Raw genomic sequence first — 235,893 nt, forward strand, 5'->3', positions numbered from 1 at the left:
TTGTCCAATGTATGATGAGGAAGATGGATTTTGACGAGAAATGGGTGAAAATGGGAAGGGTATTGGTTTACGATATCCTGAAAGAGACATACGACAAGGGAAACCGTCGTCCCCATACTTTGTTTATTATTTGTGCGGAAGGCCTCTCAGTCTTGCTCAAAAAGTTAGAAGCCCGAGGGGAAATCCATGGTATCAAAGTGTGTCGAGGAGCCCCACTCCTGACGCACTTATTATTTGTAGATGACTGTTTTTTGTTTTGTAGGGCAAACGAAAAAGAGGCACAAGCTCTTTCAGAAGCACTTAAAAAATATGAAGAGGCCTCTAGACAGCCAATAAATTTACAAAAGTCAAAAATAATAAAAATATTGATTTTAAAAAATAAAAAATAATACATTTGGACTACACGTAATTATGCGATTTCGAATGACGTTCATCATACATCAACGAGCATTGGGAGGACGACACTAGATGCATGGCAGCAATGTGGATGTGGTTGAAGTGCAATGTGGATGTTCCATGACCGTTACAACTTTTGCATGTTGTGTTAGAGACTCGGCAATTTATACGGGCTCAAACAAAATGACAGCCCATTCACTTTACTGATGCGAACAAATTCGTCCGGATTGTATTCGAGTCCGACTCATCTACTCTCCAATGCAACTCTATCGTCTCAAGGTCATGATTATTTAAAAAATTCTTGTTGTTCCTGTTTCAAGTATTATTTATCAATCATCTTTACCTTTCACCTTCGAATACTTTAGCTATTTGAGACAAGGGAATGGGTTGTTCACACTTTAGCTAGAAAACCAGAGATCCATCCATCCACGAAAACAACATAGAAACACTGATCACAACTGGGCGGAAAACGCAGACGGACTTGCTCATCGGGCGCGGTTAACAGTGAGTTCAATTTTTCCTTTTTCTATTTTTTTTCTTCAGATTTTCCTTTCTGTATCTCGCACGAGGATACAATTCCATCGCGATTTGTGACGCACCAGAGCAGAGCTCCACTACGCACTTCATTTCACAACATTTTATTGCTTACATTGCTTTTTTCTTATGTTCCTCACTCTGCAATTTTTCAATGTTCTAGTTTATGTTTTCAAATACAATTTTAATTTTAATTTTGAATCACGTTCAATTAATTATAAACTACGAACTAACTCACTCTCTTCAAGAATCAACTTTGTTATGTTATTTTGTCTTCTGGTTTATTTTATAGGGTTTTAAGCATTATCTATTGAATTAAATTATTTATAATTTGCAACTTATGAATACTTTAGAATTTTTCAAAGCATATATATTGACTCAACTTTATTAATCTTACTATAACAAAATAGATACCCTAGTTTGCATACTCTTTTCTTGTATTAAGAGAGATTTTAGGTTAAAGTGAACAGCAGAGCGGTGCCGCTGCAACATCACTCGGCGAGTTCTACTTCTTTTTTCTTCGAATCTTGATTCTTTCAGCGTTCAATTCAACCCAATCTTCTTGCACAATTTCTGTGGTTAGTGAGTTATTATCTCTCAAATTTCTTTTATTTCAATTTTCATATTATTATAGCAGTGGAATCATGCATGATTTATTGATTGGTGAGGGTTTCACATAATTTTACTTTGATTAAATCTTACTTAGTTTGTAATGTCAGTTTTGATTCAATATATAATATGATTTGTTGAATCCAATCGGTTTTTAGAAAACCAATCTCCATCACCAAATTTTAGTCTGTTGATTCATAATTCATAATATCAATATAGATACGCAAGTTATATAGTTTTAGTCTAGACTAGGCAACAAAATTTCTACCCTATGACCGAGTGTTTCCAACTTTACAGGGTACTGAGCTGTTGTTGTTTATGGCTCGATCCACCAAAATCGTTTACCGGTTCGACCATATTAGGACTTTCGTCAATGCAAAGGTTAAATGGGTCCGAGACGACGACTATCTTGATACCGCAGTCCTCAAAGAGAAAAATCTCAGGTACGTAATTTCATTTGAGAATCATATCGCTTAGTCTCCGCCAAATTCCCTATCCATTTACAATGCTTCCATGCTGAAATCTTCACTCGACCTCCCCACTACAACTATCAAATTCGTTGAGAAATATCATGATATTTTTATGCAGTTCCAACCAAGTCCTGGTCTTCCTCCGCGTGTTAAGCTCACTGCTCAAGCCTTAGCGCTACATAAAGAAGAAATGGAAGTTCATAATTCGAGAACTAACCGTGAGGACGCTGCTCAGAGGCTTTCGAGGCTTCTAATGCTTGCTGGCATGGCGAGATTTCCGATTTATGTAATTGAGAAGCTGAAATGGGATATGGGTCTTCCTCATGATTATGTTACTACCCTTTTAGCTCATTACCCGGATTATTTTGATGTTTGTGTTGTGGAAGATCCATTGTCTGGAAAAGAAGTGCTTGCTTTGGAATTTGTTTTGTGGAGAAAAGAACTTTCCGTGTCTGAGTTAGAGAAGAGGGTAATGGGCTTTAACTACGGTGCAGATAATAGAAGATATGATATTCAATTTCCCATGTTTTTGCCTAAAAGTTTTGCTTTAGAGAAGAGGGTGAAGACTTGGGTTGAGGGTTGGCAAACTTTGCCGTACATTTCTCCATATGAAAATGCATTTCATCTTGACTCGAATAGTGACCAGGCCGAGAAATGGTCAGTTGCAATTTTGCATGAGTTGCTATCTCTTTTGGTGTCAAAGTAAACAGAAAGTGGGAATTTGCTTTGTTATGGAGAGTGTTTGGGGTTGGGCTCAAGATTTAAGAAGGCTTTGGTTCATCATCCTGGTATATTTTACCTTTCTAATAAAATAAGGACTCAGACTGTTGTGCTTAGGGAGGCTTACAGAAATGAATTTCTTGTTAAGAATCATCTAGTGATGGGCATGAGATATTGGTACATTCACCTCATGACAAAGGTGTAGAAGCAACGTAAACAAGTTGATTTGGAGGATGATGATGAAATTGAAGTTTGGCTACTGAACCTGTAGATTCTAGTTCAAACTATCTAACATAGAAATGAAACCAGATTTCCATGTTACTGATTGTCGCAACTGACAAAGTTTATTATGCTGCGTGTTGGAAATTTATGCCAGTTGCCAAGATTTTAAAATGTGGACAAATGCAATTGTGATTACCGACTCCAATTTAAAACCTTATTAGTTGGTAGTAAATCATGGAGGAATGGATGTGTGCTATGTCTAAACAGCAATTTGTCTAGAGTTTTTAGTGTTGAATTAATTGTGGCCGCAATAGCGGTTGATCGTTGACTAAACTGTGGATGTGAATAACATCCTCGTCTTTGATTTTTGTCATTGACAAAATACCTGTTTTTCTCACTTTAAACATCACCTTGTACAGATTGAGGGGCTTATATCTTTCCCCCATCACATACTGAAGCATTTTATCGTTAGTTCTTCTTGTTTGGTTACATAATCATATAAAGAAGGGCCGTTCTCTATATCTCTCTGCAACCCACCTATTACTTGGCATTTGGCAAAATTTACATCCTATGCGAAAGGGAAATTAGATACATGATTTGCTTGAGGAAAAAAGTGTTCCATCGCCCAAGGGGAATAATATTGTGATAATTATGCTAACTCAGTTAGATACTGTTATCCTTTTGTGATATCCGTGATAATTCTTGTTACTAATATCTAGAAGTTTCTCAGTCTGTAGTGACATGAGATGGTGTCAGAACTGTCAGTATAAATACCTTGTAATCTATCTCTATTATTCAGATCATAAATATATGACTTCAGATTAAGTACAAGTTCCATCTGCACTTTTCTTTCTATCTCAGATTCTATCATGGTTGAATGTCTATAACATGAATTAAAATCTCTAAAGACATTTAACACTAGTCAAGTCCACCCTTTTCACAACTCTATTGGAATCCGAATTTAGCAAAAAATAGGCAAGTATAATTTACATTTACGCAAAAAATAGGTACATGGTTAACTATGTACACAAATACACTCCCCATCAAGTTTGAAAATACAAATTAAATGCTATTAAGTTTGCCCCCCTTAGAGATTTTGTGACGATATCTACCGGTTGATAATAAGAGCTAACAACATTAGTGACGACTTCTTTGGAAAGAACTTTCTCAGCTGTTCTTCTATTTATACACCCTTAGCAATAAATATAATTTACATTTACAAGGAGATTAATAATATTTTGACTTAACTGCATGTATGGTATTCCGTGAGCACATGGCTAACTATACACAAGGTTCTAAATATAACTGCTACGAGCCTACAACTTCCAATACTAACATCAGTGTCTTTTGGCACCTGAGTTGGATTTGGGATGGGATAATCGCCTACTAGCTTATTCCTGTCCACTTAAGTATGGTGATGGGCTGGCCTTTGCCAGCAAATTTTTCCATATTTTATTCACTTTTTTCTTTGTCATCCTTTTGTAATTTTTGCATTAAAGCATCATCCTAAGTTACCGTCCTAATTTCATTTTCTAATTTTTGTGCAGCTATGGTGCCATTGGTTGCAGGACATTAGTTTCTTCCTCCTCTTTTTACATGGTATTGGACATCAAGTGAACATTTATGAAGCATGAAATTATTCAGTCGATGGCTTCGTTTTGCTTTTGGTGTTCTATTAATTTTCCTCCTTACTCATCTGTTTTCTGGTAGGCAATCTCTTTCACTTTTTCCTGTAAGTACAAATCATTCCGTGTCATGTATAATTGAGCTTTACAAGTGAACTTGGTTGTATTCTCATCAGTCAGAGAGTTTAACAGCTCAAAAATGGTGGAACCCCATAAACAACTTAACAAGAAATTTGATCATCCGCTACTTGGTCCTGCTGCTGGTCAAGGCTTGTCAAATCGTTTGCAATGCCAAGGTTCGTTTTGTCTCTATATAGTAGTTATTTAAATTATGGTCTAATTCTTGAATTTTTTGCTCAGAATGATGTCATTCCAGATAGGTTGTCTTAGAATGTATCATTGTATCTTATAATGTTACTGACGACCCACCTTGCACTTTGAGTGAGTTAATACTACTATTTTGAAAATTGTCTCTGGGATTTTGATAATATAGCATTCACAAATGTTGAATTGGTATTAGTTTTTCTCAAATGCCCCATATTAGATACCGTCTTAAATGTAATTTAAGGTGCTAACTGCTAACCCATTTTATTTCTTTTATTTTAATAATTTCATTACGGAAAAGAACCTAACGAACCGATGAAGAATGTGGAAAGCAGAAAGATCTAAAAACCAGTGTGTGTGTGTGTGCCCGCTCTGAGACCTTATTAACTTTAAGAGTTAATATCAACTTGTGCTTTGAAATGTTGTTGCTTCTAATATATTACTATGTTTGATGTTGTTAATAGTAAACCTAGTGCTATAATCCTGACATGGCATTGCCTAGGAATGTTTGCACTCACATATTTACATCCAATAAGTATGGTATTTTTTGTGGATTGTAAATGTTATAAAATTTTCATTTTTTAGGTTTTGCACTTCAGTCATAATTATCTTGTTTGTCCGCATTATTTTGGTTTCGATTTATTTTTATAATGCATTTTACATCTTCTGCAATTCACAGGATCAAAAGCTCTCAATAGGACCCATTTTTCAAATGGCGGATTAGGTGTAGATGGAAGTATTACATTTGTCACTGTCTTTACCATTTATAATTCTTCTCTCGATAAGAGTAGATGATAAATCATCAAACACATTTTTTGGCAACGCTTCATATAATAAGGTGGAAAGGTCAATGGCTGTGTTGAATGTCTTCATTAACTTCATTCATTCAGGTAACTACTAAATAAATTTTGTGGGTATGTTAAATTGCAAAGAGCTTATTGCCTTTGATTATTGTGTCTAATGTTAGTTTATCGAGGGTATCAATGATGATATAAATTTTTTGAAGTATGTCAATTGGAAATAGTAGAACGTCCTCGTCTTGACTTTTATTTTACCTAACTTGACACTATTTGTTTTATCACATTCCCTCAAATATGTACTTGTCAACCTTTGCCTGCTGATAAATATTGATCAATGGGCAAACAAAGGTAGCTTGATTGATTTAATAGTAAGCATCTTTGGTATTGAATATTGTACAATTAGAAATTATATTGAAATTGTATTATTAGGCCGTAGAATAAGTTTATCTTACCAATTCAAAAAAGAGAACATACCATAAAGAATTAGCATGAGGTATCTTATTTTATTTTTAAAGGCCATATAAGGAATTGTATGTTTGAAAAAATGAATACATACAATTAAGTTTTCCTTCAAAAAAAAAAAACACATCATTAAGTTCAGATTTTTTTTCCTTCTGAATATATAATAATCTATATTATGCGAGGATTAGAAAGGTGTGGATTTTTTCAGATATTATTTGTATAATGAAGTTGCCTGAATTGCATGCTTACAGTTCTTAACCAACTGGTAGCACCGAAATTGAATCCAATCAATCCATTGGCAAATAAAACTACACTCAGATGTCTTATATTTCTTCTCTCTAACAGTCAAATCATTGTTTGTTATTGTTGTAAATAGTTTGTAATTATTAGTAATAGTTGTATTCGGCCCATTAACCAGGTCCTTTTAGAATAGCTATTTAAATGTATTAGTGCTTGTACTCTTTTTACATTACAACATTGAAATATCAGTTATTATTTTCTGCAGTTATATTTGTTTTGCTCTGTTTCACATACTCAAATCCAAGCTTAACTTTGTGTGTAAATGGTCCCCAAATATTGGATAACTGATATTGTCATTCAGCATTAAGCTCATTTTCTGACAATTATACCAGACAGACATCATTTAATATTTGGTATGAATAACATATGCAGGTAGCAATGCCCCAGAGCGAAGTGATTATTCTCACGGATCCAGTTTCTGACCTTTCAGTGCACAGAAATAGGGTCTCTCTGTATCCCATACAAGGTGAATATTCAAGAGACAAGTTAATGCTCCAAAGGATCAGGTCTTGCATTGTAAGATCATAATCCATCCACAGTATATATAGATCTTTTTTGGTTAAAAATAGTTGCTTGTTTTTTCCCTTCTCATTCTTTTTCTGTCTACTAATTGCAACACCAAATACTATAGCTGTCTTTTCCCCGAATCAGGTGCACCAAAATAGATTATAAGTGCTTGCTATCTTCGTAATTCTTTCTCTCAGACGTTATGTCATCATATAGTGCTAGTAGTCTTGTTTTATCATTATCTGTGATGATAAGAATGTCAAAATTTATATAAATAACCTTTTGCTTGGTTCTTTACAGACCTTTTTAGAAACAAGACTTCACAAGCTTTCTCAGAATCCAATGGATATCATTCATTACATCTTCACTGATTCTGATATAGCAGTGGTTGATGATTTAGGGCAGATTTTTTGTGACCATCCTAATTTTCATATGGCTCTGACCTTCAGGAACAACAAGGCTCAACCTTTGAATTCAGGATTCATTGCAGTAAAGGGTACCCCTGATGGAATTTTAAGGTAAATAAACTGCACTATTTGTAGTTTTAGTTTAATTGCAGTTACATGATACCGTGAAGAAAAAATTAGAATTACAGATTAATTATGTAATTGGCTAGTATTTATGCAATTTTCACTGTTTAACGAAGTTTCAACCATCTGATTTGGGCTTGACCTTTTTCCGGATCACATACATGATACATGACCTCAGGGGCGGAGCCATGTTGGCTCTTGTGCAAGCAAGTGCCCCCACTAATTTTGAAATTTTCATATCCATCCTATATAATACTACATCATAGATTTCCAGCACCAGCACATACATATACACAGTATTATAAATATGATGATATAGTATGATAACTAGATTGTATATTATAAATAAGGCTTAATTGCACTTTTGGACCTCTATCTTTCCAAAAGTTGCGGTTATGGACCCCTAACTAATTTAAATACAAAACAGCCCCCTATGTTTTGATTTTTTGACAGTTTTGGACCCCCAGTCCATTGTTGACTCGGTCAACGCTGACGTGGCACCTTAAGTGAGGTGCCACGTGTCAATTTTTTTATTTTTTATTTTGCCTTGGGGGTCAAAAACTGCCAAATAATCAAAACATAGGGGGCTATTTTGTATTTAAATTAGTTAGAGGTCCATAACCGCAACTTTTGGAAAGATAGGGGTCCAAAAGTGCAATTAAGCCTATAAATAATACATGCACCTCTTCTCTATGTGTTGTTTCTTTTTTTTAGCTTCATTTTTCGGTAACATTACTTCTAGGTGCTGCTAATTTACACCCACCTAAATCACTAAGGTGTAAATTAGTAAGCTACACCCACCTAAAAATACTAAGGTGTAAGTTAGCAACCTACACCCACTTGATTATATACACTCATTTTTATAAATTTTATCAAATTGTTTGCAACCACCTTACTAATTTACACTATCACTTTCATCTCATTCTAAATATTGTTTCCTTAAAAGTTTGTCTCTATTACATGTTTTATACCTTAAGCATGTCATGTTTTTTTGTTTCTTTTTTTAAGGATCTTACTTAAGATAGTTAAGAAATTGCCCTTCAATTTAAATTTAATTAGAATAGAAACAAAAAGGTGTTTTAGTAAAATATAAGTGTGTGTAATTTACATGTTAGTGTATTTAGGTGGGTGTAAATTAGCAGTCCCTAATATTATATGATTTATTTATTATTTGAAATAATAATAACAATTATAATACTTCTTTCTTTCTAAAAGAAAATGTTCTTGTCAATATATTTTTGTAACACTTATTTTATTCCATTTTTATTTTAGAAATTTATATGTAAATATTGCCCCCGCTACTTTAAATCTATGGCTCCGCCACTGCATGACCTGCCACTAATTGCTTGACAATTGACATGCTCTCATTTCAGGTTTCTGAGGATAAGAAAACAATGTATTTTTTATATTTAATTATGATTTGTTTTTAGTGCAAAAAGTTTTACAATATAGAATTTAGGGAAAGGCTAACAAATGCTCCCGGGGCATTGTTTAAGGCCTTTAAAATTTAAATGGTAAATTTTTATGAAAATATGGGTATGCAATGCATTAAAATTTGTAGTGTTTGACTTTTTAATGAATAATTTCTAAATCTATGATCCTTAAACAGTGCCCTGGGGCCCCTCGTTTGCAAGACCTAGAATATACTATCCATGAGCCATTTTAATTTTTGAAGGCATTTTTCCCTGTTTGCTTCTCCTAGAATCTATAATAAATAGGTTGACTGTACTATACCTTAGTATTGTATTTACAAGTTAAAGGGATAATACGTCTTAAACTTCTTGATCTCTCCACCCCATTATACTGGTATCTAATGCTAAATTCCTGATTTATTTCTTCATTTTTCTGGTATCTAATTGTTATTAAATTCAATTTGAGAATCAATGCAGGGTAAGCTTTTCCTGCAAGAGGTTTTGAAAGTTTATGTCTCAAAATACATGAGTGCTTCCCGCATGCTGGGTGATCAGTGAGCTCTTGCTTGGGTTGTGAAGTCAAAACCTCATTTTGATGCCAGCAGGTTGCGAAAACACTACCTTTCTCTGATGACATTGGTGGTACTTCAATATTGTTCTTACCGTGTGCCCTATACAACTGGACTCCGCCTGAGGGTGCTGGTCAATTTCATGGTATGCCACTGGATGTTAAGGTATAATGCTCACTAGCTGACTGTTTGGAGTTAAATTGGATTGGGTCCTGATTTTTTTGTTTAATGATATATCATTCGCTCCTGGTTTATTTCTGGGTTGCAGGTTGTTCATTTTAAAGGATCAAGAAAACGTCTAATGCTCGAATCATGGAATTTTTATTCTTCAACTCCTGACATTGCTGATATGTTATGCCTCATTTTGGGAAGTGGAAGAACAAAATATGATTTTTGAGAATAATCTCCCAAAATGTATCACATCATATATTTCAGCAACTCCCAATTGTAGGACAGAAAAAATTCAGCTATTGCTCCTTTGTCATTACACATTACCCCTTTGATTGGTACTGCTAACTGCAAACCAGAAGGTCGGAGCTGGACCGTGAAATAGGTTGAACTGCTCTACTCAGGATAGTTCTTTTTAGAAGGCACATTTTTTAGATTTCAACATATCAAGAGCATGTAGGATGTGATATTATATTTTGAAATGATGATGGTTTATACATTCTTGCGCAATTGGAAAAGACATTTATTGAATTTGAATTGCTTGGTTAATGCCATAGATGAACTCCACTATGAAAATTGGTATTCAACAGTCGATATTATTGACTTGTAATCGATCATCAAATTTCACCATACAATCATTTACACTGTCTTTGGAATCAATGAAAGTGAGAGGAAAAGAAAGGAAGGGAAGAAAGTGACAAGAAAAGTAAGCTTTCCATTGTTTTGTTGTACAATGAAAATTAGGTTACACTTGCAACTAGCCTTTAGGCAGCATCACTTTACAGCTAGCCTTTAGCAAGCATCACTTTACACTCTTTAATTACTGCGTCTTACATATGTCTAATCCAAATTTTGTGCTGTTTGGATAAAATCTTGAATACAAAAATGTCACATGATGTTGTGATTTATTTGAACACTATAAAATTGAGTAATGAAACTCATTACTTATACTTTTTTGTAGATGTCATATCCATCACATCACATGGTGTTGGGTTAAAATCTAAAATACCAGATGCTGCATACTCCATTTGTGAACTGTTATTTTCTTTGGAAAAACCATTGTGAACTCTATATATTGAATAATGACATGCTTTCGTGAACTTTTTATTTTTTGCGAGATCTAGCATTTTCTTAAATATAATGAAAATTTGAGATATGAAATTGGGGTTTGGTGGTCTATCTGATGGCACGATTGAGAACACATCCCTTATGTTGTTTTTCACTCATCACTTTTAGCTTCGATTATCAATTATTATTATTTTTTATGAAAAACTTTGATTAACATTATCATTCGTTTTCCTCTCAAAAAATTAATCGTTGTTGGACGACTTTGTTTAAACTGTAGCAATAAATCTAATTGTCTTGTATTTTCATACACAATAAACATATCAAAATAATTATTTTTATTAGTTAGCTAAAATTTTATCCTCTTCCTATTATCATAATAATTCATCTTAAAAATCAATTTTCTTTTTTTTTTGAATTTTTTGGTGATAGCCAAGGTTTGAACGACGGACATTATATAGAAAAGCCGACAACTGTCATTTTTTTTTTTTTTTTTAACAAAATGAGTAAACAACTATCTACCTGTTGCTTGGAGAGCAAGCAAATGACAGCTATTTCAATTAACAATAATTTATTTTAATTAACAATATAAAAAATACGCCGACGTGTTACGAGCGTATCTGAACGTATATTATACTCTTCACTCACTAACTAACAGAAACACAATTTCGTATTAGGGTTTTCTCTCATCACACTCTTCACTCACTCTGAGTATCCATCGCCGCCGCATAACAACAATGTCTGACGAGGTTCCCAAAGCCGAATTCTCCGACAGCGTCCTGATCAAATCCATCATCCGCCGTGAAGACGGTGGATCAGGTTTAGCAGGCAAGAAAGCAAGAATCGGGGGATGGGTGAAAACCGGAAGAAAAGCCGATAAGGACGCTTTCGCCTTTTTAGAATTGAACGACGGAAGCTGCGCCGGTAACCTTCAAGTTATCATCGACGCTTCGCTTGCTGATCTTGGACAACTTGTTCAGACTGGAACTTGTGTTGTTGTTGAGGGACATCTCAAACTTCCTCCTTCTGGAGCGAAACAGAAGATCGAGCTTCGTGCTGAAGAGGTTCTTCATGTTGGTCCTGTTGATCCTGCTAAATATCCTTTGCCTAAAACGAGACTCACTCTTGAATCCTTGCGTGATTTTGTTCACCTTCGTTCAAGAACCAACACGGTGCGTTTCTTTTTATCTCTCTCTCTCTCTCTCTCTCTCTCTCTCTCTCTCAAATTGTGTATAGTAATGCATGAGCGTTTTAGATAGAAGGATAGATTTGTTTATTTATTTATTGGGATTTTGAGTTTTGGTCTCTAAAGGAGTAATTACTATATTGAAATTACAAAATCATATAGGAGTTCATGGACTGAAATAATTAACCTAACCGAAAACATATTCAACTTTTGAGTATGCGAAAACTGAATGTCACTATTTTCCACGTACCCTGAATGTCACTCTAGCATTGTAATCTGAATATGCTGATAGAACAACGGAATTAAGATGCATCTCTATTGGAAATTACCAAATACTGTAGAGTTCATCCATAAACAGATCCAGCGACATTTTTATTTTTATTCCTAACATTATTGGGATGAGTGAACCATCAATTTCGTTTTTGAAAATGTAGAGTTAAACAATTCCATCCTTAAATTAACAAAATTTTGAAATGATCTCTAACTTCCCTGTCTCATATGTTCCTTCAAGACAATTTCAAAAACTAAATTGATCAATCCAAATAGATTAATGTGTTTCAAGATTTTTAATTTTATGGATCATTTTAGAATTTCGTTAATTTTAGGGACCACGTGTCTACTATTTTAAGGATTGAATAGGCAATTCATTCTTACAGGGACACATTAATAAAACAATGGAAATATAACAAGTTAAATTGGGAACAAACCTTTGTTGATTACATTATTTCATGTTCGATGGCATGTACATCGTGTGAATTGGGAACCATATTTATTTGCACCAGCATGAAGTAGTGCATATACAAATAAACAAAAAGTTGTTGGTTTTTTATTCAAGGTGACTCTTAATTCAATACTAAACTAGTTACTTTTACTTTTTCTTTTCATTTCTGTTGATGCAAAGGTGAAATTGATTTATGCTTCTGAAGCTAGTGAATTTTATGCATGTTACTATTGGGTGATATGAATGCAGATATCTGCTGTTGCTCGGATTCGGAATGCTCTTGCTTATGCTACACATACATTTTTCAACAAGCATGGGTTTCTTTATGTGCACACGCCAATTGTCACGACTAGTGATTGTGAGGGTGCTGGTGAAATGTTTCAAGTGACAACTTTGTTCAGTGAAGCAGAGAGGTTGGAGAAGGAACTGATACAGAATCCTCCTCCAACTGAAGCTGATGTTGAAGCTGCTAAGCTTGTTGTTCAGGAGAAGGGGGAGGTTGTTTCACAATTGAAATCTGCAAAAGCAGATAAGAAGGAGATTAGTGCTGCTGTGGCTGAACTTAAAAAAGCAAAAGAAAATGTATCCAAGCTGGAGGAAAGATCTAAACTTCAGCCCGGTATTCCTCGAAAGGACGGAAAGGTGGATTATACTAAAGATTTCTTTGCCCGTCAAGCGTTTTTGACTGTTTCTGGTCAGCTTCAAGTTGAGTCTTATGCTTGTGCTCTTAGTCGCGTGTATACATTTGGCCCGACATTTCGTGCAGAGAATTCTCACACTTCCAGGCATTTGGCTGAATTTTGGATGGTAGAACCTGAAATTGCGTTTGCAGACTTGGAGGTATATAAAAATGAACACACACTCAATCTTGTTATGATTATTCTCACTGACAGCTGTTTTCTCACATCTTTAACGCTATCAAATTATTTGTTATTAACCACATTATCGGCTGAGTGTCAATTCAAATACTGTTTTTTAGGGTAATAAACTTATTTTTCTAGTGCAATCTTGAACTGCCAACTTCACCCCTACTCCTATGGTTGGTGCTTTTGCTTTTGCTGTGGCAGAACAATAATTTAATATTTGCATTATTGTGTAGGATGATATGAAGTGCGCCGAGGCATATGTGAAATTTTTGTGTCGGTGGTTACTTGACAACTGCCTTGAGGATATGGAATTTATGGCCGACAAGTTTGATAAAGGTTGCATTGATCGTTTGAAAATGGTTGCCTCAACCCCCTTCATTCGACTTACATATACAGAAGCCGTGGAAATATTGGAAGAATCTGTGCAGAATGGTAAGAAATTTGAGAAGGAAGTAGAATGGGGAATCGATCTAGCTTCAGAGCATGAAAGGTACTTCTGTAGTTATTTTTTCAACTTGTTCTTGAGTTTTGTTTTTTCTTTAATGATAAATGTTGGTTGTTACTTTTGTGAATGTGTGGCAAGAAATTACCTTTGTTAATTTTGTAACTCACCAAGCCACTTTGTCACTCCTCTTATTAAAAATTGTTGTTTGATGCCTTTGGGTTATTATGATATGCAGATACCTAACAGAGGTTAAGTATCAGAAGCCTGTCATTGTCTATAATTATCCAAAAGATATCAAAGCATTCTACATGCGCCTCAATGATGACTTAGAGACAGTGGCTGCTATGGATGTTCTTGTCCCAAAGGTATGTATCCTGTATATTTTATTTTAACATGTCTATGGTGCTTGGGAAAAGAACTACAGAAGTCCTACCATCGTAGTAAGCAGTGTAGACGAGAATTAGAAATAAAGAGAGATCGAGAAAAACTACATATCAAACTATTAAGAAGGATTTAGATTCATATGCGTTATTAGAAAATGCGATTTACTTGTTATGATACTGAGCGGGGGTACATATGAGTTATATATGTTAATTCTAGGATGGTTAAGTTTTTCCTAGAATTAAGCTCTTCCTTAGAGGAGGCAGAAATCATAAAATCTTGTAAAAATTTGAGATCAATTCATTCCATTTATAGAAATCATAAAATCTTATAAAGATGCCCCTTTTTTCATTTATTACGATTGTTTCTTTATAATTTTAGTAATTGGAATAGTTTTATTACTACCAAAAATCGATTTCTACTTTTCAAAAAGTAATCAGAGATTATTCTTGTTCCTCTATAATTTGTATGTATGTGAATATGAATCTATCTTCCTTTTTCTACATAATAAATCCTCTCATTTGCGATTAAAATCTTTTAGCCTTTTTTTTTTACGATTTTTTTTTAATGAAAAAGTGAACATCTTGTAGAAGTTTTTGCTAAGGATTTTTCGTATAGTTTAACATTCTTCAAGGATCCTCTCATTCATTATGTGAAATGTCAAGGAAAATGCATTCTGGCTTTGAAGAATTCACCTTTTTTGATGAATAAATGGAAACATTATTTTATTCATTTATGGCAAGGTTTTTTATGTTCGGTCTCAACCAAGAACGATCAATATAAACCAATTCTTTTATGTTCTAATTATTCCTCTGATTAGATGCTAAAGCGAAATTTTGTAATGTATTAGGGCATCCTATTAGTAAGCCGGTCTGGGCCGATTCATCCGATTTTGATATTATTGACCGATTTTTGCGAACGTGCAGAAATCTTTCTCATTATTACAATGGATCCTTAAAAAAAAAAAAAATTGTATCGAATAAAATATATACTTCGGCTTTCATGTATTAAAACTTTGGTTTGTAAACACAAAAGTTTTGTATGCGCTTTTTTGAAAAGATCAGGTTCAGAAGAATTATTGCAAGAATTCTTTACAGAGGAAGAAGAGATTCTTTCTTTGATTTTTCCAAGAGATTCTTCTACTTTGCACAGGTTAAATAGAAATTGGATTTGGTATTTGGATATTCTTTTCTTTTCAGCAACGATCTGGTTAATGATGAATGATTGGTTATGTTATGTGTTATATATTTTAATATGTTAATACCTAGTTGCTTTTGTGGTTGGCGTAATAGGAAAGTGTAACTGTAATTTCAGGTTGGAGAGTTAATTGGTGGAAGCCAAAGGGAGGAGCGTTATGATGTCATTCAACAAAGGTAAATTATAATTTCCGCTTACCCTAATTCTTAAATAAATTTGCTCTTTTTACCGTGCCTTTTGTAAAGGATTTTCCGATCCATGGAAGATTTTTTACTTTATTTTCCTCGTTTTATAATGTTACAGACTAGAGGAGATGGATCTGCCTGTTGAGCCATATGAATGGTACATTGATCTGAGGCGGTATGGAACAGTGAAACATGCTGGATTCGGTCTTGGCTTTGAAAGGATGATTCTTTTTGCTACTGGCCTGGAAAATATTAGAGATGTGATTCCCTTCCCACGATATCCTGGCAGAGCAGATTTATGATTTTTATTACTGATTACTAAAATAGCTACTACAATTCCCTTGCTGAAGTAGTTGAGCTGAAAACAGAAATTGTTTCGATGTGTTGAGCTGAAAACAGAAAAATTGTTTCGATGTAGAGCATAAATTTCAGTCTTATGTCCTGGGTACACTCTTTTACCAACTAATTTACTTTCGAGAGAATGCCGGGTTTTTGGATGTTAAATCTATTTTTATTTCTGCTTTTTTTTTTCTTTCTATAGAATTGAAACAACTTGTTAGGCACAGATTGATTCAACGAGTTATATTTGGTTTTAGGTGCCATTTAACCTGGGAAAGGGGAGTAGTTTCCCATCATGGGAAAGTTTTGTTTTGAGCATGAGATTGAAGAGGAGTACTGATCTTATAATAGTCTGCCAGTATTATATTTTTTTCTCTCTCTTTCATACTATGTTGAAGCCCATGAATGCGGACTTTTTCCGAGGATCTAAAATTCATGTTATCATAGGAGAGCATAAATCATATCATCTTAAATTATTTGATTAGTCTCTTTTTTTTTTTGAAGTATTTGATTACTGTTCTTCAATTATACATAAATGTACTAGAAAGTGTTATGGCCTTGAACATTCCAAAAACTCAAACAGGACCAATTGAACTCAAAGAAATGGATACAAGTGTGCTTCGAAGAGTAAAATAAATTGGATATGTATCCTCCATAAATTATGTTCTGCTATAACAAATCAAACACTTCAGGATCACTAGCATGTAGTAAAATAAATTGTATCTGAAAAATGAAAAAGAAATTGGATCTGGAGAATGAAAAAGAAATTGGATCTGGAGAATGAAAATAGACAAGAGAAAAGTTTTTGATCTAGAAACAACAACAACAACAACAACATTCATCACCATAAAAGACCTGGAAAATGAAAATACAACAGAGAAAAAGTTGTTTCATTCATAGATCTAGGCCCATACTCCGGCGATGATGGGCAGTGGTGGTAACTACCGTCGTTCCTCATAACAAGATCTTGATTTTTTTCGAATCTGGTGAGCTGAATTCTTGAACGTTGTTGGTGGTGGTGAGTGAAGAGAGGACGAGGGCGTTCAAGGGAGGATGAGGACGATGAGTGATGTCGACGGCAAGAAGAGTGGGGATGGACGCATATTTGAGATGGTTGGTTTGATGCTATTTCCGGTGGTGAATAGTGGGAATGGAGGAGAGAGAAGAGTGATGGGAGAGAGTGTGAAAAATATCTAGTGTTAAGAGTCTATGATAATACCATGTTCTTTATTTAATTTAATAGTCAAAATCAACTTTCCTATGGTGGGAAACTAGTTCCATTTCCCATGTTAAATGGCACCTTGGTTTTATGGTTGATAATCATATACTCCCTCCGTCCCACAATGTAAGTCGCTTTGACACTTTTACGCATATTAAGAAATATTTAACTTTTATGAACTTTGTTAAAATTAAATATGTGTTTTCCTCTTTTACCCTTGGCAACACAATTACTCCAACTTAATTGCCACCGTCCCACATTCCTCCAACTCCAAGGCAATGAATTCATATGATTCCTTCTCTCTCTTCAATTGCATGTACCAAGGCAACGATACCTTTTCTTTCTTTCTCCCATGTAAAGAAAAAATTCATTTGATTTATAAAAAAACCTCCAATTTGTTCATGAAATTTTTTCAAGTTTCCCTCCAACAAATTAGTATGTGGCTGTTCATTTTTTCTATAAATTAAGATTATTGAACTAAACAAAAACATACTAATATGACTTCAAATCATGAATCTGAAATTTTTAATCAAGAAATTGATAATGGAGATGTCCAGCAACAAAATTCAAATGAAATGCATCATCTCCCCGATTTAAACATCAATGTAGCACAAAATATTGATCTTAATATCATTCCAAATTCTCCACTGCAATTTTCGTTTGACTTGAATGTGCAACCATTTGATACATGTTTGAATGAAGATGTCCAGGAGCATATTGGTAAGTAACTAAACATCCGTTTATTGCTTCTTCACGCCTTTATCTTATGATTGTAGTTAAGAATAAACTTTGTCTTATTTTCTCACACTACAAACTTGATCAATTAATTTATAGTTTTCTTTTTTAACATTATTTTACATTCCATGTTCTTATATGTTCTTTTGCGTGTTATTAGAAAGTGAACAGTATGAAGAAAATTATGCAGAAAATAGCAATGTACTACATGAAGATATTGGATTAGAATCTACGGGTATAATTTATCCTATTTATTTAATTTGTTTTCTTTTCTTTCTAATAATTAATCTATGAAAACGTCTTATATAATGTTTATTTCATCCTACATATAGAAGAAGACAATGACAATGACATGTCAGATTTGGAAGTACTAGAGGTATGAAGGAGAAAGGTGTTGTCTAATATTGAAAGAAGATTAATATATGAGGCTTTATTAGAGAAAAGTGTTGATGGAAAATTGAAAAGAGGAATGACCAGCTTAGTGGCGTCGCAATTTTCACTTCATATACGGTATGTTCAACGTATTTGGAAACTTGCCGAGAACAAAGGAGTGCATGCTGATGTGTCTAGTAAAAGGGCAGGAAATTGTGGGCGCAAGAGAGTAGTAGACCTTGATCGAGTTCGTGACATTCCTTTGAAAAAAAGAACAACTATTAGAGATCTTTCTGAAGCATTGGACGTGAGTAGGGGCACTTTGTCAAGATGTATTCGGTCAAAAGAAATACGAAAAAACTCAAATGCTATAAAACCTGCATTAACGGAAGGAAATAAAGCTCGATTACAATTTTGCATATCAATGCTTGATAGTGCTAGCATAGATCATGATCCAATTTTCAAGGGGATGTATAACACCGTTCACATTGACGAGAAGTGGTTTTATTTGAAAGAAAAGTCTAAGAAGTTTTACTTGGTCCATGATGAAGAAGATCCAATTTTCAGTTGTCAAAGCAAAAATTACATACCAAAAATCATGTTTTTAGTGGCCATTGCTAGACCAAGATTTGATGCACAAGGAAAAGAAATATTCTCCGGGAAAATTGGTGCATTTCCCTTAATAACAAGAGAGCCAGCTAGAAGGTCTAGTGTAAATAGACCTGCTGGTACACTTGAGACAAAACCAATACAATTGATTACTAGAAATGTCATCAAGAAATGTGTGCTTGAGCAAGTTGTACCTTCCATGATGGAACTATGGCCAATTGAAGAAAGGGGTCAACCAATATTTATTCAACAAGACAATGCAAAAACACACATTGATTCTGAAGATCAAGATTTTCGTTGTGTAGCCTCACAAAATGGATTTGATATTCGTTTGGTGCGTCAACCACCAAACTCTCCTGATTTAAATGTTTTAGATCTTGGTTTCTTTAGGTCAATTCAAGCCTTACAACACAAGAAGTCTCCTAACTCTGTTGATGATCTTGTGGATGCAGTTCAAAAGTCATTTGAAGAGTATGACACTATCCTGTCAAATCGTATATTTTTATCACTTCAATCATGTATGATTGAAATCATGAAAGTAAAAGGTACCCACAACTACAAGATTCCACATATGAAAAAAGAACAATTAGAAAGAAGAAAGGAATTGCCAACACAAAGGAAATGTGATATTCAATTGGTGCAAGAGGTTCTTAGTTATTTAGATCAATAGGTGGAAAAGAATAGTGAGATGTTGAAGTTACTTTCATTTTTGTGTTTTGAGTATTGCTTGGATTTATTCACTGTTAGAATATGCTACTGAATGGTTATGAAGAATTATCGTAAAATAAAATCACAAAATTAGTGATGAGTAAATAAACAATTAACAAGAATATAAGTAAGATTGAGAAAGGATAAAAAGATCTTAAATTCATAAAAAAAAAAAATTAAAAAATAAAAAACAAGTTTTTGTCTGATGTACGGCTCATATTATTGAGAAAGAATTTCCCCTTAAAAACAACTCTTATTATAAGATGATAAAAAAGACAACTTTTAATAAAACTTTGGAAGATAAATCTTGTGTAATTTCTTGTAGTCCTTTTTAATTTCGTCTGAACTGTCATCTTCCTCGTCAGGAAATTTGTTCAAATCCAAACCATTGTCTTCAGGGATATTTAAATCAATGTTTAAGTTGTCTTCAACATCTTCTAAGTTGTCTTCAACATCTTCCAAGTTGTCTTCAACATCTTCTTCATCCATGATATCTGGAACCATCTCTGAATCAATGGGATCTTCATCATCTTCTTCATCCATGGAATCTGAAACTATTTATGGGAATTTAGAAGCTTCATCCCCTTCAGTATCAGTAAAAACCTCAGAATCTATAGAGTCTTCTACTACTTCTGAAAATGTTTTTGTGTCTTTGGAAATTTTCATGGTTAAAAAATGTACATTAACATTATCATAGTTAGATACAGGTTTATAAAGAGTCTGAGTAACAATTTGTGGAGAGAGTCAATAGTTAAGTTCAATGTCAAATTTAATTAATGTGGATTATATTCACTATTCATGGGAACCGTGTGAATATATTGATTATGAGAACCTTGAATAAAAAGTTTTGGAAAAAGAGAATGGACAAGGGCAAATTAGAAAGAACATGAATAATTTTACATTGATATTGCAAAACGACTTATAATTTAGGACAAATGTTTTTTCCAAAGCGACTTATATTGTGGGACGGAGGGAGTACTTGTTAGGCACAAATTGATTCAACTTGTTAGGCACAGATTGATTCAGTGAGTAACGAAATTTCAAAAACCATGAAAATCCCTAGTCTAATAGGAGAAAATAAATTGCAGCAATCATCAATTCACAAAGCTGTCTGGGTGAAGTATGACGGCAATGATTTTTTTAGTTGGAAAATCCTTGTTGAGTTGATGTTGATGAACATGTACATGTGGGCACTGTTCCTGCTACCGTTACCAAGTGTTTCGATTAACACTTAGTTATTGTAAAACTTTGTTTGGGTATCAGGTTCCGTATGGATGGATATATTCATCGTATTATAGTTGCGGATTGAATATTATTTGGTGTACTAGATTGCAAGTTTGGAGGGGAGAGAAGGGTGGAACATTATTTTGAGAGTATTATAATAATATATAATTTATATATCCCTCTTTTTAATATAATTTTCGAGTTAAGAGGATTTTGTGTTATGAAGAAAAATAAACCCCCTATTAAAGTGATGTACAATCCTTTCTTTCATTTCCCTTTCCTTCTCCCTTTTATCAAAAGTTCCCGCTCTCCTTTAAACTTATGGTATGTTTGGAAGAGTTTTTTTGGAGGGGAGAATTTTGAAAGGTCAAGTCCATATCTTGAAATGTATTTGATATTTTTGAAGTTATAATATGATAAATAATCATAAAATACTTCAATTATATTTAATTTATTTTAAAAAATATTTTATAGTATCCGTAATTTAATCAAGAGAGTTTCAATAGCGTCCCAATGATTATAACATGTAGCAGTAACATGTCCATAAACGTGTTTTATGGTCATCCACTTTTTCATACATATGCAACACCTTATAAATCACGTGCAAAAATATGATTAATTCAATGTCTTAGATGGTTAGTTCAATTCATGGTAAAAATAGGTTAGACTCAGAGTTACACACGTTCTACTAAGGAGCCATCGGTGGGAGATTGGCTGGCAGCATTTTCTACTCCTAGCTTATATTTGTTGTGTCGTGTGGGAATTGGGATGTGGCAACTCTAATTTCTCGTGTTTTTTGGTTTAACCGTTTTAATTTAGTTGGAGTACGAAATTTGTAGAATCTAACAAATGATTGTTTCAATCAGAGATCAAAATCGACATACTTATAATTTTCAACTTAATATATAATTATAGATTTTAATGTCTAAGACCCTCCTATTAAAAATAATCTTAGATAAAAAAGATTTCAATAATTTAAAGTTGGGGTACAAAATATCTAACAAATAACTGTTTCAATAAGAGATCAAACTCGACATACTTATAATTTTCAACTTAATATATAGTTATAGATTCCGATAAAGTCAATAAAGACCATTCTTTATGAAAAACAATATTGTAATATATGTATAACAAGTCAAATGACACTTTACAAAGCATACCAAAGTTGACAATTTCCATATGGCTTAGTGATGTTCTGGAAGTGGAACAATTTCCATATTTAAAAATTTACATCCTTAATTAAAAGAAGGGAAGAAAAAAAAAAGGCAGGGGTAATTATTACGTTTCTATATATTTTAAGGAAAATTATAAAAATGGCGTCTAGAGCAAATCTTTGAGACCAAAGTGAAGAGATCAATCCAAACCAAAACACAAGAAAGTGGTTTATCTTGGTAAGATTCTGTAAGGGAAATTAATATTATTTTTAAGTTTTAACAAGTTATCTGTGTGACGGACTTTGGTTATATAGACTTTAATGTATCTTATTTTATTAGTCAATTCCATCAACATCATCTTATCTCCAATACACAACAACCCCTATGATCTTGTCTGTTGTTGAAGTGGTATTAATAATTCATTTCTAACAAAATATTTTCTTTTCAAAGCCAAAACCTGTTGGCACGGAACCAACAGTCTTCCCTCAACCCGGGGGATGCCACCAACTTGTTTCTTTGAGTTTACCTCCCTTTGATGGTGACTCCTTACTGTTAAGAGTTAAGACTGCATGTTTCCATACAAAAAAAATCCTTACAGAGTTTGTTAGAAATTGACTTTTAATTTTTATAAATGTCTATGTATATTGTCTACAGAGGATAGGAATAGGAATAGGAATAGGAATAGCAATAGGATGAGTGATAAGGTCTGTGAGACCTAAAAGTTTATTTATGAGACAGGATCTCATTATAGATCATGCATGTTCCTAAGGCACGAGTATTTATGAACATTAACTTATACTTTGAATAGACCAAATTAATAATGTTTGAACACAAATATAAAAAGATTCTTCTCAAAATAATCAATCATCTTTTTTATCAATTTCATCCTTATTATTAAAAAAAACACTTCTTTATGTGTGTGATCAAACACTTTTTCTTTGATCCTGTGACTATGTTATAATTTCTCGGTTTTAAAAGCTTAACAAATATTTTTATATTTTTATTTATTTAAAATTTACATAAGATGATATGAAGTTAGATTTGACATGACCACTAGATAGAAGGTAATTTTAAGGTGTTTGCAAGCAACACATGCTTAGGATTTTCTTCTAGCTATCTCGAATGGTGGGTTAGGTCAGCATATATCATAAGTGGAGTATCATACTATTATTCGATATCGTCTTATGATTCCATTATTTCTTATTGATGAGGTGCGCCTCGTTTGTCGTAAGATGTTGAATATTTTTGGAGAGCATGTAGTTCATTGTAAGAAGTTTCTTGGCTTTAAGTACATACATGACTTCGTTAGGGATGTTCTTTTTGATATATTCAGGCGGGAGGAAGTATCGGTGAAGAAGGAGACCCCTATGAACTTCTTGACTTACTCACTATATAGAAGATTGACACTTACGTATGTAGATGTTATGGTGTACAGATGGGTAGGAGGAAAACAAACATGTGTGGACTTGACTGGAGTTTCATCAAACGTGAGATTAATGGTCAGAGCTTTTATGGTAAGACATGCAGCCATAAAAGTTGCGTCAAACAAAATGGTCAAATTTGAGAAAACGTGTTTTGACAATCAAAATGCTTTTAAATCATTTGCCTTTGACACTTTTGGCTTCCTAACATAGAGTTTAAAAGTTATGCACAACAATGTCATAACTCCTCGGTCCATGAATATTGTGTTTACGATAAATTATTTTTCCATCCAAAAAAACCTAGTGGCGCATCTTGTTGTCTTCTAACTTTCTATTCATGAGTAATTAATTCTATATATATATATATATATGTGTGTGTGTGTGTGTGGATGGCTTGAAAACATGGCCCTAAGGCTCTTTATAGAGGGAAAAAAACTCGAATCTTGTTTTAAAAAGCATTTTTTTTTAGAGAATAAAAGTATATATTTACAATTAATTTACTTTTAATTTTAAGAGATATATAACAACATAAAAAGAATTCAGAAGTCTTAGCTCAACTGGCAAAATGTCGAAATTGTTTGATCGGATGTCGTGATCGGGGTTCGAACCCCGGTAACTCCACTTATGTGTGTGAGTTTATAATCGCTTTGTCATTTCGTCTATCTAAAAAAAATATATATATATATATATAAAAAGAATTTGAAGAATTTATTCAAGCATTTAGAATCCTCCTATAAAATACTTTTTTTTTAGTCCCTCCATATTAAGGAAACTTTCTTCCTCATTCAACTTGGAGGACTATCCTTCCTTTAATCTTTGTTTAATTAACATAAGTCTACTAATAAGTGCTTAACCTAAGTACTACGTGAGTGCATGGCAAACAAAAGCAAGTGTTTGGTAATATATTCTAAATCATTGTTTCAATCTCCTTTTATTTCAATTAGGGGAATTAAAGAGCTTATCAAGGAAGAAGTTTGCTGAAACGAATAAGCTGGGTCAACAGGAAGTCTTTTTCTCCGGGACAAATTTTCCCATGGATAAGACCAAGTAGATAAAAATGACATATCATTTGTTCATTGTTGTTTATTAAAGTCTCATATTGATGTAATATATATAATATATTGCTTATCAAGAAATGTGGTGGTAATCATAAAAAAAAATGTGGTAGTATTTCTTTATTAATTTATACGCTGTTGCTTCTAGACTAAGAATAATTTTTTAGTGTTGCTTTTCCCCAAAATGAGCAGTTAAAGGTAGCATACATCCAAGATTACCTGAAAAATGCGGCCATAATATACTTTTTTTTTTTTTTTTACAAGGGGAAAGAAACAAAAAGCAGAGAAAACAGAAGAAAAAAAAAAAAGAACAAAGGCTAGTTAGCCCCTAGGGAAGAGAGTTTCTCAAGCATCATCTTTAATCAGCTAAATCATCCCATTAGGAGGTGAGGCATGAATCGTCAACACAAAATTTGAAGCCGCTTGCAACTTTACAAGAAAATTTGCGCATTAATTTCCCTCACGGAGAGTGTGAAAAACAGAAGCCTTGCTGGTAACGATGAGGTCCTTTATGTCTTCAATGAGAGTGGCATAGACATGAAACTTCATGGAAGGGTCGTTGATGAGGCTAACCGAGTGGAGAGAGTTGGAGTAGCACACGAAATCGGATATTCCCATATCTGAAACAAATCACAGACCTTGAAAGATGGCTTGGAGCTCGGCCAAAAGAATGTCAAGCGCGTTGGCAATGTTCCCGGAGAAACCAGAGATAAATAATCCCGCACTCTTAAGGAGGCCGCCGAATTCGGTACGCTGAGGGTTGCCAAGACAACTCCCATCAACATTGAGAATATAACAAGATTGGTTGTCGCAATTCCATTTTACCACGGTGTCAGTGGCGTGAGAAAGAGAGTTATGCAGGAAGGATGTGCGGTTAAAATCAATAGAGTTATGAATGTTGAATGCAAGATGATTAAGAGACCGCTCCTCATTGTTGAGACACATTAAATTGCGGTGACACCAAGCCCACCAAACACTTGCTGAGAAGGTAAAAGATTGAGTACCTGTGAGACCATTTTTAACCAAACATAGGTGCTTGTTTCCGCAAAGAAAGTATCTAAATTGAAAGTGGCGTCAAATCTTGGAGGAGTGAGGACAATCACTAATACAATGAAGAAAGGAATAATCTTGTTGGTTGCAACGGGTACACACGGCTGATTGGGCAATGTTTCTATAAGATAATAGATATAGAGTAGGAGTGGCATCATGACAGGCCAACCAAACAAGGAATTTATATTTTTTCGGGAGGTACAAATTCCAAATCCAAGTCCAAGATTCAAGAGGGTTGGCAGTGGTGTTGGCGGCAGGGTGGGAGAAGAGCCAATCGTAGCCACTTTTAGCAGAATAAACTCAATTTTTGTTGTGAGACCAAACAAAAGTGTCGTCTATAGCATCATTGAAAGTGACATCGGTACCTTTGATGTTGTTTGCAATCTCGGTAGGAAGAGAGGTGTAAAGAATGTTAGTGGTTGTCTAACAAAGGTTAGTTCAAGTAATAAGAATTTAACTTATATCGACAAAGACATAGTTGCAAGGATTTAGAAAACACTCTATGGTCTATAGCATTACTGGTTACATAACACAGCGTGAAGTTATCAACACCATATCTTATTACTAAAGGTAAATTTAAACAATTATTTCCCCCGGAAGTATGAATAATCAAACATGATTTATAGCAGCAAACACTACTGATGCAATTGCGATTGCCAGAACCACGCTGTTTCTCATATTTGTAAACATCTGGATTCTGCCTCGTGACTTGCACATTTACCACCATACCCTATTTCATTTCAGTTTCCATCTCTATCCACCGTTTCAGATGGAGAAAGATTCTTTGTATCATATTTTAGTTTTGATTACATCCATCCATATAGACAAGAAAACAACATTGTTAATTACATTTTGTCAAATACAATACAATATTAACAACATGGATTATAATAGTATCAAAAAACAAATCAAGAGTTCCATTAAAATAAGAATTACTTTTTCAAGATTATAATACAATTAAAACATAAAACATGGCTTAAACCCCAAGAGTTAGCAGAAAGAGTAGAATTGAAACAAATCCATTACTTTAATAAATATATATGCATACATTGCATATATAATTTACATAATTGAAGACATTGATTTTGGATCCTACAATCACAGAACATAAAAAACTTGAAATATCTACATCACCAAGGAGACAATAATACGAAAATAATAGTAATAATAATAGTTCATTATATGCTAACCTATATACAAAAAAAGAAAGCTAAGCTTAGGATAATTTTTTCATTGAATCATCATCATCTTCAAATCAATTACTGGTCGTCTGGATCTTCCAAGAAAACTTTCCAAAAAAAGAGCTTATATACACGTTCTTCCCATCAACCCATCATAACCTTCAAAATAAGATATATTTACATAAAATGCAATCTTGTGAAACCACAGACGACAAACCCAAAATGAAATCATCAACATTCAATCACCCAAGAAAGGGCTCACCAGCTCCGAAACCCACCCAACATCCGGATCCTCAACAACTTCACCCAAACCTGAACCTGAACCCATGCCCGATCCATTAAAAGAGTTCTCTTTGCTCAGTTTCTCAAACATCTTCACCCTTATATCTCTTCCAGATTCCACCCTCTCCATCACAGGCTCTTCTTCACAACTCTGATCCCAAAGATCAAAATGATTAACCCTACCACGACTCGGCACCTGTGTAGGTGTCGATGGTAGGCTACAGAATCCGGGTCGGATCACGGGTCCTCTCGGAGATCCGAATCTAGGAGAACCCATTTGAACATTCCATGAAGAAGGTAATGACTTCATGGTACCAAGTTGTAAGTTTCTCAGAGAAGCCACCATTTCATTCACAGAGCTAGAACCCACAGATCTTCCCAAAGATCGAGTCATCGGAGACATCGGAGGAGACTCCACCGGTGGAGAAACCGAACCAGGAGATGACATGAATTGAAGAGTTTTCACACAGGAAGACTCAAAAGCAAGCCTGAGAGGAGAACCGTCGTACGAATCAACGGAGGGCACACTGCGGGGACTCTGTTGAGTCGGAGCCCTAAGTTGCTCTGTCGTGTGAGCGAAAAAACAAACTGGCCGGCGACAACTGGTTCCGTCTTTACACGGCTGAGTACGGTAACGCGAAGGATGAAGCCAACACTCGAAAACACCATGAGCAAACTCACACGAATCACCTTTCTTGCAACTTCCTTTACGAAAATCAGGACATGAAGTGCCGGAGTAGTTATACTTTCTCGGGTCACGGCGGCGAGCTTTCTCGCCGGGATGAGAAAAAGGACACTCCGTCCAGTCATGAGACCTGCCACGTGCGCATCGACGAATCTTGAACTCGAACATGCGGAAATGATCGTTAGAATACGAATCCACCGATTCATGAGTCGGAAAAATCTCCGAGTCGGAATCGGAGTCGTTGTTTTCGTTAACATAGTGTTGAAAAGCGCTTAGCGCTTCTTGCATGTAGAACTGAGAATAATCGTCGTTTGATGTTAAAGGTGAAAAGATCTCCGCCGTGGGATTGTTCAACGTTGGCCATGGTGGAACGTGTACGGTTGGATTTGTACGATGAGGTGGTTCCCCTAACATCATGGTGGTGGAGGAAGTTTTGGATATGGATAAATATTTACTTTGCAACTATCTATCCCTCCCTATATAAACAGCAAATTTAACCGTGGTTTGGTTTTAGTAACTGTGGTTCGGTTAAAGTTAGTGGGGGGTTATTTCTACGTTACCGCGATTTTATATTGGGAATGGGAGGTATGGTCACAGACTCATGGGTTGTGTTTAGTAGTGCCACGTAATGAACAGATGTTGAGGTGGTGAAACTGTAAAAGGGTGATTGGTTTGTCACCAACACAAAATGACCCAGCTTTTTTATTTTTTAACGCCCCTAGTCTTCCCACTAAAAGATACTTATAATTATTAGTACGATAAAGATAGATAAATTATTCCCTAAGAATTAGATCAAACACAATAAACGGACATAGTTTTGAGTTTGTTGTACGATAAGTTAGTTTCGGATTTTAAAGCATACTCCTTCCATTCTAAATTGTATGTTACTTTAGAAAAAATATTTGTCCTAAATTGTATGTCACTTTAGAATACCAATGAAACATTAATGTTATTTTTCCTATTATATCCTTAACTATTTATTACTCTTTCTTTTTTCAATTCTTTCATTTATCTTTCTCATTTCATTTATTAAGGATAATTTTGTAAAACAACTCATAATATCTATTTCCCACACAATATTAATTACATTTCTTAATATGTGTAAAATGCTCAAAACGTCATACAATTTGGGACGGAGGGAGTAGTAAAATTGGTTTTTTCTACTACTTTAATCTCAAAAGCAATAAAAAAATTTATCTCTGTTATTTAACACAAGTGATCTCCATCATGTTTGTTTTTGTAATTTTTTTTTTTACCAAATTACCCCATTTTCTCAAGGGTATAATGTAGGTTTCATCCATATAATTTTTTGTTATCATTTTTATCTTAAAAACTTTTTCATCTTCTTCATTCAACATATAATATCTATCTCTTTTGTTAAACAAATATTATTTATCATTAGTGATAATTAAATTACACTCAATTCATCAAAGGGTAATGTAGATCTCACCATGAAATTACATTTTCCTTTTTGTTTTGATAATTTAACTTCATCATCTTCTTCACTCGACTTGTGATGTATGTCTCTTTCGTTCCAGAGTCGAATACTACTTGTTATTGGTGTTAAATTACACTCATATCATCGAGGGGTAATGTAGATCTCACCGTAAAATTACATTTCACTTTTTGTTTTGGTAAAATAGCATAGTGATTGGGCTTATACATTTTTAATGTGGATATATGAAGAATTTGGTATTCGAACTTCAGTCATTGCATAATATTGACCTTGCAACTATCAATCGAGTTGTGTGTACAAGACAAACTACATTTCACTTTCATTTAGAGGAAAAATACATTTGACTTGAAGTTAAGCAATTACAAAGTTATCTGGTTATTTCTGATTTACAACTTGTTGACGACGCGTTATTTGGGACTAAATGTTTGGCGAATGTTAGAGCATTTTATGCTGTTTTGTATTTCCTTTAAGCAGTGTGAGGTTTAAAAGTAAACTTTCTTAAGAGTTTTTTTTTCCGTGGGAGTTAATGTTAATGATTTTAGGTTAAGTGAGACATCATTGGTGTTGAATTGCAAATTTGGAAGCTACCTTTTGTGTATTTGGGCATGCCGATAGGTGGTAGTAAGAAGCATGCGTTGTTTTGGGAACCGATGCTCAATCGAATCAAGTCTAGATTGTCCAAATGAAGGAGCATAAATTTATCATTGGGTGGTTGGCTGATTCTCCATAAGTTTGTCATGTCATCTTTCTAGTCTATGTTTTTTCCTTCTTCAAATCCCCTTCTGGCATAATCTCCTTTTATTGATTCTATTTTAAGTCCTTTTTTTATGTGTGTGAGGATCATAGAAAAAATTTCAGGGTTGGCTTAGAGTCCATATGTATAAGAAATGAGGATGGAGGTATGGGGTTAGGCGGTTGAGGGAGTTTAATGTTGCTATGTTAGTTTAATCGTGTTGGAGGATGTTGGTGGATAAAAGTTGCCTGCGTTTTCGTGTGTTAGCAGCGCGGTGTAAAGTGGAGGGTGGACGTGTGAAGGAGGGGGTCGTTGAGGGTCGTGTTAGTGAAAGGAGATGGTACAAATCCATGATGAAGTTGGTTTAGATGGGGAGTAGGTTTGAGGATCTTTACTCGAAAGGTTGATAATATCGCAAATACTTTTATTTTTGGATGGATAGGTGGATTGGTGAGATTCGTTGTGTGAGAAGTTTAGATAATTGTTTGATTTGGCTAAGAATAAATGGGTAACGGTGGCCGACATGTTTGATTTAAGTTGGAGTGAGGGTGGCGAGGTTTGGAAGTGGCGACTTCACTATAAGAGAAAGACAAATAGTGAAAAATAAACTTATGTTTCTGACTTGTGCATTTTGTAATAAAAAAAACTATAGTTCATATATATAATTTCGATGCATTTTTACAACTCTAAGCAATATTGTACAACTTCTTTTTAACATGTATATTTTCAACTAACATCAATATTTCGCCTTTACAATAATTTATTTTTCACAAATTCAATTTAAATAATTGATACACTCTTATTTCAATTCTTACTTTATTTTTTATGTAAAATATAATCTTAAAATTACTCTTTTTTTGCATTTTATTTTTTTTGAAGAAAAAAAGGTCGAATTTCTTATTTTGGTGTTATTTTAATATTCATTTTCAGGCCTCGCATTATGTTAAGTGGACCCCTGTTACCCAACAAATTCAATATCCATGATCCATCCATTACCAAATAAAGGTTGAGGAGCTAAACACAGTGGTGCAGAGGGAATAGGAACATAGAAAATTAGACAATTAGTTCAACCGATGACCGGAAACCGGTGGCCAAAGAAAATAAAAGTGTGAATTTTCTTTTATCTGTTGTCTCACAAAGTCATACATGTTTAATGTGGGTAGGCATAGTATTGAATTTCATTTCCTCGGTTGAAGACTTGGAAAGTAACGTATATGCTATGATGATATTATCACTCTCATGCATTGTGGATGAAGTTTTTTTTAAGGATTGTGGATAAAGTGAAGAGTTTGTTTGAAACATATGGTATGATATAATGTGAAATTGCATAAATATATGATATGATAGTAAACATATGATATGATATAATGTGAACTTGGATAAATATATAATATGACAGTAACACAATGGAGATTTATTCTTTTATGATTTTAGCGCACACATGATATAAGAGATAGTATCATTATTTTATAATATCATGAGTTGGTGAACACAAATTTTTCAAGATATAAAGCTATTGAAAAACATAATTTTTTTTTTTCAATAAAGAGAGTAATCAATGATTAAGAAGTAGAGATAAGAATAGAAAAATTGGTAGCCCAAGAAAATGGTTTTATCATCATCATAATTGTTCGCTTTGTTTTGTGGCTTGATAGTATGATTTGAAGGATTTGAAAAATTTATCAAACGAGTCCAATACATGAATTCGATAAATAAAAAAGAGAAATATTAATGAGTATTTCAGGCACTCTATAACAAAAAGATTAAGACACGAAATTATTGGGATCAAACAAGATCTTGGCGTGCCTTTCCTTTACAACAGAAGAAGAAGCATATCAATTTATTCATTACAAAGTCAATCAACGCCCGAGCAAGTGGAAACTGAACAACATTGCAAAATCAACAAGTCAAGCCCTCTCCTTATATCGTATGTAATGCAAATTGTGTTAACAGGTCCTTTATAATGAAAGGGGTTTGGAATCTGTATCACAAATGACAAGATTTATGGATTAGAAATTTGGGTTGATTAAGTAAGTTGATCATGTAAGTTAATTGTGATTAATGAATTTAAAATAAAGTAATTTAAGTATAAGATCAATCAAACACGTTAAAATTAATTCAAGTAAAAATCAGTTCTGAAGTTAAATTAATTTTATTCAATAACAATAAAAAATATTAAACTTAGTTACTCACTTTTAAAATCAATTTTAACTCATTCAACAGTAAAAACCCTATCGAATAAATCACATGTCTTCTTATCGTGATTATTTGGCAGTTTTAAACCCCCAGTTCATTGTTGACTCAGTCAACGCTGACGTGTTACCCTAAGTAAGGTGTCACGTGTCAATTTTTTTATATTTTTTTTTGCCTTGGGGGTCCAAAACTGCTAAAGAATCAAAACATAGGAGGCTGTTTTGTATTTAAATTAATTAAGGATTCATAACCGCAACTTTTGAAAAGATAGGGGTCAAAAAGTGCAATTAAACTTAAAAAATATCATTGGTCATAAAAAACATCGAAAATATTTATAGAAAAAAAGTTCAATTTGACAAAGGTTCCAAGTCTAGTGTGTTTGCAAAAAAAAAATGAACGTGGGAATAGGAAGGAGTGATGAGTGGCATAGAGGAATGGATAGCCTTTAGCTTCAAGGACATTGAGGGCCTCCACCCCACTAACCGACAAAAACAGAGAGTATCCATACCTGTGTAACTAAAAATTAGATTGCGACAGATGTACGGACGAATCCATCCACGCGTCTTGTTTTGACCATAATCATGTGCCCTATCCTTTTCTTTTATTACCACGCGGCATCTTCTTCTTCTTTTCTTCAGATTCAGATTCTTGTGATCCACCACCATGTCCATGTGAATGTCTCCTCATTTGGTAAATCAGCCAAACTCTTCTAAACAATCTTTTTGTATCCAAGCAAGTATGCCTCTTAAAAAGAATACTAAAAAGCTTATGTAGCTAAAAGGATGAGACTATAGGTCATGAATTCCTTCCTCAAAAAAATAAGTCATGAAAAAAACCTTTAAAACATATTACCTCGCTCTGCTTAAATAAAATAAATAATAATAATAATAATAATATTATTATTATTATTATTAAATTATGTACTTTGAATTAAATTTGTTAATCTTTATAGTGATTTAAGTTTATTCTACCAATCGGGGCCCTCCCTTCACCACCACTATGTGGATGGTCTACAAGGTTCATAACTACTCCTCTTACTACAGGACGCTTACCTAACCAACGTTTAGCTTCGGCTCTGCCCAAACTTTTTTGGTTTACTCCAACATTCCCTACTTGTTCTACTGTTGCTGAGCAGTTTTTTGATATCAAACGGACCTCTTCAGAAGGTAATTTTAATGTTGCCGATTTCCCCTCTTTTGCAATCAGTTTTGCTACAGCACCAGCCGCTCTAGCTAATTGTCCACCCTTTCCAAGTGTTATTTCTAAATGTATTATTATAAATTAAAGTTGAAATATGAAAACATAAATTGTGAAATTCTCTAAAAAAAACCATGTTATATTTCAAAATTGATTATGATCTCATCGATGTATTAGTTCTGTAGTTTATTTAATCACATTTTAGATTACTTGTTTAATAAATAAGTTTATATAAATTAAGCTTTAAACAAACTGACATATCAAAATTGACTTTTAAAAATTAAACTTAAAATCTAAAAAATAAGTCTATGATAGACGGCATGTTAGAGACTTAGACATTAAAATTTTTGAAAGGGTGAACTTAAGTCTTGTAAAGTCTTTTTGGTGGTGGTTGAATTTGAACCTCAAACCTTACATATATTATACATTGTTTATACCAAGTGAACTAAACTCACAAAGGCCAAATCTTATAAATTCTAACTCAACCAAACATATTCCCATTCTTATGTGCTATTCTTAAAAATAAAATAAAAAATAAAAAAAACTTATTGTATTGATTTCAGTTCTAAAATTAGTATATTTTTTAAAACACTTTGTTAACTATAGTAAGTGAAATAGTTATATCTCAATTCACTTATACCATTAATTGAGAGGCAATGGAACAAGCCTCCATCAAACCCATGAATTGAAAATGCAACTATCAATTGGAGATTTTGATATTAAAAGAAATTGCTCCATACTACTCCTGAAACCCCAATTTATGATTTGAAGCTTCTAGTAATGATTTGGAGTTTATTTCTTCCGAAACCCGAATTTATGGTTTTATCCAATTTTCATGTTCAGGCTCAGTTTTTATTTTTTATCACCATACTTTGAATAAAATCTTTCTTACTAAAGCTTGTCTGATCAAGCAATATCATATCCTAATTTTAACCTAATTAGATTATTACCTGTGCGTTGCACGGGTCATTCATACGTAATATATCGACGAAATTTGGAAAGATATATCACTCAAAAAAAAACATTGATAAATACTAATAGGGTTGATATCCAAATTTAAATTGTCTAATGGATACGATAACAAAATGGTACGAAATCATACATTGCAAAATACTTCATGATAGACTACGTTAGAAGTCACATTAGTGTCTTGACAATCTGCACGGTTTTAATGCATGTGGTTGTATGATGTAAAACCTGGAGTTGTTACAAGGGTTAATAGTGTTTTTAATCCCCGTAATATATGTCATTTTCGGTTTTCGCCCCTATAAAATTTTTGGTTTGATTTGCACCTTCTTAAAAATTTTATTTTCCAGAAAACACCCCTAATAGGCCATTTTCAGAATTTTTTTTCAAGAAATTTTGATTTTTGAATGGCCTATTAAGGATGTTTTCCTGAAAATAATAATTTTACGAGGGTGCAAATCAAACCGAAAATTTTATAGGGGCGAAAACTAGAAATGACATATATTACAGGGATAAAAAACACTATTAACCCTTGTTACAACGATACATGTAATTAATTTCATTATCATACACAAAGCACATTTGTATTGCTCAAGGCACTCTTAGCCAAAAAAAAAAACACTTCCATCATAAATGTTGATAAACCCACTGATGTAAGCATTAACCGATGGTTCCATAGCACATCAGAATTGCAACTGCTAATTAGAATTCTTTGTTCGATTGTATTCTCACAAAATGCTGCAAACTAACATCTCTCACCATTTTCTAAATAAACCTCTTTAATTTTTTTTGTTTGTTCAATGAGATATGCCCCTTACAGTCATTGCAAATTTGGTTCTGCACCTGTCATGTCTAATGTGCATTTGAATTGAGTCTGTTTTACATTTTTTACTTGAATAAAGGGATACTTCACTATTGAATTTACAATGAACAAAACTGTCATGAAAGGAAAACATTGGGCAAACACAATGGAACAACGCATATCAAGGATAAATCCAAAACGCCAAAATGGTTCATTCAATTCAGAGGATATCTGTTGTTACAAACTAACAACTCACAATAATGTCCCAAAATAAAAAAAGTCTTCAACGCAAAACCAAAATAGACAAAAAAGAACTACGACGCAAACAAAACAATAATTCTGAATGCAAAAGCTAAATTCAAAAAACAGATGGGCGAGTGACTTCAATGTAGAGTTTGTCAATATTGTTCCCAGCCCTTGTGCGCACCTATTGGAATGTTGAGCGCTTCAAGCATACGCTTCCAACCCCCACCAATTTTAATGTGGCGATGTGTCTGTTTACTGAATATAGTGATACAGTTCCATTTGTTTCCACAGTCATCAATCAACACAACGGAGGTGGTCTTCTTGCCCAAAGTCAAATGACAAAATGATCCATATGGTAACATATGCATAATCAAACAGAGAGATTAAACTAACATGAATAATGATACGTATAAACTGTTAAATATAAGATGTTTTGCTTCGTTTCCAAAAAGCCAGATGTGAAGAATTTATGTAACATGACAGCGCCCTGCATGGATTTTGTAAAAGAATCATCAATTGTTTGTCTATGTACTGATAAATATGAAGAATTTCTGGACAAAATGATATTGAATAATACTCACATCCCTAACGTGGAACTCAATGCAAATGGTTCTGTATTGGAGTCGTAGTTCATTCTCCATTTTGTCCAACTCAGTGACTGGATTTGGATCCAGTGGAGCTGCGGATCAAACAGAAGATAATTCAGTGAAAGTCCAGTGAAAAAAAAAACAGAACAAAAGCGCATTAGACATGACAGTAAAGCACAATAAGCACATAATTATGTGAGTTGAGGTTTTCTGAGTTGGTAAAGCACAATAAGCACATAATTTTGCTATTTTAAAACACAATAAGCATATATATGTACCTCTCAAACAATGCAATGCCAAGGAGCTTGCAACATCCCGCTATGAGCGAATTAAATGCGAGGGAAAAACATCAGGTATACAACGGTTGAGATTAACTAGGATGGTTGGCAGTTGAGATTAGCAATTAATATGGGATTAAGAGGGAAATTAGGGAGAGATTAGGGTTAAGTGACAGCTCATCAAGTCTAGCGTTAATAGTAATAAAGGATATTTTCCCTCCATCATCAAAACATTAAATTCTCCTTAATGCTTTTCCTAATCATCACCTTAGGTTCAAAATCCAAATTTTCCTCTCACACCACTTTTAGTCTGCCGATGCATGTACCCAATGCATAAGAAAAATGACATTTAATAGCTACTACACTCATTTCTCTATTTCCAAGCTGCATATTCGTGTTCTCTATGTAGCTTTTAATCCACTCTCTTTTCCATGTGTTATATATACGTGTTTTGTTAAATTTACACTCCAACTTTATTAATCAAGGTCGATGCATGTACATGTATCGTAGAGCTGTCAAAACGGGCGGCCCGGCCCTATACGGGCCGGCCCTAGCAGGCTTCGGACTTTAGCGGGCCGGGCCAAAAAGTCCGGCTGATAAAATGGGCTTGAAATATACTACCTGAGCCCGGCCCTACACGGGCCGCGGGCTAAACGGGCCGACCTGTATTATAAATTATATATTTTATTTTTATTTTTAAAAAAATACTATAAAACACTACTATAATTTTTTTATAAATAATATTTTTAATATGTTTAAATAATGTCTAGCACAAAAGTAAATTGTAAACATTTTCGTACAAACATCGTAAACTAAAACGACGAGAAAAATGATTTTAAATAAATTAGATATGTTATGGTTATAAATATTTATATATTCGATCTTTAAAACTATAAATAACGAAATGAATAAATATAATTTTATATTACATTTATATTTGTGTTAATTAATTGAATTTTCACTTTTGTTTTTTTTACTTTGATAATCAACTAAGTAAATAATTATTTGAAAAATATATATAATTTATAGATTTTTTTTTTATGCGGGCTAACGGGCTACCCACGGCCCATTCGGGCTAGCCCTAACGGGTACCGGACTTTTAAGGGCCGGGCTAAAAAACCTATTAAAATTCAGGCTCAATATTTTAGGCCCAAGCCCTATATTTATTCGGGTTAAACGGGCTGATCCATACGGGCCGGTCCGTTTTGACAGCTCTACATGTATGGCATTTACTACCATTCCCACTCCACTATCTATTTCCAACATATCTCTTATATCTTCCATGTAAATTAATATCCACCCTATTTCCCATGAATATATGCATTGCACTACATGTTCTCTATATATACGCGCGTTGTTCTAAGAACTTCATTTGCATTTGCCCTTCACACTTCACATCTGTCACATATCTATTGCAATCATGGCTGATTGTGGAGCTGCAGCGCTGCTCTCTTATCATTACCAATTCACATCGATTCAAGTATTGGACATATATTGAGGAGCTGAACCCGGTTCTTTGCAGAATACTTCCAAATCCAATAGCAAATGAGAGCTTCCTGTAAAAAATAAAGTTTGGTTCTACATTGTTTTATGTTCTGTTTTTTTCTGTTTCAACATTAATTGTTCTTTTAACATGAATCTTTTTATTGTTAAGAAGAACATTCTAATTGTTTTTTGATCAATTATTTTAAATTAGACCTATTTCTCATGTATTTTATTCTTAAGAAGAAATTCTAATTGGTTTTTGATTACTTTTCTTTATCTTTCAAATAGTTATAATACAAAGACCGGAAAATATTGAACCTGATTTTAATTTTGACTCCTCTTATTTATTGTTCCAAAGCTATCATTCTACATAAAAGGAGCGGAGCTGAGAGCCAAAATAAAAGTATTAACGCCTTGGGTTTAGTTTGTTTATCAATTTAGAGATTTTCGTATTGGAGTAATTTTTTTTTCCAGTGATAATTCAGTAGCAATCTTAGTTTTCCAAATGATAATTATGATAAAAGGGGTTGCAGGCACACATTGAAGCAGTGCTAAGTTCACCACCAAGTTTACTTTCAAAATTTTAATTTTAGGAGGGTGTATTGGATTAGGATTTTAAAGGACAATTTTTGTTTAAAAAAGTCTTGAGGATTTTAAAAGACTTTGCAAGATTTTGATGACTTTGATGATTTTGAAAGACTATTAAGGATTTCAATGGATTTAATTCATAAGATTTTAAAAGATTTGAAATGATTTTATGGATTTCAAGAGATTTCAACAGATTTTATGAATTTTAAGAAATAATTGAAAAAAATATCATAACACACTCTCTTTCACAAAATCTCAATAAAGACTCTTTTATTCATTTTATTTTATTTTTTACAGGAGAGCTAGAGCTAGAGCTATAGAGAGAGAGAGAGTGAAGGAATCAGAGAGAGATAAAGGTTTTTTACGGGAGAGCTAGAGAGATGTTTTTTAAGAGAGAGAGAGAGAGGAGAGGAAAAGAGAGAGTAAGAGAGAAGGGAGGAGAGAGAGGGAGAGATAGTAAGGAGGGTGTATTGGATCATGATTTTAAGGGATTTTAAAAGACTTTTTTATCATGAAAAAGTCTTGTGGTATTCAATCAACCAATTTAAAAAAAGTCTTGTGTTATTCAATCAAGATTTTTTGTCATTTAAAAAAAGTCTTGTGGTATTCAATCGACTCTTAATCACTTAAAAAAAGTCTAGTGGTATTCAAAATCATTCAAATTTCGAAGGATTGTTTAATAAATCAGATTTTGATGGATTTTGTGGGATTTTCTAGTGAAATTTTAGCATTAAAAAGTCTTTCATGAAAACATGAGATTTCTTATGATTGTTTTTTTCTTTTAAGATTTTACTATCTCTCCCTCTCTCTCCTCCCTTCTCTCTTACTCTCTTTTCCTCTCTCTCTCTCTCTCCCCCCTTCCTTCTCTCTCTCTCTCTCTCTCTCTCTCTCTCTCTCTCTCTCTCCCTCTCTCTCTCTCGTAAAAAACATCTCTTTAGCTCTCCCGTAAAAAACCTCTCTCTCTCTCTGATTCCTTCACTCTCTCTCACTCTCTCTCTCTCTATAGCTCTAGCTCTAGCTCTCCCGTAAAAAATAAAATAAAATAAATAAAATAGTCTTTATTGAGATTTTGTGAAAGAGAGTGTGTTATGATATTTTTTTCAATTATTTCTTAAAATTCATAAAATCTGTTGAAATCTCTTGAAATCCATAAAATCATTTCAAATCCTTTAAAATCTTATGAATTAAATCCATTGAAATCCTTAATAGTCTTTTAAAATCATCAAAATCTTGCAAAGTCTTTTAAAATCCTCAAGACTTTTTTAAACAAAAATTGTCCATTAAAATCCTAATCCAATACACCCCCCTAAAATCTTAAAAGAAAAAAACAATCCTAAGAAATCTCATGTTTTCATGAAAGACTTTTTCAGGCTAAAATTTCACTAGAAAATCCCACAAAATCCATCAAAATCTGATTTATTAAACAATCCTTCGAAATTTGAATGATTTTGAATACCACTAGACTTTTTTTAAGTGATTAAGAGTCTTGATTGAATACCACAAGACTTTTTTTAAATGACAAATAATCTTGATTGAATAACACAAGACTTTTTTTAAATTGAAAAGAGTCTTGATTGAATACCACAAGACTTTTTCATGGTAAAAAAGTCTTTTAAAATCCCTTAAAATTATAATCCAATAAACCCTCGTTTGCTAATAGTGTATGTAATTTTGGAAAGGCTTTGTTACTTTGCTAGCATTATGTGACATTATATACTTTATTACAATGAGTTTTAGTTTTCTATTTAGTAACTTAAGCACTTTAGCAGGGTTTAATGTAGATTTTTTGAGACATCTAAAAAAAGTGCTGATATTGATTTGGCCAAATTGGATTTGTAATATCTTACACGTTATAGTATTTCTGGTCCTTAAATCTTGATTAAATTACCTATACATTTTTTATTAGTTTTATAGAGTGTAACTTTGCACACTTTATATTATTTCGGCATAAGCAAGATTGTGCACGGGTTAATTTAAAAAGGGACAATTTATGAAAGATAATAATATTGATACTGAGTATTTGGAAGAATTTTTATACTATTATAAATCATTAATTAGTTTTATCTTTATATGGTTTGTATAATTTTTGTGTCTATGTTTTTAATCAATATTGGTCGATTTACATATATTTAAATATAAAAATTCTACATTAAACCCGTGGGTCACACCGATCGGCGATCTAGTAATGATAAATTAATTGCAGTGATGGGGTATTGGATTTGTGGGGAAAAGGAGGAAATTTAAAAAGGGCTAAAGATTATCTGTCAAATCGGGGTGTAGTTAAAACTTGGTAGGGTGTAACTAAAATTTATCAATTTATACAAGACCAAAATGATGTGATGGAATTTATATCAATTTCAATTTAACATTATTCATTTTTCAGAAGTTAATCTCCGGGCTTCATTTGCTAATAAACTCTTGATGTAATTTGATTTTAGTTTTATATAAGGGAAATGTTAAACAGTGCCTCCGTAGCACTAGTTAAGGAATTAAATATGGTAGTATTTGCATTAAAAGTTGTGTAGTCAATGCATTAAAAGTTTAAAAAGTATCATTTTTAAATTAAAATTTCCTCTTTTAGCTTTCTTAACCAGTACACGGGGATACCGGTTAACAATACCATTTATATAATTATACTCTAATAATTTATTCAATTTCCAACAAAATGGAGTAGTTAGGCTGCACTAACTTACTCATGTGAATAATTTTATTGAATGTTGAATAAGTTATTTATGGTTCCTAAAAACAGCTTACATTTCACCAATCTTGTGGTATTAGGTGTAGCTCGGATCACATGTGTTAATTTTCAGCGAAGACAAGCTAAGCCATGAAGGATATAAAACGAGAAATACTAAAAAGTTCTCGAGATATTAGTTAAAAAAACTAATATAAAAATATTATATTGAAAAGAGTAGTGATATTGGATACGGTAGATAATCTTTGGATGTTGAAAGCTTTATTGAGGGGATTTGAAATGGTTTCGGGATTGAAAGTCAATTTCCATAAAAGTTCTTTAATTGGTGTTAATGTCCAAAGGGAATTTATGGAGGCGGCTTGTAGGTTCTTACATTGTAGAGAAGGTGTCATTCCTTTCAAGTATTTGGGGTTGCCGGTTGGAGCTAGTTCGAAGAAGGTGTCAACTTGGGAGCCTATGTTGGAGCAATTGAGGAAGAGACTAAATTCGTGGGGGAACAAATTTGTGAGTCTAGGAGGTCGAATTGTCCTTCTAAATTCCATTTTAAATGCCATTCCTATCTTCTACCTATCTTTCTTGAAGATTCCGGCTAAGGTGCTTAAGATGGTGGTCCGTATCCAAAGAGAGTTCCTTTGGGGAGGAGCAAGAGGTGGCCGAAAAATTAGTTGGGTAAAATGGAGGAAGGTGTGTCATCCTAGAAGTAAAGGTGGCTTAGGTGTTAGGGATGTTAAGGCGGTGAATTTGAGTCTTTTGGCAAAGTGGAAGTGGCGCCTCCTACATGAGGACCAATCACTTTGGAAGAGGGTGTTGGTGGAAAAATATGGTGATCATGTTGGTGGTTTGGCACCGTGGGAGGGTGCTAGGTGGCCGAGGTTCTCTTCGCTATGGTGGAAGAACCTTATGGCTTTGGAGGATGGGGTGGGCGAAAATTGGTTTTCAAATAGGGTGATGAGAAGAATTGGTGATGGAAGGAATACTAGTTTTTGGGAGGATAGGTGGATTGGGAAAAGCCTTTGTATAAGATATACCTGAGACTTTTTGCGCTTTCTTCACAAAAGGAGGCGAAGGTGGCGGATGTGGGGTTGCTCTTAGGGGGGATGAATGATTGGAATCTTACTTGGAAACGTCAACCTTTCCTTTGGGAGAATAATCTAATTATTAATTTGTTGGCTTTTTTTGGAGGGTGTTACTTTGGGGAATGAAGTGGATAAGTGGGTGTGACTTCCGGATGATGGAGGGATTTTTTCGGTTAAGTCTACCTATACGGTGTTGGAATCTATTATGCTCGTTGAGGAAGTTGGTGCGCAAGAAGAGGGAGTTTTCTCATTACTTTGGAGGAGTCCGACTCCATCCAAAGTGGTGGCATTCTCATGGACTTTACTTCTTGATCGGATACCGACGAGAGCTAACCTTGCAATTCGTCACATTTTAGACCCGGAGTCGTCTCTAAATTGTGTTTTGTGTGATAGAGGTGTGGAGACATCGACACATCTATTCTTGCATTGTGATGTGTCTTCGTTGCTTTGGCGTGGAGTTTTGAATTGGCTAGACATTAATTTTGTAACTCCGCATAACCTGTTTGTGCAATTTGATTGTTGGAATAGTGAGGTGAGTTCCAAAAGACTCAAAAAAGGGGTTTGGATGATTTGACATGCAACAATTTGGACGATTTGGAAGGAAAAAAATGCGAGGATTTTTAAGAATCAAGCGAAGGATGTGGATGAGATTGTGGAGGAAATCAAAGTTTTATCTTGGTTTGGGGTGTTGAGTAGACTAAAGATAGCTTCCTTCCTCTTTTATGAGTGGACTTGGAATCCTAGAGAATGTCGTAATAGAAGATGAAGCCGGCTGTCTTTTTTGGATCTGCTATAGGCATCTGTCATGTCTGTTTTCAGCTGTTACGTATGGGGTTTTTAGCGCAGCAGTTCTGTTTTTAGGGAGGGGTTTCTGTGCTTAGTTGTTTTTTTGGTTTTGCATATGTTTCATGCCATTGTACAGCTGCTGTGCTGATTGTTTTGTCCATTGTAACAATCTGCCTTTTGCACATCTTGTGCTAGGCTCTTTTCTATATATAATATGCTGATTCAAAAAAAAAGTAGTGATATTTGAACAATAATTTGAAATATTTTTTGTGACAACTTCTTTTTTCTCACTTTTTATTGGTTAGAAATAATGGAGAGAGAAAAATGAAGAGAGATAATAAAAACATAATGTGAGCATGAGAGAAAAAGTTGCGAAAAGATTATCACAAAGTGATTGTACAAATATCATCTCTATGTTGAAAAGAGTCTTATTAATACCTCAAATTCGTCCTTGAATTTTAAAAAATCAGCCAAATTCGTCCCTGAATTTTGAGAAATATTTATTTAGTCCCTGAATTTTACAGATGTCCATCAAAATAGTCCCTCCGTCCAAAATCTCCGTTAGTGGAGATGATGTGTCCTCTTGCATGTTGTGTTGTCAGGTACACGTGTCAACAAGGCAGCCACATGTACAAGGACTAAATTGATGGAAATGGTAAAAATTCGAGATTTAACTTTTCAGTGTAATTTTTCCTATGTTTCCAATTATACCCCTCTATTACCTATGTTGTCCTGGATCGATTTGAGACTTACTGTCATAATTTGAGGACTAATTTGATGGATTTTGTTATAATTTAAAGGCTGATATGATTGATTTTATTTGCAGAGAATGAGTACAGAGAGATATGGCATGAGAGGACCAGTAATTTCAAATGGCATGCATAAACAAACACCACTGAGGGGTCCTGCTCCACAAAATCCAACTGCTCCTGGAGTTATTAGAGTTCCAAATTCAAATTACGGGCCATCCGCTTCTACTCAATCTCAATACATGGAGTTTATCCCTACTCCAGGATTTCCAAAGCATTGATGCATGTTTAAATTATGTTTTTGGACTAGTTTAATTAATGCTTTTTGGACTTGTTTAGTTTATACTTTTTTGGATATGTAATCACTTAAGAACATCAAATGATTTGATGACTTGATGGCTATGTAATGTTATTTTTCTGGCTATGTAATGACTTATGAACATCAAATATATGACTTATGATGGTATGCAAATGTCTGTCTTTTGATAATCAAAGTGTATGTCTTTTACTTTTTACTTTGTTCAACAAATGTATGCACCAAGGATCACAATGATATCTGTTGTGAAAATTCAAGGACCTATTTGATGGTATTTTCAATAATTTGAGGATCGATATGATGGATATGCATATAATTCAAGGACCAATTTGATTGAAATTTTTTGACAGAAAGGTTTGATTCATTCATTGACAACCTCTTTTCATTACAACATTACATGGACTTGGCACAATACAATAACATTTTAAACAACTCAATCAAACAAATTCTAGGACATTGTTGGTTTTTCTTACAACACAAATTATAGGACACCAACATTGAAGCTCTCTCACCTCATTATTGTACATAGAGCTTGAAGATGAAGACCGACTGTTGTAGTTGTTTTTGCACATACGCCCACCACCATCATTTTTGAACACTGAATCTTTAACAACGACCACTGATTTTTGAATTTCGAATTGAATAAAAAAAATTAGGGTTTTAAGTTTTTTGAATTGGAGAAGAACATTGACATCAATTCATGGAAGAAATTTGGGAGATTTTGAACTCAATGTGACAAATTATAACATTAGGGTTCCAAATTTATATATTTGGGAAAGAAAGAGCCGTTAATGAGGAAGAGGAGAAAGAGCCGTTAATGAGAAAGAGGAGAAAGAGCCGTTGACAATTTTCTAAAAATCCATCAATTTGGTCCTTGGCAATTTTCTGTAAATCAATCAATTTGGTCCCTGCTTGCGTGACATCTGACGTGGTAAGCCTTGTAAGAGGTTAACGTTACACGTCACCTCCGTTAACAGACCAACTTAACGGAGGGACTGATTTGATTGACATTTTGTAAATTCAGGGACTAAATAGATATTTCGCAAAATTCAGGGACGAATTTGGCCGATTTTTTAAAATTCAAGGACGAATTTGAGGTATTAGTCGTCTCAATAACGTTGAAAATCTACATTGAAAAGTTGTGTACTGGTATTCATATGCCTAGGGCACTTGTCTCCACAAACCATTTTGGAACGATTTCGAACAACTTAGCATTGTAACCAAATGACATTTCAGATTTGAACCAATAAAGTAGATATACAGTTGGTATTATGCAACTAACAACCTACATATGGTTGTAACTGAATCCATGGCAACTCTAATGCTCTCGAGCGGAATGAAGTTTTTTTCACGTTCTTTATTTGAAATGGCGAATAAGCCATTTTTTATTTTAGGTATTTTTTGTGTTCCAAGTTTAAAATGGCAAGTGGCAAGTGAATGGATTGTATTTTTGCATGTGCATACATTTAACAAGGCAGCAACTTTTCTGTAAGAATTGCTTTTCTGATCTCTCATTTCATGCTGCAAAAAGAGAGCCTATCAGGTTCAACTTGCAAATTTCCTGTAAGAATCTTTGAATATTGGAATGGCGAGCACAAAAAATTGGTACACAAAAGAATTCAATGGCATGGTCGCCATTTTAAACTTGGAACATATAAAAACTTGAAAATAAAAAATGACTTGTTTGCCATTTCAAATAAAGAACACAAAAAAACTTTAAAAAAATATTCTCGCCATTTCATTTGTAAAATAGACAGAAGCTTCAGAAAGAACCTGCAAGTTCCTAAAAAGTGTTGAAAAAATAGTTATGTTCGCCAAATGAATTGAAGAACAGGGGCATTTGTATCAATAGTTTTCAACTAGGGGCAGACATATCAATTTTTTTGGTGATAGAGGCAGAAGAAGAAAAAAAATCGAAGAATCGTGAATAAAATTTTGCAGCTCGATACAATTGAATGTTGACAACAAATCATCAATAACCATTGAAAAGAACTAAAGAACTCAGTATCACATGATAGGAGCAAATATATTGGAACAAAGTTTTATTTTTCGGTTAGGGAAGAATTGAGTTGTGTCACTGCAGGACAGAAGTACAAGCAGCTGACATACTAATAAAGCTACTACTCAAGACTAAGATTTAGAGAGATGAGATGTGGCTATAAATCAATGAATTAAGCGAGCATCTTGTGATGTAAATCAACTGATATAGATTTGGTTAGTTAGTTACATCTGAGCAGTTAATTCTATTATTTCTATTACTAAGGAGTTATCATGTGATCACTTGTATAAGTACAATTTACATTGATAATGAACAACAAATTTCATTGAGAGAAATTTTTCATCTCAAAATAACTCTCTTCTATACTTTCTGTTTCATATTGTGTATGTAATTGAGTGTGGTTTCTTAATTTCAAACCCAACACCAAAGTCTATCATATACAAAGAGTGTTCTTGTACAATTTCTCAATAAATGAATTCATATTTCAATTTTGTATTTCTCTATTTTGTTATCAGAGTTTATCGATCAGATCATCCATTATTAATATCTAAGCATCAAGTCCAACACTGTTGGACATGAGAGTGTATTGGAAAAAGAAATACCTCAACATCACATTGAATTTACTAGTGTAGCAATTTTTTTATAAACTTACATCCCGACTCATCAAATGTCTCTATAACATTTTGAAAGGACTTACGTCCCAGGGTGTTGTAATAAGGCAAGAAAAAGTATTTATTAGATATTATTTAATTAGTCCCTGTAATTGCTAATCCTGACAATTTACCCTTATATTGTTTAATCATTTAAAATTTCGTCCTTTGACCAACTTAATCACTGCCAAGTCATCAAATTAGTAAAATGGCATGGGAATGGACAAAAATACCCTCGTCATCCATTCTTGAAATGACATTTTTACCCCTATCTTCATCTTCTTCTCGTAATAAAGACGAGGGTATTTTTGTCCATTCCCATGCCATTTTACTAATTTGATGACTTGGCAGTGATTAAGTTGGTCAAATGACGAAATTTTAAATGATTAAACAATGCAAGAGTAAATTGTCAGGATTAGCGATTACAGGAACTAATTTTTAAATGACGCCTAATTGCAAGAACGAAACACATCATTAAACCTTATATTTTTTTTAAAAAAAGACAACTTTTGCAGCAATAGTAGTGAAGTGAATTTAACTCTTAAGTAAATTATTCTTCTTACTTTTTAAATTGCTCTCAAACATACCCCACTTACTTCTTCTTTTTTGAAGAAATATACCTCTTTTATTATTAACTGCAGCTGAACCAAAGACAATTATTAAAAAGAGCAATTTGAGAAACTATAAGAGTAATTTTCAATTCTTAAAAATCCTAAATATCCTGGTTTACATATAGGTCCATAGCACAGACACAAGAAGCCCAACGACATACATGTGGTTACTCTTTCACATCTGTCTTTTATGCATGGTTTAATATCATATCGTGGTGGTGTGAAACTAAAAAGGCAGTCTTTTTATTCACATTGGAATGATATATGCTAAATTTCATGCTTTTGTTGGTGATGATGCGTTCTGATTGAATCATTCTACATGTTGAAAGTCAGAACAACTCGTTTTGATTTGTTAAGTTCACCTCATTTACACAAATCACATGATTCAAAAGTCTTTTTTATTTACTCTCACCATTTTAAAATGAGTGTCACTTTAACAAAAAAAAAAGTTGTTTTAAAATGAATGTCATTTTACATTTTTAATACAACTTTAATTTTTTTCTTTCAATTTTACCCTCAATAAATACTCTAATTTTTCTCTCACACAATTTTTAATGCAACTTCAATTTTCAATTTATTAAAAGTGGTATGTCTAATGATTACATTTGATTCTTTAATCCGTGTGTCAAAACCTTAAATGATACTCATTGTGAAACGGAAGGAGTATAACTTTTTAGAACTTTGACCTTTTATTTTATTTCAAAAAAATGTAAAGATTGAAATAATATAAAAGTTATCCCAAATATATATTCCCTCCGTCCCAAATTGTATGACGTTTTGGGCATTTCACACATATTAAGAAATGTAATTAATATTGTGTGGGAAAGAGATATTATGAGTTTTTTACAAAATTGTCCTCAATAAATGATATGAGAAAGATAAATGAAGGAATTGAAAGAAGAAAGAGTAATAAATAGTTAAGGATATAATAGGAAAAGTAACATTAATTTTTCATTGGTATTGTAAAGCGACATACAATTTAGGACAAATATTTTTTCTAAAGTGACATACAATTTGGGACGGAGGGAGTAGTGTTTAGAAGATGGACATAAATAAATAAAAATTAGTTCATTCCTAATAAATTTTCAGATAATTATAAAAAATAAAAAAAAACAAAAAAAAAAACATAAGTTGATTGCAAATACTCCAAAATAAAAATAGAAAACCGTACCAAAATTAGTACAACTAACAAAGACACAAACCAATAAAAGACCACAACTATAATTGAAAACTCTATAAATACTCATGCGATCCAACTCACAAATTAAATTAATGTTCAACTCATTTGATTTATAAATTTAGTTCCACAAATTAATTGTCGAGTCAAATTCTAAACAATGTATCAATTGGTCCGAGCCATTGCCAATTCTAAATCCTAGCAAAAGCTGACAGTCACATTTTGCAACACATGTTTCACTACTGCTTCCGGCTCCCCACTTAGAATTCTATCATTAAGGTCAATAATCTAGAATCCTAAAGAAATTCAATCTCTAAGCTTCATCAACCGAAATTGTTTATGATAAATGTATCAACTCTAGTTCTCAAACGTCTTTTCTATTCAATAAATCTCAACACACACAAAAACAATGAGCATGAGGGGGGAGGTTAAGAAATTATGAATATGGGTTGAAGATTGTTAGGTTAAATTTTGCATCGAGGAAAAAAACTCAAATTCCACTTAGAATAAATGTAATGTCTGAAATGAGTTTATAAAGGCCACATACATCATCATACAAGCCGTAAATATAAAATTTAAACACTAATCTTATTTAACATGTGTCACACACTAAATGTAAATACTTCTAATTTCTTTTAATGGAAATTCGAATTTTATTTCATCTTAATGCGGAAGCATAAATTGTTTTAAGTTTTTTTTATATTTTTATTTTAACAAGTAAATTGTTAGTTAAACTCAACTCCATCGATGATTATTAGTAAAGACTCATTTGATGTGATACGATCCTTTTCTCTAATGGAGATGTGAAGTAACTCTATCTTGTTGATTTTTTATTAATATTCTGCTAAAAATCAAAGTAGGTCCAATCATTAATAATGACATGATTGAGCTGAGTTTTTCATCCACAAAAATGAATGCAACTCAAAATATTGGGTTAGATATCGAATTGAACCAAAGGCAAGTTGTATGAGCATATGCATAAATAAATACATAAAGTACGACCTCTAGCTCTAGTTTTCGTTTTCACCTTGATAGCTTGTCATGTTTGATAGCGTATCTATTGCAAGATCTCGTAATCTCATCTCTTATTGAATCAAGCTTAACTTATTTGTGTGTTGCATGAGATGCTAGCTATGTGGTATTAATGGCATTTGGCCCCATATTGAGCCTCTGTTGATTGTGGTTTATTCCAGTTTTATACTTTCGAGCTGCAGATTAGAAAGGGGACCAACAATGTGTGATATATATTATGGATACATGTGATATTTGTGTGGAGTATAAGTACGTTCATAGTACTGGTCGGCGAATAGTTTGAAAATGTACACTTTTGACCTGATGTACTTTGACCGTATTTTTATACCACTTTTTCTGTCTCATATTAGATGACTTGTTTGACAATGTGCATTTTTGATCTGACCATATTTTTCTACTAATATACAAAGATAAATAATACTACAACAACAATTGGATATTTTGACATTATCTTTCTACTAAGGACCGGAGGGAGTATCATATGAGATGTTGGATTCGTCTCGGTTAATATTTTCAAAATATTAAATTTTCATAATTTTTTCAAATACATAATTAAAAAAATTAAAGATAAAAAAAATGCATTGATATGTGTATGAGTCAACCAAGAAATTTGATTTGGTCACATCCAACCAATGAATGACACCTCACAACAATGAGAGAGAGAGAGCGCAACATAAAAAAAGAAAGAAATACGTGAAAGAAGAAAAAAAGAACGTGAAGAAAAGAAGAGAGACTGAGCTGCCATGCCACCACGCTAGCAACGATTGGCTCGTCGGAAACAGAGACGATGACGACGACGGAGATGATGGTGACGACGGAAAAGATGAAGAAGACGACGGCAACGTTTGCCTCGTCTAAAAAAGCAACAAGAAGACTGAGTCGAATTAGTTATGGCGACGAAACTGCATTTTGCCGATGGTCTAACGGAGAAGAAGGTGGAACAGCATCTCTACTTGCTTCTGATTTCAAGGATCGTTCAGATTTGTGAACTTTCCGACGCCGGTGGCTTCCATTTTACATCAGAAATCTCTTTTTTCGTTTTTTCTTGCTTTTTTGGTCTTTTTTTTAAGATCCAAATTTTAGAAATTTTTTTGTTCAGATCTGTGACATTCATGGTTGCCGTTTCCGACGAGAAATCGTTGCTGCGCGTGGTGGCATGGCAGCTCAATTTCTCTCTCATATTTTCTTCACGTTTTCTTTCTTCTTTCTTTTGTTGCTTTTTTCTCTCTCATTGTTGTGAAGGACTAGTTGGATGCATTGAAGCCCGATACTTCAAAATGGATGATATATTGTATCCTCCCTGCACCGATATCTGTCTGATACTTTTCGATACGTATCGGGAGAGTATCCAAATATTAAATTTTATTTTTTAAGAAAATAATTTTTTTTTTATTTTTTTAAAATAAGAATAAAAACATTATATTACTATAATATATATACATTTCTTTTATCTTTCTTTGGTGCCAGTACGATCCACACCATACCACATAAACAATTTCATCTTCCTCTTTTTAAGAAATTAAGGTTTCAACTTTTTCTTTCAAAATGGTCGTCTTCCACTTTGGATATAGTGCTTCTTTTTTGGATCGATATAGTATCGCACTAACAATGTTTATTTTTGATATAAAATAGCATTGATATAACACCGATGATGCTCTTTTTGGTATATTTTGCGTATGTAATTGACTAATCACCACTCTCTTAATCGTCAATATTATGTATATTTATGTTAATGTGCTACGAGTCTAGTTTCTTGTGTTTGTTAATATATTTACATATTAAAAAAAGGTTATAATTATATTATACATTTAATTATATAATTTTTTTATTAACGTATCCCAACCGTATTAAAAAAATAGTTAATTGTCGTTCGATATTTTTTAATTTAAAGTTATTTAAAAAATGTCAAACGATAATTAATTACCTTTGAACGTGAAACAATAATCAACTACCTTTGAGTTTTTATTTAGTGTGCTAAAGAGCAATTGCCTTCATAATTTGACAACTATATGATGATGGCTACTGATTTGTCCCATAAAATGGAGTCCACACATATTACAGTCGACGTAGATGAAAAATAGCTCACATCACATTACATAGGAGGAAGCTGGCTCTGGACAAACAAAAGAAAATATGAATTGTACTCTAGCTCACTTCACTAACATAAATCTTTTTTGCAAATGAACTTTTATTGGTGTTCTTAACACTTTTGAAAAAAAATGTTTAAAATTTTAAAATTTAAGCATAATTAAGCAAATTTAAATTTAGTATTGACTAAAATTTGGTGCGGATTTTTTTTATAAGAACTAAAACTGAGTGCGGATTTTTTTTTAGGGACTAAAAGCACTATTAAAATTAAGTAAGGACTAAACTTAAAAAGTAACAATTTTATAGGGACCAAAAACATATTTAACCTTTTTTTTTTATTATAAATTTTGAATCCAAATTTGAATTAAAAAACGAGTAAACCATCAAATTGGTTCTTGTCTTTGTATCAAATTTTCAATTTGATCCCTAACTTTATTAATAACTCAAAATGATCTATGCCGTTGTCAAATGTTTCTCAGATTGGTCCCTAACTCTGTTAATTGTTTTGTATTTTGAGTGTTAATGGTTCAATGTCTTTTGAATATTATTTAGTGGCTAATAACATAATGTCTTTTGGATCTTATTTGATACGTTAATAACTTAAAATGTAAAACAACTAATAGAGTCAGAGATCAATATGAGAAATGTTTGACAAAGACAATGACCATTTTGAGTTATTAATAGAGTCAGAGACCTATTTAAAAATTTAATACAAAGACATAGACTAATCTGATGGTTTACTCTTTAAAAAACCCTATCTTTTGAAACAATAATTCAATCTATATAAAATGGATTCCAATTCAAATTTTTGTTTACCTGAAATCATAATTATAGCAAACAAACAAAAATTGAACCAAAAAATTACAAACACTCATCCCCATAAGAGTCCGGTTGATTCGAGTTTTTTGGTGAGAATGGAAGAAAATAGTATTTTTAATGTGACATGTTTGGTTCAAGGAGGAGAGAAAAACAATTCATGACTCATTTATTTGCTTTTCCCAAAATTGAAGTATTTTAGAAGTTGACAAGCCACCTCAGCATTTTTTTAATAAAAAAATGAAAAATGACTTATTTATAGACGTTTTAAGAGATAAATGATTTGAACGGGAGAAAAAAAATACAAGGACTCGAGTGTTAAAAATAAATGAGATAAACAATTGAAACAAGACAAAACTAAGCTTGAATCAACTGTAATAAAAAAGGGACTCAAGTTGTTTAAAAATAACTTGAATAAAAATAAAGACTTGAGATAATCAATTTAAACGAGACAAAAAATTACTCGACAAAAAAAAGATTTGAGATAATCAATTTAAACGAGACAAAAATTGTTTCCCTCAATTGATAAACAATTAAATAAGAGACTCAATTTTTTTTTTTTTTTTGTTACAAAAGACTCAGCTGTTATAAATAAATAAGATAAAATATTCAAGTAATTTTGCCAATTATATATATATATATAATATATATATATATATAATATATATATATATATATATTTATTTGTAATCTAAGCTAGAATCATTCTTAGGCTTGAATTTTGATGACGTGTCATCTCTACAAAGAGTTTTCTCCCCATGTCCGTCCTTGTGAAATAGGAGGCTCGGCTCTCTTTTTAAAATAGGTTACTAGTAAAATAAAACGTAATTTTTTTGTGTAGCTAAATTTCATTTAAAAAAAATCAGAATCATAAGAACTTCCAAACATGAAAGGAATTAAAAAAAATTAAGTGAAAGAGGTGAAATTTATCTAACGGTGAAAAGGGTAAAACGAATGGTTTATGCGAAGAAAAAAATGATTGTTGTGTGTGATTCTTTCAATAAAATAACTTTTCAAATTGACTGATTAAGTGATTATACAAATTAGGAGTGGTTTGATAGGATTCGATTTATGTACAAAAATGAGAACTAGAGTCTAGAAGAAAAAAAACTCAAACGTGTACTAAAGAAAGAAAATGATATAACATATATTTTTTTTTATTTAAGTGGGGGGTGGGTATTAGATTTAATTTTTCGCTAGAAGCCCATAGCATTTAGAAGTCCGAACTGATCGAGCACCTTGCACACCCTCAAGGCCGACCCTGTTTCTCCCTCTCTTAAAACCTTTCCACCCTCTGCTATATCAATTTAATGTCTGATTGCATTGAATATTAAAAAAAAATATCAACAACTTATACATAAAAGCATCGAAGTGCTATAATAATAATATAACGTGTGCTTTTTATTGCTCCTGATTTAATTTGTGTAAAAAAAAAAACTTTTAACATATAAGTCATATGTATATGATAATTACTCCCCGACCCTCCTTTTGCATCTATTATCTAATAAAAAAGTGTTTAGATATAGAAACGGAGGAAATATACATTAAAAATATTTATAGTAAAAATTGTATCCGTAAAGTAATATAATAAGATTTAAAAAATAAACAGATGCTTTAAAAGTTAAAGTATTTTTGTATATTCATAATTTTTTGTTTCTTTTTATTTGTGATTGTCAAAGCTATATACATATCTTAGATCAATTGATAAAAATATCAAAGTCGTCTAGTCAAACATTGTGACCGGCGTTCAAACTTCAATAGATAAATTTTTAATAACTATACTCACGATGTCTTTCTAAAAAAAAGTTTTTTTTTTAATCCACTTGGATTGATATTGAATTGGGAACTGAGAGTGTTTGATTCTCTAAAGTGCCAATTTGAATGAGCAAATTTAATTTCTTTAATATATATATATATATATATTTTTTGAAAGAGCAATAGATAAGTTTTTTTAAAGAATATCGGCATTATTACATAATAAATTTTGTTGAAGGAACAATAGCTGGTTACAGAAAAAATGAATTTAAAAATAAAAAGTTGATTTATTTATTAATTGTAGTAGATGTGAAGGTTAGTCTGCGATGAGTAGATGCATCGTCAGGACGCGTCTCTTCTTGAATCCGCAATAACTAAGTCAAATCCACGTATTGCTGACTCATGCTTATCATTTTTCATAATTACTATTAATTACATTCATATCGTAAATTGATTTGTCGAAACTTAAAATAAAAAAATTACCTGTCATGTTTGGAATGAAAAAGGTAAAAGCCGTACTATATATGGTCATGGATATATGCACGGTTTCAACCTTTGTACCTCAATATTTTGTCTGTCCATAGGACTATATATACCCCCTTGTTTGTTATCAACACTCACTCATATTCCCATACTCATTTCACTCATTTTATTCTTTGATTTTATTTTAAGGAGAAAATGACCATACTTGTTGAGCATGTGGACTTTGGTAATGATTCTTTTTTATTTTTGTTTATTTTGTTGATTCTAGCTAGTATTGCATTGCAAAAAAGTCCCATCATATAACAAGCCACATTATTACAGGGTCCCAATTTGATGATAAAAATGTGCATTCTGAAGACATCAATGAACTTGTTCTTGATGGTGGATTTCCTCAACCAAAAAATGCTTCTCAGAATACATTCTTCGCCCCAGAAATCAATGCATTTGGCCATTCCTTCAGGTTCATTCCAATTCCATTTCATTGTTTTATTTATTTTTTTGATCTATAAAAAAGAAATTAATAGACATGGGTGATTGGAATTATTTGGCAGGAACTATGATGAAGAAAGTGAAAGGCAAAAAGGGGTTGAGGAATTCTATAGGTTGCAACACATCAACCAAACATATGATTTTGTAAGCAAAGTTTATGATTATTTCCATCAAATTTGTGTCTATTTCACATGAAGAAAATGTAATTGTGACCAGAATTCCAATTTGCAAATGTTAATTAATGCAGGTGAAGAAAATGAGGGAGGAATACAAAAAACTAGACAAAGCAGAAATGAGCATTTGGGAATGTTGTGAATTGCTAAATGAGGTTGTGGATGAAAGTGATCCTGATTTGGATGAACCACAAATTCAACATTTGCTGCAATCCGCTGAAGCTATTAGAAAAGATTATCCTAATGAAGATTGGTTACATTTGACTGCTCTCATCCATGGTACATAATCACCTTTTCAATATTCGTATTATATTTTAATTCAACATTCATCATATCCTGACTAAAAGATCATTTACAATTTCAAGGTATTTGACCAATTCTGACATCCCTTTCTTTATTATTATTGTCTTGTTTCAGATCTTGGAAAAATTCTTCTGCTTCCTAAATTTGGTGAATTACCTCAATGGGCTGTTGTTGGTTAGAAACTATTCCTTACACATTTTCATATGACTTTTGTTTTTTGTCCTGCTTCTAATTAGTTATTTGTATTGAATGATTAATTAATAATTACATTTTTACAGGAGACACATTTCCCTTAGGTTGTGCCTTTGATGAATCAAATGTTCACCACAAGGTAATTATAAATATCTTGTAAAATTATGACAATGAATGAGACAATTGTTTAATCCTCAATCAATTTACCTAAATCTTGTTCTTGCTGCAGTATTTCAAGGAGAACCCTGATATCAAATCCCCTGCTTATAACACTAAAAATGGGATCTACAATGAAGGATGTGGACTAGACAATGTGATGATGTCATGGGGACATGATGATTATATGACTATGGTGAGTCCATAAATAATTCATCACGTGATAGCAGTATTAAATTTTTATTTTTTCACTGAATAGTTGGAATTGGTTTGATCTTGATCCAATAGTCTAAATTATGACAAATCTAATACACTGTGCATTCCAATGTGCAGGTTGCTAAGGAAAATGGCTCCACTTTGCCAAATGCTGGATTGTTCATTATCAGATACCATTCCTTTTACCGTAAGTATTTTCATTATTATGTGAAAACCTACCTCATTCTCTGTACAGAAAATTTAATTACTGAAAACCTTGATGACCTTGCAGCTTTGCATAAGGAAGGTGCATACACTCACTTGATGAATGAAGAAGATTTTGAGAATTTGAAGTGGCTTCACATATTTAAGTATGTTTGTATTTTAATTTCTAACATTTTTTTTTATTCATGTGATCACATCATATACATACTAATGATGTAATTTTATACAGCAAATATGATCTCTACAGCAAAAGCAAAGTTCTAGTTGACGTGGAAGAAGTGAGGCCATATTATCTATCACTTATTGAGAAGGTAACGTAAATCTTTATGAATTGGTCGTGTTTTTTTAACCTCTCATTGTTTTTCTATGTGTGATACTTATTTTGTTTTGGTCATTGTTTTGCAGTATTTCCCTGCAAAGCTTAGATGGTGACACTAGAGAGTAGAGATTAAGGATTGAGGGGTCAAAGATCTGAAGGAAACGTATACTGAATTATTCTGGGGGGCGATTTACAAGATTATTAGTTGATTTATTTGTTGGCAATGTTTCAAAATGCAGTTCTTTATGTTTGGTGTAATATACTCTCTTGCAGTCCGTATGCAGTCAAATAAATAAACTATTTACAATTATCTATATGATTCTCTCATTTGTACTTGTAGTACTTTATTACTGTAGTGATCGATAATAATTTATGGAGTTCTTACAAAAACGACAAGAATCTGATGCCTGTGCTTAAATTATTATAGCATTAAATTAAATTACATCAAAAGTTGTAATTTCAAATTCCGAGTTCAATTCTTGTTCAGATTTTATCATCCTCTGTCGAATTTTGAATTACTAGCGACTATTTCCATTCAAAACTGGAGATTAACACACAAAAAAAATGTAATAGTAATTATTTCTACAAGAACTGTTCTCAACTTTTTAAAAAATATCTTAAGTAAGACATAGGACATGTTGGTAAACATGTGATAATTCATTGTCGGATTATTGCTGCAACATTAAGTAACGTAAACGAGAAAACGGGAAGAATGAAAAGATTGAAAACACATGATTTATCTAGGTTCTTAGCAATACATTCTGCTTCCTCACTTTCTATTTTATTTGATCAAAAGAATGCAGAGATACAACAATTTCTCAGCTCAAAGATTCACTCACTTTATTTTCTCTCATTCAGTCTAAAAAATACCATCTGATTTCATGTTTTCAACAAGCCGTGACATATATAACCGATATAGAGTTATAACTGAAATGAACAAAGATGTTATCGCAACAGCTTTTATAAAAAACATAGGCAAAATCTAACTTGGTAAATTGTAAACACAATTAGTGATCCTGAAACACAATGAATTAAGATAGTGATAGCCTAAAGTGTTCACAACTTTTGAGAATTCAACTCTCGCAGGTATCTAGATTTACCGGTCAAGCAATGCAAAAAATTGGATCTGGGAACCACCTTGGTTAACAAGTTAGCTCGATTGTCTTCACCGACAACTTTCTTCACTTCAAGTAACCGTCATACAAATATGTCTCTGATAAAATGCTGTCTTTCATCAATATGTTTTTCTGCGGTATTGAGACATCATTGTTACTGATGTTACCACTACTATCCTTAGTAATTCAAAAATCATGAAAATGCTAGTTGCTTTAACCAAACTTATTTTTTCCTTTCATAATTAAAGAGATTATGTGTGTGATTTTTTACTGATGTTAATCACTGCTTCGTTTGAAAGCAACAACACAAGAAAAGTGTATTGTATATAGTACACATCCTACTTTTTTTTTTTTAACAAAGACAAAACTAGTTCATTTCATTCATAGTTAAATAGTACATTAGAAAAAATATGGGGCTAGGGTGAAATGAAATGGCACCACATAATTTCGATTATTAATCAAGTGACGTTTACATTGGGACATAATGTCCCCTAATTCGCTATGTGGCATATCGGGCAGAGAGGGCATCTGCCACAAGCTTGCAATTAGTTTCAAGGAGACCAATAGTTCAGCTTCCGTGATGGTAACTCGGTAATGCATCCAGCTTTATTTCCCAAATAAGAATAGACTCATAGAGTCTCTAAAGCACATATCATAACCCATGATTGAATTGTTGTTAAACAAGGCACAATCAACATTATATTTAACTACTGTGTCAGGGTTGGGTCCATCCACAAGACAGATGTACCGCGAATTGGAAGTTTTGTTCTTTGCATACAACTCTATTCATTTAAAGCATCCTTTCTCACGTGGCATTCATTGCTAGAGAGGTGTCGATACCCTCCCACAGTTTGACGTTCCGACTTTTCCATATGCTCCAAAAACCATTGCTGCTAATGGTTGTTGAGAGAATGACAATCTGCATAAAAGATAGAAAAAAACATAGCAGTAAAATCATTCGCAGATTGGAGGTCATCACTGATGGTGTGCACAATCGCATCTAATAAATTTTTTATGAACAAGTGGATTTCGATTAAATGAATTCAATTAAGGACCTTCAATATTAAATTTTTAGGAACAAGTAAAATACAAGTGGATTCAATTATTCAAATAAATTAATACTCCACTTTATACATTCAACTAGGGAGATGTCAGAGTTTATGAACAAATGTCCCAGTACACACTACATTAATCCAAAAAACAAAGGTGCACTACTTATATTTGGACCTTTTTTTGACAGTATATTGGGACTTACAAGACTTGCATTACAAGTTTTAATCTATAGATTTATTTGATAGATACTCTTATTTATTAAGATTGGTATATGCTTAACATTAACATATACGAGAAAATAAATCATATATGATTTTACGAAACATCTAATAGTAAGTAGTTTATGTGAAAAAAATTAATTAATTTTATTATTTATGATCAAGCTAATTATATAAGTATTTATTTGTATTATGTAACCACCCTTGCTTATTTTTTAAGAAAAATAAGTGACATGGGCCGAACTAATGTGGGATTCTTAGGTTCTTAGTCAGAAAAGGAAAGCCCAAAACCCATGATAACAACCAGTGACGTGAGAACCAAGTTAGAGTCAACACTAACACTTTGTTTGGTTGTCAAGAGAAGTTGTGAAGAGAGAAATAGGTGAGAGAGAATATGAGAAGAGAGAAAGATGTGAGAAATGTGATGGATTTGAGGTATTGTTTGATTTAAGAGAAATAGAGAAGAGAGAAGTATGATAACTTTTTGAATTGACAAATAAGCCCCTTGACAAAATATATCTAATTTTAAGTATACTTCTACTTATAAATACATTTTTTTTGTCAAATTTAATTTAATTTTTTTAATAAAAGTAGTTTTTTTTTAAAAGATATAAAAGTAAATATATTATTATCGCTCGTTAATAACAATTGCGAACGTCTTGCCATAAAAGAAAGAAAACTATGTTGCCGTCTAACACTTTAACTAAATGCAATATTAAAATGCTCCTAAAAAAATATTAAAATGCTTATCAAAATAACATAACATAGTAAAAAAAAAACGTGAGAGGCCCTCGTGACTATACAACAAATAAAACAATGAAAGCATGGACAATATTGTAATTGCAGCAACTAGCCAACCTTTCTCTCCTTTTTCTTCGGGGAAGAAAGTAAAAAGTTGCAATTTGATGTCTTCAACTTCTCTCTCTCCAACTTCTCCCCTCAACCAAACAAATGAAAGTCACTATCTCATCTCAACTTCTCTCTCTTCTATATTTCTCTTCAAACAAACAAAGGCTAAAAGATTTTTTTAGTAGTATAAAATCTCAAAATATATTTTATAGCAGTATTTTTTTATTTTAGTTTACACGTTATTTTTGAACAGTAATTTTAATCTCTGAAATTAAGTCAACTTGCGTATCATTTAGACATATAAAGTTTATTTTTCATACATGTTCAAGACTTTATTATAAACATCTCACTCACAAAAATTTAAAGTTTATTTAGCAAGATACAAATCAAATTTGTATTTTTTAATTGCCAAAAGGTAGGTAGAGAAACATTCTTAAAAAAAAGTAGGAAAAAAATCCAAAATAAAGACAATTTAGATTTACAAAGTTTGGTAACATTCTCATAAGACTCCGTTTATTTTGTTATAAACTAACTTGTAACATCAAAAATATGGTCTAATTGTAAAAAAAAATTATATATACTTGAGAGTGCTCTTTCAAATCTCAATTTTTTTGCTTCCTCTTGAATTTAGACACCATTGTCTTACCTTAAATTTCTTTTTAAAACAAAGAAAACTAAATTGTACAAAAATATTAAAATTTAAAATTAAACAAATTTTTAATATTAAATTGTAGAGTAAATACATTTTTTTTTTTTATAAAATAGGTTTTTTTCTTCATGGATCCATTCACTTGAAATAATTTTAATCGAGGTTTGTCATACACAATATATAAGTTTTGTTTTTTTTGGTAGTAAAAACCAGCTAATACCTAAAAGTAAACAACTACAAAGATAAGCTAACATTGCTAGGCATGCAAGTGTTGAATATGTAATCATAGAAGATACTCTTAAGCTTATTTCACTATAAGGAGTCTCTCAAATATGAGTATACAAATCGTTAAAGAAAGATTAAAATTGTCGATCCAATCCACACTTATATTGTTCTCTCCCCAATTATGGTTGAAGATCATTGGCTCCAATTTAAATCCAACCGTTTACGCATTTGGCGCACTAAAATGAGGAAATTATCATTTATTCTTACACTCCGCGTTGCCATGTTGATAAGAGTTTTAAAATCATACGAGGCTTGAACCCCTCTTTTCAAACTAGTTCCGTACCCAAATACATTTCCCGCATTACGTCCCAATTTACGGGAAAATCTTAACCACATGCCATCAAAATCAATAATTCTATCAACCGAGATCCAAACATTAATTCATTCGAAACATAGGCTTTTTCATTAAATCAAAATTCCAAACCTTAATAATCAAAGACAAATTTTATAATAAGACTAAAAAACATTATTATTAAAAAATGTAAAAGAAAGAGAAGAGAAGAATTGAAGAAGGGAAGTGCACACGTGCCATGCGTGCTGTTCCACCACGCAGCCACCTGTTTGTTCCTCTTTTGTTGTTTAGTATTGTTCAGTCTCTCTTTCTCTTTGCCTCTTCTCATCTCTCTCTGTCACTTCTTCGGACATTGCTTTTTTTTTTTCTGAGCTATTTTCCTTTTTCCTACAATTCCATTTTCACTTTCTTTTTCTTCACTATTCTTCTTCTTCTTCTTCTTCTTACGCGTTAAGTTTTCTCCCAAAAACAAAACCCCTTTTTCCCAACACAACCAAAACCAAAACCAAAACCAATTTTCATATAAAAAAACCCTTTTTCTTCTATCATCTTCATCATCCTTTGTGATTGTGTTATGGGTTTTGCCTCTTTTTTAATGGCTTTTCCTCTTCACAATCACAAAACCCTTTCTTTCACTCTATACTTTACCTTTTTACTTTCTCTTCTTCTCTCTTTTTCTTTTGCTTCAAGTTCACACCATGATTTCTCTATCATGGATTCTGAATTCAACTCTTTCTACAGCGACTACACACCACCATCACCACCTCCACCACCACCAGAGCCACACCCACCTTCTCTTTCATGTGAACAAGGTTTATCTGGAATTGGGTCATTAAGCACTTCTTGTGATCTCAATTCTAGTATAATCTTCGATGGTGATGTTTATATTGAAGGAAATGGAAGTTTAAATATTCTTCCTGGTGTTAATTTGACTTGCCCAATTTCGGGCTGTGTGATCAAAATCAACATGAGTGAAGATTTTACTTTGCAAAATGATTCTGTGATTATTGCTGGTACTGTTTATGTTGCAGCAAAAAATGCAAACTTGTTTGATGGGTCAGTGGTTAATGTTACTGGGCTGGCCGGTTCACCACCGGCTCAGACCAGCGGCGAACCGTCCGGGACACAGGGTGCCGGGGGAGGGTATGGTGGGAGAGGTGCTACGTGTGTCTCTGATAATACTAAGCTTCCCGATGATGTCTGGGGTGGTGATGCTTATTCTTGGTCATCGCTTCATGAGCCTTGGAGTTATGGGAGTAAGGGTGGGACTACTGTTAAGAATGAGAGCTATGGTGGTGGAGGAGGTGGAAGAATATGGTTTGAAGTGGTTGATACTGTAGAAGTTTCCGGGGATCTTTTGGCTAATGGTGGTGATGGTGGGATTAAAGGTGGAGGTGGTTCTGGTGGCAGCATTTTTGTTAAAGCTCATAGAATGTAAATCTCTTCCTTTTCCTTTCAATCTTATTATTGTATTTGTATTACCTAGGGTTGATTATTTTTTTTGCAATAGATTAGTGAGTATGTAATTTACATGGATTGCTTGTGTAGTGTGCTTGGTGATGTATGCAGAATTTTACATTTTTAGTTTTTGTGGAATGTTTGATTAATATGTCTACAGAGCGGTAATTAGTGGCGCGGTATGGCGGGGACATGTATATTTGAGGGGGCCCTATGTTATTAATAGCGCCGTTATGGCGGAATGGCATAGTAGTGGTAGGGTTCAGCGTGACACCATCTCCCTGCAAACCGCTATATCGGAATAGCATAGTAGTGGTAGCCTGGTAGGGTTCTGAGCCTCACCATCTCCCTGCAAGCCGCTATACCTTTATAACATTTTCGCGGTTTGGCGCCACGCGCCACTATCTGGGATTAACAATATAGGGACAAAATACCGTAGCTAATTATATTAAATGATTTCACTAAAATTGCATAAAAGTTTCTGTGGCGAAGTCGTTAGTAATGTTGGTTGTAGTCCAATTTATCAATCACATCTAGTCCAAAATTACAAGTGTATATTCCTTCCACCTACTAGGAAGGGTCGAAGAGAACACTCAGTCATGTGCTAGGGTTATATGAGAATAAAATAACGTACCAAGTTCAGAAAACACGATTATGCTATCTGCAATAACTCCCTACTAATATTAGATTTTAACTCGATACTTTGAGTTTGAGTCTTACCTCTTGCGTTTTTACGCAAAATGGATGCAGAAGGAATCGATCCCATTACCTCGAGGATGTAACGTATTGTATTATGCCACTGAACTACCGCAACAGTTTTGTTGCAAATAAACGGAAGCATAATAATATATACATATAAAACTTATATTACGTATGTATCCACGAAGAAAGTTTTGGGGGTGCCACGGCTCCTCCCTGTCCTAACTAAGATCCTCCCCTGGAGTGGCTGCACTTGCATCATTGCATTCAATCAACTAGCATTCAATGCGGGAATAGATTAAGTACTATTGAGTTCCGTTCTCTATCTTTCTGTGTAATTTCAGATTGCTTGAGCTAATAATATAGGTCGCCGCGCAACTAATTTTGTCGTCTGCTAAGTGCAGGACTGGAACTGGCACGATTAGTGCTACTGGAGGTGGTGGGTTTGCTGGCGGTGGAGGAGGAAGAATTTCTATACACGTCTTCAGCAGACATGACAATACAGATTTCTTCATTCATGGTGTGATACCGTCATTATCATTGTTTTAAGCATTCAATGTTGTCTTTTATTTCACTTCCAATTTAATTTTAGAGATTTTTTCCCATCTAATAGATGACTAATTATTATAGGAAATCACTATATACAAGCTATAAAAAAAATGTTTTTTCTATTGCTTGCAGGTGGAGTGAGTCTTGGATGTGCTGGCAACGCTGGTGCTGCAGGGACATATTACGACGCTGTTCCTCGCAGTCTTACCATTTGCAATCATAACTTGTCTACAGAAACTGATACACTTATATTAGAGTTTCCTAAGGTGCCTCTTTGGACAAATATTTATGTCCAGAATCAGGCGAAGGCATTGTTTCCTTTATACTGGAGCCGTGTTCAGGTGATTGAAAATTTGAGCTTATTGCGCTAGTTGAATTGCAATAATGCATTAGTTATTGGAAAAAGAAGGAAGTTTTTGAAGAGAAGAGAAAAGTTAGAAGTGTAATATAAGTGTAACCCGTGTAAGACAAAAGTAAACTCTTCATAACCATTCAGTTGCGAACAGTTAGTTATTATTGGCAGTGGCGGAGCTTGAATAATTTTAGTTGAAAAAATTAGTTTGTGAACCCTGTAGTTTATTTGAGCTATAGTTTTAGTTAAAATAAAATAAAGAAATAGATATGCAAAAAATAAACTGTACAGAAGTGGAATCGAACCCAGGTGCAAGTAGATATATAAGGCCAACAGGCCAACTTAGCCACCGAACTACCGTAAAGTTTTGTATTCTGTCGTAAATAAATTATATATACACCTATCTTCCAATGTATATTTAAATGCATCAAGAAAAAAAATTGGGGGAGCCACGACTCTTCTATGTCATTCAAAAGATCCACAATTAATTATTGGAATTTCAAGAGCTTTTAAGACACTGGATTTGGAGGACTACATATCTCCTTTTCATTTGGAGGAAATAATTATCATGAATTGATAGGCAATAATATAGACGAATCAACTTAGATTTTTTTTTTTTTTACTATTAGACCTCTTAGAGGAAGTTTAGGTTACTTCGTTTGGAGCGTTATAAACTATGGCTTTTAATGTCCTCTCTTTAATCATAATAATGGAGTTTGAATTATTGCTGAAATTTTACTTTTCATCAACTTGCAGGTCGGTGGACTAATTAGTTTGAGCTCTGGAGCTGTTTTAAGCTTTGGGCTTGCTCATTACGGTTCATCAGAGTTTGAGTTGATGGCAGAAGAGCTTCTGATGAGGGACTCTGTGATCAAAGTAAGCAAGCAGCGCTATAATGCTTATTTTTCATGGAATAATAGTACTTCTTTACTTCTATACAAATTAACGATATTTTTATTTTTTTTCTTCCATTTTTGTCAGAAACCATTTCCTATAAGCCGAGACAATTTATAATTTCTCATATCGCCTAATCAAGAGAGGCATTAACATTATTTCTTGGTTTAATATTTACATGTGTTGGTTATTTGAAGAAACAAATCTTCCCTTTCATGTTCTTTCACCGTTACTTTTTTTAATTAGATATTTGGAGCTCTTCGTATGTCTGTCAAGATTCACCTGATGCAGAATTCCAAGATACTTATAGATGCTAAGGAGGATTTACTTGTTGCAACATCATTGCTTGAAGCTAGCAACTTGGTAGTTCTCAAGGTAGTTATCCTATCCGTTACATTCTTCTCATTTAAAACAGAACCTTAAAATTTTATTGCTTACACTATAATGCATTTAACCATGTCGTGCTGACCAGGATTCATCTATTATTCATTCTAATGCAAATTTGGGAGTTCACGGGCAAGGTTATTTGAACTTGTCTGGACCTGGAGATTTGATTGAAGCACAGCATCTGGTTTTGTCGCTATTTTATAGCATCAGTGTAAGTCAAAGACTATATTTCTCATGTTGCTGTTTCTTTATAAATTATATAATTGACTATTGAAGAATGTTCACTTTCTCCGAGTTAAAATAGTATTTATGCACACCTGACATGAAACACGAGATAGTCACAAGGGTCACCTTTGATGGAAGTTGTTGTAGAAAAGCTTTGTTACTATTAAAAAGTTCTATTTGTTGTGGTATTTGGTTTTATTTTTAGGTTGGCATTTGAAGACTTGTGAACTTCTGAACATTTTTAAAGGTTTGATAATGTTAGGAACGGTCATACTAGGTAGATTGAAGATTTGAGATGGGGTATTTTTTATTCAAAATTGGTCTTATGCATATAGGCCGCAAGAGTAAGAAATTTCTAAGCTATTGGTTAGGGTTTAGTGATATAGGGGGTTTAAAATGTGGTGCGTTAATTGCCGGATCTTCTCTAGGACAGTTAGGTGTCATACCCAAAAATTATTATTCTTTTTAGTGTGTGTGTATAAATTGTAGCTAGAGTGTTTTATCCACATATTACAAGTTTTCCCCACAAACGTCAATTGTATCAAGTGGCGCAGTGGCAAGAGTCCGTTTTGCAGGTAGATGGTTCGGCGATTGATCCTGACAGTTGCCATTTTTTTTTGTTTCCAGTCAGTGTATTATTAATATAGGGAAATGCTAACAAGTTCCCCTAGGGCACTTGATAAGAAGTTTAAAGTGGAAATTTTATCTTGGGATTGTGTATTCAACACATTGAAACATCAAAAAATAACTTTTTCTACATGAAAGTTATCAATTATTTCCATTTTTGAGTCCTTAGGCACTTGTTGGTGAGACCCATTAATTTATTATTAAAAAAATGCGATGAGAAGGTCCGAACCAGGCACATGAGGTAAAAAGAAGTGATTATACCACTAAACCAACATGTGAAGTTTGTTCTGTACATTAAACGTTTATACATGTGAGAAATATGCCCCCCTAAAAAATATCAGTCAAGCTCCACGACAGGCGTGTTGAAGCTTTATTGTAGGGTATTTTGTATGCAAGTGTATCACCAGTAAAATTGATAAAGACCACACTAGGGCTACTTAGGTGCTCCGAAAATTGACAGGTAAAAGTCGAGTTAGTATTGAATAGATTAGCGGCACATTAATAGATAATAGGTTAATATTCCGATGAATAGGTTAATTGAATTAAGCCTTATATATTTTTTTTCCCTACCATCTAAACCTTTTATGTCGAGGTTAGTTTTACGCTGTTTCAAAAATTAATATTGATATGCCATAGTCTCCAATTTTTATTATTATTTTCTGTAGTCTATTTCTAAGCATTTTAATTCTAATTTCGTATGTATTAAAAACTACCCGTTATAACTTATAAATATATGGAAGTAAGGGTGCCACGCATGCTCACATGAAGAGTCAGCATAGATAACTTATAGATTGTCTTTCTTTTCGATGTATATATATATACCGGCTTCGAATCTTAAAATTGATTTCTCGACCTTTAAGCTTTCTCAGTTCTTACTATATAATTATTATTTTCGTACTTACTAAATAATTGTCATCTTTGAAATGTTAAAGGTGGGACCTGGATCTGTTTTGAGAGGTCCTTTGAAGGCTAATGGTGATGATAATATGTAAGTTTATGTAAAGCTTAATCAGAAAGAGGTATCATGCAGTTATCTTTTTGGTTTAATACCTTGTTTTCATTTTTTATTCAAAATGGTAGAACAAGGACACCACAACTCTACTGCAAACAAGAAAATTGCCCTGCTGAATTGCTTCATCCTCCAGAAGATTGTAATGTGAATTCTTCACTAGCTTTCACGCTTCAGGTTTTTCAATAGCCCCCCTAATATTTAATCTTTGTACCGTTCAGATATCTTTCTATCAAGGATACTAATTATGTTGTGTTGCTGCTGCAGATATGTAGGGTTGAAGATGTTAGTGTTGAAGGCACCATAACTGGCTCCGTTCTGCACTTTCACTGGATTAGAAGTGTAAAGGTCGAATACTCTGGAGTAATCAGTGCATCTGGGCTAGGTAGATTGCCATTGCCCTCTCAATACAACACCCATAAAGAATTTCATATATCACTTGAGGGTTTGTGCAATTACAATGCTTTAACGATTCTATATTAAAATTGTTATTTGGACCGATTGCAGGTTGTACTGGAGGGTTGGGTAAAGGAAGGTATTTCGAAAATGGTATTGGTGGTGGAGGTGGGCATGGAGGATATGGCGGGGATGGGTATTACAATGGCAATTTCATTGAGGGGGGTACCACATATGGAGATGTCGATTTACCATGCGAACTTGGTAGTGGCAGTGGAAATGATAGCATAGCCGGTGCAACTGCAGGTGGCGGCATTATTGGTAAGATCTGAATTAAAATTTGGTTGTGGCAGAACAAAATAATTGTTTCGTAACATAATATTATCAGGCAAAAAAGTGATTCTATATAATTATTAGTATCTTGACTTTGACAGTGATGGGTTCATTGGAGCACTCATTGACAAGTTTGACTTTGAATGGTTCACTGAGATCTGATGGAGAATCCTTTGGAGATGACATCAGAAGGCAGGATGGCAGGACTTCAAGCATTGGCCCTGGTGGAGGCTCCGGTGGAACTGTTCTTTTGTTTGTTCAGACATTGGCGCTTGGTGACTCTTCCATAATATCAACAGTTGGAGGACAAGGAAGCCCTAGCGGTGGTGGGGGTGGAGGTGGTGGAAGGGTTCACTTTCATTGGTCTCATATTCCAGTTGGAGATGAATACATCACTTTAGCGAGTGTTGAGGGAAGCATCATTACTGGGTTGGTATACAAAAAACTATGCTTTAGTCCAAGTCTACTATATTTGTTTTATGCATCTACCAGTAAAGAATTGTTTGATTGACCCAATTCATGGATTGTCTGATTTTGAGTTAGAAGCTAATTCATGACTGTTAAATTAATAATTGGAACCACATTGTAAAAGTACTGGATATGATTTGGTTTTGTGTATGACTTCGGGGTTTAAGCCAACAGGTCTCTCCAACTGGAGACCAATTAATGTCACTCTTTGAGAAAATGATGTACACTTGAATATGATATAGAGTAGGTGAATCCTGGAAATAGTAGAGCCCTTGAACTTGTTTGCCATTGGCAGATTGATAGTGTAACAACCAAACTTATTTTATGGTTTTTTTATTGGTCAGGGGGTTGTGTTGGAAATTTTGTAATCATATAAAATATACAGTTATGTGCAATTTGCTTTAATTTAATTACAGGTTTGTGATTTTAGTTTTGTAAACCAAAAGTTATGTTCTGGTTGTATTTTTGGGTCATCTAGCCGATCAATTCTTTTAAGATTTAAGAAATTCAATGTGAGTAATTTTTTACATGAACTTGACGGTTTATAACTAACATATCTCATTCAGGAGGTTCTGACCATACTTTTCAACTCTTTTTTGGTTGCTTTTAGCTAATGTGAACATGCATGAATCTACATGTGTGCATAAGTTTTCATCTATCTAGACTAATTTGGTTGAGATTTTACTTCTTATTTCGTTTTCATCTATCTAGACCAATTTGGTTGAGATTTTACTTCTTATTCCAGAGGTGGTTTTGGTGGAGGTCAGGGTCTTCCTGGAAAAAATGGATCTATCAGTGGAAAGGCATGTCCCAAAGGGCTTTATGGTATCTTCTGTGAGGTAGATGAACCGTAATTCTTCACAATTCTCAATAATTATTTATGTAGTTGGAATTGGTTTTAGAAAATTAGGTGGTTGGACATCACAAACTTTAGTTCTTGGTGATCTTTTGCTGTTAGTTATATTTTTCTTTTACTAATATTATTAAATAAGGAGATTGCATTTATTTATAGTTGAGATGAAGTTTTGAAGATAAACTTCTTACTTACTTCTTAGACTTGTATTTTAATTTCATGTTACAGGAATGCCCTGTTGGCACATACAAAAATGTCAGTGGGTCTGATAAAGCCCTTTGTCAGAAATGCCCGCTTCATGAGCTTCCACGTCGTGCTATATATGTTGCCGTTCGAGGTAATTTTACTAATGAAATTCGCTTTCATTCCACCTGAAATAAAGAATAAAAACAGTTATTTTTGTGTACACGTTTAGCATGATAAAATTTATTTCATAATTTGTAAATTGATTAGATTTCCCATTTCCTTTTCAAAAGGTGGTGTGGCAGAGACTCCTTGTCCATACAAGTGCACATCTGATAGATATCACATGCCAAATTGTTATACAGCTTTTGAAGAGTTGGTATACACTTTCGGCGGGCCATGGTTTTTTGGTCTTATTCTCTTAGGCCTCCTTATTGTGCTTGCTCTAGTTCTCAGTGTTGCACGGATGAAATATGTAGCTGTAGATGATTTACCAGCCCTTGCGCCTGCTCGAAATGACACTCGACTGAACCACTCTTTCCCCTTTCTGGAATCACTGAATGAGGTCCATAACCAACTTTTTCCATATGAATTTCATTCATACATGCTACCATTGGGACTTGGTTCAACTTTAAAGTTGATTTTAATATTGTATTGGTGTGATCTTTCAGATTATTGAAACAAATAGAAGTGAGGAATCTCCAAGTCATGTGCATAGGTTATATTTCCAGGGCCCAAATACATTCAGTGAACCTTGGCATCTCCCTCATTGTCCTCCAGAGCAAGTAAAAGACATTGTGTATGTCTCCATAAAATATATTGAATCCTCGTTTAGTGTCGACAAATACAATATTTAGTTGTGTAATGTGCAAGATGTTTTAGTTCATGTTATGCATTAAAATTGATCTTTTAACTATTATGTTTATCACTTCATGTTGCAGATATGAAGACGCCTTCAATAGATTTGTGGATGAGATTAATAGTTTAGCTACTTATCAATGGTGGGAAGGGTCTATATATACCATCCTTTGTGTCACTGCATACCCCCTTGCTTGGTCCTGGCTGCAAAGGTGTCGGAGAAAGAAATTACAGAAACTTCGAGAATTTGTTCGATCAGAGTATGATCATGCTTGCTTGCGCTCTTGCCGTTCACGGGCCCTTTATGAAGGGTTGAAGGTACTTCAGATTTAATTTAATGAATTTGTTCCCTTACCCTAATTGAGGATCCTGGCTTACTAAATGCCCTGTTGATGTTTGTTCCCTTACCCTAACCAACTGCTGCTAGTAATTGGGCATCAGACGCCTGGTTTCTCGAATAGACTTTTTTAAATGTCTGGTTTAACGTTGGACTTTTTGGTTTTTTAACTGTCGTTTTTTGGTTTCTCTCTCTCTCTCTCTCTCCCACATTAAGTGATCATGACTTGCTCGAATAGTTTGATGGTATTCACTAGTATAATTACTTTACCTATCATATCACAGGTAGCTGCAACATCTGATCTGATGCTGGCATATATGGACTTCTTTCTTGGTGGAGATGAGAAAAGATCTGATCTGCCTCCTCGTCTTCATCAAAGATTTCCCATGTCAATAATTTTTGGGGGAGATGGAAGTTACACAAGTCCTTTCTCTCTTCATAGTGATAATATTCTTACCAGCATCATGAGTCAGGTTTGCTCTTACTCAAAATTTTGCTTTTATGTTAAATGTTGACAAAGACTCCTGGATGTTTATTTTGCTCACTGATTATTTTTGTCTGTTTCTTAGTCCGTTCCACCAACGATATGGTATCGATTAGTGGCTGGTCTTAATGCTCAATTACGCTTAGTTCGCCGTGGACATCTAAAAATAACTTTCGGACCTGTTATTAGCTGGCTTGATGTATATGCAAATCCTAAATTGGCTACATATGGGGTACGTGTTGATCTTGCATGGTGTCAGCCCACAGCTTCTGGATATTGCCAATTTGGACTTGTGGTACATGCTACTGAGAATGAAAACATGTCATCCTCAGGAGAAAGTTATGATGATTCAAGAGTAACCGAAAAGCAGTCGGGGTAATGCTAGCTTACAGCTGTGCTGAAATTGTTGGGTTTTAGATAAAAATATGGAAAAGAAAATGAATACTTGCTTTTTGAGATATAATTATGGTGTAGTATGATTCATAATAACTGGATACGAAAGACTAAGCACTAATCGTTACCTATACTTATACAAGACTTGGATGCTAAATAAATAAGGAAATTGGGAAACAAATCATGATACTGACTAAGAAATATGAAAACTAATCTTAAAGAGATGACCCAAGACAAGAAATTAATCCTACAAGATACTGATAATACTATATGATATTTTCATAGCATAATTTGTTTTGTTAAATATTTTACAAATTCAAGATTAATAATTTTTTTATACTCTGGTGTGCAGTTTTCTTAGAAGTCCCAGAAATCCCGTGCATCACTTGACAAACAATGAACAGCTACTGATGCCTAGAAGGATGTCAGGTGGATTATTGAACGGAAAGATCCTAAGAACACTTAAAGAGAAGAAAACTATATATTACCCTCTCGCTTTAATTATGTACAATACAAAACCTATCGGTCATCAGGTATGACAATGTTTTCTTCCCTTGTTAGTCTAGTATTTAGAAAATCTGGTACGCTTCATTGATCGTTTTTCACACACTCTTTTGTATTGTTGCAGGATCTAGTTGGTCTGGTTATCTCTATATTACTCCTGGGAGATTTTATCTTAGTGTTGCTTACCTTGCTTCAAATGTACTCACTGTCGCTGGTGAACTTCTTCTTAGTTTTATTCATCCTCCCTCTTGGTGTGTTATTTCCATTTCCATCCGGAATCAGTGCTTTGTTTAGTCAAGGACCTAGGAGATCAGCTGGCCTTGCTCGTCTATATGCTTTGTGGAATATGACGTCCCTAGTCAATGTTGTAAGTTAACTTGTGCTTGCTTCCAATTAATTTTTAGTACTAACCAATGTTACCAATTACTGATCGATGTATTTACCTGCGTACTTCTTCTAATTCTCTCTTCATGTCATATTAACTGTCCTCTTTGAAATATTTGTTTGTCTCAGATTATGTTACTTCAGAATATTAAGTAGTAATTACTTTTTATCAGTAATACCCATATTTCAATTTTCTGTCTCAAGAGATGTCAATAAGCTCCAAGCATTTGTTTTGACATTAACAGTGAAACGGGTCTCTTTTGAAACAGGTAGTTGCGTTCATTTGTGGATTTATTCATTACACAGTTCATTCACATGACAAGCATCCCAACGTTCAATCCTGGAGTTTTAGCATGTAAGTAGCGAATTATTGACTGTATCATATAATGAAAATTGATACCTATTTGATGCGACTATTTAACAACTTTCTCTAAATTGTTGTGCTATGCTTTTTATCCAACGCAGGGATGAAAGTGAATGGTGGATGCTTCCTTCTGGTCTATTCCTCTGCAAAATTATTCAAGCGCGTCTTATTGATTTTCATGTGGCTAACCAGGAAATTCAAGATCCTTCATTGTATAGCAGTGATACTAATGTCTTTTGGAATTCTTGAAACTTTTTAAAACTTTTCTCTACATTTTCCTTTCCCTTCTGTAAAGTGGGTAGAGCTTAACTAGGTAGGAGCAGTAACATCAAGTTATAGGGTTGTATAAATTGTACAATTTTAGGAAAGAAAGGTTTGTTAAATTGTATGTGATGTGTGAAATGGGTTGGTTACATGATTTTTTATTGATACCTGTTACTGTAGTTTACTTATGAAATAAGATTTTTCTGGGTTTTGACCCCTTTGTAATGGTGGGCAGATACCTCAAGCATATACTGTTAAAATTTCTTGCTCTTTATTGACTTCTATGCACATTTAAAAAACCAATATTTAAAATTATAATTATATATGCATATTATATATTTAACTCACTTTTCTTCATTTGAAATTCACGATTATATTCTAATCTAGGAGTATGTTTCATGTTAAATCCTAAGTATGACTACATTTTCAATCAAGAGCAAAGTTCGCTATCTTAAGTGGAAGAGTGTTTTGAAGAATAAGAGTGTTTGTTTTAATATTATTTTATTTGAAAAGAGGAAGAATATTTGAGAAATCTATTTAAAGCCCTAACAAACTATTTAAAGTCTTTACCTAATTCATTCTTTTTGTACTTAGAATTTGGGGGGTTTTAGTGGTGTTTATAAAATTTCATTTTCATACAACGTGAGGTTTTATACTCCCGCGAGATGGTCTTTATAAAATTATATATAGACATTTATAAGATTAATTTACTTTTTTTTTCTTATAATCTTACAAATGTCTATCGATTTCAAACATCAAATAATATATGTGATGACATGTTATCTAACGTTATTTTCAGTATGTTTTTGAGTCTATTAAGTCATTTTCGAGGAGTTTTATATATGTTGTTCATGGTTTAAAGGACATTTTGTATTGTTTTCAATTGAGTCGTGCCCTATAACAAACTACTCCCCGTCTCTAAATTATTCATTTAAGGTTTGTGCACGATTATTAAGAAAATGATTAATTGTTTTGATTTCAATGGTAAAATTAATATCGTTTACTAAAATACCCTTATTAATTATAGTTAGTGGAGACGTAGTTAAGTTGAATGAAATTCAATAAACAAGATTACAAGGGATTGTGATCTTCATAACACTCTTAATTTCGAAGGGATAGATTGGGAGAAGAATAACTCGCTAACACAAGAAAAGAGAAAGAGTTATCGACAACTCACTAGAACTCTTTTGTGTGTAGAATGCACTATGTGAAATATCTATTTATAGAGAAAATTTCCCACTAAAAAGTGAGAAACTTTGGGAATAAGAAATACATTACTTTGTCATTAAGTAATTCACATATTAGATCAAGTACAAAAATATCTCAATTGAGTACCAAAATATATCTATTATATTATGTATCAAAATATATTTCTGATTGAGCACTAAAATATATTATACTGCCTAACAAAATATTTTTATTGTGTTCCAAAATATTTTAGATTGCGTTCCAAAATATTTTACCAAAACTTGGGGACTCAAAAAACACTTTCTAATGATGATTAAATTAATTATTTAATTTATCATGAAATATATATATCAATATTTTTTTTTTCTCCAGTGCTTACTTAGTTCACATAATTATATACCCCTATTAGAGGTACACCCCCACTATATAAACATTATTAATATGTGTGTTTCATCTGATGTGAGACTTCCACTTTTTTTAAGTCACGCAACACTAATTCTTTCTAACGTGGGAATTTGTGTATAGTCTTTTAACTCAATTTTTGCACATGTTCCAACATAAAAACTAATGCGTTTTTAATTGGGAGAAATCTTGAAAGATATGAGTTATTATTATCAGGTAAAATTTTATTAGATATTATCTTTTTTTAAAACCTTTCAAGTTTCCGCCTATAAAACCATTGCACACAACACACTAAACGAAGTCATAAACCCTAAACCATTTACTTTTCTACTTCTATACAATAATATACTCGTCATTAAGACTTTGATCACTCATCCATGGAGTTTTATTGGGGCCTATTTGTGACTCCCATCTCGGAACCAATCCAATTCACCTTGCAAGACTTTCCTTCTATGAATGACTGCTTCTCCATTCATTTGATTTACACCAACTCAACTTTTTCTTCCACGTCCAATTTCACAAACCCTTCTATAACTTTTGTCGATGACTACTTCTTGATCCCTTTTGATATCTTATGCAATTGTGATGCACACACAGTCATGGATGATGATGATCACACCACTCCCTTCTTGCACAACACTTTCCGCTTCGTGCCTACTTACGTGTTAGACGTCGTTCTATATCATATGGGCCATTGTGCGAGAAACATGGTTGTACTCGACACAGAAGAACGTGGAATTTTGGAGATGAATGTGTTGCTCAGTGTTACCTCATACATGGTAGAAGAAGATCAATTTGATTAATATCCTAATAGTAATGGTCAACAAATTGTGTATGATTTAGAAAATTGGAAGTTGATCTCCAACATTAGATTCTATAGATAAATGTTCGATTTGTTTGGAGGAGTTTTGTAAAGGATCGCATTCAGAACTCTACTATAGAAAATGTTCGCATGTTTTCCATAAAGAGTGTATTGACAAATGGATCCATCGATGCATTCTTGTCCATTGTGTCAATGCGAGATATCTTGTCCATTGTGTCAATGCGAGATAATATAAACAAAAAAAAAAAGATGATATGAATTAGTTTTTTATTTTTTATTTTCTAGTAGTGGCTTTTAGTCAGGTATAAATATGAAAAGTTGTATTTGTACCAACAAGAATATTATTTGTGTGATGGGATCTGGTGCATTACTACTGGCTAGTATTATTGGCGTGTATTTATGGATGGAAAAAGTTCTTGATATTTGAATTTACCAAACAAAATATATTTTCGACTCGCTAGTAATGCTAAGTTCATAAAAATACATATTTTCTTTTAGAAAAAAAAGATTGGTTTGGCCTTATGAAGGATCGAAGTAAGGACTTGTATTTTCACTTGAACAGAAGTGTGTGTAGCAGCAGAAAGAAAGAAAGAAAGAAAGAAAGAGGAATAAAAATAAAATGGGGATCCGATTCGTGTTAATGGTGAACAAACAAGGACAGACCCGTCTTGCTCAGTATTACGAATACCTCACTGTTGAAGAACGACGAACCCTTGAAGGCGAAATTGTTCGTAAATGTCTCGCCCGTAATGAAAACCAGGTATGTTTATGTTTCCATTCATCAGATCTTCAAATCTTACCTTCAATTTTACCCAATGGTTTCCTTTCACACCCCGAATTGGGGAAGAGAAAGTAGTTAGTGAGATATTGAATGCATTCATTCCACTTTGTTCAATTTCATCATGCTGATCTCTGAATATATCTGTGAGTGGAATGAAATTGAAATGGACCTCTGTCATTTGTTTATTATTCAACCCTTGGTTTTAGCTGAGCTTAAGTCAAAATTCAAGAAATTAGGTTAATGATTAATACTCATATTGATGTGTTAGTTTTATACCAAAAACATATGGAATTGACTTTTCTTATTGTTATTCATCTGGCTGATACATTTTTGTCATGGACAGTGTTCATTTGTTGAGCATCGCAACTACAAAATTGTATATAGGCGCTATGCATCTTTGTTTTTCCTTGTTGGAGTTGATGATGGCGAGGTAATTCATTGTTTCTATATTTCTCATTCTAGTTGTTTTATACAAAGGCGGTGAATAATTTGAAATGAGCATATTGTGTTAAATAGTCTGGCTTTGATCTTACTGACTAGTGGTCATCACTATGTGATCGGCTTAGACTTGCTTGCCTAAAGAAACTGGAAGAATTATCTGTTGTAAACTCAGAAACCTGAAGTTCTTAGTCTTGTTAAACACTCCAGCTTCAGCAAAATTTTCCATGTATCACTTTCATTGTAGATAAATATGATTTCATTTCAATTCTGCTTCTACTTGATTGTTCATTCTACCTTCTGTCGACAATTTTGCAGAATGAACTTGCTATTTTGGAATTCATACATCTCTTAGTCGAAACCATGGATCGACATTTTGGCAACGTGGTAAGTCCTGCTGTGACTAGAGCCTTTGGAGTTTTGTGTTTGTTGAAATTGAAAGTAATTTGTCTCCTCACATTACTTCCATAATTCTATTGTTTTCTTCCTTCCATCTTCTGAACTTAGCTTTAACCAAACACTGATTTTTTGTTTCTCAAATTTCTTGTCTGCTTAAATTTGCAGTGTGAGCTAGATATCATGTTTCATTTAGAAAAGGTACATTTTATGTTGGAGGAAATGGTCATGAATGGTTGTATTGTGGAAACGAGCAAATCAAATATTCTGACTCCTATTCAACTGATGGATAAAACATCGTAAGAGATACAAAGGAAACAAAAGAAGAATTCATGTATTTCTATGTTACAATTACCTGTCACTGTTGCTTTATGTGTACAATCAAGTGAATATAAACTGCATCGGTTTATCTCCAATTTTCTTTATGAATAATGAATAAAACAATAGTTCGTATTTCATTTTTATAATTTCCTTCCTGCTTGATTGTATTGACTATGACTATTGGTTATTTGCTTTAATTTTTAATTTTTTGTTGGTATGGCCTCAAATACAACATTATATGCTTTTATATAAAAAAAAGAAAAAAAAAAAGCATGTATAAATAATACATTCAAGTATTATATAATTGTTTTCACCGACAAGTGTATAATTGGATGGGCATTCATTAAATATGATTTTGAAAAACTGTTAGTTTAAATTTGAGTTTTAAAAAAGAAATCTTTTATGTCCGAGTTTTTTATTTAAATAATATGTTTAATAGTCAAGTATAGCATGCACCCGGTCAGAATTTGGTATTCAGCTTACAAATGAAGAATAGAAATAGAAAATATATAGGAAACAGGCTCTAAGATTGACCAAGTTGTACGCGTTTTCTAATTTCTAGAAGTAGTTTAATTTCCACCCTAGGGGTCCTTATTAATCATGAAAATTGAAGCCATCATCGCAAATAAAAACAAACTGGAAACATAACTTTGACTTGTGGAGAGTCTAGGTTCACTTCACAATATAATACTTGCTTGGAGTAATTTTCAAGTTCAAACAATTCCATCTTTGTCCACATGGAGCAAGTTATATACTTGAAGCTAAATCGACCACTAGGCCAGTCATGGATAAGAAATCAAAACTAAAAGTCGTTTGTAGATGAATCGGAATTCTTTCAAATTCAAATGATTATCATACGGGACAAAACATAACAAAAGAATACATCTTGCTCATGTAGAGCTGAGCTCTCCACAGACATCTTATGGATGTGGAAAGGCAAAAAAAATTAACTAACCATATATACTAATTTACAAGTTACCGTTACAACACAAGGTTGAGGCTAAAATGATGGTAATGACATGTACAGACTGAATGATAAATACCCGCCGAACTGTTTTGTTAACAAAATGGTTGTATGAACAAATGCCAGTCCTACAAATTAAATGAATCTTCTTCTTCTTCTTCCTTCTTCTTCTCTTCAACTGCGGTCTTTGCAATCAAAAAACTGGGCTGATTTGTTGAAGATAAAAGCCTAGCCCACATTCGATCGGTTATCACTACTGTGTTCTGTCCTTCATTGATTCTCTGCACCACAAAGCAACCAACATCCGAGAGAGTTGAGCAAGACTACAAGACCTTGCAGTCAAAATGTAACGCTATATAATATCCTAATCCTACTTCAAATGACTTGTTATCTCATCATAACTTCAAAAACTAATTTTATAACAAAAGTCAAGTTTTAACAAATAATTCCTTATGTATTTTGCAGAAGCAGAACCGACAAATATCACTCTAGGTTAACAAACTCACATTGAAGGGTATATAAGCTTGTCTTCCATGCACAAGCCCACTGGTAAAACCAGTGTAGCCTGCCATTGCTCCATGAACGGCACTTTGAGCAAGAAGCGTACAGTACACGTTGTCAGAAGCATTGCTTGGAACAGCTCTAATCATATAGGTAGGATCTGTCGATTCGAAAAAAGAAGGGCAATAGTTGATATTTCAGATATTGTCACTTTCAGTACACACATTATAATTCTTTAGTTTGCATCTTTACCAACCTATATATTTGAGAGTTATACCCATTGTCTTCTGTTTAGCAAAATAATCCTGCTATATCAAAGGTTAAAAATGCTTAATACAAGTAGTAGAAATTACATTCATAAACATTCTTCAATTACAAAGGAGTAGCGCATGAGAAACAAAGCACATTTTGTGATGATCTTATTTCTAAGAATTTCTAACATTATTGGAAACTTGTCAACATCAACCGTGATCATGTTTCCACCACAAGCTACTTATAAAGTGATATGAGATTGTCATAAACCATGTTCAGATAGAAATGCTTCTTTAGTACAACTTTTTGTAAGGTTTCACATTGAAAATCAGAAACAAACAACAAAGAACATCTAAAAACTCATCAAAATGGAAATTTCTTTCAAACATGCAAACTAGCATAGGCAGGGAAAGTAGGTGAAACTAAACACATTAGCCGGTAATCATAGCCTAAATGAACATGAATGTAATGTAAGGATGCAAACATGTCAATTTTCAATCTGTATTAAAGAAATGAAGTATGATAATAATACATTTTAAAGATCACATTGAGGTAAACAGCACAAACAGAATAAAAAAAAATCAACACCTTCAACTTATGGGATATCCATAGCCCAACATCTTGAAGAAGTTTGTTTCCAGAAGCATCCTGCTGCTTGTGCATGGATTGGATGCTCTCAGTAACAAGTTCCTGTCCTGCTCCTTCAGCAATCACAATAACCATGTGGCCATTTTCTTTTAGCCTTCTCTCCGTATATTCGAAAAGACCGCCTGGACCTTCAAGGAAAAAGGGTGTCTCCGGAATCAAGCAACAGTCCACATCCCGATTCGCAAGGGTGGCATACATTGCAATAAATCCTGCACCATGCACCCAAAACTTAGGCTCTGTTAATTTTGTGAAACCATATTCTATTTTCTTTCTTTAAATGAGGCGTTCCTTTTAATTTACTAGGGGATTGAAGCACACGAAGCTGATAAGTGGAGGCATTACAAGCAATCAGGAAACTTACCACTGTACCGGCCCATCAACTTGACAACACCTATTCCGTTTTCAACACTTTCAGCTTCAACATGTGCTGCATTTATAGCTCTCTGAGCCTCCTCAACAGCTGTGTCAAAGCCGAAGGACTTGTCAATAACCTATTAAGCCAAGGACAACAGAAAACCATCTACAAGTCAACCATGCTAACAGGTAGTAGGAAACAGGTTTAAACTGTTTGAGTTGGAATCCACAAATAGGAAGAGGGGAGGTAGAAAAAATTACCGGAATGTCGTTATCTATCGTTTTTGGGATTCCTACAACTGCAACCTTGAGACCACGGTTTCTAATTTCCTATGAGGATAATCAGGAAAGTTTTTTGAACAATCAAGAAAATGTTGTTAATAAATTGTTTTTTTGATGAAATTCATTTCACAGATAGCAAATGAATGGTGATGAAAAATTCATTATATTCCTAAGCCTAAAAGTTTAATACCTCAAAAATTCTATAAGCGCCCCTCTGAGTTCCATCTCCTCCTATTATATAAACCTGAAATTGACCCAATTTATAAGTCTGGTGTCCTGCATAGTATACAATGTGATATTATCTGTTCTGATAAATAGAAGGAAATATAAACCTGATTGATTCCCCTATCTTGAATACTGTCAACTATCTTAGTGGTGTCATGTCCACCTCGCGATGAACCAAGGATAGTTCCGCCACGCTTATGTATATCATTTACAGTTTTAGGAGTTAGAGAGATTGTATTGTGAGCATAGAAACCCTTGTATCCTCCCTTCACATCACAACACAACATCTTTATCAGTTTATGAGACTAATAAACTTACAAACACGCAAAATTGTCAGCATTTACATTAATAATTGAATTATTTTTTATATTCATTCCTATGTCCTTGATTGTATGAAATCCAAACAAGAGGAGAAAATGAATTTGTTTAAAGATTCACTTACACTGATTCCTAATACTTTCTTGACGCCATACATATGGTATAAACCACATACTAACTCCCTAATAACGGTGTTGAGACCAGGACATAAACCTCCACATGTCACAATGGCAGCCTGAACTTCATCTGATTTAAAATACACCTGAATATACAATTTTATACTGTTGTAAAATAAGCACACAAAGGAACCTAAACAGATAAAATCACACACATGGAAACACACCTTTTGACGAGGTCCGGCACGCCGAAAATGTATCCCTCTTGGACTATCTTTGTTAGCAATAATCTGTTAAACAAAGAGAGAAATAAATTACATATATTGAAATAATTGTGTCTAGAATTCCAGCAACTTTAACAGAACCTTTCTATCAGAAAATTGTGGACCTCAACAAAGTTATGTTGTAAGATCTTTTGAGGTGCGTAATTTCAATTGAACTAAAACTGCATATCTCTCGTCTGTCATAATAACATTTTATTAATACATTTTATTTTTTGTTTCCGTCCGATAGCCGATAGGTTCCTTTTATGGAAGTTAGTTATGCTCAAAGTACGGTCAAACATTAAATATGAGCACCTTTATCAGCCGAAGAACGTTGGTTTGCCACATTCATGAATACATTTTAAACGAACAAGTTCTATCATACGATTTTAAGATTATATAAGATCAGCGTAATTGGTATAAATTTGGTTTTTGCAGCATAGGCATTGTTTTAATTGGATCAGTGCACTTTAATAATGTCATATACATCACTTGGAAATTTCTGCATAAACATGGGATTGTGGCGATACATCAGCTCAGTTAATGGCCTTGGCAATATCATGTTTGGTTTTTCTGTTCAATAATTAACTTTTGTTTTAATGTTTAGGTAAAAGATATATAAAGGAGAAAATTATGATTGAGATAACGTAGAGATTATTTCAGATAACCGAAAATTTACCCCAAAATAAAAGAAAATATAACCTTTTGAGGAACACTGTCATCGATATGCACGAAATATTGCCTGAAAAGAGGAAATTAAATGTAAATTAATGAAAATGACTATGAATAAAAACAAACTGTAAGAAGACGAAGAAAAAGAAAATGAAAAAACTTACTTGACAACTGAATAAGCAGGATTGTCTTGCAATGGATTAGAATATGTCTGCGAATACAAATATTTAATTTCTTCATGAAAGTTTAATTCAATACATAGAATGAATGATACATAAGCTAAGCTATGAAGAGAAGAAACAGGTTTTAACAGGGCGTAATAGAAAAGCATAAAGAGAACGACGACGTACTGGTAATTCGGGAATGTAATCGGTTAAATGAGGAACATCTTCGAGGATATAACCAGCGGAGCCTCTAACAATTTTAGGCTTTGAATTTGGAGAAGAACCCATATCACTACTCAGAAGAAATAGCTAGTAAAACGGAGATAGAAAGGAATTTCTTTGTAATTGAATTGTATGTTGGATGGATGAAGGATGCGTGAATGTATGTATCACATTCAAAGGTATAATGGGTGGATTACAATAGAATGGTCGTATTTATAGTAAACGTGGTTGACCATTGCTACTCAATCAAATCAAGGTCCACAAAAACTCAGTGTTGTTTTTACGGTTGAAAACAAATACTCACTCCCTCCCTCCCAAATTGTATCTCACTTTAGAGAAAAAATATTTGTTCTAAATTGTATGTCGCTTTACAATACCAATGAAAAATTAATGTTACTTTTCCTATTATATCATTAACTATTTATTACTCTCTCTTCTTTCAATTTCTTCATTTATCTTTCTCATATCATTTATTGAGGACAATTTTGTAAAACAACTCATAATATCTCTTTCCCACACAATATTAATTACATTTCTTAATATGTGTGAAATGTCTAAAACGCCATACAATTTAGAACAGAGAGAGTAAGTAAATAAATGATATCTTTTTCCCACACAATATTAATTACATTTCTTAATATGTGTGAAATGTCTAAAACGAGAGTAAGTAAATAAATGAAACTGAAACAGGTGGTGTTCAAGGAGTGAGAAGTTGCGGTAAATGGATAGGAATTTTCATCATCAAATAAAAACCTAAGATTTAGCCCCTTTGATCTTTTTTTGCCAATTTTAACTAATAAATTTTATGTGGCACGCCATGTTTATAATTATTGAATAAAAAAAATAAAATAAAAAAGCATATAATCATTTTTTAAATTAAATTAAATTAAATTAAATTAAAATTAAAATTTCAATCTTTTATTTCTTCTTCATTTCTTCCTCTCAATCCCAATCTAACCAAGAAAACCCAACAACAACTCTATAACAGAGAGCACTACACACCCAGTTCCACATAAAACCCTTTCTAGGCTGTCAGACAATCGAAATTTAAAAACAATACACTGCAGAAGCACATCCAAATCAACCCATCGCTCAGATCTGCACACCATGCGCTATCACTCTCTCTAGACTGTGAGTGAAACACACACAACGGTGAAATGTTTGTACTTTAATTGTTGAGAAACCCAGTAACTTGAATATCGACCGAAATGAAATTGATGAAGGATTGGCAATTCAATTGGAATTGTAGCTACACGCTGAATGATGAAACAAATCTAGGCCACCACGTGATTGAGCTTTGATTGGTGCAAAAGCTAAACTCACACAAATGGATCAACCTAATAATTAACCTCATGATAACTTTAACTAGGGATTAAGAATTGAACGCATAAAATATGCGAATGAAAACAGTGGCGTTGCTCATTCTCTCGGTATTTGTTATCAAATCAATTCTCTCCTCTTAGGTTACAGTAACAGGTGATAAGGTTGATGATGATGAAATTCAGAGTGGAGGATTAGAGTGTAAGAAGAGGAGGATCTCTAACTTTTGTTAATTTTTTTTTTTTCTTTTCCCGATGGGATTTGGAATGATAAGATGAAAGATGAAGATTAAGATTTGAGTTTTATTTTTATTTTATTTTTTTATTTTTTTAATTTAAAAAATGATTATATGCTTTTTTAAAATTAAAAAAAAATCAATAATTACACACGTAGCGTACCACATAGGCTTTGACCGGTCAAAATTGGCAAAAAAAATGATCAAAATTGTAAATGGGCTAATTCTTGAGGGGTCAAAATTGTAGTTTTTGTTTACAGGGGGCCAAAATTACAACTTTTTAAAACTTAAAGGTGGAAAAGTGCACTTTAGCCTAAAAAAATAATTATTTAAGCACAACTTCAAATAGAAAATATGTGAACAAACAAATAACTTTCTAAAAAAAAAACACATTCTTTCGATACTATTTTTCAATAAGACTCATTTTCTTTTTGTGACTTATGAGCTTAACTCGGTTGGTAAGGACAATACATAATATATACAAGGTTCGAAGTTCAAACTCGAACAAAAAAAAAAAAGATAAAGTTATAATAAGCTAGCAATAACGTAAAACTCAATTGGTAAAATGACAATTAGTGTCGGTGTAATCATATTCTAACTTTTCTTGTTTCTACTAAGGTACTGTTTGATCCGGCTTTTTTTCAGCTTCTCTAAATTTTTAAGGAGAAGTTAGGTCAAACAGAATATCAATAAAGTACCTTCGAAAAAAAATATTTTTTTTAGAATGCATAAAATTGAATGGAATGAGCTTTAACAAAAAGTTGTTGAATGCTACTTCAAAAAACTATTTCTCCGTAATTTATTTCACAAGCATCCCTCTTCAACTCACGCAGGCAACCTTTTCTTTTATTTTTTAATATTATTTTTCAATTTATTTTTGTCTTCCATTTTTTTTAACTGGTCCATATAATTTTTTTTAAAGGAGGATCAATTTTATTTTATTTATTTTTGAAAGAATTTTATTATCTTTTTATAACTTATATATATTTAATTTTAATATCGTTTAATTATCACAACCTCACAAATATTTGTATTCATGCTGTCATTGAATGACACCAAATATTTTTATTCCCTTTCTTCAACCTCACAAATATACACACACACATTAGCGTTTAGAGTAATATTTTATGTCTGTATGTCTGTTTTTTTTTTTTGTTACGCTAATGCGTATAATTTTTTTAGTGTTACGTAATGCGTACAATTATTATTTTTATAAAATTTTGATTTTAATTAAAAGTACAAGTATAGATGCCTAAAAAAATTATACTTATATATTTTACACATTTATATTGTAACAAACTATGCATATCTTTTTCTTATTAAAAAAACTAAACATATCTTTTTCAATGACACCAACAATGTAACAAATATAATACCATATAATATAAATTCTTATTTTTTAAATGACACCAAAAATATGATATTCTTATAACAAAATTTGTTATACAGTATAATTGCAAGAAAAAAAAAACTATTATCTAGCTTAGCTCAGTTGATATAGACAATGTATAAATATATGCAAGGTCGCGGGTTCGAACTCCGGACACCACAAAAAAAAAATTAAATGTTTTGTACAATATTTTTCCAAACAACTTTTAACTTAAAAATAACTTTAGAACTAAAAAAAAAAAACCAAACAGTTTTAGCTTTTTCCTTAAAGAGCTTTATTTCAACTTTGTTTTAAAGTAGTTTTTAGACTGGAAAAAAAAAAAAATCTGGCCAAACGATACCTAATATTTGAGATATAAATGTTTTTAAAGTAGCTAAATATATATTATTGAAATAGTTAAATATAAAATATACTTAATTATTAAAAAAATCATTATTTAATAAAAAGTTGGATTTATAGGAGCATATGGTTATTGAAAAGAAGTTCTGCTGCATATGGATGGATTGTTGGTGGAGTTTAGCATGGGAATAGAAAGTTTTTTCCCACCATGGGAAAGAGCCATTTTCCTTGACAGCTGTAGGTGGGCAACCTATTTTGAAAAAAAAATAAAAATAAAATGAAACTAGTTTTTAAATAATTTATCTTCTTTTCCAGAACACTTGTAGCAATTTCTCTTCAATTCATGGTATCTAACCCAGAAATTGCATGTGTAGCGCTTCATATCCACAACAATAAAAAGAATGTCATAATCAACACAATCAGATTCCAATATATAGTTTCGTTTCGGTTCCATAACTTATTTTTGGATTTTCTTTTGGTCCCTTAACTATTAAAAGTTTCGTTTTGATCCCTTAACTTATTTTTTGGTTTCGTTTTGGTCTCTAAACTTATTTTTTTGTTTCATTTTGATCCCTTAACTCTAATACATTCATCTTAACATAAAGGACCAAAGTGGTTGACGGAGGATGAGTTCAGGGATCAAAACGAAACCAAAAAGTAAGTTAACGGACCTAAACGAAGCTTTTAATAGTTAATGGACCAAAACGAAACCAAAAAGTAAGTTAAGTGATCAAAACGAAACTTTTAATAGTTAAGAGACCAAAACGAAACTAAAAAATAAGTTAAGGGACCAAAAAGTAATTAATTTTTTTTTTTGTAAATGGCTATTTTTAAATGTTGCAAATGGTGATGACGTGTTCATCAAGTATATTTTTCAACTATAAAACAAACAGTACACCGACGATGTATCATAATCCTTGAGAACATTTTCTTCACCTTGATGAAACTTCATCTTCTTCTTTCGCGATTTTCTTTCTTTAAAAAAAATTTATTCTTTGTGATAATGTGCGTTTATAAAGAGAAGTTAATATAAACCATAGATTATTCAACAAAAAAACAGATCATAGATTGCAAAAAAACATACTAGATCCGTCCCTAAATATAACACCCTTTTGAAAAAATAACGGAAATTAAGATAGTGAATATTTGTATTAAATATGTTTGTAATTACTATTGTTTTTACAATTTTATCCTTTAAGAGAGAGAGTTGGTTTATGTTTTCAATATGTTATTTATTGTTAATTGAAGAAAAAGATGTATAATAATATAGACATGTATGTAAAGAAATAATTAATGTAGTTGAAAATAGCAAAAGAGTCTTATAAAAATGAACAAAAAAAATTCTCAAATTTTTTTTATAATTAAGGACGGAGGTAATACAAAAGACTCAAGAGAAGTTAGTTTATCAACAACGTTGGAAAATGTAAATCATATGAGAGAGAGAGTTTCCAAAGAAAAAAAATACTTCATTGTTTTTAATTAAGGAGGAAGAATCAAGAGTTGTGGGTATTAATGTTCATATTTACATCGATCTACATAAAAACTATAAATTGATAAATAAAATAAAAAAATTAAAACCGCATGAAACTGAATATTAGTTAATGTGTTATCTCTTTGTTTTTGAAAAAATAAATTTTGAGAAAAATAGATTTTTTTGATAAAATAATTTTTTTAAAAATCCTAAACAAACACTTAAAAATAACAAAAGTGATTATTTTTACGCAAAAAATAGATTTTTTCCTGAAAAAATCTTAAACAAACGCACCTAAGACTATAAATTTAATCACAATTGCGAGCCTCATTTTCTTCTTAGAGTGGTCTTCTGGCCTCTATTTTTTTTTTTCGCTAGAGTAGAGTACTTTTGGTCCTTCCAATTTACTCTTGCTTTAGACTTTGTCCCTGGATTATCTATTTGTGCCAAATTACCTGGGTATATACATAGGCCATGAATCCGGATTCTATGTGCTCACAAAATTCCCTATTTATAGAGTCCTATGTGAACGTCATTGGATCAAGATCTGACCGTAGAGATTTCAAAGTTAAAATTTTAATTTATTTAAAACATAAAAAAATCTACATCGTCTGATCTTGATTCAATGATCATTGAGAGGATAGCGTTTAGATATGATAATTGGACCCAGACTCGATGGATACCCGTAATGTGTAAGGTAAAACCCCACTTTCATGGGTTTAGGCTTGAGTCCGAGTAATTCCTAACAAATTTAAAAGGATATGAGCACGTGTAAAATATTATACTGCCTAGTCCAACAACCCGCATATACATATGCAGATTCTTGAACAAGAACACATGTAGCTCCTTCTCAAAGACCGGATTCTCAAGCAGGGGTTTTGAAGCTTCTTCTATCATTCTCGGTATCAACAAATTATCTCCTCGCATTACATAAAAGAAAAAAAGGTTGATTTGTGGCACTCCAGTCAGCCATCTTAGTTATCATTCAAATCCCTATAGAAGGGATAGGATCAAATGACACCAAAGTGTCAAATTAAATTTGACACCAAATCATAGCCATTAATAATGTTTTAATTTAATGGCTCTCATTAATTCATTAAGTGCTCGCATGTTTGATCAAGTGACCCACCTTTTAATTTTATAAATAATTTATTTTACGTCGCTAATTTTGGTTAATTCCTTTCCAAAAATTCTCTATTTTTTTTAAAGGATTCTACATCGCTTATTATTACGTCTCTCCCTATTTCATTACTCCATATCAATACTTTGATGCTCATGGACATCTAAGACATGCTTATAGTTTCTTCTTTCTTGAGAATTTTCATTGCCCTATATATAAAAATAAAAAACATTGTAAAGTCTTAAAAATTAAAATTTTATGAAATACATGTGATTTTGTTAAGAAATATATAAAAGACATAAAACAAATGTAATTCAAAAATTAATTCATAATACCTTTATGTCATCTATGTTATGACTATCTTCTTCGGCATTTGATTTTAGACTTTCTATTGTTACGTGACTATTCTTCTTAAAAAAAGTGGCATGGAAAGTTGTGAAGGTGAATAGTTTGGGAAGTGAAGCATAAAATATTGTTATAGCAAAAAATAAATACGGCAATTAGGTTTTGGAGTAATGAAATAGGGGCAAAACATGTGCAAGAGAGCCCTAATAATAAGCCATGTAGAATCCTTCAAAATAATAATAATATAGAAGCAGAGAATTTTTGAAAATGAATTAAATTATTTTTAAAATTAAAAGGTGGGTCACTTGATCAAGCATATGAGCACTTAATGAATTGATGTGAACCTTTAGATTAAAACTATATTAATAGTTAGGATTTGGTGTCAAGTTTAATTTGACACCCGGTGTCATTTGATCTTATCCCATTTATATAATATGATAAATAATTTATTTATTTTTTGTGTATAATTAATTACAGTAATTTATTTAGTTATTTAAGCCTAAACCTAAACCTAAACCTATGGTAAACGCTCCCTCTAACTGGTGTACAATTTTTTAAGGATATTTTAGATGTTTTTTATTTAGCTAAATATTATGATCCGTACTATTTTATTAGTTGATTTAAAAACTTTTGAACCATAGTTTTATTTCCGTTGTAATGTTCTTAATGTCTTTTTATAGTTACGTATACATTTTGAAACAGATAAAAAGCGAAAAAATTAAATAATATATATTTTTAAAATAACTAAATGATATATTATATAATTTTTGTGTGAGTATATCCAAATGATGGTGGTCATCATATAATTATTTCCTTAAATCAGTAGATCGGTTCCTTCATCACATTCACGTCCGGTTGGCATCAACCACCTAATTTTTGCTCCAAGACATATTAAACGGGGACCTACCGATATGTTTCATAATTAGGACGCTATGATCATTATTGATTACTTCGAATTCATAACGTTAGTTATGTGCTTAAACCCAAACCATGAGTACATGGGCATAATTATTAGTTAAAAAAAAGTCAAATGTATTTAAAGGTCTTTCAAGTTTTTCATTTTTTCCAAAGTCGTCATTTAAGTTTTAAAAGTCTCAAACAAATCCTTTTAGTTTTTGAATCGTTTCAAAAAGTCCTATTGTAGATAATATAGTTGATAATTGCTTCATTTAACTTATATTTGGTACCAAATCTAACTCCTAACACCCACTTAAAATTAGTCATCTTTTTAGGCATGACAAATGGTAGATAATGCTCTTTATTGCTATCATCTAAATCATCACCATCATCCTCTAAAAGGACTTGTTTGAAACGATTTAAAAACTAAAAAGACTTGTTTGAGACTTTTGAAACTTAGAGAACTTGTTTGGGACTTTTGAAATTTAAAGAACGACTTTGAAAAAAACGAAAAACTTAAAAACCTTTAGATGCATTTGACCCAAAAGAACGAAGGTATAAGCATAATTGAAAAAACAAAGACCAAACAAAAGGTTCCAGCTTGCAAAGTTGGCGCCAGCTTTTAGGAGTACTCCATTCACGCGTTTCACCACCCTACATTACATTCCCATTCCAATTTCCCTAACGTACTCTATCTCTCTCTCACACACACACATATATACAGTAGAAACTCTATAAATTACGTAAGGAGTTGTGCGAGTACAAGAGAGATAATCCTGCAAGCACACAAAAAGACTTGTAGAGATGGCTTGAGGGAAAATTTCAGTTAAAAGTTAGTCAAAGAACAATATCAAACACACTTAAGCAGTCAAATGACTATCTCTCTGCTGAAATAGAAAAGGGAAGAGCGGAGATCAAAAGACACAAACCAGCAAAATATCCTGACATGGAGAAGGTTGTTTATGAGTGGTTTCTACAGCATCAAGAACGTGTGAATATCACAGGAGAATTAATTTTGCAGAAGGCAAGAGATACAATGAAACTTCTGTACCCTCATGATGATTCAGATTTTAACTTCTCTACAGGATGGCTTGGGAAATTCAAGCACCGACATGGCATAAAGTCATTTCGTCGTTTTGGCGAGAGTGAGTCTGTTGATGTACAAGACATGGAGCAGAAATTGGTATCGATTCGAGAGAAAATTGATCAGTTCCCTATGAAAGATGTTTTCAATATGGATGAAACTGGGTTGTTTTATAGGCTACAAGCTGATCATTCACTGGCAACAAAACAACTTGAAGGAAGAAAACAAGATAAAGAAAGGCTGACAGTAGTTATTTGTTGCAATGAAGATGGCTCTGAAAAAATCCCTCTATGGATTATTGGGAAATATGCAAAGCCTCGTTGCTTCAAGAATGTCAACATGAATAGCTTGGATTGTCAGTATCGAGCTAACAAAAAAGCATGGATGACTAGTGTGCTTTTTGATGAATATGTTCGTTCATTTGACCAAATGATGCATGGTAGAAGAGTTCTACTTGTGGTGGATAATTGTCCAGCACATCCAAGAAATATTGAAGGGCTAAGAAACGTTGAATTGTTCTTCTTGCCACCCAACATGACATCAAAGATTCAACCTTGCGATGCTGGGATAATAAGAGCTTTCAAGATGCATTACCGTAGAAGGTTTTACCGCAAAATATTGGAAGGTTATGAGGTGGGACAATCTGATCCAGGGAAGATAAATGTCCTTGATGCTATCAATTTGGCAATCCCAGCTTGGACGATAGATGTTCGAAAAGAAACAATAGCGAATTGCTTCCGACACTGTAAAATTCATTCAGCTAGTGACGTTGTAGGAAATTTGGATGAATACACTTTTGATGAAGAAACTCAAGACCTCCAGACTATGATCAATCAATGTGGCTATCGTAATAAGATGGATATCGACAATCTAATGAACTACCCAGGTGAAAATGAAGCATGTTCGGAGGTTCAGAGTTTAGAAGATATTGTGCGTACTATCATTGAGAACAATGCAGAGGATGACGACGAAGATGATACGGTGTCTTTGGAGCCTGTTACGCGAAAGGAAGCACTTATGGCGTCGAACACTCTTCACAACTTTATGATACAATACAAAAATACAACACCTCAGCTATTGGATGCAATAAGAAAAGTTAGAGATGAGCTCCAAACAGACTTGAACTTTAAAGGAAAACAAACAACTATTGAATCATATTTCAACAAAGTGTAATATATTTTTTTTTTTCAGTTTCTATGAATTATTAATTTATGATTTTCTTGGGACCGAAAATTATAAAGGGATCTCCCAAAAAATTATTATCTTATTATTTTATCGAATTATTCAATTTTTTACACTAGCCCAAGTCGGGACCGGACAAATTTATTATTTTAGAGAGTTTATTAATTTACCGAGTATTAATTTAAAGAGTTTCTACTGTATATAGACCCTCTTTTCTAATTCTAACACATCCTTCACATTGCAACAATTACACCAACATTTCTCACTCACACATTTCCGTGTTCAATTAATTATTAATGGCTTCTTCTTATATTCGCATGAACTGTATGCTGATTGGAGCTATGATAGTTAGCTCCTTGATAGCTACATGTTGTGCAAATTTCTACCAAGATTTTGATCTAACATGGGGCGATCACCGTGCTAAGACATTCAACGGTGGTCAGCTTCTTTCACTTTCTCTCGACAAAGTCTCCGGCTCTGGCTTCCAGTCCAAGAAAGAGTACTTATTCGGTAGAATTGATATGCAACTCAAACTGGTTGCTGGAAACTCTGCTGGAACCGTCACTGCTTACTATGTACGTAGTACTTTTTTCCATCTAATTCATTCAAATCAAACTCATACAATTTGATTCTTTTCTTGCCTTCTTCACATTATATATTATATTCCTTCGTTGTTTCTTTTTCAAAAGCAACTTTAATTAACATACATAGCTTCTTCATGAAGTTGAAAGCTTTTACGAGCATTTTCCTTATGGTGCAGTTGTCATCACAAGGGCCAACTCACGACGAAATTGATTTTGAGTTCTTGGGAAATGTTAGCGGTAATCCTTACATTCTCCACACAAACGTGTTTTCTCAAGGCAAAGGAAACAGAGAACAACAATTCTACCTCTGGTTTGATCCCACCAAGAACTTCCACACTTACTCTATCATCTGGAAGCCCCGACGTATCATGTAAGTTAAGTGCTTATAACACAAACACTTATCTTATAACCAAATTAACATGTTGATATATAACTGCAGATTCTTGGTTGACAACATCCCAATAAGGATCTTCAAGAATGCTGAATCTATTAGTATTCCTTTCCCAAAGAACCAACCGATGAGAATATATTCAAGTCTTTGGAACGCTGAAGATTGGGCTACAAGAGGTGGTTTGGTGAAAACTGATTGGTCCAAAGCACCATTTACAGCTTACTACCGCAATTTCAAAGCTACTGAATTATCCTGTCTCTTCCACTTCCTTCTCTGATTCTGCATTGCAGAGCAACGAGCTTGATGCTTATGGTAGAAGAAGATTGAGATGGGTTCAGAAGTATTTCATGATATATAATTACTGCAACGATCTTAAGCGATTTCCACAAGGTATTCCTGCTGAGTGTAGGCGTTCAAGGACAACAATATTGTGAGATTTCTCATTAACAGACAACATATATATGATAAATATATTTTAACCTTTATTTGTCTACTCCTCAAAATAAACTTTTATGTACAAAATTCTTTGTGAATCAAAACTAATTTTAAATCAAATCTAAATGAATCAGACAAATGAAAGCCAAAACTTTATTTGCTAAAACAATGGCAAGACATGCAAATATGGCAAACTTTGTATACATTCAGGTCAAGAAAAAATATCGTCCAAAAATGATATGAAAACAAGTAGCCAAATATTATAAGTACTTGAGATAAAATTTAGCACCAACGAGAAATTTTTCAACCTAAATGAATATACTAGTTGCATAACGGTTTAAAGGCTTTTGGAAAACCAAATTCACAAAGTACAACAGTTTCATAAACCAAAATAAAACACTTGAATAGCTAAATTAAGTGAATTCAATAACTTCTTGATTTGAATACTAACCGAATGCCAAATTGAATCTGATCACGAATTTTCAAAACCAAAGTATTCTTTTGATATAAAACACAAGAATTTTAATTTAAAATTAAATTGAAGTCACAAATAATCAACAATTCATAGAGCCTTATTCCAAGCAATCTATATATATTTGGAAGGACGAAAAATTGAAACAAATCCAATTGTATGTGTATGCTTACAAATATCCAAAAGCAATACAAAAAGTTCAAATCATAACGGCACAAGATGGTTATATTGTCAAATTTCAAAAGAAGAACTAAAATTGAAAAACCGAACAGAATAAACTAAATTTTAGTTTATCGTAAACCGAATTGCCGAACACAAAAATAAATTTCATTATTCAATATAATTAAGCAAATAACGACAACAAATCAAAAAACTAATATGGCTGATATATAGGACTAGGAGTCATGCGTATGGAGGAAAAGCAGATGCATCACCAGTTAAATTATAGACACTTATAACCAAATCCCTAAATAAAAAAAAAAAATTGGGTTCAAACAAAATTGGAAAAGAACATAAAATACATTCAACAACCAATTTCAACCAAAATTACATTAGGGTCACAAACTTTCAAGCAACACATTAGCATGATAAATAATAATGATAATAATCAAGTTTATTATTCCATACCGATTGAAGCCGTAATCAATAAGTGATTCAGTGCAACAATTTCAATCAAAAGTGGAGGATTCGATTACCGAAATTAAAAAAAAACATATTTCTTAAGCCGTAAACGTAACCGAAAAGCTCCAAATTATAATTAGGTCAAAGCAACAAAATTTGGAAAATCAATCAATCCCAATAAATCAAACATGAAGTGGCTCTGATACCACTTGATGGAAATTTAGGTCTTAATTAAAAACAGATTTCATAATACATGTTCAACAATTATGAATCAATAGCGGAAGCAAACAAAACATTGAACATGATTATGATCGGATCTACGACATGTTTGATTTATCAAGATATTAAGAATTAGGGTATTAGGAATACCTTGATAAAGCTTTTGTAGCCACCCTCTCATCAACAACGATAACCAAAGAGAGGAGATGATCTGAAACACACAATAGAGTTAGCGGCGGCTGATTTGGTTCTTCCTCAACCGGTACCTTTATGCCTCAAGTTCTCTTCAGATGGGGAGAAAGAGTATTGCCGTGTTCGGTATATTGGGGACCATAACCTCTTTTATATTGGATGGCGATTAGGGTTTCCCATTATTCCGTTAATGGGCCATCGGACATCCACTCATGTTGAGTCCATATCAACTAATTAAATAATTAATTATCCAAAATAGAAATCTAATTAGCCTTATTACTTAATTTGATCACTAATCAATTAAGGCTCACAATTGATAAATAACTAATATAATTATTATTACGATATTTGCCCATATAATGATATTGGAATATTATTAAATAATAAAACATTCCAACATTTGTTTGTTGTTGTTTTAATTTATTATGATTCTTTGATTTACTATCTTCCTCTGTATTTTTTTGGTGTCTGTTTTATATAACAGATGATGAAATAAATCAAATTCTTTGTACCACTTCCTTGCCAGTTCTCAATCTATCGAGAACACTATATATAATTTGTTCGTATTCAATGTGACTAAATTGAAATATTTGATGTATATAGAACTCAGCCTTCGTTCCTTTATAATGGAGTAAATAGTCAATTTTCTCCTCAAATTAATAAAACTTCAATTATCCTCTGAAATTGCACAACGTTAATCAATTTATCCCTCCGTCAAATTTTTCTGTTAACTGTTTACGATTATGATCAAATACCCCCTTGAAATTTTACACTTATGTACAAAATGCCCCTAAACTTAAAAATTTAGATTTGTTTTTCTTACCAAAAATCATACATTTAGTTCTTCAAGTAGAATATTGTACCTATTGTCATAAAAATTCTATTCACAAGAAAATGAATGAATATATGCCAAAGAAATCATGTTTTTGTCATGTGCAACATTTTCATTCATATTTCATATTTATCAAGAAGCTTTGTTTCTTCTTCCTTCTGCAGATATTAACATATGGACACACAATTATCAAAGACTTGTGTATTTTATGACTGTATACTCTAACATAATTACCAAAGTGTGTAAAAAAAAGTCTTCTATATATGTATATATTTAAAACACATGAGAGTAACATATCTTCCCTAAAGATTTATATGACCAATAGCTGCATAAACATACATTCCATATATATTTATATGATCAATAATTGTTAATTTGTTTGCCTTTAATATCTTTCGAGTCAAGGATTAAAAAAAATATAAATTTTCAAATTTAGGGGGCATTTTGCACATAAGTGCAAAATTTCAGGGGGGTATTTGATCATAACCGTAAACAGTTAATAGAAAAATTTGACGGAGGGGGTAAATTGATTAACGCTATGCAATTTCAGGGGGGTAATTGACGAAACCTACAATTTCAAGGGGGAAATTGACTATTCCTTTATAATGTGAACCCAAATACGTATTAGTGATGCGGGTGCGAAAGGATAGGAATTAGAAACGCGTGAATATGTGAGATTTTGTAAATTCAACATCATAAAATATATATATATTACGAAAGTGTTATATGAAATTAAGTTAAAAGACGATTTGTGTAATTTTGAGAGCGAAAACATCCCATTTTTATTTATAAGGGCCGAAATAAAAATTCTTTATATTTTTAAGAACAAAAAACTTATTTAACCCTTATTTAATGTCATAGTTTCTTTTAAAAAGTATCATATATTGGACACATATCTTTATTCATTTAACCAATATACATTTATAAATAACGATGTTGCTTTCAACAACAAGTGGTTAATTTGGTTTTGCACACAAACCAAATTCAATGATGATTCTTGCATAATAACCAAAACAACAATCAAACATTGACTTATTTGTGGATGAATCCATGCATAAAAGAGTACCTAGAATGCTGACTATATTTCTAGATCAGCCTAGAATTCGAACCCAAGTTTAAGTTGTGGTATGATTATTCTTAATGGGGTTAAAGTTAGGTTCCTATTGAAACAACCTTGAAAACCCTAGATTGTGATTCCCTTGAGACATTCTTGAAAACACTTCGCACATCCTCTACAAAGGATAAAGTGAATTCATAAAATCCATTGCCAAGAGAAATCATTCTCAACGTTTCGTTCGACTTCCAAAGGTCATATAACTTGGTTTGCAAAGCCTCTCTCTTCAAAGAAGGATCGCCATTCTTTAAGATCACATGACCATACAATTATTTTTTTAACTTTCTAATCCAACCAGGTATTCCTTTTTGGATATGTCGATAGTTATGTCATTCCCGTAACACAAGGCCTAAGTAGCCAACTTAATAAGAAGTTACGAATCTTTGTCAATGCTTGCACAAAGTTTATTTTTTTATTTTTTTATTGTGGTTGTGATGACGATGTTGAGGCGTGGTTGTTTGGCGGATCGAGGGATATGCAGCACGCTTAGGATGAAGAGGTGAGCAACAACCTACACTGAAACTGAGAGAATAAGGCATGCAACCACTAACGAAAATTGTGAGACATTTGAAACATCGTCAGTAAAGAAAACGCATCATAAAATTGCAAATCTCTAGAATCCATAATTCCAACCACAAAGAAAACCCATAACAAATTGAAGAAGAAAGAACATAGTATTAAAATGTCAATGAGTTTTACAGTAATATATATAAATTAGTCTCTAATATTAATGTTGAGCTTCAGGCTATATATCACGGTCTCGATCTAGCATGGGCTCATGCTATAAAGATATAATTTGTGAATCAGATTATCTTTTCGTGCTAAAATTCATCAAAGAGGAAGTTTTGCATACCCACCCATATGTTGCGATTGTTGATTACTTTAGATATCTGCCGACTAGGGATTGGAACATTGTTCATGTTCACACCTTGTAGGAATGAAACGCTTGTGCCAATTAGTTCACTAAAATTAGAGTTGCGTTTGATAATGAGACTGCACTTTTCTATTTTTGCCTTCCTTTATTGGCTAACATCTGCTTAGCTGATACAATGAGGGTATTTTTCATTAGATCCTATTTTTCTTTTCAATCTTGTAATTTTATTTTCCCCATTGATAAAAAATATCTCTATTTTTAAAATGTGGATTATTGATTAATTTATGTTAGTTAAAGTGTGGATAACATGTACGATACTTAGGTTACCTCAAAAATAAAATGTACGATACTTAGGTCCCATCAAATACAAGCACAATTATTGAAGTTGCTATTCGTATCAAGGTCCAAATACATATATTTTTCAAACCACAGGTAAAAGATGAGTAATATAGTACCCTACGTCCCTACCTTATTTGTTTTAAGAGAAATGATATTTGTACAACCACTTTCTGTCAACTTTCTCTCCCACACTCGCATTATACTCATTTTCTCTCTCCATTATTTTTGACCAATGAAAAGAGAGAAAAAAGAAGTTGTCTCATTTGATTGTTCAAATAACACTACTCTTGTTTCAAAATATGGTGGGTGTTTTTGTAACAACAAGGAGGTGTGTAAATCAAATCATGAAGATGTGTTTGTGTACTAGTCCATATCTGTTTTACCAAAAAAAAAAAAAAGGTTGACAGTCCAATAGGTAGAAGAGTGCGATTCTTCTTACTTCTTCTCCGCCCTAAAACGAATCAAACTCTGCTTACTGTCCTCTCTATCGTTCGATTCATTCACCATGTACAGAAACGTTTCTTCACGCCTTAGAGCTTACAGGGTTAGTACTTTTCAATTTCATACCCTAGATCTCATCCTCCCCAAATATTTTCAATTTTTTTAATTCAGTTTAATTCATTTTTCCCTATACACAAATTCATGAATCTTTTTTGCTGATTACTGCTATATAGGATTCGAATTAGGTCGTTTATGCATTCAATATTATTTGATTAGCATGTAATATTGATTTAATTTCGTTTTTAGATTTAACATTTGTCATAAGGTTAATTATCTAATAGTTTTTATTTTTTTTATCATGGTTAATCAATGAGTTTAGGCTCGTTCGTGCAATAGAGTACCTGCCACTACCCGATTTGCAAGTTCAAGTTCTGTTTCCCCGAAACAATCCTCATCTGCTTTAGGTGGTTTGTTTGGATGGCTCACCGGATCATCCACTCCTTCGGCGCCCCCTCTAGATTTCCCACTTCCCGGTGTTACTCTTCCCGCTCCATTGCCTGATCATGTCGCGCCCGGGAAAACCATAATTACTACGCTCCCAAATGGAGTTAAAGTCGCCTCTGAAACATCACCGGTATGAATTAACTGTTGGTCGTTATTATGTGTTACTCTTTCTGTTCCATAATAACTGTCACATTTGTCAAATGTATTTGTTCAAAACAGATTGCCGCTTTTAGTTTCGAATTAGTTTAAAAGTATTGACACCCATTATTCTTGTTATTCAGTCTCCTGCTGCTTCAATAGGTCTATATGTCGACTGTGGTTCAATCTATGAGACCCCATTAACTTTTGGGGCTACACATTTGCTCGAACGGATGGCCTTCAAGACCACTGTAAACAGGAGTCATTTTCGTGTGGTTCGTGAGGTGGAGGCTATTGGTGGCAATGTGCAGGCCTCAGCATCTAGAGAGCAAATGGGTTACACATTTGATGCTTTGAAGACCTATGTTCCTGAAATGGTGGAATTGCTTGTTGATATTGTGAGGAACCCTGCATTTCTTGATTGGGAGGTCAATGAGCAGGTACCTTTCATGAATCTTTATGAGGACTTCTAGAATGTTTTTACTGATTGTTTAGTGCACAACTCAGAGCATTTCTGTTGGAACTGGAAAGTGTAAGTCGTTTTGAGGTGTCGACCCCGAAATGCCAAAAGACATCAGGCAAACCCACTGCTTTAAGGAAAAATTGTTTAATCAGTAATCATCACACAGATAAGAGTTGAATGCAAAGTTGGAACTTGGAAGTTTGTTATGAGAAAGTATCAAAAAGCAGAAAGTAGTCTTCCATGATTCTAAGAGATATATTAGAAAATTGATATAGACTTTAGTTTTAGTTAGCATGAACATAAATGAAAAGTAGCTTTAGCAGTAGTGAGCTATAGGAGGCCCCAAAAGAATCTATATGAATGCATGTGTGATAGTAAAGCCTAATGGGCGACTGGAAAGTTGAATTAGAGCAATAAAATAATATTATAACTGAAAAACTAGTGAGCTTCTATGCTATCTTTTTTATAAATAAGTTATGTTTAGCAGTGTGTTTCAGTCGATGAAACTGCCTTTGTCAGCCATATTTTGTCCCTGTGTTTTCTTGCTTAATTGGTCCAGCTGTTTTTTATAGCCTACATCAAAAATTCACAATTCCTATTTGTGTTTTTATGTGATGGTGTTGTTGGGTTTTATTTGGTCTTCAAATATGCATCTCCTGTCTCAAATTACCCTTTAGTTTGCATACCCCATAGTTTGGTGTGTGGTTTAAACTTTAAATGGTGATAGTTAATCTTTTAGGAACCTTAAAGACGGGTGCCTCAAGTATATAGTTACCAGCGCTCTGTCTTTGGCTTGCCTTATCGAACCACGGTATCTGGAGCTAGTTCTACTGGTTTAAACTTATACGTGTGATTGAATTTATATATTATAATCAACATACTATTTCGCGTTGAAAAAGAAGTTGTATCTAATAAGACAATCTGCTTAGATACTCTATACCCTTATCGGATTTATATATTTAATTTTAATTGCTTTATACAATGATGAAAAGCTGCTGTCAATATTAGTTTATTAGAATATGTTTAAGAGTAAGCAAGCATGGTTCATATGGGCAGTGTTGTATAAAGGTTGACAGGTTTATAGTGACTCCGCACCTTCCTGATGCTTAACATTTGTCACGACCTTTTGATTTTTCTGCTATTATTAATAACTTGTTAATACCACAATTTTATGTAGCTTCTGAAAGTGAAGGCTGAGATCGGTGAAGCTTCCAAAAACCCTCAAGACTTGCTATTGGAAGCAATTCATTCTGCTGGTTTTGCTGGTGCCTTGGCTAATCCTCTTTTAGCCTCAGAGTCAGCCGTAAATAGACTAAATGGCACACTTCTCGAAGAATTTGTTGCTGTAAGTCGTCAATGATACAAAGTTGATGTTTATGTATAATATAGTTTAAGTTGTCTCTCAAAAATCTGTTTTTTAACTGGTCTTTAATAACTTTATAATGAGACATCTAATTTTGTAAAATATCAGGAAAATTATACTGCACCTCGAATAGTACTTGCAGCTTCTGGTGTTGAGCATGAGGAATTGTTATCCATTGCCGAACCTCTTTTGTCCGATTTACCCAGTGTTCCACGTCCTGAAGACCCAAAATCAGTATACACAGGCGGTGATTATCGTTGTCAAAGTGAAACAGGGGTATGCATCAAAAAATATATTTTTCTTTGTATTTCTGTTTATATCTCTATTTTTGCAGTTAGGGCTCAAGTATATGTCAAGTCTAACATTCCTTTAATTGCCAGAGGACCCATTTTGCTCTTGCATTTGAACTTCCTGGCGGCTGGCATAACTTGAAGGATGCTATGGTTTTGACTGTTCTTCAGGTCCTGATTATCTTTTATTTGTCTTCTTTTCCATTTTGTAAGGTGGCTTGAAATATGTTTATATTTATTATGGTTTCTATTAAGTCAGCATCTGACTTTATTATCTTACATAATTCAGATGCTATTGGGAGGCGGTGGATCATTCTCAGCTGGTGGGCCTGGTAAAGGGATGTATTCGCGGCTGTGTAAGTTATCTAGATGTATTCTGTCTTTTCTGGTTCTTTAGTTGACGCTTGGAACATAGATTTAAACTACTAATGCCATTTAAAAAAATTAAGCTACTTGTGCCTAGTTAGTCAGTTACATATAAAAGTCCTGTATATGACTCCATATTATTTGTGACGGTCTGGATTTTACATAGAACTTTTGCAACTAAGAATCATATTGCCCCCTAAGAAATATAAAATATGTATTATTTTGTAAATATTGTCACCTTAACATCCTTGTTTTTATCACTTGCAGATCTTCGTGTTCTGAACGAGTATCCACAAGTTCATTCGATATCGGCATTCAACAATATTTACAACAATACCGGCATTTTTGGTATCCAAGTCACAACAGTAAGTCCCTCTGAATCTTACCCATATTGAAATCAAATTTTTTGGAAATATTGGAATTTTCATGTGGATCAATGTTTATAGGTAATGTAACTAAAGGAATAAGGAAACTTTAAGTAAAACCTTAAAGCAGACCATAACCCTGACTTCAATGTGTTTAGGAGTCCTGAGATAATTCAACAATCACTTAAAATTCAAGTTCCCTCCAATCACAAGTATTGATGATTAACAAATATTGATGCCTTAGTGTGTATGTCGGCTTTGGTTGGTTTATAGGAATGCTTGGACATATTTGTGCTGTCTTCAGCTTATTATCCGTGGTTCATTTATTTAGTCTAAATGAGATTTTGTACAATTTAGGTCCAATCTAGATTAAGACATACTGTAAATCACTAAGATAAATATATACAATTATTCATATTTTTGTTACAATTATATAGTGTATAGGAGCTGGACCTAAGCTGTTCAGGTTATCCGCACCCATATGAAACTTGAGGGAATCTGTTTTTCGTAGACGTAAATCAAGTCATCTGTTTTGCCTAAAAAAGTAAATAGGGACATCTGTTCTGGTGTTATTTTATCAGGGATATTACTGAATATTTATAATAAAGTATGGAAGAAATGGTTATTTGTCTGTTTTTAATTGATATTTAATTAGTTTTGTGTTTTAAGTGTTGTTCAATTGATCACTACAGCTTGTGATCCTTCTATGAATACTGTCTCAAATCTGTGTTTATTCACTGTTACAATTATTCTATTGATATATGCTGCTTTCTTTGCCTTGGTTGGAGTTATTTTACTTTTGCATATATTACTAATATTTAAAGGAAAATGATTATTAAGAAAAGTGTAGCATTTAAGGTTACAATTACATTCAATGACATACCTTTCAGTAAAAGTATAGCGTGCCCTTTTTGTAGTAGGTAAAACGTGGGAAGGTGGTCCCTCGTGGGTTTATCTCAATTGGTAGGGACAATGCATTGTAATATGCATGTGCCAGGGTTTGAACCCCGGACACTCCATTTATTCACCTTTAAGAGGTGAATTTCTAGCCTCTAAGCTACTTGATAAAAAAAAAAAAAAAAAGTGGAAAGTCTCCGTTGGAACTTGAGGGACTTTTTCTGTACATGAACGAGAACCTTTTCAACTTAAGTTATTAACTATGTGAAAATTAACACTATTTATTTTTTACTTTATATTTTTATCCTGTCACCGAAGTTTTTTCTTGTCCTAAATTTGATCCTTTTTGTATGTATTAAACTGAACATATTAGACAATAGATTTCAGCTAATATTCTTTTAGTGGAAACCCTCAATCATATCTGTAACTAACAAACTAACTGCTATGTTTAGTTAGGGCAATTAAGGGACTCTTGCCTTTGATCAGTGTAAACAAACATATTTGTTTTTTACTTTTATTTTTTTATTTCATGGTAAAATTGTCTGGAACCATTGAGCTTGTATATCCACCTGATGTCTGCGATCTATTCTCTAGATAATCACCGTCTGCAGAGTTTTTATTAGCATTTATTAACCTTTTATCATCAATGACCTTATTCTCATTTACATATTAGGGTTCAGATTTTGTGTCAAAAGCCATTGATATTGCAGCTAATGAGATTCTCACAGTTGCTACTTCTGGACAAGGTACACTGTTATAGTCGTTGGCTAGTATTTTTCGTCTTGATTATCGCGTTGAAATTTGTAGCCTTCCAGTCACATTAATTCTTTTGGCTTTCGTTTGCAGTCGATCAGGTACAACTAGATCGTGCCAAACAAGCTACGAAATCTGCCATTTTGATGAATTTGGAATCCAGAGTATGTAAATCCATCTCAAATGAATATTTACTTGGAACTATTACTGCGAAAAATTTGTTTTTCATTTAAACTCTATTTTCTTTTCTTATTGAGCTTTCATTATTATTATTATGATTATTGTTGTTGTTGTTGTTTTGATGCTTCTTTTTCTTTATTACTATCTGATCCGTACGGTACTCGATGTGTTTTCAGATGGTTGTTTCAGAAGATATAGGAAGACAAGTTTTGACATATGGTGAAAGGTACTGTTTCTAAATGTCATTCCAAAAAGTACTTGGAAGCTATTAATTTTAGTATAAATTTCAATTGTTGCTCGCATTTGTTGCATGCTTGAAAAGTTTTATTATTTGTAACAAAAAATTGTCCTTACTCAGGAAACCTGTGGAAGATTTTTTGAAAGCAGTGGACGAAGTAACTTTGAAGGACATCGCTTCAATTTCTCAAAAACTCATTTCGTCACCTCTCACAATGGCATCATATGGAGACGGTAATTTGATTTATTTATGTTTAAAGAAAAACTATGATTTTTAATGTCTTCTGTTGTAACATTGTCTCTTTATGCTTTGCAGTTTTATACGTTCCAAGCTACGAATCAGTGAGCAGTAAGTTCCGTTCAAAGTGAGACTGTAGACTGCTATTTTATGCATCATATCGATTCTTCTTGTACGACTAAAAAATGTATAATTAAGTCCAAATCTTATATATCCTTGTTGTTGTCAATAAATTTGTGAATGTGCGCAGAAAACATCTGCGTATATTGTTATTTTTTGGTACACAATCATTAAATTTTTATTTCGTTTTCTAAGCTGAGCAATGCTGCATTATTCGGACTGAAAATTCCATGTACGACCATATCATATTTATTGATCAATATGTTTTGAGTTAAATAAATATATATATATATATGGATGAATGTATTTTGCTCAAATTTTTTTAGCCTTTATGATTAGTAGTGATATTTATTCAACTATCTTGTAACAATTTTTAGGAGAGGGAGAGTAAGAACATAATTAGAGTATGGGATAGTTTGTCTTAAAATAGTTGTATAAATATCATTTTAAAAATAAAAGTACTCAAGGTTAGAAATTGTCAAACTCAGTCAAAATAAAGAATATAAAAATAGGAAATTAAAATAAGTTTTGTATCGGTTTCACCCTTGAAATGATTTTACAAATTTATTAACATTTGATTCTAAATAGAAAAGGCGTGTTATTTTTACAAACCTACACTTGTGATTGCAACTGCCAAATATTCTCATTTCTTACATATTCATCATTAGATAACACTCTAAATTTTGTTTTCGTGTGAGGAATAATAACCTAGTTTAAGATAGAGTTTGTGCAAAAAGAGAATAAAATAGGATATGAAAAGAGAGGAATACAAAAGAATAGATGAAGGACAACTAAAAGAAATGATGGTGTCATGGATATAGTCGATGGTATTTTGGTGATTAACATATATGATGGAAAAATCAATTATGTATGATTTACCAAATATTTAAAATTAATTTTATAATTTAACCTTAATGTTATATTAATTATGATCACTTATATGAGAAGACACGAGTCTCTTTTAGTCCAACCAATGTCATGATTTCGACATGAGTTCGAATTCCGTCTTGAGCATGCAGCAACATTAAAACTCTTAGGGAGAGTATGTCGTTCATTTGGGTTCTACAAGGTTCGAGGAATTAGTATCCATAGTTGTGCGCGGATGATACTTGGTTACATAAAAAAAAAATTAACACTTAAAATTTTAAATTTAAAGTAAACCTGTCAATTTTAGATTAAATTTTAAATTAAATAGTTGATCAGGAGTATTCATGTTTGATCTCTAATCCGAATAATATTTATTTTATTTTACTTATTTCTTGACTGAATTTCATATTTTCAGAGTTTCATTACTTTGAAAATAGGATGCGTATCTCCCGACAAAATTTTAGATTTTCAAGTTTCTTTACTTTAAAAATTGGATGAATAAGATCGAACCTTAAACTTTTATCCAACTTTTAAAATTTAAATATCAATACTATAACATGTATAAGAATTTTTAAAAATTATACATGTTGATTAGGAAAAATAAAATAAAATAAAAAACTTATTTAAACAAAATTTTAAAATATTCAAACGAAGTTTCCGCAGTTACGTACTGAGGATACCCAATTAACACAAAAAAGACAAAATTGGAGGTAAGAGTATTTGAACTAAACTATAACCGTACAATCTCTATGTCTCTTTAATAATTTAACTATATGTAAAAAAAAAAAATTGCTAGTGTGTTGGATCATCAAACAAAAAGCTTCATTGTGCAAGCTCTACTAAATGATCAACTTTTTCCTTCATTTTTTTGGGGAACTTTTTCATCCAATTGCTTGTTCTCTTTCTATTATAATAATAATACTTTTTTTTATCTCATTATAATCAACCAATTAACCAACTTATTTAACCATTTATTGTCATTTTTTTAAGTCATTGTTTAATTTTTGTGTTAAGTAGGTTAAAAATTCATTCAAAAAGTGAATAAATGGATAATCCAATGTTCGAACTCTTACCTTGCATAGTCCATATCAATTGAACTATGTTCACTTAATTAAGTCATTCTTTCTAATATAGAAGAAAAACATAGCTATTGTATTAAAAAAAATAAAATCAATGTACTTATATTTAAATATAAGGAGTAGAATTAATTTGGTTTCAACATTGATCTATCTTACGAAAATTTACACATATAAACACCATTAATGTGTGTAAGTAAAAGCATCATTATTGTTGCTGGAAATATATTCTACCATTTTCCCACCCAATATATCTAAGGGACTACCTCTTAATAACAAAAAATAAAAGAGTCTAAGGGACTAAGAATTCTTCTTGCTTTTCCTAAAACTTATTCTGAAGCTGTCCAAATGGTCAAAACAACATTTTGACGAGTAAAATTGAAGAAAGCTATCAATTATCAATCAATAAACACATCAACATCATACTTTTCCATCTTTGAAAAGAAAAACACAATTCTTTATCATATTATCAACGGGCATACCCACTAATGTACTTGCCAATTATTTTCATTCTTTTGGAGTCATCGATAGATAGTTCTTGACCTAATCCAGTCACATATTCGTGGATGAGAAACCCAAATCATATCATTAAAAGAAGAAAGAAATTACTAAGTTGAGTGCTCGACCACAATGTGGTAGTAAAATTTTCGAGACCTTTCCCCCAATAAAGAATTACACTTCACAAGGAACGTTGAAAAGATGGTCAGACCAAAATAAGTGGATAATTTTTCACATGTCCACACCTTTTCTATATCAAAGTTGAAAGTAAGTCATATCCTTTTCAGAAATTTCTTACCTATTTTCAACATTTGCGCTCACTAATAACAATAGACTTAATCATATGAGATGAGAAATGAGATCATGTTGTTTCCTTGACAAAATTATTAGAAGTTCTCAACCAAAGCTAGAGAAGTATACATGATTTCTTTCCCTAAAAAAAGTATGATTTTTTGGTTATAATGAAAACCGAAAACAACTTGAGAGTTTTGTAAGATTTTGTTTTATTTCATAGTTAGATGTGGCATTTTGGGTGTACACTATCAAACTTTGAGTCTAGCAAGAAGTCTTTTAAGGCTTTTTTAGTCACTACCACAAAAAGTTGAAATAACAACAAAAATTACAAACGCAAAAACAAAAATTACAAATGAAAAAATATATTAAATTAATTATTAAATTTTGCGTTTCTAACACTTAGCTACGGAATTGGAGAGATGAATTTTGCATTTTCAGTTTCTATTTTTTTTTTTTTTTTTTTTTTTTTTTTTTATCATTATAGCAACTTTTTTTTTATTAGTTTGTAAATCAAAATTGGTTGAGTTTGGAAAGGTTTGGGTAAGCATATTAAAATGATATAAAACATAATAATTCTTATTATCTTATTAATGATGTTGATGTTGAAAATTTTATTTGAAGTTTGTACTGTTGGAATCAAAATCAAATTTTATACCATTAAGTTCTTTGAAAATATTACCTAATGGTTTCTTTTCATAGATACATCGCCGATCAAATTGTTACTGTTGCATGATTATCATCGTTTTTTTTCCTGAGGGAAATGATTATCAATTTATCATTGTTATTGTTGCATTGTATACGTTTTTTTAAGAGAAAAAAGTGAGTTGTCATATATTATGTTACAGTATAAATTAAATCCTAATCAAATATAAATTAAATATTCCTCTCAAAAAAGGATAAATAAAATACTCTTATTTAGATTTCTATCAAAAGTATTTTTAAAGAATTTTGATTATGATAATATAATTAATTATTTAAAAAAAAATACAAGGATGGTTTTTTGTTAGGTACAAGGATGATTTTTGACAAGTACAAGGAAGTTCATATTTGAATAATTATTTTTATCAAAATAGAAAATATGCATTTCAGAAATCATTGTGTATCGTTTTTTCAATTAGAAAAAAATTAGTAGCAACAAATAATCAAAGTGACAAAACATACCATAGATATAAAAATAAGATAAAGAAGAACGCACACCACACCCAGTTCATCTAAAATTGATCTGTTTTTTCTAGTCTCATGCCTTGAACAAGAGACCCGACGATTTTATTACTCAAGGTGTTTTCCAACCTAATAATCTATTCCAGAATGAACTATAGTTCACCGCATTCCCACCTCATCATACTTTAAAATAAAAGAAACACTGTCTGTATATAGTCTTGGTCTCCCTTTTTTTTTTTTTTTTACAATTCTAAGCAATGTGAGACTTATATATATTTTCAACCAACATCAATAGCTGATTACTTTGAATCTTATACCTTTAACTCATCAAGAACAAGGTCCTAAAACTCAATGGAGTTAGCTGAATCAAAGCATGCTAGGTCATCAAGTAGAAAATATATGTGTTTGTAGTTATTGAAGTTGTATTAGAGTCTCATGCTATTCATATTCTTTGAGGTATAAATTTGTTTGAACACTCTTATTTTTTAAACTAACTTTTGGGATAAGATTCAAACCAATTTAACATGGTATCAAATAGAGTAAGAACATCTGATTACATATTGTAATGTAGGAATATAGCACATGACTCACACTTGACGTGAGGGTCGATATTGAAGTTGTATTAGAATTTCACATTTTTTTAGGTTTTTGGAGTGTTTGATGTATATATGCGATTGGACACCCTCATCCCCTGCCTTTTAATCTATGGTTGTGACCTTTGTTGCATAATCGGCCTCCAAGTGCCCCCTCAAAATTCACCATAACATATTTGTGTTTTGATTATTCTATCAGTGTCCGTTTTGAGATGCAAGTCTTTGTTGGTGTTTTTAGTTTGTTTTGAATTTATACTCCATGTAATGCTGAAATATCTGAAAATGACTTGTTTTGTGTGTATTTTGAGTAAAAGACTTTTTATGGTCATCACCGAATTTTAACAATAATAACTTGTACTGCGAATTATTTAGGCTTTGTTTGCGAGTTTGTAAAAGGAAAGGTCTGAGAAAAATTGAATGAGCAAGTGGAAGAAATAGAGGAAAATAGGAGGGAAGAGTTTTGGTGGGTTAACTTTTCTTTATAGGAGGGGAAAGTTTTGGGGGGTTAACTTTTCTTTATAATACAAAACTCTCCTCATTTTGGGAAACTAAAAAATTGTATTGAAGGAGGGTTTATATGAATTTTTCAAATTTAATCTATGTTGTTATAATATTCTCAAAATTAAAAATAGAGTAATCATAAACCTTAATTTATCATTCTCTAAAAATCTACACTTTTAAATTAATTTCTTTTTAAAGATTTTTTCATTTTCCCTCATGTTTTTCACCCTCCAAAGTCTCCCCTTCCCCTTCAAACTCCCAAACAAAGCCTTAGTTTGATATTTTGTGAAAAAATATTTTCAAATATTTTCTATTATTATGAAACTAGAAATCTATGTCATCCTATGACCCAAATTTTAAGGAAAGTGAAGTGCGATGTGGCCAGTGGCCTCTGTTTGGATGGTCGATAATTTTATCTTAAATTGAATTACCAAAATTGAATTTATAATGATTCTTGTTAGTTTGCCTACCGACATAAAAAAAAGATAATATAAAAATATATATATGTCCCAAAACAAGTGCTAGAAGAATTGTTGCCAAATAAACTAAGTTGTAATTCTGATAAAAAATACTAAGATGAAATAGCCAAATCTTCAAAATTTGTTATCTCGAATATACATATCCACCCGTACCAAGAATTGTACTATTTAAGCAATATCCTTAAACTTGTCAAGAAAAAGAAAGAAATATCCTTAAAGATGAACTATGCGGAAAAAAGAGTATGTTGGAATTTTTTTTGGCTGTGTATTTAGAATAATCGGATGTGTATAAAATTAAATCTATGCTTTTCTAGTATAATCACTAAAATTAGTATACGGGATTATATTCCTTGGATCACTGTGTCAACCAAACCATATACTAATATAATAGTGACAAATATCATAAACAAAGGAATATGTATGCAATGCAATTGCAAACAAAGATGAGGGAAAGAATAATGAGTAGATATATAGAGCTCTATTAAGATATGTGGGCTCCATTGGTTTGGTTTAGTACAATAGATCAATTTAAATAGATAATCAAAAGCAATTTGATTCTCTTATTTTCATTCTTCAAAATTTATCTAAGAGAGATTTATGTCAAATGAAATATGTATTCCTTTATTTATAAGTGAAAATTAAGATCTTGGGAAGGGGCAATTTGCAAAGAGAAAGAGGCAATCATATCGATCTATTTATTATACTGCAAATAACATCATAAGGGTCCCTCCATGATTTTTCTCTTGACTGCAAACCATAGAATTAGTTATAAACGTGAAGCCTAACCATCATCTGATTAAGATACTTTATGAGGGCCAAAGATTTTTCATGCTGATGCAGGACCCACATGATGCTGAGGCCCTTTTCTTTATTCTTTCTTACATATATTATGTGAAACTACATTATAAGATGTGTACCAATACTTTATACTACCCTCGAATAGAAATAACACAAGGGGTAAAGTTTATGGAAAAAGAGAAATTAAAAATGTATCTTGCTGGTAAACATACACTCTTGGTGGTAATTAGTTTTACATTAACCTTTAACAGAAGCCATTTATTTTTTCATATCATATTATCATTTTAAAAAATACAGTTATATAATCTCGATAACACAACTCAATTTATAATTGCGAGAGGTTTGATATACTGAGAGCGAGTTCGTACATGCATGTAATACCCCTCTTTTTTACATTAAATATGTGTAAGTTTTGCCATTAGATTCTTTCATAAAAAAAAAAGTTGTATAAAATTAAGATGATAAAACACAATAGTAAATTTTTACTGTGTTTCATTATAAAAATGATTTGTACATAGAATTTGTATCCAGTAAATCCGATTAATATTACTGTATCCCCTATCCCCTGCCCCACAAAAATAGTAAACTAGTTTGCTTAAACAAAACAACATATATTTGTTTTTAGAGGGTCTTTATTTATTATATATATATATATATATATATATTAATGTTTTAAAAATGTAGTAATTTGTATATGATACATAATTAAGTTAATAAATAAGAAGAGGAGGAGGTGGTGGTCCATCAAGTACGTATGCTCATTTTCCTTGATTACCAAGCAACCTCCTAATAGTAATAGTATTGCCCCCTGCCCTCATATCTCTCTCTCTCTCTCTGCACAAAACATTCATTCCAAAAGCATCATCATCAGCACTCCAGCTCAAAACCCATGTGAGTTTCTATCATCCTTTTCCCTCTCTCTCTCTCTCTCTCTCTGACATTTATCGGTTTTATATATATGAAAATAATTAGAATGTAATTAGGCTCATTTTGTGAATTTATTATTACTTTTTGTTCCAAGCTTTGCCTCACTGACACGTATTAACCGAAAGTGAGTTTTTACATGTAACAATAAACTGTGAAATGAGAAATTGATAAATTTCTGTTGAGACAGAAAATTATTAAACTGTTTCTATTGATGATAAAAACCATAAAACCATAACAATATTAAATTGCTCATTTCCAATATTGACTTGAAAATTACGCTTGTCCTCTCTTTGATGTTTAGATTTTTTTTTTTTGCCTCTTGACTTGTTTGCAAATACATTACACCCTCGTTCCAGTACTGTTCCCTTTTAGTTATCTTTTTTTAGAAGAAAAATCATGTTTTTTTTTTTTGTGTTTAAAAATTCAATGTTATATTACAATTATTTTGTTAAAAATATTTTTAAATATTTATTGCAAATTGGTGGAGTTTCAAGTGATTTATAAGCAGTTCAAGTCTCATAAATATGTGATAATGAATTCAATATTTGGTTATGCATGTGAAATTTTTAGCAAAAGTAAACTATTTCAAAAATGCGCGTAGAGCATACTTTGAGAAAACAAAAAATACACTATTTATAGGTTCATTTTTTGAAAGATTACAGGTTCATAAATACCCCTTCTTTCCTCTCAAAAAAGAAAAATACCCCTCCTCTTAGAAAGAAACTACAAGGCACATACAGATATTGAATCATAAGTACATGTGAATATATACAGATGAATCCGATTTCATTAATTACTCCACTTACCATTAAGATAATTGCTCCGCTTTTCCTCTATACTTTGAGCATCAATTAATTTTATTTCCCCTATTGTTTTCTAATATAAACCATTTCAATTTAATACAAAATGGATTGATGCATAATATATATATAGGTTGGAGTTCGAATCCCTATATATTGATGTCTCCATGAGTCTAATTCACTTTTTAAGTGATAATGCATAATATATATATATATATATATAGGAGTTACTTGACAAAAACAAAATTGTAAAATGAATTTTTTTAATCGTTAGGTTACTTGACAAAAAAAAATTGTAAGGCTACTTAAAAAAAAATTTGTTTGGCGTCCAATTCATTTTCTTATCATCCAAAATTAGTGGACCTATAGTGTAAGGTTGTAAGTTGTTCTCAAAAAATCGATGAAATTAAAAAATCAAATCAAACCAAATAGAAAATTATCCATCTTTTTTAGTTTGATTCAAAAATCGAACTAAACAAAACCAAACGAGATTGATTCAGTTCTTAGTTATCAACTTTGAATTCAATGAATCAAACTGATAGGTCTAGAAAACCCACTTTGAGTTTGCTCAGACTAGCAACCTCACATCAAAACAATATTCGTATACAATGAATCAAATTTACTAAGTTTACTAAGATTATAATTCACATTTCTCAATTATTATCGCTTTAATGGATATATATAAATTTTATACTTTTCATTTATACTCTAACTCGTATACAATAGTTAACTCATTTTGTTTTTGATGATTTTTATGCTTTTGTGAATTAATTTTTTTGTTTTTAACTTTTTTCATAACTCTATGTCAGTTGAAAATTTCAAGTTATTCTAATGTAAGTATTTATGAATTTGTTTAATCCATAATAATAATAATAATAATAATAATAATAATAATAATAATAATAAGTTGGTAATACCGAGCAAAAGTATTATTTTTAATTGTATATTCAGACAAACCGATCAATTGAACCAAATTAAATATCACTGTTAAATTTAATTTTGTTCCACTTCTGAAAAACATTGAAAACCAAATCAAACCAAACTTATAAAGATTTTATCTATTTGACCCTTTTTTTCTTTATACTGGAGGGTTTTGCTAACGAATGCCTTAAGGGCATTGGTTAAAGAATTCATTAAAGGAAATTTTATCTTCAAAATACAATTGGTTACTTTTGTCAATTACACCACTTATTGATAAAAACTTACTATATTTAGTACTCTAACCAATGTTCTAAAAGCACTCGCTAACATTCTCATATACCTGAATCAAACCGAAATGTGCATCCAACTATGTAACCTATAATGTGCATTTGATTTGCTAAAAAACGGAAGACTAGATTGGACAACTTTTTTATACCCTGCTTGACTTAGAAACTGATTATAGGACACGACAAAACATACATCAAAGGACTAGAAAAAAAAAACGATTTGTGTCTCTCACCAAACCATGTGACAACTTTTTGTCAAGAGTACAAGAGTATAAAAAAAAATATATATATAACAAAATACATATTTTTTTATTTTCCAACATAAAAAATATCATATACCTATCGCTCCATTATACTTTAGTCTTGTCTTACCTTGTACTGTTATGTCATGTATTTGTATAGTATTATTGTTTTTTGAATCAAACGCATACAGTGTCTGCACACTTTTCCAACATATTAAAGTACAAAAATGAATTTAGTGTTGGTATTTTGGACGCCAAAATGGACGCTATAAATATCGACATTTGGTTTGACGCTAATTTCATGAAGCTAAATTTATGTTTTCTTGCCGTGGAAAGTAATTTGAAAGTTTTTTTTAAGGAGTAAGTAATTTGAAAGTTGTCATGTTAGCTTTTTATATACTTTAAAAGAAAATTCATATTAGTGAAAGAAAAAATAAATTTGTTTGAGACTATATTTAGAGATAGTGATTTTTTTTTTTAGGGATGGAGATAGTGATATTTAAAACACTAAATTGACTTAGTTTTATTAATTAGTAATATCTTTGTAGCTATTTGTGGTTTAATTATGGAGTTTAATAGTGATGAGTTGATAGTCCAAAACAACTTTGCACACATAATCAATCAAAAGATTTTGAATTGCCACATAAATTAAAAATATGAATTGATGTAGCATTCTAAATGTTTTAATTGACTGTTTGTTTATACTTGTTTTAGACCGTCAACCAACCACCTTTAAACTTTTAATTATTATACGGTTTCAATTTATTTTTTTGACAAATATAGTTTCAACTTTCAAATAATAATCTTTACATTTTCTAATACTTTTTTTGTCTTGCGGTCTTTGTTATACATCTCCTTTTTTTTTTCTTCCCTTTCTCTAATTCATATAAATTAGAGATGTTATATCTTTTTCCTGATGATTTTGTTAAAAATGGATCTCCAAAAGAAGTGAAGTTTAGACATACACACTAACCATTTTTAATAAATAAATGAATTTTATAATAGTAAAAAAAAAAAAGAAATGAAGAGAGTTAATAAAAAAATGACAATAATCACAAAATTTTATTTCACTAAGTTGAATCAACTACATAAATCAAATTACGTCATAATAACCTATCATAAATCATATTTCGATCCAACTCACCGATCTTAATTTTTTCTATTAAAATTTATTAAAAATAGAAAGGATATACATTTAGATAGAGTACATATCATATGCACCCCCTTTATTCTTCAAATAAAGATACAAGGGTGGCTGGCTGGCAAGAGTGCTACTATTGGAGAGTATAGAAGAGTGAAGAAAAAACCAACCGGGTTTTGTTTGTTTGATAGCATCTCTCTCTCTTTCTTTTTATCACATAAACCGGCTTTATATACGCGGTTCACAAAATTATATATCATATTCATAGGATTTAAATAAAGGTATGGTATGTGTGAGTATAGAAAACAAACAGACAACTTTTCCTTTATTTTTCTTCTCTCACTGCCTTGCCTTCAGTCAGTTAAAGTAGAGAGCAAATTCTGGTGTTTTATTCCTTCTTTAAAGCCACCTTAGTTTATATCTATCTATCTATCTACCACCTCAACCTTATTCTAACAGTTTCTTCCTTTTTTTTTCTTTCTTTCTATCACTTTCCTTGTAAGTAACTGCATACTAGTTATCATCCTTATCCTACACAGTTAATTGTATGGATCCATTTCTTTTATATTCTCAGTCACATCAATATATATATATGTATGTATGCTTGAGAATTATTTTTTCCAAATTTTAATTTCTACATGATCATAGTCTGTGCTCATGTCTTTCTTGCATCATCCAATATTCTTAATATTTTTATTGATTTTGTAGGAGAATTTGAGCTTTGAAGTCTGATCTAATATATCAAGCTCTTGAGGGTGATTATGCTAAGAGGTGTTGGAGAACTATTTCATAGTAAAAGAATTCCAATTCAACACAAAGACCTTCTTAGTATTATATTAATAAAGTTTCATCAAAAAAGATGATGAATAATAAGATGAGCAACGTTAGTAGCTCTAATCTCATAGATTCTAAGCTGGAAGAGCACCAGTTGTGTGGATCCAAACACTGCCCTCGCTGTGGACACAAATTTGATCAAGGCAAGCCGGTACGTATAGTAATCGCGGTCGCGGTGAACCTTTAAAACTATGGTGACATAATTTAATGGTGTTTATAATCCCTTTTCTCATTTAGGTAGCTATTACTAAAGTTGGTTTTCTTCTTTTTTTTCTTTTAATTATATTCTCTCCGTCTTTTTCTAATATTCTCCTTATTGATTTCTCTCCCTTTAATTGCTTTTTATTTTTAATTTGAATTTCAATGGAACTAACAGGATTGGCTAGGTCTACCAGCAGGAGTGAAATTTGATCCAACAGATCAAGAATTGATTGAACATCTTGAAGCCAAAGTTGAGTCAAAGAACATGCAGAAATCACACCCTTTGATTGATGAATTCATTCTCACTATTGAAGGAGAAGATGGAATTTGTTACACCCATCCAGAAAAACTTCCAGGTTTATTAATTAATTAATTCTCATTATTTCAATTACTACAAACAATTAATGAAATATATATTTAATCATAAATTTAAATTTAAATTCTCAGTTAGGTTTTTTTTTTTTTATATATATATGTCGACACTAGCTAAGAAAATAGCTTCTTAGATATTTATTTATTATTATATTTATAAGAAATAAACTTGAGCAAGAGGGTTTAATTTGTCTTATATATAATATAGTTCACCTAATTAAGTCACCTAACTTTGATTTTGGCAATGAATTTTTCAGGAGTGACAAGAGATGGATTAAGCAGACACTTTTTCCATAGACCATCAAAGGCATATACAACAGGAACACGAAAGAGGAGAAAGATTCAAACCGAAGAGTGTGACTTACAAGGAAGTACAGGAGGAGAAACAAGATGGCACAAAACTGGTAAGACCAGACCTGTTATGGTTAATGGTAAACAAAAAGGTTGCAAGAAAATTCTTGTTCTCTACACCAACTTCGGAAAGAATCGAAAACCCGAGAAGACGAATTGGGTGATGCATCAATACCATCTTGGACAACATGAAGAAGAGAAAGAAGGAGAGCTTGTTGTTTCAAAGATATTTTATCAGACACAGCCAAGACAGTGTAATTGGTCTGATAATAATCAAAGAATAATTAGTGCAACAACAACAACTGGTGAAGGAAGTGGTGGAGAACCTAATTATAATATCAATGGAAGAAGAGATAGTGGAAGTGGAAGTTCTTCTTCTAAGGAAATTGTTACTCAGATTCATAGAGATGAAATGTCTGCTGTTGTTGGTGTCCCTAGTCCTTTAACAAGCTTCACAAATGCTTTGGATATTCAACACCTTAAATCTGATCATTTTGGCTTCATCCCATTTCGAAAAAGCTATGATGAAGTAAGTTACATATATTATACAGTAAGACACTTCTGATTGAAGATATGTCTAGTGTTTGACACATGTTCATGTCTGACACCGACATATATAGTTACAATCAACCATTTTTATTTTTTCAAATTACGGCTTGCATCAATGTCTTACTTTTGTGTCCGGAATATGTGCAAGTGTTTCATATAAATCATCGTTCATTAAACCCACTAGAGATAATTTTTTTCCTCTAATTTTTATTGGTAATTTAAATTTCAATAAAGCATAGCATTTGATTGGAACATGGATGTATAGGCACGTTAATTTCTAAAGAAATGAACGTGATGTTTCACTAGCAGCTATACATTATTAACTTTATAATTATATGAAATTTCAACGTTCGGTTGGTAAGTATACGCTTTTGCACAAAAAGATGAAAGAACATGCATGAAATTAAGGGTTAAGGAATGTGTAGATCGAGTGTTGACATGATTAATAAACATTGCTTGCATACACCGCAAAATTAAATTTGTATGGACCTGACCGGATGATAAATCAGTGTCAGTAGCTAGCTAACCAACGTTGGTTTACCCACCTAGCTAAGAAAAGAAAATGTAACATTATAAATAAATAAATATAGTTTTGATGATGATTGATACAACCATTATATATATTGTAGGTTGGAATAGGAGAAGGTTCTACAACAAGAGAAATGCAAGCATCAGGAGGCTCATGTGATCAGGAAGTGCATGAAAGACAGCATCATGTATTAGCACATCATCATCAACAACAACAACAACAACAACATCATCAGCAACAGCAACAGCAACATGATCATCATGTGCACCAACAGATTAGTGCAAACGCAGCTTTCCATATAAGTAGGCCTTCCAATCCCATCTCCACTATCATCTCTCCACCTCCCCTCCACCATACATCCACCATCATCCTTGATGACAATTCTTACCATGTTTCAACAATCATGCTCCAACAAAATGAAAATTTTCAGGTATGTATTATTCATCATCCATTCCAATTTAGTCTTCTTAAATATTCTTCTTGTAGTTGTTTCTCTTTAATTTTCTTTATGTAAACAATTGAGACATAATTCAAGTCGCGATTGCATCGCTGCGAAAAAAAACTATAGCGGGGGCAAAAAATTAGTCTATAGTATTTTTATGAATCATAATAATTTGACTCACGGTTAAACTTTTTGAGGAAGAAATCGATAATTTTCAATTTTGTCTTGGCGTTTTTTTTAATAATTTTCAATTAGTCTTTAAATAAACAATTGAAAATTACTGATTTCTTTCTCAAAAAGTTTAACCGTGAGTCAAATTATTAAAGTTTTATTAGTACTAAAATATCTCAAAAAATGATTAATATAAGCAACTTTTTTAGATTTTTAAAAGAGAATGTGGTAACACCTATTTATTTATCGTGGCAAAATAAAAGTTTAGTTGATGTCTTTTTATAAAAAAACATTTGGGGCAAATGCCCGATTTTATTTAATGACATTGTGGTTGTAGAATCATCAATATACTTGATGTGAGACCTGAATCGTTGTGATAGATCCTTAAAAAGAGAACTATTTTTACTTCATGATTTCTTTAAATTCACAACCTGTTCTTTCCAGTAAAAAAAAAAAAAAAAAATAGTATTTGTTCGGTTTTGTTCATTTACAAGACAAAAGATCGTGACTTTTTAGAATTTACTCATCCAAATACATGTGGAAAGTGAGAAAAGAGCTCTCTCAATTTAGTGCAATTAATGGGCCACTCAATATGTTGAACCAAAATGGGTTGATTGTGCATGGTATTATGCACAAGCTAAGCTAAATTCATTGATCTATACTAGGAGTGGGAAAGGTTTTATAAATGTATGTGGTTGCCAAATAACAAGCATGAAACTGTCTAATCACTTTTTGATTGTCAATTGTCATCTATGGATCAAACACAATGATTACTTAGAATTTGATTGATATGTTGAAAATTGATGTATAATATGTATCCACATGGCAGCAGCAGCAACAACATCATAAACTAGGTGGTGGAAGGTCTGCGTCTGGTTTGGAGGAAGTCATTATGGGGTGCACTTCAACGTCGTCTGATATCAAAGAGGTCAGAAACTAACTTTTTGACTCGGAAATATAGATATCAACTTTGTTTATTTCTCATAATAATGCCCACTAGGGAAAAAGAGAAAAGAGGGTCAAGAAATTAAAGATACTATTTATAGAAATTAAAACAACCTATTTTCATCTTCATCTTTATTATCTTTATATCTTTAAAATGTTTTCATAATTGTATATCTCAACACACTAGTAGTATTTAATTTCTTTGCATGATAGGAAATAATGAAATACAATGATCATATATATTTGCATTTTTGTAAAAAGATGATACAGTACTACTAGTGACATTGACATAATCATGTATTTTTGCATTCCTTTGTCTTGTTTGTATAAAATGCTCAATATTAGCTTTTGACTATGCTGACGTGGAAAAAAGGACCAGTCAATTTTCATTGCATTGTTTTCTGTGTACAATATTCCTCAGAGTTTGAAATGAATATCTATATACTTATTTTTCATTTGAAAAAGCTAACCCTAGCTAATTAATCTTCTTTTGATGATGATCTTCATTACATTTCTTCTTACAGGAGTCATCTATTAGAAACCAACAAGAAGCTGAGTGGTTGAAATACTCTTCTTACTGGCCAGTCGACCCTCATGACAACAACCATCATCATCATGATTAGAATGAAGGAGACAACAAAAATAAACAAAAGACAACATCATTGTCATCATCATTCATGCTTGAACCATACCTCAACTCACTTTCCAACAAAAGCCAAAGTAATCATCATATCCATCCTTAGTTATTTTTTCTCTTTTTTCTTTCTTTTCCGGTTTATCAACTTCGGTGCCTCTCATTTTTCTCATTGGAAACACTAACTGTGTGCAACGGAACAAGTTTTGGAAAGAAAGTGACAAAGAACAAAGGGGAAAAGAAAGAAAAATCAAAGAAGAAAAAAGAAAAGAAAAAAAAAAAGGAAAGAAAAGAAAAGAAAACAAGCAAAGCTGCTCTCCCTCGTGGCACCACATTGAGGGAGAACGACCTAAGACTCAAAGTTTCTACTGCATTAAAATCATCCCTACATTAATATCATTATTATAATATTATTATTATTATATCATCCATCATATTATTTATATTTATTCTATTATCATTTTAAGATGTTTGTATAAGTTTTGTCAAAAAGAGTTGTCTGTATAAGTTCATTTTTTTTTTCACATCAAAAAAAAAAAATATACCATTGAGTTTGTGCATATTGTAAACAATATATGTGTTATCATGAGTTTATTATGTATTATCATGAGATTTTGTAGTGTTATTTACAGCATAAGAGAAGATGATAAGACTTTTGCACCAAAACAAGTTCGTGATTGGACAAGTTTTGTGCCAAGCGATATTGAGATATTTTTCTTGCAATATAAGAATTTTATGAAATTTAAGTAAAAGACATTAGTTTGTGCCAAACTCTAGCTTTTTATGTGTTTTGAGTAATTTTTTTCATGTTTTTAAAGGTTAGAGAGGAATCATTTAACTTTTACTTTATCTTTCAGAATTTATTATCAAGAACTTCACGTGGAACCTTAAGAACTAATGGAATTTCAAGAACCAACGTGGCTTCCTTTATACCGCAGAATTTTTTGTTATTTAAATTTTTTAAAATTAAAAAAAATTATTTAATTTTATTTAATTCATGAATATAAGCTCTCATATTTTTAATTTATCCTTAAAATACATTTTAAATATTTTATTTGAAAGATATTTTTATGAATTGTACATTATAAAATTAAGATAGTCTAAGTTGAATTTTACACTAATTTGTCAATGCTAGAATAAAATTATCATAGAGAAAATTTAGAGAAAAAAATATGAAAAATACCACTAACTTTGTCACTAAATTTTGATGGAGAAAAAATTGGAGAGATCTTTTAATTTATTTCATTTCTTATTTTGACCGATAATTAAACATTTTATGTTAGTAATTTTTACATTTTATTTATATTTAAAATATTTTAAACAATTAATAAATGCAAAAATATGAAATTCAACAATAAAATTAATTAGAATTGAAAAAAAATATCAATGAAATTTAACAAAAAAAAAAGTTGTAATTATATATTTTAAAAATGGGCATGTCGAATATGATCCTTCCAAAAATAGTCTAAAATGGGTTATAATTACTATTTTATTTTTTAATTACCTATATCTCTCTTATAGTCACATCATTAGTTATAAATTGTGTATTTTTATAATGGTTGTCAAATAGGTTTTGCTTTTTGGATGTTCAAATATCGTCATTGCTCTTATATTTTTTAAGCAAATCATGCCTATGTATCTTAAACTTTGATATTTGGTCTATTTGAATTGAAGGATGCAACGAATTAAGTATCGATATTTTTTAGGGTTTTATTTTTTGATTTGCAAAAAATAGTTTGAGTTAGTTTTATCTCAAATATGCACGCTTATCAAGTTATGGTCAGCATTCTTTACGCTACGACCATGTACGGTACTGGAACCAGGCCAGCAGTAAATTGCAACTTCCTTGGAGCTTTTACTGGTGCTGAGATATTTTCCTGATAAAAAGAAATTTAACTTTAGGGGATGAGTTCCAAGAATATCTTTTAGTTTTTATGGGTCCATCATTCACTGACCATAGGGCACAAACGACACACACTATCTTTTCTGTTTTGAATTTTAACTTCTTATCAATGTTTGAAGGCATCTACGTGTAGAGGGAGTTGATTTCAAATTTTCCTATCCGAATATTTTCAGTAATCTTTAATTTTGAATACAACATGTATAAATTTACATATGCAAGGTTCTTTTAATTTTCTTAATTTGTTTTTCAGAAAAGAGAAGAGAGTGGTACTAACTAGGAGACAGACACATCTTTATTTGCTTTATTCTTCATTAGATTCGAACTTTTAATTTCCTGCTGTATTATTAGCTATTGTATAGTATTTTTGACGGACATGTAACATGTTATTAATGCTTTATTTTTCTCTCAAAGGACATGCATGCAATAAAGCAAAAAATCAAGATAAACGGGGGAGGGGGTAACTTCATAGGTAGTTTCTGAAGGGAATAACTATTAAAGACAATGGAATATTGAATAGAGAAATAGAAGACAAGAATAAACTTTTTAGGTTCTTTTTATATATGTCAGTGTACTACCTCTTTTAAAATTACTGTATACGTCGAACTCCTATCTTCCCTGAGTGCATGAAAAAGACATATCACACTATTTTATATATCTAAATTAATTAAATATTAGTGATTTGCACATATAGTTTGGATGATCATGTGAAACAATACCTATAAACTTTGCTGGATCTCTTACAATCAAATGGTTGAAGAATCTTAAGTCTTAAGAATTGATGTAATAATTAATTAAAATAAACAGCAATAGGATCGGATTACATGATTGGTTTAATTTGAAATTGAAAATATACCTTTTAACACTGTATTCAAAATTTAAACTAAGGCCTAAAAAAGGTGATATTCAGTTATTATACTTTTATGGAAGATTTTGGATACTTTTGAAGGGGGCATATATGGCCAGAGATAGCATTTTTACTAGCAGTTTTATATGGCTTCTTGGTATGCCAGAGATTTGGTCCCATAAAGAAGTCGCAGGAGGAATGGTAGTAGTGCAGAAACGAATATAACATATAAACATAATATGGCTCCTATCCACCTTTTTTAGATTCTTCCACAAGGGCCCCAACTTTGTGTGTCTGCTTCTATTTTTCAGACCCCACTCTGCATTTCATTTGTTTAATTTCATTAATTGATTACACTTTAACTTGGATTTTAATTTGTTGGACATTGGCCTCTCAATAATTTTTAAGCCCTATTTAACATAAACAAATTTTATCCAATCGAGTTATGCTATTTTTAAATTTGACCAAATTAAGTCTAGTCATTAATTTCATTTATTTTAAAATCCTTAAATTTTTATTCAAAATGTCATTGTACTTTTTCACGTAATATGGTGTAATATAGTTACAAATTTTAAGCAATGAATGTGTGTGAAGTCATTACAAAAACAAGTGAACAAAAATAAAAATAATAGTAAGAGTTGTCTCAATGTCGTGTTGTTTATCTAGTTATTGATATTTCAATCTAATAGTGTAGGTTATGCTTCTTTTTTTTTTTTTACGGGAAAAGTGTAGGTTATGCTAACAATGTCAAAATTGAATTTTAGATTAATAAAAAAAATTATATATATAACTTTTTCAACCTGAAAATATAAACGTGAATTCAAACTCACAGGCTGGTCCATGGTCCATAACTTTGAGCGGATCATGAGATTAACACTGCCTACAAATCATGATAATACAGATGGTGCTAGGAGGTGTACCGTCGCTCTAATGGTGAGCTACGAGGAGCTATGAAGATCTTATAAGATAGATGTCTCAAGAAAGAGGTTTTGCTGCTATGGAGGTGTAGTATGGGTCTTCCTACAAATCTTAATGGATTTTGAGCAAGTGAAACGTGGTCTCCATTAAATATAAATGTTTGGCGTTGAAACATTTGAACTATGGAGGTGCAGATAGTATGTCATCCATTCCACATGATTGCATAAATACTACCTAGCTCATAACGTACCAGAAGTTAGAAGGATGGGCACGCATTAGAAGGAACATAAACAATTTCCAATTGTTTTGGCAAATCACTCGTTTCATTTCTGGTAAATCCAAGTAGATACGAGGGAAAATAAGAGTATCATGTTTACTAGTTGAACTACAATTTGAACAAAATTTTATTTACTTATGATTACAGGCTCAACTGCACTTTGCTCGTGTTCATTACTAAATCTAGAAGAGCAATTACCTCACGTAACAAGCTCCATCTTAGAGTGGGGCACTACCGTGCATTTGTGGGCTACCACCAGCCGCAAAAAACAAACTAGCACCTACCAGATAGTAGTTCACCCGGTCACTCAAAACCAAGCATAGATCTTAGTATAATTCAAACAGTCATAAAATGAGTATAATTCACACGATTTAGTCGTACCGATTATAGTAAGGAGTAATGTTAACAGAGAGTTTAACTAGATTTATAGTATAGTAGTGAGGAGCACTTTATCTTAAATTACACACCCATTCGCAGTGAGCTTTTTTCCCCATCTCCTATGAATCATAAAAAGTAAAAACCACTTCCATCAGGATTTACTCATCCAGACAGGGAAAAGACACTGTTTCGTTTGGGGGGGGTAAAAAAAGTTCTCTAATCAGCTGTTTTTCCAAGTGCAACTGAAGCTGATGCAAAAGACAGGTGCACCAATCTGCAACAGCCTATTGAGCTTTGGTACAAATTAGGAAAGTGTAAAGAAATTGCATGAGTTAAGACAAGTAATCATTTAGCCACCACCAGACAATCCTATAGATTTCACACCATTAATACTTTAAACTTGAACAAGGATTTCACTTGGATTAACAAACGTGCAAAAGTAAATATATGTACAAGATAAACTACATGATGTTCCACTTTAACTTGTAAACATCATCTTCCCTCTATCTTTCTATGCACCCTCTCTTCATGTAACACAGTTGCACCGACTTCGTGGGAAATTATTCACTTATTTCCAGTATTGTCTTCTGTACAGGCCACCTGCTTGACATACGAGGTGTCAAGCTGGCTTAGCAAGCACGTGACTCAGAAACTGGCAGTCGTCTTGTCATTGGTACACTACTACCAGATACTTTTAAGGATGCAAACAAGCAGGATAGTCTTGCTATCATGGGCTTGGTCTTTGGCACTTTAGGAACAATAGCCAGCTCTATACTAGTATCAGATGTGCTATGATAGCCTTCAAGATCATCTTTGGTTATGACAACTGTGTCCCCAGAGGGAGAGTGTGGCAAAGGACAAGGTCTTTGCTTGTTGTAGTTTTGAACAGGGTCTTTGTGTTTGAGAACTGCATCCCCAGAGGGGGAGCATGGTAAAGGACAAGGTCTTTGCTTGTAATAATTTTGAACAGCCTGCTTATAATACATGCAGAGATTATACAAAAACTTAATGCCCAAGAGAGAAATCATTACCATAAAAGTTTAACAATTATTATATGGTATCACTGGCCTTCTAGAAAGTAAAAGGGCCAACAACAACAACAAAAGAACGGGGTTATACCTTCCACTGTGACGGTGCTAATAGCACTCTTGGTCTTCGAGATCGCACGTACTCCAGGGCAGCAACAGGTGTCATATGCTTGTATTCAACCTGAAAAAACATGAATAAACAACATGGAAATCAATCAGCACCTCAAAGCTTCAACAGATGCCACAACTTTCAGTGTGAAATATCAGGAATTTACCAGATAACAAAGCACAATTGTTGTACTCCTCCCCCTCCCAGCTTTACAGTGAACATAAGTTGTTTTACCACAAGTTGCATTATCTGTACCAAAATACGAAAATAAGACGCATAGACACCCAAAACTTCTTTTTAGGACACAAAAATAACAAAGAACTACATTGATTGATGCATTTACCCCCCTTCCCAAAATTAAATATAAATAAAAAACCCACGATGAATGAACTGCACAGCCCGGCTGATATCCACAAATGAAGGGGCAAAGAGATAATCCCTAGTGGGAATTACCAAATGATCGATTCCATGAGCCTGAAACAAATAAGCAAGTAAACCAACATATCAGAGATAGTTTTAAACAAATACAAACATAGCAAAGACATCATGAAACTAGCATGCTGATGTCAAAATTCATTATACCCGTACTAATTTAACGCAAACCAACTATATATACTCTTTCCACAAATTCCTAATTGAAATTTTCCTTCGTAACATACAATTAGCTTACAAAATGCAAAGACAAGACAATCTAAAAAGCAAAACGGGATACCACTTACATGATACAACGACGATGGTACCAAAGTTTCGTAAGGTTCATTCAAAGTAATTACACCACCAACACCAAGGTTCTTCAAGTGAGGAACATCTTTAGGGAACGGGACTGCGCCCAGCAACAAAAACTAGAAATAACAACAAACAAATGTTCAATAAAACAACAAATCACACCACAAACACCAATCAGAAAACATCCATAACAAGGTCATCCTAACTAACAGTTCATTTTTAAAATATCAATAATTCATTCTCAGCAAATAAAGTAAATTTTCGTTACCATCTTACACTAAAATTGATTCTGAAGGTGTAGAATTGATTCTAAAGTAAAATTGATTTTGCCTGTAGAATTGATTATACTTGAAAACTATGATTTGTAGCTTGTGATTCTAAAATTGATTTTTAGATACAAACTTTTTACATGAGTGTATCCAAAACCACACATCAGTTTACCTTCAACTCACTTTTTAGTCATGATCAATTCAATCAAAATCAATTTTTGTCACCGCAAACCCAAACATACACTAGTTCAAAATCAAAACAACGAAAAGTAAAAAAAATAAAAAAATAAAAAATCATAAAAAGAAGATTCAGATAGAGCAAAACCTCATCAATTTGATCCCACCACCGAAACTCAGTTTCAATTTTGTTACGAAGCACATTATATAGAAGTGTTGGATAAAACAAGATCCGTGCACCTGCACCTACCAACGCTCTCTTTGCATCAACCCTAACAATTTGCCTCTCAAAATTCTCTTCTTCATCCCTACTACACTCTGCATCCTCTAATTCCTCGATCTTCATCGCAGACGGAAAATTACAAAAAGTTTTGAAACCCTAAAAACACAACCACGATTCAGATTCACATAATCATATGCATTTAATATAAATTAAAACCCTAAAAATTCAAAAGGAAAGGATAATGAAATCAATGAAAGTAATCATAGTTACCTTATTGCTAAATTTGGAATCGATTAGACGCAAAATCGAAAATTAGCGATAAATGGAAAATTGATGTGAGAGGAGAAAACAGGGAAATTGGAAGAGACGGTGTGGAAAGTGTTAGTAGAGTCGAAAGAGTAGAAACTAGAAATGTCCCGAGTAGGAATGCCCTCGGAATAAGGTTTTACTACCTAATATACCCTCTTGGTTCTAATGTAATGTGGCATATAGAGGGTGTGCATTATCGGTAATTGACTATTAAGTATCTTTTTAGAATATTAATATCAGATTAAAAGAAGGAAAATTTTATGGTGAAGTTAACGATATAGTATCAAAAGTGTTGTGATTAATACCCCACTCTTTGTACAATGGTATTAAAAGTTCAGTTCATATAATATCATCAATTCATCAGACTAAGAAGAATACATTTAATCTAATTTTATCCTACCTTATTTTAACTGTAACACCCCACAAAATGTAACACTTAAAACTATCACATAATATCATCAACTCTGATTGCATGTTAAAGATGTCAACGATAAAAACATTATTAGATAAATTACTATTGATCATGAATCAGTGATCAACAATTTAAAAATGAATCAAACATTAAAATTAAAATTAACTTTTTTCAAAAAAATCAATTTCCTAACCGCAGTTTAGAAGCTCCCTCAAAAAAAGTGTATCTTTCCCTATTTTCTTCCTATTATATTTCTTTTATTCCATCAATAAATTTATACACTTTCTTTTTCACGAAATTTAATACATTATCTTTCTCTAGTAAAAAACAATTGTTAGTTAGAGTCTATTTTCAAGTTCTTATATTTTGCACACTCTCTCTCTTTAATTATTTTAAATTAAGAGAAGTGCTAGCAACATTCTCTTTTAAACACTCTCTAGCACTCACTTTTTTATTAGGTAAAATCAATGTATGTCCTGCCACTTTATGTGGGTTCCATTTCCAAAGTGTAGGTCCTACATTGAGAATGCTCAAAAGAGAGTGTTATTAGCATTTTTCTTAAATCAAATTTCAACAAGTCTTCCACTTTTTCTTTTTTTTTTAAACATTCATATGTTTTTTTTTTTTTTCCTCTCAGATATGTACTATATACTTTTTAACAATTACTACTTTTCTTATTTATAGAATTTTAACTCTTCATGAAACCATTCTTATAAGTAACAAAATTTTGTTTAAACTTGAACATAACAAAAAAAACTTTGTTTTAAAAAAAAATAACAAACAAACTTTGTTTAAAAAAAACAAAATATGTTTTTTTTCAAATATGTAACATTAATTAATTTTATTGAAAAATATAAGAATAATTGATAAAAACGTGTAATTGACAAATCGTAACTTTAAAATACTAAAACGACAGTTAAATAGGGACGCTGAATACACAGTTGAACGACACATAAAAATGAACGGAAAGAGTATATTATTTAAATATATCTAATAATTTAAGATTATTTCTTAAAAAAAAGTCTAATATAGGTTTTTTTCTTGAGAGAATATTATAGGATTATTTGTTTTTGCGTTTTTTTTTTGGACTGCATCTTCTTAATAGAGAAAATCACGTAGCATAGACGTGGAGACTTGTGAGTTAGCTTAAATATATTTTTTCCCCCAATTTATTTTAAAAGATTTTCATGATCCCTTAAATTAGGCAAGTTATCATGATTTGCTCTATCAACATTAAAATTGATAATATTTCAAAAAGAAAAATAACATTAAAATTGATAAATTTGATCAATTATTTGGTCTCTTAACTTATAAGGCCAAGTTGAGGATAAAAATATGTTAATTTAAATATTTTTTTAATGTAACCAAGTTGTTTGGGCTCCAGTGGCAATGAGCTCATTTCAAGAACGTATTTGGGGAATACTGGGTTCGATTCCCAGGAGGAACAACGATTGTCCAATGCGCATGCCTCTACGCATGAGCCGGATTAGTCGTCCATCTTTGATGGGTCGGAAACCGATGCGAAAGCAAAAAAAAAAATTAATGTTAATATGTTAATTGTTATGTTATTATTTTCTTTCATTGACTAGGTTTGAAATCTAGATTTTGAGCTTATTTAATCCCTTAACTCAATAAGTGAGATAAATATCTCTCGTTGCTTAAGACGGGGGCTAAAATGATTGATTTCATTTTATTTTTTTTGACAAGGAAATGATTGATTTCATTGTTAGGGACTAAATTGCGATAATCACCGAAAGAGACACTCATGCAACCACTCATTGATAAGATTTTTAAGAGGGGTGAAATATTTCTCTCATCTTACATGCAGGTAGGGAGTGGGATTTCCTCATGTGAAAATCTCTATAGTTGGAGAGGATCCAATCCCAAGTTGGTTTTATAGGTTGAATTAGACTGAACCTATTTTTTAAAGGTAATGTTAACTTGTGCTCTTATTGCACATGTTAAGAAACTCAAAAGAAAAAATAATTTTTAAAATTTTATGCATTCAATTTATTAAAAAGTTAAATATTAAATATGATGCACAAATTCTAATAGTAAGTTATTTCTATATTTAAATAATTAACTTGTGTATATCATCCTCGACGTGATTGGGGAGGAATTATTCAATTTCTCAAAAAAGAACACAAAAAAGTGGGTGTGGTTGATGATGAGTAGCATCACCATTATAAAACGTGCAACACGTTTGGTGGCTACCATTATCAAATTCAACAACGTTCTGAGACATTCCATTTTTGTAGGACAGGGACAATTGGAAAGGGTAAAAGAGGGATATTTTTCCTCTTTTTCGACCACCTTGTTTTCGCGAAACAATAGCCATGCTTGGTCATGGAACTTAGCTGTTTTCCATTTGTAGACAAAAATGGCATTGATTTCTTGACCATTCTCCCATCATTTTATTAGGCAACGAAAATTGAACATTGCATCCCAATAGAACTTTTAACTATGGATGTTCCAGCTCAACATAGAATTCCACAAAATTTTCACCTCAAACACCAAATTATTTTAAAATGCTAGGAAGTAATAATAGGCACTGGCGCCTAATTATGTTACTTTTTCTACGCCGTTTTTAATGAATGCCCACATGTTTTATTTTATTTTTCCTTTAACAACCAAACTCAACTTTACATTACCCATTAAGGTGTACATGTTGGTCAAACTATTTCAATTATTTTAGAAGTTAAAGTTAAATCTACTTGAAACTTTTCACAAGGTTCCAACTAACTCATGTGCATCAATTAAGGTACAGGCTCTTAAACAAATACTGCTATTATGCTGTACAAACTACAGTCTACAAATCAAAGGAGACTAGAAAATAATAATGTGCCCCTGTCGTTGCAGTCAAATCTTTTGTGTCCCTTTCAATGGTAAACTATGCGCAAGAAACAGATTAATTGATAATGACACAAAAATGCTTATTTTATTCAAACATTAACTAGAAGTAACTCTAATCAAAATTATTAAACACACTTTACAATACTATCAAATGAGCAATCATGTCTTGACATAAAAAATTGGATACCATATACGTAACAGTGTATGAAATAGTAAGTTTAATATAGATATTGGTGTCAAAATTTGTGTACAAGAAGAATACTATGGACACCACTGCATGCATACAGGCCTCACCAGTCTATCTATTTATTTATTTTTTCTTTCTGCCGACTTGAAAAGCTACAAAGGCTAACAGGCTACTATAAGAAAGTCTATGATTCTTGAGTCCCCTGCACAGCACTATTGTCTATGATCATGTAGCATCCACAGCCTTCACCATTGTCTATACTATACTATACCATCCATTGTTTATTAATTTCTACCGACGTGAAAAGCAGCAAGAAAGCTATTGGTATATGTAGTATCTTTGATTTATATTGGAAAAGCTTAGCAGTAACATTAATGGTTACTTATGCACAACAGCTTATCACAGCTACTTTCTCTATAACAGAAAAGACAAATAATTACTTGTATTTTATAGTTTAAAATATATTACTAATAAACATGAAAATTGACTTAATTGCTTTAATACTGACTCAAACTTTCAATTAATCATCTAAATCTAATAAACACTGAACTCATTCAATAATTTAACTTCACAAATCTAAATCAACAGAAGTCGACATCTTGTGTGCTAAAAAAGTTAGCACAAAGCGTAGAATCAAAGGCATTAACATTACATAAACCAAAGAGAAAGTGACAAATGAGAAAACATGACACTTTTAAAAACCAATTGGCCCCATCAATCCATCACTCTGTGACTATCTGTCTGTCTTCCAGCAAGTGAGTGAACAACCTTTACTCAAACCCTTAAAAAAGAAACAAACTTTGCTAAAACAAAACAACCTTAGAATCATTCTGTATCTACATCCCAAAATGGAGAAGACCATGATTCTGTCTTTTCTCCACCTCCTTCTTCTCCTTCTCCCAAATCCAGCAAAAGCTGCCATTGGTATAGCCATTGGTGTTGGCATTGGCATTGGCATTGGCAATGGCAATGATGGTCCTAACATCCCAGGATCTTCAGGATCATCTGTGTCAAATCTAAACAATGCCTACAAAGCTCTTCAAGCTTGGAAATCTTCAATCACTGATGACCCTTTAAAGATTTTAGATACATGGGTTGGTCCTAATGTTTGTTCTTATAAAGGAATCTTTTGTGACACTACTAGTAATACTCCTTTTGTTGCAGGAATAGATCTCAACCATGCAAATCTCCAAGGAACACTTGTTAAAGAACTCTCTTTACTATCTGCTATAACACTTCTCCACCTCAACACTAATAAATTTTCAGGTACAGTTCCTGAAACATTCAAAGACTTCATATTTCTTCAAGAACTAGACCTTAGCAACAACCAACTTTCTGGTTCTTTTCCTATAGTTACTTTAGACATGCCAAGTTTAATTTACTTAGACCTTAGATTCAACAACTTCAAAGGGTCACTTCCAGAAGAGCTTTTCAACAAGAAACTTGATGCAATATTTCTCAACAACAATCAATTTAGTGGTGAAATACCTCAAAGCTTTGGTAACTCACCTGCATCAGTGATCAATTTAGCTAACAACATGTTGAGTGGAAACATTCCCACAAGCTTTGGTTTCATGAGTCCTAAACTAAAAGAGATTCTTTTTCTTAATAACCAGTTAACAGGTTGTATACCTCAAGGTGTTGGTATATTCACAGAAGTGCAAGTTCTTGATGTGAGTTTCAATTCACTTGTAGGTCATTTGCCAGATACAATATCATGTTTGCAAGATATTGAAGTTCTTAATTTGGCACATAACAATCTTTCTGGTGATATATCTGATGTGATATGTTCATTGAGAAGCTTGTTGAATCTAACTGTTACTTCTAATTTCTTTTCTGGGTTTAGTCAAGAATGTTCAAGGCTTTTCAATGTTGGTTTTGATTTTTCAGATAACTGCATTCCTGGTAGGAATATGCAGAAACCTCAACCTGAGTGTTCAGTGATCCCTGGTGGTAATTTGAATTGTCTTAGAATTCCTACCCCAAAACCTCTTATTTGTGGTACTTTGGCTGCAAGTACTTCTAAGTACACAAATATTCCTTCATCATCTCCATGATGATAGCTACTGTTTTATTTAGTGGTAGTAGTGACATTTTTATAGATTATATTAGTTAATGCTACCAATTTAATCCATATAGCCTGTTAAGTTTACTTTATTTTTTTAATTTTTGTTACACATATTATATTAGTGAGCTATACTTGGTTCACGGATATGATCTGCCTTGATTTTGTGGGCAGTAGAGTTGTGTGTTTTTTATGATGTATAATATTTGTGCCACGTGACATGCTTATTGATCTTGTTACTTTAATCTGTTCAAGTATGATGGGTTGTTTAGATTACACCTTCAGAATCAGATTCATTCCCCCCCATAGGATAAGTTCCTATTCGATTGCTTGTGACTTTTGAGTGGTAATACTTGATAACAATGTAAGTTGCCAAGTGTGTGTTTGCATTTGCAATGACAAAAATTAATTTTGAATGAATTGATTTGCAAACAAGATTGTTGTTAAATGATTAAGAAGAGAAAGGGAACAGATAGACAACAAGAGAAAAAGAACAAAGTGTCTGATTCAGAACACAATATCTTACATACACTTGTTGTCTTGAAGGTAAACGATACAATAGCTTTTTGTTTTCCACAAACTAACTACGTACCTCACACACCACAATTATAAACTGATCATCAATTACTGAAATAAAAATAGCAAATCAATGCTGGAGTCGAAATATGTTGGAGAGTCCAGCATCAACCAGGACCAATGTTTCAAGACCACAAGAGTGGGAGACTTCATATCTCCATCCAACATCTTATGACATTGGATATATAAATTATGTCTCTTATATATTCAAATTAAGTTGGTACATTGTCTTATGATACTAATCATACAAAGTTCCTAGTGTTTGGATCAATTATATGGGCAAGACCCTCATATTTTTAACCATCTCCATCTTTTTTATCACCAAAGTTTTGAGAATATAAATATTGGGTTAACACCTCAAATAACCCTTGTAATTTAGGTGAGATATGAAATAGCCCTATAAAAATAAAAACACAAATTTAACAGGGACAATTTTCATACTTCGCCTAAAGAATTTTTAACAGGATAATGATAAAATATGAAGAATCCAAAATTACAGGGGTGAAATTTGAATTTTTTATTTTTACAAGGGTTCTTTTTAGACCTTACCCAAATTTGAGGGGTTATTTGAGGTATTGACCCTAAATATAATAATGTGACATATGGTGGATCCAATTCACTTTAAAAACTTTCAAAATTATAGTAATGGAAAGAGAAAATATAGTCATAACTCCAATTATTGTATGTGATTAACTCATACTTGAGGGGGATATCATAGAGTTTAAGTTTGAGTGATTAATCCCACAATGACATTTGATACATAAAAGAGATGACACATAATGTTTTAAGGTTTTGAGTAGAGATGTGACGTCTCATTTTTTTGTGGTCGAGCTTTGGTTAGTTGTTGCTCTCGACGCTCTCTATGTCTTCCCAACAAAATCATTTGTAATCGAGACTCTCTAAACAAGTCAAAATCGATTTTATACCTCTAAAATCAACTTCCACTCCTCTAAGAATGAAACCGCACTTAAGTCACAGGAAAACCCAACATTGGGGATTGACTTTCCCTCATGCCAATTGAATCATATAATTGAGGTTAGGTAACTATAGTTTGTGATGAACTATGGAAACTAATCTTTTTAAGAGTATGCAAATAAGAATAAGGATAGGTCTGCACTTCAAATGATATGTCCTAATAGGTTTTTTTTTTTTTTTTTTTTTTTTTTTGCGGGTAAAAGTTTGTTAGATTTAAGATATATATAGTAGTACGTTTTTTCTTTAACATGAACAGTGACAGGTTAATACCGCTAAAACTTTTATTTAGACTAATACTTGAATGGTTAGTTGTTTGGGCTCCAGTGGCAAGGAGTTCCTTCCAAAAATGTATCTGGGAAATATCGGATTCGATTCCCAGGGGGAACAACGCTTGGCCAGTGCGCATGCCTCTACACACGAGCCGGATTAGTCGCCCACCTTTGGTGGGTCAGAAACCGGTGCGAAAGCAAAAAAAAAATATACTTGAATCCTCACTTTGCAGCAGGCATAGTGTTTCTATGAAAAAAAATATTGGAGTCTATTAGAACACACAACCAAGGAAACGGAATAGATGGAATTGATCTTCCTAAATAAAATTGGCATTTCCCTGTTGAATATAATTATACATTGATAATGGTTTGTGAACAATGTGTTTGAAATATCTGGTGGGCACTTCATAATCATAGATGTTATTTCAGTTGCAGAGGACACTGTTTCATTAACATTTAATAAGGAATTAAGTTATTACTCTCTATGAAGTGTGGTAGTATGAATAAAAAAATTCTTAGTTATTGTATCCTGCCGCTGCCGGTAGAAGGATTGATTTTGTTGCATTCCTCCAATGCTGACATCTCTCACTTAAGAAAATATATTCTAACCTGTTATTTGTTGTAGAATGAAATGGTCTGAAACCAATCAAACATGATAAACCTGCAGATGCACAAAACACAGCCAAAACCAAAACCAGATGCTTTAACAAAATCAGAAAGAAAAAAAAATTAAAAACATTAACGCAAAAAGAAAAAACAAAGACAAGAGAATAAGATGAACACAAATTTTTTATGTGGTTCAGCTTTAAAGACATACTCCACCGGACAGAGAGCAACAATGAATCCACTATGAGCATAAACAAACCAGTACAATAAAGTTTACATGGTCCCTTGCTTTCCATTGTTGAGAAACAGCCCAACAAAAATCTCTAAATCCCTTTCGACCCTCTATTTTCACTCTTCCTTTGATTTCTCAGTCTCTCTAATATTCTTTTGTCATGTAGAGAGTTTACATGAATTCCTCACTTCACACCTCAAAGTGTTTCCTAAGATTACTCCAAGATTATTCTCCAAAGTCTACCCACAGAGATGCCCTATGATTCTTACATGGACGCATGAATACAAGCAGCCGCTCATAACATAATTAGTGGCACCAACTATGGTTAGTAACTATGTAACAAAGTTGTAACTGAATTAATACCCTCTTCAGATGTTGCAGCACTTACGCTTGTACAAGTTTGTGAGACACTTCAACATTCTTGAGAAGTGTGAAAATGAACTAAACCATGAAAATTTACATACAGTTGTTTTGAAACTATTCCATGGATTCAATGGAAGCAACATAAAAAGTCACAGTCTAAACATTTGAAATAGGAAAGAAAAAAAAAAGACAATGAAATCATCAACATGATTTGCATTCAATCTTTCTGTACAGTTCAAATCTTCTATTCAAACTTGCATCGAACAACACCATGAATTGCAATCACTCCCCTAACTTTTAAGCTGTAGGCCAAACCCAACACCAAGTCTTTTCAAACTAGCAGTTTGTAAACATATGATATATGATCTTTTTTGTAACTGTGTGACTAAAAAACTTCAACAAACCATAGCAGCTAAAGCTTCAAGCACTCCAATCCCAAATTGAACCAAAAGAATGTTCACAATATGTACTTAGACAAAATCAGTGGTTAAAGAACAACCTCCAAGAATTGAAAATCAACCAAATTCATTTGATGGAAGTTATGAAAAAGAATAATATTGTTGATCAGGGCAAAGTTCCTTTCTAAGTTTATGCGAGAAAAATTTGCAAGCATCCATGCTAAGATCAATAGCAGCAGAGAGAGCAATGAAGAGAGCAGCATCAGGCATGCAAGTCACGTGCCGTACCCCCACTTGTACAACAGGTTTACTTACTTTTCCTTCACCACTCACAGTTGAACCCATCACAAACCCTTCACCCGGTAACCACTTTGAACCCAATATTGCAGAATCAATGCAGAATTTACCACCTTTTTTCACACTCACTGTGCCTTCAGCAATTGGTATTGCATTAACAGGTCCATTGTCAGAGAAAAGCTCTACCTTGTAGCCCAAGCCATCGATAGGACCTCTCTCTCGCCATGCCTCGAGATGACCCCATGATTTCCAGCTACAGCTACTCACAGTGGAGCCTCCGATTGAGCGGAGAATAACCCACGCGCCTGCGTTTGATCGTGACACCCGATCTGAGCTGGGGGATGGAACAAATGGTGTGATCATGGATGCTGCAGCAACGGGCGAGCCTGATAGATCGTGAATTACTATCATCCAACCCTTTCTCTCATTCCCTTGTCCGCTGTTCTCTTTCACCTCTCAATGGTCTTCTCCATCTGCTTGAATTATTGTTTGTAGAATCCGACGAAAGAGGCCTGAATTTTCAAGTTGGTTAATAAAATATAAAAAAACATTTAATTGATTGAAGTAACAAGCATGATCTTCTATAGATAGCTTATTAAGTAACAAGCATGATATTCTATAGATAGCTTATTATAAGCTTTGGTTGTAGAAACAACTTACACATAAGTATAGAAGTGTTTTTGAGTAAGTGTTTTATTAAGCTATGTATCCAAATGCCTCTCGAGTGTAACAACATAATGAAATTGTTAAACTGTGACAGGAGAATCAGACTCTTGTATTTTCGGTGTGCCAGAGTATCACCAAAGTTGAATAACAAATTTTCAACCGAGTGATTCTATGATGGTAATCCGCAGGATAATCAAACTCTACTGTGCGGCTACATGCTGTCAACGGAATCCCAGGTAAAAAGAGAAAGGCAAGGGACATGTTTTAATTAGCAATAGTAAAAGGGAAAAAAAACTGAAAAGGTAAATTTGAGTAATGGATTCTTGAATTACAAGAAACAACCTAAGCAAGTAATTAAGAAAAAGAAAGGCAATTAAAAATAAGAGATATCAGTGTTCCAAATGAAGGAGGCAGTAAATCGTCTCACCTAAGATTGTCTTTTTCTTTAATCATTAGTTAATAACGTTGTACTTACAACAACCAATACAATTATTAAACTTTTGAAAAGATTAAAATTAAAAAACTTAAAATTTGAATTATGAAAACTTTGAAACAGCTAGTGGTGGTATACATATACGTGTGATTTTGTTTATACTAAAAACCAAAAAAAAAAAAAAATCCACTTGTTTTTATTTTATTTTTGTTGTGTATGCCTTCAAAATTTAGTTTGGTGAAAGTGAAGAATCGTGACACGATTTCGCAATGCCGTGAGCATGTTTTGCAGGGTGTCCAATCGTGACACGATTTTGGAAAAACGTGACACGATTTTCGACTTGTTGGGCAAGTTTTCAGGATAAGGTTGATCGTACCTTGGATCGTACGCACCAAACGTGTCACGATTTGGGAAAACGTGACACGATTTTGACAGCTGAAGACTGTTATATAAGTGTTCTTTGCAGATTTTGAATGAGAGGTTGAAGAGAGAGAAACTTGGGAAATCAAAGGAGGTAACTTTAGGGTTGAGGGTCTTTGATTAGAGTTCTCTTGGGTTGGGAAACATTGTAAACACCTTGGGTGAGTGAAAATCATTGAGTGTCTTGTTCATTGGTGAGATTGGGAAAATGGGTAGAAATTAGGGTTGTTCTTTGTGAACTTGTTGAAACTAATTTCTTGTAATTCATTTGTATCTCTTTGTAAGAACTCATTGATAGTGGATTTGAGAGATCAATCTCTCCTCCAGATTAGGTCAAGTTGGACCGAACTGGGTCAACAATCTTTGGTGTGTTTGTTCCTCTCTTCTCTCCCTTTATCTTTTGCTTGTGGTTTTGAGCTTTTCACTTTGGTTACTAGATTAGATCTAGGTGGTGTTGTTATTGTTGTTGCTTGTGTTTACTTTGAAATTGGTTACTACTTTCCTTTGCTCCACACATCATTTTTTGTATTGGTGTGAGTTTTGAGTCCAAATTCATAACAATTTTCATACATTTACTTGTAGATATTTTTATTTGCAAAGTATATTGGTAGATATTAGCAACAATAAAGTGTCATTGTCAATCAAATTTTCCATTCCAAAATTCGCCCACACCATAGAAGAAGAAAAAAATGTACGAAAATGAAATATTGGTGGTGTGTGGTCAGTGCCAGTTTTCATGGTTCATTCATTCAATTGAACAGAAAAAGGAAAGAAAACAACAGAAAGTGATGATGTCTGCCAACGAGGAAAGAAACATGAAAATGAAATAATTTAGTTGAAGGAGGACCTCCCACCCACCAATAATTTTGCAAAATATCCAAACACAAATACAGTAGATACTTTCATTTCATGCAGTCATGGTATTTTAATCAGATGGTATATAATCTTTAGATTTTAATTTTAAAATACCGAACTAAACTTGTTTAAGCAAATTAAAATGAAAGAATGACTTACTGGGAATGGGGTTTGTAATTGCGATCGACACTGAACTTGCAGCTAAAAATCGGTTGTTTGATATTCTCCTGAATCTGGAAAATAACAGGACTACATTCCGGTTCGCCACCAAAGTGAAACACAAATCGCGAATCCGGTTCAGACCGGACCATAACGTGTAGCAAATGTGAAGGTTTATCATCCATTTCATGGTTCAGTTTGAACCAGCCATTGTGGAAAGTATTGGGGGAAGAGAATGAGGTAGGTAATTGAATGGGAAGAAGGACACGACCGAGTAGCTTGGCATTGCGGACGCCACAGTTGCGGCCAATTGGGCCGTTGTAAACAAAGATGGAGAGAGTGAGGAGTTTGCCGGAGAGACGATGGAGAGCAGCATAGTCAAGGTGGAAAGCGGGGGCGGAGGTTGTTGAATGAGGAGAGGGGAGGAGGTGGAGGAGAGTGGAAGGAGGGCAGTGTGGGAAGGGAAAGAATGGATGTGGATTTTGCAGAAGCATGGAGTGGTGGAGGGGTGAACGTTGGAAAGTGTGAGTGGTTTAGTTGGAGAGGAAAGTAGTTTGAGAGTGAGGGATTCTACTACGAGACGAACAAAGGGGCATGGATCCATTGTAGAACAACTAGTAGAGTAGGAATGTTCAATTCAATTTCAGCTTAAGAAACACTTCTATTCTAAGTTCTCACTCTTTACGCATCTTTTTTATTTGGATGCTTTCCCGGGATAATGATTAAAAAGATGATGCATGTTGCCGTTTTGTTTATAGAAATTATTAAATTTTAAATGGTTGGTTAAATAAATAGTCCTTTTAAATTTTTTTAGTTTTATTTTCAATCCTTCAAAAATTTATTATTTTAAATTCTCGTACGATGACTATCTTTAACCTCGTGACAATGATGTGATACTGACGTAGTTAATTTCAGGTTGCCACCTTTTATTGGCTATTTAGCTATTGTTAAAGCATTGTTATCCCCGTGTAATTTCTAGCTTTCTTCTTCAACATCATCGCAACCTCTGCCGCCACCAAATTTCCTCATCTCTCACCTCATGCTTGGAACACTTTCAAATTCTAAAATTGTTGATTCAATTCCCTCCAATCTTGTCCACATTGTTACTTGTTACTAGAATGGAATTGGAATATCTTTGTGTTCTCTTGGATAAAATCCTCTGTGGTTATAAAAAAATATACACATGCTTTGTTATAGAGATGAAATTTGAATTATTATTATTTTATGATATTATATTATCTATATACGTTGCTTTGATATTAAATAAACTTTGCAAGTTTACAATCTGAATTTGAATTTGAGTTTAACCAAACTCTTGAGTTTGACAACATTGGTTTGCATGAATTTTTGTTGTGACACTTTCATTAATTAAAATGAGTGTCTATTTTCTTACACTATGTTTGGTAGAGGAGAAAAAGGGGAGAGAGAGGTTGAAGAGAAATCCAACACTTCTCTTATTTGATAGAGGTGAGAAATAGAGAAGAGAGAGGCTGAATATGTGGGCCCCCACACTTTTTTAGAGTCTTCTCACTTGAGGGAAGGAAGAAACACGAGAGATGCTACTTATTAATATTTTTCCAATTCTATCCTCCCACTATGTCATAAAAGACAAAAAAAAAAAACATGAATGAAAATGGTCTTGTTCGTTATGCCCTAGTCGCTATTATTTCTTTTCTCTCCATATAGCATACTGCTTAGACTGTGTATAATAAAGAAAGGTTCTGGGGTGGCAATAATAGTATTTGTTATTGAATATTTAATTAATACCGAAAAACCAAATGTTTTTTTATTATAGATATTTAATTAATACTGAAAAATCAAATGTTTTTTTTATTATCGATATCTATGTTGATCTAATATAAAAATAATAGTATTTTTTTTAGTGGAAATGATAGTTAGTTGATAGATTTAATTAAATTGGTTAATAAATTAATTTAATTTGTAAAAAAATTAATTAATCATAAATTATATGTTGTTTTTATTGAAGGATATTTTTATCTTTTCAAAAAATAGTAGCATCTCTTTCTCTTCTATTTCTCTCTTCAACAAAACAACCCATCAGTTCTACTTTATTTCTTGTTGAAGTATAATTCATATTCTAATGTTAGTTAGTAACTAACTAGTTAGTTAGTTTGTTAGTGGCTTGTATTGCAAGTTACTCAACTTAGCCTATAAGTACTTATCTTTTGTATTCAGTTGATATAGATTGTATAGCACACATCTCATATCTCTCATATTCAATGATAGAAGAGTTTTATCATTCTTTTGTAGTTTCCTCTCTAAATGTGAGTGTGTAGAGATCATTCTAATATTTCTCTCAATTATGTATGTGCATGTTCTATCAGTGGCATCAGAGCCTCTGGTTCATGATCCATGTGGTTTTAGGCATAGCTTCCGCAAAGAGAATGCAATTCATTATCAACTAAGCAACAAGGCAGAGGTGGTAATGGTTTATGCATATGTTATTAGCACTTGGTTATTGATACATGTGGTGTCAATAATGGCTTTTGAAAAGGAGTTTTCTCAAGTCAAGAAATGGGAGAAGTGGGTAGTGAGGATACAAGAAATCTTTGGTTTGCAGAGATTGCTAGAAAAGATCCAAAGTGGTATTCAAAAAGAGGAAGAGAAGGCTTCCTGCGAGAAATCCATGAAAGGAGATAAAAAGGCTCTTTTCAAGATCCATGAGAGTGTGGATAAAGCGAATTCAGAAGAAAGAGATAATAAGGCTCTGTTCTTGGTCCATAAAAGTATGGATAAAGTGAATTCAGATTGAATTTCTTCTACCAAAAGTGTAGATTTCTTCTACCCAAAGTGCAAATAAGGCGTGGAAAGCTCAAAGAGGAGTTGTTTCAAGCAAAGCTCTACAAGGAGCTGAAGAAGAAAGAAGTGATCAGGAGAGAAACATGGAGATGGAGGGGAAACATAATGAAAATCACGAAACTGGTTCAGAAACTGAAGAAGAAGAAGAAGAACAAGGTTACAACGTTTATTCTTGTTCATATTTAATTTTAAGTATTGTTCAGTTTTATGAAGAATTGCAAGGAGGTTGCAATGTTTAACGACGAATTCATGTTATGATGTTTCGTTGTTATTCACTTGAGAATTCAGTCTTGGTTGTGAGGTTTATGCCGGAGAGGTAAAGAATCCAAGAAAGAGGGGTTCTATCACTATCAAGAGAGTTAGATCGAATTATGCATCAAAAATGGATATGGGTGCTGTTGTTTCAAGTGATAAAGGTGATTGTGTGATTAAGACGTTCATGTGGATTACACGATCAGCTATGAAAGCGTTTGTTCAGTCATATGAGGAAAAAGTGACTGAGTTAGCACAAGAAGGTGTTGAATTTATGCGTGGAATTGTTGACATATTCAGGTTATCAAAGTTTGTTCAAGTTGCTTGTTTCATTGAAGTATTCAGTTTGAAATACAAGATTTTCTATGTGATGAAACATGGAATTGTTGCATAAAATTCAGGTTCTGTTCATGACAGAAGGTTAATGGAAATTCTGGGTAAGTTCAGAATGTTAGTGAAGTTCAGAATGTTAATCAGAATGGTGGTGGTTGTCAGAGTGTTCAGATGACATTGAAGCTGATATTTAGCCGATAAAGGATCAACTTGTAAGCATCATGACAAACCAATTCTAGTGAAGAAATGTTCATTGATTTGAGAACATTCTGAAGTGCAAAAATTGTGCAGGTGAAACATTCTGAAGTTTTAGAAATGCAGAAAGGATTGGAGCAGAAAGTTCAGTTTTCTACAATAGTTAGAAGCAAGAGATGCTGATTCACAATCATTATCAGAAGCACAAGTAGATTATGAAGAATCTAGCTAGTAGCAGTATGAATGATGTAGCAAGGCTTAAGAAGAAAAAGCCTCGTGATTTTAGTTTGTTCCAATTTAAGATGTTAGTAGAATCTGAATTAAGGGGGTGTGTTGAAGTATAATTCATATTCTAATGTTAGTTAGTTATGGATAGATCCAACTATGCTTGTTGGTTAGTTAGTAACTAACTAGTTAGTTAGTTTGTTAGTGGCTTGTAGTGCAAGTTACTCAACTTAGCCTATAAGTACTTAGCTTTTGTATTCAGTTGATATAGATTGTATAGCACACATCTCATATCTCTCATATTCAATAATAGAAGAGTTTTATCATTCTTTTGTAGTTTCCTCTATAAGTGTGAGTGTGTAGAGATCATTCTAATATTTCTCTCAATTATGTATGTGCATGTTCTATCAGTTCTCATCTATTTCTCTCTTCTCATACTCTATCTCACCTATGTCTCTCTTCTCACTTTCTTCTTACAACCAAACACACCCTTAATGTCTCTGTCTTTTTTGTGGGCACCAGTTGAGGGTGACCATAGCTCTTTTACAGACAAGTGGAGCTCTCTACTACCTGCGTATATCATCGGTGCATGGGAGGCAAGCGTGTTGGTGCGCCATCCCATTATCTATGGGTTGTTTCTGCGGCCCCATCTTTTTAATGTGTTTTGATGTTTGTTTCTTTTCTACGCCACCAAAAATATGAGCACGGATTTGCTCTTTGGTTACTATCCTTTTACAATAGAGATAAATATAAGTGATCGATTGGTAGGATTTATTTTAATACATGGACTCCACTAACTAGTCATATTAAATAGGATAAATTTGGATTCAAAAATTATTCTTAAAAATTGTTATTGAGTCTAATACAATCTCATAAAATCGATTTATAAGGTAAAAATTGTCTCGACTTATAAACACATTCTTATACCATATCTCATTTGATGTGAGACTCTTTAATACACTCATTTATGATGTGAGACACTAGAGTTGCTTAACACCTTGTAAGATCTAAAAATTAAAATGAAATGTGAAATAAGGTATAAGGTATTTTTAAAGATGAATGCTAGCAACACACACTTTCCAACGCACTCTCTTTGATTGATTAAAATTCACATGGCCCCACCAAATCATGTGGGTCATGTACAAAATTAGCAGGTCCCATATGAATTTTAACCAATCAAAAAGAGTGTATTGAAAAGTATACGTTAAAATATGTATTGTAAGCATTTCTATTTTATACATTATCATGGTTTTTATACGATTAATTCATGATATTACTTGGGCATATAGATTCATACCGCCATAAAATATTATTGAAGAGGATTTACAGCAACACTTTTTTTTGACCAATTTATAGAAACACATACACTTTTTCAATTGGTTAAAATCCAAATGGAATATCTTAAATCATTTAGGACTCACATAAATTATAGCAATACTTTTTTTTACACAACTTATAAAAATACTTTGTTCCTAACCCAAAAAAAACTTTGTTTTACACACTTTCTTCAATTGGTTGAGATTCAAATGAAATATGTTAAATCATTTAGGACTCGCATAAATTATAGCAATACGTTTTTTTTTTGACACAATTTATAGAAATAATTTGTTTTACACACTTTTTTCAATTGGTTGAAATTTAAATAAAATCCGTTAATTCATGTTGGACTCAGATAAATCCAATGAAATTCAAGAACTTTAACTAATAAAAGAATGTGTTAGAGAACGTGTTGTCAGTGTAATTCATCTCTTGAATCTAAGAACATTGGCAAATAACATAAGAAGTTGAAACAATCACATAGATGAAGAAATGCCTATATATTAATGCAATCATCAAAGTTTAACAGTTGGGAGTGGTGGAGGAATGCGGTAGAAGACTCTTTATAAATGGTTGAATGGAGCAAAAAAATGATAAATCAAATGGTGGAGGAATGTGTCACCTGAGAAGGGTACAATGGTAATTCAAAAACAAAAATTCAAAAGAGGGTGCGGGAGTAAATATGGGAAGTGTGAATAGGAAGTTTGCTAATCAGCAAGAAAATCCCATCACTTAGCCCACATGAAGTTTGGATAATTTACGGGCTTTGGTAGGCACGTGCGAGGCAGAAGCTTTTGGGTCTTTTGGGAGAGAGACGATTTCAGAAGGGAAAATCAGAATTCAGAAGTCTCAACTACCAAATCAGGGTTTCGTTTCAGCTATCTTCATCATCGCTCCACAATGTCTTCTCCCGGCGAGTAAGTCTCTCAATCACGCTCTTCTTTTTCAAATTCATCGGTAATTTAAGTAGAAGATTATGAATCCATTGTATTATCATAATCCTGAATTACGTTTTCTCTCTCACATTGTATCCAATTTTGTTTTCCTCCTTAAGCTATATCATTTGAGTTAATTTAGATGTTTGTGTATAACTGCTTTTTTCTATTTTCTAAGCCTTATTTTCGATCCTTCCAACTTTAGTATCATCAGCAGAAATCATACTTCTATGCTATGTTTGGATAATCAGCTTAATTTGCAGCTTATAGCTTAATCGCTTACGTATAACCTATTTCCATAACAGAAGATGAAATAAAATAGAATAAATAGTTTTTCGCATAAGTTATAAGCTGTTTTCATAAGGTAACGTAGATAACTTGTGTAAATTAGCTGAAAACAGCCTGTAAACATGACATAAGCTGTTTTCACAAGCTTTCCAGAAAGGCTCACAAGTGCTTATGCCAGTTGATAAGCTCAAACAAGTCAATCCAAACAGGCTCTATGTTTACATGTTCCGTTATAATCCACCTCTATAACCAATATCATGTATATATATGTAATTTTGTTAAAGGCAAGTGTTATAGCTGTTAATGTATATAAAAATTGTCTTGTTTCAGGTTTTATAAATCTCTTCCACCTATAAGCAAGGCTTATGGCACAGCTTGCCTGGTGGCTACCGCAGTTTACCAACTTGGATTATATAATCCAGTTCACATTGCACTATTGTACGAACGAGTTTTCTTTCGTTTTCAGGTTAGAATTCCATGAGATCATTGGTATTAGTGACTAAGAAAGAGGAATGTGATGTCAATGCTTTTGTAAAGTGTTGAATTCATTCTAAAGCTTCTATTTTTTGAATCCCTATGTGCATGCCTTTGGCGGTGCGAATTTTTTTTATGTCTAGAACAGATAGATGATATTTTTTGTATTCATTATTAGTCAAATACTAGAAACATTGCATCGTTTTACTTGCTTTCACGTCCGAATTGTTTGTAACATAACTGTATCTGCAGTTGCCAACCAGATTATTCTATATTTGTGTGGTTCTTTGTAATTGCATATCAATATCACGTGCTTCTGCATAAACAAGTTCTTCTGATGTCACCAATTCATTTTATGCTGTTTACATTTTCTCTTCTGATGTCAGCAATTCATTTTATGCTGTTTACATTTGCTTTGTGCGTGTCTGTTAATTGTTTGGGGTCCGTAGAAATGCTATGTGCTTCTTTGTAGTCTGCCACTCTGCTGTAGAAAATTTATCTCTAATCTTTAGCATCTCCTAGCTCCTCACTGCTTTGTTAATTACCAATTTACTGATAGACACTTTGCTATTTATCATCTGATACATATGGAGAAAGAGGTGAGGTGTCAGGGATTTAGGGTTTTCATTAGATTGCAGGAGGTTAATCCTTTGGCAGAACATAGATTGTAAATATGGACATGGAAAATGTATTAATGTAAATTGTATGGGGATATATTTTGGTTGATAAGTAGTCAACTGAAGTTTAACTTGCGGCTGACAACCTTGTGTGATGATTTTAATGTTTTTTCGTTTCCATTCAAACTGTTTAATACATCTTATGCAACATCACACCATCTGTAGGTTTGGAGGCTATTCACAAACTTCTTTTTCCTCGGACCATTCTCCATCAATTTCGGTATCCGTCTTTTAATGATGTAAGTTATTAATAGATAACGTGCAATTTCCACTTTTACTTAACTTGAACTAATTCCCCATCCCATAATTACATGACAGAGTAAGGTATGGTGTCCAACTTGAGAAGGGACCATTCGACAGACGGACTGCTGATTTCTTGTGGATGATGATATTTGGAGCTTTTGCACTATTGGTATCTAAGATCATCCACATATCTTTTCATCTTATGATTATTTATGTGATATTTTTTCCTTCAAAACGCTGGAAGTTTAATTCTTGAGTGTCTATTCTCATGGCTCTAGTTTATGACAATTGACAAAGAAAAGACAGCACACCTCTTGTTAGATAAAAAAAGAAGATGAAAAACCATATTTGATCTACTTTTATGTTTTTACATGTCTACTTGTGGAAGATGCTCCATGTCTATTTAAGAATACTATATATACGTAGTGACGTAGTTATGCATTTTAAGTGATTGGTTTATACAAGTTAGCAATTAGTAGGAAATTTTTTATTGCGGAGGTTCACGGATGATGATGGCTGCGAGGATGATAAATAAACTATGCATGATGAGGTTTCATTAAGTCAGTAATGACTGATTGATTATAAGAAATGGCCAGTGGTAAGAGGGAGACTAAGGAAGATAAAAGACGTCTAGAGCCTGTTTGGATTGGCTTATTTAAGCTTATCTACTAGCATAAGATTTGTGAGACTGTTTTGGAGATCTTATGAAAACAGCTTACAACAATTTTAATAAGCTTTTTTCAACTTATTTTCATAAGTTCTCCAATATAGTTTATAATTTTTTTTATAGTATATACAAAAGAAGTTTAATATTATTTTATCTTTTGTCATTAAAATAGCTTATGCATAAGTACTTGTGCTATAAGCTACAAGTAAGGTGTTTATCCAAACCGGCCCTAGGTGATGTCAATGAAAGCTCAAATTTTCTATTAACTTTGCTGATTAGAAAAAAAAAGGCAAGCACAATGTTTTACCGAACGGGCAAGACCTTCGGGTCATGGTCAACTACTTCAAGCTACTTGAACCGAGACAAAACCTGGTCGAACTGGTCAAATAACCTAACCGTAACACTGTTGGTTCACAACCGATTGAACCATATAGTTTGGTTTTTGAAACATCAATTAAGGAAGTTCCGAAAATACTGTCAAAAAAGTTGATTTTAGTGAAACAACCATTCCCGCTCCTGGTTGATTTCTTGACGGACTCATTTTTTACTTGGGGCGCTAATGTCGTTTCTTTCTTTTTAATCTAGGTTTTGTCTGCAATCCCCTTTTTTTGGACCCCATTTTTGGCAATATCACTTGTTTTTATGCTCCTTTATGTATGGAGTAGAGAATTTCCAAACGCTCAAATCAACTTATATGGACTTGTTGCACTGAAGGTATGTTTCAATATTGTTGTTTTTATGCATATGTTACAACTTATACGAGCTGGATGAAGCATATATTCATCGGCTATAGGAAATTAGGAACTAATTGTTAATTTTTTTCTTCAGGCCTTCTATCTTCCGTGGGCGATGCTTGCTTTGGATGTCATTTTTGGTTCAGCTCTAATGCCTGATCTGTTAGGTATCATTGCAGGACATCTGTACTACTTCTTGACAGTGTTGCATCCACTAGCTGGTGGAAAAAACATTTTGAAGACTCCAATGTGGGTGTATCCTTTTTGTCGTTTGTTGCATAAGGCGTTAAGCATATGTTGCTGTCATTTAAAACCTTTTCTACTTTGTACAATTATGAAGCCTTAATTATTTTTTGGGGAAGTGGGATGGGGTGTTCTAATATTATAGACATGATCATGATTCATGAAGTTGACTCAACCATAAAGTACCTTGTCCCCATTTATATTTTTTTTAGTGAGAAATAGTGGAAATGTTGCAGTAAAATTCCACTCTAAAATTCTTCCATCCAAATATGCCAATAGCTGTTTCTCACATTGGCTTTGCAGCATGTCTTTGGTGAATGATTTCTAACTTCTTACAGTACAAAATTTGACCAAAAGCTGGCAGCTAGTTTTGTTGTGTTCTTAACTGTTATTTTCCAGACATAAATTGGTTGCAAGATGGAGAATTGGAGCCCCACCAATTACACGTGGCCAGCCTGTTAATAACGTTCAACAAGAAAGCAGTTCAGGAGTTTTCAGGGGAAGATCCTATCGACTTAATGGGTAGATGCAATAATGAAAGGGGGTGAATTTTCCTAACCAGTTGTTTCATCTTCCCTTATATAGATTAGTGACCTGACACCAGACATATTGAGCCAAACATCTCTTGTGAATTTGAATGAGAACACTGTATGAACCTTGACAGTTCATTTAAATGCATACTTTCTTTTGAGGAGCCTTATAAATTGAATAGTTTTCTTGGGAGATTTACTTGTAAGAAAGACTGGGATTAAACTTGTGAATTAAATTAGTTGTCAAATGTTAATCTTGGATTCATCTTGCATTTGTTTTTTACAAGATTTGTACACTTCTGTATTTGGTATGAAAGGCAGTTCGGTAATTAGAATACATGCTCTGATGCTCGCTTTTTTCTCCATGCTTGCATTTGTTATCGAGACACTGGATATGTGTATCTCTATCACCTTCTTAATTTTAATCTTATACAATTTACACACATCTTGAAATACACATAAAAACCAAAATACATGTATTTGACATCAAAATTTTCATGTCAAAATATCATTTTTTTCCCCCCTATTTGAAGAGGATTTGCATACAGTTGTTTAGCTACAATTACAATCCAATCTAATTTTTTTAGGCGCAAAAACTTTAAATTTTTCTGTGGTTATGGATTATATTTTCTTGTTGGTCAATATGGATTACATATTTAGGGTCCGTTTGGTTCAACGAAGGGGAGGGAAGGGGAGGGGTTCTAATGGAGGGGAGGGAAAGGGAGGGAAGGGAAGGGGAGATATTTCAATTAAATATATGTTTGGTTCAAATGATAGGAGGGGAAAGGGAGGGGAGGGATTTTATGTTTGGTTCACAAGGGGAGGGGAGGAATTTTAAAACTAAATTACTTTTTTATCCCTCTAATATTAAAATAGCATAACGATTTTTAAATTATTCACTTCATAAAAAATTAAACATGACAACTTAGTAACCGTAAACGCCATAAATAATAATACACAAAACTTCTGACAAGATATTGGGTATTCATAAATATTAGAGTACTGATTTATAAAATATATTTATAAAATAATCTACGAAAATATAAAAATATTTTTAAAAAATTTATTGTTAGAACTGATTTATAAAAATCCCGCACAAAATTTGTCGATAATGTTTTAATATATAATACAATTAAAAAAATATTAAATAAAAAAATGAGAAAAACGTTAGTACAAAAAAAAAAAAGAATTCTCGTAAAAAAAATATTAGAAGAAAAGAAAATGTGGTTCTACTTAAAAAAAAGGATGATATAGACATGTTAAGAAAAAGGGTAATAAGCAATATATTGAAACACTTAAATTTTTAATAAGGACAATTTTGTCATTTAAAAATGAATATGAGAATAATTATGTCAATATAATTAAAATTGCATTAAATCATTTATCTTTCTTTCCCTCCTCTCCAAAAAAACTCCAATTTGAGGGGGAGCAATAAATGAACTTATAAGGGATTTTACTCCCCTTCCTCTCCCTCCCCTCCCCTTCTAAAAATTGAATCAAACACAACAAATTTAAAATATTCCCTCCCCTTTTCTCCCCTCACCATCAAAACCCCCGAACCAAACGTCCACTTTTTTTTTTACTTCATAAATATTGGGTTGTGTTTTTTTTTTTGTTTTGTTTGCCTAGTCTCTTTCTTTATGAATACAAGGTCCATGACTCAGGACTCGTTGAAAGGAAAATGTATATGCAATGAATTTTATTTTACCCTAACCCTTTTTTTTTAGTTATAAATATTTCTTTATTCGGATTCTATTTCTCATGGTAGCTTTTTCTACAGAATATATGATTTTTCTCTTTCAAATTTGTATTATTAAATAGTTTAAACTAGCATTCTAAAACTAATAGTGTTATTTTTCATTATAATTGTAAAACGACTATTAAAATATACTCCCTCCGTACCTTAATAAATGACACAGTTGACTCCATTACGCATTTCAATGCATAATTTTGAGCTTAAATATCTTGAATAATATGTTAGAAAAAATTATGAAAATTTGATATTTTGAAAATACTCATCGAGACGAATCTAATGATATCTTATATGATATTATTTATCTATGTATATTAGTAGAAAAATATGGTCAAAGTTAGCTAGATCAAAATTACAAATTTTCAAATAGATCATTTATTGCGGGACGGAAGAAGTACAATTTATTTTCAGAGCCATCTAGAGATTGCCGTATTTTCAGAGCCATCTAGAGATTGCCGTAACTTGCAAAGTATGCATGCCATTGCGTGTCAGGCGTCAGGCCATGCAATCATATTTTTCACTCAGCATTTCCCTTTTATATAATTTTTTTTCTCGAAAATTTTACTCAGCAATCTATCTTCATACAACCATCCATTGATGATTGGCAAATTCTATGGTACATCCAAAAATTTGAATGTATTGGTACACCAAATCATTAAATTAATGTTAAATGTGTTATTTTTTGAAGAGAAAAATTGTTTTCTATCACCTATAATTATAATAATTAAATATTATTTACCAAAAACGTCGACGAAATAAAATTTAATTTTTCTAAATTTTAGTACTCATAATAGAGAATTTTGATTATTTTTTACAACAAAATGTAAAAAAAATTAGTATGATTTTTATAAACAATGAAATGATATATTTTTTTTATAAAATGATATTTTCTAAAATATAAATATCAACAAATAGCTCTTTATTTCATAAAAATAATAGTTAATTTATAGATTTTTGAAGTAAGAGTATTGGTACACCTTAATTTACGGATGTACCGTAAACGTTCCCTTGATCATTACTTTTATTTTAAAAAAACAAATAATGTAGATCGAATTTTAAGTTGAGAAACGAGAGAATCAAATATCATACATTATATACATCAAGGTACAATTTACCTCAATAGCCTATAATCTCACCAACATATTGGTCAAAATAATAATTGTTTGTCCGTGCGGCATAGTCCAACTGACAAGCGGCACATGCTAATATTGTAAGCTAAATACATTCACTAAATTTGAGTCTAAAACCTTGAGAGTTTTTTTTTTTTTTTTTTTTTTTTAAGGAAAAAAACCTTGAGAGTTGTATGTGAGTTTCTTGTGAAGATTGTGACTTCATCGACCAAAAAAAATAAAAAATTGTTTTGCTGCTTATTTTTTATATACATGTTCATTTTGATCATTTATTTATTAAAAGTTGATTCATTTCAACCTTTCACGTTCTAAAATTATAAGAATGAGATCTTTTTTACTTATCTATTAAAAGTTGATTCATTTCAACCTTTCACGTTCTATAAGAATTGTCATTTTTTTTATGTGAGATCAATTTTTATACAATGTAATATTTTTTATATTTGCATCAAATAAAATCATACTATTTTTTTTAAAGAAAATAAGAAATAGAATCATACTATGATTAAGATCGATAACATTTTGATTATTGTAGTTTTTTAAAATATCTTCACAAACACCTATATATGTGGAGATATAAGATTAGGTGCACATATAAAAAAGTTATACTTTGACCCAAAAAAAAAAAAAAAAAGTTATACAGACGGTGCATATAAATTATGTCCTTTCTCTTAAAAAAAATAATAAAAGTTCCTTATCCTTAAAAAAAAAAAAAGTTCCTTAAAAAAAAATTATGTCCTTTCCCTTAAAAAAAAAAATATCTCCTTCGTACACACATGACTTAATTAGTACTAAAACTTTTTTTGGGGGAATTTTTTTTTTTTGACAATTTTTTTTAGGGGAATTAATACTATAACTTAATGAACATACGATATTTAGGAATTCCAAAAGGCCTGATGTTGAATAATATTCAGATATATCTAGTATGACGAATGACCAAAAATATACATCTTAGCAAAAATAGATTTCTTTCAAGTATGCAAGAGTTAGAAAGAATGGTGAATGGTGCGCATCATTCTTCATTTTAGGTAACAAGCAAAATACACATATTTTTTTATTATTATTGAGTAATAGTCATGTTGATGATCTATAATCTATTTCGGGAGAGAGATAAGAATAGGAATAGTAAATAGAGAGAGTAGTTAGTTGAGTCCTAAAATGAAGGAGAAGGTAAATGAGTGGCAACAATTGAATGGAGGTAAAGCGTGCATCATCACTCACCCATCATCCAATTCCATTCCAACCCTTATTTAAAAACAATATTTGAAGGTCACAATCATATTACATTACATTACAACAACACTACACAACAAGAAGAAAAAAGGAACAAATTTTGAAGGACAAAATGTCGTGGCAAACTTACGTTGATGAACATTTGATGTGTGATATTGATGGCACCGGACACCACCTATCTGCCGCTGCCATCATTGGCCATGATGGCTCTGTTTGGGCTCAGAGCTCTTCCTTCCCTCAGGTATATTCATCATTACATTCCCACATGAAACTATTCTTGGTCATTCATTGCGTATTTGAAGATTAGATTTTGATTAGGAGGTGCACATATTACTATTATGATCAAGTGAAATTGCTCTAATCAATTTTTATTTATGATTATTTTTCAGATTAAGCCTCAAGAGAACACTGATATTATGAAAGATTTTGACGAACCTGGTCATCTTGCTCCTACGGGCTTGCACCTTGCAGGAGTCAAATACATGGTCATCCAAGGAGAGTCTGGTGCTGTCATCCGTGGGAAGAAGGTAAATTATTCAATTTCGCACACAAATTTCTAGTATTCATATTATTGAGGTTGTATTTAAGTCTCATGTTGCCAATATTTTCGAGTTGTTTCAGAATGATATTCAAGACCATTTAACATGGTATCAAAACCGTGTTAAGTACACGTTGTGTATTAAAGACAAAAATGATATGTGTGATTGTTATTTTGATAGGGATCTGGAGGCATCACCATAAAGAAAACCGGTCAAGCTCTAGTTTTTGGTGTTTATGAGGAACCTGTGACTCCTGGACAATGCAACATGGTTGTTGAGAGGTTGGGAGATTACCTCATTGATCAGGGCCTGTAGACACGGGACTCTATGATGATTTCATCATCTGTTTCTTAATTGGAAACTATTCTTTGTTTTTTTTTTTTTTTTATCTTTTCATTTTTATATGGTCTGTATTTCACATTGCAACCCTGAATCGGGAGTTGTTGCAGATAATAACAATTTGAGATTTTAAAAGTTGTCTATTGTTTGTAAGTTTAACTCTGTCGTCAATCATAATAAAATCTTATTGAATGGCTTGCAAACAAAATGCATTTTCTTGTTCCATGGAGATTTATTATTAGGGGTCCTATTTGTGCATATTTATAACTTTTTCTGACTCTAATGCAGATGTTAGGAATTTAATCATAATGATCAGTATTCAGTAGCCCTCCTCCAACCACGTTTAGAAATTCCTCTCTGAGACAACATTTAGAAGAAATTAATCATAGATGTTGTTTTTCATTAATAATTACAAATTATGGACATAAAAGGTCTTGAGAGAGTTATGGGTTTCCAGGTGGGTATGGGCATTTTAGTGAAAAACACTAACAACTTGACAATGTAGGTCAGTCTTGTAATGACTTAAAGTAAAGGAATGTGAAAATAGTTTAGGACATCTTCATAAGTTGGTTTTAGCTTATTTTCATAAGCTCTTTAAACTAGTTTATAAAAACAGCTTGTAGCTTATACAAAAATAATTAAACCTTTTTGGAGAAGCCAAAAGATATATCATAAAATAACACAGTGCTTAAATTGGAAAAGCGCACTCAAAGCATGACAAAAGAGTCTCAAATATAACAAACTAAAATCAACAAGCACATCAATTAATCCTAATCCCTAAACAAGACATGAGATTATTCCACCAATGATTCATATCAAAGGTGAAACCTTTTTTCTTAACCTTCAACCACCACCAAATAAGAATTTTAACTTTATCAAACAAAAACACGACAGTTATCTCCTTCTCATCGAACACCTTATTGTTTCTTTCTTTCCATGCAATCCCACAACAAGCTGCTTGTAAACAATGTCCAACTGCTATTTGCTACAAAATTGAAACGCATGAACCTGAGCATCGATAACAAAACACTATAGATACCTAGCCACTTTAAGATTTATTTCCAGAACCACCTATGCAAAGTGACGAATAATTAGATGTTTCATCATTTCTACAACCACCTAAGCAAAGTGAAGAAGCCAAATGAGTCATGCCCCAACGAATCAAATTACCCTTCACTGACAACATTTTGAGAAATGACCTCGAAACAAACAAAGATGTTTTCAATGGAATCATTTCGTTCAAGATAATCTCCTTGTTCTCCAAAGGAATCGCTTCAACTACATGAGTTAATTAGTGATAAACTCCCTTAACTGTATGACCTTCACCTGGATCAAGATGCCGCAACCAAGTGTCTGAAACATCCACCACTAAAAAATAGTCTTTCAACACAACACTACATTCCAAAACATGATCCTCCATCCAAACAAATAGGCGTCGGCGCATAAAACAATTAAATTTTATTTTATTTATGTTATAGAAATAACTTACACATAAATGTTTATCACGATAAGCGTTTATGCTATAAGCTGCAAAATAAAATGTTTGCTAAAAATTAAAATAAAAAAACCCATTGATGCCATCTCATTTGTTATGGTAGTATTTAATTATTGTGAAGTAAATTTTAATTTTGGTTAAATATATATTTTTTTCCTTTGGTCTAGTAGCCTAATTGGTTATAGCTCACACAATTTAATTGTGGAGAAGTGGAGTGTCCGAAATTCGAACCCCGACTCCTGCATATAATATGAAATATCCCTACCAACTGAGTTAAGCTCACGGAGATATGTTTTTATCACTACGAAATAGGGACTTTTTAAGAGGTCAATACTCAATATCTCTTCCCGGTTTCAACTGATTCATTGTTGGAAACATGATAATTTTTTTGTGTTAACCATTCGATTCTTAAAAAAAGAAGATCCTTATAATCCAAAGTTTGAACGGAGGTAAATCTGACCAATAACTTTTCTACCGAAATTTTTATACTCAAATTCTTCTCAACATGATGAAATTTATTAACCACTAATCTTCTTAAGTCAAAACATGACCAATTTTTTATATAGCTTTAAATCTTTTGCTATTGCTGATATATATATACCCTTAAAATTAAATTGACGGGTCTCATAAACATGAGAATTTAAATAAAATACATTAATCAAAATAAAAAACCGCAACGCAACGTATGAATAATTTATTTGGTATCTTATACTTCCGTCTTAGACTTATATAACAAGATAAAAAGAAGACGGTGCTTGAAAGGGAAATGAAACGGAAAAAGAAAAAAGGTTTTTTAATGATAAAAGTGACATTGTTGAACCTTGAAGAAAAGAAAATAAAAAAAAAAACTTTATCTTTTTGAATTTCTTTCAAAAACGGTTGTCCTCTCTCTCTCTTTGTGATATTAATTTTGTTGAGAGGGAATCACGATCATGAATAAATAATAATATCTTTTTTCCTTTTTCATTTTCCATTATGCGCCAGCCAGAAACAGCGAAAATAGGGTAACGAAAAGGGTATTCTCGTAACTTTGATTCAATACACCCTCTTTAGACTGATTTTTAAAGGATAGCTAGCTCCGTGATTTCAACGCAGCTCCTACTACTCCTTACCCAAAACAAAAAAAACTTTCCCGAGAAAATCTTTCTTCTTCTTCATTTTCCTGAGAAAATCTTTGAACCATGTCGTGGCAAACTTATGTTGATGATCACCTTCTCTGTGACATTGAAGGTAATCATCTCACTCATGCTGCTATCCTCGGTGTAGACGGTAGCGTTTGGGCTCAGAGTGCTAATTTCCCTCAGGTACTTTCATCAATCGATCGATCTTCTATTTATTTTCTTCATTTTTTCTTTTTCTTTCTCGATTCATCGCTTCATTAATTAATTTCTTACTTTTGTGAGTTTCATTCTTTTGTTTATCAATTATTCTAGATTTTCCGATCTCTGTTACTGCGATTGTAAATTAACCTTACATTCATTATTAAGGATCCGCATGCAAATCAAGTTCTTTACTTAGGATCCGATTCAGCAGAGAAGATAATTTGACTTGACTTGAATTGAATTGAATGAAACTGTTGCTCTTTTTCTGATAATTAACAAATTATTTAATTAATTAATTAAGTGGAACCTATGTCGTTTTGATTATACATTGTGCCTAAACAGTATACAATTTTTGTTGTGAAGTGTAATAAACGCAGATCTGTTTTGAAATTAGTTGATTTGTTCTTATTTGTAATTTGTTGGTGTTTGTTTTGTTTTTATTATTAGTTCAAGCCTGAGGAGATAAATGCTATCAATAAAGACTTCGATGAGCCTGGAACTCTTGCTCCAACTGGATTACATATTGGTGGTACTAAATATATGGTGATTCAAGGTGAACCTGGAGCTGTCATTCGAGGGAAGAAGGTATATACTGTTGCTTCTCTTTTGATTTTATTTTATTTTATTTAATTTTGCATAAATTCGTAATGTAGTGTAATGCTATGCTATGCTATAGTAAAGATAATCATATATCGTTCGATTGAATCTCAAAATTGGTCAATTTAATTGTAGGGTGTTGGCATGTTGGTCTTTGAACTTAAGGAATTGACAAACAAAATTGTAATTGTAAATTTCAGTTCATGATAAGCTAACATGTTATATTTGAAGTGTCTAGTTGCCACTGATAAGCTAAAACTTTAAGTGCTTACCATAAAATGTGTGACTAAAATGAATGTCATTTTACTATTTTAGGGTTGTTGTTGTCAATTTAGGAATTTCAGCAACTATTCTCAGAGAAACTTACAATTTCAGAAATCACAATGGGTTTTAACTCTTACCATTTTCTCTATCAAATTAAAATTGAAAATCTATTTGAAAGTGGGTTGCAACCTTATCATTGGCAATGCTTGTGCTTCAATCAAATCAGAATTTACAGTTTTTTATTTTAATCTTTCAAATTGAGGTTGAAACATCTGAGTGAACATATTATTGTATGATACCTTTGAACAGTTAAATGCTGTTTATTGGTATTGTCCTGCATAAAAAATGACCTTCAATTTTGATATAAGTCTTATGGTCAATTTTTTTTATTCAATGGTAAAACATGAACATATATCTGCTGTGTTACCTGCACAATAGCTTGCTTAGATAATTTCTGAATACTTATTTTGGGCATTATATTATCCCAGGGTGCTGGTGGTGTTACTGTTAAGAAGACCAATATGGCCTTGGTCATTGGCATTTATGATGAACCAATGACTCCCGGTCAGTGCAACATGGTAGTTGAAAGGCTTGGTGATTATCTTGTTGAACAGGGTCTTTAATCCTATTCCTATGTCTTATTATAGTTCATATTTCATTGGCTTCTGTACAAGTTTTTGCGTCGACCTCGAATGGAATACTTGATTGCAGTGTAATAATATTTTGGATTTCATAAAGTTGTTGGATCTGCGTGTGGCAAAGAAGTGTTTGGTGCTTGAGAAATGATGACTATAATCTTTGTCCTTGTACTTTTTTAGTGGGTACCTTATACATTAAAGTGCTTTTAAATTCTAATGCTATGGTATATTGGTTGGCATATTTTTGAATTCTTTGCAGATTCTTATCTATCTGGCAAAAAGCCTTAATATTTATACCTCCATGTTCCAGCTTATTTTTTCATAATGCAAATTAGTCTCTTTCGGCTTATAATAGAATTAAGTATTTCCATACGTGGCAGAGTGTCTTGTAAGCCAGGTTGTTGCTAATCTTTCTCTATATCCTCGTAGGAGACGGTATCATGATAACTTATGCATGCCGACTTGTTCAAAGCATTACAATATTGAGGATTGTGGTCTGTAAATCCCAACTTGTTTTATTCCTAAACTAAATATGAGCTTTGTTGCGGTATTTTCTCAGAGCTTCTTGATCTTGACAAGTAAAACATATATGAGCGCAATCCATTCACATAACTTGGTTCTTTCAGATTTATAAGAATAAACTAAGTAGAATAGCTACAACAGGGATTGCGCCCGAGTGGATACCTGATTTTCGTTTGTAGGTTTCAGCTTTAATAAAGAACATTTCAGAGAATCAAAAAGTACAAAATGTTGTCTTCATTCATGTTTAAGTCACTGTAGAAAAGTCATATTGTTGCATGGTTCAGTCCGGTTCAAAAGACAATGTTTTCCTGCTTCATATTCTTAAGGATATCATCATTTCTAATCTCTAGCTTTATGACTGGGAAACATCATCAGTTAATGTGTACCACGAAGTTAACTCGTGTGCGGTTAAGGGCCATTCGTGCTCCTTTGAGTTTGAAGCAGTTGTCATTCGTGTAGGTTGTCCTTTACTTTCTTTTTTCTGTACAAGTCCTTTACTTGCTTTAAATCTGAGGTGATGTTAGGACTGTTTCTTTATTTCGTTTGATTAGTTAACATCATTTCTTTCTTCAAAAAAAAAAAAGAAGTTAACATTATTTCCCTTTCTCAATCACATAAACAAAATGACATGGTGGACCTATAAATAGCGGTGTCAAATTGGGAAAATTGAGAGGAAAATGTATAAGGGTAAGATTAAATACACATGTAGCTCATTGCTTGTATTACCAAGATCTACAAACATAACACTAGTTCATTCTGTTATGTTTTTCAATATTTTCAAAATTTTAATCGTTTTTATCGAACAAAATACAATCATATGTTGTTTATTTGTTTAAGAAAAATATCTTAGGCGAACCAACAGTTTATGCACTAACTATAAACATCATCAATGGTATAAATGAATGGGATGAGATTAGTCAACAAGCTTGGCAGTGGGTGACCACCAGTTTGATGGCATGGAGTACACTGAATCAATGATATTTTGACAAATACCTATACAATCAATTGTGTTTTTGACTGAATGCCTATACCATAATTGGGAAAAAGAATGATATCTAAATATTGTGCAAGTATGTTCGGTTTGCAATTTGAAAACTGCATTTGGATGTTAAAAGTATCCTGTAAGGGGTCGAAGTTTGAACCTTAAACATCTTATTTATTCATTTTTAAGGTGAAATTCTCTAACCGCTATATTACTTGGCAAAAACAAAAGTCTAATATCCTATGTCATCAAAAGAGAGTCCAATATCTTATTATTAAGTCTCATCATTATCACTCTATGCAAGCCAATTCTATAATGAAGATTTCACAATAGAGAAATTACAATTTATACTTTATTTATTATTAAGAACAAAGTAATTGATACATTTTCCAAAACAAAATACTAAAAGAAAATAGTGAACAATAATGATTCCTTTTTTTTTTTTTTTTTTTTTATATTTTTTTTATGGGAATAACGATTCCTTTTATATTCAAATTAAACAAGTTTTATTTTCTTTAAATAAGATTTCAGGTTTGAATTGTTCAGAATTGTAAATTATTAGTATCACTCTGTTGAAAACTACTTCTATCTATCTAGGTGAAGCAAATCACAATGGACTGGAAATGTTAATTTTATCACTAGTTCCCCCTTTTGAAACACCCATGCTCAATGGAGCAAGCAATCAAACGGAAACTCCCTAAAGGCCAACTACAAAATTGGACCTAAACTTCCATATCTTGTTATCCCTCAACACTTGCGATAATCTGGAAACACCAGGCGGTAACGAACAGCTGCGACATACCTATGAACAATCTGATAAAAGACTCGATAAAATGAATCACAGAAAAGTCATTTATCTTGCTTGCTGTTTTGGCTTACCTTGTTGGCACATAAAACTAGTAGCAAGAAGTTTAGACCTATCACTGCTCTAATTATTTTACAACAGCAAATGATTTTTTTACACTTATCTGATTTCTGGCATAGTATGAAAAGCTTTACAACAAACCACTACTTCTCCCGCACGCCAAAACGCAGCATACATCTAAACATAGCAAAATCATGCTGCACTTTCGACAATCAAGCTCGTCTTGTCAGGATTGTTCAATATTCAATAGAATGAAGAGACAAGTTACAAGAAGATAAATAGAAATTGAAGAGTAACAAATTCCTTTTTGTTGGGAGGATGAAGTTGACGACATCGCCCTTGTGTTACCTCCCGAAGTTTTGTTATTGCTGCAAAAACACAAAGGAAGAAAAACCAAAATGTCATGTTTGGCCTTAATAGTAAGTACTAATTACGTGTATAATTTAAGTTCATCCAAAATAAAAGGAACATACAACATAAAATGTTTTATGTTGAACTTACCCATCTCGCATGTAGATGCAGTTGTCGTAGCCTGCAAAATGAAAACAACTGGTCTTTTAGTAACAAAAAAAACAATCTACACCAACAATCGTCAAATCATCAAAAAACTTTGACTTTAATAATAACTACTTCTAAAGTCACATGTATGACTGGTTGTGATTTGTCGACATAAAAACACTTTTTACACCGATACTGTATTGTAATTAAACTCTAAAACATATCCATCAACAAACTCTAGTGCTTTTCTATACTAAAACGGATGTCATTTTGACTAGCTTTCTTCAAATCATATTTAATATATGTATGCAATAGTTTCTGAACAAAAAACAGCCTGTATAAAAGAGAACAAAACAGCTGAATTGGTGAAAGAGTTGTAATGAACATACTTGGATCCTTGTCAATTTTTACACCTGTACCCCCAAAACTACAAGCAACATCAGAGGCCCCGTTTTGCTGGTAATAGCTATTAAAAACATAGGATGCATGCGAAGCTAGATTGTCCGGTTCGAAACAAGGCTGACTAGGCTGGACAGCAGTACAGTCCACATTACCAGGACCACAAGCCCAATCCAAAGCATTCTGCAAGTCAATTTCCGAGGCTTTGCTTGAAGCAATGCACCATGTTGTGCGATTTGACCGGGTTACATTTGCAGCCGTAGTCATATCAACCGCACCTCGTCCGGTGAAATCCAGATTATAGACACTTGTCTGATCAGGGTAAAATAATCCCCAGTTCCTCTCTGATTCTAAACCGGGCTTCCTATTTTCGTTAAACAACGAGAAAATATAAACATCTAGCTCCTGTCCCAGCTTCGCAGGAGTACCCGTATTATTTATAACATGCCTTATGAGATTAGTATTATATGTTTGTGCATTATCAGGAGTTGCAGCCTTCTCCTTTGGCGACCCTTTGGAAGGCCAACCTGTTTCCGTGACCATGACCTTAATTGTTCTGAAATTTAATGCCATGAGTGCATAATAAATCGCATCAATCTGTGCATCAAACATGTTTGTGTACAACAAACCAGTGTTTGGATCAATAACTTCAGAGGATGCCTGAAAAAGGGCATAGTCCAAAGACACTTTATTCCGTGAATCTCGGTAAGCATAATAAGGATATATATCGATCATAAAAGGCGATTGATTTTCAGCAAGAAATTCTAGCATTGGCTTCAGGAAATGTGCATGGCTGCTATTGAAAGCCCCAGCTGATGGAGGGAACGATCGTGACAGAACTCCAAGGGAATGAGTACTGGAAACTTTTATCTTTTTGTGAAGCCCGAGTTTCTTGAGTGCTGTAAGTACATTGTTCATTGCAGGTACTACCAATGAAGAGGTATTATAGGAACTTTCTGTGACTTCAGCACCAACAGTTATGTATGTGACCTTTGTGGCTGGATAGTAAGGAAGGACACTGTTTTTGATCCAAGCGTCGGCGTTAGATTGGAATTGAGAGAATGAGAGCAAATCTGAATTTGGAACACCAATCATAAGTTCAACTCCGGTTTTTGCAAAGGCCCTTAGGACCTGTACATTAGAATCATAAATCCGGACATATTTGATTTTATGAAGTTGAACCAATTGTGCCACCTTGTCGGGTGTCGGGAGGTCATCTGCATTTCTTCCATAGCAGATCCCAATGAAACTTCCTGAGCAACAGTCTGACAAAGAATTTCAACAGATTTAAAAAAAAATTAAGAATTACAAAGACAACGAATTCATTGGTTCTTTGAGTGTGAAAAAGAAAGAGTAAGACATAAAATGCTAGCTCTACAAGTTTATATGATATCTGAATGTCTAAACAATTAATAAAAAAACTGTTCCAATAAACAAAAAGTCTCACATTACTTAGAAATCGAGCTAAGTATAGTTTATAAACATTCACTTTGTCAACTCATTGAGACACCTTTTAACCAAGGATAAAATTGTGATGACTCATGAGACTCAAAATGGAAAATACCTCAAAAAAGTGGTGCATCTAACTTGAGGTCAGAACAATTTTCAATCAATATTATGACACTAATCAAACCACAAGGTAGCAAGTCATGTTTAGTAATGATATGTTTAACAAAGTTGAGTAAGAACCACATGGAGCTAGGTAGGCACAACTGTAGTAAAACCATTTTGTAATTCTAATTTCTACAACCTGAAATATTTCATTTCATACTTCACATTTCACCACAGTTTGTTTGAAATTGAATACAGGAACTCCCTCAATTACAATGCTTTATGAATATTCTTCCACTAACCATATAAGTGAAATTCATTAAAATTATCAAATTTATTTTTTTAAAAGGAGCACCGACATTCTCTTAAACAAAGTTAGAAAATTGAGAGGAAATGTCGATCTAATTGGGATAAATATTAATATTTAATTAATAGCATAGAAAAATTGGTTGGAATAAGATTAAGTACAAACCTAGAAGAAGGAGGAACAATGAAGCCGCAAAGATGAAGCTGAAACTGAACCTAGCAGCCATTGCTGTCTTCTAAACTGTGTTATATCAGAAAAAAGAATAAACAGAGAAAGTGAAGGTGAAGTTACTATACTATACAATTTGTTGGTGTTATTGTTCACGAGTATCGCAAAGCTTTTCACCTAACGTTATAATAATGCTCAGAAAGAGAGTAACGGCTCTTGTCCCTTTTTTTTTTCTTCAGGTTTCTCTCTCTTCAGATTGGAGCATCACAGTGGCAACCACAGTCTGAGTTTGTTTTGTCCGGTTAAGGATGTTACTTACTCAAGTAAGTACACGCACACACACATAAAGGGAATGCTTTTTATCAAGCTGTTTAATCATAAGATTTCCTTTTTAGTTTTCTTTAATTTATATTGATTGAAGTTTCAAGTTGGAGTGGCATGGCATAATTCAATTGATTTAAGCTAAAAATAAGAAATTTGAGATGTAGATTCAAACCCACACGAATTAGAAAAACTAAATTCTTATTTTTAAATGTGATTCATGTATGTAGGTCGATTCGAATGACCTCATGATCCAATCTAAGTCGAATATTTTTTAGTAATTTTAGTCAAATTAAAATCAATCCAATCAAACTTGAAGTGGTTTAATTTGAGGTAATGAATTTATGATTCTCAACTCTCTACACAGACCATTCAAAGAAAATACACTCATCGCAATTAACCACTATTCGTTGTCTTACGGTAGTTAATTGTCGTTCGCTCCACTATTGTTGGATCCATAGTTTCTAAACCAAATGTGAATGTCACTAACAAAGATATTACACTGATGAATGTTGTCGTTGTTGTTTTCCCTAAAATTACCACATCAACTTGTTAATTTTATATTGCTAAAAACATTAGAACTAAATGCATGACAAGCTCCAGAGTGAAATCTAAGGATGTCAAAGTGGATGGTATGATTGAAGAAAGACATTCTATTATTTGTAGAACACTTATTACAGGGTTGAGTAATCATAAGAGTGACTATAACTAATATTTGAATCTGAGGAACATTTTAAAAATATTATGAATGGTTTGTACCTTCCCCAAAAATAATAGAGGAATCGCACCAAAAGATATGTTGTTGATATTAGTGGACATTAGTCACATTAATGCAACTTGCTACAATAATGTAGTTGTGTTGACAAAACATGCAAACGGTCTTTATGATACTTCTTTCCAATCAGAGATAATCCACCACTTAACCAAAATATCCACATTATGTGTATTGGCTTCACCCTCAATCACTTTGTTAATTTTTATTTTTAAAAGATGTTTGTCTAATACCCTTTATCATGTACGGAGTGGAAGCTATACAAGAAAGAAGAAACTGAGACATGATAACATGTTTTTTTGGTTGATAATACCTCTAATAGCTCTTCAATTTTTTTTGAAAGATGATCGTCTAATACCTCGTGGATATTAAAAAAAGGAGAGAAACCATCCAAAAAAAATAATAATTGAAATGAAGACAATTCTATTCCGTGTGATAGTGAAGACAATTTAAAATTTCCCATTCACTATGTTTATATGTGGAGACGTAAGGATCTCATATTCAAAGCCAACTTTGTGCATAACATCATACTTGCAACTATTCTTGTAAAAAAAAAATTAAAAAAATACTTGCAACTATCAAAATGTCCTTACAAGACGTTCCAAATATTTGTTGTGTTGGTGAATCTCTCCATATTGAAGTCTTCTCAAATAAAAGATTATAATCAAATAATTAATTGGTCTTGTAAAAAAAAAATCAATTGACAAACTATTGAATTTATCCATTTGTATGAAAAAAATTGAACTATATAAATCCTAAAACATATTCTGCTCCTGAGTCCCTTTTCTGGTTCAATTACATCAACCGAAAACATCCTATTTTGGAAATAGTTGATTCCCCCCTATCCTTAATGATGCTATTTGTCGCGAAGGCAAACTATGCTACACACTCACGGATAAATTACAACCTTTGAATATGTCATTTGACTAAGGGAAATGATAGATACATCGACAAAATGTATTAAGAAAATTTTGAGATAATGTATTTGTTAATATCTTTTTTTAATTATACATCATTACCTTATTTGATTTTCAACAAATAATAAATTTAATTGACTGAGACCTTTTTTTGATAAAAATTTTCTAGATAAATAGTACTGCTCATAAACATATTTGGATTTGCAACAAAACTGAGCTTCAACATCAGCTTTAAATTCCCAAAAAAAAAAAAAAAAAATTAGCTATAAACAAACATATTTTTTGGTTTCTAACGGGGATTTTTTCATTTTATTTATAGTTAAGTGTAGTAAAGAAATGTCAAGTGTGCTCTATATATTATTAGGGGGGTGGTCGGTTTTGGGAGGCAGTACTTTGACAATTCTTAATTTAGACTAGCTATAAACTTCAATTCTTAATTAGGGAAACAAAAACAAGAGTGAATGATGTCGAGAGAGACAAGTGAGAATGGAATTTCTATTGAATCAATGGGATGTTCAGAGTTGAAAAGTTGAAACGATGGAGTATATTGAATTAAAATGAAGAAAAATGAGATTATTATGTGAGATGAGCATCATTTTAATTAATTAAAGAAACACAACATTGGTGTGGCCTACCGGGCAATGTCAGTGCAATTGGAACATAATATTACCGTGTGGTGGCAATTTGATTGCCACTCAATTATCAACACGTCATGACCTACCCACTCCACCACTTCTTATCTTCACATGTCATATCCTTCTCGTACTAATCCACCTCATTCTCAGCAGAAAGATGCTTCTCAATATTTACAATTTTTTATTTTAATTTCCAATAAAATGTCCAAGTTCATTTAAAAAAGAATTAAATTAATATATTTTGTTTTTATATAATTATTCTATACATGTATTCAACAATGTTTTGTCACATTGATTAATGAATGAATATAACAAGTTATGTGTATTTATATTTATTAATTGACGTGACAACATGTATGTATAAAATAATTATACATTGATATTGTCAAAAAATAAAATAAAATAATTATACATTAACATAATATATTAGTAATTAAATTTTAAAAGAAAACGTTTATTTTTTGGCTTTCTATGGTACTTGGTTCGTGATTGGGTGGAGGTCTCGACAGTTGATCCAAATTTTTTAGTGGATCATTTATATCATTATGCTTATTTGTCAGGTGGTTCGTAAAAACAACAACTTTTTATGCGTTTATTGTGACTTGCTACAATTTGAGTGATTTGGCAAGAAAGAAATGATATAATTTTTAATTGAATCATACTAATTTTTTAACATTTTATCCAAAAAAATAATCAATATTCACTATTATGCGTATTAAAAATTAAAAAAAAATTGAATTTTGATTTGCCGACACTTTTGAGAAATAAAATATAATTATTATAATTGTAACCAATAGAAAATATATTTTTTCTAAAAAAAAAATAACTCATTAAACTATTCATTTAACATATGGGTGTACCGGTACACTCAATTTTTATTGAGTGTACCGTAGAAATTGCCAAATATTTATCGATGTGGTGGCTATAGAAAAATGATGTAAATGTTTCTATTATGTTATTTGGGTGGCGACACCGTCCTTTAGATTGCTTGGACGCTGGACGTTATAGATGTTTTTATCTTGCTTCTTATTTTTGGTAAAATATTGTCTTTGAACTTTGTTGTTGTTCCTTCACACACCTTGTGCTTAAAGAAGCATCTTTTGTCGTTTAATATAAGTTCCATTTTGGTTTGTTAAAATAAAAATAAAAATAAAGATAACACTTTGTATTTACATTTTTTTTAGCAAAACACTCCGTATTTACATGATAATAAATAATACATATTACATATATACCCTTTTTAAATTTGCAATAAAATGTTTAATTAAGTTCATAAAAAAATAACTATTTTTTACATCAAATAATAATAGAATGAAAAAAAAGTCTATTGAATCATAATATGAAAATAAAGAACCATGTCAATATAATTATGTTTAGATCCCAAAAAAAAAAATTATGTGTAGGTAGCAATAAATAATAATGGATCTTGCGAGAGTAAAAAAGAAATATACTGGATCTTGCGATTAACAAAAGGATAATGTTTTATGTACACATTTTTTTCCATACATACATTGTACCATTCCATGTGAGAGTGTGTGAGAGACAATACATGTGAGTTTTTTTGTGTGTGGGGGACCACAAGGACACTTGTCAAAATTGTGTGTGGATGTACAAGTGGTACATGCCACCTAAGGTGGTCTATGTATCACTACTTATATACGTGATGACTTGTGATGCATAAGTCATAACTATAGTACTACCTCCGTCCCTAAATAAATGACCTAGTTGACTCTGACACACATACCAATGCATATGTTTTATCTTTGATATCTTCAATTCTTTACTAAAAAAATTATAAAAATTTAATATTTTAAAAATATTCATCGAGACGAATCCAACAACATCTTACATGATATTATTTATCTTTGTGAATTAGTAGAAAAGTATGGTCAAAGTATATCAAGTCAATAATGTATATTGTCGACTAGGTCATTTATTAAGGGACGGAGGGAGTATTTTTTTTTTTGGCAGAAATGCACAACTTTTTTTTTTTTTTGTTTATTAAAATGCACAACTAAAAATAAACAGGATTCTCAACACTTTATTTATAGAGGAGTGATATTTGTACAACTAATTTTGTACAATCTTTGTGATAGCCATTTTTTCTCTCTTCTTATTGGACAAAATCAATAGAGAGAGAAAGAAAAGGAGAGAGAATAAAAACACATATGGATATGAGAGAGATGATTGTTTCAAAAGTTGTTAAAAAGTGGTTGTACAAATATCATTTCTCTTATTTATATTGGTGTAGCCAAAAAACTAATGAAATTCATTTGGTATATATACGAAGAATATCTCATATACGTGATGACTTGATTTAATACGTAGATAAAAGTGCATGAATACTTCCTTAAAAAAAAGTGCATGATTAATGTTTGGATGAGGGGGCAAACGGTTCAACCAATTGGAATATGCCAACGTATTATAGACCATGAGTTTCCATTTTCATACCCAAGTTCGCATAGCACGTGGGTTGAATACTTTTTCTTTTCATTGACAAAAATTAAAGGCCGGTTGAATACAGTTTGTTTCCTAAGAAAACTGAGTAAACAGAATTTTAGGGATCATGTAAGCATGCAGCGAAGATTTATTCAAAACTAGCTAATAGGATAATCGGTTAGGGTTAGAGCTGTCAAAACGGACCGGCCCGTGGGTTTGGGTCTTAAATATTGAGCCCGAATTTTAATAGGGCTTTTTAGCCCGACCCTAAAAAATCCGGTACCCGTTAGAGCTAGCCCGAACGGGCCGCGGGTAGTCCGCATAACAAAAAAATCCTATAAATTATATATATTTTTCAAATAATTCTTTACTTAGTTGATTATCAAACTAAAAAATAAAAGTGAAAATTCAATGAATTAACACATATGAATGTAATATAAAATTATATTTACTCGTTTAGTTATTTATAATTTGAAAGATCAAATATATAAATATCTATAACTTTTTTAAGGGAAGTAAATATCTATAACCATAACGTATCTAATTTATTTAAAATTGTTATCCTCGCCGTTTTAGTTTACGACTGGTGTACGAAAATGTTTGCAATTTATTTTTGTGCTAGACATTATTTAAACATATTAAAAATTTATTTATAAAAAATCTATAGGAGTATTTTTTTAGTACTTTTTTATATAAAAAAAATGTAATTTTTAATAAGGGCCGGCCCGTTAGCCTACGGCCCGTGCAGGGCGTATATTTCAAGCCCGTTTTTCCAACCGGGCTTTTTGGTCTGACCCGATAAAACCCGAAGCCCGTTTAGGGACGGACCGCCGGTTTTGACAGCTATAGTTAGGGCATTCAATATGAAACTCTTAACATCCTTGTGGCGGCCGTGACAATTCTAGATCGTTTGATCTAAATAAACGGTTGAGAACGTTTATTTGTTTAATCTAATAGCGTAATATAGACCGTCTGATCTCAATTCAATACGAGATAATTTATATTACGTAAAACTATATCAACATACTACAATTCTAAAATTATATCAACATACTATGGGAAATCTGGTCGTAACTTACATAGTTACATATGACATGAAATATTCTAAAATTCTTTAAAGAAAAGGAAACATGCTATAAGTACACTTTTTACCTTAAATGGATTAAACCTATCTTTTCCATATTTTTCTTTATCATATTTTCTTTCAGATTGAAATTTATGATGGATTAGGTTGTCGAATTGGAATACACTTATCTGATATGGCTTTATGAAGCATAGTTATTACTAGTTAGCAAAATGGGTCCACTATTTTCACAAGGCAAAAATAAAAGAGAAGTTAATAATATTAAAAGGGGTGACTCACGATATGGTTGTCATTATTTAGTCCTTATCCTCTATCTTAACAATGTGAGAGATGCTATTTATTTTACACCATATATAACGTGATCTGACTGTGACAAAAATTTAATCAAGATAGAATATTATTAATAATATACGTTATATTTATCTAAAGCCAACTCATATATATATATATATATATATATATATATATATATATATATATATATATATATATTTATGAAAACAAGTAACAACAACATTATCCAAATCTTCATTGATTGGTAAGGTTCTATATATAAGACCACCCAATATTATATGCTTTATCTGTTAAAGTTAACTACTCCATATACATGTAATCATGGCCAATTCCATTTCATAATAGAGGAGACACTTTCTTCCATTTTCTTCTTCTTTAGGTGACAAAGGGCAAAACAAATATTTCTAGAAATGAATGTGAAGGGAATCAAAGATGGTAACAGTAACAAAAATTGGATTGTTAAGCAAGATGTGGATGATGATGATGTAACTGATTCAATTTCGAATGGATCTATTACAGAAGATTCAATGAATTCTATGTGTTCATCTTCTTCATCAGAGTTAGATGATGATCAAGAAGCATCCTCTTCAACTTCTAGTTTGTCATCTTCATCATCATCACATTCAAATGGTCCCTTATATGAACTATCAGAACTTATGAACCATCTCCCTTTGAAGTAAGCAATATATATTTCTCATGCATGATGCATTTTTTTTGCTATATATATAATTTTTATATTCTATATGAATATTTTGTTGTACTTTAATTCAATTCTATATATTTATTGTGACATTTGCAGGAGAGGATTGTCTATGTTTTATCAAGGGAAGGCACAATCTTTTGGTTCTTTAGCTAGAGTGCAGAGTGTAGAAGATCTTTCTAAGAAATTAGAGAGACCAAATTACAGAAACAAAAAGAAATCATGCAAAAGCTTTGGCCGGTACTTGTGCACTCCAAAGGCAACAATATCAAAAAAAAGCTTCAAGAGGAGCTTGTATAATAACTAGAAGAGGGAGTTTCCTTGGAGGGTCTAGATCTTCCTTTGCCGTACAAAAAAACTTTTGAAATTCAATCTTGTAAGAGCTTTTTGTTTCATTTCATGCACAAAAATATTGAGGAAAATTTTGAATCGCTCATATTTTTTGATGAAATGAAATCTTCTTAATTATTATATTACTTATTCTACACGTAGATGATTGATCATGAGTGTCTCCTCACTCTTATGTTTTCCATATGGTGATAGGGTTTCCAGTGTAACTGTTTGGATAAAGGTGGAAATGTTAGTAGTAGTTTGTTTGTTAGGTAGAAGGAAAAGGAAGTAGCACACTGGTTGAATCCTGCACCTCCGGCATAAAACTCGTTCGTAAGCTAGTTTATGCCATCATGAGATCAGATAGATCACAATATATATATATATATATATATATATATATATATATATATATATATATATATATATATATATATGAATCAGCAAATATTTTATATATGTTCAATAAATAATATTGTACTCACACTTCCAAAATATAATAATATCAGGCAAGGATATATATATATATATATAAGTAAAACTGAAGTAGGCATAAAATATTAAGATCAAGATTCCACATAAATCAAGGTTATATTATTAATTAAGACCTAAACTAGTATTCAGCTTCTATATATATGGTGATCTACTCCATCGGTCTCAAAATATAAGTCAGTTTAGCAAAAAAAAATAATATTTTAGAAGTTATTTTACAATATAGATGAAGTTAATATTGTTTTTTCTATTCTCATAAAAAAATTGGTTTTTCTAATCTAACTGTTACTACTATCTTTTTTTAAAATTCATGCTATTTGGAAAATAAGTCATAATTTTTATAAAATCAATAAAATTAACAGTATATGTTAACTCTTGTGTACATCATTTGTTAAAATAAATTATATATATTGGGAGGAAGGGACGATAGTCACCATGTGATTATAAACATGTATTGAATAAGAATTGTTCACATTACATCAGGATTTTAGAGAGTTCATATATATCCTTCCTAGCCTAATCAAAATAAACTAGCAACGTTAAATAAATAAAAATCAAATTAGCTACACAAGGAGAAGTGGAAGAAAAATCGTAAAGGGGTGAAGATAGACTCATCCATGCTTTAATTAATTCTTGTTCTTGAGTCTTTAATCATTAACGGATGCAGACAAAAGACAAAGAGATACATGTTTTAGAGACATAAGGGCTTTTTTTTTAAAGTTTTTTTAAGACATGATCACTAACTCATGTGATTGTGTTTTTTTTTTCTTTACAGCACACATTAATTTTTTTCTTCTAAACTACCATTGCTTTTAAAATTAAGTATCAATCTATTACTCTTGTTGGTCAAGTTGAGAAGTCTCTCCTTCTAAGAGATGCTTCTCAACTGCAAATCATGTTGAAAAGTTACCATAGTTGAGAATTTTCAAAGCAAGTGACTATGATGTGAAAGATTCTAAATAAGGAAATCTCCGTCCAACAATATTTTGAAAAGGTGTGTAAATAGGTTTATCATCTACATTAGATGCAACAAAACAATCAACCACAACTTACGGATATAGATAACCAAAATTTAAGTTAGGTCCTCCTTGAATCTAAAATTTGATAATACAGAATGACCGTTTTATCGATGGTTAAATAAACTTCATTTGTCATGCTGATGTAAATATTATAGAAATAAGACATACAACTTTTATGTTATTATCTAGTAGTGTGCAAGAATTGAAGGTTGCTTTGAGTATAGGAAGAAAGAACATTTCAAAATCCGTTTCAAAAAAATAAAATAAAATAACATTTCAAAATCTTTGTCGATTCTCCACAAAAATAAAAAAGGAACCATTATATAAATTTTGTTAGAGATTGAGAACTGTAAATAGTACTTTGAACTATTTTCATCATTAGATCAATAATAATAATAATAATTCTTCCCAAGTTAGTTCTTTCTTAGATTTCTATTATGGATTCTAGAACTTTCTTCATCATCAATTCACCATGTTCAACAACTTTTTAATGATATCAGAGTTCTTTTGACCTCTGTTGCTCACGTAGGCAGAGCCACATAGAGTTGACGGTGTGCATGTGCACACCCTGAAATTTAAAAAATTATATTTAACCCCCTAACTTAATTCTTTTTGCACCGAGTGGCCAGCTATTTGGACACTCCCTCCTCTGATACATTTTTGTGTTCCTAACTCTAATCTAACACATTTGCAATGTCAAAACGTGACACTTGTTTTGCTAACAACACTAATGATACAAGTAATATAAATCTAGATAGAAAGGATAATTAATTAATACTAATACTAATGATACAAGTAATCTAAATCTAGATAGAAAGGATAATTAATTAATACTATTTGTAAGGTACGTAAAAAATTCAAGTTTCAATTAAGTTTTAATTCATTTAAATATATAATTTTCTTGTGTCTATAAAAAATAATTTGCCATTACAATATATATTTTTTACTTTTATTTTAGTCCATGTAATATTTTTTGTACTTAAATTGATTTCTCTATCTTAAGTAGAACATTTGATTTTAGTACCTCAAATATAAACTATATAAGGCAGAGTATACGACGTTATCCTTTGTTAGTTGCGGGTTGTCGTGGTTACCTTATTTGTTGGCTGATTTGGGAGTACATTGTAGCAAACTTTCAACACAATATTGTGACAACCAGAGTGCGATTAACATCGAAGCTAATCCTTTCCTACATGAAAGGACAAAGCATCTAAAAATTTATTGTCATTTTGTTAGAGAAAAAGTAAAACATTAGAGATTAAATTCATAGTTTATTTTTTAAATTACTTTTTTGGTCAAATATTAGGTCCATATGTAGATCTCAAAAAACCATTTTTGAAATAAAAAAATTGTTGTTTACACTTCAAAAATGTTGAAAAACACCTGAAAATGACCTAAACAACTCTAACTGCAGTTAACTACTGTTCGCTCTTTTGCGGCAGCAATTAGCTGCCGTTCCAAATATACACATGTAAGGTAAAAAAATCCAATGACACTTAATGCCTTAGAGCATGACAATTCTAGAACAACCTTTTCTCTCTGGGTAATTGGGTTAAATGAAGAAGGATTTTTCCAGCTATGCAGGCATGTTAATACTGATTCCTTTGCTAAGAAAAGCCTTACATGTAAGGTTTCTGATCCTTTAAGCTCTTGCTTCACATTGTCAAATGTTTAACTTCTCTAATCAAATCTATGGGGAATTTCCACATCGGACTAGTTTTTCAACTTCAAGAGCCCAGTTTGTTTTCATATACGAGCACCATAAGTTGGAACTTGGAAGCACTACAAGCTGGAGTTGAGTTATACTCTAGAATGAAATTTCATGCTCCACGACACTTAAGTGCCGTTGGATTTTTTTGACCTTGTGTTTATTTGGAACTAACGGTCGACGTGAAAGAGCGAACGGTGGTTAACTATTGTTCAAGTTATTTATGTCATTTTCAGGCTCTTTTGTCATTTAATTTTTTACACCTTCACTTTTCATTAAACGAGTTTAAGTGTAGATTTGGTTCACTTTTGGCATAGTCAAAACTAATTTTGAAAGTCTATAATTGATTTTGGCAAGTTTAACTACTACGAGTAGAATTGATTTTTTTTTCATCATGAATTCTATTTGAAGTTAAAATTTGTATAATTTGATTTTAAAATTGATTTTTATATACAAAATTATAGTTCGGCTCACTTTTTTTACATGAGTCTATCTAAATATAACTCACTTTACATTTAACTCAGAGGCAGAGCCCTTCATGGGCTAGGGTGGATCCACTCAGAAAAATTAAAAAATTATCGACCATAAATATATTTTATGAGATTTTAAACAATTTTATTTCAGTTTTAAGTTTCAGGCGATCCAAATTTCTGTAAAGTGGTGTAGTTGCCTACCCGAAAATTTAAATATTTAAATTATAGGTCTATTTTGCAAAACTTTAAACAATTTTTCAGCATTTTTAGTTTTCGGCAATTTCAAAAGTGGTATACGTGATTTTTGTGATGCTTATACTTGGCATGTCAGTGAAGACGTATAGACCTTCGAATTTGCATGAGTTTCAAATCGTCTGCATATTGTACTGTCAATTGAAAATTCTCTCAGTTAACAGTTGTATTGTATTTTTTTTTTTGGTGTCCAAGGTTAAAACCCTTGACCTTACATATATTATGCATTGTTTTTACCAACTGAGTTAAGCTTACGGGGACTAACAGTCGTATTGTATAAAAAAAAAATTCATCATTTCTAGTAGTTGTAAAATATGTAAGGCTTAAATATGTGTTTCGTCCCTGCAAATAGGGCTCGTTTGAATTTTTGTCCCTACACTTACCAATCCTCCTAAACCTTCCCTGCAATTACTAATCATATCACTTTTGATCCTAATTACATCTAAATGCTTACGTGGCACGTGATTAATGACTTGACAATGATGTGGCGCCATCTGGCTGGGACATAACCTTGCTGACTCAACATTTTGACCTGAAGTGACTCTTTTACCCTTAATGATCCAAGACATAAGTGAAAAGACCATAATGCCCTTGACTTATTTATTCTTTCTTCTTTCTTCCCTCTCTCTTCTTCTCACCCGTTCTTATTTCCTTCACCAACACCAACACCAACACGGGATCTGATTCCATCACCACCACCACCACCAACATCATCGAACTCTTCAATCAACACTTTCTTTGCTATGTTGTCCACTGCTCTCCTCTACTTGCCCTTCTTTCCCTTTCTCGCTCCTCCGCTTTCTCTCTCTAACTTCCTACCAGAGAATCACTCGACCCGATCCATTTTTCCACCATTCATTGTATTCTCTCCGAACCAGAACCAGAAAAACAACATGAAAGGGAGGTGCTTCAGATCTGTGTTGGGAGGACGAAGATAGAGATGACGACGGATGGCGGCGATGGTGACGGCAGGTGGCGCGGTGGTTCGTGAGATCAGATACGAGAGAGTCGTAACGGGAGAGACAAACTGTGAGAGAGGTTGAAGGTGGTGGTTGGGTTTGACGGCGGTGAGCTAGCTTCCGACGGCGACTTCATATGCACTTCCATGTAACCAAAATCTGCTATTCTTCAATTTCAATTTTGGTGGAGCCGTGATTCTGGAATTGGGGTAAGAGTTGTTGTTGCTGGGTTCATTGAAATCCATGGTGTTTGGTGGTGGTGGTGATGGAAGAGAATGAAGAAGAAAGGGGTAGAATGGTCGTTTCACATGTGTGTAGTTTCATTAAGGGCAAAATGGTCATTTCGTGTGTAATTTGGCTAGTCATCCATGTCCTTTTCCAGTCAGATTTCGCCGAAAATTCAAACGAGCCCTATTTGCAGGGACGAAACACATATTTAAATTTAAACCAATATGTACTTATTACAACTTTAGTTTATATTTATACATTATAATTTATTTTAATGGTCCATCCGAACTTTTTTTTCTTCCTCCACCACTGATTTAACTTGTTTTCAGTCAGAATCAATTTTAAAGAATCAACTCAGTGGGAATCAATTTTTGTTTTCGAAAAACCAATCATAAGCTCAGCAAAAAATACGATGATCTGAAAAATAATATTTCATTATGTTGAAAAAAATCATTCACATATAAATTTGAATGCGAAGCTTAGGTCACTGGATTAGCACATAAAACCATCGGCGTGATAGTCTGGACTCTGGTAGGTACAGATGTTGCAATTGCATTATTGGTTGGAATTAGTTGTTTGGACTCATGCATTATCCTTTCATTCACGGATCAATATGTTACTCTTAATTAATAGTTAGTGGACCCTTTAATTAACAATTTCATTACTTTCTCCTTCCCTAAAGCTTATAAGTTATAACCAACTTTCAATTCCATTAATTTTTTTATGAACTTAATTTGCAAGTTGAAACTAGTTTTAATTTTCTTACTCGTGGCATGGATTGAACTGATGAATGAAGGTAATATGCTAGTAGTAATTTGATTTTTAGAGAAAAAGTCTTGACCAATTGAGAAACAGGTGGCTAATCGTTAAGTAAAGTTTGATCTATAATTATTTTATTAAAAAATCGAACTTGAATACAGCCGAAATGATTTTCCCTCTGTTGCGGTACACTAACGCTCCAATAATGCTAATCGGACTAAAGATAATAGTAAAAAAAATTCATCCAAAAATAATTTAAAATATGTTTTAATAACAAATGTTAATAAAAGTTGTTATATCATGTTTTTCTCCTTAGTCCGAGTTTGAACTCAACCGGGATACCCAAAATCCACCAAAAAGAACTTGATATTAGCACTTCTTTACAAATTACAACAATAGAACAAAAAGAAAGCAAAAAGGAAAGTACATTGATGGTTCTTTAGAATGCAAACAAATAGTGGTTACTAATGCTTTGTTGTGAGTTCTTACACATAATTGTAAGTTATATATAATTTATAGCCTCATCTTTGTCTTTTGTCTAGTTACTTCTGGCAAGTCTTCCTTCTCAACCCACGGTGCTTCTCTGAATCACCAACCACTTGAAATTTAAAATTGGGAATTAATCTCAACCATTCCAAGTGTTCAAATAGAAAAACTATATCAACTAAACAACAACAACTTAATTATATATACAAGTATCCAACTATTAGCATGCAGCTCCCGAAAAGTTAGCACTTCGCATAATAATGCATACTAAACATTGCTAACAAGATTCATCCTAACAATATCTTTTCAACGTCATTTTTCTCACTATTTGTAATTTTGTAGATATCACTAGTATACACAACAATTTATAAAGTGGTGAGATCTACGTAAATTTTACTGTGAAATATAGTTTCGTAAAGAGCTTGGAAAGTGAGTGTTATGTTATCCCAACAAGAATACTTTTCACATTCACACACAAGAATAAAGGGACTCACGGGAAGCACCAAAACAAACAAAAAATGACAACAACAAAAGAAAAGTGACATGAACCAAAACAAAAAATATTAAAAGAACAATTTTATGAACAAAAAGTGCAACATGTCCTGTGCCTGTGGTTTAGAATTTAGATTGTTCATCTCTCTTAATTTCTTTGAACATATATCAATAGATGCAATGCACCCGTGACCTATCTATCTATCTCTCTGTAAATGATTCTCTGATTCAGCTTCACTTAATATATGGTCCCACCTGAATAACATAACTTGTATATAAAACCATGACACAAGCCAATTTTTGTATAGTTCCAAATCACATTCTCCACCTACATTTTTCTTTTGTTTGTAACATTCTTTCTTTCTAAGAATAATACTTCAAACATGAATTTCATTTTCTATGTTTTATTACTTCTTCTTGTTCTACAAAATCCCATTGTAACACAATGTCATACAAAGGGACTTCGACCAAAACCTTCTACTGGATTTGGAATGTCTGCCAATATGACCAAAGTCCAAGAATCAGAACAACAATTCATGAAATGGGTGAAATTTGTTGGTGGTCTCAAACATACTGTCTTTAGAACAGCCAAAAATAAGCTTTTTCCTTCTTATACTTTGAACGTTTATAAACATTCAAGTAAAGGAGGATTTTCATCAATTCAAGCAGCCATTGATTCCCTTCCCTTCATTAATTTAGTGAGAGTTGTCATTAAGGTTCATGCAGGGGTTTACACGTAAGTACTTGTGCTATTATACTTTTTTTTTTGTTTTTGTTATTATTCCATTACAATTTTGTCACATTCTGTTTTATGGCCTTGGTTTGTTCATGTGAGAGGTGGGGTTTGGTGTTTTTTTGTTCTAGTTGGAAAGTGATCACAAATTAGTGTCCTTTTTTTGTGATTTAAATGCTTTGATAATTGGTATTTGAGTATAGAAGACTTTGCAGCTAATGAACTATTTATAAACAATTTACAAAATTTTGTGTGTTTACTATTGTAACAAAATTTTAATTACATTTGACATATAAATGATAATCACTTATTTGCTATTTAATTTGTCTTAAAAATAAAAATGTGTATATACAGAGAGAAAGTTAGCATTCCTGCATTAAAATCATTCATAACCATACAAGGAGCAGGTGCAGATAAAACAATTGTTCAATGGGGTGACACTGCTCTAACTCCTAATCCTGGAGCAAAAGGACAGACACTAGGAACTTATGGTTCGGCAACTTTTGCAGTGAATTCACCTTATTTCATTGCTAAGAACATCACATTCAAAGTAAGTAACAAAACAAGCCTCATTTCTATGTTTGTGTTGTTACAAGAAAATTAAGACTGTGAGTGTATGTATGTATGTATACAGAATACTGCTCCAATTCCTAAACCAGGAGCAGTTGGAAAACAAGGAGTGGCATTGAGAATTTCAGCTGATACTGCTATGTTCCTTGGCTGCAAATTCTTAGGGGCACAGGACACACTGTATGATCATATTGGTAGGCACTATTATAAAGATTGTTATATTGAAGGCTCTGTTGATTTCATATTTGGCAATGCTCTCTCTCTTTTTGAGGTAATTAATTAGTTTCATTTTCATTTTCAAGATGAAATCGTTCTAAAAATTTGACTAATGAAGTTGGTAATAACATAGGGGTGTCACGTGCATGCAATAGCACAAAATATAGGAGCACTAACAGCACAAGGAAGGAACAGTTTATTAGAAGACACGGGATTCTCGTTTGTACACTGTAAGGTCACGGGATCAGGAGCACTATACCTTGGAAGGGCTTGGGGTCCCTTTTCTCGGGTTGTCTTTGCTTACACTTACATGGACAATATCATCATTCCCAAAGGATGGTACAATTGGGGTGATCCCAACCGTGAAATGTAAGTTTTTCATTCTCATTCTCATCTTCTTATGTATTCTCTTATATTAATTAAAATATGTTTGCTAAAATCAATAACCTGGTTGCTTTACTACCAACTTTTCCAAGTGACATACGCACAAACTTTGAGACTCAGCAGCATCCATCATCATACTAGAAATGTGAGTAAAAAATGTACCCAAAAATAAAAGGTGTGTGTAAGAATCTCATTTATTGATGGAGTAAGTAAAAGACTATATAGTTTAATTAGGGTAATGTACAACCAGGATGAAAAGAGACCACTACCTTATTTGAATTCCCACTTTAGCAACTCTACATTACATGTGTGTTTGGTGCAAATCCATGTGTTACCTTCCAATACACACACAAACTCACAAAGTGCTAGAAAAATACACTCTGAAGAATAAGAAAATAAGGTAGCACTTTGAATGGAAAAGAATCCTGCCATCAAAACTAATTGTTTTTGTTTGCTTATAAAGTTTTAGAAAAAGGCCTTGGTCCTAAGCTACCTAATTCTAAATTTTGATCAATTCTATATCTTATTTAGCTATAGACACATTGGCATGCGCATGTGAGTGCGTTATAATTTGATGTTGTATTTTTTGTTCTCATTCTATTCTATTGGGTCCACCACCATTATCAGGACTGTATTCTATGGACAATACAAATGCACAGGACCAGGAGCAAGCTATGCAGGGAGGGTAGCATGGTCAAGGGAACTCACTGATGAGGAGGCTAAACCATTTATTTCACTCAATTATGTTGATGGGTCTGAGTGGATTAATTCTTTCTTTTGAATTGAGAGGAAATGAGATTGATTTTCTCATGTGACCAATTTTTTATGTATATATATATATTAAATGAATAAGCTCCATCAATGACAAATTGTAGAAGAGAACCTGACTTCAATTCTTGATGAGACTTTACCTATCCCATACTGAACTCCGGATTCTCATGACTCATTGCATTCATAAATATAGTAGTAAAACTAAAATGCACATAATAGCATTTTCTCAACAACTTGTGTATTGGCGTTTTTTTTAATGGAAAAAGATATTTGTCCTTAATTTTAACTGTACATGTTGGGTCTCTCTGGTGGGATCAGGCTCAGTGAATAAGGGCTTGAGATCGATAAGTTTGGTCCACTAACGTGAGGAACCTAATTAAGCTCTCAATCAACAACACTTTGTTTATTCTTTTTACAAGAGGGAATAATATCATTTCAATAATAAAGATGTGGTCACACTCTAATACGATTGTGAACAATTTTATTGGTTTGTCTTGTAATGAACTTGTGAGAGTTAACTTAAAATCAGGTTTCTGCAGAATCGTGGCACGACGGCAAGGCAACGTGGCACGATGGAGGTTTTAGTTTTTTGGGCAAGGCACTGGAAAAATCGTGGTACGATGGGGTCTCATCGTGGCACGATGGTGCGCTGGCGGATAAAAATAAAACGTATCTTTGGGAGCAGATTTGTTATAGTTTTTTTTTTACAGATTTTAAGCAGATTTGTTATAGATTTTAAGCAGGACTTTTACTATAAATATAGACCTTGTATCATGCTATTTTAGAGAGAGAGAGATAGAGAGAGATAGGGGGGCTGAAACAAGGGTTTAGAAAAGCAACAACAAAACTAGGGTTTGTATAGAGTTTGTCTCTTCGGAACAAACACTAGGGTTTGTGGGTTGATTCACCTTGGGAAACACTATTAGGATTGGAGTCTCTTGGTTACGGGAAGAGATTGGGACTTTGGGTAGAATTAGGCGGGAGACTTATTCTTGTAACCCATTGATTTCTCTTTGTAACGAAACTCATCATATAGTGGATTGGAGGGCTGCTCTCTCCCCCAGACTAGGTCAGATTGGACCGAACTGGGTCAACAAATTTCTTTGTGTTCTTGTTCTTCTTTTGTTCTTCTCGCCGTTGTTTTCTACTTTTGACTTGTATTTATAACTTTCATACACTTTGTTTTGGTTGCTTAATTATCCATTGCTCCACACATCAAGTTGTTATTGGTGTGATTTTTGATCAGATTCACAACAATTGGCGCCCACCGTGGGGCAAGGGTCAAAGGATAATTAAGTACCATGGGTTCAAAGTGGGATATCGAGAAGTTTACCGGAGATAACGATTTCGGGTTATGGAAGGTAAAGATGGAAGCGGTGTTAATACAACAAAAGTGTGAGAAAGCTTTGAAGGGTGAAGGTTCGTTATCGGTCACCATGTCACAAGCGGAGAAGACCGAGATGGTGGACAAGGCCAGGAGTGCCATTGTCTTGTGCCTCGGAGATAAAGTTTTGAGAGAAGTAGCAAAGGAAGCAACCGCGGCATCGATGTGGGCAAAGTTGGAATCTTTGTATATGACAAAGTCTTTGGCTCATCGGCAATTCCTAAAACAACGACTCTACTCATTCAGGATGGAAGAGTCAAAGGCCATCATGGAGCAACTTACGGAGTTCAACAAAATCCTAGATGACTTGGAGAATATTGAGGTGCAACTTGAGGATGAGGATAAAGCTATACTCTTGTTGTGTGCTCTACCGAAATCTTTTGAATCGTTCAAAGATACCATGCTCTATGGCAAGGAAGGCACTGTTACCTTGGAAGAAGTTCAAGCGGCTTTGAGAACCAAGGAGTTGACCAAGTCCAAGGACTTGACTCATGAACACGGTGATGGCCTAAGTGTCACAAGAGGGAATGGTGGAGGTAGAGGTAACCGGAGAAAGAGTGGAAACAAGGCAAGGTTTGAATGCTTTAACTGTCACAAGATGAGTCACTTCAAGAAGGATTGTCCGGAGATTAATGGTAGCTCCGCACAAATTGTCTCTGAGGGTTATGAGGATGCGGGTGCTCTGATGGTGTGGTGTTGTTTGGAGGAAGAAGAAGGTGATGTGTCTCACCTTGGGATTGATGCCTAGTGGAGCGGTGGTCGTCTGGAGAGACGTTAAACACTCAACATCAGCCTGGAGAGGCGGTGGTAAGAATACTCATGATCTACCTGTTGAGGTGGAGTTTCAAGGTTGAAGACATAGTGGGATGTACGCATTTACTAGTTGAGGTAGAGTACGCTCAGCGTGAGGTGGAGTTGAACACACCGGTAATGGTACGACTATGAAGACCTTGGGTGCTATGCTCTATGGTGAGCAAGGGATTTCTTCATGAAGTTGGAGAATATGTAGCACGGCTTGCGAGATTACTCTAAAAGAATGCCAAGGGTGATTGGATGCAAGGTGATCTTCAAGGAAGCAGGAGATGTTCTGTGTTGAAGATGTTATGGTGAAAGCTTGTGGGTCTACCTAAAACTCCTAGTGTAGTTGGACTGCAAGGACCTTCGAGAAGGCGGAAGATATTCTGATGGCTGAAGTGGTTGAGGTGTATACTTGTTGATTACTCTAAAAGCCAAGGGTGATTGGGTACAAGTAGATCTTCAAGGAAAGCGGGAGATATCTCGTATTGAAGAGGTTATGGTATAGTCTTGTAGAACTACCTGAAATTCCTAGCGTAGTTGGACTACAAGCATCTTCGAGAAGGCGGAAGACATTCCGATTACTGAAGAGGTTGAGGGTGTAAACTTGTGGAGCTACTTGGAGTAGTGGGAAGCAAGGGTTTGAGCAGAAAGGAGGTTGATGATCGGCATCATCATTGATTTGAAGTCAAGGTGGAGAATTGTGAGAGTTAACTTAAAATCAGGTTTCTGCAGAATCGTGGCACGACGGCAAGGCAAAGTGGCACGATGGAGGTTTTAGTTTTTTGGGCAAGGCACTGGAAAAATCGTGGCACGATGGGGTCTCATCGTGGCACGATGGTACGCTGGCGGATAAAAATAAAACGTATCTTTGGGAGCAGATTTGTTATAGTTTTGTTACAGATTTTAAGCAGATTTGTTATAGATTTTAAGCAGGACTTTTACTATAAATATAGACCTTGTATCAGGCTATTTTGGAGAGAGAGATAGAGAGAGATAGAGGGGGCTGAAACAAGGGTTTAGAAAAGCAACAACAAAACTAAGGTTTGTATAGAGTTTGTCTCTTCGGAACAAACACTAGGGTTTGTGGGTTGATTCACCTTGGGAAACACTATCAGGATTGGAGTCTCTTGGTTACGGGAAGAGATTGGGACTTTGGGTAGAATTAGGCGGAAGACTTATTCTTGTAACCCATTGATTTCTCTTTGTAACGAAACTCATCATATAGTGGATTGGAGGGCTGCTCTCTCCCCCAGACTAGGTCAGATTGGACCGAACTGGGTCAACAAATTTCTTTGTGTTCTTCTTCTTCTTTTGTTCTTCTCGACGTTGTTTTCTACTTTTGGCTTGTATTTATAACTTTCATACACTTTGTTTTGGTTGCTTAATTATCCCTTGCTCCACACATCAAGTTGTTATTGGTGTGATTTTTGATCAGATTCACAACAGAACTCAACATAAAGTTTATTATTCACGGAAAAGTAGTAATCCTAAGGCCCCTCCAACATCAACATCAACATCAGTTAGTTACTGGTGAATACTTGTCAATTTGAGCTAGGACAATGCGACTTTGATCATCTCTAGCACAGACACAATGTAGTAGGTCTTAGCCATGAAACACTAACTCAGTTCCGGTCATGGTTGTTGTGACTAATTTTATGAGCATCTTGTGCATTCTGTCAATCCGTTAACAAAAGGCTATACCTCGATCTGTCGCAAACAGACAGGCAGCAACTCTAATGTTCTTGGCCATCGAATGTGATGAGTTCAAAACCTGTGTAATATATATAGTTCCATTTTCAATCATTTGCCAAAAGGATATGCATGTTATCTTTAATATCGGAATCACATAGCACACAATTATATGGACAATTTACCCCTCTATAGGCAATTTCTACGAACATACATGCTAAAGTAGATTTTTTATTTTTGGAGGAATTTTTGCATTTCACCAACACAACAACGATAAGCACTTCTAACCAAGTACATTTCATTATTCTCCTATTTTCATTTTGTACGGATTCAAAAAAGAGTTTCTACGTACTCTCTGCAACACTTTTTCAACATTTTCCAGACTTACCAAACCATGAAACATACCAACAGTTCGTACTATGACTATCCAAGAAGCCACTTGCGCCTTAATCAAAACTACTTCACCAAACACACTCAGAACGTTTTATACAAAGGAAACTGCTAATAATATCTTTAGGATATTCATTAATAAAATATGGATGTGATGTGTATAAAAATAGTGTATTCAGAGAAGGTGTCACTTCAGGAAATGGTTAAGAGCTCAATCTCTTGCTCTTTTGAATTGAGAAAATTCAGAGAAGGAAAAACTCATCTTGTGTGTAACAGGTTTTTTTATAGAGATTAGTCACGTTAATTGATAATAAAACTTAGTATATATACTATATATTTTTGGTTTTTTGTAACTAGTGTTCTTAGCACACTTCTTATCATCATTCATATTTTTTCTAGGATTTCAAAGAATCTATACAATTGTGGGGTCCAATTTGTGTTCCAGTATATCAAATATTTCTATAATTTTTTATCATATGAGCTAAACTAATTGCTAGTCACACCCAAGCTAAATAAAATGTACACAATAAACTGTAACATAAGATTTAAGTACATCTCATTAGATTAAACGCTACAAAGATAATTGATATGTTGAGACGGTACACAATAAATCAAAACCAACCAAATTGTTGGAAAAGTAACAAGAGGAGATCTCCACTCAATATGAAAAAAAAAAAAAAAAAAACTCACTAATTATATTACTTAATTAACTTACAAATTTTACAACAATAAATTTGTAAATCCTCTTACACAATTTTTGCATTGAAAAAAGACATCAAGTTCACAACACTGCATTTTTGAGGTTTTGTCTATTTTTAATTTTGTGTAAGCCTTCACGATTTTATCCTTTGTAAGATGTTGGTTGAGGACTATGGGACTTGTTTATACTCTACTATTGATGCCGACTCTCAAGCGATGTGAGAATTTTTGGTGTATCAGAAGAGTAGAACAGAGTCGAGGCTAAGATGTTAAATAATATGTCATTCCTCGAGTGTGATGTGGTTTGACCCTTACTTGAGGTGCCAATGTTCCGATCTCGAGTTCATAGAATTGCGTTTCTGAGGTGTTGTTTGTTTTTCGTCCTGCGTGAACCTTCACAATTTTATCCTTTGTAAAAGACGCCTCGTTGAATTGGAGAGTTTGATTGTTGTGTATAAATTATCATTAGTTTCGATTCTCAAGCATTGTCGGACTAAATTATCATACTCCCATTAAACAAAGGAATATATCCAAAAATTGGAGCGTTTTTTGAAGAATAGTATTTGTATTATAAGTTGTTTAGTTAATTCTTCAAAAATTTTGAAAATGTCATTTCAATTCAAAACTTCATTTTTTATGCTTTTTAACGAGTGCACGGAGACAAGGGTTAAAATGTCCCTTACTTATTTTCACTACGGGACGCGAATTCCATGTGAGACTTACGTTGTCTTGATTATTACTCTCTCCATTTTAAAATAAGTGTCACTTTAGTCAATTGCACACATATTAAGGAATGAAATAAAGTAGTCAAATGTCATAGTAATTTTACCAAATTACCCTAATCAACTATTGGTTTGTGTTTCATTAAAGAAAAAATAATTTTTTGGAAGTAGTGTAACATAGTATTAATTGAAAGGTACAATTGAAAAGAAAAAGTTATTATTGCATTGAAAACTGAAAGTGACATTCATTTTAAAATAATTTTTTTGCTAAAACGACACTCATTTTGAAACAGATGGAGTATTTTTTAATTGACAATTTTAATCGAGTAAATAGTCAATTTTCCCCCCTGAAATTAACAAAACTTCAATTACCCCCCTGAAATTTCACAACGTTAGTCAATTTACCCCCTCCGTCAAATTTTTCTGTTAGTGAACATGACGTTTTGCAAATACCCTCCTGAAGTTTTGCACTTATGTGCAAAATGCCCCCCAAACTTAAAAATTTATATTTATTTTTTTAAAAACAAACAATTAATAGTTAAATATTAAAGCTAACTATTAATTTTGGAGTTTGGACAAAATAGGGAAAAATGTGTATTTTTAAAGTGACAATAATTGTTATTTTTTATTTTTTTTTATTTTTTGGTCAAGTAGCCTAGTGGTTAGAGCTTACACAATTTAATTGTGGAGAAGTGGAGTGTCCGGGGTTCGAACCCCGGCCCCTGCATATAAAATGTGATATCCCTCCCAACTGAGCTAAGCTCACGGGGATCAATAATGGTTATTTCTAATAGACAAATTATTATTTTTAGAGATTTATAAACAAATTAATAATCAGATTTAAATTTATATTTTCTCCTTCACCATCTTAGTCTTTTAACTCCTCCAACTATGTCAACAATTTGCTCAAACCATTTAAACTACACAACCCCCAATATTAATTCACAAATCATCCCATTATTGTCACTTTAAAAAATACATATTTTTCTCCATTTTGGAGCCTATTTTGATGTATATATGCATGTAGTTTTCCCAAATTCCAAAATTAATAGTTAGTTTTAATATTTAACTATTAATTGTTTGTTTTTAAGAAAAAAATAATATAAATTTTTAAGTTTAGGGGGCATTTTGCACATAAGTGCAAAACTTCAGGGGAGGTATTTGTAAAATATCATGTTCACTAACAGAAAAATTTGACGGAGGAGATAAATTGACTAACGTTATGAAATTTCAGAAGATAATTAAAGTTTTATTAATTTCAAGAAGATAATTGATAAAACTTATAATTTTAGAAAAATTGACTATTTAGTCAATTTTAATCACATTAGACATACCAATACATTCGTCCACCTTGAAAGGTAATTTTTAAATGGCAAAACGCACCCTTCACTTTCGAAATTGAAAACAATTAAAAAAGTGTGGACACCGATAACAGTAAACGTCCAATCATAGTACGTGAAACAGGAGGAAGACATAAACTGTGTTCCCTGACACTAAAGATTCCCCCCCACAGTTATTCAATGAAAACCATATTCTCAATCATTCTTTCTTAATTGTAGATGAGATTTGAATAACTCGAACTCGTGAGTATTATTCACTTAATGAAGAAATGATATTTGAACATATAACTATTTTGACAACGCTATATATGTAAGGATATTTTTGTAAAAGTAAAAGGAAAAAAATTCCAAAAAACACTATGTCAATGTGTCATAGGGTATGTATTTTTAAGTTGTTGGAAAAGTTGTCCCAAAATAAATGTCAATATATCATTACTCGATTCAAAATTCTTTCAAATCAATCATTGTGCCTTTGCTAATCGTCCAAAATCCAAATATAGAGATTTTTCATTGGTATTTACATGACTTAAATGCTCTTTTGGTCCCTTAACTATTTAATTAGTATCGTTTTGGTCCCTTAACTAAAAAAAGATTGTTTGAGAATTTTAAGTTTTTTTTAGTCTCGTTTTGGTCCCTTCTGTTAGGTTTTCGTTAGTTTTAATAAAAAAAACGTTAAATGTGGACACGTGTCACCTTATCATTGGGTCTGAGATTTTTTTTTTACAAAAAAAATATATATTTCTTTTATAAAAAAAATTAAATATATATATTTTATTTTTTTGTAAAAAATTCACAGAACCAATGACAAGGTGACACGTGTCACCTTGTCATTGGCTTTGAGATTTTTTTTTTTTAAATTATAATTTTTTTTTGTAAAAAGGAAAAAAACTCAGAGCCAATGACAACGTGAAACGTGTCCAGAAGTTAACTTTTTTTTAAAACCCTAACGGAAACCTAACAGAAGGGACCAAAACGAGACTAAAAAAAAAACTTAAAATCCTCAAACAATCTTTTTTTTAGTTAAGGGACCAAAACGATACCAATTAAATAGTTAAGGGACCAAAAGAACATTTAAGCCTATTTACATATAATAACACAAGAAAAATGCAAACCAAGTACTCTTGTATTTTATATAGAAATACATCATTGAATAAATCTTCAAAATGAATTTCCTCTTACAATTGTGATCATGTATCTCATATGCAATTTTTGTAATTGTTAAGAAGTCAAATATAGTCCTTCAAAAAAAAAAGAAGTCAAATATAGTCCTTCAAAAAAAAAAGAAGTCAAATATAGTAAAATTAATTTGAAATTTATGCAATTAACTTTTTTTAAGGATATTTATAACTTTTTAAAAGTGTAAAAAAATTGTTTTCAAAACAAATTTTATTTATTTTTTATTTCCTTAACATGTGTCTCATATTATTAGTTGATATGACTCATAACATAAACATGATAACAAGCATTTATTTGATGGGTAATATCGATGAAGCTATTCTGAAGACGGCGAACTTGTAAATAGAGAACAAAATTCATGCATTTGACTTAAATATTTGTGTACCGACTCCATCAAAGGTTAATTCAATTCACATTAAAAATTATGGTTATTAGTTAATTCATGTAGTTTAATATGATCGTGAATTTAATTAATCATCTAATTAACCATAATTTTCAATGTGATTGAATAGATGTCTGAGTGTCCGTGTATCATGATTATGAGATAATAATGATGTTGTTTCACTATTTAGAGGTACATTGTACCCATTTTCTTACCATGAAATAAAATTAAGCTTTAATTTACACCTCTCAAGACAAAAATTATATAATATATAGAATTAGTTTTTTTTTTGTTGAGTAAATATAGAATTAGTTTTAAGCATGTGTTTGTTTGTGCCTTCACCCAACGCCAACGTTGAAACGAAGCTAACAATTGAATCTTTCAAGTTGATTGCAATTATTTTTTGCAAAAGTGTCACTACAAATGTTATCATAGAGGCTAAACAAAACACGTACTACTAAGTTCTTCATCCATATTTTCTATTCATAAACTTTGTTATTAGATTATCAGCTCTAAAAGCCTGCAATTGAATTAAGGTTTTACGTTTAGCATGTTTAAAATTGCACCACCAAATTATCGAGGACGTGCCAAATCAAAGCTACCATGTAGCGTAGCTATAGCTTATACAACCATGTGCTTAAATTCAACTTGATGTGAAATTCATGGTAAATACTTGACCCCATTTGTAAGGGTTTTCACCTTTAGCTTATTTGCATAAAAAAAAAAACATGTCATAAGAGGTCCAATTACAAAAATAAAAATTAGTTTATGCAATTGCACGCAAATGCATAATGACTCTGAATAAAAGGTAGTGTCCAATGGAAGGTGAACTACCGCGGAAACAAGCATTCGTGTAGTAAAGTAAATGCATAATAAAAAAAGTTTAACTGATTAACAAATGCCTAAAAATAACTTGACTAACCAAATAAAAGAAGTAGAACTGTTATGAAAATAAATATAGAAAACGATTGAAGTTAACTACTCTTACATTTGACTATAATAATGAATGAAAATGTACGGAAACAAATTCCATCACCAAACTTGTAGTTTATCATTGTTATTAATTATCCTTCAATTTTGTCTTCACTTACCTGTTCCCTACCCACTATATGTCTGCAAATTACCAATCAATTTACTAGCGCTCTCATAAATGCTTCTTAAACTCACTAATCAATCACCACTTTGAAGCATGGACTCTGACATGGACACCGGACACACGGCATTGCTCCTCGGATCACAACCTCCTCTGCTTTGAAAAGTTTCTATCAAAATCAGTGGACTTATCAAGTTTACTCATCACAGCATTCTTAAAATTAATAGCATCCTGAATCTGTGAACAAGACCTCTGCATTCTAACTCCACTCAAACTGTTTCTAGATTCCATCAATTCATTCAATGAAAGCCTCTTCTTCGGACCTGGTTCAGGTCGTTGCTTTGGAGCACTATGAGACCTCAATTTAGCCTTAAAAGACTGTGTATTAGCCATGTAATTAGGATAATTACCATAATCACCAATGTAAAAACTATCTCCACAAATTGTTTTAGGTGTGGAAGGTGCAACAAATCCACAACTACATGAACTTGTGAAACGTGGAGTGCTCTGTGCAGTTGAAAATCTGCATTCTTCACCTGTTATTCCCCAATCTGATTCGTTATAATTTCTTTGATTTGGAATGTATAACTGAGATGGAGTAACTTGAAGTGGAGAAGAAAGTGTTTGAAATGAAGGGTCATCTCCAAAATCTGAAATTGATGTATTGCTTCTTCTAGACCTTGATTTTGGTCTTCCAGTATCAACTTCTACTATTTTTGGACTTCCAATATCATAACTGTTCATTGTAGCATCAAAAGATGATGATAATCTTCTGCTGTGAATAGGAATTGAAGCTGTGTACTCGTTCCTGTTACTCTCATTGTGATTATACCTTTCCTGCAAAATAACAATCATAAGAAATGTAAATATTCAAGTGATACTAGGAATTAAAATATGAGATCTGTTTATGTATTTTACCGTGGATCTTCTAGCTTGTGTTTGAAATCTGTTATTTGTTTCATTCTTTGTGCTTATGATGAGTCCACGAGATTTATGAGACCTTACTGTTGCTTGTGCTCTAATTAGAGCTTGCATACTGTGTAATGTTGCTGTTGCTTGCTTCCTCACTAAGTACCCTCTCACTAGTGCTTGTAACTTTACCAATCCCTTTAAGGCTCTTAGTGCTTTTCTTGCCTATTATAGAAAAACCAATTTCAAATTCTCTCACATTCCACAATGCCACAAGAAAAATAGAAATATATAAACATCAAACCAAGTTCATTAACACTTTCTTTAGTTCTAATTGAAGCTATAATAATACTTTAAAACATAAAAAGCCTAGAATTTGAATCTGACTAGTTCAATTTGAGCAAAATCTGTTTTTCTTAGAACTGCATTAGTAAAATCACATAATTAATTAAAGAAAAGTGAATCAAACTTACCAAGTAACCCCTAAATGTTGTTTGAATCTTGACAGCAGCAAATTTCTGGTGTCCACCACCAAACATGGTGTCTCTGCCGTGGCTGGTTAATCTAACCACAGCCACGGCAGCTTGAGCAGCTGCCACAGCAGCATCTGCGGCTGCTGCTGTTGCAGCTGCTACCGCAATGGCGTGCTTGTTTTGCTCCTTCTCAGTTTCTGAGTAGAAGGATTGAACCCAAGCAGCTTCTGCAGGTGAAATGTTGGGAGGTATGGTAGCTGGATTATGACACAAGCCTCTCGAATCTCTCTTTGAGAAATCTTGAGAAGGAGGATGAGGAAGAGAAGGATTCCATTTGGTACTTGAAGAATTTGAGTTTGAATTATCTCTGTCTTTCTTTATCCCAAACAAACTCTTGAACCACCTTATGGTTCTACCCATTGGTTGTAGTGTTTGAGGACTTGGAAGAATACTAGTGCAAGTTGAAGTGTGAAAATTAACCTACAAAAACACAAACAAGTCACAGTTTATTAAGACCAAAGAAAATGCCTCGTGAAAAACTACATTACATGACAAAAACACACCTCTGGAACATGGGGTGAAGCATGGAAAGCAAAATCAAACAACATTAAAATAATGAAGTATATAATATATAGAGTGTGACATTGCATTGTGGGGCTTTATACATTACACACATGAACAACTTACAAAGTAACAAACCATGTTATGTTACTATTAAACAAATAGAATTTTTATGTAGTAAAAAAGAAACACCTTGGAAGAATCAAATTCTTGAAAGGTAAAGCAGTTCAAAAGTTGTAAAAGAAGAAGTGGTGGAAAGTGAAAGACCCAAAATTGTCCATGGAACTCAGAAAAAGAAGAGAAGTGAAACAGAAGAGGCCCACAGTGAAATTATATGTATGTTCAATGTTCATTCATTCATCTGTCCCTCCCTATGAGCGACTTGTCCTTAAAAAAGATAGATACTTCAGTTCAGTGTCCTAAAATATCTGACACACTCTTGAATGCATTCCTAGTTAATCTTCCCATCCCTTATAGTTATAACAAATATATCAACTTCTTCTTCTGCTAAATTTCTTCAATGTGTGTGTATTCTTAATTTCTATTTTCTCAGCTACATGGAAATGCTTACTATTTCTCTCTTCAGCTTACAACTCCCTAAATCAAAGAAAAAGTTTGTGATTGTGTGACTCGTAAAAAGAAATCGAATAATTCATCTTTCTTTCTTCTGAATATGGTTCTGTTACTTTTATGCATTAAAGCTGAACCAATAAAAGATAGCTTTTTAGATGAATCAACATTGTTCCTTTTTCCATCTCCAACACCCTACTACTACCTAATACATACACCTATGATGCTCTCTAACTGCACCTACTCTTCATCTTTTTTTCTTTCTATTTCATTGTTCTTTTTACTCAATTATTTGTGTACTAATTTTGGCTATCCTGTTTGTTTTTACTGTCCTTTTTCTGAAACTTAGAAATCAATCATGGCTTCTAATGGGAAACATAGGGTCCTCATATATAGTAGCTAGCTTGGATATTATCATCATTAGTGGGTGAATGATTGTTCAACATTTCAGGACGTTTGCTTTTTTTCTTTTTACGAAATTCAAGCATGTTTGCTACTTCGAATTTCAAGTATATTTTTATTACCACCATCTCAAAACATTTTTTAAAGAAAATAATTACATGCTTTTGTAAAACCTTGTTTGAGTGAGACTGTTTTTCTGTGTATGTTGAGAATTACCGTGCATCCTTTAAATTCAAGTATATTACAAAATCACACTCGTTTTTTCTTTGTGATTTAAAATTCATCGCGGATCCAAACATAAATCTCAATCAATTGTATTATATTACTTGTTAATATATATATTTCAACAAATATAAATCTAATGCGAGTACAATATCTCTTCAGGGATATACAAAACTACAAATACTGCAAGTAAATAGAATCGTAACCAAGACTAAAAAGAAGCATATGATAAGTTCAAATTCTCATTCACATTTTAATGCATTAAAGTCAAAAGGCAATTTTCTCTAATTTATGTATTTAAATTTAAATTGTAAGGAATCGAGATTCAAAACAAACTTGTTGAGTTGTTGTACAAGAGTAGAATTCCAGTACTTTGCTGACTGGAGCAATCAGATGAAAACAAAATTTCTCTGAACACGTCGCTATTAATAATTATCGTGCCCGTTTGTAATCTAGTAAGCAGTTAAGCACGATATCAAACACTAAGCAATGCTAGATGCAGTAGTAAATTTAATTCTATGTCTGAAAAGTACAGACAAATTAAATTGTGTTTCTGATGTAGTAAACCAGTATATATAGATTTTACATATAGTAAAAAGAGTAAAAAAGTCATAAGTTTTATCTTTTTTGATTTATGTCCCTCTATTAAAAGTAATTTGACCGGATTAGACCCAAATCATAAGAACGGATTGCAAGACTGGATCGTGTTTTGAACACCCTAGTTAATTGTTTTGGGAGTTTTAGGGATTAAAATCAAAGTAATTTATTTTGCAAGGCCTAAAATATAATTCAGCAAAAAAATATTTTTTAAGAGTTTAACGGCAAAACCGGCACTAATACATGGAAGAAGGGTATTACGGAGTCAAACTAGCACTCGGAATATAAAGTGTTCATAAAGTGTTCGTATAAATCTTTTACCACCACCTAAGTTACACCTGCTAAAAAATACTTAAGCTAAGAATAAGATCTGTCGGCTTTCAGTCTTCTTTGTAATAAAAAAATAAAATAAATAAGAACTTCATTTACCACTTAGTTAATAACATTTTTTTTTAAAGAACTTCGTTAATAACAATTAACACCAGTAACACAAAAAAAAAACAATTAATACCAGTAAAAATTAACATTGGATTAGATAATGTCCGCTCTCACACTATCCTATGTACTCAAGACCAAAGTTGATGATTTGGGAAGTTCCAAGAAAGAAAATTATATGGAGTAAATCAAAGTAATCTATTTTTGCAGGAACCAAAAACTTAATTAAGCAAAGAAGAAAAAAATTTCAAAATGATCTAGCGATAAAACTCACACTCACACAAGTGAATAGAAAGAAGAAGGGCATTACAAAAGGGAACTTGCACTAAGCATATAAATGTCTCTATAACCTTTTGCGATTTAAGTTGCACATATCAATAAAATATACTTATACTAAAAATAAGAACTTCATTAACAACTTAATAACAATAAACAGACCTTCCTTCAAAAAAAAAAAAAATAACAAGCCAATGAAAAAATTAACATCGGATTATTTTTAGCTAATGCTGTTATTTTGTATGTGTTTGTTTAAAGGTTTGTAACTTGCTATAATTTTCCACTATCACTCACATTTATTTCCATTTTTATTTTTTTAGTTAAATAATTTCTAAAATCTTTTTAGGAAATCTAAATTTTTACCAAACATATTATTAGGAATCTTATTTCTATAAATATTATTCCTGAAATATCATTCCAAGAAATGTCATTTCTTACTTTCAAACAAACTCCCTATATCTTTTTTTAGGGCTAATACTCTATGTATCTTTACAGAGTTAGTTGCCAACATGTTCTATATATGGCAGTGGCACTGCTCTAGTTTCAACCTCAATGAGAATTGATGACCTTTGCAGTGCTACCAATTTGAATAGAGATGGTATAGTTGCATGATGTCCATCATAATAAGTAGAAAAAAACTCTCTTGTAATTAAACAATATTCTCTGCAGCGGCAATTAGGACCCTATTCTTTGTTTAGGAATCACCTAGTCCTATCCTAAGACCAAGACCATTAACGCCATTGTAACCATTATTCTATAGTTCATTCCCCCTTTTGAAATTACTTCCATGCTATGCTATGGTTTCCATTTGGGTAAAATTGGGGGCAATGTGTCAATGCTCTGTTTTTCGGATAACAATCACGACGGTGGACTGGAGGATGGTAAAATCCATATAGGGTAAAATTGTCAGCAAAGTACCAGCCTTGGATTTATCCTGCAGTATGAAACTACGAAAGCCGGAGTTATGGGCGTTTGTCAGATCATATAATGAGCAGGTCCATTAGTTTTTTGGACTGGTCCAAATCCCATCTACTAATAGATTGGATAAAATAATGGTTACAATGGCACATTTTTAGGTGTTTTGGAGGTTAAGATGGAAATAAGTGTGTGTTTGAGGTGTGGAGGTGTTGGGGATGGTCTAAATCTGAAATGGGCTTTGCACGTGAGTTAAGTCGCGTTGACTTTTTTACATAAGTTAAGTCACATTGGATATATCGAGCATGAGTGAACTTAAAGATATTTTTGGTAATTTGAGGTGAGAATGAGAAAAATCAAATGGGAAAAAGCAATTTTTCAAGTGTAATGTGAAACCATAGCCCATAGTTAGGACTTAGTTGTTTTTGGGCTTGCTTTCACCTACAAATGAACTGCATGTCTACATTACAAGTTAGATTATTACTTTTCTCATCCTATGACCTTCTCGCACACCCTATGCAAATTACGAAAATGTCTTTCGGATTATAAAATCAGGACAACTGCGAAGTATAAAAGGAACTTCACCCCCCAATTTTTACTGTTTCACTTTCACCATTCACACTCTCTCTCTCTCTCTCTCTACATTATCCCAAATTCCGAACACCACAAATCTTGTCCAAATTTGGAGTTTTGTTACTCAAAAGCACCGCATTTCAACCCTTGTCAAACATCATGGAAGGTAAGTTTGATTTTTGTACATTTAAATGGTTAATTTGGTAGTTTTTTTTTTTTTTTGGGAATTCTGGTTGGATGTAATCCGGATTTGTTTTTCCAGACTAGGTTGATAATTTCCAGAGTTCGACATCCGGACAAACACAGAACGTTTTTTTGCTTCTTTTTGTGCTATTTGATTGCGTTGTTTGATTGTGATGTTTGATTATCCTAATTTAAATGTTACAGAAGGTTCAACATCTAATACTCGGCGCGTAAGGGAGGCAGGGCATGCTTCCCGTAGGAGAGCGCGTAGGCAATAGCTGGAGGATGAAGGTGGTGTTCCTCCGAGGCGTCGGGGTGCTAGAGGACGTCGTGTTGATGTTGAGCATCAGTCGGAGCAGCAAGAGTATATGGACTTGCAGCAAGAGCAACCTAATGTGGGCTTGCAGCACATGGAGGAGCATGAGCTTGAGGAGGAGTTGCATGCTATGGACGAGGAAATGGAAGATGCTAAGCCACGACAAATGTGAAAGAAGAAGGGGAAGGTGGTGGACCCTGAGCCACAAGATGACTATCCTGGTGGCCCACATGTGACTGGCCTGCTTTGGAAGTACCATGTGCACGTGGCTAGGAAGGCGGGTGATGGCGAGGTATTTATTAATGTTAAACTCACTTTAAAAATGATGTTGATATTTGTGAAACTGCGTGTTTATGTAATGTTAAATCTGTTTGTGAAGCAATGAGTTTAAACTCACTTTATTAATTTTAATTATTTGCAGTGGCGTGGAAAATTAAAATGCATCAACAACGGAAAGAAGATAGAAGCGATGCATGATAATGACACCAGACCTATCATAGCTGCACGGTGATGAGAGAACAAATTGCAGAGCACCGGCCTTGTTTGGCTCCAGGACACCAGCTACAACATGATTGACCATGGTCTGATTTGTACCTTTGCGGAGAGGTGGCATGAGGAGACTTCCAGCTTCCACTTTCTATTTGGGGAGATAACAGTCACACTTGACGATGTGGCCTCTTTGCTGCATATCCCCATTGACGGCATGCTCCTGTCCCACGAGTCCGTATCACGGGGAGAGGCGATGGAATTGATGGAGAAGTACTTGGGGTCTAATACGTTTGATGCTCGTACAGAGGTCAAAATGACCAAAGGTGAACATTGCCGATTTGGCTACTTGGAGGAGATCTTCAAGGAGCGTTTGAAGGAGCAGAGGGATTTGGCAGTGGAGTATGGTGTGACTGAGGAGGTGGAGAGGTTGCAGGACCAGGTTGTTCGCATATATTTGTTGTACTTGGTGGGGATCACGATCTTCACTGACAAGAGCAGTGGGTTGTGGATGTTGTGTACCTGCAGTACTTTAGAGACCTCGATCTTGTTTCTGGTTTTTCATGGGGAGCTGCGGCACTAGCTCACTTGTATAAGGAGCTCAACAATGCTGCACGTTGGAACTGCAGTCAGGTGGCAGGATACCTGACTTTGTTGCATGTATAAATTAAAAACTATATTTTATTTTTTAAAATGTAAGTGTATATGATTTGTATATTTATATGCGGTTGTCTTTGGTGCAGGTTTGGGTGTTTCATCACTTCCCAAGTATGGGAAGCAATGATGTCTGGGAAAAGTATGTAGAGAATGAGTATCCACGCGCGATGCTTTTTTTAGCATTGTCTGGTTTAGGCATAGTGGACCACTACAGAAACTATCTCGATGCGCTGGATTTGACAAGGGTTGTCATGGCCCCATATGGAGAGCACCGTCAGGCACGTCAGTTTGAGCGGGTCAACCTTTACTCTGGATGGCTGAGATTCGGAGAGCGCATGGTAAGATATCTGCCGGAGAGGGTGTTTCGTCAGTCTGGGTGGGTTCAGACCATACCAAGACATCTGGTTGAGAGTGCAGCTATTGATGTTAATTTGACAGAGATCACAAACCGCTTTCGCCATGCACTTGATTATGCGCTGACACCTCAGCAGTTGGGAGAGCCTGCAGTTCATGGTGTGGAGGCAGAAGATGGATATATTGAATGGTTTTATCGACATTCTTATCCACGCATGATTCTTCATGACATGCCACTACTGGTGTCGAGGCCATCGGAGTGTGAGATCCTTGATGCGCGAGCTGCTCAGGAGGATGGAGACCTTGCGTATAAATTCTCTGGGCGGAGAGGTAATATCTAGAATGGCAATCAGAGACCACATCTATGATGTGATGAGAAGTGGTCTCGTGTCGAAAAGGACTGAGGAATGGCAGCATTTTGAGGATACTTTGAAAGAGGTGCATGATGGAAAAGTTTATCGTCGCCGAGGAGCTACTAAGGGTGGCAGAGGTTGTGGCAGAGGTGCTGGGTGTGTAGTTATTAGGGATTGATTGTATTTTATTTACTTTTAATGTTTGAACATTTTCGATAATTTTTTGTGATGTAACATTTGGATGATTTTTAATGTTATGTAATCTTGGATAATTTTTAATTATGTTTGATTAATGTTATGTTTGCAAAATTATATTTTGTTGATGATTATAACTTCGATTTACTATTAGAACATGTCAGATTTATGAGATTCCAGATTATATAATCTGGAACCATCATTCACCATCCCCTTTTGTTGACTTTCAACGATGTGATTTACACCTTTCAGATTTTATAATCCGGAAATTCTCTAAAGTGTTCGGATTGTATAATCCGGATTCATCTATTCATAACTTACATCTTCATTCATCAGCATGATGAAGTGCCAAAAACCGCAAAATATTCCGAATTATATATTCCGGAATGGTTCCGGATTAGATAATCCGGACCAAGGGTATTTTGGGAAAAAATAGGGTGCGCAAGGAAAGGCTTAGGGTGGGAAAAGTAAGAGTCCACAAGTTATCCAACAAAAGAATCTATATCACAAACAAATATGTATGTTTGTGAGGGGTGGGGGGGATATTTCTATGAGATTTACTTTTCCCACCCTATGTCTTTCCTCGCGCGCCCTTTTTTTTTTTCAATTTTATCCCTGATTTGGATTTCGTTTTCCGGATTACATCATTAGAATTTTGCAGATGTTTCCGGATTTTAAAATCCAGAATAATGTTTTACCAGAACTTTTGCAATTTTAAGCTTTACAATTCGTAAAATAAAATAAAAAACAAAATTAAAAAGAGACAAACATAAAACAACTCATTTTATTAATATATGAACAATACATTGCAATAATTTTCAAGCTTTTTAAGCTTATTACATAATATCCTAAATCTATTTCTAATCTCCTAAGAGCCTAATTCTTATCTCCTAAGAGCCTAACCACTGTTATGTGATAGGACATAGCAGTAGTTTCCCTATTGGAGGGCAACCGGAAGAGGAGGGAAGAGGAGGGCGGGAAGAAGAGAACAATTCCCCTGAGGGAGGTGGGGGGTGCTCAAACTTACGCCCAAAAAGGTCAAGCTAAGAACCACACTGACCCACATGACCCTCAGATGAACCGCACTTCGTTGCAGCGCAGTTCCATCCTCATTGATCGTTCATACAAACCCTAAAAGTTTTCAACGAGACCCTTATCTATGAAAGGCAAACGATGGAAAATCATGGTTGTAGAAGGAAGAAGATGAGGAGAGGGTGGGAGAGGATGGTGTGAGAAATGGTGGGGTTTGGAAGGCTATCTATAGGGAGGGGTGGGTCAAAGACGGTTGGGAAGCCATAAATGCAGTCAAAAAATGTGGTAAAACACGTTTTTTTTACTTGACCACCGACAAAAACGTGTGGTGCAGACCACCGGCCATGACTGATGCATTCCGGAAGATAAAATCCGGAAAGCACATATGTTGTCTAGAATATATTTTCCGGATTAATGCGATAATGGTAAACGAGGGAAAAGTTGACACTTCTTGTAGGGTTAAGGACGTTTCGGGATGTAAAATACGGATAACTTGAACAGTGGATTCTTTTGAAAGAGAGCCATTAATGTGGGTTTGGACGGTTACAACCACTAACACGTTTTCATTGACTATAATAATGACCTAGGACTTGTTTTAGGCTATAAATAGGCTTCCATCTTCAACAAATACATTCATTCTTCACTTCACCTCTTTTCTTCCATTTTCTTCAAATGTTTTTAGTTTTTTAGGGGTGTCGGTGGTGTCATGGTCATTGTTTACCGTTCATATGAACCCTGCAATAGTATTGCAGCTTGTGTGGGGTTCATATAACGGTCAACAGAGACTGTTGACATCAAAGAAAGACACAAAAAAGCACATAACATCTGGTCCAGATTTAATTTTCGGAAATCACTAACAATCTGGTCTGGATTATATAATCCGAACCGGGGGTATTTTTGGAAATTTTGAAGGGTGCGCGAGAAGGCAGCAGGGTGGGAAAAGTAATAGTCTATTTCTATTTCCATAATTTAAATATGTTGGCCAAAAGGAGAGTTCGGGAGACTATACACATTAGGTCAAGAGAAACCACATAAGAGAGTTGGACAATACATCTTTGTTCAAAACTTTAAACATTAGGTTTATGAGCTCCACACTTATATGGGGCTGAACATTCACTCTTTCTTCTAATGTGAATCTCACACTCGTTACACAAAAATTTCATGCATCAAAATTCAAATGTGAGTCATTAATTCATTATGATCCTCCATGAACCGAATGCTTTTTTTTCCACATACATTTGCTTGCATTGGCGTTGACACCCACCAAATCAACGAAACATGTTATCTGACCGCCATTGTCAATAAGGCTTTCGACACAAGGATTTGATCGAACTCTTTATTGAATCATCGACTATGATACCAGTGTTGGATCAAAGTTTGGGAAATCATCCATATAGGAGCAAAAACAATTATACACAATATTTTTATTCAAAATCGTAAAGCAATAAAAAAAAAATTTTTTAGAGAGAGAATAATATGAGAGATCGTCGACTATTCACTTTTTCAAATAATATGAGACTTATACCCTATACTTGCTATCTATCATAATAGATATTTGATCTCAGTAAACAAAAATTAACAGGTATTTGATGGTGTGTAGTGAGACTGAATACGTTCATTACTCAAATACTAGATCCATGTCGTAAAAAATAAATACTATATGCATTAATAAAATTGCATCATCCACCCTACAATTAAGTAATTAAGAAATTGTTTGTCCAAGCAATAAAAAGTCAAAAAACTATAACATCGTATGCACGATATATGCTATACTTACTTGACCAAAAAAAATATGTATACTATATTTTATGATGATATGCGTACTATAAGGTAGTAGTATAGTTTTTTATTTTAAAAAACTTAGCCGACCTTTTTTTCACTAAGAACATAGATGACTTTTTTTCTTATATAGGAAAACATTTAGATGACTTTTTTTTCTTATATAGGAAAACACTTAGATGACTTTACTACAATGTCAAACACAATCCTTTTATATATAAAATCGTTTTCGAAATTGATCATGCAATTGTTTTTAATCTAAATTTGGTGGTTTACGTCTCATGAAATGCGCAAGCCAGTGCAATGCGATGCGACATTTAACAATTCACAAACTTATGTCAACTTACTATGGAATAGCACGCCTCTTTGTGATGTCTTGGTTTCATATAAATTAATGAGAAATTTTTATTAAAAAAAGAAAGAAATAATAACAATTTTACAAAATTAGCATAAACATTATGTATAAATTAGAGAATATACCCCCTCCAGAGTGAAATATTAAGTAAAAATAGAATGTAAAAAAATTGATGTATTTAGTTTAAAATTAAGAACAAATACATCATTTTTATAAATATTTTATTTGCTTATATTTCATTCTTGATGGAGTAAATGATAAAAAAAAAAAAAAAAAAAAAAAACATTTTTTTGTAAAAACTAAAAAGTAATTAAAGTTACATTAAAAACTGAAAATAACAACTACTCCTTCTTTGAAGTAATGTTTTCAAAGAATGATAAGTAGAGATGTGCTAGTTTTCTTTTATGATATGTGCGTAGTTACTCAAAAAAAGTATGAGTTAGTGTTACTGTGATAGTTTTTTTTTGAAGGAGTTACTGTGATAGTTATATGCTACACGTACTTCCCGTTAATGTGGGATGGTCATATATTATATGGGTCTAGCTAATAAATGTCATAGTTGCACTTGTTAAGCTAAAAGTGTAAATTTTAAATTGTTATAGAGTTGATTACACAACTTTCATGTATTACCTATGAACCTTTCAAAAAAATGTATTATTACCTATGAAGTTCGAATATGCAAAACATAGAGACGCACATGTATATATTGATAATACTATACGAATACTTGTGGATATGTATTCACAGAGTATCATAATTAATTATTTTAATTGAAAAAATTTATTTTGTCTGATACTTATAAGATGTTCCACATATACACACAAATATTCAAAAGATAATTCACATATCTTAGAAAAAATGAAGGGTAAAAAAGTTAGACGATGTTGTTAAAATTCAATGGAGATGCATATTATTCAACTTAAGTAGAATTGTTACTCGATTAACCATTTAAAAATTATGTTTTTTTATGGATAACAGTAAAGGTAACGAGAGATAGGAAATTCAATCAAATAACATAAAAAAAAAAAAAAAAAATTGAGTTCATTTAATGATATTTTTGTTGATACCTTAACATCCCAAAGAAAATAGAATGTGATTTATACGAAAACTTCCCATTTTTATAATTACCTAACAATGAAGAGTAATCAATTCTTTTTTTTTCTCGAGTTTTTTACATGCATATAAGTTTTATTGTAGCATTTTTATTAACATATCTTTGTCGTATTGTATACTAAATTTTAAAAAAATTATGTATCTGCCTAGCCGTATCGTATCATACTCGCATTCGTGCCACGTATCCAAGCGTTGGATTTTGAAAGTTAGGAGGTCGAAAGTGTATTTTAGCATTATTGACATTTTTTAATAATAATATTTTGAAATTTATCATTTATTAATTATTTTTTTCCTTAGGGAAATTACACCATGATCAGCAATAGTATGGGCGTTAATTTTCAGCAACCGTTTGCTCAACAACAATACGAGTCAACAACGGTTTCTGGCCGTTCATCATCCCATCATCACTACACACAAGTAAGCAAGTGGGCCCGCATAGCTTCAAAATCCCAATCAGTGATCGCAATCACATACAACATGAACCCAGCACAACAAACCTGGGCCGAGAGCAAACCCAACCAAAGCCCACGAAACCCAACGTCAAACCAAAACGCAAGCACTACCGCCATTGGCATCCCCACCATATAGAAAGCACCAAGGTTCACATTCGCCGCCACACCTGGCCTAGCTGTTCCCCTAACAACACCGCAACCCACCGTCTGAGGACAGTTACCAAGTTCACACAATCCAAGGATTGGAAGTGCCAAAGAAGTCAGCCGAAGAATATTTTCATCTGCAGTAAACATTCTGCCCCAACGAAACCTCATCCCTGTGGCAAAAACCGTGGCTGAGAAACCTATAATTACAGCAACGAAAATTGCCACCAGGGATGATAACTTAGCTTGGAAAGGACGGTTAGCACCTAGCTCGTTTCCAACACGGGTGGAAACTGCGAATCCAAGTGAAGATGGAAAGACATAAATGAATGAAGTAGTTTGAATTAGAATCCCGATAGAAGCAATGGTAACGGTGGGGTCCACAAGTAAACCACATAAAATGATCATTACTTCATACCACCACCATTCCAAACAAACGGAAACGCAGCTTGGCGTGGCAAGTCGGAGTAAAGGCTTCCAGCCGGTGAGACACTCCTGACTTGGTGCTGTCCAAGTTGTGCGGTGTAAGCCCGTTAACCAAACATAAGCGATGAGGAACAATACAATGAAGAGGTTGGAGGCTGCAGAGGCAGCTGGGACTCCGGTGAAACCGAAGTGAAAGACAAACAAGTAATTTAGAGGAAGATGGAGGAGAGTGCCAGCAAGTGAGGCTAATGTAACTGGGCGAGTGATTCCCTGTGCACGAAGGTAAATACGTATAGGGTGGATGAATGAATTTGTGATGAGATCAGGGAGAGAGAATATTAGATATGTGTGAGCCATGGCTGTGATCTTTGGGTTCTGGTGCAACCAAATGAGGATTTGTGACATGTTAAGCCACATGAAGGAAATGGGAATGGAACATAGTAATAGGAAGAGGATGCAACGTTGAAGTGTTAAGGATAGGAGTTTAGGACGGTTTGCTCCGAAGGCTTGTGAACAGAGAGGTTCCATTCCGAGAGAGAGACCGGAGAGAACTGAGTAGCCGGTGATGTTGGCGAAGGCGATGGCGAGTGAACCGGCTGCAAGTTCAAGTTCTCCTAGGTAGCCTAAAAACATCATGGACACCATGGAACGAGAATAGAAAATAAGAGCTGTTATGGCTATTGGAAAAGCAAGCATCATTAGGGATTTCATTTCTTCCATGATGGTTGAAAAGGAACATGTATTTGGTTTGGTGTAGTCACTTACCAAATGCACTTGCTCCATGATTATGTTTGTCTTGTTAGGGGAAGAAGACAAATATGATTTTAAATGGAGGTGGTGGATGGTGAATGGGTTTTTGGTTGTAGAAGGACCGTGAAACTGGCGGTACTAATTATGCGCGCAGAGATACTCTCTCTCTCTCTCTCGTAAAGTGCACTCTGAGGAGAGGAGAGGAGATAGACACACGAAACTATGTGTATGTTAGTGAGAGTGAGGAGGATTGCAGAAGGAGGTCAGTGTATAAATAGAGCAAATATTGTACCGTGGTCCAAATCTAAGAAGAAGAAAAAAGTTTTGACATGGTAAACAAGCCCTAAAGTTTTAAGGATCTGTCAATTTAATATCTCAAACTTTTTAAATAGTAAATTAATTCCTTAAATTAAAGAATATTCATAAATTTAACCCATCCATAAAACCATTTTAAATAGAGATTAGAGACTAAATTAGCCTTTAGCTGCATCAAAATAAACATAGAAATTTAAAAATTGTGGTGGAAAGTTAGCTAAATTGATTGATGTGTTCCAATTTATTGGATTGAATTGCTATTTTGTAAACATGAGGGATTAAATTAATGGACTCTTACAATTTCAATATTTAAAATGCATATTTTAAGATTTTAAAAATTGGACCACAAAGCAAATAGGTAAGACATGCATGTGGGTCATATTTAACTGATTCGGTTGAACCGGATAAAAATAAATATATTGTTTTTTAAGGGAAACAATAAATACAGCGTTAATTCCTTCAAAAATAAATCTAGGGTTAGTATTATAATTAATATGCAAGTAATAATTTACAAGCAAAAACATAAAATCCGCCATAGGATAAATAAGTTGATAAAAATATAAGAAAAAATATGCAGGAGCATGACAAAAAAATGTAATGGACTATAAGTTTTGACCACAACTTATGCCAAAGGAACAAAAAAAAGGCCAAACAAACATGCAAACAATCATTTTGGTGATTGAATAGGTGATAAGTTGTTATCACTTACCATTATCTTTGGATATGATTGCAATTTCAATACATTTAAAGATTAAAGTGACATTGTTTCACACATCCAAAACTAAAATGGATGTCTGCTTGATAAACAACCATAATCTCATCCATATTCATTTGGCATATAAGTGCTGTATATATGATGTCCAAAAAATAAAAAGTTGTATCATCTTCCCACTTGCAATGTCCACAGCTTCTTCTTACTCTTCCCACTTGCTATTCCCACGGAGCACTACCCCTTGCTGCCTTGCACATTCTCTTCTTTTTCTCACAAATCCAACATTCTTTACATCTTCCTACTTGCAATTTCCATAACATCTCCTTTTATTCATCATCTAATTCTTCTTTTCCATCTACACTGTTTTATTTAGGGGTGGCATTTTCATCTGTTAATCCACCCAACTCATCAACTTATTAATCCATTATTCAACCAACAAATAATTTATTAATTAATTGATTGATTGGATTAAATTCATCTATTTCATAACATTAATGCATTGCAATCCATCCAGTTGTTGTTTAAATTTAATGGATCACCGATAGTATAAAATCTATTGGTTTTTTTTTTTTTTTTTGAAGGAGTATAAAATCTATTGGTTAAAACATAACTAAATTATTTATAAAGTTACTTTAAATTAGTATTTTTATTATAAAATAAAAAACTGAAATTTTAGAGGTTCTTTATGACTTGCAGTTCTTGATCCCGGATCAAACTCTAATTCTTGATTCGATCAATTTAGCATAACAATCAAATTTTTAAAACATTGACCTATTTGCTCGAAAGAATATTTTTAAAACTCTTGCCTATGTTAGAGTTGATTTAATCAAAGCTTCTTCAACAAAATAAATATATTTTTATATAGTTTTTTCTTTCTCATATGGTTTTAGTACAAAGTCAATTATTGATGAATTTAACTCATTAAAATGCAATCGAGCCCAATTTTTTTTTAAAGTAAAGTTCAACTTTCTTAATATTCATCATGAATAATTAGAAGCTTGAGCCTTTCAGTGCACATAGGAGTTATATATATCATAGTTGTACCCTACAAAGATGGATGTATGTTAAGCAGGTTTATATATAATCCAATGAATAAGTATTCACGTAACGTGTTGGTTCACATGGGAGCGTGCGCAATTACCGGATGAGGTGCACTACAATCCGATCCCATTTTATGAAACAGATAGGTTGGAGGGAAATAACAATTGGATTAATTGGCCGTGTAGTTAGTGTTTTTACTAACCTTCTTTCTCTTTCTATCTGTCTTTGTCGTGTTGAGTTGTTATTACTCTTAACATGTTACTATAATTCTCCAAATTCTTCTTCAAGTGAGAGTGAGAATGAGAATGAGAGCAAAACTGGAAATACTTGAAGTGAAGAAAGAACTAATTAATTAATGTGGTAAATTGTATATTGTATGGTATTTGTACCGTGTAGGAATAGAATGTGACACACAAAAATGGTGTCCCCACTAACCCCATCTGACAACAATAACAGTCTCATATTTGGTAGGCAGTGGCACCACTTTTTCATTTTGTTTTCTGCTAATAAGGGAAGCAAACGTACGTACTCTTGTGCCACACTCTCATATTTGGTCCCAACTCTCAAATTATGCCACGTAAAATATTCAACAATTTGATTAATCATATGCAAAAATATAGCCAACTCAATTCATAGATAGTTAATTTAATTTACATTGAAAATTTTGGTTGATTAATGTAGTTGAATGAACCAAAAGTTCTGCAAGAAAATTTAATTAATCGTCTATTTAAAAAAGTAGATGTTCATGTATTTTTTTTTTTTTTAGATAGATGAAATGACAAAGTCATTATAAACTCACACACACAAATGAAAGTATTGGGGTTCGAACCCTGGTCATAACATCGGCCTAACAATTTCGGCATTTTGCCGGTGAATCCTATAAAAAATAAATATTATTAGTGAATATTTTTTTTTTTCGACAATTATTAGTGAATATTTTTAACCACTTATTTTTCCAAATTCGAACATTTTTTTTTGTCGGGCTTTCTTATTAAAGCCCATTTTTTCTCAATTGTTGTTGTTGCATGATATCTAGCTGGCTAGTTTTAGTTAGACATTTACACGTACCACCGGCTGAAGTTGCCTATATTGTCAATCTGTGGAGTCGCAACAAAATTATCCAACTGAAACATGGGTTCTTAACTTCTTATTCATAGTAAAATCTAAAATAGTCTTAGGCTACCTACTTGATTAAGTTGTAAGAAAGGTGCAAAATTATGGTCATACTAGTAATTAAGAGTTTTAAGAGTTTCAAATTGTGTTATGCAGTCAGAATTGTATGCAACATACAAAAGAGAATTGTGTTATAAAACTAGTTTATGTTCCCCTCAAAAAACAAAAACAAAAAACTAGTTTATGTAGAGGAAATTAAGAAATGTTAATACTATGTGATGTGATATTAGAAACCACTAGGGGCAGAGAAAAAGGAAATTCAGAGAGAGAAGGGTTAGAGTATCATTGTAATTCTTCACCTCTTTCCTTATCGATCATTGCTCTCTTTTATAAAAGGTCAAGAGAATATTTTATGCTAGCTCTTCTTATTTACTCTTCCTCATCTCCTGTATTTGTAAATCACACATGTCATATGGTGTCCCTTAAATTCCAATGTGTTTGAAATTGTGGCCACATCAAGTGCATTTATATGCAATTTTTGACAATATCTGATATTGCACTTGCACACGTAATTTTTTTTTTCTTTCTATCTTCCGATTAGACTAACACTTATATTGAATGTATTTTTGTACAATACATTTCTACGAAGTTGGTTTTATGATATGATATCAGAATATAAGTGCTACTTTTGCCTTCTAGGCACTAGGCAGTCATACTCTGTCTCTCTCTCATAGAAAAACAATCAGAAGCAAATAAATTTGGATTCCATGTCATAACGATGTGTTGCCATTTGTGGTGACTTTTTCCTATAGGGAATTTTGGAGCTTATAAATTTCACTGTCCTCCGGTCCTGCCTATCTACGAGGAGTAAATAGGCAAATATCTCTGAAATTGTAAAATTTTGTAAATACTCTTTTAAAATTCGGAAAGAAAAAAAAAACAAACTTTAGAAATGTTTTATGGTTATAAATAGTCTTGCATCCTTCAACATTTTTATTCATTCTTCACTTCTTTCATTCTAAAATTTTCATTTATTTTTAGTTATAAGTGGTTCATTATATCATGATCATTGTTGACCATTCATATGATCTTTGAAATTGTTTTGCCGTTATCGATCGGATGGTGGTCAACAAAGACCTATGATATCAATTACAACACCATTTTTAAGTTTCAATGTGTTTCGGATTGTATAATCCGAAAAATCTCCATAAAAAGGTTTAGATTATATAATCCGAAGAAAATGTATTTTAGAATAACAAAATAAGGCGCATGAGAGATGTATATGATGGAAAAAATAATAGATAAATTTTAATATTCTTGGGCACTATTTTTTGGGTCGATACCCAACCCTTTTTTTTTGTTTAAGATATATTTTTGAAATTTGCTCTTTAGACCCCATGTTGCTCATAGCCCCCCAAAAACAGAAAATACTCCTATCAACGCCTACCAGTGTCATTACCTCTCGGAAGCTATTTTCCACTTGCAAGCTATTGGGATGATAGAATACGGTAGCCGGTAGGTACCTATATTATATACATTAGAAATTAGTTTCTGTCATACTTCTTTTTCTTCAACACTCAACCTCCAAAACCATTCAAAGTTTATTTATTTTATTTTTTTCTTCACAAAATTTGTGTCTCATTACATAATCCTTCCATTCTTATACGCTACATACACTATTTTGGTCTCAAAGAAAAGGTAAAGTATCTCTTCAACCATCTATATTTTATGATTATTAGATTAATGCTACATTGCTATGTATCACGATAGTTTTTTTTCCAAGCGTTTCACGAGCTAACATATACTCAATATTTTACCTAAATTATGATCCACCACCTCCCTTGAATTGCGGCTAGGAAGAATTTTGATTGGACAAATGATGTTTGTTAGCTATTCGGGACAAAATGGATATGGAGAAATAGCATTGCTGTTATTATTATTACTTATTTTTATTAAAATATTAACTTGTGTTCTTGGGACATAAGTTAAGAAATCAAATGTTGAAATTTTTTGTAAAACTTATGCATTCTATGTCTTAAAAGTTGCAAAAGTTAACCTTTTAATATGAAAATTATTTTTAATTTTTATTTTAAACTCCTTAACTTATGTTATGGACACACGATGGCATGACCTTATTTTTAAGTTGTACTACAACGTACCGAAGTTATCTTTCGGTTAGTCTCGTTATGTAACACATTCCGAATCTAGCTTCAACCATGCATTGTCTTTTTGGTGGTAAGTGGTAACCCTGCATTGTCTTGAAAATTGTCTTGAAAATAGATACTATTCAAACCCGATTTCTGATAGGCTTAAAAATCGCAAAATCAATTAACGGAGGATATATTATGGTAGTCAATTGATAGTAAAAAAATGGGTTATGTTAACTTGTGTCTTAAGGGTACAAGTTAATGATAAAATAAATAATTAAAATATAAATTTTGTATTGAAAAATAAGTTTTTAAACTTTCAAGATATTAAATGCACAATTTTCAAAATTAAGTTTTTATATTCGGCTTCTAAACTTGTATCTTAAGGGGCAGTATGACATTTCCCTAAAAAAAATACTACATTTTCTGAGTGATTCATATTACACCGAAAATTTTTGTGGTTAATTTTTCACCGACCCTTATATACATATATGTATTTGTTTCAGATCCACAAAACACAGTCTTTAATTTTTACAAGTTCTCCCAACTCATTTCAATCATAAATACACTTCAAACCCTTGTTCTATATGAGCACGATCTAGTGAAAATACATATAAGTTCCAAATTGACAAGATCATATTAAGCAAAGGAAGAAAACATATAGAAAACGCACAGAGAATGAGCTTTGTTAATTTGGGATTCAAAGAAAAGATAAGTAAATTTTGACATATACTTAATTTTTGGATCAAACAAAAGACAAGTAAACAAATTTAAGGACAATTCTCACTTCATACTTTTATTATATTTTACCCTTGCTCTATTGTTTTGGTTTTTGTGTCGATGCATACATTATCTTATACATATTTTTAGATGTTTAATTTAATAAATTGTTCTAACATAGTTGTTCAAATGACATACCTAATTATTACACCTAAACATCAAAATCTTATAATTTTTTTGGTGGAAATACATGTTTTGTTATATCGTGAAAAATATTAATTGTATATGCTTGTTTAGTATTTTCCTTTAGATCTTAAAATAATGGGAGGGGAACCTTAATATCACAAGACAATTGAAGCAATGCACGAATTTCAGGTGTGCCCCCGAATCAGAATTATTTGTCCATTACAATCAAAACCTGGCTGAACTGAACCTAACAAGGTAGTGGAGAATAGGGCCTAATCAATCCTCTCAAAATAAAAAACTAAGCCTAATCAACCATAACCTATAACCTGACAATAGAATATTTACCTTTTCTATTGTTACGAGTATATTATATTTTAAATATATTTGTCTTTTACTTGTTATTTATTTACTTATTTCGTTTTTGGGCTATGTAGCACTTCCTGTGCTATAGTCTTTGATTATTTTTTTTTAAAGGAAAAATGCAATCTTCTTTTAATTTTATTAATTAATAATCGATTAATCCAGAACATACATATGGACAAATGAAGAGGATGGCAAACATGCGCTCTTGCCTGCTTCTCATTATATGGATAATAATAAGGGTTATAAGTAAATGACTAAATGGTCCTATAAATATATCAATTTGATTTTAGCCCTTTTAAAATATTTCTTAGGTTTTTAGTTTCTCTAAATTTTTCTATCTATGAAATTAGTTTATACTTTTTAGTCAACTCAAGAAAAATACTTCTCATTTTATTGAGTAACCATTTTGCATTTTAATTATCTTCAGTTTTTTATTTTGCAATAATTTGTTGAGTTTTCATTAATTTTGGTGTTAACCTTCCGATTTTTAAGAAAATAGGTTTTTAATAATTCAGAGTTTTTTGCTTATAAAAAAATAAAAATTCAGAGTTTTACCAAAAAGTAATTAAATTTTGATGAAAAGTTATTTCATTCATGAATTAAACCTAGGTTCTCTTAAATAAATTATTCTTTGGTGGAGTTCATTAACTACTTAAACTCAATCACTTAATTAATTTATCATACTTTGCAACCTTATTATTTAAAATATAGATTTTAAATAAAAATATAAATTTTATCCCAAAAAATAAAAATATAATGACGAATAGGCGTAGATTGATAAATTGTGAAATTGGTGGTATTTTCATGATTATTCTAATCATATGGTAAAGACAAAAAGAATGTTTAAATTCCAATAGAAGAGTGCATGTGCGCTAGGCAAAAGTTTCCAAAGAGATTTTTGACCCTCAGGGTAAGGATGACAACAAGAACAACCATGTCCAAAGAAAATTTAACATCTTTATATCTACTCCATGGATAAGTATATTCTTAGACACCAAATCACCGAAAATATTTTAGTTTAATAAAAAATATTCTTCACTGTATTAATAAAATAAAAATTGACAAAATTTATTCTTTTTTCACTTTTTTTTTTGGTCAATTTTTTCACAAAATTTATTCTTTATTAACTTTTTTTACATAATTCACAAAAAAAAAAATTGAATTTATTACTAAAAGTTCAGTCTTAATAATTTCAACAAAAGTTTAATAAATAAATATAGGTTTAAATAGACTTTTGGTCCTACCAATTTTTTTTTAAAATGAAAGTTTGCTCTCCCTATTTTAAAAATCGGTTTTTTGTCCGTATTAACTTTTTCCTAGATTTTGGTCCTCCGTCCTCTTTTTGGGTCATTTTTTATGATATGACATATTCATTTATAATATGACAGCACATATTAGGTCACACCAAATATCCAGATCATAAAAAATACACCTTTTTTTTTATCAAGCAAAGAAAGCAATAAAACTCAGGAGAGATCTGAACCAAATACAAAAAGTCATGTTACAAAGCAAAACTCGTGTAAGGTATAACACCCCGTTTTCCTAACATAAAAATTTTATTTAAATTATCATAGTATTCATCACAAACGGAATGTCACACTTTATTTCTTAAAACATAAATGGAATAATTAACTAATTTTCCTTCAAAGTTCAATAACATAATTATTTATACTTCGCAGCGGAATTTATTTCAACATCTAAAATAGTCTTGGCACGAAGGCCTCATCAAAACATCTCATAAAAATCCAATTAACAACTTAATCATGTAAATTCATAAGCAATACGTAAGGAATAGAAAAGCATGCAATAAAGTTCTCATCCCGTTACGTATCATAGCACGTAAAGACACACGTGAGAGATAGTTCACTCACGACAGCAATCTAACAGCAGCTTAAACTCGACCACCTGCAAGTTACTCATACGAAGAGCAACATTTCCAAGCAGAAGGGGTGAGATTCACAAACAATAATAATAGATATATAAATCATCAACTGTATTTAACAACTTAATTAAAATAACATAATTAGCAACATATATTCAACAATAATGTTCATACTTCTTCAACTTAAATAACACTTACTAATTCAACCAACAACGACGACAACAACAAGATTCAACAACAACGACAACAACTTTTCAACAATAACGACAACAGCTCAATCGACAACAACGACACCGACGACTCAACTAACAATGATGACAACGACGATGCAACCAACAACATCGACAACTACAATATGCATGTGGTACCATTTTCAACGTGTTGAATGACTAAGCATTCCGGGGGATAAGCCCCCAACAATTTGAATGATAAACATTCCAGGGCATGAGCCCTCAACAGTTTGAATGACAAGGCATTCCAGGGCATAAGCCCTCAACAGTTGAATGATTAATATTCCAAGGCATGAGCCCTCAACAGTTGAATGATTAACATTCCAGGACATGAGTCCTCAACTCAACAGTTTATAAGTATACAATGGACTCGACTTTGTGTATATCAACATACAACTCAACTACAACAACAACAGCATGGACAACGACAACTACTATTCAACAGTGCATATTTAAATATGTCTTACACCTCAACATGGTTAACTCGTGACACAACAACTTTTGACAATGGAATCCAACAACTTGTATATTCTATTTAAATGAAATTATGCATAAATCAGCATTCAACAATCAATCATATTCAAATCAACAGCTCTAGTAAAATAACATAATTTATCATAATTATTTGTTCTATCCAAAGAATCCAACCCAACAGTACGTAAAACACAAATACGGCTTCAGCCACTGTGCAACTCGCCAGGTGAGTGCACTGCTCGCTATGGCAAGCTCATGGAAATGGGCTACTCGCTATGGCGAGTAAGTCGTTCACCGTGGCGAGCAGAAAATTGCTGCTCTCGAAAGTTTTGACATTTTTCTTACTAAATCCTCATTTCTAAGCTCCCTAATCCTCTTTTTGATCTAAAAACTTGACCAGTCCTCTCCATAAACATCTAGGCACTCAAAACCATCCAACATACGACCTAAAACAACATTTTAAAAATCAAGGTTTCTCTCTCTAGTACTCGCTATGGCGAGCGATCTTGCTCGCAAGGCGAGCGATGAACATGGCTCACTCGCGAGGCGAGACAAGCTGCTCGCTGAGGCGAGCAATGAATATCAGTACGGGCAGATTGCAGTTTTTCTCAAAAATTCACCCAATCTCATGGTTCTAACCTTAAAACTGATTCTAAACATCAACCTATGAATCTTTCAAGGTCTGTACACAGTTTTTGCACCAATTTAATATGTTTCCATTATCTAATCATCAATTTACAACTTTTAACCCTAATTCCAAATTCTAAAATTAACCATAACCTTTGCTAAAACATAATCAGAATTATAAAACTATAATCATTGAGAGTTAGCCTCACCCTTACCTTAACAAAACGATCGCAACTTCTCTCTTGGTTCTCTTCTCCTCTTGTTCTCCATTTTCTCCAAAACTGGTTGTAAGTAAAAACAATTATAACCTATTTTCTCCTATTTATATTTTCCCATCTATTTTATCTTATTTCCACTTAATCTACTAAATTTTCTAAATTCTCAAAACAGCCCCACAACTTAATCTCATTTCTATTTTCAAGACTTATTCTATTAAATAATAAAGTAGCCATTTAATAAAATACACCACACCATAAAAATCAACATAAATCATTTAAAATCATATAAAAGACTTTAAATCAACTAAAAATAATTAAATAACAACTAAGGCGTTACATAAGGTAAGCCTAAAGAGGACCAAGATTTCAATGAGAAAGATCACAGCAAATCCTCAATGAATTAAACTAACAAAACTATTGCTAAAAGAACAACATCAAAGAAATTCCATAAGCTACAAATAGGCATGGCAATAAAACTCATACCCGTGGTTACCCACCCGAACCAAACCCAATTTAACGGGTTTTCCCTGCTTTGACTGGGTTTGCGTATGAGATTGGGTTTTTCCCGATTTCAAAACACGGGCATGGGACGGGTAACAGGTATATAGGTACCCACCCCGAACTCATACCCAAATCCGTCTCGAATGCAGAAAACTACTTCATGTTGATATGTTATGTTATTTTGTTAGATAATTGTCGTGTTATAAAAACTATCATTGATATTTGAAGGAGCAACTAAATCAATCGGTATAACAAATGTTAAAGTGAATATAGTGTTGGATATTGCATTACAATATTTTTCGAGGGGTTGCAAAAAAACTTCTATTTTTATTAAAAAAAATTATTCAATGTGGGGATGGGGTTCAATTTCTCATCCCCACTTGGGAGGGTAACGGGTAAGTATATGAGAACAGGGTATAGGAAATGTAAAACATGTCCCCAACCCGCCCCATTGCCATGCCTAGCTACAAACCAAACACCCAGAGTGACAGAATCTGCAGTAGTACATAACAGATGCTTGTTTTGACATCTTTTGGATCCTGTTTGGATGCTTCCAATATTGTCTATTTTTTGTTGATTCAACTTGTGATCATAAAAAATACACCTGATAAGCATTAATATATCATAAATGAAAAAACCACATCATAAAAAATGGTAAAAAAAATGACACTGCCTCCTTCCCCAAAAAATTATAATCAAATACGATAAGTAAACATAAAGTTAAGCGTAATAAAAAATTAAAACATGCTTGTACTTACCATCTTTGAGCAAGTTGATATGAAAGAAGATCATTATTCTATTATAATCATAGAAGTTAACTATTTATGAAGAAAAAAAAATTGGGTCAGTTTGATGGTGTTGGCTTGATTGTGCTCGAACGTGAGTTTTATTGAAACATCATATATGTGTTCCAAAAGCTCTAATCTTCAATCATTTTCCACTAAAGCGTTATGATTCTCCATAAAGGTCTAATGATGATAGAGTTTTGTGTTTTTTTAGGATTCAGTCAGTTGGAAAGATCATCATTGTTTGACAATGATTGATAATTTTTCTTTGATCTCCAGTGTTAAATACGATGATTTGAGCTTCCAAACTTTCTTCTTCCACCTCTATTTAAAAGTAACTTCCAACTTATCTTTACTTTTACCACTTCAATCTTCCAACGCTCTATTTAAAAGGAGACAAAAATTTTGGGTTTGATCCCTCTTGAAGTGTGAGCGTACCTGAACCGTGTCATGAGTTAGCGTTTATCGAAAAAGTTTGGGGTTTTGGTCCTAGAAATGTTACATGAATATGTGTCATGTGTCATGAGGGGACATCTGTGAGTAGATTGCCATTAATCATCATTGAATCCAAATTGAATGGTCGGCAGGGGCGTAGCCCTTCATATGGGAGGGGTAGCCTTGGCTACCCAAAAAAAAAATAAAAAAATCTTAAAGTGGTCGGTATGTATTTTTATCCGGATACTCCAAATAATAAATATTGAGCTACCTCAAACAAATTCCGTTGTAAAAATTAGCATAAATAATAAAGTAAAAAAATTACTACAAGATTGATAGATTTATTTGTATTTGTTTGATACTCCCGATCTCAATAACAACAATAGAGAAACTTTTTTCAACAATAAAAATTATCAAGACAATAGTCATTGAAAAACTAAATGGACAGTGAGTTTCTTGCAAATAACATATTTATTTACATTTGAAAAAACATTATTAATCTATTATTAAACAGTCAATTATTGATGAAATTGGGTTCTTGAAACGCATTTCGCCCGACGTTTCTAAATAGCGATTTTTATGTTAAGTTTCTAAGATTTGTTAATTTTAGTCCTTCATTTTTTTGTTAGAGATTAAATTCAAGATTAAAAATACTTTGTTTTTGTAAAATTTTAAAAAACTGAAATAAAAATTGAATAATTTTTATTAAGGACTAAACCTAAAAAATTATAATTTATGTGACTAAAAATATATTTTATCCTTAAAAATATATGTTCGTTTTAAATAAAAAATCTTCTTTATAGTTTGTCCCTGCATAAATTTTTTGCGAGCTTCGCCGCTGATGGTCGGTATTCCTCCAGCGGCCTGATCCAAACATTTAGGCTGGACCTGTTATTGTTTTGGTTCATATTGGACCCATTGATAATACAGGCTACTGCAGGTTGTTCCTGTAACATGTTATTTATATTTTCACCCCATATATATGATAAATCATAACAGGTTCCACATTAGTTAATAAATTTACAAATTATATACATGTAGATAAAATACCTTTCTTACCCTTTCTATGAAAATCTCAACCAAAACACAAAAACCTTTTTACGATGCTGAACTTTCTTATTTCTTAGCAGTTGTCTTTTGAATAAGCCTTGGTGAAAATCTCAACAAAAATTCTCTTTTCGATTTATGTCAGTTATCTTCTCCAATTCCCTTTCTACTTAAGCGAATCACCATTGTTGTTCTTTGATCATATCCAAATAACACAAAAGCCTATTCATTCTCAAACGATGCAGATGCAGATCTGGAATTTGGGTTAAAAACTTAATTTCAGTTTTTCATGAGTGTTTGATCTATCTCCAGCAACAAAGGTTAGTCCTTATTTGGGAATTTGTTGTCCTAAATTGTTGGTAAAAAACACTTTAATTTTATAATTTTTTTTTTTTTGTGTTGTTATGTGTGGTTTGCGTGCTTAGCCCGGTATTTCCGCAAGAATCAGACTGATGTCGTCAACCATGCAACATAACACTAAAACTTTGATCATGATGTAAATTTTATGATTACAATAGCTCAAATTTGCCAAAAGAACTAGTACCGTTTTGACTTTCATTTCTGATTTGTTGTTTATGTTAAGGCACACTAAAATTCTTTTTATATAAAACAGATTTTGATTATTATTTAAACTATTAATTACGCTTATTGATCGGTAGACTAAGAAATAGTTTATATTAGGTTGTAATTTTGACTTGTAAAAAAAATTGTAATTTTTTAGAGTTGTTCAAAGCTTAATTTCTTCAAATTTGGATTGTTGTCATAGATTATTGTTTGGAAATTATTAATAGAGTAAATCCTGCCCATGTAGCACCGATTATTATTAAAAGTTGTTCCCCGTGTATTGGAAAAATGGTGGATTTTCAATCTGATTCGACTTTTGATGAGGAGGATTTGACACAGGTGTGCATTTTTTTGTGTGTTTAAGATCTTACAATTGATTGAAAAAGAAAAAATAATAACTGATTATTGGTTATTATGCAGGGATTGGATAGTTTGTCATTGTTTAAGGATGATTCTGATCGTGAAGATGTTATTAACGAGAATGAATCTGAAATACCAAAGGAAACCATTGAAGGCAGTAGAAATGATGGTGACAACAGATGTAGGTTCGACGAGTCTTATGTTGTGAATTGTTTGGAAGACATTTCAAGTATTAACTTCAAAGAATTAAGTTCAGAAGATGTCAGGAGATACCATTTTGTAGATGTTGCTGTAGCATTTACTTTTTATAATTGGTATGCTAGCTGTCATGGTTTTGCTGCAAGAAAAAGCAAGGTAATGAGAAGCAAAAGTGGTGAACTAACTCAACAGACACTTGTTTGTTATCGACAAGGGTTTACAGAGAAAAAAAGTTGCAGCTCATCAACTAGAAAGCGAGTACCGAAAGCTCGTGTGAGATGTGGTTGTGAAGCAAAATGTCGTGTTCACATTGATTCAAAAAGTGGAAGGTGGTACATGAAATTTATGAACGATGTTCATAATCACGCTTTGTTGGATGACCAATTCACCAGTATGCAGTGGCGGAGCCCTTCATGGTGGCCCACCCGGAAAAATTAAAAAATCAACAATTATAGGTCTATTTTGCGAGATTTTATACAATTTTGTGTCGGTTTTATGTTTTGGTTGATCCAAATTCCTGCAAAGTGGTGTAATGGCCCATCCGAAAAATTTAAATAATTCAATTATAGGTCTATTTTGCGAGATTTTATACAATTTTATGTCGGTTTTAGGTTTCGGTTGATCCAAATTCCTGCAAATTGGTTTAGTGGCCCACCCGAAAAATTTAAATAATTCAATTATAGGTCTAATTTGCGAGACTTTAAACAACTTTTCAATAGTTAATTTTAGTGGTCCACCCTGACATTTTTTTCTGGCTCCGCCACTGCCAGTATGCTCCCGGCGCATAGAAAGATGGCAGAATTTGACATTTGGCGAATGAGGAACATGAGACAAGTTGGGATTAAGACCTCCCATATTTTTGGTTTGTTTGCTAGTGAAGCTGGTGGTTATGGAAGAGTTGGATTTCGTAGGCATGATATGTACAACGAACAATAAAGGATGCGACTAACTTCGTCACTTGATGCAAAATCCGCATGTGAGTTCCTTGAAAGCATGCGTGCAAATGATGAAACGATGTTTTGGAAACATATAGTTGACAATAAAGGAAGGCTTTCACATTTGTTTTGGTGTGACGGTGTAGCTCAGCGAGATTATCTGATATTCGGCGATGTTGTGGCATTTGATGCTACATACAAGAGGAACAAGTATATGTGCCCACTTGTTGTGTTCTCTGGGGTAAACCACCACAACCAGAGTATTGTATTTTGTGCGGCAATTGTGTGCAACGAAACAGAAGAAACATATGTGTGGTTGCTCGAACAATTTTTTGCAGCAATGAGTGGGAAAAGTCCAATATCTGTTATAACTTATGGGGATTTGTCAATGAAGAATGCGATTGGAAAGGTTTTCCCAAAAGCTCATCACAGATTATGTGTGTGGCACTTGATTCGGAATGCTGGCGCTAATGTTGGAAACAACCAAAATTTTACAGGGACCTATCCAATCAGAATCTCCAACTACTATGTAGAAGATCACACGATTCAAACACTAACCCTAAGTAAACTACTTTGGACCTATCCAGTCATAGTCTAAAACTAATTCACATGATTCAAACCTTAACCCTATGTAAACTACTTTGGACCTATCCAATCAGAATCTCTAACTAATTTCCACAAATAAAACCCTAACCCTAGCTAAACTACTTTGACTTATCTAGAGAAATCTAAATCTAATTCACATAATTCAATCACTAACCCTAAGTAAACTACTTTGGACCTATCCAGTCGTAATCTAAAACTAATTCACATGATTCAAACATTAAACCTATCTAAAAACTAATTCACATGATTCAAACCTTAACCCTATGTAAACTACTTTGGACCTATCCAATCAGAATCTCTAACTAATTCCCACAAATAAAACCCTAACCCTAGCTCAACTACTACAACGTATCCAGAGAAATCTAAATCTAATCCACATAATTCAATCACTAACCCTAAGTAAACTACTTTGGACCTATCCAGTCGTAGTCAAAAACTAATTCACATGATTCAAACCTTAACCCTATGTAAACTACTTTGGACCTATCCAATCAGAATCTTTAACTAATTCCCACAAATAAAACCCTAACCCTAACCCTAGCTCAACTACTACAACGTATCCAGAGAGATCTAAATCTAATTCACATAATTCAAAGAGAAATCTAAACTACTTTGAAGTTTCATATTAGATATAATTAAATTAAGGAATTTAATTATTAACCAAACACACGAAAATAAATCTAAAAATTTATTGGACATATTTTAAATTAGGGAAATGCTAACCGGTGCCCTCGGGGCACTGATTAAAGATATGAAAAAGAAAATTATATAGTAGTTAATGCATTGAAATTGTATAATTAATTTATAATAAAGTCAAAAACAGTTTTCTTTTATGGTGATAATTCTCTTTTATGGTATGCTTAACCAATGGCCCGGGGCACCGGTTAGCAGGACCCAATTAATTAACGTGTTTCATTGGTTGAATTAATTATTATAAATAATTGATTAAGAATTACATTAAAAAATTAAAAAAATTATGTACGTTTTTTTTGCCCATGATGGAATAAAATGTAAACTAGAGGTATAATTAAATTCAGCACGTTTTGGTATTTAATATAATTAAATTCAAGAACTTAATTGTTTTGAATTCATAATCATTTTATATCTCATGCTATTTAACGTTGTCAGGTCCAATATTTAGGCAATGGAATATTTTTTTTTTAAGATTGGCCCAATAACATTTAAAACAAAAACCAAATAGTATAAACTATATTGGTATTTCTGCAAATACCACAAATTTGTACCATCCACCCGAAGAGAAGGTTGCCAAGTATCTAATCTGTCAATACAAATTATAAAATTATATATCCATGGCTCATATCAAATTGGTCCAACATGAAACCATATTTTCATGGGTCCAAATTAAACGCAACCTAATGTGAGCCTAAGCTATGATCCATCCTTAGCGTAAGCTGTCAATAAAACTTGGATCCATACCAAGAGAGGGCCTTGACCTAGTCTAAAACAAATTTTATACCTGCATTTATAATGTAGACATATAGAAAGAAAAAAAATTAAGTAAAACCCATAAAGTGAGCACTTTTTTTTTTTTTGACAAATAAAGTAATCACTTATTAGCATATAATTTAGAATTATTTAAAAAAACTTCTATTTATCGTTTTTTAAACCTACGTTACCAAATAAAGTTGGGTTTTCTTTTTTGACAAAAGAATTTTTAAAAATAAATAAATAATGTAGGATAATTAAAAAAGTAACTTTGTACACTTCTTTTTCTTACACATGCTCGTTTTGACGTTGTCGTATCCTATTTTAACAAACAAACAAATAGGAGTACCCAAGATGTGTAAAAAGTAAAAACAGAAAATTGAAATGGAGCACCGTTTACGTACGAACACAGTCATATAAAATTACCTTCTTCAAATAAATTGTCTTTGCACAAAATTAAATGGGTTTTGTTAACGAACGTCCTAAGATACTTTTTAAGGATTCCTAATTAAGAAAATGATTATTGAAAAAATAAATTAGTTCAATTTTCAATGCATTAAATTCATCAACTTCTATAAAAACTTACTATTTAAAGTTGTTAAAAAGTGTCATTAGGAAATTCGTTAACATTTCCCAAATTAAATTATCTTTTTAAATTCAATGAATTAATATAGGCCAAATACCATTCGCGGTTAGTTAAATTGGTTTGTTCAAATTTATTGTTCTCAAAACTAGAGCTTATATGTGTGTTATTCAGTCTTTATTCAAAATAAAATTGATCGATTACTTGATTTATAATATTGTTGATTAAATATTTATATGTAAAATTAGGTTTGAAATTCAAAAACAAGAAGAAGAAAATGTGTATAAGTAATCATGTTTGATATCATAAGCACTTTTGGACCTACCATCTTAATGTTAAATTATCTATAGCCACTTCTTAACGAAGTTGCTTGAAAAGATGGATGAGAGTGTAAACATTCTATGGCTTACATAACCAATGTGTAACAAAAAATAATTTAAAGGAGGACCAATCAATAACAAAAAAAACTTGAAGGACTAATCTCTTATAAACATATAACTTAAATGATCGTGAGAGGTATTTGACCATTAATATATTGTTTTTAGGGTTAATAGGCATTTACCCCCTTTAATATATGTCATTTTTGGTTTTTCTCTCTGTAAAAATTTTATTTTGATTCACCCCTGTAAAATATTTTTGTTTTGATTTACTCCCCTAATAGGCCAAACAAAAATCAATTTTATTTTTTTCAAGAATTTTTCGTTTTTGTTTGGCCTATTAGTGGGGTAAATCAAAACAATTTTTTTTTTACAGGGGTGAATCAAAATAAAATATTTTACGGGAGGAAAACCAAAAATAATCTATATTACAGAGGGATAAAGACCTATTAACCCTTAATAAATAATTATCCATATAATTTTCTTTGCTCTAAACTACCCTCAAGATAGGCTCTAACATGTCTTTCTTTTTGCTTTTATTGATAAGAAACTATAAAATAATATATAATAAAAAATAATGAAGTAAAGTGTAAAATTAGAAGGAAAAAAATGTTACATTCAAATACGGAGGGTTAGCAACACTCTTTCTAATATTCATTTTTTTATTGGTTTAAATCAATATGGATCTACACATTAAAAATAAAAAAATGAGTGTTAGAGAGAGTGTTCAAAAGTGAGTATTGCTAGTATTTCTCAAATTTATTTTCACAGGGTTCAATGTTATTTCTATTGTAGTAGTTGGTTATTCTTCTTATTGTTGTGGATTGTTTATAATTTAATGAGATTTACTTAATTTTTTTAACTAATTATTTAATTAAAAATGATAAAATATTTTAAATAAAGAGGTAAAATTGAAAAGAAAAAATCTAGCCAAAAAATTGGCTCTTTATATATTGGTATAGAAATCATTAATTTACTAATATTTTTTATGGACGTCATCATCTCCTAAAATGTTGTAATTATCCATTAAAAAATAATATTAAAATATTTAACAAGATATTGACTCGGATATGTAAATCTTTTGAGGATAACTCTGTTATTTGTTTTGAGGATTAGTCTCACCTTTTTCTTAATTTTTTATTTACTTTTTTATCGGCTTGGTTAATATCGGTACATCACATGCTTGTCATTTTCTTAAAAAGAAGGTAAAGATTAAGCTAATTTAATTTTTGCTGTGTGATTAACTAAAATGAGTAACTAATTTCCCAAATCCCACAGAATCAGATCTAAACTTTTTTGTTTTTTTTATGTTAATGTTAATTGATTGCTTCATTCATGTTTGTCTGTCATTTCACCTCTCTTTCTTTCTCCTAACTCGTAACTGCACTGTCATTTTCTTTACCATGCACAAAAAATAAGAAAAGAAAGATGAACAACAACAACAATCTTTTATAAATAAATTCAATCAATCTAAACTTTGTTTTTCTCATTCAACTATAAATAAAGTTTCCGACTTTGTTGGATTAATATTAAGATTGAGATTTGAGTGATGGGTAAGGTCGCGGTGGGAGCTGCGGTTGTTTGTGCTGCCGCCGTTTGTGCCGCGGCGGCACTTGTGGTGCGCCACCGTATGATAAGTTCGAGAAAGTGGACACGTAGCGTGTCTATTTTGAAGGAGTTTGGGGAAAAGTGTGAGACACCAATTGGAAAGCTTAGACAGTTGGCTGATGCTATGGATGTTGAGATGCATGCTGGTCTTGCATCTGAAGGTGGCAGCAAGCTTAGCATGTTAATCAGCTATGTTGATAATCTTCCTACTGGGTCAGTAGATTTTTCATTTTTCTTCTTTTTTGATCTTGAATTTGTGGATTATATGATTTTTTTTTTTTTTTTTTTTTTAAATTTTAATTTTGATATATTTTTTGTTATGATATCATTTATATGCATCCTAACAACTAAAATCTGTTCAGAAGTAGTTTGACTTTCTTTTGTTATGTTTTTTTGTTCAATTCTCAAACTGATTTCAGCATGTAATCCAATCCATGATTTGTGATTGTATTCTGGTACTGGCATAGTTGATTGATATAAAGGTATGTTGTTGATTAGAGGTTCTGTTTATTTATCAACATTTTTTATTCCACTTTTGGAGATGGCAAATTGATTTTGACATATTTGGATGTTCTCGATAAGAATTATGTTGTCTACATAATTGATTGTGATTTTTTGAAGCTAGAATTTTGAATTTTTGCCTCTACAATTGTTTTTAGCCTCAAATTTACTGTTCAACCCACTTATTTATATTCAAATATAAGTAAATTCAGCCCACTTTCTGTCATAATCAATTTTACGAATCAGTTCACTAAAAGTCGATTTTATCACCGCAAAGCCAAACACACTCAGATTATTCGAATGTTGTAGCACTTAAGAATTTACATGATTATAATGGGAGGAATTTACTAGCAAACCAGTAATAAAACATGTGATCTCTATCCACTTGTTGATGATTCAGTAACATTGAATGGTCGTATCTTATTCCTAAAGCATTTGATTTTGTGATATGAAAGTTTGGATGATGAAACATGTGATTTTTATAGCTTTTTTCCTTTGAGTAATTTTTCACATTGTCACATTATTTGCAGGGATGAGGAAGGACTCTATTATGCTCTAGATCTTGGTGGAACAAACTTCCGTGTCCTTCGTGTACATTTAGGTGGAAAAGAGAAAGGTGTCATTAGCCAAGAGTTTGATGAAGTTTCAATTCCTCCTCAATTGATGACCGGTTCTTCAGAGGTAAGTGTGTTATGGGAAGATCATTAGGAGTATTGAATCAGCTTACACTCTGATGTATGTATATATTGATTTTGTTGTTTGTTACAGGGATTATTTGATTTTATAGCAGCAGCTCTCGCAAAATTTGTTGAGTCAGAACCTGAAGGTTTTCATCCTCCACCTGGCAGACAAAGAGAGCTCGGTTTTACATTCTCGTTCCCTGTGAAGCAAACCTCAATTGCATCTGGGACTCTAATAAAGTGGACTAAGGGTTTCAGTATTGATGATACCGTAATTCTTTTTACATTGACTATGTTATATTCAATTTTATTTGTGTTTCCATTGTTTCGTGCAGTTACTTACTTGATTATTCAGTGATGCGTCCAGATACTTAAATGAGTCTCTGTTTGAAAAACATGTTACCTTTTTCTTTTTGTTGTTGTGTTGAATATTGTGAGACCAGATATCATAGTGTTTACCTCATAATGGTTCAAAATTGTATCGTAGAAACTCTTTTGAAAGAGAGAAATCTTGTTCACAAGTAAACATAATAGAATATATATCCAATATTTCTCTTTCCATTTCTTTTACAATTTTTATAAACAGATTTAGCATTTTCAGAAATTCTGATAAATACCAAAACACTGTTTTCATTGTCTTCTGAAAATACATTCTTGCTAGCTTGTCTTCTATTTTCTCTCTTGTTTGCTACACCTACACGAGTCTTTCATCTCATTGTTAGGAATTCTAAATGAACACAAATTTTAAAAAATGAAAATGTTTTTAGAAGTAAACAGGCCCATTTTTCTCTTTGTTTTCAGAAATTCTCTCATTGAATGGTCATCTGACAGTTGGTCTCTATCACTTGCTTGTAGGTTGGCGAAGATGTGGTGGGAGAACTAACCAAGTCCTTGGAAAAAATTGGCCTGGATATGCGTGTTGCAGCTCTAGTCAGTCTCATTCTCCTCTTTTAGGATTTCTTTATTTTTTTCTAGTAAGAATTTGAGAATGATGATTTCAAGTTTGTCTCTGACTGAATTTGGAGTTACAAGGTTTTATGGTGTCACTTTTTTTTTAGTTTTAGCAATTCTTGGATCATTGATATCTTCTTAACCTCTAAATAAAACTAACTTGTTAATGTTATGTAGGTTAATGATACAATTGGAACATTGGCTGGAGGCAGATTCTACAATCAGGATGTCATTGCTGCTGTGATTCTCGGTACTGGGACAAATGCAGCATATGTAGAACATGCACATGCTATTCCAAAATGGCATGGCCTTATGCCAAAATCAGGAGATATGGTAAGGTTATGAATAATTAGGAGAGTTTCTTGTGTGATGAAACTGTCTTACAATGCTACTAAGAGGCAGGTCATGACTTACCCAGTGCCAAATTACTTCTAAAAACTGTAGGTTATAAACATGGAATGGGGTAATTTCCGATCATCACATCTTCCTTTAACAGAATATGATCAAGATCTTGATGCTGAAAGCTTAAACCCTGGAGAACAGGTAATTATGATTAATCAAATTACTTTTATTGGTTTAGATAACCATGTGAACTTGTAGCATCCTTGATCCTTCCACCATCGTCCACAGATTTTTGAGAAATTGCTTTCTGGCATGTACTTGGGGGAAATTGTACGGAGAGCTTTGTTGAAGATGGCCGAAGAGGCTGAATTTTTCGGAGATACTGTTCCCCCTAAGTTGAAAATTCCTTTTATACTTAGGTATGCCACTAAACCATGTCAATAATGATTCCTTTTATACGTAGCCTTGGTTATTAATTGCATGAATTTTGCAGAAGTTTGAGCAAATATTAAAGCATTTTCTGTTCAGACTTCTTCCCATGGACCATTTTAGTATCAGCCTTGGTTCCCTCTTATTTTCACCCTTCTTATTGATTCTAGGTAAAAGCTTGGATGAATGAAAGTGGTTTGTACTGATAGTGTTATTCTTTGTGAAAGTATACAAAATACAGTAGAACCAATAGTAACTTACGTTTTTTGTTTTTATTTTCCTATTTTTTGGATCATTAATATTACATTTTTATCCAAATTGGTATGGAAGTTTTGCAAAAATGGAACGCAAACGTAGGCCTAGATGATTTCAATTCTTTCTATGTATTCTCATTCTAATCAACCATACAAGCAGAGCTCCTTATTTTCATTCCTTCTTTGCCCTATATCACCTGTTTTACCCTGTTGAGTTGCATAAATCTTCATTGCAACACATTATTTTATGTAGTATCAGAGCTTTCAGAGTTTTAACATCTTTTATATTAGGACACCTGACATGTCTTCCATGCACCACGACACAACACCAGATTTGAAAGAGGTTGGAAGCAAATTGAGGGATATATTGGAGGTATGCATGCTCTGATGGCCATGTTGAAATACGACTTTCATGCCTCACATATCATCCTATATAGTGCTATTTTCTCTCAAATGGATAAGTTTTCTTACTGATTTCCTTTTTGTCAGATCTCTAATACATCACTAAAAATGAGGAAGATTGTTGTGGAACTCTGTGACATTGTAGCCAGTCGCGGTGCACGCCTTGCTGCTGCTGGTATTTTGGGAATCCTTAAGAAACTAGGAAGAGACACAGTTAAGGGTGGAGAGAAGCAAAAGTCAGTGATAGCATTGGATGGAGGGTTGTTTGAACACTACACTAAATTCAGAGTTTGCTTGGAGGATACGCTGAAGGAATTGCTTGGAGATGAGGCAGCTGAAACCGTTGTCGTTGAGCATGCTAATGATGGTTCAGGCATTGGAGCAGCGCTTCTAGCCGCTTCTCACTCTCAGTATTTGGGAGTAGAAGAGTCCTAATGTTATTGCCAAGGTAATTAAAGGCATGTAATACCAGTTTGATATTTTTTGTTTTGCGTAAGTAATAGATCAACACATGAAGAAGCTACTATGCCTTAGTTATTGGTCCTATAGACTTTTAACTAACGGGCTGACCATGTCCGCTGTGGGGGGTGCTCCTTGGCCGGTAACAGGGGCACCCATTATTTTGATTGCAGGGTTTGCTTCTTCTATTTTCTGGAATAATAATATGAATGTTATAAACTTAACTTTGAGTGTATCCTGTTTTGCGGAATGTAGCCTGTTTTCAACTATAAATAAATGAGGACTATACATTGACAAACCCATTTTTGATTCACAGCATTTCAGAAATATCTAATAAAGACTGAAGAGTTTCTGCTATTGTTGTTAGTACTGGAAATTATTCCAAGCTCTTATATTTTTCCCTTTTCTAAATCAAGAGTTTCCTTTATTTTTAAAACATGCGCATAGTCTTTTATATTTTATACACAGAGATGCTCTACTTGAATTCAATTCAATTTTTTTGGAGAAATGAATGAAGAAACTGTGAAGCAATGATCAACCATTTTGTGTGAACTTAATGCAAACATCCTTATGAAATGCATTTTGTTCTTAAAATCGACACATTTTTATAATTATGTAGTTAAAATACTTTTGTATTACAATAAAAATTTGTAAATATTAAACATTCCGATAAGAAAAAAAATTAGTGTACTTTTCCATTGTGTATATATAACTTCCAATGTAAGAATATGTTTTCTTGATTAATTAAATTATAACTGAAATGCATGTGATTGGTAAAATTTGTTACTAAATTATTTGTGTTCCATGACTTTGGGGATGGAAAAGAGATTACCAAAAGTAAAGTAAAAGAATAAAGAAACTGAAGTGTCACAGAGGAGAGAGGAAGGAGTGTGGTGTGGTGTAACTGAAAGTAAGGGATGCGTAACTATAACTCGCAAGACAGGTCACAACGTAATAAAAGCGGCATTTTTGGAAAGACCTTTGACAAATCAATATCACTAACCTCAACCAGATTCCTTTCCTCTCTTTTACAACTCAGGACCACCAACCATATCAACTCTTGTTAATGCTCTACTACAACAGACGCATTTGTTGTGTTGTGTTTCACGTGTGGTCCATAATTTTTAAGGTTACATCAAGGTATATTAATAAAGTAAATTTAGAAGCAAAAACTTTTGCCGAGTTTAGGTCTAACTTTATGGTAGTGAATGGTGTAGATAAGGGCACCATTTTCCGGCTCAACCAAGACCTGAATACTAAACTTCTCATGCGTCAACTGCCAGTCCACCGGTATCCCAAATTCGCCTTGGACGTTGACAACTATTCATTTTCACAATGCTCCATTGCAACTTTCAAGTTTCAACTGGCCCTCACACTCCTTACAAGCCGCACACTTTCAGAACTTGACATACCTTGGCTAGCTATTTTGCGGAGACAAGCAATGTTGCTCCACCATTCTCAATCAGCAGAACCTCTCTAGTCTCTGCAATGAGCCCAAGCCACTTTTACTTCTTATCTTATCAGACCATTAGCCTAAAAGTAACGAGCACCAAAACTTTATTTGTGGTTTGCTATAAGCCTAGGCCACTTTTCAATGTATATATATTTTAAGTGTAAGAATACGTTTTCTTAATATTAATTGAAATGCATGGGGTTGGAAAAATTTGTTTCTATATCTTTTAGTGTTCCATGACTTGGGGGCAGAAAAGAGATCACCGAAAGTAAAGAATAAACAAACAAACTATCCCAGTGGCAAAAAGTGTGGGATGCGTAACTATAACTCAGTGACTGCTGACTGTAAAACAGGTCACAACATAAAAACGGCATTTTTGGGAAAACCTTTACAAAACAATATCATCAACCCTCAACCTGATTCCATCATATCTCCTTTACAACGCCAGACCGCCAGTGACCAGACTATCTAAAGTATTGTTAATGTTGAAAAAATTATACACAAAATCATCACATATAATAAATTGAAGAGAAAATATTAAGAACAAATAAATACAGCTCTAAATAAAATAGAACAAAAATAGAATAAGGAGTAAGTAAACTTATCAATATTGACCGAGGCGTCTTAAAACATACATAAGAGTAACTCGGGCCCACCATAGGTCTGTTACCAATTGGTCTCATACCACATGTCAGTTACCCGATACACACCACAGGTCCGTTACCAATTGGTCTCTTACCACATGTCAGTTACCCGATACAGAGTTGATCTCATAGTTAGTACCGGACATGAATGTCTTAGAAACCCGATACACGTTTGGATGCTCAATGGAACTTAATTGCTTTGTATATCACACACATGAACATAGTATCGCACGTGAATGTCTTAGAAACCATTTTTGGATGCTTAAGGAAACTTAAGTGCTTTATAAATTACACACATAAACATATGTAAGTGTATATATATAGTTGCTACGTAATTTAGTGTACAACCTGAAGTCTACTGTAACCCCTCGTACTTCACTGTTATATACGGTAACCCATTAATTATATAACCATGTTAAAGTTGCACGTTTTTCTCTCAAGCAAAAACCGTAAAATCTATCTGCAAGTCCTATCTCAACCGAAAAAATACCGAAATTGTTAGGTCGGATGCCATGATCGGGATTCGAACCCCGGCACCTCCACTTGTGTGTGTAAGTTTATAATGGCTTTGCCATTTCGTCTATCTACAAAAACAAAAACAAAAAAACCGTAAAACCTATTAAATAGGCCACAAATAATTTAATTGACGTACCACCTACATGAACGTGCAACAAATCATTAATACTACCACTAATAATAGGTGAGGCCTAGACTACCTTATCTTATTTAGAGGGTATTTACGCTTTCAAGATATCAACCAATCAAAAATGTAATATTATAAATGTAACATTAAATGTCAAATAAATGATTCAATTTTTCTATTAAAAAAAATTAATTTTAATAAGGTAACTTTTAATGTTTATTTAATTATATTTAGGTATGCAATCTTAATTAATTTGCACTATATGACTTGTAACAATTAAAATTTCACATTAAATTCAACTCATCATGACTGTGTTTGGTAACACGAATAAGCTAGTTTATAGCTTGTTGGACTAGCTTATAACCTTGTTTTGATATAATAAGATGTGTTCGGTAAAAAAAAAAAATTCACTAGCTTATAGCGTTTTTTGAGAAGTTATTTCAAGTAGCTTTTGAGCTTATAGCTGGTAGTTTTATATATTTTCTTCCAATTTTAACCCTATTAATTTAATTATTTTTTAATAAAACAACATGTTCATGGCTTAAAAATAACGGCCAAGTTCATAGCTTATTTTTTAATAAAACAACTGTCATGTTTTCTCCTTTGAAAAAAAACATGTCATGCTTTATTTTATTTTATTTTATTATAATAAAGCGTTCATTAAAAAATAAAATAAAACATGTCAGATCTCCCATAACACAACTCTTTCATATCTCTCTTCATCAACAACCGCCGCAATTCATCACTCTCGATCTCCTCCGACGGCCGCATCTACTTCCGACCACAGTCACCATCGGCTCACACTCACTGTCCCATCAACAACCGCCATTCATGATACATCTTCTTCCTATAATCGTCACTGGCACCACCGCTTCCTCGTCGTTGGCCGCTGCACTTCTCCGCCGCCATCAATTTTTGAATAAAGTCATATCTGAAATTTTGTTCAACAACAAAAAGAACGAAGATAAAAAAAAAACCTTTTAAGTGATTTCCAAATACAACAATAGAAGCTTGAATCATTGCAAAAACTCAAAAAATAATCGATTCAATAATGTTATAACATTTCAATTTTTATTCTTCTTGTTATTAAAATTTTATCAATGAAAGTAACACTTCTATTTGATGCTTATTTTGTCACTTTTGTTTTTGTTAATTTTTTCCAGTGTTAGACAGTTTTTGTGGTGGTTGGTTTGAATCAATAAGATTGTGAAAAAAATATTTGTTTTTGATACTTAGTAGCAGTGATTTGTGAAATTGAAATTTGAGATGAACAAGACACAATTTGTGGGAAGAAACAAGGAACTTGAATAAAATTGAACAAATTTATTTATGATGATCATTTTAGAGTTAATGGATAGAAGAAACAAGGATTTGCTGGTGAAATTAATGCATATATGAAAATATGAAGAAGATGGGGACGATGCACATTGTTTCCAGAAAACAGAGAAAGAGAAAGTGAGGGTGAGAAAGTTGCAGGTTTTTTTTGGACGAAATTACCCCTTATATTATATGAATGGACAAAATTGCCCATGACACATAGGGGGTGTAGAATGGTGTTTGACACATGGGAATGTTTATGTATAATCACTCATTTGCTATGAATTTAGGTCTAACTATAAGGCAGTGAATATTTTAGATCAAGCTCGCTCTAGCATGCAAAAAGCATACTAGAGTGTGTTAGTGCCCATTTTTCAGCACAGTGCCCACCAGAAAATTAGCTTCTCAAGCGGCAGCTGCTGGTCACCTCACCGGTAACCCAAATTCTCCATGGACAGCCATTCATTTTCCCACTGATCCATTGACAACAACAATTAGGTTCAACCCCGGTCATGAAAATCCCCATAGTTATCATTCAACTTCCCTCACACTCTTCTACCAAGTGGCATTGCCAATCAGCGGCAGCGCCACTCCCCACAAGGCAAGGTCTCATCATGCCATGGCTAGCTATCTGGTGGAGACAAGCAATTTTGCACTATCATTCTTAGCCAGCATAGCCTCTCTGGCCTGTGCAATATGTTCCCTAGTAGATCAGACTTATACCAGGGCCTGAATGGACGGATACTTCTTATAGAGGTTTCGGTCATGCATAACACAAATAAAATAGATGAAAAACTCTCAAGAGTACAGACTCCTATTACAAACCCAACAATAACTCTAAAATCAGATGGCTCGTCATAATTTGGTCAATCTCACCATCAATCCAAAGATACACTAAAACTATAGCATATTAACAAGCACACGTATTATGGGCTATGATCAAGATTGACCGACTAAAACTAGACTCAGCTGAAATTATAATTCATTATTTCTCTGCTTCATAAACTTAAAGCAGTATATTGCCCACATTTTCTTCTAAAAAACACTCTAGACTGCCATGTTCAGCACAAGAATGAGGATATAAATGATTATTATCATTGTTTAAAACCTTAGGTCTCCTTGATTGTCCTCCATTACCACAACAACGGTATATATTTTCCACCATAGCATAGTGGCATGCACAAGAAATCAAACTAAATAACCAAATTTTTATTATTCAACATCATATCACAGTCACAAGCACACTATAAAACTGGCAACATAGCAAATTTCTTATTATACAACAGTAACTGAATGATTTCATACCACAGAAGGTGGGAGAGAAACATTGTTAAGTCGCTCGAGAACCAGAATAAGAGCCTGAGTACCCAAATTACCTTCACCATGAGCCTTAAGAGACACATAAAGCTGTTGAGCAAGTGCCAAACCAGGCAAAGCAATACCCATTTTCTCACATTCTTTCAAACAAATCCCTAAATCCTTAACAAAATGATTCACATAAAACCCTGCTTCAAAATCCCTCTTCAAAATTCTCTTACCATACAACTCAAGTGATTTCGAACCTGCTGCACCCGTCGAAATTGCATCCAGATACAACCCTACATCAAGTCCCGCTTTGTGTGCATACACCATCCCTTCCACTAACCCTACCATTGTTGAAGCTATCGTTATCTGATTCGCTAGCTTCACGAATTGACCTTTTCCACTAGTTCCCATGTAGTTCACTTTCCCCAATGATGAAAACAATGGGGAAAGTTTTTTCACGATTGATTCATCTCCTCCGGCGAATATTGCTAGGGTTCCATTCTTCGCGCCACGGTCTCCGCCAGAAACGGGAGCGTCGATTGAGTGACAGCTTTTAACAGATGCAGCGTCGGCGATTTCGACGGCGAGGGAAGGATCTGAGGTTGTCATGTCAACGAGGATGCCACCGGATTTGAGACCGGCGAGAGCGCCGGTGTTTGGGTCGAGGAGGACGGAGCGAACGTCGGAGGGGTAACCGACGATGGAGAAAACGACGTCAGATTGAGATGCGACGGCGTGGGGGGAAGTAGCGAGGGTGGCGCCGATGTCGAGGAGTGGTTGGGCTTTGGAGGGGGTGCGGTTGAAGACAGTGAGGGTGTAACCGGAACGGATGAGATGGGCGCACATGGATTGGCCCATTACACCGGTGCCGATCCAGCCCAGGCGGGTGTTTGATGGGGTTATGGGCTCGGAGGTGGCCATGAAGTGGCGGGTGAGGAGGTGAGTGTGAGAGTGGCGGTAGAGTGAACGGAAACGTAGGAATGGAAGTGGCATCTCTCTTCTTTTATTTGCCACATTATATATCTATTATTTTCGCCGCGAAATTATCCTCCTTTTGTCGTGGGTGATGTTTGAGATCAAATATTGATGGGGTAAAAGCTATTTTTGGGTTAAATCATTTTTATTTATTTTTTGTCGTGATGATTTTTATTTATAAATATTTCTACTTTTCAGCAAACTTATTTATAAAATATTCTTTTCATCGTATACCCAACAACATCAATCCACACATTGTTCCTCACAATCCTACACAAATTATCTAACAATTTCTCAAAACCAGATTAATATAAAAATTTTAAACCCAATCAACGTGCTTCCTTCCAATGCTTCCTTCAAATCTAGATTCCTGAAATACTATCTCAAAGATTGAATGTTTAACAGCAATTGATTGTGAACATGATAAGAAAACGTTCGCAAACGATCTCAGATTCGGTTTCAAGTGTAACATTATGGATTAATTTTCAGAAGCTTTGCGCTCAAATCTAAAGCTTCTTTGCTATATCTGTTGCAAGATTTATTCAAATAAAATCGAAAAAAAAAAAGAAAAAAAAAACACAGCGAAAGGGAAGAATGAACGAATAAATGTACATGCGATTTTGGTGATTGGCGAGGAATTGGGAGTGAAGTGAAAGAAGCTTTTCAGTTTTGGCTGATAAATAGGTGTTAGTTTTGAAATTGAGGAATTGAGATTGAAGTGAGAGAAGCTTTTGTGTGGTTTAGTTAGCAGTTGAAGTGAAGCAGCTGACAACGGGAATCAGTGGGTTTGGATTTGGGGTTTGAGAGGAAGGGTAAGAGATCCTATGTGGATGACCTACCATTAGATCTAACACAATTATTTTACAAAAATGTCCAATAAGATATTATTACTACGAACTGGATTTGTGGGTGAAGACTTGAAAGTGATGAAATTAATAATTGGATGTTAGTTTTGATTTTTATTTGCAAGATGGTGTTGGTGTTAATTATTGAGTTTTTGCTTTTTGAAAGAAAAAAAAAAGTTGGGTTTGTTATTTTGTTTTATAAAGATGATGAAGGATGAAGAAGATGGGAAAGAAGATGAAGATAGGGAAGAACATGAATAAAGTAAATAAATCAAGTGTTGGTGATACACTATAAAATCTGGTAGACCTCTCTTATTCAACAATCTCTATTTTGATGGGACCACGTTGATTAACAACAGATGAGTTAAGGGATGTGTTTAAGAAAGTTAAAAGTTATAGGACCAAATTGAATAAAAGAAATAAGTTAAAGGACCGACATATCAATTAAGCCCATTTTAAATGATTTTTTTAATTGGAGAAACTCCAATGAAGTTTGCAAGTTCGTGATTTCTTCCTATTCATCATGGTTACATCGAAACATATGTAGGTAAGTGTTGATCTTCTATATATTGGGTCAATCATAAAGTTTACATGCGTCTCCTTCTTCCTATTATATTAAAAATGTTCATTTTTAACAAAGTCATGTTTGTACTTAAAATTGGGAAACTCCTTATAATGAATTTAATGTTCCCCAAAAGTTTTCAGACACGCCTTACGACAAACAAGACACACTTTTTTTAATTTAT

General features: G+C 32.8%; 25 protein-coding genes, 1 long non-coding RNA gene and 3 pseudogenes across 50 annotated transcripts; 21 read left to right on the top strand and 8 right to left on the bottom strand.

Annotated features, from left to right (window-relative positions):
* Nucleotides 1–589: 589 nt before the first annotated feature.
* Nucleotides 590–10,204, top strand: LOC11412875 (uncharacterized). 14 transcript variants are annotated; one of them, XR_005643470.1, is made up of 11 exons: nucleotides 593–900; nucleotides 1,387–1,508; nucleotides 1,837–1,982; nucleotides 2,128–4,360; nucleotides 4,499–4,657; nucleotides 4,753–4,872; nucleotides 5,580–5,790; nucleotides 6,835–6,978; nucleotides 7,270–7,487; nucleotides 9,389–9,645; nucleotides 9,749–10,204. It is a non-coding gene; the product is annotated as an uncharacterized lncRNA (long non-coding RNA). The 14 variants fall into 14 exon arrangements; XR_005643473.1 differs by having other exon boundaries at nucleotides 1,394–1,508; XR_005643477.1 differs by having other exon boundaries at nucleotides 590–1,508; nucleotides 7,419–7,487; nucleotides 9,378–9,645.
* Nucleotides 10,205–11,365: 1,161 nt separating this feature from the next.
* Nucleotides 11,366–16,509, top strand: LOC11412373 (asparagine--tRNA ligase, cytoplasmic 1). Of its 2 annotated transcripts, XR_003007897.2 has the most exons (7): nucleotides 11,366–11,885; nucleotides 12,870–13,460; nucleotides 13,720–13,976; nucleotides 14,167–14,296; nucleotides 15,627–15,685; nucleotides 15,813–16,064; nucleotides 16,096–16,509. XR_003007897.2 is itself a non-coding variant. In XM_003630621.4 (6 exons), exons 1-6 carry the CDS (start codon nucleotides 11,451–11,453, stop codon nucleotides 15,994–15,996), a joined length of 1,656 nt encoding a protein of 551 aa, XP_003630669.1. In that variant the 5' UTR covers nucleotides 11,366–11,450; the 3' UTR covers nucleotides 15,997–16,506. The 2 variants fall into 2 exon arrangements, 1 of the variants encoding a protein (XP_003630669.1); XM_003630621.4 differs by having other exon boundaries at nucleotides 15,813–16,506.
* LOC120577371 (maturase K-like) lies at nucleotides 14,303–15,620 on the top strand (annotated as a pseudogene).
* Nucleotides 16,510–17,749: 1,240 nt separating the features above from the next.
* LOC112417452 (uncharacterized) lies at nucleotides 17,750–19,638 on the top strand. Its single transcript, XM_024773152.1, has 3 exons — nucleotides 17,750–17,972; nucleotides 18,148–18,222; nucleotides 18,425–19,638. The coding sequence occupies exons 1-3, from the start codon at nucleotides 17,750–17,752 to the stop codon at nucleotides 19,636–19,638; spliced, it is 1,512 nt and encodes a 503-aa protein (XP_024628920.1).
* A 6,932-nt stretch (nucleotides 19,639–26,570) lies between these two features.
* LOC25502263 (zinc finger CCCH domain-containing protein 49) lies at nucleotides 26,571–28,247 on the bottom strand. The gene has a single exon (XM_013591846.3). It carries the CDS (start codon nucleotides 28,143–28,145, stop codon nucleotides 27,000–27,002), a length of 1,146 nt encoding a protein of 381 aa, XP_013447300.1. The 5' UTR covers nucleotides 28,146–28,247; the 3' UTR covers nucleotides 26,571–26,999.
* Nucleotides 28,248–41,233: 12,986 nt separating this feature from the next.
* LOC112417453 (uncharacterized mitochondrial protein AtMg00310-like) lies at nucleotides 41,234–41,986 on the top strand. The gene has a single exon (XM_024773153.1). The coding sequence runs from the start codon at nucleotides 41,234–41,236 to the stop codon at nucleotides 41,984–41,986; it is 753 nt and encodes a 250-aa protein (XP_024628921.1).
* A 12,561-nt stretch (nucleotides 41,987–54,547) lies between these two features.
* Nucleotides 54,548–56,860, top strand: LOC11413679 (inositol oxygenase 2). The gene is made up of 11 exons (XM_003630628.4): nucleotides 54,548–54,718; nucleotides 54,814–54,952; nucleotides 55,044–55,125; nucleotides 55,229–55,433; nucleotides 55,572–55,631; nucleotides 55,736–55,788; nucleotides 55,879–56,001; nucleotides 56,139–56,208; nucleotides 56,293–56,371; nucleotides 56,455–56,536; nucleotides 56,631–56,860. The coding sequence occupies exons 1-11, from the start codon at nucleotides 54,688–54,690 to the stop codon at nucleotides 56,655–56,657; spliced, it is 951 nt and encodes a 316-aa protein (XP_003630676.1). The 5' UTR covers nucleotides 54,548–54,687; the 3' UTR covers nucleotides 56,658–56,860.
* A 4,451-nt stretch (nucleotides 56,861–61,311) lies between these two features.
* Nucleotides 61,312–73,310, top strand: LOC11409611 (uncharacterized). 2 transcript variants are annotated; one of them, XM_024771746.2, is made up of 22 exons: nucleotides 61,320–62,439; nucleotides 63,567–63,682; nucleotides 63,844–64,052; nucleotides 64,820–64,939; nucleotides 65,204–65,332; nucleotides 65,430–65,555; nucleotides 67,129–67,184; nucleotides 67,277–67,382; nucleotides 67,473–67,590; nucleotides 67,713–67,922; nucleotides 68,036–68,363; nucleotides 69,148–69,241; nucleotides 69,484–69,592; nucleotides 69,732–70,003; nucleotides 70,110–70,237; nucleotides 70,380–70,614; nucleotides 70,918–71,106; nucleotides 71,203–71,492; nucleotides 71,863–72,043; nucleotides 72,139–72,381; nucleotides 72,668–72,753; nucleotides 72,864–73,310. In XM_024771746.2, the coding sequence occupies exons 1-22, from the start codon at nucleotides 61,580–61,582 to the stop codon at nucleotides 73,009–73,011; spliced, it is 4,353 nt and encodes a 1,450-aa protein (XP_024627514.1). In that variant the 5' UTR covers nucleotides 61,320–61,579; the 3' UTR covers nucleotides 73,012–73,310. The 2 variants fall into 2 exon arrangements, with proteins under 2 accessions (XP_024627515.1, XP_024627514.1); XM_024771747.2 differs by lacking the exons at nucleotides 71,203–71,492; nucleotides 72,139–72,381; nucleotides 72,668–72,753; nucleotides 72,864–73,310 and having other exon boundaries at nucleotides 61,312–62,439; nucleotides 71,863–72,006.
* Nucleotides 73,311–75,958: 2,648 nt separating this feature from the next.
* Nucleotides 75,959–77,521, top strand: LOC11415741 (AP-4 complex subunit sigma). Its single transcript, XM_003630632.4, has 4 exons — nucleotides 75,959–76,199; nucleotides 76,564–76,650; nucleotides 76,977–77,045; nucleotides 77,223–77,521. Exons 1-4 carry the CDS (start codon nucleotides 76,059–76,061, stop codon nucleotides 77,355–77,357), a joined length of 432 nt encoding a protein of 143 aa, XP_003630680.1. The 5' UTR covers nucleotides 75,959–76,058; the 3' UTR covers nucleotides 77,358–77,521.
* A 643-nt stretch (nucleotides 77,522–78,164) lies between these two features.
* LOC11415742 (ATP-dependent 6-phosphofructokinase 3) lies at nucleotides 78,165–82,560 on the bottom strand. The gene is made up of 13 exons (XM_003630633.4): nucleotides 82,321–82,560; nucleotides 82,135–82,181; nucleotides 82,001–82,040; nucleotides 81,263–81,325; nucleotides 81,044–81,181; nucleotides 80,709–80,867; nucleotides 80,567–80,620; nucleotides 80,356–80,424; nucleotides 80,102–80,231; nucleotides 79,681–79,949; nucleotides 79,097–79,145; nucleotides 78,846–79,000; nucleotides 78,165–78,620 (listed from the first exon to the last, which is right to left on the bottom strand). The coding sequence occupies exons 1-13, from the start codon at nucleotides 82,420–82,422 to the stop codon at nucleotides 78,468–78,470; spliced, it is 1,428 nt and encodes a 475-aa protein (XP_003630681.1). The 5' UTR covers nucleotides 82,423–82,560; the 3' UTR covers nucleotides 78,165–78,467.
* Nucleotides 82,561–90,347: 7,787 nt separating this feature from the next.
* On the top strand, nucleotides 90,348–91,958 carry LOC112417575 (CENP-B homolog protein 2-like). Its single transcript, XM_024773914.2, has 2 exons — nucleotides 90,348–91,652; nucleotides 91,929–91,958. The coding sequence occupies exons 1-2, from the start codon at nucleotides 90,420–90,422 to the stop codon at nucleotides 91,956–91,958; spliced, it is 1,263 nt and encodes a 420-aa protein (XP_024629682.2). The 5' UTR covers nucleotides 90,348–90,419.
* LOC11413681 (xyloglucan endotransglucosylase/hydrolase 2-like) lies at nucleotides 91,959–93,184 on the top strand (annotated as a pseudogene).
* A 5,012-nt stretch (nucleotides 93,185–98,196) lies between these two features.
* Nucleotides 98,197–104,366, top strand: LOC11412877 (mitochondrial-processing peptidase subunit alpha). Its single transcript, XM_003630638.4, has 13 exons — nucleotides 98,197–98,356; nucleotides 98,633–98,887; nucleotides 99,039–99,335; nucleotides 100,536–100,703; nucleotides 100,830–100,997; nucleotides 101,102–101,182; nucleotides 101,301–101,367; nucleotides 101,645–101,742; nucleotides 103,313–103,385; nucleotides 103,486–103,556; nucleotides 103,749–103,798; nucleotides 103,931–104,043; nucleotides 104,126–104,366. The coding sequence occupies exons 1-13, from the start codon at nucleotides 98,318–98,320 to the stop codon at nucleotides 104,176–104,178; spliced, it is 1,533 nt and encodes a 510-aa protein (XP_003630686.1). The 5' UTR covers nucleotides 98,197–98,317; the 3' UTR covers nucleotides 104,179–104,366.
* A 10,650-nt stretch (nucleotides 104,367–115,016) lies between these two features.
* LOC11412192 (NAC domain-containing protein 75) lies at nucleotides 115,017–120,532 on the top strand. 6 transcript variants are annotated; one of them, XM_039829459.1, is made up of 7 exons: nucleotides 115,017–115,033; nucleotides 115,461–115,737; nucleotides 115,963–116,143; nucleotides 116,417–117,039; nucleotides 117,689–118,021; nucleotides 119,028–119,129; nucleotides 119,671–120,532. In XM_039829459.1, the coding sequence occupies exons 2-7, from the start codon at nucleotides 115,612–115,614 to the stop codon at nucleotides 119,767–119,769; spliced, it is 1,464 nt and encodes a 487-aa protein (XP_039685393.1). In that variant the 5' UTR covers nucleotides 115,017–115,033; nucleotides 115,461–115,611; the 3' UTR covers nucleotides 119,770–120,532. The 6 variants fall into 6 exon arrangements, with proteins under 6 accessions (XP_039685393.1, XP_039685390.1, XP_039685394.1 ...); XM_039829456.1 differs by lacking the exon at nucleotides 115,017–115,033 and adding an exon at nucleotides 115,047–115,297; XM_039829460.1 differs by lacking the exon at nucleotides 115,017–115,033 and adding an exon at nucleotides 115,047–115,297 and having other exon boundaries at nucleotides 117,689–118,018; nucleotides 119,034–119,129.
* A 3,896-nt stretch (nucleotides 120,533–124,428) lies between these two features.
* On the bottom strand, nucleotides 124,429–127,064 carry LOC11408099 (phosphatidylglycerophosphate phosphatase PTPMT2). Its single transcript, XM_003630640.4, has 7 exons — nucleotides 126,903–127,064; nucleotides 126,558–126,788; nucleotides 125,957–126,079; nucleotides 125,618–125,711; nucleotides 125,404–125,486; nucleotides 125,220–125,309; nucleotides 124,429–125,071 (listed from the first exon to the last, which is right to left on the bottom strand). The coding sequence occupies exons 2-7, from the start codon at nucleotides 126,753–126,755 to the stop codon at nucleotides 124,730–124,732; spliced, it is 930 nt and encodes a 309-aa protein (XP_003630688.1). The 5' UTR covers nucleotides 126,756–126,788; nucleotides 126,903–127,064; the 3' UTR covers nucleotides 124,429–124,729.
* Nucleotides 127,065–130,981: 3,917 nt separating this feature from the next.
* LOC11407571 (leucine-rich repeat extensin-like protein 4) lies at nucleotides 130,982–132,874 on the top strand. Its single transcript, XM_003630641.4, has one exon. The coding sequence runs from the start codon at nucleotides 131,242–131,244 to the stop codon at nucleotides 132,448–132,450; it is 1,209 nt and encodes a 402-aa protein (XP_003630689.1). The 5' UTR covers nucleotides 130,982–131,241; the 3' UTR covers nucleotides 132,451–132,874.
* A 1,993-nt stretch (nucleotides 132,875–134,867) lies between these two features.
* Nucleotides 134,868–139,384, bottom strand: LOC11407572 (uncharacterized; annotated as a pseudogene).
* Nucleotides 139,385–144,610: 5,226 nt separating this feature from the next.
* LOC11412878 (derlin-1) lies at nucleotides 144,611–148,977 on the top strand. The gene is made up of 7 exons (XM_003630645.4): nucleotides 144,611–144,766; nucleotides 145,403–145,538; nucleotides 146,389–146,462; nucleotides 146,542–146,635; nucleotides 147,719–147,847; nucleotides 147,962–148,122; nucleotides 148,510–148,977. Exons 1-7 carry the CDS (start codon nucleotides 144,750–144,752, stop codon nucleotides 148,634–148,636), a joined length of 738 nt encoding a protein of 245 aa, XP_003630693.1. The 5' UTR covers nucleotides 144,611–144,749; the 3' UTR covers nucleotides 148,637–148,977.
* Nucleotides 148,978–152,630: 3,653 nt separating this feature from the next.
* LOC112417225 (profilin-2) lies at nucleotides 152,631–153,839 on the top strand. The gene is made up of 3 exons (XM_024772513.2): nucleotides 152,631–152,994; nucleotides 153,143–153,280; nucleotides 153,473–153,839. Exons 1-3 carry the CDS (start codon nucleotides 152,866–152,868, stop codon nucleotides 153,605–153,607), a joined length of 402 nt encoding a protein of 133 aa, XP_024628281.1. The 5' UTR covers nucleotides 152,631–152,865; the 3' UTR covers nucleotides 153,608–153,839.
* A 2,217-nt stretch (nucleotides 153,840–156,056) lies between these two features.
* LOC11412193 (profilin-1) lies at nucleotides 156,057–158,241 on the top strand. Its single transcript, XM_024773336.1, has 3 exons — nucleotides 156,057–156,430; nucleotides 156,896–157,033; nucleotides 157,798–158,241. The coding sequence occupies exons 1-3, from the start codon at nucleotides 156,308–156,310 to the stop codon at nucleotides 157,930–157,932; spliced, it is 396 nt and encodes a 131-aa protein (XP_024629104.1). The 5' UTR covers nucleotides 156,057–156,307; the 3' UTR covers nucleotides 157,933–158,241.
* Nucleotides 158,242–160,066: 1,825 nt separating this feature from the next.
* LOC11415744 (glucan endo-1,3-beta-glucosidase 13) lies at nucleotides 160,067–163,608 on the bottom strand. The gene is made up of 5 exons (XM_039829384.1): nucleotides 163,417–163,608; nucleotides 163,237–163,311; nucleotides 161,204–162,478; nucleotides 160,818–160,848; nucleotides 160,067–160,684 (listed from the first exon to the last, which is right to left on the bottom strand). The coding sequence occupies exons 2-5, from the start codon at nucleotides 163,295–163,297 to the stop codon at nucleotides 160,543–160,545; spliced, it is 1,509 nt and encodes a 502-aa protein (XP_039685318.1). The 5' UTR covers nucleotides 163,298–163,311; nucleotides 163,417–163,608; the 3' UTR covers nucleotides 160,067–160,542.
* A 6,289-nt stretch (nucleotides 163,609–169,897) lies between these two features.
* Nucleotides 169,898–170,904, top strand: LOC11415745 (uncharacterized). Its single transcript, XM_003630653.4, has 2 exons — nucleotides 169,898–170,377; nucleotides 170,501–170,904. Exons 1-2 carry the CDS (start codon nucleotides 170,112–170,114, stop codon nucleotides 170,706–170,708), a joined length of 474 nt encoding a protein of 157 aa, XP_003630701.1. The 5' UTR covers nucleotides 169,898–170,111; the 3' UTR covers nucleotides 170,709–170,904.
* Nucleotides 170,905–177,473: 6,569 nt separating this feature from the next.
* LOC11426492 (probable pectinesterase 53) lies at nucleotides 177,474–180,503 on the top strand. Its single transcript, XM_003630655.4, has 5 exons — nucleotides 177,474–178,335; nucleotides 178,687–178,882; nucleotides 178,967–179,173; nucleotides 179,252–179,487; nucleotides 180,130–180,503. The coding sequence occupies exons 1-5, from the start codon at nucleotides 177,983–177,985 to the stop codon at nucleotides 180,281–180,283; spliced, it is 1,146 nt and encodes a 381-aa protein (XP_003630703.1). The 5' UTR covers nucleotides 177,474–177,982; the 3' UTR covers nucleotides 180,284–180,503.
* Nucleotides 180,504–189,779: 9,276 nt separating this feature from the next.
* Nucleotides 189,780–192,807, bottom strand: LOC11413683 (protein IQ-DOMAIN 14). 4 transcript variants are annotated; one of them, XM_039828391.1, is made up of 4 exons: nucleotides 192,213–192,807; nucleotides 191,329–191,808; nucleotides 190,865–191,080; nucleotides 189,780–190,783 (listed from the first exon to the last, which is right to left on the bottom strand). In XM_039828391.1, exons 1-4 carry the CDS (start codon nucleotides 192,240–192,242, stop codon nucleotides 190,088–190,090), a joined length of 1,422 nt encoding a protein of 473 aa, XP_039684325.1. In that variant the 5' UTR covers nucleotides 192,243–192,807; the 3' UTR covers nucleotides 189,780–190,087. The 4 variants fall into 4 exon arrangements, with proteins under 4 accessions (XP_039684325.1, XP_039684327.1, XP_039684326.1 ...); XM_039828393.1 differs by having other exon boundaries at nucleotides 192,461–192,805; XM_039828392.1 differs by having other exon boundaries at nucleotides 192,082–192,805.
* Nucleotides 192,808–196,946: 4,139 nt separating this feature from the next.
* LOC112417454 (protein MAIN-LIKE 1-like) lies at nucleotides 196,947–198,216 on the top strand. The gene is made up of 3 exons (XM_024773154.1): nucleotides 196,947–197,306; nucleotides 197,393–197,524; nucleotides 197,608–198,216. Exons 1-3 carry the CDS (start codon nucleotides 196,947–196,949, stop codon nucleotides 198,214–198,216), a joined length of 1,101 nt encoding a protein of 366 aa, XP_024628922.1.
* A 4,764-nt stretch (nucleotides 198,217–202,980) lies between these two features.
* Nucleotides 202,981–204,703, bottom strand: LOC11412194 (protein DETOXIFICATION 51). The gene has a single exon (XM_024772562.2). It carries the CDS (start codon nucleotides 204,505–204,507, stop codon nucleotides 203,110–203,112), a length of 1,398 nt encoding a protein of 465 aa, XP_024628330.2. The 5' UTR covers nucleotides 204,508–204,703; the 3' UTR covers nucleotides 202,981–203,109.
* Nucleotides 204,704–217,293: 12,590 nt separating this feature from the next.
* Nucleotides 217,294–219,360, top strand: LOC112417197 (putative protein FAR1-RELATED SEQUENCE 10). Of its 2 annotated transcripts, none has more exons than XM_039828399.1 (4): nucleotides 217,294–217,590; nucleotides 218,078–218,173; nucleotides 218,255–218,780; nucleotides 219,159–219,360. In XM_039828399.1, exons 2-4 carry the CDS (start codon nucleotides 218,123–218,125, stop codon nucleotides 219,326–219,328), a joined length of 747 nt encoding a protein of 248 aa, XP_039684333.1. In that variant the 5' UTR covers nucleotides 217,294–217,590; nucleotides 218,078–218,122; the 3' UTR covers nucleotides 219,329–219,360. The 2 variants fall into 2 exon arrangements, with proteins under 2 accessions (XP_039684333.1, XP_039684334.1); XM_039828400.1 differs by having other exon boundaries at nucleotides 218,082–218,173.
* Nucleotides 219,361–223,665: 4,305 nt separating this feature from the next.
* On the top strand, nucleotides 223,666–228,322 carry LOC11408101 (hexokinase-1). Its single transcript, XM_003630659.4, has 9 exons — nucleotides 223,666–224,160; nucleotides 224,979–225,129; nucleotides 225,217–225,399; nucleotides 225,984–226,058; nucleotides 226,257–226,412; nucleotides 226,524–226,622; nucleotides 226,710–226,840; nucleotides 227,396–227,477; nucleotides 227,594–228,322. The coding sequence occupies exons 1-9, from the start codon at nucleotides 223,889–223,891 to the stop codon at nucleotides 227,939–227,941; spliced, it is 1,497 nt and encodes a 498-aa protein (XP_003630707.2). The 5' UTR covers nucleotides 223,666–223,888; the 3' UTR covers nucleotides 227,942–228,322.
* A 4,850-nt stretch (nucleotides 228,323–233,172) lies between these two features.
* On the bottom strand, nucleotides 233,173–234,378 carry LOC11412195 (probable 3-hydroxyisobutyrate dehydrogenase-like 1, mitochondrial). Its single transcript, XM_003630660.4, has one exon. It carries the CDS (start codon nucleotides 234,318–234,320, stop codon nucleotides 233,322–233,324), a length of 999 nt encoding a protein of 332 aa, XP_003630708.3. The 5' UTR covers nucleotides 234,321–234,378; the 3' UTR covers nucleotides 233,173–233,321.
* Between the last annotated feature and the right edge of the window lie 1,515 nt (nucleotides 234,379–235,893).

The sequence above is a fragment of the Medicago truncatula genome, chromosome 8 (genome assembly GCF_003473485.1).
Source record: "Medicago truncatula cultivar Jemalong A17 chromosome 8, MtrunA17r5.0-ANR, whole genome shotgun sequence".
Lineage (NCBI taxonomy): Eukaryota > Viridiplantae > Streptophyta > Magnoliopsida > Fabales > Fabaceae > Medicago > Medicago truncatula.

Coding starts and splice junctions, on each gene's coding strand:
- LOC11413683 (XM_039828390.1), bottom strand. CDS start 191,978: ATGCAATGTCACACTCTATATATTATATACTTCATTATTTTAATGTTG. Junction 191,809..191,891: donor CTTCACCCCATGTTCCAGAG/GTGTGTTTTTGT, acceptor GTGTTTTTGTAG/GTTAATTTTCACACTTCAAC. Junction 190,784..190,864: donor CACAAGCTAGAAGATCCACG/GTAAAATACATA, acceptor GTTATTTTGCAG/GAAAGGTATAATCACAATGA.
- LOC11412195 (XM_003630660.4), bottom strand. CDS start 234,320: ATGCCACTTCCATTCCTACGTTTCCGTTCACTCTACCGCCACTCTCAC.
- LOC112417454 (XM_024773154.1), top strand. CDS start 196,947: ATGATTGACCATGGTCTGATTTGTACCTTTGCGGAGAGGTGGCATGAG. Junction 197,307..197,392: donor TGGAGAGGTTGCAGGACCAG/GTTGTTCGCATA, acceptor GTGTACCTGCAG/TACTTTAGAGACCTCGATCT. Junction 197,525..197,607: donor GATACCTGACTTTGTTGCAT/GTATAAATTAAA, acceptor TCTTTGGTGCAG/GTTTGGGTGTTTCATCACTT.
- LOC25502263 (XM_013591846.3), bottom strand. CDS start 28,145: ATGATGTTAGGGGAACCACCTCATCGTACAAATCCAACCGTACACGTT.
- LOC11407571 (XM_003630641.4), top strand. CDS start 131,242: ATGGAGAAGACCATGATTCTGTCTTTTCTCCACCTCCTTCTTCTCCTT.
- LOC11415742 (XM_003630633.4), bottom strand. CDS start 82,422: ATGGGTTCTTCTCCAAATTCAAAGCCTAAAATTGTTAGAGGCTCCGCT. Junction 82,182..82,320: donor ATTACATTCCCGAATTACCA/GTACGTCGTCGT, acceptor TTGTATTCGCAG/ACATATTCTAATCCATTGCA. Junction 82,041..82,134: donor CCTGCTTATTCAGTTGTCAA/GTAAGTTTTTTC, acceptor TCCTCTTTTCAG/GCAATATTTCGTGCATATCG.
- LOC11408099 (XM_003630640.4), bottom strand. CDS start 126,755: ATGAAGATCGAGGAATTAGAGGATGCAGAGTGTAGTAGGGATGAAGAA. Junction 126,080..126,557: donor GGTGGGATCAAATTGATGAG/GTTTTGCTCTAT, acceptor TGTTATTTCTAG/TTTTTGTTGCTGGGCGCAGT. Junction 125,310..125,403: donor CAATTGTGCTTTGTTATCTG/GTAAATTCCTGA, acceptor ATGTTTTTTCAG/GTTGAATACAAGCATATGAC.
- LOC11412192 (XM_039829459.1), top strand. CDS start 115,612: ATGATGAATAATAAGATGAGCAACGTTAGTAGCTCTAATCTCATAGAT. Junction 116,144..116,416: donor CCATCCAGAAAAACTTCCAG/GTTTATTAATTA, acceptor TGAATTTTTCAG/GAGTGACAAGAGATGGATTA. Junction 119,130..119,670: donor CGTCGTCTGATATCAAAGAG/GTCAGAAACTAA, acceptor TTCTTCTTACAG/GAGTCATCTATTAGAAACCA.
- LOC112417452 (XM_024773152.1), top strand. CDS start 17,750: ATGACTTCAAATCATGAATCTGAAATTTTTAATCAAGAAATTGATAAT. Junction 17,973..18,147: donor AGATGTCCAGGAGCATATTG/GTAAGTAACTAA, acceptor GCGTGTTATTAG/AAAGTGAACAGTATGAAGAA. Junction 18,223..18,424: donor TATTGGATTAGAATCTACGG/GTATAATTTATC, acceptor AGGCTTTATTAG/AGAAAAGTGTTGATGGAAAA.
- LOC11426492 (XM_003630655.4), top strand. CDS start 177,983: ATGAATTTCATTTTCTATGTTTTATTACTTCTTCTTGTTCTACAAAAT. Junction 178,883..178,966: donor CTAAGAACATCACATTCAAA/GTAAGTAACAAA, acceptor GTATGTATACAG/AATACTGCTCCAATTCCTAA. Junction 179,488..180,129: donor GGTGATCCCAACCGTGAAAT/GTAAGTTTTTCA, acceptor CACCATTATCAG/GACTGTATTCTATGGACAAT.
- LOC11412877 (XM_003630638.4), top strand. CDS start 98,318: ATGTACAGAAACGTTTCTTCACGCCTTAGAGCTTACAGG. Junction 100,998..101,101: donor GTTGTCAAAGTGAAACAGGG/GTATGCATCAAA, acceptor TTTAATTGCCAG/AGGACCCATTTTGCTCTTGC. Junction 104,044..104,125: donor AATGGCATCATATGGAGACG/GTAATTTGATTT, acceptor TATGCTTTGCAG/TTTTATACGTTCCAAGCTAC.
- LOC11412373 (XM_003630621.4), top strand. CDS start 11,451: ATGTCTGACGAGGTTCCCAAAGCCGAATTCTCCGACAGCGTCCTGATC. Junction 13,461..13,719: donor TTGCGTTTGCAGACTTGGAG/GTATATAAAAAT, acceptor ATTATTGTGTAG/GATGATATGAAGTGCGCCGA. Junction 14,297..15,626: donor TGGATGTTCTTGTCCCAAAG/GTATGTATCCTG, acceptor CTGTAATTTCAG/GTTGGAGAGTTAATTGGTGG.
- LOC112417197 (XM_039828399.1), top strand. CDS start 218,123: ATGGTGGATTTTCAATCTGATTCGACTTTTGATGAGGAGGATTTGACA. Junction 218,174..218,254: donor ATGAGGAGGATTTGACACAG/GTGTGCATTTTT, acceptor GTTATTATGCAG/GGATTGGATAGTTTGTCATT. Junction 218,781..219,158: donor TTTGTTGGATGACCAATTCA/CCAGTATGCAGT, acceptor GCTCCGCCACTG/CCAGTATGCTCCCGGCGCAT.
- LOC112417225 (XM_024772513.2), top strand. CDS start 152,866: ATGTCGTGGCAAACTTACGTTGATGAACATTTGATGTGTGATATTGAT. Junction 152,995..153,142: donor AGAGCTCTTCCTTCCCTCAG/GTATATTCATCA, acceptor ATTATTTTTCAG/ATTAAGCCTCAAGAGAACAC. Junction 153,281..153,472: donor CTGTCATCCGTGGGAAGAAG/GTAAATTATTCA, acceptor TTATTTTGATAG/GGATCTGGAGGCATCACCAT.
- LOC11409611 (XM_024771746.2), top strand. CDS start 61,580: ATGGGTTTTGCCTCTTTTTTAATGGCTTTTCCTCTTCACAATCACAAA. Junction 67,185..67,276: donor GCTAATGGTGATGATAATAT/GTAAGTTTATGT, acceptor TCAAAATGGTAG/AACAAGGACACCACAACTCT. Junction 72,754..72,863: donor CAATCCTGGAGTTTTAGCAT/GTAAGTAGCGAA, acceptor TATCCAACGCAG/GGATGAAAGTGAATGGTGGA.
- LOC11415744 (XM_039829384.1), bottom strand. CDS start 163,297: ATGGCTGCTAGGTTCAGTTTCAGCTTCATCTTTGCGGCTTCATTGTTC. Junction 162,479..163,236: donor ATTGTTCCTCCTTCTTCTAG/GTTTGTACTTAA, acceptor ATTCTTTGTCAG/ACTGTTGCTCAGGAAGTTTC. Junction 160,849..161,203: donor AAAAATTGACAAGGATCCAA/GTATGTTCATTA, acceptor TTCATTTTGCAG/GCTACGACAACTGCATCTAC.
- LOC112417453 (XM_024773153.1), top strand. CDS start 41,234: ATGGTTTCGGGATTGAAAGTCAATTTCCATAAAAGTTCTTTAATTGGT.
- LOC11412194 (XM_024772562.2), bottom strand. CDS start 204,507: ATGGAGCAAGTGCATTTGGTAAGTGACTACACCAAACCAAATACATGT.
- LOC112417575 (XM_024773914.2), top strand. CDS start 90,420: ATGGAGAAGGTTGTTTATGAGTGGTTTCTACAGCATCAAGAACGTGTG. Junction 91,653..91,928: donor TATTGGATGCAATAAGAAAA/GTTAGAGATGAG, acceptor TAATTTAAAGAG/TTTCTACTGTATATAGACCC.
- LOC11412193 (XM_024773336.1), top strand. CDS start 156,308: ATGTCGTGGCAAACTTATGTTGATGATCACCTTCTCTGTGACATTGAA. Junction 156,431..156,895: donor AGAGTGCTAATTTCCCTCAG/GTACTTTCATCA, acceptor TTTTATTATTAG/TTCAAGCCTGAGGAGATAAA. Junction 157,034..157,797: donor CTGTCATTCGAGGGAAGAAG/GTATATACTGTT, acceptor ATATTATCCCAG/GGTGCTGGTGGTGTTACTGT.
- LOC11412878 (XM_003630645.4), top strand. Junction 145,539..146,388: donor GAGTTTTCTTTCGTTTTCAG/GTTAGAATTCCA, acceptor CACCATCTGTAG/GTTTGGAGGCTATTCACAAA. Junction 146,463..146,541: donor GGTATCCGTCTTTTAATGAT/GTAAGTTATTAA, acceptor ATTACATGACAG/AGTAAGGTATGGTGTCCAAC.
- LOC11415745 (XM_003630653.4), top strand. CDS start 170,112: ATGAATGTGAAGGGAATCAAAGATGGTAACAGTAACAAAAATTGGATT. Junction 170,378..170,500: donor ATGAACCATCTCCCTTTGAA/GTAAGCAATATA, acceptor TGACATTTGCAG/GAGAGGATTGTCTATGTTTT.
- LOC11408101 (XM_003630659.4), top strand. CDS start 223,889: ATGGGTAAGGTCGCGGTGGGAGCTGCGGTTGTTTGTGCTGCCGCCGTT. Junction 226,059..226,256: donor ATATGCGTGTTGCAGCTCTA/GTCAGTCTCATT, acceptor AATGTTATGTAG/GTTAATGATACAATTGGAAC. Junction 226,623..226,709: donor GCTTAAACCCTGGAGAACAG/GTAATTATGATT, acceptor CATCGTCCACAG/ATTTTTGAGAAATTGCTTTC.
- LOC11413679 (XM_003630628.4), top strand. CDS start 54,688: ATGACCATACTTGTTGAGCATGTGGACTTTG. Junction 56,372..56,454: donor AAGTGGCTTCACATATTTAA/GTATGTTTGTAT, acceptor AATTTTATACAG/CAAATATGATCTCTACAGCA. Junction 56,537..56,630: donor ATCTATCACTTATTGAGAAG/GTAACGTAAATC, acceptor ATTGTTTTGCAG/TATTTCCCTGCAAAGCTTAG.
- LOC11415741 (XM_003630632.4), top strand. CDS start 76,059: ATGGGGATCCGATTCGTGTTAATGGTGAACAAACAAGGACAGACCCGT. Junction 76,651..76,976: donor TTGGAGTTGATGATGGCGAG/GTAATTCATTGT, acceptor ACAATTTTGCAG/AATGAACTTGCTATTTTGGA. Junction 77,046..77,222: donor ATCGACATTTTGGCAACGTG/GTAAGTCCTGCT, acceptor TTAAATTTGCAG/TGTGAGCTAGATATCATGTT.